The 246537-nt window shown below is 46.5% G+C and overlaps 20 protein-coding genes across 29 annotated transcripts; 7 read left to right on the top strand and 13 right to left on the bottom strand.

Annotated features, from left to right (window-relative positions):
* Positions 1–9497: 9497 nt before the first annotated feature.
* On the bottom strand, positions 9498–20964 carry tiparp (TCDD-inducible poly(ADP-ribose) polymerase). Its single transcript, XM_023792643.2, has 6 exons — positions 20629–20964; positions 18967–19899; positions 12786–13014; positions 12250–12437; positions 11102–11356; positions 9498–10244 (listed from the first exon to the last, which is right to left on the bottom strand). Exons 2-6 carry the CDS (start codon positions 19869–19871, stop codon positions 9797–9799), a joined length of 2025 nt encoding a protein of 674 aa, XP_023648411.1. The 5' UTR covers positions 19872–19899; positions 20629–20964; the 3' UTR covers positions 9498–9796.
* A 10923-nt stretch (positions 20965–31887) lies between these two features.
* ssr3 (signal sequence receptor, gamma) lies at positions 31888–34200 on the top strand. The gene is made up of 5 exons (XM_023792475.2): positions 31888–32277; positions 32909–33035; positions 33165–33263; positions 33597–33728; positions 33929–34200. The coding sequence occupies exons 1-5, from the start codon at positions 32145–32147 to the stop codon at positions 33993–33995; spliced, it is 558 nt and encodes a 185-aa protein (XP_023648243.1). The 5' UTR covers positions 31888–32144; the 3' UTR covers positions 33996–34200.
* Positions 34201–34292: 92 nt separating this feature from the next.
* Positions 34293–91302, bottom strand: kcnab1a (potassium voltage-gated channel subfamily A regulatory beta subunit 1a). 5 transcript variants are annotated; one of them, XM_023792472.2, is made up of 14 exons: positions 90978–91302; positions 56829–56872; positions 48880–48917; positions 47965–48044; positions 47500–47544; positions 46031–46075; positions 44568–44611; positions 43859–43945; positions 40015–40100; positions 37722–37842; positions 37241–37335; positions 36706–36826; positions 35967–36055; positions 34293–35876 (listed from the first exon to the last, which is right to left on the bottom strand). In XM_023792472.2, exons 1-14 carry the CDS (start codon positions 91253–91255, stop codon positions 35787–35789), a joined length of 1263 nt encoding a protein of 420 aa, XP_023648240.1. In that variant the 5' UTR covers positions 91256–91302; the 3' UTR covers positions 34293–35786. The 5 variants fall into 5 exon arrangements, with proteins under 5 accessions (XP_023648240.1, XP_072557213.1, XP_023648241.1 ...); XM_072701112.1 differs by lacking the exon at positions 90978–91302 and adding an exon at positions 86820–86842; XM_023792473.2 differs by lacking the exon at positions 90978–91302 and adding an exon at positions 84529–85600.
* An 8861-nt stretch (positions 91303–100163) lies between these two features.
* Positions 100164–110070, bottom strand: vmn2r1 (vomeronasal 2, receptor 1). 5 transcript variants are annotated; one of them, XM_072701106.1, is made up of 10 exons: positions 109748–110070; positions 109300–109423; positions 108739–108843; positions 108176–108279; positions 105960–106138; positions 104679–104970; positions 103643–104503; positions 103318–103545; positions 102500–102623; positions 100164–102163 (listed from the first exon to the last, which is right to left on the bottom strand). In XM_072701106.1, exons 3-10 carry the CDS (start codon positions 108785–108787, stop codon positions 101052–101054), a joined length of 2949 nt encoding a protein of 982 aa, XP_072557207.1. In that variant the 5' UTR covers positions 108788–108843; positions 109300–109423; positions 109748–110070; the 3' UTR covers positions 100164–101051. The 5 variants fall into 5 exon arrangements, with proteins under 5 accessions (XP_072557207.1, XP_072557208.1, XP_023648128.2 ...); XM_072701107.1 differs by lacking the exon at positions 109300–109423; XM_023792360.2 differs by lacking the exon at positions 108176–108279.
* Positions 110071–111742: 1672 nt separating this feature from the next.
* Positions 111743–121950, bottom strand: gmps (guanine monophosphate synthase). The gene is made up of 16 exons (XM_023792434.2): positions 121243–121950; positions 119947–120122; positions 118123–118237; positions 117940–118037; positions 117680–117783; positions 117370–117563; positions 116805–116970; positions 116562–116713; positions 116179–116352; positions 115786–115891; positions 115513–115628; positions 115210–115335; positions 114483–114598; positions 114227–114357; positions 113850–114022; positions 111743–113282 (listed from the first exon to the last, which is right to left on the bottom strand). Exons 1-16 carry the CDS (start codon positions 121267–121269, stop codon positions 113181–113183), a joined length of 2076 nt encoding a protein of 691 aa, XP_023648202.1. The 5' UTR covers positions 121270–121950; the 3' UTR covers positions 111743–113180.
* Positions 121951–124716: 2766 nt separating this feature from the next.
* Positions 124717–130806, top strand: slc33a1 (solute carrier family 33 member 1). Its single transcript, XM_023792435.2, has 7 exons — positions 124717–125124; positions 125678–126464; positions 126595–126794; positions 127840–128024; positions 128172–128289; positions 128403–128618; positions 128948–130806. The coding sequence occupies exons 2-7, from the start codon at positions 125720–125722 to the stop codon at positions 129113–129115; spliced, it is 1632 nt and encodes a 543-aa protein (XP_023648203.1). The 5' UTR covers positions 124717–125124; positions 125678–125719; the 3' UTR covers positions 129116–130806.
* Positions 130807–131037: 231 nt separating this feature from the next.
* On the top strand, positions 131038–133987 carry c18h3orf33 (c18h3orf33 homolog (H. sapiens)). The gene is made up of 5 exons (XM_023792671.2): positions 131038–131159; positions 131385–131444; positions 131781–131934; positions 133237–133397; positions 133565–133987. The coding sequence occupies exons 1-5, from the start codon at positions 131040–131042 to the stop codon at positions 133817–133819; spliced, it is 750 nt and encodes a 249-aa protein (XP_023648439.1). The 5' UTR covers positions 131038–131039; the 3' UTR covers positions 133820–133987.
* Positions 133988–135541: 1554 nt separating this feature from the next.
* Positions 135542–174110, top strand: plch1 (phospholipase C, eta 1). 2 transcript variants are annotated; one of them, XM_023792388.2, is made up of 24 exons: positions 135542–135692; positions 142527–142622; positions 151422–151568; positions 152018–152261; positions 153129–153258; positions 155131–155301; positions 155418–155511; positions 157129–157332; positions 157421–157541; positions 159079–159250; positions 160238–160342; positions 162979–163140; positions 164178–164246; positions 165349–165443; positions 167463–167554; positions 168000–168179; positions 168378–168485; positions 168661–168785; positions 168956–169040; positions 169139–169285; positions 169861–169940; positions 170206–170265; positions 170689–171022; positions 171720–174110. In XM_023792388.2, the coding sequence occupies exons 2-24, from the start codon at positions 142544–142546 to the stop codon at positions 173738–173740; spliced, it is 5025 nt and encodes a 1674-aa protein (XP_023648156.2). In that variant the 5' UTR covers positions 135542–135692; positions 142527–142543; the 3' UTR covers positions 173741–174110. The 2 variants fall into 2 exon arrangements, with proteins under 2 accessions (XP_023648156.2, XP_023648155.2); XM_023792387.2 differs by lacking the exon at positions 135542–135692 and adding an exon at positions 140885–140959.
* A 2189-nt stretch (positions 174111–176299) lies between these two features.
* LOC111833785 (vomeronasal type-2 receptor 26-like) lies at positions 176300–177843 on the top strand. The gene is made up of 3 exons (XM_072701664.1): positions 176300–176757; positions 176879–177034; positions 177156–177843. Exons 2-3 carry the CDS (start codon positions 176991–176993, stop codon positions 177748–177750), a joined length of 639 nt encoding a protein of 212 aa, XP_072557765.1. The 5' UTR covers positions 176300–176757; positions 176879–176990; the 3' UTR covers positions 177751–177843.
* A 1380-nt stretch (positions 177844–179223) lies between these two features.
* On the bottom strand, positions 179224–184602 carry LOC111833923 (extracellular calcium-sensing receptor-like). The gene is made up of 7 exons (XM_023792668.2): positions 184568–184602; positions 183507–183683; positions 182802–183093; positions 181634–182443; positions 181036–181263; positions 180430–180553; positions 179224–180134 (listed from the first exon to the last, which is right to left on the bottom strand). Exons 1-7 carry the CDS (start codon positions 184600–184602, stop codon positions 179224–179226), a joined length of 2577 nt encoding a protein of 858 aa, XP_023648436.2.
* Positions 184603–184976: 374 nt separating this feature from the next.
* LOC111833925 (extracellular calcium-sensing receptor-like) lies at positions 184977–189974 on the top strand. The gene is made up of 6 exons (XM_023792670.2): positions 184977–185281; positions 185389–185683; positions 186539–187369; positions 188396–188623; positions 188798–188921; positions 189085–189974. The coding sequence occupies exons 1-6, from the start codon at positions 184977–184979 to the stop codon at positions 189972–189974; spliced, it is 2673 nt and encodes an 890-aa protein (XP_023648438.2).
* An 895-nt stretch (positions 189975–190869) lies between these two features.
* On the bottom strand, positions 190870–194897 carry LOC111833924 (extracellular calcium-sensing receptor-like). Its single transcript, XM_023792669.2, has 6 exons — positions 194785–194897; positions 194101–194395; positions 193013–193810; positions 192197–192418; positions 191924–192047; positions 190870–191783 (listed from the first exon to the last, which is right to left on the bottom strand). The coding sequence occupies exons 1-6, from the start codon at positions 194841–194843 to the stop codon at positions 190870–190872; spliced, it is 2412 nt and encodes an 803-aa protein (XP_023648437.2). The 5' UTR covers positions 194844–194897.
* A 2635-nt stretch (positions 194898–197532) lies between these two features.
* Positions 197533–202264, bottom strand: LOC111850664 (extracellular calcium-sensing receptor-like). The gene is made up of 6 exons (XM_072701303.1): positions 202091–202264; positions 201673–201961; positions 199644–200471; positions 199280–199504; positions 198507–198630; positions 197533–198434 (listed from the first exon to the last, which is right to left on the bottom strand). The coding sequence occupies exons 1-6, from the start codon at positions 202144–202146 to the stop codon at positions 197533–197535; spliced, it is 2424 nt and encodes an 807-aa protein (XP_072557404.1). The 5' UTR covers positions 202147–202264.
* A 2318-nt stretch (positions 202265–204582) lies between these two features.
* On the bottom strand, positions 204583–209303 carry LOC140579196 (extracellular calcium-sensing receptor-like). Its single transcript, XM_072701595.1, has 6 exons — positions 209077–209303; positions 208580–208868; positions 206635–207456; positions 206243–206467; positions 205555–205678; positions 204583–205484 (listed from the first exon to the last, which is right to left on the bottom strand). Exons 1-6 carry the CDS (start codon positions 209301–209303, stop codon positions 204583–204585), a joined length of 2589 nt encoding a protein of 862 aa, XP_072557696.1.
* Positions 209304–211408: 2105 nt separating this feature from the next.
* LOC140579197 (extracellular calcium-sensing receptor-like) lies at positions 211409–215715 on the bottom strand. Its single transcript, XM_072701596.1, has 6 exons — positions 215405–215715; positions 214916–215204; positions 213673–214494; positions 213309–213533; positions 212383–212506; positions 211409–212310 (listed from the first exon to the last, which is right to left on the bottom strand). The coding sequence occupies exons 1-6, from the start codon at positions 215713–215715 to the stop codon at positions 211409–211411; spliced, it is 2673 nt and encodes an 890-aa protein (XP_072557697.1).
* A 3629-nt stretch (positions 215716–219344) lies between these two features.
* LOC111841983 (extracellular calcium-sensing receptor-like) lies at positions 219345–223647 on the bottom strand. The gene is made up of 6 exons (XM_072701597.1): positions 223319–223647; positions 222893–223181; positions 221178–222005; positions 220840–221064; positions 220319–220442; positions 219345–220246 (listed from the first exon to the last, which is right to left on the bottom strand). The coding sequence occupies exons 1-6, from the start codon at positions 223645–223647 to the stop codon at positions 219345–219347; spliced, it is 2697 nt and encodes an 898-aa protein (XP_072557698.1).
* A 1933-nt stretch (positions 223648–225580) lies between these two features.
* Positions 225581–229401, top strand: LOC111841984 (extracellular calcium-sensing receptor-like). Its single transcript, XM_023808191.2, has 6 exons — positions 225581–225804; positions 225923–226220; positions 226331–227167; positions 227549–227770; positions 228245–228371; positions 228503–229401. Exons 1-6 carry the CDS (start codon positions 225581–225583, stop codon positions 229399–229401), a joined length of 2607 nt encoding a protein of 868 aa, XP_023663959.2.
* Positions 229402–230630: 1229 nt separating this feature from the next.
* Positions 230631–233859, bottom strand: olfcn1 (olfactory receptor C family, n1). The gene is made up of 6 exons (XM_072701598.1): positions 233720–233859; positions 233317–233605; positions 232333–233148; positions 231943–232164; positions 231742–231844; positions 230631–231544 (listed from the first exon to the last, which is right to left on the bottom strand). The coding sequence occupies exons 1-6, from the start codon at positions 233836–233838 to the stop codon at positions 230631–230633; spliced, it is 2463 nt and encodes an 820-aa protein (XP_072557699.1). The 5' UTR covers positions 233839–233859.
* Positions 233860–237250: 3391 nt separating this feature from the next.
* LOC111841982 (extracellular calcium-sensing receptor-like) lies at positions 237251–241257 on the bottom strand. The gene is made up of 6 exons (XM_072701480.1): positions 240912–241257; positions 240136–240403; positions 239189–240004; positions 238842–239072; positions 238487–238610; positions 237251–238326 (listed from the first exon to the last, which is right to left on the bottom strand). The coding sequence occupies exons 1-6, from the start codon at positions 241202–241204 to the stop codon at positions 237413–237415; spliced, it is 2646 nt and encodes an 881-aa protein (XP_072557581.1). The 5' UTR covers positions 241205–241257; the 3' UTR covers positions 237251–237412.
* Positions 241258–242883: 1626 nt separating this feature from the next.
* On the bottom strand, positions 242884–246034 carry LOC111841979 (extracellular calcium-sensing receptor-like). Its single transcript, XM_023808187.2, has 5 exons — positions 245650–246034; positions 244718–245533; positions 244371–244601; positions 244035–244158; positions 242884–243874 (listed from the first exon to the last, which is right to left on the bottom strand). The coding sequence occupies exons 1-5, from the start codon at positions 245881–245883 to the stop codon at positions 242961–242963; spliced, it is 2319 nt and encodes a 772-aa protein (XP_023663955.2). The 5' UTR covers positions 245884–246034; the 3' UTR covers positions 242884–242960.
* Positions 246035–246537: the final 503 nt, after the last annotated feature.

Below are 246537 nucleotides of genomic sequence, written 5' to 3' on the forward strand. Positions count from 1 at the left end.
CGTCAATGAATCGTGAGGACTCTGGCCGTATTACGGATTTCACCGCCCCCGTACTGTAGGCTGGGTGATCGTGCCAGTTCATCCGCCTTTACAGGGTACAGGACGAAGATGTCCGGTTCCCAGTTTTCGTTACGATCCAGGTCGTGAGATCCCAGAATAAAGGGCATTTTAAATGACTCCACCATGACATTCCTCCGCATATAAGCCCTCGGAACTCCGACCTTACGTGCCTTGTGGCAGTAAACCGGTGTAAAATAACACAAATGAAGTCTTATTGTCTATCAATAGATTTTACTACTCCGCTATATTAATTCATCTCGTTCAGCTCACACGAATCATCTGTCATAAATCAAAACCTAAAAGCAAAAACTGTTTATTTAAACTTTGGTAAAATACGTTGATTGATGCTGTTGTGACAACATTATCGGCTGTTTGTTATAAGAATACTGGAATTTGAGTATTTTAAGGCAGGTGCTGACGCGCCATTCCCAGTGGTTCACCTTAGTCAGGCTTAGGGGCAGACGCTGTTGTAATTTTCCGCTCATTCATGTGTGTGGAAGTGTGTATGATATCAACAGAAGATCGTGCGAACAGGTTGGGATAGAGATAAGGGAGGGACCAGGGTTATACTGAGCTTTAACGTTTAAACTCTGGCTGCAGCATCCTAAATGTTCATGTCACGCGTATGACAGTTTACCTAAAAGGATGCATAATTATGATTATTGTATTAACATTTGACATTGATTAACAATGAAACTGCAGAAATATTTGCGTGTATTCGCATGTAATACAAATAACCACCTTTTATACGGATTTCTTCAGGGGCTTAATTTGACACCGCGGTTATACACATTTCGTGACACATGTGAAAGGAGGCTCCCTTTATTTTAACCATCTGTGGCTCCAAGGCGTCCTCAGCCAGGCTCGCTGGCCCCAAGGACTTCTGTCTCCCCGGGAACCGGGACAGCATTCAAGTCCGTCCCCATCGCCTGCACGCAATTGCTGCCGTGCCTCTCGCGTGTGCGGCTCTGCACACATCCGTCTGATTTAATGGCACGATATCGCCGCGCGCTTTCTTTGAACACGCAAATTGCCGTTGCGTGACTTTTGATGCTTTGACGTTATTGCTTCGTGAACGCTGCCCGTGGTTCATTTGCATTTCACTTTGTAAAATGACTCTGCTGGCCCTGACACAGGCGACGGCGGCAGCCGTACAGGCACCATGCTTCTGGTTTAATTCATCACTTAATATGAGGACAAAACAAGCAGCTTGAGTTTTTTTTTTTTCGAGACGCGAGACACCCTTCAAAATTTGCCCGCTGGATAGGCAATCTCTTTGCAAATTTACTACTGAAAGCCAGTCACCTTGGTTATATGTGTTGCCTGATGTCCGGAACCGTGCGTTTAATGAAATCAAACGCTGTATGTGTGCCTGTATCTGCTCGCCGGCATGCGTGTGTCAGCTAAAACGGTCATATAAATAGTAATGCATGACAGACCGGAGAGTCTTGCGACGCCTCTCACGCCACTTCTGTGTTACACATTTGCGCGCCGCGGATGTCGTGACTATTCCCCGTCACATCAGTTCAAATAACCGCAGAGGGACTGAAGTATGCAGTCACGCACCCGGGCGGGGCGGGACGCCGCAGCCCGATCAGCTGTATCACACGCTTGGTGGGAGAATAGTTAAGACACAGGCTATAAACTAAATAAAGTACACCGTGTATGTTTTACAACCAGATTGAGGCTATGAAGGCGACTAATCTCAGTTTTTGACTTACTCCAACATACCAAAAATTATTTTGCTTATATATAGACTGTATCCAGGGGCGTAGGTTTCATATTAACATGGAGGGAGGGGCGGGAATAACAGGGTCAAAGGTGTGACATCACGTCGCAATATGTTCGTTTTTTATTCGTAAAGTATTGCTTTTATAGATACAATATATAAAGTGATCTTTCAATTTTTGCTGTTATTTATTATCACTAATATGGTAGTTTAAGTGCATTAACCTCCCGCATTGTGGAGGCCTACACTGAATTATTAAAATTAGGCACAATACGCGAGATTCCCTAGCGAAAGTCAGACTCTGCGCTGCGGAAAAATGACGTCACCTCAGGGTCACTCTCCTCCACTCTGTCTTCTCTCACATACACCCTGATTTTACGGAAAGAATCACTAGCACAAACACAGAATATATGCTTAGAAGTAAATACAGGAGATTTATTGAATGTCTTCTTAGCGATAAATCAGACTTTCTGCCTGCACTGTGTATGAACTAAATGATTGTGAGTTTTTTGTGACTGAGTAACTTAATTACGTTATGGTGTTTTCCAAGTAAAATCCAGTTCTTGCCCCGTTTTGACGGGCTTCTTACTCATCCTTATGCCATGACTGTAAAGGATGTAATGAAAATTGTGACTGACGCCATTTACCGCTGCGTTATGCTATTACCTAACCAAGTAAGATAAGATCATCTTTATGAAAATTAATCGACATGAGACGATTAAATTTCACATAATCTTTACAAATTAATTGTTGGTTATGAGCGACTATGTAGGCCTAGTTCGCGATTATAGTTCCCAACTATGCTTTTGGGAAACGCACCCTGGAGCGCGAGTTTAAACTGAACCATTTTAACTGTATGAATTAAATTTATGGTATTATTTCTATATTAGGCCTATATGTGATATTATTATTATATATGATTTTATAGCCCCGCCCTAATTCTACGACAATGTTTAATATAATAATTATTATTTTAATAATTATTTAATACAGAACTGCCCCCTCGACCCTGATACCTAAATACGGATTTATTTTTTTCACTCTGGCCTCCTCCCACATTCACAATGTATTTTGAACTAGCGATCCTTATAGTGTGTAATTCGGTATATGGACTGGATGCACTCCTGAAATATCTCCGCCAGTGATGGGTTAAAACGGGTTTCAGGCTTACATACAGAGATGCAATTCTGCTTGACATTACAGGATCGTGTTCATGTTATATGCGGAGGAATGTCATGGTGGAGTCATTTAAAATGCCCTTTATTCTGGGATCTCACGACCTGGATCGTAACGAAAACTGGGAACCGGCGCTGTAAAACATGCATTGGTCGATATCGTGTCACACTCCCTCGCTTTCCTCCAGGGCAATGAGGTGACTCAGACGCGGCTGCCTTTTAGATGCATGGCGCTTTCTCTCTCTTTATCCCCCAGCAGTCGTCGACTCCAGACGATCTATGCTGCAGGCCACTTCGTCTTATATTAATTTAATGTTTATGATAAACAGTTACAGGCTATAATAAAAATAAATCAGTATATTTCAAATGAAACAGGCCTGATAATGTGAAGGAGGAATCATATTTGAACAGTTTTGGATTAAAAACTCTGTGGTTTCTCATTACTGCCGGGAAATACAATAAAATAATCGTACTGCATGATCAGTTTGTCCCGTTTTGTGTTTATGGGCCTGTTTTCCTGTTTTTTTTTCTTTAAAAATTTATAAATATTTTCAGAAGTCGTATTACATTTTCCAATTTGAAATATCCTGGGCCTGCATTTTATGCTTCAAACATATATATATATATATATATATATATATATATATATATATATATATATATATATATATGTTTGCCAATTAGACCCATGGTGGTTAATTCAGTACAATATTGTCAAAATGTGTTTTAGGGATCGCGTAATTCTATAATCAAATACTATACATAATGCCATATTTGTTTGTGTCTGATATAGGCTAACAGTTTAAGCCTGCCAGTATCTGTTATTTGTCTTGAAAAGAAACGGTTAACCCCGCAGACTTCAGCTGGAATTTCCCTCTAGGGGTGATACATGTAATACATTTGTAATGTAAAATGTAAACTCAATTAGCAGCGGATTCTCCGTCACGCCTACGCCTCCCCTACGCACACACCGGAATAACGACGCGGAACTGCGGGTGGAGCTCGCCATCCTCTCTCTGTACTGTTTAAATGGGCCGCGCTCCAGCGCCGCGTCCCGACCTGATTGGTATCAGACACTTCTGTGGAGTTATCTTCAGCTGGACCACCCTAGATGAATAAAAACAAGGATTCAACCGCCGCTAGGCATTCTGGGTGCAGGAAGGTCGGCCTCTCGGCGCTCCACACGAACGTTTTCCCCAGCTAATTTCAAGAGAAAGTGTTAGTTTTGGGGTGAATCATCCCCTTCAACTGGGGAAAAGAAATTATATGGGAAGTAACTGCTGTGCTGTGACCTGAGTGTATCTATACACAGGCGTGGAACTGACTTCCATCTTCACTTCAGCTTTTGTTTTGTTTTGTTGTTTATGTTGATTTCCCTTTTGTGTAGAGCAATACTGTTTGCATTTAATATATTCATAACCTGAGAGCTGCGTCAAGAACAAACAGGAGAAATATCTTTGCAGTTTTATCTGTTGGGAAAGACTGACTGAAGGAACAAGGTGTGTCCTGAAGATAAGTAATTCAGGTAGGATTTGTGTCTGGTGCAAAGTTTGACTCTGTGACCGAAAAGCTTTTCACCTTGTTTGAGCTCAAAGCTGATCTGTAGGTAACAGACACAAAACGGGCACAGTGAAATAAACACGCTCTCTCACAAGGAGAAGCAAGACCACACAAAAAGTGTAGTTTCTGAGCCTCGCCATTGCCGTTTCTGAGTGGAGAAATGTGGCCGTTTTTGATCTCGCCGGTTGTGTTTTTATTGTTGGCTCAAATTTGAAGTTAAGCCCTAATTAAAGCCTTCGCATGAGTTTGGCACGGCAAGGCCCACAAGTCTGTGCTGCAGTAAATTAGCATGTGTTTGGGGAGCGTGGCCAATAGCGGCACACGTCAAAGTCTCAGCGGCAGGGATCCTCTGCATCGTCTTCCTGTAGCTGATGAACCTACCGCAGGTTTGCCCATATTAAACCCCAAATTGAATCATTGACCACATATTAAGAGGCTTGTTACATTTTAGGATCATTTATTTAACTCTGTTACTTAGCTAAGAATTCAGTGAGCTTTCTTTATGCTAATTGCAGCTGTTCACATATTCAGGTATTTATGGTCCATGGTCAAGGACTCTCATGACATCACATTTGTAGGATTTACACCTAAAACCTCTCTGCTCATCGACCAGCACCTTGCTTGTCCAGTCCTGCTACTCCGAATACAAAGAAATAATCAGAGAAAGTGCGGAATTAGGACTGAACTAGAATGAAACTTTGAATTTGGGTGACAGCATTGGACACCACGCATCCACATACCCACAATGCCGGCTTGTTCTTGACAACCACTTCCTCTGTGCTCTGCCTGTGTCCCTTACCACTGTCGCCATGGTGCTGTGTTCTATCATCTGTGACATCCAACAAGAGGCCTTTGACTACAGCACAACTCGACAAGAAGCATAGAGCAGCAGCTCTCCGACACCGGCGTCAAAATGTAATTCCCATACACGCTTATCTCTGATGTTCTGAATTCTGGATTGAATCAGCAGTTCTTAGAGGTATTCAGAGTTCTCAGTCTACGAAAGGTCGCACATATGAATTTTCAATGTGTAGTTCTGCACTGGGAGTCCGAAGAAGAGCTGACATTCAGTGGAAAATTCCATCGTCAACTGTTGATGGAATCAGATCGCCGTTCATTATTTTTCGACTTCTCCACGTTGCTTATTAGTTGTGACCAGCAGCCATATCAGGCAGCTGATATGAAGCATGACATCATCAGGTAATCCCTGTCATCTGGTTTGTCCCTCCGGACCACGTGATCTTTTTCGATGTGTGGTGGACTGTAGCCTGTTCACACTGACTGACTTCGACTTGCTTCATCGCAAAATGGCTTTTATCAAACCCACAGAAATTAAAGTTGCAACAAAAAAACAAACAACGCCAAATGTTAATGCGTGGCCAAAGTAGTATTTGCTGCGAGGAGATGCAGAGGGGTCAGGTGACTGGGCCCCACAGCTGGTTACCAAGGAAACGAAGGCAACAACAAACACCAGCCACCTGACAGCACAGTGAAGGGACAGCAAGGCCACACAATCCAAACAGAATGGATATGAGAGCAAATAAACCATGAAGGGCGCTTGTTTTTGATGTGTTTAAGTATGCTGGAGAGTATGTGTGCAGGGAATTATGTACGTGATCATTTTTGAGATCATTTAATTTTAAATCCATGAATAAGAAAGAAAAGTTTCCAGACTCGAGACACGAAACAAGCATGAGGAATCTTCCAGCGTCCCTCAGAGCTGTACGTATCCTGAACCTTTAAGGCCACTCAGACCACCTTGGGCCTCTCATAGCTGGACATGAGGTCCTAATGAAAATATTGGCCCCCTTCCACCAAGATAGACCTAAGTGCAGCAGTGATCATTTTACCATCCATGTGTGGGCGAATTTGCTTGGGATCTGTTCTCCCTTTTGATATCACTCGTCTCTCCCTCTCTCTGCCTCTCTGCCTCCCTGCAGAGCTCGAGATGTGTCTCACAGACCCATCGCTGGGCGTGTGCATTCCTGAGGGCTGAACATCCTGTTGCCGCAGTCAGCGAGGCTCGCCGTGCTGCACGTACACATGCCACCCCCATCCCCCCTCCCCACAGCCCTCACACACGCCCCCCGGGCACCAGCCCTCCCAGCACCTCCCAGCTTTTTAAACAGGAAATGGGGGCTCACGCAGTCCTGCATCAGTCGCCGGCATTAAACACTACGCTCACTGTAGGTACTCAGACTTCCAGGGCTCCGCCCACGTCCTGCTCCCTCACTGTTTATTGGCTCCTGTGGAGGGGCACACTTTTTCATAGGCTTTGTGAAACCACAAATTGGGAAAATATGAAGCCCTTTGAGGGGGTTCAGCGTCGCCCCGGGGCCTCCCTTCCAAAGGGTTTCATTCCGCACAAATGCTGCAGCGAGCCTTGCCCGCTCTGTCCTTGAACTAGGGCCCACGAGAGGAGAGTGTTTCAGTCCGTGTTATTATTATAGCTATTAACGTACATTTATTCTCAAAATTCTGGTGATACATAACGAGGGAAGCGCAGAATAGGAGCTTAATAAAAGATAAAGCGATGTCCTCTTTGAAGCAACTGTCTATTAATGGTGGTAAAGTCTAATGTTATAAATGGAATGAATGGAAATGCTTGAATATGTTCATATTCTGGCCTATATTTAATAATATAGGTGTAAAATAGGAGCCTTGTGACCTCAAGGCCCAGTGTGTGAATCCTGCCTCTGTATGTCTTCCTCATGATCACATGAGTTTCCTGCAGGTACTCCAGTTTCCTCTTGCAGTCCAAAAGCATGCGGTTAGGTGAACTTTTGCCCTTAGGGTGTGATTGTGCGTGTTCATGTGACAGGGAGTTCTGGGTCATGTGCACTGTGCTCTCTTAGATAGGCTCCATATTCTCCAAGGCTTCACTGGAAAATCGTTACATGTAGCAATGGCAGACAAATCACAAGTGTTTGCACACTCACAGCTGTACTGGGAAAATGAGCTTGTGTGTCATAATTGTGCTAATATTCATACAAAAGGCAGCATGAGTTTCGCTACGTGTGTTTTTGTGTGTATATTTGGAAAGGGAGAACTAGGGACATCGCTTAGCGGTCTGACCTGTTGTGTGCGGGTGTTGTAGTCCTTCAGGCTGCAGGGAGGCGACTGCAGAACCAGCCAATACCCCCTTACGCATCAGCTATGTGACGAGTACAAGTGATTCAGCCATATGCTTGTGGGTATAAGTCATGCGGCCATACACAGCAGCAGGTGAGCCGTTCCACCGCACATTCCACACTAACAATGTAAACATATTTCATGTTTGCATAGATGTTTTCATATTTACGTATATTTTTGACCAAATTTGAACTGTTTTTTTTTTTTTCTAAAAGTGTCATTTATTCGAGCAGAACTGGTATATTATTTTCAATCTGCAGATTGACTTTGTGGGCTCCTGGCTCCGTTTTCCTGTAACGCTTCAGTTCCTCGAAATCTATCCTTCCGTCTCCCTGATTGAAAGCTCCTAAAACCCAGTTAGAAAAAAGCAAATCCGACTGCTCTGGACTTGACTGAGAGGTCGGGACGGTAGAGGCGTGGTGGAGATCCGGGTTCGAGTGGAGGGTCTCCTCAGCGGTGGCCACAGTTCAGGATGGATGGTAAATGCGATCCAGAAGAGAAAGGTCCAGAAAGAGCATAAGATCTATGAAAAGCCACCGTTACTGATCCTTGGAGGTTACATGCTGCTCACAGCAACGTCAGCCCACGTTTGGGCTTTTGGTGAAACCTCACATGATGCAAACAGACCTGGAATGTTGATGGGTTGCAGCTGAGTGGGGTTTCACAGCGTGGCCCTACAGCATCTGCTCGCTATGTTTCCATCACCTTTCTTTTGGGTTGTGGGTTCCCCTTCCCCAGAGAACCCAAATCGATGAGAGAAACCATTTCCGAGCACGAATAATTAACAGCGGACAGGAGTATGAGAGTCACAGGGTGCGAATCATCTGCCTATGGAACAGGATGACGACTTAGGCAGAACCCAAAAAATCTTTAGCAGTGGGATCTGCCTAGCATGCAGTGGTTTGATGATGGATGGATGGAATGGCCTCCAAGCAACCTTCTCCTGGGGGTCGCTCACACTCCTGTAGTCCCCTCATATCCATGAGACCCCGGGGCTGCAGAGTCGATCCTCCAGCAGAGCCTAATTCCACACACTCAGTCGGCAACAAGCTGCTTCTGCCTGCTGGGCGTTTTGCAGTGGTACTCTTCAGGTTGCACGTCCGCTCCGAGGAGGTAGAATGGCGAGGGGGAGGGGGAATATGGTGCAAAGGAGCCCAGCATGACAGTGAGAGCACAGACCCCCATACTGCTATCACAGGAGGCCCAGAATAGCTCCTCCTTGTATATGCCTGTCTGCTCCCTCCCCCTCCCTCTCCCTGGCCCCTCCCTCCACAAACCTGCAAATCATTCAGGTCAACCCTACCTCTCTCTATCCAAGGATTCAGGCAACTGCTCACGGAATCCGCCCCCCCAGGCCCATATGGAATATGGACCCCCTGTTCACCATGGGGGTGGGGACACAGATTTGTGTAGTAGTAATGACAGTAATTCTGTATAAACAGGTGCTCCTGCTGTTTTTCCTGGCTGTGTGGAGTTAGGGATTGTGGGATTACATGCTGATGTCACCTGACAGGTCAGAGAAACCAAGCTCTTCCCGATGTCGCCTGTCTGCCACTAGAGCAGAGGGCAGCCAGCGTGTAAGGAGACCCTGAGCAGGGACACGAAGGGGACACAGGCTTGCACAGGCCACCTCCCTTAGCTGTCCATCGTGTCCGATGACGACGCTTGCTCCGGGGATTGGGGGGCAGGATTGGGGGGGGGGGACAATGGTTTTGGCGTTGGTGCCACTTCATAATAGGCCACCACACACGCCGCGATGCACAAGCAGAATTGGACTTGCAGAATATAACTTTAAACTATTACAAATGGATAATTAAAAAGAAAAAAAAAATCACCGGACATTTCATTAAAACATTTTTAGATTTATTTCAGTGTTACATTTACTAACATAAATAAACATTTTATGAACAAAAAGGCACACAGTTCAAATATAAACAGAGAAAAAAATGTATGTACAACTTCTCACATAACATGGGGGGGGGGGGGGGGTAACGAGATGAAGCAAGCCGATGAGGGTGTAGTTGCTGGGGGGGCGGAGTCACTGGGGGGTGAAGACGCGCGGCCCCCAAAATCCCAATTTGGGGGGGTTTGGGGGCAGGAGAAGTGAGGCACAGAGGGTCAAAAACACCGGCAATGTCGTTCAGACGGACACGGTGCTGGGTACCTCCTCGTACTGGATGATGAAGTAGGGGTAACTCTGGTCATCATTAAAGATGACGAATATCTGGGGGTCCAGCCAGTTGTCCACGCAGGAGTCGTACAGGTCGCTAGAGGGGTCCCTGGGGTTGAGGGGGGGCGGACGGCGCATGGAGGGATTGCCCACTGTGACGCGGCCCGTCAGCACCTTGGCCAGGAACATGAAGTGCACGCCCTTCGCTGAGCGCTTGGAGAAATTGTGCGAGTACACGGCCTTACGGGCGAAGTAGCTGCCCTGGCCAAACATGGTGGCGTGTTTGCCGCACACGCGTGGGTCAAAGTTGTGCTTGCAGATGCCTTCTACCACGTCCTGCGACGTGCCGTGGAAGAGGTGGCGCTCGTTTAGCATGCGGTCCATCTCCGACATCTTCCTCGACATGTACTCCTTCTTCCTGTTCCGGGGAAGAAGAGGGGCAGGGGCAAGAGGTCAGTGACGAAGACTTCGGAAGATTCCAGAAAGCTGACAGTTGCCGCTCCATACACATACATAAAATGCAATTTCGTGCGGCTATTTCTGGGACAGATGTTTCTGTGGGCGTCAGCATGACTGGAAGGTGCATTGGGGAAATGTGCAGATATCACCACAATTTCCTGTATTGCTTACAGTTTCCTCAAAATGGATGATGGAACCGGGTGGCCCAAATCAGGCTTCCCTCTGGACCCCTACCCAACCTTACAGAAGATCGGCGGTCTCAAGGCTGCTTCTGGCCTATTTGCCCCGTTAACACTGAGCACCGTGGAGTGCGCTTCCCTTATCTGTGCCGGGCCTCTCCCACACACCCCTTGCCCCCCCCCCCCATCGTCTATTCTGCGGGGGCTCATGTAGACACAGAGACGCACGCACCGTCCATGACTCAACAACATCCTCCCTCCTGTCTGACTCATCTGCCAGTCCTGAGAGCTTCAGGCAAAGTGAGATGTTTTCATGGGTGGTGAGAGAGGCCCCCAGGTGCAAAGCCACAGAGCCCATTGCCGTGAGAAAAAGGTCCTCATTCAACTGAAATTCAGACCCTTCAACGGCCTGCTGCCAGTGACAGCCGACACTAAATCCACGTGAGGCTATGAAACACTAAATCCTGTTTGTTGCCAATTGAAGAGCAAATTCCTAAACTCAGTCCACGGGATACGTTTTCCAGAAAAATTCTGTGGAATTCTGAGTTTTGGTGTGAATTTTACTCTTAATCTGCTCCAGAACTTCTGCTGGAACTCAGATCCCCGGCAGACACTTGGATCCCTGCTAGCTACTCACCTCTTGTACTTCTCCCAGAGGAAAGGGTTCTGAACCCGGAGGATGCGGAGAATTCGGAACTTGGTCTCTGACACGGTCTTGTGGAAGAGGCTGTAGACGGTACGGTAGCTGCGGTCCTCCCGAGCCACGGGCACCTGCAGAAAGTCCTGGTAGGAGCTCATCGGCAGCCAGGTCTCGGGGTAGAGCCGCGAGGGGTCCGGTGAGGTAGGCGAGACGGGCACGGGGCCCTGAGTGGAACCCAGTCCGCTGAGCGTCCTGCAAACAGAACACAGAACACGGTTATCCGTCTCCTTCAAGGCAATACTGTTAAACGCGGCTTCCAACATGGCGGACCCCAAACTGCAACACAATGGGGCAGCGACCCGAACGGCGCAGGCAGTGCGCATGTGCGGAGCCAGAAGGGGTAACATCTGGGTAAATGGGGGCGTCCGGCTAAGCGCTAACCTCACACAACTGGAAGGAATCTTATCGTGACTGTCGACCAGCAGCTGTGTGACAGCGGCTGGCTGCAGAGCACCCCGCCTCCCCCCCCCCACCCAACAAGGCTCCCACACGCTTGCACCGGGGATTCCAAGACGCCCGAGCAAGACCGTGGGAGACACTAATCCTGCCAGTCAACTTCACATGAAAAAAAAAAGATTGCGGTCAATTAAAAAAAAAAAAAAAACGGAAGGACGGGCAGAGGGGGTGTGAGGAACAGAGCTGCTTACTGAGTTACGGGGGCCTCTGCCAGAGGGCTAATGGCCCCCACTGTGGCTAGGGGAAGGCAGATCTGCACCCCAGTGTTGAGGCTGGAGAGATAAGAGGGGCAGGGTAGAGCTAGCTGTGGATCTGTGCAGGCTGAGAGCGACACAGAGATGAACACCACAGGCGTTCCCACGCGCTGACTTTCACACGGACAGACACGCACACACAGTCATACCGGCACAAGCGCTTAGACGTTTGCCCACTGTTTACTCCTGCGGCTCTGCTCCCGTCAGAGGCGCTCCCACGGCCAGCGTCGCACGCGAACTCGCAGTCTGCAGCCACCCGCCGGGTCGCCACAAAGCCGCCACCTCGGTCTGGGGCACGAAAGCTGCCCCTCCCACGCCACCCCCCCCGCAGACTGATGCGGGCGGCTCGTTGAGTACGGCTAGATTCACACTTACTGTAAGTATGGCGTCAGCATCACAGCCGAAAGGAAGAGGGGCCTCTTCCTGATCTGCCGGCGGAACCCAAAGACGGCGTTCTGCTGAAAGCCCTCACGGATGTTCAGGATGTACTGGTTCTGGAGTGTGATGAAGCGGACCTCCTTCAGGCCACGGCTGCTAGCCTCTTCGATGAGACGGACCACGGGCTGGAGGACGAGACGAGATCACCGTGAGTCCACTGGTGCCGGGCCAGGTTCAGATCCGAACCCACCCACCAGGTTTCCCAAGCGGCTAACATTATGGAAGGACCAGTGACCTGTGAGACCAAGCCACCTTCCCACCGGCGGTTGCTTGTGTGTGAATGTGTCCGTAATGTAAAGGTCGGCCATTTTGGTCTGATACCATGCAAACTTCCCCTTAGGAGGCTGCAGTGCTCATGAGGAATGTGAAGATGACCAGCATGGAATAAACCAGCTGGAATAATGAATATGTCTGGCTGTTTCTAGGTATATCACGTGGTTTACGACTTCTGGGGGTGGCCTGTGTGCACTCACCTCAGAGTATTCCCTCCAGCCAAAGTTATCTCTGCAGTAGTACTTCCATACAGTGTGACAGCTGGGGACAAGGCTTGAACTGGTGGGCGCAATGGCCAAGACAGGGGGCGTGGCTGTCGGGCTTGGGGGCGTGGTCGTCGGGCTTGGGGATGTGGACAGACGTCTGACCAGGTCGAACTCCACGTCGACCACCTGCATGGTTCCGAAGTGCAGGGTGAACGCACGGCCGCTACGGGAAGGATGAGACAGAGAGTGAGAGATCCGTGGATGCAGATGGTCCACCTGCATGTCATACCGACAGACTGGCCTACATCAATGGAAATCCACGCAGAGATATTCAAGGTCCATCAGTGAATCACTAGCGGGTGCTACTCATTGCACTGGTGCCAAAAGGACCCCCCAACCGAGACAGGCAAACACTTTTCATGCTCTTCAGACAAACAAGCATAATAGCAAAGCACATGTTACTGAAACCCTGCACACGAACAAAAGGTCACAGTTCAACCAGGACAGGGTGATCCAGTAGGCTGCGTGCTCTCTGTGATCAAACCACGCCCCCCACTCTCTAGATACTAACCCCTATGTGGACCTGAGCGGAACATAAATCTCCTTCAGGCTTTACTCAATCACACCCCTGATCCCCCCATTAAGGTCATTCTGCTGCGTACATCAGAAGGTCCCCAAGGGCTTGAAACCACAACCTTTTCAAGGGCGGGGGGGTTTGTCAATAGGAACAGAACCAGAGACAGAAACTGTTAGACCAGGACTGACTGGAACAAGGTCTGCTAGCTCAGGATAAAGGCGCCCATTAACAGGAACAGAGCGGCCACTCTCTCACATGCTGTCAAACACCGGGAACTATCCTGACTGGCTATGAATGGCTTGTTCTAGAACCTGGGGAGGGGAGGCTCAGTAATTAGAAATCTCTGTCCTATTGGAGACCCCGTCAGATGGTTGCCCACCCTGTTCGCCTCCCACCGTCTTGCGCTTCAGTCCCTGGGTTGGGAACACACTGCCTGCACAGCTCAGACAGTCCAGGACATGGTGTGTCTGACTGCTGGTGTCAACTGCCCCCCCCCCCCCCCCCAGAGCTGGCTGAGATACCGGTCCCCGGAGGCCGAGAATCATGGCAGAGCGCCGAGCCACAGCGGAACAACATGAAACCGTAACAGAATCATACTGGTTACGTGTGTGGATGGATAGTCATCTCACATCATTCAGCAGCGTAGGAGGACAAAGCAACTGGGAGCCACTGGAGACCCTCAGCAAATGTGAACTGGGGGGTGGGGGGGTTAGGGTTGGGGGGGTTCACTTTGTACATTTGCACTTTGTTCATTATAATGTTGACCCTGTGCTAACTTGCATATGACAAATAAAACTGAAACTTAGGGGGGGGGGGGGGGCGGCAGAAATGCTGAGTAATGTTTCTGCAGCAGAGGGCCCCCCCTCTGGGATTCCACTCCACTCCACGTCACACCCACATGCCAGCTCAGGAGACAAACCCCATGCGGTTCAAACCAAAAAACAAACAGGAAAATCACACAGCTCCTCTGGCCTGGGATGGGGCAAACAGAAAGCAGACATGCTGACAGAAAGGAAGGGAAAACCTCCCCCTCTGCCCCCCCCAGCAGTGAAAACCGGCACCCAGAAGAGTGTGTTCCTTCACAGGATGGGACTGACACAGGAACGTGCAGTGACTTCTGGGTAATACAGCATAACAGAGGACACCCAGCATCAGCAAATAATGAGAAGAAAACATATTGCGAGCCCACTTCACCCCCCCCCCCCGAAACACACAGACGCTCTCGCAGTAACCTGACAAACTGCTCAAGCACCCAGCAACGCAGTTTCATGTCAACGCCTGTGTTGCGCAACAAGGCGTGACGTGCTGGTGGGACGGGCCACAGGTAGCCACAGGTGCCCGTAACCACAGGGCGGGCAACAGCACGCACAAAGGCTGGGCGCTGAGAGCCTTCGTGTTGTGGTGCGGGGGCAGGGGAGGGGGGTCACAGCCTCACAGAGCTATCAGGGGGTCCATGACCCCTGTGGTGGTGAACCTCAATGTGACCCCAGACAACCCATAAAACCACCACCCCTACTCCCCCCACCCGGCTTCCTGCCTCCCAGGGGGCAACCAAGTCCTACACTAAAAATAAAATTCCATGGGTTAAATTAAGTGCGAAGGCCAATTGTTTGTTGGCGAGTCGGTTAGAGGGACGGTTTGGCTGGGGTTCCTAGTTGGCCTAACTGGGGCAAATCCAGCTGGCCATGGGGCAGGGGGAGGGTCGCCGGCCCATGACGTGATGTCAGAGAGAGTGAGGTCACCAAGCTCACAAAGGGCAACTTACAGAAGGACAATCTGGGCAAGAATAGGTGAACAGTAAAAGGTGGTTTGTTTTTTATCACGTTTAAGTAACGAAAAGGAACCTGTCCTGGTCACATCATTAGAAAAAGATGGACTCCTGAAGGTTCTGAGGTCAACTTGGGAACGCGAGAGACAGCCGGGACACGTGAGAATGAGCAGCAGATAACAGCCGGCACACCTGAGAGCTAAAGCGGTCAAAGGGCACCGCAAGCCTGTGGAACCGGGAAGCGGCAGAGTCATCGCACACACAACCTGTTCTGAAAGCTCCGGAAAGTAAAACCTGGCTGAGTTTCAGCAAAAGGGAGAAGCAGCTTGTCATGCAAATGATGGGTTATTTGAATTCAAATGAAGGAGAGAGAGCGAGCGTGGGGGAGGGCAAGAGAGCTGCAGGCAGAGAGCGACCCCCCTCCCCCCAGCGACGAGGGGCCGGCCTGCAGTAGGAAACGGCCCATCAGCAGTACCAGCATCACCCGTTTAGGCACCAATAGCAGTGAAAGCCTGGACTACCCCGTCTTGTTGACACCAACAGATGAACCACACGGAATACTCCTTTGCCAAATATAACTGCAGAAACAAAGCGGGTGAAGCTTTGGCAGAAACAGCAGAGTCAGTTAGTGAGTTGCAGAAAAAGAGGGTCATAGTTAGAGTATATTTAGAGTTAGACATAGAATAGGGTCATAGTTTGAGAGAATACAGTCATGGATATACATAGAGTAGGGTCATAGTTTGAGAGAATACAGTTAGGGATAGACACAGAGTAGGGTCAGAGTTTGAAAGAGTAGAATCGGGGATAGACATAGAATGGTTAGGGTTAGATAGAGTAGGGACGGAGATTGAGAGAGTAGGGTTAGAGTTAGACAAAGAGTAAGGTTGTGGTTATAATTAGTTATAATTAGTTATCATTAGAAACAGGGAGTAGGGTTAGACACAGTACAGTTATAGTTAGATACAAAGTAGGGTTAGAGTTTGGGGGAGTAAAGTTAGAATTAGACATGCAAGTAAGGTTAGGGTTAAACACAGAGTAGGATTGTGGTTATAGTTAGATATGGAGTAAGGTTATCATTATAAATAGAGAATAGAGTTATAGTTAGACACAGAGTAGGGTTATAGTTAGACACACAGTACGGTTATGGTTAGACAGTTAAAGAGATTAGGAGTCAGACAGAGAGCCCCAGCTGAGTTTTAGTGAGGGGCTATCATGAGATACACAGAGTGTGGCAGTAGGGTTGGGGTTAGAGATCAGAGCAGCAGGACAGCAGAAGGTCTGCCAGTACGCTACACCCAGCCAACACGCATTCATCCTCTCACAGCACTGGGATGAGCTCTCAGACATGTGGAAAGAATGTAGTCTGTCTGGGCGTGTAATTCATCTTATAGGGATCCTCTCACATTCAGTCACACACGGCGGTATTCCTCACCCACTGCGCACTGTAGCACCGTGCCTACCTCACTAGCACGCTGCGATTTAGCAGCCAGGTGTGCTAAGCCCCCCCCGGGCCATGACCCCCCCACCTCCTGAGTGGGAACACACCCAGCTCATGGTGATATCATCTCCGGTCACATTCCTCCAACACACACACTGACCATGTGCCGATAAGGCGGTTTCACCTGACCGGGTGATTGATCGCCCAGGGCAGCGAGCGCGACGGTGACACACATGTATACGCAAACTCGAGAACGTGCGATGCAAACGTCAGACAAGCCCGGGGAGACCCCGCCCACTCTGTGGACGGAACGTTCCCAAACATCCACGGGTGCGACCAGTTCCACCAGGGTGGGGCAGCTGCCTACCCAATACTCTCAGCATGGGAGACGCTCAGCGCTAAGAGCAATGGCAGTCCTTTCTATAAAAAAAAAAAAATCACACAAACACACCAAAATGTTCTACCTTGCTGAATCGGAGTGACACAAAGCTCTGACTGCAACACCCTCAGCTTACTCCATGACGCTGTGGCGGATCTGCATCTGGCATAAAGTCACAACTCATTTCACTCACACACACACACACACACACAGACTTTAAGAAATAGAACCGCTAAAGGCCTTCCCACCAACTAATGGAACAGTGTGATCAAACCACTGTCCTGCCTTATCAAGATCCCATACATCAAGGGTCTCCAACCAGAAGTCCCAGGTTACAAATCGGTGTCTCTAACCACCACGCCACCTACTGTCCCGTCATTAAAGAGAAGAAATTGGGATAATGGAAAAGCACTGAGCGGGTTTTATGAGCACACACCATGTCAGCTGAGAGTCTCGTGTCAGGGTATAACTTGCCACCCAGAGGGGGGGGGGGGGGGGGGGGGGATAGGACACACAGAGGGAAAAAGCGATGCAACAGAGGAAGAGGACAAAGATAGGACAGAGAACAAGAAGAAGGAAGCACCTTGGGAGGAGAAGTGTGCCTGGAACCGCCGACCCGTCGCCCACAAAAGGGGGAAATGGCTAGTCTGCCATGGGTGGAGATTAAAGGGTTAAAAGGGAGCTGTGAGTAATCAAGATGGGGCCCAGCCTGGCACGGTGATTCACGACACAACTGCCACGTTCTCCGGTTCTCATTCCACTCAGGATGGTTTCGAGCTGTTACGCCCTCAGCCCCCGGGAGTCCACATGCCACTGTCCGATTTGCGCCTGGATGTTTTGTTCCACAAGAGCCCCCCCCCCCCCTCCCCCGAGCAAGAGGGGGAAGTGTGTCTCACGCACCCATACAAGCATACACACACACACACACACACGCTGTGTTTAATATTCACACATATAACAACAGATACAACACAGACTGAAGAACACTGAGCCTGTGTGTGTGTGTGTGTGTGTGTGTGGAGGGGGTGTTCAATCCCCCAGTAAGCTTCAAGGATTGTATGTTTGGGACTAAGAGAGAATTAGTTGCTGGTGGCCCCTTAAACCCTTCCTTCTTGACTTCCAATGAAGGTACATCTATCATCCACAGTGATGGGGGGGGGGCTGCCACCCATGACCCGGCCATTAAGGCTCTGGGAATGCAAACTGGGACAAGGATAGGGAAGGAAAAAAAAACCAACAGTGACTCAGAACACTAGTCTTTAAATAAACACCAAGAATTAACTGCAGATCACACATTACCAACTTCAACCAACATTGCAGGTCAACAGCAATATTATATTATTGTTCCAACATAAGCAAATGAGCACAGCGGGTAAATGTGTGAGCTGGGATAATCAGTGTGAGAATTCATTGTGTGAGCTGGGATAATCAGCATCAGGCCATATCAGGACCAGGGTGCCACTTCCTGCTTGTAACTACGTTTGCATACGCTAATTTCGGCAAAAGCCGGCCGGCTGCGCGGTCTCAAACCACCCAGCCATCAAAAAAATGTATTTAACGTATGTGTCACTGTAGCCTGGGGTGAATGAGAGGGTGGCAGTGTTTGGAGCTGAGCCCGCAATGTGAGTGTCAAGGAAGGTGTGTGTGCGCGTGTGTGTGTGTGTGTTTCAGTTCACTGCACCAGACAATCAGCAGGTCATGCCTGTTCACTAACCAGCAGCACTTCCTCTTCACAGCCATGCCGATTGGAGGGCACCGTGACTTAACCAACTAACTAACTAGGGTGGTTGATTAATCCATAATAAAGCAGCGGGGGGGCTTTGGTTGTGTCCAGAATCGAGAGACCTGGCAGCAGCACTGTCACACCGGCGACACAGGACGCGGCTCCCTCGGCGAGCCTTTTTGCGCTCTCAGTGTTAAATAATCATCTTATTTTAACAGTACAGTGAACGGTATTAAACAGAAGCAAGCAAGCAGAACCGCGGCGACGAAAAAAGACGATCAGGCACTTACTGAAACTTAAGGCGGACGTGTTCATTGTCCGGATTGCAATAGAGCCTTTCCAAATGCTCTTGGGAGTCATCCGATATACTTTGCCAGAGCTGGCCGTGAGCTTTTCGGATCTGCCAGTGGTAGGGCAGCACGGTGTGGTGCCGCTGGCAGTCGCTTCCGTACACACAGACCCCCTGCAGGAAATCCACGCAGATTTCCACCCCGTCCCCTTGATGCGTGTGATACTGAAGCTGGGTCAGCAGTTCAAACACGAGATCCAAGGAAGCTTCTTCGCTTTTATCCTGAAAGATCTCGCTTTTCAGTTGGCCGTCTTTGATGGGGAGGCAATCAGCTCCCTGCAACGACCCGGAGCTGTAGATGCCATTCATTTTCCCCCCCTCACAGGGGGAAACGACCGCAGTAGGCGCCGCCGCGTCCCGTGTCTGCGACTGGAAATGGGACTCATCGGGCGCCATCGTCACCTTTTGTCCCCTGTCCCCGAGCTCCGTCGCAGGGTCGGTTATGTCTCCGTCTCCCCCGGCATTTATAAGTACGGAATCTGCTCCGTCGTCCTTCAGACACACCTGGTTAATCCTCGCCTGCTTCTCCACGGCTGCAGCGCAAAGAGTCGCTTGGGGTCTCGCCGGGTTTTGCGGCACAAAAACTCCATCGCTAGCGACAAGTGTGTCCGAGTTCAGTAACGTGGTGAGAATGGGATCCTCTAAAGCCCTTAGACATTTGGAGTCCAACTTCCTCTGAGCGTGTTTCTTCTTAAAATAAGGTTTAACCAAAGGTATTTTGTCCGACAGTCCCATCTGCTGCTCCGTAAATCCTTCGCCTCCAGTGACCAGACTGAGCGCCGGTTCCTGCATAACCTGCTCCGCCGTATCTACCGGCTTTTGTAATAGACGCAAAGTTTTCTCCATGGCCTAACCGGGAAACCACTCGCACGACCTAGTCAGGTGTAGAAAAAGGAGAGAAAGTTATCAAACGGGTCGGCGGTATCACTTCGGTCACGTTATTTGTGGACTCACCTTATTCCTGAGTCAACCGCTTTTTCTAGTCCAACCAAACGGCGAAAATCGGCGTTATCACCGGGAAAGTTGTACATTCCGAAACGCAATACAGTATCCTATAAAGCGTTACAAAGTGACACATAAATCGACCAGCTAAACCGAGTCCCACTGACCGACTCGAGGACAGAAACGAAACTGAGCCTGATCGCGTCTGCCGGTGGCAAGGAAACTTTTCGTCTTCTCACGAGTTACGTGATGCGATCACAGCCTGCCAACACTTTGATAAAATCACTGTTAAACTGTAACAGATCGCTCTTCCTACGGTGGTTTGATCACTTAAAATCACATGTATCAGGTCGGGGGGCATTGGTGCCTGTCAGAAATCGCGGCCGAGCAGGTCTGCACGTAGTCCCTTTGTTAACGCGATCCCCGGGACACTGCGGCGCTACAGCGCACTGAACAAAAACCACCATTTTAAACCCCTTTTATGTTGGCAAACGAGACCGGCACAGAGTAACACGTAACGTATAATACAATAAAGCCCTGAAATTACAGGAATATAAATATATACTAACTATATCCTAAGCAAAAAAATCAGGAAGCTGGCCGATCTGCCTGTGACATCCAATTTTGTTACAGCACGTACGCCAATCCTATCTAAACGTACCGTGAGAATGATCCTCTTCCTCCCCCTCTGTCCTTCTCTCCGTGCCTCAGGTCCGCTCCGATCCTACGCGTTTCATGTCCTCGTCGATGTGCGCTAAGTTTTGCGCTAAGCCGGAGCTCTGCGCTGCGTCGCGGACCCCCACACGCAGCTGTCGCAGGGCAGCCAGGCAGTCTGTGCGCTTCCCTGCTGCCGCGGCCACTCGCTGCGACCTGGAGGCGGAGTTTCGCGTTAAAAGGCAGATAAGCTAGGGGAAAAAAATAAATAATGAAACAGGTCTTTCGGTAACAGGAAGCTGAAGCTACTGTCCCGGCGTCAGCGTACAGTATCTGTGTGTCAGCTTGCTGACGCACGCCAATGGACGGCTGTGAGTAGAGATCGGCGAGGCCAATGCGGACTTTCGTCCTTGTTTGCATTTGGAGACCATATTCAAACTTTTATTTTCCAGTACAGGAAGGATGTGCGAGCAGAAATGGGAGACATGGGGGGGGGGGGGGGGGGGGGGGGCGCGTCACTTTTCTCAATATAACGCTGAAAGCCCATCTCAAGATACACTGAAATATGGAAAATTAGGAATTTCACCGAAAGTGACTGGGCATCTCTATAGGCAATTACCGGGCGACACCTCCGGTGGAATCAAGACGCGAAACGAGGCGCAAGGTTATTCTCTGAGCCGATGATGGCGAGCGCGCATGCGAAGCTGACATTCGGAGCCGCGGCGGATCCGGGGACCCCAAGCCCACACGATCCGAACGGGATGTTTAAAAGACCTGGCAGCTCTGCCAGACGTGCCGTCACAGCGTCAAAAAAAGAAATAAAGCGCCAAATTATAATATAGACTCACCTGCTTTAAGAAAAAGAGCTGACGCAAACGAATAATTGCTTGGTTACACATCTATGCGTTTCAAACATTCCCCCAAACCCAGATACGTAACGTCCCATTGTTCCTGCAGCGACCTGTCAGTACTAGCCTTTTCACAGAATAACTGCTTTTAGGAACCCGCAAACACACACACTGCAACAGGTCTCAGACTAATGGCCATAACAGCCAAACTCGGAGAAACATCACAGACGATAGTTATCAGGAAAGTATCTTACTTTTAAGACACACCGTTACCAGAAATGTATTTCTACGGGGTTAGTTCGACCGCTGGATTTCGCCGACCTGGGGAGGAGTGGGTTCACATTCCTAATTTCAGTACGTGGCTACGTGCTTATTTTAAACTGGCCTTTCACATTAATCAAGATGTTTTGAGTGATAGCAGATCATTTTAAACAACAAAAACGCGGTCTGTGTGGTTATAAATAAATAACTTCGTCGTGATTTGCTCAAAATTCTCAGCCACTTGTCATTTTAGTACTTATTTAAATTAGATCATACCAGAAAATCCACCAGCGGCTGCGATCTAGGGGGCAGTCTTGGGTCTAAAATGATCCGTAGTACAGTGACCTAAAAATAAGAATTAGATCAAAGTTCTCTGATTACAAACGCCGGTAATGAACGTGATTTAACAAAAAACTACAACATGTGGACTAGAGTTTCACAAAGCCAGTTTGGCGAGTAATCTGCTGATAGAACACAGGTGTAATTGCCGTTAATGTTTGTGAATTTAATTTTAAATTAACTGGACACAAACAATATGAAAAATTATCAATTACCTCGATTTAAGCTGTTATCTGATGACAACAGTAGTATCGAAAGTTCAAGAACCAGAGGAACTGAGACTTATCAACTTTATTTTGTTGTCGTTTCATTAAATCAGGCTGATCTTGCCAGTTGATACGATGGTGTCAGATTATTACTGGTGACATATATTTGGAGCTGGATTCATGGCCTGATCTCAGAATGGCTGTTACCGCTGAGTGGGGGTTCCTTTTGGGGGACCTGTACAAGCCAGAGGGATTGGGAAGGCTGGGAATCAGGGCCAGGGTGCCTAATGGAAACGTTTGTGGGAACTGGGATACCCCCTCTTCTCAATTCCCAGTCAAACTCCCACCTGTGGGGGGAGGAGGGGAGGGCAGGGGTCATGGGAGGGAAGCGTAATCTGATGCTCCTTCAAAGCAGGGCACTTTTCCTCAGGTCTTTTAAACTGATCCAAGGGTAGGGCCCTGCTATTGTTGGGGAGACGGGGCGCAAACGTGAGTCAGTAGGCATGAAAGAAAGAGAGACATGGCGTGACCCTTTGTCTTGCGACTCGACACGCATCCCCCCCCCCCCGCCCCCTAAGAAGAGCTGATGGTGCGCCCCGATTAGGAGGCTCAAGGAAAGCCAGAGAGAGGGAAGCTGGACGAGACCCAGCATGTCAGCCGGGGGATTGGGGGAGTGAGCAAGAATGTTAATGACCCTGAAACTGGCCGGGCAGGTTGAAGACGGACGGATGCCAGGGATGCCTCACTGGGCAGACCGAGAGCCAGGCAGAGGTCCCCTCGCTTGGCCACGCTACTCTCTCTTCATCCAAAAAAACCAGTGTCATGACAAACACACATATGTGGAATGCTCTTAATGGCCGTGCTCACCTCAATGGAGAATAAAAGCTGTGTTCAGTCGGCCATGTTGTTTTCATCGCTACGTTAGCAGCGGCTACGTGCTAGCAGCGGCTGGAAGAGTCATATTTGGTTCGCAGCCTCCGCAGTGGACTTGGTGTGACTGTGACCATGTCAGAAACAGGCCAGTGATCTCAGTCCAAAGTGGTAAACAGGGTGGGGGTGGGCGGTGGCCCAAAACCCCCCAGCTTTCATTTCTGTGCATATGCATGACACTGGGAAAAGGAAGACTATAAACTTTCCTGTTATTGAAATACATAACGTGAGTGGGTCAGACAGTTAATTTTACCATCCAGAAGTGTGTATGGGAATGGGAAAGACACTTGACCCCCACCCCCGAGAGTGCATGCGTTGGGCCGGGGGGAACAGGAGAGATACTTCACTTCCCTTCCTGTGACTGCGTGCGTTGGGCAGGGGGCAGCGGCTGTGAGACTCCGTGCTCTGAGGGTGGGGTCTGTACTTCGGTTTCTTTTCCGTACGTTTATGGGGGAGGGTGTCACTGGTTCACTTTCCTTTCAGCGAACGCAACACAGCAGCTGTAAACAGCTTGTCAGGTCTCAGGAATGCACCATACGACAAGACTTATCAGGCTTCGCCTAGCAGACTGCCTTCTGGACTAGTCTGCTGACCAAACTGGAGAAATGGCCTTAGTTACATAGTTACAATACATAATAATACAAACTGGCTGTAAATCCGGGGCTGCCTAGCCATAAAGTAACACTACATTTTTTTCTGTACTTAAGAACGTCCACAACGCACATGGATAGGAATGACGTTTTTTTCTTCTTCTTCTTTTGTTGTAAATGTGTGGAATTAAACTAAACCTTTTCATTTTCGAAATTCCTCTTCTTGTTCCCCTTGGTGATCAGGCCAACATACCATGTATGGGGAGTGACTGCCGTTCAATGCAGCCTTTACCTTATGTAATTAACACAGAAAGTCCTATTTCTGTCAGAAAACGGAACTTCAGTACTGTAACCACGACAACCGCAGCTTATCTTGAAAGTCTGGGTTTTCAGACTGTCAGGAATTCTGCCCCCCCGCCCCAACATACGCAAATCAGCTGAACAGGTATGAAGCTGATCTGTCACTCTTAACTATATTTATAGTGTCGCACTAAACAACTCATTATACCCTGGAACCATCTTTGATCCATCGTCTGATGGAAGGGAGGCAGTTTTGTCATCCTCCGTTGCAGCAGTACGTCACACATGTGCGGCTCACGTCAGGGGAGGAATGCAAAAAAAAATGGCAGAAATGCCGTGGAGGTTGTTGTTTTTATCGGCGCAGCGTCACACCGAAGCCCTGATAGATATTTGCCGGTCACAGCCAATTCCCCCCTCGGTCAGCTTCTTCCCCGAAGCACGTCTGGGCGCCCGGACACAATCACGATTTGCCTCCGCTAACATGCAGGTACTTGTCTGGTCTTGTAACGCAGCTGTGCGTTGAAGAGAAGTTAAATCAACACAAAGTCAGTATACAAAAAAAGAGACTACGTTAGTCTGGGTTTGGGGGAAATCCGTTTTGTTTAATTAACAATAATAAAGGATTATGAATCCTAGTTCTAAGTCGGGAGTTTAAGCGCATTTTCTGTCTTTGTTTATATGTATAATTTCTGTACCATCTATAAAAAAGGCCCTCAAATGAGCATGTTCCGCTTACAGGAATATCACAGGACAGTGATAAACAACGCGTAACCCTTGATGTGTGCCCCATTAAAGAAGTAGAGAAAAAAAAGTCGGTTTATCTGACAGGAAGCGGCATGATAATATACCGTAAAGGCTTTACTTGGCTCCAATACCCAGAAATTCACATTTAAAAAGGTGCGGTTCGAGATACTGCTCATAGCGGCGGGGTGATTCAGCTGCAGCGGCCGGCTGCGGATCCTCAGTGGAATTAAATGGAAAACTGAATAGAGGCGCCCCCTGCTGGTGGCAGGCTGCTGTGACGTGTGAATGAATACAAAGCATAAAGAAAAAAAACCAAACGTTTAATAAAATTAAATAATGGACCATTTGCATACTGGTGATGTTTATTGGTCCCGTGAATAAATATCATAACTAACCATGTACATTATGATGTACTTGTAGATCTTTCGGTTCTGGTTTGTATTTTTTGAAATATTACTCGTTCCATCTAAGCTAACTGAGCAGAACAGAGTGTGCTGAAACTAAAGGATGTTCCGTTTGCTGTTTCACAGGACACCATGTGTTGCAGAAAATGCAAATTCGGCTACCGAAATCATAAAAGCGTGCGGCGGTCCCGAGAATCGCATGTCCCGGCAATTATAAAGTTACCCCATCTGGCCTGCAGATGCTTATGTGTCAACTCTGGGTTATTCTCCTTACGAAAGGAAAACCGAATAAGTATCCTGATATAACTTAACTCCATCTGGGTCGGTCAGCGGTGCGGGTTTTACTATCCGAAGAATTTCCTGAATAGCCGTAAAAACCATCCGCCCCGATTGATTTACCTCGCCTGCATTCTGCTGTGTTTTATGCGTATCCGAAGCCCCCCCGCATAAATGCGCAGTCGGCTATCGCTCCTTATAATGTGGGCCTTTGAGCTGCGGAGATCCACGACAGTCATACGGATCATCAAACCGACCTACGCTCCAGCCGCGCTTGTGAGGCGACTGAATGTCAAACAGGGAGAATAGACGATTATGGAAATTATTGAAGCAATTAATTACCATTAGAACATGGCATGTTCGCTGATGTGTGAAGCACATCTGCATGCTTAACTCGATCATTCCCCAGGCTGCCTGGCCCCACTTATTCTCAAGCACCCCCCACAGTGGCACTTAGAAACATGTCCACAGTCATTCACATTCCCTGTGGAGTGAACAGTGGGATCCCAGATGTGTGGCTGCAGGGGTTTGGTCACAGAGGTGCATGGGATAGTGGGGACCGGGGCTCCTCAGACACATTCCCCCTCATTCTTAAGAGGTCAGACATGTCTGCACACACAGCAGCCTGATCCACACACCTGCAGCAGACACCAAAGGAGATGACGTCACAGGGTGGGCAGTTTGACGGATGGACGGACAAAAAGCGTCCACTGCACCACAGTGTCGTCGCAGCTGCTTTAAATATCCATCCTGCTTGGCTCTTCCTCACGTAACAACATACATTTTGATTGTTTACTGTCCGGCGTCTGTGATGTAACCCAGGACACGCCGTCATGTTTTTCAGTTTGTCTCATTCGTTTGTGGATGATATTCCACCCCACTGTGCATTCTCAACCATTTTAGGGTGTGAAAGCACATACTGTCTTCTTCGCTCTTGAACAAATGAACAAACGTTTTCTTCTGTGGACAAAAAAGCATCCCAGTCAGAACCCAGATATTGCCTATTAACCCTGACTCTATACACGTTCTTTGGTCTAAGCCAGTTTTTTTACCAGCTCAGTCCTTGGAGACCCAGAGACAGACCACGTTTTTGCTCCCGGGAGCTGGGAGGGAGCAAAAACATGGACTGTCTGTGGGTCCCCAAGGACCGGATTGGGAAAAACTTTTCTAAGCTTTACTGCATCCCTCACAAGATCAACCTCAATCCAGCTTCTCCACCATGGCCGTGAGTGATGGACCCCCTGCAAGTCTTCATGAATCATTGTCAGAAGACAAAGACCAGCAACGTGGGAGAGGAAGAGCCCAGCTGCCCGATGCCACAGCGCGCTGGCCAGTTTCCTTTTTTATACGTCCTGTGGGGGGTGGGGGGTGGGGGCAGGGAGGGTCAGCACCAGGGTATTCAGAGTTTGCACTCCACATTAGTTTTGTGCAAACCATTATATTTGGAGAGGCTGAAGGCAATTCCATTTCCAAGGATATTATTTTCTGGTAGGATGCATGTTTGTGTTGTTTTTCGTCTGGGTGGGTTTGCTTTTTCATCTCAAGTGTTCTTCACACGGGGCTGAGGCTCTGGAAACACTCTGACCTTTAGATGGAGATAGTCCAGAGAGCCTTTTCTGCCAAAATGTCAACAACGTATATTTTCTTTTTTGTTCTTTTCAGCTAAGCTGGGCATGTTGATTAACCCTTAGGTGTCCCCACTGTTCTGGTCCAAGGTGTGCAAAATCTGTTTTTGTGTTTAGTGCATGTTAGTTTGTACAGAGAGTAAAGGATTATACTGTGTTGGCGATGCCGATAAATCCACTTCTATTTGAGCTACATCAGAAACCTTTTTCTTGTCGGGTCTGATAACCAGGCTACGGAAATATCTCCTTTTGAAAGACGAATCACCTGAAACTCAGAGACTGTCCAAAACAGTGCATCAATACCGATGCGTCAATAAAACGTGTCAGGGAGGTATACGAGAGGCTCCTGGGTGAACAAACAGTGTCGAGTGCCAACAGCAGCATGTGACTGCAAGAGCGGAGCAAGCACTTCCCCGGAGTGAACACTGATACATGGAATGGGGGCGGGGGCGGGGGGGATGAGTCGACTCCTCTGCCTTCATATCAAAGAACGCTGAGAAGCTGGGAGGAAACATACTGGAAAAGGAGCGATAAAACCATCCCAAAATAAAGTCAGTTTCTAGTTTCTTACCATGACCTAACCCAACGCAGAAGGGGGAGACCTATTTTTGGAAAATGTACTTTACACGAAATGTAAACAAAAATCCACTACTGTCTTCCTAAAAAAAAAAAAAGACACACAAACAGAACCCTAACCCACTACTGTGTATGCGCTCTGTACGGCTCATAGGAGTGTTTGCCAAAACAGTGCAACGGCTGAAATACGAGACATAAACCTCTGTGGGATGAACAGCGTGTCTCCAGAAAGCACCATAAACATAGCCGTCTCTCCTGTGCGCCCTCTGGCTCCACCGCGATCCTCCCGCACCAGACGCAGGAACCACCTGCCTCCTTAGTCTGCATGATGCTATTTGGGACGGAGATGGACGAGGGCGGAATTGTGGAGCATGTTGGCATGTGGCTGTAATGAAATGCTTGTGAAGGACATCAGCACATGCATAATTAAGTCCTCTTATGATGCTAAGGCTGAAAATACGGTTTAAGGAGGTGATGCCCCAGATACTATTCTGCTTCATTCTCCAGCTTTCACTGGACAAGAAACACCCCTGACATAAGGAATGGACACTACACTAGTAATAAGGAAATTGGTGGAATTGCTTGAAGACCTTGATGGAACGGGGATATTTCAACAGCTCGTGCTTAAGCCAGTGAAACGTTTCTTAATGCGAATGTGAAGCCAGACTGAAACTTCTACTTACGATAAACCCAGATCACCTGGGGGCAGAGCAGCCTGGCGGTGAACTTTGGCCTTTAACAAGAAACAGGCAGTGACAGTGACACCTGGAAACACCTTTTGTTTATTAATTCGCACAGGATTTCTGAGTGTGTGCGACTGAACTTGATTAATGATTTACTGTCAGCTGTGATGCAGCATTCAGAAGAGACGTGGCAGCCTGTGGGTGTGGAGGCTGGGCTGGGGTAGGGTGGGGCAGGGGGGGTTAGAAACCAGTTGCTGTAAAACAGGCCCTAAGACCTGTCACCGGCTCACAGGGAGACAGACTGCCATCCACAAGTCAGCAGCCAGGAAGTTTATATTATAAAGCCATGTTTTTTTCAGGCGTCATATCAGCAGGAGAGCTCCAGATATCTCAGTTCCTCAGGCATCATGGTTCTGAAGTGGCAGACAGCAACATCACCAGAGCCACAACAGAAGGACACAATACGTAAACAACGCCATCGACAGGTAAACGACAGCAGCGACACGTAAACAACACCGTCGACATGTGAACAACTCCAGCAACATGGAAATAACACCACTGACACGTAAACTGCAGTACGACGGCGACGACACTAACACAGCAACCATGACGACAGAAAACACAGCAGCGCACATTCAGCAGTAACAATAAAACTGTGAGCGGCAGGCAGGCCTGACCCTCATCTCCCCAATCAGCCTTAATCCCTAAATCATCGGGGGCCACAGTCACGCTGGATGACATTCTGTGCGCATGCGTCTGCTTGTTTTTCCTCACTCGGCTGTTAAGATTCTTCTTGATGGTTTTGTAAGAAGACACGCAAGGACCAGAAGTCGCTCTCTGTGCTGAGTTCCCGACTGCTGGTTCTTTTGGACTTCAGTCATGCTCAGGGACAGCTCTGCTCTTGCTGCGGTGGACACTCACAGGGAAATGAAGTGGGGGGTGCGCTGGGGGCCGGGGGCCACGGCTTAAAATGGCAGAGGTGGTGAGAGTAATGGATCCAGACAGGTACACGTAGTACTGCGCATTGGAATTCAATTCAGTACTGCCCCGGAACAGTCATGGCTGGCATGGGACGGAATGTCCTTGGACACTTGAATGATTCGTCCCTCCGGGACAGCCAGTTTGGCTTCCAACTAAACTACTGTCAAAGTATTAAAGCTTATGCTGAGTTTATAAACCAATGACTTCATCTCAGGACATCAACAAAACCAACAAAACAGGACGAATCCCAGCATCATTAAGAACCTGAGCCTTAAAATTGTGGTTGTGCAGCTGACTGGGGTGACAGCCATGCCCAGAATGACAGCAACGTGACAATATTAAAAGCAGGATATGAGTTGTGGGCGTGGCTATGTGTCCCACCTCTGCTTCTGATTGGATATCCAGTAACAGCTCCTAAAAGCCCTTAAATCAAATTGCAGTCCGGTGCCAACTATCTGTAACCTGAAAGTGACACGAACAAAAAATACTTGGGGACGGTCCCTTTCGTTTAGCCATGACCATTTTTCGACCTGTGTGAAACTTATTTTCTTTTGCCTTGCTTGTAATTTGTTTTGCTGCATATTGTTTCAGCGTCTATATGTTGCTGATTCAGCATTTCTCAAGAACGAGAACATGAGAAGACAGTGCAGGGTTTCAGACCCACATTTGTACAGGATTCATAACATAAACAGGACTTTTTAATTATGTTCTATATTTATTTCCTTCCAGAGAGGTAATGTTCCACTTTCCCAAAAGCAACTGGTTCATCTAGGTCTTCCCTGCCTGCATCTGCCCCCCTTTCGCCTTGTCAGTGTTGTTCCCACAATATGGCTCCACATTGCCGTTTCGTGCTGAGCCTGGCTCAGCCACCAGTTGTTTGCTGGGAAACACCAGCCCCGGGCTTAGCTGCAGGGGTTGGTCCCCATAAAACCCTGTTCCAGGCAGGGTATACAGGTTATTCTTGGTACCTTTCAAGGGGAACTTTGTTGGATGGTAGTTTGTGTGGCCTCTCATCACAGATGTAGTCACCAGGGGACTCCAAACTCTGGAAAACAGAGCTCTGTGGATCGTCAAAGCACATAAACCACTCCGCTACGGTTACAGTCCTCAGAGGGTTTGAGTCAGCTGAGGTGGCGGGGTGACAGGATGCTGTGCCTGTTATCGGAAGGTCACCGGTTCAAATCCCACAGTGATTTTACCATTGCGCCCTTGAGCAGGACCCCTAACCCACAATTCCCCCAGGGAGCCTGCTTTCTCAAAAATGTATGACAAAGATATCTGCTAAGTAAAGTAAGATTCAAGCACTATATTATTATTGTGTAACGCAATGAAGTTACTTGTATGACAACCCCAAGGTGTATTAATATATACAAAATAAACTAAAAGAGTTAAAAAATATTGCTGAGGTGGTCTGGACATCTCATGCTACCTGGTTGGCTCTGATGCTCCCCTGAACAGAGACCTCCAGAGTGGACCCAGGATGTGCTGGAAGGATTTCATCTGCCAGTTACCTTGGGAATGGCAGAGGATTCTCCAGAGCGAGCTAGAGTCTCTGGTTTTGGAAAGAAAGATCTCATCTGACCTGCTTGGCATCTTACTGCAATGACACAGGAGAAGCAGTACGAAGACTCCAGTTTCCTTCCATATTATACACCTGCCCTCAGGGTTGGGGTAGAATTAAAAATCAGTCCTAGACTTTGGTGTCCCCCACAGTAAATTTTGCCAGGGGGGTGATATATTTGCGGCTTACGTCATACCCTGCAACCAATGCGGAAATGTCCGGTATGCCAGATGGCCAGCCCAGCCTGTCCTCAAAGGTACAAAAGAAGCATTGTCTATGACACAGTGATTTATATTAAGGTAACTTCTGTAAATATTTGCTGGAATATGTGATTCAGACGTGTCGTAAGCTAATAGTCCCCTCTAGCGTATTTAGCAGATATTACAAATTCCACAACATCCGTGCCTTTCGGATAAACCCGGTCTTTCCCAATCATTTCCTTGCGGGGAAATTTCACAAACCGGGATTGCTTAAGATTTTTCTAATGAAAATAATGGTCTTTCCCCCCCATTTGGCAGAACCTGATTATCCGTAACGTGACCATACGTCCTCTTTTTCCAGGACTTAGTTTTTTTAGGGACTTCACTTTCTTTCATATTGATATTTGCTTTCTACAGTCAGAATATTTGTGTGTACACACTTGCCTTGCTTTGACCCCGGTAATTTCTGTTTAGCAAAGCAAAATATGGGTCACCCCAGTTACCCGCCTACCTGAATAATCTGTCAAAGGCCCCGAAGACTGAAGTTGTATGTATTAGCATCCATTCCAACTCAGCATTTATTTATACATTTCAGTATCATAAGTAGATCGATTTCATGCAGTCTGGCTGCAGAGCGGCCTGACAGCGCGTGTTCCACTCTCAAGTCACAAACGTCATTTCCGAAGACAACGACGTCACGACAGGATCCGAACCGTTGTACGACAGGATCCGTTGTACTCGTGGAATTTTGTGATTAACGTGATAGAGGCCTGGATAGTGCGCCCCCGCTTGGACACAAGCCGCACTTCACTGTCGTGGCATCCTTAGTTTCCTTACCATAGATATACACGCGGCGGACTTCCGTTGCTCCGCCATCCACTTCCGGGTTTGTGCTGACGAGTCGTAAGACTGAAAGGTTTTTCGGGGCGAACCGGGGCTTTGCTACGTGTCTTTCATTCTTACTTTTGGGCTGTGGGTTATACGGCACACTTGTTCGCCATGGCCCCGAAAAGCAGCAGCAAGCAACAGTCCGAGGAAGACCTTTTGCTCCAGGATTTCAGCAGAAACCTTTCGGCGAAGTCGTCGGCGCTTTTCTATGGCAATGCGCTCATAGTTTCTGCTATCCCCATCTGTAAGTAATCAGTCATTCAAAGGGAATGCTAATAGAAATTATTATTATTATTATTATTATTATTATTATTATTATTATTAATACTTATTATAATACTAATAATAGCAATAATAATAACAACAAAATATTAAGGCTACAGCTTGTACGATTCGTGCTCGTCTACGTGGCACAGTCGAGCTCTTTTCTTGTATTATCATATGTTATGGGGGTTTTGCACAATTAAAACCTGTGGACGTGTGGTATCTATCGCAGTTGCATTGTTAGTGGAAGCGTGGAAAATGTTTCTACCTGTGTGCAATTCTGAGGTAAATGAAATTCACTCTTGTCCTTCACAGCCCCAAATGCAGGAGTGCGTAAGGGGTAAACTACTTTATTTCGTTTCACCCCCCCCCAGTTTTATAAGACGGTTTAAAATTCCATATCCCCCGGTGATGTGCAGCTTCATTACTCATAAACATGTGGCTATAGTGACGTGGACATAAGAGCAAGTCTGCGGCGTTTCAAGGAACATTTCAGGCAGATCGGGAGAGACGGAAATCTTTTATCTGTTGATTTATTTATAATTGTGCTTAGATGGCCGTAACTGCAGCCTTTGTACAGCCTTTGTTTTGTCATTTCTCCTGTCTGGTAGGGCTGTTCTGGAGAATCTGGCACATGGATCTCGTTCAGTCTGCAGTATTATATGGCGTTATGACGCTGGTCAGTACTTACCTGGTTGCCTTCGCCTATAAAAACGTGAAGTTTGTATTAAAGCACAAGTAAGTATTATTTTCTGGTCTGTTTATGTTCAACCGGGCTAACTTGTATCATTCTAATGAAGGGCCATCCTTAATGTCCATTTCCGTCCACTCTAAAGGTATATTTAATTGCTATATTTTTGCTGTTAGAGTTGCCCAGAAACGAGAAGATGCCGTTTCCAAGGAAGTGACCCGTAAGCTCTCTGAAGCTGACAACCGAAAGATGTCTCGCAAAGAGAAAGACGAGAGGTTGGTGCTCAGAACTGATGCTGCGTTCCATTTACCTCGGAAGTCGGAGCTGGAAGTGATGACACCTGAGTTAGCCGCGTTCCAGTAAACCTAGCCAGGATATCCATTAGCAGTACCAGTGAATTGTTAGCAATACCACTTGATAACATAGCACCATGTCCACAGATAGTGGCTGAACAGTACTGTGGGTATGACCAATTAGAGACACATGACAGAAATGCAGTATGAACAATTATTGTAAGTGTTGTAAGTTACAATACAATCATTGTATTGTTGTAAGTGTTGTATAAAGTTGCAATCACTGTTTTCTCACTGCGTTCCATCTTTCACTAGGATCCTGTGGAAGAAAAACGAGGTGGCTGATTATGAAGCAACAACGTTCTCCATCTTCTACAACAACACCCTCTTCCTTGTTCTTGTCATCATCGCCTCCTTCTTCCTGCTGAAGAACTTCAACCCCACAGTGTATCCTTTGCTTTGGGTTCAGACTGGAGGTCACAGCTGAACTGAACTGGGAGCAGGTTTCAGATTTTATTCACTCAATAGGTTAATTTTCATTTAGCTTCAGCTTGGGAATGACTTCGCAGTAAGTGTAGATGGCAGGCCAATAATGTGGTTTTACTGCAATGGATGTACAAATTTGTCCTTAATGATCTTCCCCCCAGGAACTATGTTCTGTCGATCAGTGCATCATCTGGCCTTATTGCGCTGCTCTCCACTGGGTCCAAGTAATAAGCTGGAAGATGAGATGTCGTCCTCGCAGTAAGGAGTAAGGGCCATGACTTAAGGAAAGGCAGTGTTTGTTTTTCTAAAAGGGGGGGTGGACTGGACCTCAGATGGGATGTGGTGGGGAGGGGGGGTTATGAAACAAATGGCTGTAATTCAAGGTGATTTTCAAGATGTTCTTTTTTTTAAAATAAAGAACCAGTAAAATGTGCTTCAGAGTGATGGATTGCGAGATTAAACATTTATGATGTAAGGTAATATCACGTTTTATTGCGACGGTGCTAAGAGAACAAGACCACCACAACGCATCATCTCTATTTATTTAAACAGAAATATGTATATATTTACATTTGGTTTTCTTAGAAGCAAAATGTGGTTTAGAGATCCTGATGAGACGACCCAGCTTGGAAAGTAAACATTTCTTCTTCCATCATACACTTGTACAAATTGTAGAAAACATAGAGGATTAATAAATATATTTCAGCAATTTACAGTCTGGTGAATCAAAGGATGTAGCCCGGAGCCAAACATTACGATCACTGGCGGTCATCTGCACTGTCAAGGCACTCAGCACGGAGGGTGAAAGGAAACCTGCGTTTGACTCAGACCTGACCTTTTCCAAAGAAGCTGAAGGTTAACTAAAGGAGCGAAAAAGACGGGCATCGCGGTTGTGAGATATTTGAGTCAAATCTGAGGCTGTGCAGATGAGATGAAGACAAGTTTGTGATGCAGTGCTACTGCCACTGGTAACCGGGTGCTCAGATAACTGGAACGCAGGTGGCAGCAGTTCGGCTTGCCGTCCTGCACATCCTATAGCAGCTTTTCCCGGCCTGGTTCTCGGGGACCACCCCGGCACCCGGGTCGGGAAATGCTGTACTGTAGGATTCTCTCTCGTCGTCGTGCTCATCAGCTCAGCTCATGGCCCCCTTACCCCATGGCAGACGTCACAAACGCCGGGGGTGGTGGGAAAAGCCCACGGGACCGAGAGGATACATCGTCTTACAAGTTGTCACTGTGCAGTTGATAGGAGGAATCTGTACATATATATTTTTTCAAAATATATACAATATACATTTAATCTGCGGGAAGGCTTTGAGGTCAGCTTGGGATATTTTACATCGTTTAACATAAAGTTCTCACCTAAAATACAAACTTGAGTACATCTTATATTTATATATATATTTATATGTATATATATTTATATATATATAGGATTGATACCTCAGCCCTCTGGTCACACACAGTCACCAACCTTGGTCTCGGATCAACATGTAGCAGCTACAGCATTCAGATGAACATTAGCATTCAAGGCGATTAAAATACACAGGCAAAGAGGAGGCCGCATTCTCTCCTACAGATGCAAACGAAGGGGTTGCGTCCTTCAGGGTTACTAAAGCAAAGCTGCGGTTTTCCGTCTGCACTGAGCAGGACGCTGGGAGCTGACTCCGCCCTCCCAGACTGGTGACGGCCTTTCCCCTTTCCCCTCGCACTACGTCACGCGGCTGCAGATCGAGCAAGAGCGCTGGGGTCAGGATAGCAAATGCGGCTTTACGGGTTAACCTACTGTAATGTACTGAGGTACAGAAAGTGTTTCAAATTCTATGTCTTCCTTGGATCTTCATCCGATGTGCTACAGAAATAGTTCAGGCACACATTTTCTGCGCAGGCATGCAGTTAGGGTAACGGAAAAAAAATCCACTTTAGATGCTGGGCCAGGAAGCCGGGGGCGGGGTCTGTGTGTGGCCACCCAGGTGTAGGCCCCCACCCTGAGCCTCCTGGACCCCCATCACACGGACTCTACGAGCGGTAGTCCTTCTTACTGTAGGGCCGGTTTCCCAGTATGTGGTCGATGTCAGACACCACATGAGAGGTCATCTTTGGGAGGACCTGAGTACATAAAAATCCCAGGGATTACGTGAGGTGGACAGTGGCACCATCAGCTTGTGGCTGTGTGGGGCTCATGGTCGTGCTGCTTACCTGTATCGCCCCCAGGTTCTCCGTCAGCTGTTCTGGGTTTGAGGTTCCCAAGAGCACAGAGCTCACACCCTCATTCCGGAGGCACCAGGCTGAAAGGACACATGAGCCAAGTCACTTCTCACGTTTGTGATTGTGACTGTTTGGTTGCAGCTAAGTAGTAGGAATCTATGCCAAAATCGATGCATCTCAATATTTTTATTGACTCACGGCCTTTTCACAAACTGGAACTATTCTGCAAGCCATCTGCCAAGTAAATCAACTTATCATCTTTTCATTAGCTAAGCCAAGTGTACCAGTAGCGAAATAATCAGATATAGCTCCATATTAGGATAATCGAGAACCAGTGCTCTAAATTATGGGTTCCCAGCCTTTAGATTTCCGTGGACTGGTTTTGTTGTGCAAAAATTTCACAAAGCGGTAGGGGGGGCAGGGGGGATTTAATAAATTTAATGGTTTCTTTTTTTTCCAGATGTGAACAGAATGCACAAATGTGGCCTGTTGGAATACTGGAATACTCTGGACTGGGGGCAGGGAACCCCTATTCTACAGGTTTCATACTACTTTGCCTAGTGATAGCACAGGAGTCCAGTAGGTGGCAGCGTAAGTCATGAATGCCAACAGAAGAAAAAAAAAGTTTCTGGCTGCCGGATCTAAATGTGATGCGATAATAATAAGGGTTTGAGGGTAAAAATACAGCAGCTGTCAGCTTTCAGTTCAGGCGCCTCCCAGTCATTCTCACCCACAGCCAGCTGAGGCAGAGTACAGCTCAGCTTCTCTGCAACATGAGCAAGCTCCTTCAGCTTGGCCTGCTGCTTCCTGCCATCCTCGCTCACTATCTTGTCCTTGAGCCACTGGTACGACTACAGGAGGAGCGAACGAGATGGAGAAAGAAGAAAGGAGGAGTAAAGGATTGTGACAAGAGGGACACTGCAACCCTTGGGTGAGAAAGTCACACACCTGTACATGTTGGGCAAGAGAAATGGATTGAAATAAGGCTGTGAATGTGACAGGCTCTCCACTCTGCTGGCTGTCTCATGGTGTCCAGTAAATGCTCAGCCATTTGCTTAACTTTAGTCCCTAACACTTTTTCAGTAGAATGCATACACTCATCATTCTCCCTCTGCTGTATAATTATGCCTATACTACTCTGATGATGGAAAGAGTGCTTAAGTGCCGTGTACCATAACAATAATGATGGTAAGTAATAATGCAGGATAGAGGGCTAGGAAGGCCTTTATGTCAACACTTCCATGACCAGAACTAGAGACCGCTACCTTCATGGAGGCCCTGGAAGCTTCCGGAATTCCATTCTCATACTTTCCAGTGATGATGCCGCAGGCTAGAGGAGACCACGTCATGGCACCGACACCTGGTCCGGGCAGAGGTCACCGGCGTTAGGACATGCAGGTGACATACAGGCTAAGCAGCAACATTTATAGCTGCTTGGAGACGGAAGTGCTGAAGAAGTGAGACACGTAGCATGAAGCTCATAATGGAACAGGCATAATTAGGGCAGACACAGCAGTCACGGTCATGGTCACGGTCACGGTCACGGTCACGGTCACGGGCCCTAGTGGGCCTAAAACAACAAACGCTAATGTGGAACTCTGGGAAATCCTTCTATAGCAAGGCTGCCTACAACAAGCTGCAGAGAACCACCTCTCAAAGGCCTAAGAGGCAAAGAGAACCAGAAGGTGTATCTGGAAAAATGTCTTGAGTGATGCATGCAGCCTTTGGCTCCTGGCTGTCACTTGCCAATCTTGTGGTAGAGTTCAGGCAGCTGCACCTCCACCTTCTCCCTCTGGAACATGTGGTACTCTGCCTGTTCACACACAGGTGGGATCATGTTGAACTGGCGGGCCACAGAGTACGCCTCCTGCAGGTAGAGAGGGGAACAGCGCTAGATTCCGCATCTTTTTAAGTCTTGTGTGTAAAGGTTGCCTTTCCTTATAATTGAGAGTAGAGTCTATCTACATACAGATATATGTACTGTATATACATGTGCATATAAACAAATTTGAGAAAACATAGTTTTATTTTAATTTGACTAATATTTGCACCATGCCCTGGAATGGTGACCCATGCCTTGGCATACGCTCCAGGCTAGATGATCTGAGAGGAGGCTGCATGGATGCCATCTTGACTTTCTTCATGGATGACCACATATTTCGCTGTTCACTAGTTTGTTTTAACTGCAAAATATGTGCATGATGAGTTTATACTTTCTTAATTTTCCTTCCATTTAGGCTTTGGTAAAATACACAATAATGGGGTTCTTAGGCCTAGTCAATCTGTACAGCACTTTAGGAGCCCGGGAACAAACCACAAGTCGTTTTAGCTTTAACTCATTTCTAGAGAGTATCACAAATTCATTTCCAACTAGTTAAAATGCCAGTTTCTGATATCAGGAATAAAACTGTAACCAGCTATAATTAAAACTGAATTATAACTAGTTAAATTGAATTCCTGTTATCAGAAATTGGATTTTCAACTATGTAAATTTTTATTTATACACATTATAGCCAGTTGCAATTGAATTTCCGATTATAAGAATTTTCATTCTGATTAGTTAGAACTGAATTAGTGATATCTTCTAGAAATTAATTAAAGCCTAAACGACTTGCCATATGCTTTCACAATGCACACGCACACTCCAAACTATGCCACTGTCTGCACGTATTTCACTATATTTATATTACAGTAAAATCCCGTTATAGTGAAATGGCTTATAACGGAATATCGTCTATAATGGATGAGGTCTGCTGGTCCCAGCCTTGCACCTTTACAAACATGCCGAAAAACCATCGGATATAGCGGACTCGCATATAACAGTCTTTCGCTTATACCCGACAAACAATTCGGTCCCCAGAGCCGCTTTTAGCTGTAGTTTTGGCTATAACGGACATGCAGCTCCGCCTACAAGGCGTGTGGCGTGCTGGTGATATCCAGCGCAGATACGTAGTCGGGATTATTAATAGTCACGCATCTGCTCAGGTAAAGTTGGATTACTACATGAACAATATAATAATCTATACCACAAGTGTGTCTACTGGGGTGTGGCATGAGTAAATGGTGTCCTGTAGTTGTGTTCTGGGCATACAGCAACTCTGGATGCAACGGACTGTTTTGCTAGGTTCTTTGAAGTCGGTTATAATGGGATTTTACTGTAAATTAATACTCTCCTGCTTACAGCATTCCCTCCAATATACTGTGTGCATGAAGGCCACCTCAGTGAGCACAGGGCTTGAGCCAGGAGACACTCTACATGATAGCCAGACACTAACCCACCTAAAACACGACTGGGAGGACTGACCATACTGTTCATGACGAGCTTAAGTATGAGTTAAACAGTAGATACAGGCACTAAATGCCAGTGCCGACGCAAGACACCATGAGTATCACGTGACCCTCAACACTCCCTTGCACCTGATTGGCCATTTGCATTTACCATGGTGAATTATGAATGCCCTTTAAACTGTGGAGTGTTCATCATCGCTACTGCATAGGCAGTCTTTGCTGTCAGTTCATATTTCATCGAATCATATTAAAATTTTGAGACCTGGAAGCTAAGCGTTTGCTGGGATTCTGAAAAGACAAAACAAAAAAAAAGCCTTATGACAATATTGCCCTGAAGATGGTCTGACATCTTTTTAGAAACCTTCCGTTATGCAAGTCTTTTTTAGTCCTTTCTGCTACTGGTAAAGGAAGGAGCAGATACTGAAAGCCCCCAGCATCTATAAAGACAGACAGCTGAGAGCAGAAGTCATTGTAATTCGTTCAGGCACGACAGTGGGATGCTCCGGGGGGCCCTTAGGAGTCACTCAATGTGGTTTTGCTCACTGATGGACTACAATACTACTCAAAGGAATGTGGAGAGGAAAATTGGGCTCAGGACAGAGTTGGTGTTCAGCTGCTTTTCGCGGCCTTTCATACGCTTCAGTCTGGGCTTCAGATTTAAATGGTCAAGACACAGCAGCACAGCTGACCAGCTGACCAAACGTGGCTGGGGGAGGGGGGGGGGGGGGTCAGGCTGTTGGTTGGTGCTTACCATGATTTCCATAGCTGCCCATCGCGATGTGCCCCAGTACATGGACATGCCTTGGTTTATTACGTAGGTCATGGCCCTCACGATCTCTGAGCAAGCAATCAATAAGCAAGTGTGAAACAGTAAATAAGAACAACATTACGTGACAGTAAAGCCTTCAAAAATTCAATGACCACAGTTTGCTCATTTGATCTGGGCTACTGCACACACATTTGCTTGGGCAGATACATCAGAGGATTTGGAAAATTAATGAAGATTAAGATAATGTTTATTTTATCCCAGTGGGAAATTCTCGTGTACACAGCAGTGAGTATGTAGAGCACAGATGAGCATGCGTACAATGCAAAACAGACAGAGTTCGAAGACAGAATGCATAATGCAAACTGTGACTCGTATAAATGTCAGCTACAGTATTTGCATTAGATTAGCTGAAGAAATAGGAACAAACACATATAGTATTACACAGACCAACTGCTAAAGAAACACTCATTATAGCAGAGTAAAATACTGTGTAATTAAGTACACCAGGGGGCGCTACAATTTTTTTATGAGAAAGATAAAATAATAAAAAGAAAACGTCAATCATCCATCCATCATTAGAAACCCAATTTGTTAAAAAAATGAATATTTATTTTAAAAATGAATATACTGTATAAGTGTGTGTGTGTATATGTGTGTGTGTGTGTGTGACTGAAGGGTAGCTCCTCATGCAGATGCATGGTTTACTATCACATCTTACTCTGTCATTCAGGACAGATGCTGTTATGATGAATGTATATGCAGTGGTTCTCACTTTAAGGTTTCAGAGGTTGCCAGCAGCCCCCATCCTGCACTCACAGATCCTAGGAGTGAGGCCACCCCCTTCACGCGTCTCACCCCCCGTCAGTCACTCCCGCCTTTATGTAACGCGACACGTGGTGCAGTGTCTCACAGTGAACCTTTACAGCGAGGCGGGCTGCGGACGGCACTCTGAGCTGCGCATTAACATTCTCCACTCAGCCTGGCCGCTGCGGGCCGCGCATGCACTGCAGTCACGGCAGCTCCACGCCTAGCCAAGGACCGCACTCCGGTCGGGGGGAACTGTGGGCTGATGCGATGCAGCGAGAGGCGGGGGGCTCCGCATTTGGTCACTGCGAAACTGCAGCACTGATAATGAGAGCTAATCTATAGGCCCCGCGGCACCCCCACTCCTAAGTGCCTAGCGGACCGGCGACATGCAGCACAGCGGGGGAGCGAAAAGCCTCCAACCAGCAGAGAGACGTGAAGATGGGAGATGACAGGCAAACAGAACGATGAAAAATAAATGCTGTGTGGAAAAAAAACTACCCTTTTCATATATTAAAAGAACAAATTTGTTACAGTCAAGGCCAAATAGGTACACGTGGGTTGGGGGGTGGGGGGCGAGAGAGTGACAGGGAGAGAGAGAGAGAGACGAGAGAGAGAATGTGTGGGTGATGCAAGTGGGAAGCAAAATGGAGAGAGAGTGGTGTGAATCAGAGGTTTTACACAGTGAGAGGGCACAGCTCACAGGCACAGCTCACAGGCACAGCTCACAGGCACACCATCACTCAGCTGCTTGCACCCTCCACTCCAGTCACCATGGGCTCATGGGAAGCTGCAAGGTTAAAGGTCAACTCCGTCGCCTCACTGACAGTGCAGGTTCAGGTATTTACACAGGATCGGGGGTGCTCTCTATCGAACAGTGACTGTTCGAGTGATGTACGACCAACGCGCAAGCACACGGCAGACAGTGCTCTCGCTATTCGTGGGCATTTATTTCAGTTTAATGCGATTATGCTAAGTTGTCCTGTCTGTTTATGCAAATAGGTAGGATTCTTGGTATCTGGCCCATTAGGGCTCCTTGATGGTGATGCAAGCTTAGGAGTCTCAAGAAAAGCACGACATCCTTGGCACGGGAAGGTGTGTGCTTCAAAAGAATTAATTCTGGACATTTTACTGAGATTAAGAGCTCTGCTTTTGGTGACATGTCTGCGCGCGTCTGACATTTTTGCATCTAATCACAGATTTGTGCTGAAGTTAAGATTTCATGCACGCACGGCCATGCTGCGAAGCATTAGGTTGATGCTCCTCCTTAAAGCAGCAGTCGCATAGCAGATGGGCCTGGTTTTACTCATCCTTCAGCCTCACAGTTCAGCTGCACTCCATCATGCGCAATTGTGCTGCAGTGCAGTGGTGACACAGAGGCTAACGATGTGACTGGACAAGAGGTTCTGGAACAGTCCAGCTGAGGATTCATAACATTACAGACAGATACTGGAGGCATCCCATTACCACAGCTCTGATTACCCACTATAACCATTTCTGCAGCGACTGCTCTGAATTTCAGTGAGTCCTGCCAAGAGCCATCCAACAGCACCCGTGAGAGCGCTCTCCAAAGCAAGGCAAGTGTGCAAACTGCGAATTGCTTCATTTATGATCAACAACAACTACGTGCTTAAATTCGTCCAGATCTCCAATCATTAATGAATGGAGTGGCTTAATCAGCTACAGAGGGATTGAGTGCCTTGCCAAGCCAAAGCTACCCATCTCTGCCACTCAAATTATGCCCAATTGATGCATCTCAGAGGGTGTTATATATATTATATAAAGGGACAGAAATAGACATAGCGCACCAATAGTGTTTCCTGTAAAAAGGAAGGTTCTCCTGGATGTATTTCAGGCTACCTGAGGTAATGTTAGGTGCCCTTCTGAGGGAAAGTACTGTGTCAGTCCATTTCAGGAGCCTTTTAAAGAACACAGAACTAATAGAGACCAGGAAAGACGGGTAGCAGAGAGCACAGAGGGATTCAGTGTGTGGGCTACAGTGAAGAACACATTGAACTCTGGTGTCCTTCATCTAACATCAACCTTTGAGCACCCGGCCCAAACACCATGGGTAGTGACACGATCCAACTATAGTGTGAGCAAGGTGAATGCAGCTGGAAATCTTCAAACAAAATATTAATGAAGGACCTATTTTATTCATCAACTTGCACAGTGGAATTGTGGGCATTAGCAAATTGAGTGTGTTTGTGTACTTCTGCATGCGGTTTGTTTGTGAATGAGTATATTATGCATGTATATGCGCTTGTGTGGGTGTATACGCGTGTGTTATGTTTAGATTACATTGTGGGGACCCAATGTCCCCCGCAATGTAGTAAAAACTTGTTATTTTGACCAATTTTCAGGTCTAGATCTGTGTATGCAATCAGAAAAGTAAAAATGCCAGAAGTCGTGTATTCTGTTTGGTTACTTATGGTTAAGGTTGCGACTGGGTTGGGGTTAAGGTCATCATGTTGGGATTACAGTTTTCCCCATAAGAATGAATGGAGAGTCCCCACAAAGATATAATTACAAACTTGTGTGTGTGTGTGTGTGTGTGTGAGCGGGTTTACCTATCCTTATGGGGACACAATGTCCCCATAACGTGATAAATATCCGTTTTTTTTTCCCTTATGGGAACCGGTTTCCTGGTCCCCATAAGGGAAAACTCTATTTTATAAAAATCGGTGACTGCTATGAAAAAACTAAAAATGCAAAAACTCTTGTATTTTGTTTGGTTACTTATGGTTATGGTTAGGGCAGGGTAGGGGTTAAGGTTGTCATAGTTAGCGTTAGCATTTTTCCCATTGAAATGAATGAGCGATCCCCATAAGGATATGTTTACCCTACATGTGCGTGTGTGTGTGTGTGTGTGTGTGTGTGTATGTGTGTGTGTGTGTGTATACCTCATAAAGGCATAAGTGAATTTGAGTGACACAAGCACAGGGACTGTTCCCTCTGCAAACACTGTAATGGCAGCAAACGGCAAACTGCAGAACCAAGAGGCAGACTTTCCCAGGCTCACCCTCCATCGGTGTGTTGTTGTCTGGCCGGTTGGCAAAGACCACATCCACATATTCCAACTGCATCCTCTGGAGGGAGCCTTTGAGTCCTGAGACAGAGACAAGGACTGACCAAAGGCCTAACAGCACCCATAACCATGGCCACAATGTGAACATTTGATAGGTACATTATAATTAGGCCTGTGTTATTAATCAAACCTTTTTTAATGGTTAAATAACCCGATTAATGTATATTTTAGCAACAGCCTTTCACAATTTCACCCATCTCAGCTGGCCCTTCAGTCTCTTACTGTCTGCCTTACCCAAAAAACCATAACAACATTTTGTCTGAAAAATGTGCAGATCATAGTAATGAAAAAATTTTTTCCTCAAAGCTGCATCAGAATAATGGTGAAATAACTATTCTCTTTGATACAGTGTTCAGGGGCCCGTCAGAATGTCTTTACAAATCCATACATCTAAAAAATTATATCTTCTCAGATAAACAAGTTAGACAAAGAGGAATACGGTGGAACAAAACTGTGTACTCTGTGAGAACAATGTGTTAATCACCCAGTAAAATATGGGATGTTATCAGGTCCCTGGGGAGGAAGAGATGCCAAGATCAGTTTGATGGAAACAGGAAATGAGAGGGGAGCTGAAAGTTTTAACTGGCAGACAAAAGTCGGAAAACCAGAATGGCAGAAGAGAATGGCAGGCAGTGAGGGTCACCTTCAATGATGTGCTTCCTGGAGAGCCCTCTCTCAGTCTCTGCCCTGTTAGAGCGGAGAAAGGGAGATGGACACACATAGTTTGTGTCTATTTATTTGCTCAGACCTCCTTGTGATTCTCAGCTCTATGCATATAATAATCCAAACCTCACAAAACTGAAATATAGAAAAAGAAAACCAATGGCAAAACATTTTGACACTTCAAGTTTCATGAAAAATATAAAGTTGGTAAGTGCACAAGATTTTGAGGAGTTTTCCCCAAAAGTAGTGAGAACGACTACTGGCGGCTTGCAGCTGACCCGCAGGGCACTTCAGCAGTGCAGTGTCCTGCCCTCTTTGGGCCCCCTCCCCTGCCGCCATCACCCAGAGGAGGGAGCTGGTACCCCGGAGCGATGCAGGACAGTAACGCGCCGCTTTGGCCATTATCGGCCACCACAGCCGCATCACGCCGCGCGCGGCATCTTATAAGCATTTAATCACAGGTCCTGACAGCCGCATGTGGGCACGCAGTTCTCGAGAGCCTGTTTCATGGCTCGCTTGCCATTGCTGCAGTACAGCCCCCCTCATGGGGGGGAGGGGGGGGGGACACAAAAAGCAGCAGAGTCAGCAGCAAAGACCCAGTGTCGTCACTCACAATTGGACACCGCTGCCTGCAAGGAGCTTAATCTAATGGATAAGATTCGAGTGCAAACAGGACGCAGAGAGATTAGCCTGATATTACTTAGGCATTTGCAGTGAAGACCATCAGCTTAACACCATACTGACTTTGATATATAAAGGCTACTAGTTAAGAACTTAAACTACGGGTGCTACTTCCTGTATCATAGCATTAACTTGTGAAATGGCATAAGGCACCATAATATATTTATTCTAGGATACACTATATATAGTGATGTGCTGCATAATGACGTTAGTCAACAACGGACCGCATGCATGACGGTGGTCCTATGATGTTATTCTGTAATGGAACTGAAAATCCAGGTGACATTGTAGCACAAAGTGTTACTCTCGTGTTCGTGGTGATCCTGGTGTGAACAAACCTACCCCTAATTTTGTATAAAAGTACAGCACATACAATCACGTACAGCACAAAATACTTGACAATGCTGCTGGTTTATTTATTTGCTATACTGTACTTTTTATCGCTATTTAGAGTGTACTCTTTATACTCATTAAAAAGTTTATTGTAGTCTATACCATCTAGGTTTGTGTAAGTACACCCTATGACATTTGCACAACAAACAAAATCGCCTAGCAATGCATTTCTCAGAATGTATCCCTGTTGTGACGCATGACTTCAATGTATTCCAATTTAATATATATTTTTTCTCATACATACAGCTGAACGTTTTATTGAAGCAATTCAAACACGTGGGTCAAAGAGGAGCGTTTGGCAGGGACCCCTCCAGACTCCTTTGTTTTGTGTCATTGAGCCTGTGTGACATGAAGGGTCTGTTCACTTACTTTCCTCCCCAGTACAGCTTAGTAGTGATGACAAGACTGGATCGCCTGATGGGAGGAGAAGAGAATGAACAGACGGGAGAAATTAATCAGAACTCAAACTTTCTATTAGCAGCAAAAGTTTGATAAACTTAACTTGTAATTTGACCAACTAAAATCAACACTGTCACAGTGAAGGTTCAAAGGTCATAAGTCACTGGTGATATGGATATTTGTTATTGTGTGCTGCTGAAGCCAAATACAGCATTTCACCTTTACATTTAAAAAAGAATATGGTTTTAGAACAGAAATGCCTATTTCAGTCTCAACTTTTGTGGAACTCCTACAGAACAACTGACAGAGAGCTCAGTGACACCATATATAGCGTAACTCGTACCCAAACTGCATATTTCTTCAGACTTAAGTCTGACTCTTCAAACACTGACAGAATGAGGGTTTTAGCTCAAGGCCAAGAGGAGTTTAGGTTTGACTAGGAAGTCCATCTATAAGCATTAAAAATGTCTGCGTGGGAGGAATTTCCTTGATTTTCTTACTTTCATTGTTTACTGTTGAGTAACACTGCGACCTGCAGCTTTGACCTACATAGTATCTGCAGGTCCTGCACCGCACATCGTTTTAGTTGTGAGGCAATTTGAATTGAAAATAACCGTTTAGCTGTGTATATCTCCTGCTGTCCCACGTTCCATGGCCACGTTCCACGGCTGCAATTTGCATCTCCCACTTACATAATGATGAAGAATCATTTATAAAGGAAATAAAAGGCAGTGGTGACATTGATCTTAGCCGTTGTGGTGAAACACGCGCTCCGCAGCATGTGGACCTGGCGGAGCAGAAGGGGGTTCTGTACCATCTGTTGCTTTGCCAGCCTGTGTGTTTCCCTGTGCGCATCATCTATGTGTGTATCTGCTGACGGCAGGATGAGAGTTTGAGCAGAGTTCACACTTTCCACGTGATCCTCGCACTGACCTAATGTCACGTGTTATTTCGTTTCACACCCGTGCGCTGACGAGCTTTTTATGACGCGTCCCTGTCAGCACAGGTGTGATGAATGTCCTCCTTCAGTCCCCAAGACGGAATTGAGAGTTAGAACCAAGGAGTTGGTGCCAAAGAGCGGGGGGCTTGCTTTTACGACCTCTTCACTCCCTGACCGACCAGCAGAACTGCAAAGTATTAACTGTCAAATAATTCCCCCAGTCATATATCATGTGATTTCAGTTACATGCAATATGTATTTTAATGCTGTTAGTCCTTGTCCAGGTCTCCCAACAGCCACCAGGCCTGACCAGCGAGCTGCCTACTCCACTGATGCTGTCGCTGGTAGTCATGGTTACCATGGCAGGCCCCATCAGTGGTACTAACCAATCAGACATGGCAAGTGTTCTCTAATCAGAAAAGCGTACACTGTAAAACTGGACGTTTTTGTTTCTTACAATGACACAATTCAAACACAGATGAGAGTAAAATGATACTACCTCCAGCACTTTTTCTTGATGATATTGCCCAGAATTACCTCAGCTCTGAAAAACAATAATTAGCAGTAGAATTAGAATGACCACTTTTAAGGTAGAATCTACACATTTGGCATTTTAGGGAAGCAAGAAGTCTCCCAGCCTAAAATACAACATCCATGCATTAGTTATACCTCAGACTGCTGCACAGAGAGTTTATCAGATGATTCTCCTTAGATATACGGTTGGGATAAATATGCATGTTTATCGGTGCCTTGGTAACAGACATCATTGTATGAACACACTATCTCCCTTTTTATCAAAGGTTTCCGGGGTCTGCTCAGGAAGGCGCACTGCCAGTCTTTCATTGGGGGTCGGGGGAGGGGGGGGTGTGAGTCCAATCTGACAGGACTGGGCACAGCCTGTCTCAGTGTTTCATCTGAGGATGCAGTCTGTGCCACGCGTAGTGAAGATGTGTCACCTGCCCACCTTCCAGCAGCATAAACCTCCGCTGTGTCAAACAAGTTGACCCCACTTTCATAGGCGATAGTCATGAGCTGCTCAGCGACCTGCAGAACACAAAAAGCAAAAGGTAGAACACGTCTTTTCCTTTTTGCAATATCGTTGAAATCTATTTCTTGTCACGTCTACTGTTGTTCGCTTCATAAAAAAAAATAATCAGTGAAGTGTCATGCCGTTCCTCAGATTGTTTACTTTCTGCTGATCAATGAGGATCAAGAGGTTCTGTGGATGATTTAAAGTGAGCTATAGAAAGAGATGCAATATTTCACTCCAGGACCCTGTAGATCTTCCACTCAGCCCACTCCCTCTACTGAGACATTTAACAAATCACCCCCTCCAGAATTATTTTACATAACTAGGCTTAGTAATAATCAATGACACCCCCTATCCCCCATCATCTCCATACATATTGTAACGGACAGAGAAACGGACGGGGGGGGGGGGGGGTGCTCCTATCCCAGGAATGGTCAAGCTTTCAAGCCCCTGATCCCATCTCACCTCTCACCTTCTCCTCTTTGTGCTCTTGAAGGACATGGATGATGAATGTCAAACACATTGGGCACTCAGACACATTTTTGCCCTGACTCCCAGTGACAAACAACTGAGTCGTCCACTGGGTGCACTGGTTATCTAAGGATAACAGTTATGTGGCTTGGGTCACATTCCTCCAACCCCAAAAGAATTAAACCTTCCAGAGCATGATGGACCCAGCTCCATGCCAGCATTTTCCAAAAAGCCAAAACCTTTTTAAAAGGATAATTCTATAGCAATTCCAAATTAAACTCTACTTAGCATGTAAATGGCCTACACTAAAACCTGATCCCCAATAAATGCATGAAGCAAATGAACCATGTGCAGTTTATTTAAAACATCTCATCTTACCTCATCTGAAATCTGACCTCCAAAAGTTACCCAGGTACCTGCAGGGAAGGAGATTTTAATATTAATTTACCGTTAAAAAAACATCAGTGCCTCTATGGTCACTGAAGGTCTTATGAAAAGAAGAAGGGTTATAACCTTAGTGGAAAAGAGGTGATGACCCAGCTGTCCTGCCCAGAAGCTTGTTCAGTATAGTAACAGAAATAATTCATCACTTCTTCACATAAAAGCTACAGTGCTTAAGTCAGATGAAAGCCACATACAGGTGAAGTCCTCTAAAGTGACTCCTCTACAACAAAGATTCTCAAACCATGGGTCGTGACCCAAATTTCGGTCAAGGCAAGTTCTGAAAGGGTTGCGAGGCAAAGTATGAAACATATACGCATTTAAAAACCAGCAAGCTCCTATGCTGATCAATGATCAGATTTCTCAGCCCCAATCCTAGAATTAACCTATATAAACGGGTCTTGGGTCTGCAAATGCTTAGCGCAAATCTAGCGAACAGTCAACCAATCCAAGAAGCCAAACCACAGATGCTTAATTTAAAATTCACTGGCACATCCAATCAGACTTGTGCGATAGACATTGATTGGCATAAATTGCAGAGTGCACTGCGTGCTTGATCATAGGGTTAATTTAGACCTATATATGGTATAGGGTCGTGACTGAGTTGGCATGGTAACAATTAGATCACAGTACAAAATTGAAATTGATTGAGAACCACTGCTCTACAATACAATACAGCCCATCGTCATCATTATGATTATTCATTGTTGATGCGTACCAAGTTGGGATTTCTAGTCACAACTTGTACCTACTTTTAAAAGACAAGTGGCAAGAAATCTCTTTTTTCTCTGTATGAAAGTACAGTCAAAGCATTTCCATTAACTGCAGGAGCCTGTGAGTTTTCTACTTCCAGTTTAACCTTTATTCCCACATCAACAACCGTGGAAACATGTAGGCAAGAAGTTTTCACAGTAGACCTCTCCAAGGCCCAGGAGCCTGGTCGGCGGCATGCTTTGTGTTGATGACGCCACCTGCTCCCAGCCTGCTCAGGGCCAGCACTCATCCAACGCTCTTCTCATGATTTCCAACACCTCAAGTTGGCACCAGTTTCGCAGTGGAGCCGTAAGCAGGCCTGGGAGAGGGAAGCGAGGCCTAGGAGAAAGCATGGCGTGGCTATGCAGGTGAAACAATGGTGATCGAGATCCTGAGCTCCCGATAGGCCAGATCCCGTGGGAACAGCACTTCATTGCAGTAAACTAGCAGGAATGGGCAGATGGCTCTGAAACACACTCACTTCCTTGTCTCACACGAGCCCAACGTGGGCAGGAGGACTGGCCAGAGGGACAATATGTAGCTGCGTACGTGTGAAATTTTCATACAAGTCAGTGACAAAAAGCACAACAAGGTCTGTGTTACATGTATACGCCACAAAAGTAAAGACAATAAAAGTCTATGTAAAATTCTAGATCTAAAAGGATATGCCTGAGGGGCAACTATAGGCTTCGAACCCAAAGTTTGTGGCCCAGATTTCCGTTTTGTCGGGTGTATGATGAAGCCACTGTGTTAGCAGAAGAGACCTGATACCGGGCACAAATTATGGATGGATGAGGAAATACTGTATGAGCAGAGCAGACGAGTAAACAGTTATAGTAAGACACTGAAGATCATACACCCACTCTGGAACTGCGAGTTTTTGTGATGCAAAATGAAAAATCACAACATTGTTCTCTCTTTAATGTGACCTTGCAACCGACAAAATGCAAGAGAAAAACAAATAGATAAATAGTAAAAATAAATTAAAGACACAGCTGCATAAGTGTGTACGTCCCCCAAACTAATACTTTATGAAAACAGTAAGTCTTTGTGAATAAGTCCAGCCACTAAGCACACTCGATTCTTCAAAGTTCAAGCTCCATCAAAGGACCAGAGGTTCCTTTACGGCCATCCCACAGGACTCGATCTTTGGTCTGATGTCGCTCTGTTGAGTAAAGCTCACTGCATAGCAACAACATGACACAATGACTCAGTCTCACACCTACAGCTGCTGGTCCAGCAATGCGCCAGATTTCCATGGCAATGAAATAATCTCATTGTGTGGACGTGATTTAGATCACAGGAAAACACTGAAGGCCCATGAAGAAAACGAAACCTCACAATAGTGAGAAATCAGATAACCTGTTGGTGAATATTAGAGAAACAGCCCACAGAATGATCCAGGTGATTAAAATCTCAACTCAAGGGAAATAAGAAAATAACTGGTGTAAAAAATAACACCATTAATAATAATATCAGGAGGACTAAAATATTTCTTTTAGAGTTCATGATTAATGAAGGAAAAGTCTTGCATCATAATTTATTTAACTTTTATTTTACCCAGGCAGTTTGTGTGTGTGTGTGTGCATGTGTGTGTGTGTGTGAGAGAGAGACACACACCTGTGATGACCCCCCCCCCCATCCCCCAAAAAACCTGCAGCTGTGCTCACTCACATTTATGGCTCCCTCCCCAGTGAACGTGGACTTCCCCTGTTTCCACGTAAGCCAGTACCGGGACACAGCTCTTAATCACTGAATTCAGGTGTTTCATTCAGACCCATCGCCATAGGTGTATAAAATCAAGCACCTAGTCATGCAGTCAAGATTATAAACATTTGTGAAAGAATGGGTTGTTCTGAAGAGCTCAGTGAATTCAAGCACGGTACTGTCATAGGATGCCGCCTTTGAAGTAAATCAGTTTGTGAAATTTCTTCCCCGTTAGATATTCCACAGTCAACTGTAAGTGTTATTATTGCAAAGTGGAAACGTTTAGGAGCAACAGAAACTCAGTCACAAAGTGGCAGAACACGTAAAGTATCAAACTGGGGTCGCCAATGCTGAGTTCGCCGACGCTGAGTTCCACACGTCCTCTGGCATTAGCTCCAGCACAAAAACTGTGCAGCAGGAGGTTCATGGAATGGCCTCCATTGCCGAGCAGCTGCATGCAAGCCTCACATCAGTAAGCCCAATGCCAAGCGTCGGATGGAGTGATGTACAGCACGCAGCTACTAAGCTCTGGAGCATTGGAAACGTGTTCTGTAGAGTGACGAATCACGTTTCTCTGTCGGGCAGTCTGATGGATGAGTCTGGGTTTGGTGGATGTCAGGAGAACGTTACCTGCCTGACTTCATTGTGCCAGCTGTAGTTTGGTGGAGGAGGGATAATGGTATGGGGGTGTTTTTCAGGAGTTGGGCTGGGCCCCTTAGTTCCAGTGAAGGGAACTCTTAATGCTTCAAGACATTCTCGACAATTCTATACTTCCAACAACATGGGAACAGTTTGTGAAAGGCCCTTTTCTGTTCCAGCATGACTGTGCCCCAGTGCACAAAGCAAGGTCCATAAAGACATGGTTGAGTGAGTTTGGTGTGGAAGAACTTTACTGACCTGCATAGAGCCCTGACCTCAACCCCACTGAACACCATTGGGATGAAATAGAATGGAGATTGTGAGCCAGGTTTTCATGTCCAACATCAGTGCCTGACCTCACAATCGTCTGGATGAATAGGCAAAAATTCCCACAGACTCACTCCAACATCTTGTGGAAAGTCTTCCCAGAAGAGTGGCAGCTGTTACAGCTGCAAAGGGGGGACCAACTCCATATTGAGGCCTATGGATTTAGAATAGGATGTCATCTTAGTTCTAGTAGGTTCTAGGTCTCCCCATACTTTTGTCCATATAGTGTATGTATCCTGTGGCCACGCAGAATTTCTGTCACCTAACATCAAATCTGCTGTTCAGAATCTCACAGAGAATTTCCAGCATCAGAACCTTACTCTTTTAAAGCCGATCTCCACATTTCAAATTTCAGGACTATAATTCTTAATAATTTATTAAAGAAAGCAGTTGGGCATTAGGTCAGGATGTCCATGTAGACTCGCATGCCCCCAGAGCTGGAGGTTCTCTGAGGTTCTCTGTCGGTTCTGTGATTGTAAACGTGAAACGCTAGTTCCCTTCCTCAGATTTGGGAGCGGCCCCTCCCTGCTGCATCATCTGTCCTGCAGGCTCGGCAAACAGGGAAGCCCGTGACCCGAGAAGGTCACTGTCCTGTTTAATCACTCAGCTGCTGATCAAACCAGAGTGAATCCACTCAGTACACAGCATGGCTAATTCACACACCGTGACCCTCTTTGGACACATACCACTGCCTACGGTGCACAATGGCCCTGTTTCACACTAGGTCATCTCCGAGGCATGTAACAATGCCTCATTTTAGATGCCGTTTGTTGTGATTAGCTAAGCCTTTCGGATGAAGAGTATATGTCTAATGACAATATTTTGCATAACACACAAAGAAAATACTTTTCAGAGCAGACTGGTAGCTAAATTTCTTGCCAGCAAATGTAATTACAGTACTCATAGTATCCAGAACATTCAGAGGAATAATGGAGTCTGAGAGGAATGTGATATTAAATATTAAATGTTGTTTATTAAGCAGATTAGCATGACTAACCTTTGCCCCTTTCTAGTCATGCTCCTCCACACATTATTCTCGCTTGTGTCTTTAAACCAATTACCTTTGAATTAAAATCAGGTTAAGGAAAGGATGAATCAACAATGACGCTTCTCCTGTACCAGTCGGCTTGCCAGTTTAACATTTATGGCCGTAAACACAGAATTAAAAGGATTTTGAAAAGACTGTCATTTTCACAAGTGCTGGTTATCTTCCATTCTGTGAGACATCAGGGCGTAAGTGTTATAGCACACAAGCAACGTACTTATATGAATCATATTCAAGTTCAAAGAAGTGAAATATTGCTCAGGAAACCAATGCTGCTTAATACAAACGGAGGGAAGTGAATTACGGTTTAAAAATCCAGACTAGAGAGCTGCAGGTCCAGTTTAAAGGTCACGCACTCACACTGCTAAAAGTGCACATCCAAAGATTCCCAGACTGGCAGAACTTAACGCCCTACTGGCTTCCATCTAAGGCCCAGAAGACTAGTAAACTGTCCACAACTGGGTAAGAATTTAATGGTTCATCAACATGTCTTATCGCCAAGCCCAATGGGACATGTTTGCCATGGCAAACAGACACAATGGCTGGAGGGATTGGGCCAGCAGAAACTCAAACTGGGAACGGCAGAAGAGCACGGCAGGACAGAAATGCAGCCTCCCCACTACTTCACGTGGTGGTTTATAGAACTGTGGGTGTTGAGGCCCTCGAGCTGTGTCATCACCCAGCACTTAGAACAACACTGGATATATCGATTCCAGCTTTTATCATGAGTAATCACTGTATAGTCAGCCTTAAAATTCCTCATGATCAATGCCTACCGAAAAAAGCCAGCAGATCAGTATTTCAATAAACCAGCCCTAAACAAGATTTTTTTTTTTTCTGAGATAACCAGCCCTTCCATGCAGCCACCTTACCAATGCTGGATTTATTACATGCATTTATCACAGGAGAGGCAGCATCCACACAGAGGGAGAAAGCCAGGTGAACACATACTCCACCGAGTACGAGTAAAGCATGCTGACTGCCGATACTCAAAGACGAGTATTTTTTTGTCTACAGTCACTGAGGTGAAATACAGTTGATAGTAGGGTGGACATAGTGGTAGATAATACTGCCCCCCCCCCACTATGCACAGAGTACACTAAGGATAAAAGCTCCCCCCTGCTGTTTCTGTGTGGGTGAAAAGATAACTGAACACTCCCTGCTGCGATAAGACAGAGTGACAGCTGAGTCCTTGTTCTGCTGCTTACAGACTCAGTGTTCCGTCTAAAGCACTACAAATCTCATGTTCATGCAGAACCCCTCCCATGATTACCCCCCCTCCTGTGCAAGACCCTATACCAATGCCTAAGCAAGCATATAAATATTTAATATATTTTTGTTGTAGTTAAATAGCTTTTTACAAGCCAGTATATTAAAAGGAATTAATTTGGGAGTTGCATCCTGCCCAGGGTGTATCTCTGCTTTATGTCTGTTACCTGGGAAAGGCTCGCTGTGACCCGGAAAAGGATAAGCAGTTGGAAGACAGATGAAGGGTTTGGCTTTTAAGCTGGAAGGCAGTTACATGCTGCAATATCATTGCACTGTGAATAATTAATGGTTAATTTGTTAGATGCCTTGAGGAAATATTCTGCACCATGCTCCCAATTAAAGACTATTACATCTCCCATTTGACTTTGGAGCACTTGGGAATCCCCAAGGAGAAGTCAGAGTCCCTGGACAGAGAACTGGCAGTGAGGGAGAGAAGTCCTACCTGTCCGTTCATGCCAGTGAGAAGCATCCAGAACAAAGGGAGTAAATCAACTGCGACAGCAGCATGTCCCCTGCCCGTCCTCTGTCTGCGACAGCAGCATGTCCCCTGCCCGTCCTCTGTCTGCGACAGCAGCATGTCCCCTGCCCGTCCTCTGTCTGCGACAGCAGCATGTCCCCTGCCCGTCCTCTGTCTGCGACAGCAGCATGTCCCCTGCCTGTCCTCTGTCTGCGACAGCAGCATGTCCCCTGCCCGTCCTCTGTCTGCGACAGCAGCATGTCCCCTGCCCATCCCGTCTGCGACAGCAGCATGTCCCCTGCCCGTCCTCTGTCTGCGACAGCAGCATGTCCCCTGCCCGTCCCGTCTGCGACAGCAGCATGTCTCCTGCCCGTCCCCTGTCTGCGACAGCAGCATGTCCCCTGCCCGTCCCCTGTCTGCGCTTCAGCTGCATTGCCGTTCGGGTCTAAGCCTGATAAACAGACTTTCCCGGCGCCTCCTCTAACCTCTGCTTGCTCCAGGAGCAGCTACTCAGCACAGCGTGGCTGCTTCTCTACTCCTTATGTCCCGGTACGATGTTCTCTGACGCCGAGAGACACCAGAGCTCCTGCTGGTACCCCATGATCTGCCTTCTGACCATGGCTGGGCGTGTCGTACGCCATAGGTGAAAATTTCAAGTCCAGAAGATAAAAAACCAGACCACGATTTAGTTTCAACCAAACAGTTGAGTATAAACAGACACGATCACAGATACTCAACTGGTTGGTCGAAACAACATCTTGGTCTGGATTTTTACTTTCTGCACCTGAAATAGGAGCTCACAGCCCATTATATATATGAAAAAGAGAGGAACAGCCAACAAATAGACGGAATTAAAGCACATCTCCCCAGGTCATTTATTTCACCTGAGCTCTGCTCTACATACGCATGTGTCACGGGCCCCAGGGAAGCCTTGCTCTGGAAATAAAGCAGCTGACTCAGTCACTGGGCCCCCTGGGGACGACCTGCTGTGGCCCATGTGAGGGGCCCGCACACCTCAGCGCAGACATGTCAGCCATTAACTGGTTCAGCGGATCTCCCTTTCAGGAGATGTATTGGTTTCTATGGCAAGACCAAGGGCTGCTGTGTTTTTTGTGCCCGTATGTCCAAACAGGGTACCTGGGTTATATCAGCAGTTTGTTCTGGTACTTGGGCTGTTTAGATCTATTAATAGGGCTATATGAATGATTTGGTTCTGGTAATTGGGCTGTATAAGTCATTCTAGTACTGTATGAAGTTCTCATATCTAGGTATATTTATAGTTTAAATAAGGCATTCAAAATATTATCTGCTGAAACTCCTCCTTCACAAACGTGCTTCTTTGTAAATGTCTGCCTTTTTATATATGAAAAATTAAATATTAAGTATCATATTTATATCTCTCGGGGCCTGGGAACTACCTCGGGATTCCCCCGGTGGAGCTGGGGAGGGGGAGGTCTGGGCATCCCCGCTTAGCCTGCTGCCCCCGCGACCCGACCCCAGCTAAGCGGCAGATAATGGATGGATGGATAATGACTGCCTAATTTAGCATTTAGCACACCAAAAACATGCAAATATAATAACACAATTCTGCATTATCTGTTCGACGCTAATTGCTCTGTGAGTGGGAAACTCCAGTCTCAGGCTGTGGGGTGACCTTGCATTCATATGGAGATGATGTACTGTACTTACCCAGCCCTAGACATGACACCCGCAGTCCTGATTTTCCAAGGTTCCTGAAAAGAGACAGGTGATTATTACTGATATTAGCTGACACGTTGCTTGCCGCTCTTAAACGACCTTACACTTACACAGTTGTGTTTTAACTGAAACAAATCCGTTTTAAATAGCATATTAGACAGCAATAAAAAATATGTTACACACTATTAATTAATTTTCTCATGCATGGTAAGTTTCATTTCCTCACAACACGGACGTATGTGTAATTATGTGTGACGTGAAGGACTCTTGGCTGATTTTCAATGTTCATAAATGAGAGACCACAGGGATGGTGCAGCGTTAGAGGCCCCTATTCTATATGGCATCACAGATACGGCTGCAGACCTCTCTGGCTAGAATGTATAAGTGCGCAGCTTCATCTATGGTAACTGGCTTTCAAGGAGCCTGAAGATATTTCGTTTCAAGCACAGGGGGCCTCTGAGTTGACATACATCCAGTGCAGAAGCCGTGCAGAAGATCGTCATGAAAGAGCCATTATCCACTCAGCCAAGGAAGACGCCAGACGAACAATGCCGGACAAAGACGGCAACTCGAGACGTGTCATTCCAAAATTGCCCACTTCTCCTTATTTTCCTTTCTTAAATTTCTTGAGGAATTTAAGGTTTATTACATACACTGAGAATGAAATCAAAAAGAGCATCAGCCCCAGCCACGCTGTGTTGCGACTGCTGCATTGAAACATGACCGGAATATGCAGCTGGAACTGAATCCAGGGAAGCAGCAGCAGCTGGGATGAAGGCAGACAGCAGCTGGGATGAAGGCAGACAGCAGCTGGGATGAAGGCAGACAGCAGCTGGGACAGCAGCTGGGATGAAGGCAGACAGCAGCTGGGACAGCAGCTGGGACGAAGGCAGACAGCAGCTGGGATGAAGGCAGACAGCAGCTGGGATGAAGGCAGACAGCAGCTGGGACAGCAGCTGGGATGAAGGCAGACAGCAGCTGGGACAGCAGCTGGGACGAAGGCAGACAGCAGCTGGGATGAAGGCAGACAGCAGCTGGGATGAAGGCAGACAGCAGCTGGGACAGCAGCTGGGATGAAGGCAGACAGCAGCTGGGACAGCAGCTGGGACGAAGGCAGACAGCAGCTGGGATGAAGGCAGACAGCAGCTGGGATGAAGGCAGACAGCAGCTGGGACAGCAGCTGGGACGAAGGCAGACAGCAGCTGGGACGAAGGCAGACAGCAGCTGGGACGAAGGCAGACAGCAGCTGGGATGAAGGCAGACAGCAGCTGGGACAGCAGCTGGGACGAAGGCAGACAGCAGCTGGGATGAAGGCAGACAGCAGCTGGGATGAAGGCAGACAGCAGCTGGGACGAAGGCAGACAGCAGCTGGGATGAAGGCAGACAGCAGCTGGGACAGCAGCTGGGACGAAGGCAGACAGCAGCTGGGATGAAGGCAGACAGCAGCTGGGACAGCAGCTGGGACGAAGGCAGACAGCAGCTGGGATGAAGGCAGACAGCAGCTGGGACGAAGGCAGACAGCAGCTGGGACAGCAGCTGGGACGAAGGCAGACAGCAGCTGGGATGAAGGCAGACAGCAGCTGGGACAGCAGCTGGGACGAAGGCAGACAGCAGCTGGGACAGCAGCTGGGACGAAGGCAGACAGCAGCTGGGATGAAGGCAGACAGCAGCTGGGACAGCAGCTGGGACGAAGGCAGACAGCAGCTGGGATGAAGGCAGACAGCAGCTGATGAGCTGCTTAAGGTGCGGAGACCCTTGCTGAGGTCTATACTTACACACCCTAATTGTTTAATCATTATGGGTTTAGCTGAGCCCCTTCCAGGCCACTAGAGAGTGACTAGTACTGGAGAGGCACTCTTAGCTGCAGGGGAGTCACTAAATAACAAATTGATTAGATGGATTAGCACCCCACCGATGCCTTTGAGTGAATCTGCTTGAAATGTTTCATGATCTCCAACTAGTTTTCTGCACATGGGTATTACCAAGACATGCAGAATTATCATTTAAGACCATTTTATACTGCTGAGAGCTCAAACGCAAGCTTCCATATGACCAGATGAGATCTAAAGGGGAGCTTAGTTAGACAAGTAACTAAATGCCCTGTTCTGTCAATGTTACATCCTTTCTCATCTGACCATGTTATGAAAACAGACTTACAATGGTGTTGCTAATATTAACGGTGCCAACCATCGTTTTCCTTATTATATGTTATCCCTGCCTCTCATGTCATCGTCGCTTGCTCACAGCAATATCTGCACCAATTCCAGATTTAAGTTTTGATAAATCAGATGCAAATGCTTGTGTGTGAGCAGTACCGCCGCTCCCTATACACAGAGTTCGCAGTCTGCTTAGGGCACCCATTTGGCCAGCAGCGGCCCTGTGTCTGAGCACCATGACTGTCCACGGAATAAATAGTTGTACTGGATGGATGGGATGGCTTATGTGCGAAGCAAATGCAAACACACTTTCTACATAAACTTAGCTGGTATTTTTCATGCTTACACACTCTCATCAGTGTTCAGTTACATAACTCTGAATCACTTAGCTGACCATGGCACTGCCCTCAAAACGATAAAGAAATCAGTTCATTCCAGACGTTGACAACCGCAGTGCAACTATAATTAAAATGAACTAAAGGTCCCCTGTCAAAAATGCACAGGGCCTTCATTACATCATTAACCCGAATGCTGCTGCCACTGCATCACCACTTGCTGGTTTCCTGGCTGCAATCCTTACTACAGCTCAGCCTTCTGTTCTGCACCTTATTATACACACTGCATCCAGTGAGTTCTCAGGTGTGTGTGTGTGTCAACGGAATGTGTAAACAAGCTTTAGCATGTAGGGAGCGGCAGACCTACAGGGATACGTTTATCGTCGGAGTTTTGTGGTGTGTGAAAAACAGCCTCTATAATTTGTGGAACAAGCCAAGCTTTAATGGCATATGACAAAGTAATCACACTGCGAACGGCAGGGAAACACAGCATGGAATACTTGTTATTCACTGCATCGGTAGACTCTACCACTGCAAAAATTAGTAACACAGTACCGCGAGTTAATAAAAGCCGCACAGAAAAACATGTCTTTGTCCTTTTGTTAAGGTCTTACTGCTGTGACAATGAGATATTCTGATCTTTATAGACAACGCATGTACAGCCGTTAGCCGTGCTCAAAATGTGGTCCTGTTGCATTGCTTAGCCAGAATAAGCAAAGGAGAGAACTTTATTTTAGAACTTCAGAATGTTTACTACTACTAGAATATAGAACAAGGCTCCAAAAAGTGCCAAATCAGCGAACTGTGTGCCGAGGACTAATGGATGGTGTGGCTTCCTTCAAGCAGCTGGAGAGGTTTGGGTCCAGAGAGAATTTGGGCACTTTTGCGGCCTGTTACCACATGCTCTCTGGTGAAGTACAGCCAATGAGTGAGGTCTGGGGCAGGTCTGGTGTATAAGAAGAGCGGGAGTGTGAATGTCGGCGGGTCCCTGAGTGTCATTAATGTCACACGAAGAGCACAGGTATCCATCACTACCCACCCCCTCACCTCCAGATACACAGGCTGGGTAATAACAGTGTTAGCCACTGCTTCACTCAAACACATATCATCGGGGAAAAACATCCATCAGCACATTTTTTCTGTCCTCATCACAATGATAATGACTGATGCTATCACCCTATGTGATCACGATCATGGTTCTCTCTTCACATTTTCCTAATGATGAACGTCACAGTAGAACAGTCACCAGTCAAGAACCTCGGTAATTATCCAATGCAAGTTCAATTAAGGACTAAATCAATTTCTAAGTAGCGTGCATCTATGTTTTTCATATAACAAACTCAATTAACCGGAAACGGCTAGGACCAAAGAAACGGTCCACATGTTGGTCCATCTCTCCCTGAAATTTTAACAACATACATGCATGTCATATAGTCAAATTCAAACATACGGCTAGTTGGGTTTAATGATGCTGAAACTATTAAACAAAATTCAAAATACTGAGCTTCCTCCAAGCTTAAGCTAATGAAATGTGTCCCTGAATTGCCACGTGCCTATGAATCTGCCCATGGCCTGCCTGATGTGAAGAGCGCCAGGTCTCATTAAGCTCACGTCCCCTGACGTTCGCTAAACAGGGCCAGCAATCGGAAAGCCTCACTCAAGTCTCAGCCAAAGTGGGTTACAGTGTTAAATGCTGGCTTTCTGTGTTCAGCGTCACGACCCAAAGGGAAGCCTGCCAGATAGCCCTAACCCTAAATGACCTCCACCTTAACAACTAACCTGAAACGATACAGTGTGAACCACATCAGAAAACCTAGACGTCACTAGATCCTTCACAGCATTAAATGATGCAGGGTGACATGAATCCAATAAATTAACAGCAAGGAGAATATTTCATATATTTTAAATATAGTGGTATGCTATGGAGCACAAAGTCATAATAACCATTAATTATAATTATTAAAACACCAATATTTAATGTAATTTTTATTAAAAATAATATGTAGAGACTGATATTATCCAGTATCATTCAATACTAATAATAATGTTTAGAAGCCAAATATTGTACTTAAAGTCTACACAGAATATTTTGCACATTGCAATTTAAATTTTATATATAGTTTACATATTTACTTTAGCTTTTTTGTTTTGAATTGGACAGGATGTAGCTGATTCATACCTCTGAGAAATGTGCTGTGAAACATCCTGACTGACACACTCTATATGTACCTTGCTTGCATATTCGGGAGGAGATTGTCACCCCCAGCCGAGCCCATCCTCCTGTTTCCCTCCCCAGCGTGGCCCTATCGAGCCACCTCTGTTTCATATTAGTCTTACCTCTTGTTGCTGCCCTTCTGTGATTCACTCCAGCTGCCTCTTGTTCTGCTCCCTTGTTAGTCTTTGTATAAAAGTGCCTCCCGGTCCTGCGCTCTCTAGTCCTGTCATTAGCATCTTAACGTCAATAAAGCCCCATTGCTTGACCCTTTCACTTACAACTCCCTCGCTTCCCAAACCTGACGGAGATCAGGACCCTAATTATTATTCCATGTAAATAATACCAATGAAAGTGCAAAAGTAGATCAATCATTGAAGATGGACATGAATTCCCCATTCTACTTAACCTTGAGAATCCCTAATGCAACAAAATGACAGAACACATATCGCTTTTTAATTTGTATTAAAAAAAAAGAAGACAGAGAAAATATATCGACAAGTTGCAAAAGTTAGTCCAGCATGAAAGGCGGCTGCAGGAAATAGTGCATGATGAAGTGATGAAAATGCATATAGGAGGGTCAGGCTGAAGCGACAGCATCTCCACAGTGTCCTCAGCAAGCCTACTTACAGGATGAGGAATGTTACATGTCAGCTGTCAGTCTCTCAGTTAATAACTATACGTGTTATTGGGAAATGTGCAGTTACAAACACGTGAAGTGCTTTGGTTGAATGTGTCTTTTACCAAGAAAACAATATTGAAAAGAAAATATATAGATTTGTAAAGAGGTTTGTTTACTTTGGCACTAATCAGAGTGTAGACAGTGGAAGACTTTCAGCAGCATGTGGTGCCGCTGGAGATTTTGGGCCCCCAAGCCAGACCAAACCAATTATGTTACAATTTTCAGGTCCTTTTCACTCGGGGGCAACATCCTAACGCGTCTCCCCCGCCCTCTTTACAGCAGCCCTGTCAATAGCAAAAGGAACCACATAATTTAAAAGATTTAAAAAACAGATGACTGTGACTGAGGGAGTGACGCATTTAACTAAAAATAAATCTCAAAAAAATCACTAAAATGAACAAAGGGGCCTAGGGTCTCAGTGTCCACCTGTGACAAGGCTCTAAATCACCGAGAGAAGTGCAGAGAGATGTCACACCGGAGATGGCATGAGTAACGATGATGAACGGGCCAAACAATGAGCCGGGTGCTGTGCCACCCGTGAACAGGACAGGGGCTGTTTACAGTGGCTGAATCGCTGCTTCCTGAACAGATGAATGTGGTCTGGCTGTGCCGATGTCCTATGACACAAACCCTAAGAGAGGATCTCTGTAGTAGGTAGAAACAGTCTGTAGTGGCTTCTGGAACAGGGCCTTTACGTGCAACTGAAAACCACAATTGCTGAGTTGTATCACAGTGCCAGGCAGTTAAATATAAAATATCCAGTGAACATCGTAAACCAGTACTATCAACATAAGGGAAAAAAAACAGCTGAGTTTGCCAGTGAAAGCCAGAGTACATCAAGAGACCTGCCCCTAAGCATATCTCCCTCTACCTGCAGCTGAGTCTACATTTAATTTCAATTTGGGATGAAACTGTCAGATCTAGAGCTCTAACTGGGATCAGAGTGCAACTGAGTATCTGGAATTCGGCTCATTTCACCTCATTGCACTGGAAAGATTTTGAGGACTCAGACCTAAAAACACTGTGTCTCCACTACAACACAGATATCCTGAAATGACCCAGAACCTGACAGAAATAATTATGGAATGCTGTGCCCGTTACACACCAGCAAAGACGGCACGGCCAGAGCGGGGCAAGCTATTCATTTGATGAGCTGCTGGAAACAAAGCACTTCATTTGCATTGTATTCAACACACTAAAAATAATTATCCGTTACAAAAAGACGACCACCAGCGGAACAGCAATGAAGCTCATTTATTCAGAAACAATAAAACACCTCATAAAACTATCGTGGCCAATCACAGCTATTAATGTAAATCCTACTATTACACGTTAATTGAACAATATAAACTCCTATACAACTATTAAATCAGCCACTTCGTCTAACCATAAAAATGCTGACAAAGTATTAATCTTCTACAAGTCTGCAAAGAGGCATAAAATCTAAGCGATTTATGACAAAGTATTATTTATTTTAAAGAGGCCTATCAGCAATTATATGCATTTTAAGAGAATTCTGGTTAGACAGCCTGTTAACCAGGGACACAAAACACCCACAACTACTGTGCAGGACCCTGGCTGTGAAGACTGCCAGCCCCAGGGTTGCCAGCCCCAGGGTCACACTACACTGTCAGCTCCGCATTGGTTTTATAAAGAACAGCTTTGTGTGGGTGTTGAAATCACCACGGCGTACGTGCGTCTGGCAGGCCGCGAGTGGGTGCCGCACACCTTTCCGGAGGGGTCCGGACAAAACTAGCTCAGACTGGTGAACGCATCAGCCAGTGACACCAGCAGCGTACCAGTATACTTGTTTTTGCCACCACAATGCGTTATAAGTTTTCCATACTATACCACACCATTTGATAGAATTAATTTTGTACATGAATACACAGAGACGACAGAAATGTCAGACATATAAAAGTTATATAGTATATATCATACATATATTTTCACAGAAAATATATGGCACTTCTGTGATATTTTAAATAATTCCCTCCCTATTGCAGCTTCATCTAATTTGACAGTGAGCTACACCTTGATTTTAAGTTTGACTTCATTTCAGATAATACGTTTTGTTTGTCCCACAATTACTCATAATAGACAGTGTCGTCAACGGAGGTCATTCATAAGGAACTGCAATTTAATGGCTTCCTGGGCATGAAGCTGGGATTTTCCTTTCGCAGAACCCCAGTCATGTACAAAATGCTCCCCTTCAGTTCACTGCGGTCTTAACAGAGTGCACCAAACTTTAATGTATGACTAATGGCAGGCTGCAGGAAAGGCTACACTTTACATGCTCCTACTGCAGTGAGGGTCCAGCCACCTGAAACATCATGTGATGTAATGGTTTTCAAGTTTAAAGCAAAGGGTGTTTGTATATCCATAGTGATATTAAACTTATTCCTAGGAAAAGGATATTTGCTAATAAGAATTACTCATCACACTTTACTTAAAGCAGTCAAGTCAAGCAGTCTTGCACAGTAAATACCTTCATAATGCTGTACGAAGCATGCTTAATTCTTACACTGACCATTACAATGCATTAGGAAGGTATCTATAGTGCATTAAAGATGAGAGCTTCATTGAGAATTCATAATGCATAATAAACATGGCTATAATGTTTTATGCCTTTTTATAAACAGTTATAGTTGTGTTCATAATACTATGTATTATGAATGTATTATAATGCATTATGAAGGTATCTATAATGCATTAAGATGACTGCTTTAAGTAGAGTGTTACCGAATTACTTGGCTATTCCAAGACATGAAGGTGCACCAGCATTAAATCAAACATGATACTGTTATTATATCTGCGAATGCAATCTGAAGAAATATTAGTCATTCGGAAATAAGGATACGACAACTACCATCTTCACTCTCAACCCAGGACAAAAATGCAAACAGGAAACTATGAAACAAACAAAACCAAAGACATTTCAAGGTTGATGCAACAAGGGGGAGTGCGGCTGTACTGGGTGGGAGAGTTCAGTCACCAGTTTAAAAACTTCACTTCAAAATGTTTGCTGAAAACTTACATTTGTCTAATTAGTAGAATTACATTTAGGAAGTCATTGCATTTCCTGCCAATGAACCAGTTTAAATCAAGAAGTACTGATCCATGGTGGGGAAGGGGGGGGGCGAGAGAGAAGTTAACTTTTGGAAAGTCAACAAAGAAGAGAGATGATGAAAAGATGGATTTGAGGATAGACAGGAAGCAGAGAGCAAGGAAAGGAAGCTGATTAGAGGATAAAGAGGCCATAGGAGGAAACTAGCAAGTAGTCATGCATATTCTGTGCCTTCAAATAAAACCAATGAGACATGGGGACTAATTACAGCACATCAGAGGAGCCTCTGTAACCTCTACCCTCTTCAAGGTGTCTCAGGTTCTCAGGGCAGAGATAAAACAGGTTGTCTTCTGAAGCCCAGAAACTGTGTGTCTGTGTGTCTGGGTCAAGCTCTCCCTGAAACCATAATGAAGGAGAAGACATACGAAGCTGTAGTAGAACAGCAGCTAGACTCTCTAAAACGAGGCAGAAGGCTGTTCTGACCTTTGCTGATGCAGCACAATTATGAAGGACTACAAGAAAAATGTCAATCAGACAAACAGCCCCTTGAGTGTGGTATATAATGAATTGATCCTGCACTTTCACACTGAAATAGTGTTACAGAACATCAGCTGCGCCCCAAACAAATGATGCAACTTTAAATTCACTTTAAAAAGAACGATTAAAATGCACAAATACGCTCAGTTTTAAAACTGAATTTATACAGAGCGACTTGGTACGATAGAAACCCATAGATGATTTTGGTTTTACAAAACTGCAGGAAGTTAGAGCACCATACAGCAGTGTTTCCCAATCCGGTCCCCAGGAACCCACAGTCGGTCCATGTGTCACGTTCCAAACACAGAGGAGGCAGGAGCAGGTGTGAGAGAAAAGTGATGATGGATTTATTAAAGGAACGTGAACAGAGCAAACGAACGTAGACGTGGGGTCAAACAAAAGGCATAACTGGCAATAGGGGAAAACTGGGGAGAGAGGAGGGATGGGGGTAGGAGGGAGGGAGCATGAACACACTAGTGCAACGTCAATGACTGGGATAGGGAGTACAGCACTGGGAGGCACTTTTATACACGACTAATGAGGGAGCAGAAGAGAGGCAGCTGGAGTGAGCCACACGGGCTGAAATGCGAAGCAAGACAAATGATCAACAGGAGAGAACGAGAGGGGCATGGATGCAATGACACCATGTTTTTGCTCCCTCTGAGCTCCCTGCCAGAGCAAAGACATGGACCGTCTCTGGGTCCTCGAGGACTGGATTGGTAAACACTGCCCTGGAGTATCGCAAACATTCATCAACAGCTTTTTTAAAAATCCAAATGACACAAAACTAATTTAGAAATCAGTCAGTAGATGTTTTTCAAATTACCATTATTGGCCATCATATGGCACAGGCTCAACAGCCTAAACAATTTGCATTCCTAATTGTATTTTCTCAACAATCCCAGTGTATCTAGTATTATGTCTGTCATGATAATTTTATACCATTCTCTAGCACATTCAGTTACTAACTCAAAAAACAAGGTCTCAGGCCAAGATAGCAATTTTTGACTTGTAGGCTTTGCGGGTTAATGTGCCGACCTAATTCATTGCGTACTTCCACCACGCTATTTTCACTTTTTAAATAGGGGACGAAGGGCTTGTGTTTCTCTGGATAAAAGTTTGATTTGCTCTCATTTTGTCCCAGAAAGGAGATAAATCATGGCTTTTAAAACTGCTTACAAAGGGGTGCACAAAAATAAATTGGTTAGAGAGCTTTACAGTGAGGCATTAGTTACCCAGTCTTGACCAGTGCTGGGCAGAGAAGCTCCAGTATATAATTTTGGAGGACGTTTACACATTCCCTGCAATTTAGCTCAATCTTTTTTTCATTCCCAATTTTATAAAAAGCACATCTTGTAGAACAACCCCCATAACAAGGCAGGCAAACAGCCTGAACACTCCAAGGACAGTGACTAGAAACGATTAATTAGAGGCTGTAAACTATCATTTTCTTATGAGTCAGTTAAGTAGTGTCTAAAATAAAGGCACAGTTTTAAGCAGATTTCTGTGCAATTCTGTGCCTTGAACAATGTGTTCTGAGGTAGACATGCTGGGATTAGGTGGAGGACAGAATGCAGGCAAAAATTAAAACATAGTGTGAGAACTTAACAATCAGCTTGGTAGTTCTACATTACAATGTAACATAAATGAAAGTAATAAAACTGACCGTCGAGTTATGAGTGCCTTATTTCTTGTCAACCTCACAGGGAAAAGAACACAATGAATACGACCACTGCAGACAAAAAGATGCCGGGATTACTGAATGGGCTTTGTTTTTTCATACTATGCACTTGCTGACAAACCCCTTTAGAATGATGGTGCACAAGATATCAGTGAACTGCACGGCTCACCGTTTGTGACAACTGTGATGCAGATTCATCTCTTAGCAAACACTGCTTACACCCATAATATTAAATATACTCTACAACCAAAAGTATTCCCTTTGCAGGTATAACGGCCTGTACTCTTTGGTGAAGGCTTTTCGCTCGAAGGGATTTGTTGCCACTCAGTTGTAAGTGCATCAGTGAGGCTGGGTACTGATGTTGGGCAATCGGGTCTGGACTGACTCGCAGTCAGCATTTTAATTCATCCCACAGATGTTCTACTAAGTTGAGGTCAGACTTTTGCTTAATGCCCCTTATGTTTTACCTAAGAACATCATTTCTGACTTCACTCTGGGTGAAATTTACACATTGGGCCATATTTCTGCACGAGTTTCTCTTCCCCAGCTGAGCAGAGTATATGAGTACAAGATTCATTCCCTTAATTTTGACCCACCCAAGTTAAAGAGTTACCACCAGCAAGCACGCTGCAGAACTACGCATTTTTGCTCAAGTACCGTTACTTATGGCTCCATGGCAACCGCAAGTCAATTTGGCGTTATCGTGCTTGTTTAAATAGCCTTCGGCTGCATCTCACGTGTACAATAGACAAGTGTTTTCGAACAAAAGCCACGTGATGCACATCCTGACCCTCTGGTCGGTGATTAGGATGAGAATTTGGGTAGTGGATGCGAGTTAATTTGCCTTTCTTCCCTTATAAATGCATGCATTACTCTCATTTGTATGTAATCAAGATAATCATTTTTAAAAGCGAACAGAAGAAAAAAGGTCTGGCCACAAAGGTAACCAGATACAGAATCGTCTGCATTTTATAAACATACCACAATCACAGAGGACTCTCTTCACATTAATGAAGTGTACGATAGTATTTACGAAGTCCATTTCTAAACATTATCCTGTACACAGGCTTTCTTAGCCATGCTGTCCATCATCATACAGAATATATACAGATACTTTGTCATATTGCTATATTTTAAGGACATTTACGCACTAAAGAGGAGATGACACATTATCTCTGTATTTACTAAAGCTGTCTGTTTGAGAAAACATCTGGGTTTATTTTGCATTACGCTTTCATGTGGCTAGAAAAATATATGCACTGATGGAGAGAAATGCCTGAACCAGAGGGTGTCTTGCCTACCAGTGCTTCTGAATATTCCCCCTAAGTCCTGATCAGGGTAATTAATTGTAAGTCTGAGTGTCCCATTGAGTGCCAGCAGCACCTCCATACCCCCCAGCTACATTTGCTGGATGTGACATACACAAGGCTATAAAAAAGGAAAAAGGTCACAAAAAAAATGAAAATGATGGAACACAAACCATGTCAGTAACTCACAAGAAAAAACAATCCTCACATACTCACACTTTACAAGTTACAAAGTATATAAGTATTATAAGGCTGAGTAAAGCTAAAGTTTTTAAGCTAAACGCATATAGTTAAAGAGCCTTTTTTCCTTGTGGATAGCGAACCATGCCATACACATTACTGCAGTTTTACATTGAGATCTTCATGGGTTTTAAAATGGGTTTTAAATGCCCATATTTGAAGTATTGGAAAACCTTCACAATAGTCAACAATTATCATATATTGGGCAGAAGTGCCTAAGGTCCAGTAGCTGATACCTTGGAGATCTGAGGTGAATCTCAGTTTGCATACTTGACTGTACTTGTGTTCTCGTGTACCCGTTTTACATCATCTTCCATTGCCGAAGACCAGTTCCAATACTAAGAATAGAAGCACAGAGGATGGTAAATATCCCCGGATGTTGTTCTTGCCCCAAATATCGATTGCATCCTAGCCAAACGAGAGCAATCCCATGATCCACTGCGCCACAAGTTTGTTCTGGGGAGCCAATTAGGAAGACTGGTCTTGCCAAGACCACAAGTACGGTCTTTGCATTCTTGATATTGAGCTTCACCCCTGGTCTCAGTGCCTTCTGAGACCAGCCAGGCCTATCTGCCCCAAGGTTAATTCAGGAGGACAAGCTCTTCAGCCAGGTGCTGTTCACCGAACATCTGTCCACAAATTACTACCACATCCAGAAAGAAATCGAAACTAAAATTTGCATGGAAGCTATTCATGTTAAAGTTTGAAATCAGATTATGCACCACACTTACAACAACATAAATTGTATCTTTTTATTTACCAATCAATCCTGATACTGCTGAATACAAGCATACTGCTAGCATTCTGATTCGAATAATTTTACCCTCAGGGAAGGCAGTTGCAGCCGCTGACCCCGTATTCTGTTTCGGCGGTATTTATGAAGTGGAGCCGCATTGTAACTCATGATCCTGGAATCAGAACTAAGAGGCTCATCATTATTGCTATATAATTTAGCTTCAACCAAATTACCAGCATTACACTTTATGAGTGTTTGAAAAAGAATGCTAGAAAGGGACACTAATTACTTTACATGTTGTCATGGAAACAGGAAGAGACCTACAGACATAAGTACGGTGAATGGTGGGTTGGAAAACAAGCCAGCCCTGTTGTGTTCTGTGTTATCACAGCCGTCTGCCTTGCCAGCTTCCAGCGCCCCCTCCTCGCCACAATCCCATCCGTGTGTTTCCTACACGACGGCAGATTGGCTCATGAGCCGCTTCCATCTTTCATTTGTCGTCGCAGGTTTGGCTGGCTTTAAGGCTCCGCAGACGCGCCTGGGCTCGGTCTGATGGCCACGTGTGGGACACTGCTGTGTATATCGCACTGTTAGGTCATTTACACTGTTTTGGCACGGGTGCAGCCCGTTTGGTTCCGTGTTGTGTGCTGGCGCGCGGAGCCCTCGTTCTGTAGCCATTCGCTTAGCGGCTTCTGGAAGCCGTACCTATAAAACAGCTACGAGAGACCCAGGCTGTGAGAGGTCGCTACACACCTGGATGTGCTTAATGTGCCAAGGGGACTGACAATAAATTCATTACAGAAGGGGTCACTTTTTTTTTTAAGAGGGGTTTTCATTTAATCATAACAGCATTTTAATAACTACTGCAGCCACTGGAAGCTGCAGGATGGGAATTCCGATGACCAACCTGTTTCAGTGATTGTCAGAGCCCCTCCCTGACTCCTGTGATTTGCTTGCCCCTCACATTCTGAAGCAGTGGGCTGGTTTATTAATAGATTTAGTAGTTCGGCTGTATTTTCCTCCCTTCTTCCTTTACAAAGAGTCTACAGGGGGCGTCAGACCTTGGTGGGGGTTCAGATGAACTGGCTAAATATCCTGCAGCAAAATCCATACTGTCATGCATGTTTTGCCCAGAGCATACTGCCTTTCCTGTTTGTCTCTCTCGCTGCTCTGAGGAAACGTGTTGCTCAGCTAACTCAGTGCTAATGTGTCCTTGCAAAGCTCCGCTTTCCTTTCTCGCCGTTCACCCTGGGACGACATCCCGCACAGAAACTGCCTCAAAGCCAAAATACTGACTGGTTGTCTGTCACAAGCCACAGCTCGTGGTTTTTACTATAAAAAATGATGTTATGTAGTTTTTAATATGAGCTAGACTGCGACTAGACAAGAAACGCCTCAGAATGTTCCACTGGCCTGTTTTTTTCATTCCTGTGCCGAAAAAGAAATGATCTGAAATAAAGGTGGACAGTGTTTGCATTCTGCGGTTTCACCTGTGATAACTGGTGTTGGGGACTTTTACATGTGAGCCACTGGGGCAGCACTGAGCCTGTAGCAAAAGGGGTCCCTTTCCCCCAATGACGCTGGCCTTATTCCTAACCTTCTTCTCTTGTTTCAATAACAAGTGATGTGAAAGCACCTTCTATCCAGGTCCGTCTCGTTTCCCCCCACTGTACTTAAACGCCCTTCATTAAGCAGACATCCTTGGCTGATCCTCAAAGCCACAGTAGATGCCAGCATTGCCTGTGGATTCAATGTTCTCTCACCTTAAAACAGTATTTTTTACATTGTCAAGCACTGCAGTAACACCTGCCACAGGCACTGCTGCTTTTGTACCACACACACGCACACACACACACGCACACACACACACACACACACACACACACACACACACACACACACACATGTTTTTGGGGACCATCCATTCATTACTATGGGCAAAACCCAAATCCCAGCAATGACACCCTTAGCCCTATCCAGCCATAACCTTAACCATAAGTAACAAAAAACAAGACTTTTACCTATTTTGGTTTTTCATCTGTAGTTTTAGATTTTTATAAAATTGAGTTTCCAAGAAATGGTCCCCACAACATAAAAATAACAGGTATTTATTACAGTGTGGGGACATTTGGTCCCCACAATGTAATATATACATAACCCCATAACCCCCTCCCACCCCACCTCAACGCACGCACGCGTGCACGCACACACACACGCACACACACACACACGCACACACACACACCAGCGTTGGTTGAACTCAAACAGCACTGTGCAGTCTGTGTGTCTTATGATCTACGAGTGCGCTAATCTATGTTTCTGACTGTTCATAGATTTGACAAGCAGCAACGGTTTGAAGTCTTGAGGCTTAATTTCTGAGCCTACCAGTTGGCATAAAAGGTCAGGTCACTTGTGATTCAAAGTCTTCATTCCTTTCCTTCTTAAAACATACGTACAGTTCGCCATTTTAAAATATTTGCACGTCTTCAGATATTTTCTGCAGCTAATATATCATTATGGTTAACCATCAGCATATTGGCTAAGCAGCTTGAAGACGCACAGATGGATTTTACATTCGATTAGCAATACACACATAACCCTAAAGCACATTAGGCAGATGTAAAATACTCACAAAATTTCCATTTTCGACTAAGCAGGTACAGAAACTTGCAGGAGAATTACTTGGTGTGCATGTTGAAGATACTACTGACATGTAGCTACAGTTGATGGACTGCCCCCCCCCCCCCCCCCCCCGACTGGTACTACTGCAGCACCAGGGCCGAAGTCACAATTCCCTGAGAAAGGGGCCACATGCAGAAAAGCACACAGTAAAGTACCCCCCCCCCCTTCATTTATGTATGAAAGAGCAAGAGGTTATGCGATTACCTCTATACCAGTGAATGTAAGCGCACACACAAAAGAGCAACAGAGAGCATTTATGCCATGTATGAAAGTAGAGGATGTGGGGGGTGGGCAGCGTGGGACAACAGCGCGGGGGGGGGGGTGTTTTATTCATGATAGTGTTGAGAATATGGGGCAAGCAACAGAAACACACAGTGCCACGTTATGTTCTGTTACAGTCTGTAATTATTGCTCCAGAATATCAAACATTTACACAAATAATGCTGACTGTGCAGGAATTAAAAATCCCCTGAAAGTCATATATTATCATACAGCTACTACATTCTCAACAAATAAAACTTAACATACCCCTTTCGAAAGATCACGGACAAAGAACAAAAGACTTTTCTAGAATTTTGTGTGAATGGTGCGTTTAAAAGAATCTCACTAAAAGAACGAAAATCCATACAAATCTATAGCTTTGAGTTTTATCATATTCGGACGTCCGTTTTTTAAGGACAAACATACTGCATGTGTGATTCGGAGGCCGTGGATTTTCCCTAACATGAAATCCTGTATGTGTAGCAATGCACAGCATGCTGCAGTGAAAACATGACAGAATCACGCACAGAGTCAGTCAAGCCTTATTCACGTAAATGTACAGACAGGTGTTCTGAGATGACTTAGCGGGATGCTGCTGCATACGGAGTCACCTGCCTGAGGGATAGAGCCCCTTCATGAGGCAGCCGTCTTTGGGATGGATGGACTGCATGGCTGAGTGGCTGCAGGACGGGGTGGAAGGGGGAGCACACATTCACACATACCGGTACTTCATGCCAGTCAGCTTGCCCGTGGACTCCTTCAGAGAGATGTGATGCCTTGGGGTGAAGGATCCAAAGCTGCGGGCAATGATGGCAACAGTACGGAATTTGGCCCTGGCCGCGTTCACCATGTTGGGGCTGCTGGCGTTCTGCTTGCCGTGGTCCCCGTTGCGCCCCTTCAGGTTGTGGTCCGTGCAAGCGATGGAGACCTGCATGGCTTTCTGAGCAGGCTGTCTCGGTTAGCAGACTGCTGGAGCCCCTTGGCGTTCTTCCACCCGGCAGCCTTGACACCGCCAGTTGACACTCCAGTACCAGCAAATAGAACTTCCAAGCTTCGCAGCAACGGCAACAACTTCCTCTTTATCGCCCCCGGTGCCGGTGTACAAGTGGCAGTGGCTGAGCTGATGAATGCAGTTTGGAATCTTCCAGAGGTCCTGAGATAGCTGGAGAGCTTCCAGAATAAAGCCAAGCAATCTTGGGCTAGTTTCCCCTTCTTGTGCACGTTGTACTGAACGTGGATGAACCTAGGTGGGCTCTCAGTATTGGTGCATTTCTATATCTGCAGAAACCACCTCTCACTGTGTCTGTGCCTTTCCCTCTTGCAAGGTTGGTAGTCCTGTCGTGCGTCCCTCTTCCTGCCGATGTTACTGCAAGGCATCAGCGGGATGTTGTCCCAGATTTTGGTCTATGTACGTTTTCTCTTTTTCACCCCTGGATTTCAGCAGAAGCTCCCCATCTCTGCTGGACTGTGTGGTGGTGAAGCTGAGCTGCAGTTCACTTCAGTCTGAAAACGCTGCCTTCTTTGCTCTCCCTGCTTCTCCCTCACTCTCTCTCTCTTTCTCGCTTGCTCTCTCTCTCTCTTTGTGCCGCCTTCTGCTAAGCGCTAAGTTCCCTGCAAATCAACGGACTCCAGCGCAGCACACAAATGCACACTCATGGACATGAACAGGTGCCGACTGACACACACACACACACAAACACACACACACACACACACACACACATGCACACACACACACACAGACCTGTATTCATATCTTTGTGGGGACTGTTCATTCATTTCTGTCCATTCAATGACAACCTTAACCTCTAACCAGCCCAAACCATAAACATAAGTAACCGAACAAAATACAAGACTTTTGGCATTTTTAGTTTTTTGATTGCAGTCACAGATTTTTTTTATAAAACTGAGTTTCCCTTTGGGGGCACTGAAAAAATGGTCAAAATAACATGTTTTTATCACATTGTGGGGACATATGGTCCCCACAATGTAATAAATGCATAACCCACACATACCTTGGAAAATAATGGAAGATATAACATGTATTTTAATCTTAATAAGAACCACAAGAAAGTCTGGTTGACAGATCTATAGTTGGACGCATTGTTTTATAGCAGAATATCATTTATGTGCTAAGCCTTGCTTGCTTATCAGAACTTTGACTGCAGCTGTCCATAACTGAGCGAGAAAGTCTGTCTTTAAAAAGAGAAACATCAAAGCAAGACGAGTTATTTTTAATAAAAATTGCTAGACTGAAATGACAGATGAAATGTTAATGACATGAGAAGAGGGAAGCCTGGCGTAGGAAAAGAACGAGCGAAAATTGTTGGTTAGCAAGCAAGAGAGAAAGGGAATGAGGGAAAAAGGGAAACAAAAGAGAGAAAAGAGGGGGAAAATGAGGGTCCGTCAGCTGTCGACCGCCGCCGAGCGATACGACACCAATGGCATCTCTAAAACTGATAGAGCAGTGAGTTTGACTGACAGTGTTTAATCTATTTGTGAGCGCTGGCGAGAGGGTTTAGGTATTAAAGGCTAAATTACACAGAGATCTCACATAACCGTGTAACAGTGCCCTTTACCCTCTGGCCAGGGTAAGGGCACTCCGTTTTACTGTGAAACTAGAGCGGGGTTAACACTCAAAGCTAAACCGCACAATACCATAGATAAACGACATCTCCTTGGATGCCAGTCTATTAAGATGGTTAATTCATTGTGCTACTGTATATAAATAACAAAATGCGAATATGATTTAAGGTTCCACTGAAACCTTGATGTATCACTGAAATTATATACCTGTTTAGCACATGGCTAAGACTGAAAACAACGTAATACATCATATTTTGCTCAAGTAATCCAAGTTACGTTAGGGTAAACACTTTTGTCACATATCCAGTTCATATAACTAGATTACATCTATCTCACCTAAGCATGCAGACTTATCTCAAACACAACTGCTTAATTTCACATGTTTGTATGTATATGGATGAGTACGCACACCTGGAATTTGAGTACAAGGACGCCACATTCACATTTAAGATCCAATTAAAATTATTTCTAGGCCTGCCAATAAGAATTGGCGTGAAACCACACATACAGCCATTTGTGGCATCTCAATGAGCATCGACTGGACACATAAATTCAACAACAGTACAAGCTTCTCCTAACCTCTTGGCAAATACAACCAAGCACAGACTGGAGACGGATCTGTGTTTTTCCCGGCACAGTAAGCAGCTGATCTGCACTCAGTCTGCCCACCAGGCTCCCTGCACCGACCGCAACACGACTCTCAGCTCTGTCCTTCCCACGAGCCATCTCTGTATGCCAACTTCAGCTGTGCATCACATGCTGCTCGCGCAGGCCATGCAGTGTAGACATGCGACTCTTGCTTTGACCACACCTGTCACAATTACAGAGACTGCTGTAGCAAAACACCCGCAAAAGTGCGAACTGCATCAGTTTTAATTGAGAGCCTGTTATTCAGGTGTAGAAGTTGAGTGTTACTCTCAGCAAAAAAGTGGTGCAGCAGTCACTATACAGTTTGCACTATGAAGAGAAAGTGTGCTGAAGATGCAGGCCCCCAATGAGTTAGCGCCAATGCTAATGCAGCCTTTGCATTTGGGAGCAAGACTACAGGACGCAAGTTCATTTGGGTGTATCTCTATATCGTAGCTGTCCATCACATATACATTGCTGTACAAATACTGTATTACAAGTTAGATACGGACAGTGCGCCATTTTACGTCCTCACCTGTCACACTAAGCGATATTCCTGCTAAAGTTCTACTTTGTCCACTTTCAGGTGTCTCTCAATTAATGTATATTATTCACCATGGATCTCGGACATAAATCCCATCGGATGTAACTCGATCAGGCGTAACTCGATGCACGACTGTATAGTCAACCCTGATCAAGAACAAATCCAACCAAAGTGTGATTTACTCAGATCGGATGTACCTAAAATGCAGAAAACGTTCCTTATTCTCTGTGGCATCCAGTAAGAGGTGTTGAGAATAAGGTTTCTCAAGCTACAAGAATAAGGTTTCTCAAGCTGCATCAGGGCTTGACATCACCCAGAGGAGGTCAAGAGGAGGAAGGGTGTCCAGTATGACCACCAGAGGGTGAGTACCAGACATGTCTTCCAGATTTACAGTCACACTGACAAACAAGACTGTCACAGCCTGACATCACATGACCCATCAGATCCCCAGAAAGACCAGAGGGGTTGTCCTTTGCTGGGGGTCTACATGTGCATGCAACAGTAAGGACAGAGTAGGCATTTGTTTGATAAAATACATAAATTAGACTTCTTGTGTCAGATTATTTATAATGCATCGATCAACAGACTAACAGATTGAGACCATGTATGCATAATATTAGTACAGTCAGGATGGAATTATACATTATATTTGCTCGTCTGTCTTCATGTTCTTTATCTCTGAGCGTTTTATAAATCAAAGAAATATCTACAAGATATTAATGCGTCAAACTGGAATATATGTTAGCCGGGGTGCAGGTGACTGACGTCCTTCGCTTGTTCACACTAGTTCTTTGCTTTCAGGGAGAGATGAATGGCAGAAGCAATGCTGGCATGCAAAAAGTCTGCAGTCTTACTCACAATGACAAACGGATACTAAGTATATTAATCTGGCAGTAGAAAAATCTGCACAGCAAGACATCAGCATGACAGCTGTGGGGATCAGTACTGTATATTTCATTCTAAAGGATTTGTTTGTTGCATATAGTTTCCAAGGATTCCAAAAGCTACATTTAGTATATCATTAGCATTTTATTATAGTGCACTGCATATATTTAAACTATTATAAAACATATGTAAAATACAATAAGTGAACAATTAGAATTAAGTGATCAATTGACATACCACAGCACACATCAAAACGTGTCCTCTGCATTTGAACCATATGTGGCTCAGCAGGGGGGCAGCTAATTCAGCACCCAGGGAGCAGTGCTTGGGGGTGGTACTTTGCTCGTCAGGGATTCAAACCTGCAACCTTCCACGTATAAGTCTGCTTCCCAAACCATTAAGCCACCACAGCACACAAGCTTGATGTCAGGACCCAGGATTCATGACGTGTGACATTCATACTAGCAAAACAGTGACGTAGTTCCCAAACATTTCAGTCGGACCACTTCTCCACAAGGACACACGTTCACTGGCAAACTGCGCCCTTTACTGGATAGTTAAAAGTCATGATAGTCGAGCTCAGGGGCGTCGTTAGGCCTATTTTACGCTGTCTTTAGCCCCCCCCCCAAAAAAATGTGTATTTATTGGCTTGTCATGAAAAGCTTTTTATATTATATTATATATAACTTGCCCATCAGCTCCCTCCCCCAGTTAAAACGCCGCCCCTCTATCCTTTCATCTCTAACTACGCCCCTGACTGCACTAAACATTTAAAAGGAAAAAAAATTCTGATTTATAATTTCATATCATGTTCATTTTGATGCATTAACCTACATGTAAATGTAAATGTGAATGATCTGTACAGTTAGCTGTGCATGCTAGTGTGGGTAAGACCACGTAGGTCTGAATTCATCGGGCGAAGACCCTGATTTATTGTTACTACCACCAACTCATTTTCTGCTTCCTGACTTTATTGCAGCAGTTTTCTGTCAGTGCTAATTTGTTTTTTTCCACTGGCCTAAGGTTGCGTGGGCCGCAGTGATGTGCAATTGTGGTCCAGTTCTATAGGCAAGAAGAATGCTGAGGTCAGGCTTCTCCAGACTATAACAGCTTCCTCCTACAATTCAAAGGGACTTTGAATTTGTATCTGATTTTCCTTTTAGCATGCAGATACACGTTAAGCCCTCTCCAGGGTATGCTGTGAATCACCATGAACCCAATAAGGTATGAGGTTCTCATAAATGAAGGTTTGCTTCAATGTTTAAATAAAATGATGCTTCAATCTTGCTTAGAAAACAATGGCCAAATAGAATACTGTTGTCAGAAACAATTACATGAATCTATAAATATCCACCTTTCCAAATATGGGGAAATTAATTTTGCCACCCCCAATCCATCTCCCACATACACAGATAATAAATCCTTAGTATGCTTAGAACCAAGGATGAATTGTGATGTGAAACTGTCATTATGTGGGGAAGAGTTTTGCATACAGTCTGATAGCGTGAAACACAAAATCGATATCAAGATGAATTGAACCATTTTTGGAGAAAAAATGTATGTTTAAATCTCCATGATACAAGCAATACCGACGTAACAGATTACATCTTCATTGCCGACTCACAATTAAACTACAGTATTACTATTTAAATGTGAGCTTAAGACACAGCTGTTAAATCAGCAATGCCAATGCCGCTATAAACGGCATCTGTCTGTTTAAACAGGATATCAAAAGCCAATCCAACAAAAGCATTTTTATTCACTGCCCTGCCGCCGAGGAATCTGGAAGACATTCTGAAGATGGGAAAAAAACACCAGATTGCTCCCTGCACACTGACCAACTTGAAATTTTACTGGCTGCATGATGCAGGAGGAATTCATCACTAAAAATTTATTAAAGTTGGAGAAACGAAAAACAGTGCTTGGTTTTCATGTTAAGCTCACCATTGCACTGCATCTATTAATAGTTCTTCATAGCGCAAGACTTTTAACATAAACTGTATCACAGTCCTTATTGTGGAGTGCACTGAATGTGGGTGGGCATTTTTGTACAGCTGCAAGTCTGCTCCTTGGACATGATATGAGTAATGGAGGAGAATCTGAGCTCCTTATAATCAAGTACTCTGTTTTGGTTAAAGGATTAAAATGCAAACTGTAAAGAGACAATCTCATGATTCAAATGAAATCTAAGCAAAAAATGCCAATGAGAAGTGTTGCCAATCATGAACTGTTGGCATTTACAGACTCATAGAAAAGCAATAAAAATCGTATAGCTGATTATTCATTACTTACATTAAAGATTATATTTCAGTGAAATGTGAAATATATTCGTTGTTGCCTCTCTCCAGGCCCCACCCACTGCTGTCAGAGCTGTTCAGCCCTTTTCCATTCACCACACCCACCTGCCTTACAAAATGACCAGCCCTCAACACCCAAGCTGTGAACTATACGGCTTTTATTTCAGCCAGGAATTCACAAGCAGTGCGGCCGATAATGTGTGAAAAAAATACGTGCAATCCAGTGTTAATCAAGACAATCCCACCCTAAGAAGCTAATCCCCAATATGTGTATGAAGGACCAAAGCTAGCAGCGATTCTGCAAAAGCACTTCTCGGAGTGGAAGAGACAGAGGTAGGCCAGTGGTTTGCCAGCATAATGTGCTGCACCATCTCTGACCACTCCCCTTTTGGGGGGGGGGGTGTATGACAATTAAGTAAGTCAGTAGTTTGCAGGATCCCATGTGTGAGACTGTGGGTGAAACGGGAGAGTGGAGGCGCCAAGTTTGCGTGTGAATACCTGCGCCGATTTTGCTAGGGAGTGTGTCAGCGATTGAACTTTTCTAGTGGCTTGTTCTCTCCCGTTTCAGCATCGCTGGCAAAGGCATAAAAAAACGGACCCCTGCTGTCTAAGTGCCCCTTCGTTTCCATCTCACTGCTTTTTAATTCTCGGCTGTGCACTTGCCTGTGTAAATATATGTATTTGTACTTTGGTGGATCTGTGCATGTTTGTTAGTGTCACACATTCTAGATTCCTGTAGCAGTGTTTACATCTGATCCCTGCAGATTCAGTGCTGTCTATGTTAGCCAGAATCCACCCAGCCCAGTGGTTTAGGTGTGTATGTATGTGTGTAATATGCTTGTGTCTACATTTGGGCTGCTAATGTACAAAGGCTACGTATCAATGTTGCGCATTATTGTATGTTACTGATTGCCATCTGCCAATGTATTGTAGTTATTAAAAAAAGAAAACTTCACAAAGTAAACAAATTCAGGTAGTCCTTCACTTTGCCCAGTGCCACCCAGCAAGCCTACACCTTCCGCCTGGTCTCCGGCTAATAACCTAGATGCTAAGCACTAATTGTGGAGCAACTGGTGAAAGCCTGTGTAATAGGTTGACTAATCCATGCGGTTCAGTTCATTTACCTAAACTCCCCTACAACTTTACTGAGGAAATGAAAAATGTGTTTATAATAGAGAAGAGTGCCCCAGGAACACCTCCCAAAAGCTTCCAGTGGTACAACCCGCAGTGAGACCTGCTCCCAGTGCAGTGAGGCTACTGCTCTGTAACACTGCACAGCAGGAAAGGACTGATAAGGACCAAAAGTCATTTATGAGGGATATCTGCTTTTTGTACATTTAACCTGATGGCACATATACTTTGTATACTTCAAATGAAATATTTGACAATATTCCGCTACAGCTTGCTGCCTCAGAGGCAAAGTTACCCTGAGGTAAGGGTGAGATCTACACTGATGAGAAGCCCTTCATTTCTTTGGATGATTCGCCCCAGTTTTACAGGAACCCAGTGAAATGTTCTCATGCGTAGGAACTTCATCATCCAATCCTTCAATTAGCTTTGGCTTCCTCATACAGAGCCCTGCGAGATCATATGTAAAGCAATCAGATGTAAAGCAATCAGATGATTGGTGGTGCATTTTTGGTGAAACATGCAATCAGTACCTTCGAAACACAGGCAAGAACCACTGTGGAAATCTGGGTCAGAAAAAGATAAAAAAAACGAAAAACTACCCATTAAAATCATTCTTCTGTCATGCATACTGTCCTTTTCATAAAGAGAAACCTCTTCACAATGGACTTGTGTTGAAGCTTTGTAGCATGTACTCAGTGTATAATGATATAACTGCTCTTTAGCTCTAGTTGTCCTGAATTGAACCAGAAAAAATCTGCTTATTCCCACTGGTGAATTTGTGTAAATATTAATAACAGCAGGGCTCCACCTGGTGGCTGTTATAAATTTCATGGAGACAAACACTGTACACTGGCTGCAAATACAGCTCTGGGAAAAAATTGAGACCACTGTATATTTTAAAAAAATCTTCAGTTTTAAATCCTGATTGAATCCCGGTTCTACTGACAGAGGCTACACTGAACAGCAGGCTGCTTCCAGGTTCAAAATTTCTAAGACAGCAGTACAGAAGCATAAGGTGAAGCAGGAGACACTGGGAATGACCAAAAACCAGCCAGGTAAAGGGCGGAAGGAACTTTCTAATGACCGTTAACATATCTGACAGTTTCTCATGACTCAGAGGATGACATCAAGTGGCCTTCAAAAAGAACAGGAAACATTAAGTGCAGGTGTGAAGTGCACTGCTAGGACAGTTAGTATCAGGCTCCTAGAAGCAGGACTGAAGTTCCATATAACAAGGAGGATGTCCTTCATCAATGAGAAACAGGGGAGAGCTAGACTGCAGTTTGCAAAAAAAAAAAATAATAAATATAAATATAAATAAATATAAATGTCCCACTCACAAATACACAGTATATATATATATATATAATTCACAGATACACACTCTTGTGAAACAAACAATTGTGCTGTGGCCTCTTAATTCTTTCCAGAGCTGCCGCTCTAATCGCACACGCCGTGCGTACACACACGTTGGCGATCACTCCATGCTATGTTATGACCTGGGCAAGCTGGTGATAATCAGCCAGGAGATTCTTGGAGAGTTTTCAGTTTTGGATCAGCCATATAACTGTCCGGGTTATACACAGACACAGGTGATACTCAGATAATTTCCTAACACTTGCAGAAGACTTTACAAACCAAATAATTAGACCTAGAGAAGTGCATGGGGCCATAACCATTGAATTCCTTGATGTAGTTCACAGTTTTGACACAGGCTATAAATGGACAGACTGTACTCAATCTGTGAATATCTCACAGAGAGCCAGGAAAGTGAAATGTATCATTTCTATGTATCTAGACTAGAACAGAAATGTGAATTAGAGAAAAATATACATTTTTAATTCCTCCGATGTCGTGGAAATCTCATATGTTATGTGTTGAGGCTTCTGTACCCCCAGAAAAGCAAAGCATTCACCTGTGCTGCCTTCACCTTGATGTTCAGGTGTCTGAGAACAGCAAACATTAAACAATACTCAGCAATACTCATTAAGCAATACTCCTCACAGTACCATCCCAAAGGTGATACTGCTGCAACCTGCATGGTAATTCCTCTCTAATTGCATGAGCAATTAAGAATTTATATTGGTAACAGCTGCCAACTGATGTTAAATATTTATTATTTTTCCAGGTTCAATTAATGATGAGCACTAGTTGCACTGTATGCAGATACACTATAGGTTTACATGCATAACACAGGGTTAACAAGCCCCGTCCAACAAAAATTTCAACCATAGAAATAAATTAGAAATACATATTTGACATACATTATACATACATGGCACATAAATACATCCTGCTTATTAGAAAGGTAACATTACCTTAGCGTGTCTGTATTTGGTTATATATATTCTGACTAGTCTATTTTATGTATATAAATATACACACACATACACACAAACTGCTTCAGAAATAAACATTATTTAACATAATACGTAATAACACATATAAATTATAACATATTACAAGAACTGACAAGTGGCATGCAATATCTATAATATCTATAAGCTTAATTCTAGTTAATTAAGCATCGCATATGGTCAGAGGAGTATTCAATTCCTGTTCCGGGTTCTGAAAGTGTCCCACTCACAAACTCAACACAGTGTGACACAGAAAGACGATGTTATTAAGCCAGTAGGGTTTAGAGTCATGTTGATCCAAAATAATCTGGTATAGATATGATGTCGTTGAAGTTACGTGGCACGAGAAAGGCAGTGAGAGGATGGGACAAGATACCAATTCATATTCATCACATTTATTTAGAGGAAGCTTTTTTCCAATGCAAAGTACAAGTGAAGGTCAGAGAGCAGGACCAGTCAGGCCCTTAATTAATTCCCATCAGCAAAACCACTTTGCAAGACAATGGATTTGAACCAGTGACCTTACAATCATGGCCATGATTCTTAAGCGACAAAGCCATATGCTGCCCTATTGACTGCCCTATTGACTTTGAGCGCAACCGCAGTTCTCCTACAAAGTTCTGCCAGCTCACCATAAATCCACCAAAGCACTACATGATTTTTTTGTGATGGGTGACACACAAGTGTCAATGGAATCCAATTACAAGAAAACTTTATTGTGAGCCGTGGCTCAGTAAATCCAGATAGTGTGCTAGCAAAGCCTAGAACGGCCACTATTCAGCTCCAGGCGTCGGTGGCACACTTTGCCTTGTCCAAGACCCTGTTCCAATTGAACAGGAGATATAGATATCAGGTACGGCGTCCTATTTGATTCTGCCTTGGGTCAGAGCTCACAAATTGGATGACCTGGAAATACAGGTCGGTAGTTCAATTACCAAGGAAACGATAGACAGCCCAATGGCCCCTAAGGCGACTCGGAGAACCGTAACCCAAATATGACATCGAATCACAGAACAGACCAAATTTATATCAGTCCTGCTTGGCACATGTTCCACAAGCTTGACAGCACAATGCCATGTCCAGATAAATCAATGCCAGACAAAGTGTACAACGAAAACAAAATGAAACAGTTGCACCTAACTGACTTTTCTTCATGACCCCCAGACTAATACCTTTGAAATTCAATAAAAAGTCACTGCAAATCTGGCAACATTACTGACGGTTCTATTCCTCTTTACAGTGAAAACAGTTTAGGACATGAGGATGCAAAACAAACAAGTCCAATATGTCTCTTACAAGTGTTAAAAAAGACTCATACCACCAAACACCACTACTTTGTCCCATGTCCCTTCATGCAAACTGCTCTACCTGTATACCATCCTGCTTGTGGCTCGCACAGAGTCATGCAGCGACAGCCCATGCATGCTGAGGAACTCCTCCAGATGTTTCATCTCCAGATGGTTGCTGGGCTTCAGCCCACCCCAACACACTGTGGGGGGGTATGCCCTCCCGACAGGCCTCTGAAGCTTGGAGAGAGGTCGGTCCTGCTTCTGGACCCCTTTTGGTTTGGGTGTTGGGATATCAGCGCATGAAGCTTTGTACAGGTACATCTCTCTCGCGCGCTGTACTGGTGAAAGGCTCAGGGTTGTCCAAACACCGCATGTACAGGACGATGGCCAAGTCTCCCTCTTCAGCTACACAAAAATCTGCGCTGATACTTCAGTGGCAACACAGTTAAAAGAAAAAAAAACTTCTTTTTCCCAAGCTCTGATGTGGCGGAAGTTGAAAAGAGGTAACTTATGAAATATTTCAAGTGGAGTTTCCTCCATTCAAAGAATCACTCATTCCCAGAACACTGTCTCCTGCACAATGTCCTTCCGTTTAGTTTTGTTTCACTGTCTAATAAATACCATGGGAATCTGGGACATTTTTCATCTCTCTCTCTCCCTCACCCCCGTCTCTCTGTTTCTCTCCCACTCACCCCTCTCTCCTACTCTCACACCCTCCCTTCTCCTTTTCTTCTCTCATCCCTTTCCCTGCCTCTGTTTCCTCTGTACTCAGGCCTCCTGTGTTTTCTTGAGAGTCACCCCATGGGATAGACCCAGGTCACAGTCCACAAACTTCGACTTAACTGCCGTGAGTCATTCTCTGACATCACGTCTTGTTTAGGGGAATGTGGAACCGCAGCGTCGCTTACCCACATCCAGGGTTCTCGAGGGCATGCATCACCACACACACCGGATGCCTCTGCTCTCAGCTCCCCAAATCCCTTTGTTCCCATATACCAAGGCGACCGGCTACAAATGACCAGACTTACACACAGAGAACATGCATAAACTCACTCACACATAACAGAATAGGAACATTAGCACAAACACAAATTAATCTTTACACACACATTCACAGAAATAAAGATGCTGAAACCAATGCACACAAATTAAACTTCATAAAGACAATAATGGAGTATAAACAGACTTCATATATTAGTCATATTCCTCTTTGGATAAGAGGTAGATTTCAGAGGCACAGCTGCGAAAAAAATGGAGACAACTGGTATGAGCTAAGCATCCATTTGGACACATTAACACAGAATTCCGGTTGTTAATTTAGCCCTTTCACGCATGGTGGTCACTACAGTGTACAGCTGAAGACTTTCAAGCAATTGACGAGCAGATTGTTCCCTTCAAAGGCCATCTGTCACTCAAGCAGTACATTCCAAAAAAATAAAATAAAAAAACCCGAACCCTGGGGAGTGAAGATGTGAAGATGTGAGATGAAGATGAGAGCAGGAACTTCAGGATACAAGTCCACCAGGGTTAACGTCAAATGCATGCAGTTCACTAAAGTGCACATGTAAATAACTTCTTGAAAAAATGCATGTTGAAAAAAGAAAGTTTACAGCTGTTTTTTTCATCCCTTCAGAGAAATAAAACCACCTAGGAAAAATAATTCATGCATGAAAGGGTTAGAGTAATTATTAGACACTATTTTCCCATACAATAACAAACAACCTATTATAAACTGAAGGTGCTCACTTGGATAATAAAATATAGCAGCTACATATTATTACTACATTCTATAACAGCCACATACTGGAAAAACTTTCCAGTAATAAGTCATGACCAAGAATACCCAGCAGCCCTGGGACAGGCGGAGACTTCTCTCACTCTCTCACCCACTTTCCACCTCCCATTCTTTCAACCTGTTTCCCCTTCCTCTCCATGCCAGAGCCATCTCCATAACACACAGCCACCCCCACACAGCAACATTGTGTCAAAGGGCATCCAACAATCATAGCTCATCTGTTTCTCGCCAAGTTGATTTCCATTAACGATAATGATCTCAATTTGCATGTCTAATTGGATTAATGAGGAAGGGGCTCCTGACGCTTATTTTAGGAAGACGTGATGACCTAAATGAGACGTCTCGCGGCCAATCCGACCCTGATCATTTCTGGCTCTGTGCCACCCGTTCACAGGAACAGAACTCAGAGTAAACACACAAAAACCCCAAAAACAAACAGTAGTGCTTCAGATTGACAAGGGTTTCATACTGCAAACCGCAATTAAATTTGGAAACATTCAAATAACATAATCCAAGGTGGAAAAGTTTCAACCAATCAGTGCTCTGGTTTTTGGATTCATTCAATAATTACATACGTGGTCATATAATCCCTTTCTGCTTTGTTGAAGACATCTGACTCAAGTTAATGCTGCAGCATCCGACACTTTTGTATCACTGCAACGCTACAGAAGCACTGTGTGAATGATACAGCTGGTTTCAGCTACCAGCGAAGGTCACGGGGAGTTTTTTTCTGCTACTGGTTTGAAGCACTGCTGTATATGTCAATCAACATCCCCCCCCCCAACAAACACATGGCCCTTGCCATGAAATGCAGGGCCATAGATAGTCTGAAAGTATCCAGCAAGAGTCAACAAAGGTCACTGGAGACTGAGATGGATCGCCTTCTCTCATTTCCATTTCCTGTCCTATGTCTTACTCAGTTACAAAACATGTCAGAATTAAATTTTTTAAGGCAAAGTGACTGTGCTAAACAGGAGAAGGAATTGGCAACCAGTAAACAGCAAACAAACTGACTTATTTAAGCAACAGGTTTTAAAATTCTGTTTCCTGTTTCTCATGCTTTTAAAGGTGGCTAATTTTATCACGGTCATCAAGTGCATGTTATCCAACATCCTCTGCAAGCCTGTACTTTATCTGATCAGACAATTTAACCGAGGGCTTTAGTAAAGCTTTTCATTCTATAAAAATCTACTAATACAACATTGGTGCTGATCTCCTCCTTGTCCCAGTCCACACTAAGTAACCTATGAGCAGTTTCACAAAGCAGGGTGAAGAAAATGATCTCAGGTTGAGATTAATAGTAAACGTGATGTACCCATGGCCACCTACTGGTCCTAATGTTGCTAGTCTTGCAGCAGTTCAATCACACAGCTCATTTCAATTTTAACAAGAATGCAATTCAGCAGAAACCTGCAGCCCTACAAGAAAATAAGTAAGAGCAGACAGAGTGATCTAAAGAGCCCTCAGCCCATCCTATTTCCTCAGGGAGAGTTTGGCCAGTGGCGACCTAAACAATGTGACTGAGGAATGCCGCAGACGTCGCAATTTATCTCCAACAAAATCATCCCAGGCACAAATGCACTCTATTCCAGTAATGAAACAACACTATGTGCTTGAAAGCAATGCTCTCACTTCTTTACTTCACATTCATGATGAGTCTATATACGATTTAGCTTACAGTGATATTTTCACATAGGAAAAAAAGGAGAAATGACAGACCAGGGAACAACTTCCTCTAATACAGTGTTTCCCAATCCGGTCCTTGGGAACCTGTAGTCCATGTTTTTGCTCCCTCTGAGCTCCTGGTAGGTAGTGAAAACCTGGACTGTCTGTGGGTCCCTGAGGACCGGATTGGGAAACAGTGCTGTAATATCAGATAAGTGCTGGAGTGGGGCCCACACTGGATGCACAGATGTTGTTATTATTCTTATCAGAGGATCATGGTTAAGGACTAAGACCTAAAAACCAGAGGACTGTGCACTGTCACCATGTTTTTTCTCCCCTACCTTTACTGCCATTTTGGTTTCTATATCATAAGCTTTTCTGCTCTGAGTCATTGCTTAACTGTCCCAGTTGTAGACTTTGTTTTAAAATACTGGCCAATTTACAACTGAACGACTGAAAGAAAGTACTGCAGTGTCCACATTGGCAGTTTAAGTCCTTCTAAGGCAGAATGGAAGAGCGAAGCTGTAGCCATCAAGGGACAAATCAGCCCCCCCCCCCCATTCTCCAAACATATGTGGGTGAATCAAACTGAAAAACCAGAGGCATCTGGGGACTAGAAACTGACTGACAAGAAATAAAAACTAGAGCAAGAGATGAACCAGGACGCTCCCCACACACAAACACCCAGAGTTTAGATCCAGAGACAATTTGCACATTTGTAAAGTTCCTTCAAGTTTCTACCACCTTCATAAAATTTCCACCTCCCAGACTAATCCACTAAGAAAGACGATCAACATTAATATTCTATGCCTCTCAATTCGTACAAAATTGCAGTTGACTCAAATGGTGAGTCTACGTCTACTTAAGGGCTTCCAGGTTCATCTGACCATTGACCTTTACAAGTCCAACACAGACTGCAAAATGCAGTATCATATTAAACTAATTTAATATTTATTATCTGAAGATGTGAAATGCATCATTCCATTGAACAGAAGGGAGCATTGCTGCCATCAGGTAATTACAGAACAAAACCATTAAGTTAATGGTTCTGTAAAGCATCCTTTACACAAGTGTACTGAAACACCATCTGAATAAAACATTCTCCTTGAATTTGAGACATTTTAACAGGTTGTTTGGTGTATAACAAGAGGTTCAGCTCAACCACCACAGAAACCAGACAAAGACTTCAGATATAACACAACAGCTTTTTCAAACAGAAAGGCCCTTAGGAATCTTTATCTCAGGTCTTTAGGAATCTCATGTTTAGATAAGAGACTTCGACAATGCTTGTGCTCTGTAAGATCTGGGCTCTGGTAGTCTAGGTGTTCTAGGACAAACTGCAAGTTTAGACTGCAATTAGAGCTTTTTCTGGGGGCTCTTTCAACGATAGCACAGGTGGGAATGTCTGGGTAGTCAGCAGGCCCAAACCTCATTGCACTAATCTCATTATCTTTGTTGAGAGATAGATACATGGAGAATGAGGCAAGGATAGTTTGATGGGAAAAAAATTTGTGACATCCTATTGCTAAGAAAGGGTCAATGGATTAGATACTGTATTGAGAAATATGAAAGGTCAAAAGACACCTACAATTAGTTACATCAACAACATCTTCATCTCAAAACACGTAAAAAATCACTGGTGCACCATCTGAAAATCATTCAAATATATTTCAAGTCAGCAGTAATGAATACCCTTAAAAATAAAAGCTCAGCGACAAGTAATAGCATTCTCAGCATAACATCTCGCTCTTGAATGACATTTGATCTACCCTGATCTGTTCTAAAACACAAATGAAGATGTCAAAAGTTTGTAAAAGGCATATTGCCTCATTCATAGTAATTAAAAGCACCATAATATTATTTCCTATAGGGGAATCCCCATGTTGAATACGGATTCTTAACGCCTATTTGTTTAATAAGAAATAAATGTATTTTGGGCAGAGGCTGTTAAATAGTCAAAGTGCCCATTGACAGTGCTGGCTTTCGATGACACTGATTTCGGGCAATGTCACCTGGGCTATAAACATGCCATCGTCTCTGTTACACACACTCATATCCATCCAACCATCCATCTTCCAACTTCTGCTGCTTATTTTGGGTCGGGTCACCAGGGCAGGGACTGGCGCCGAAACCAAGCAGCTCAGCACACAAGACAGGGATGCAGCCCTGGATTGGACGATAGTGCTTCACAGGGTGCACAATTACCCATCAATCACCAACCAGAATACTCAGAGCGAACCTGCAGTACAAAGAAAGATCACAGAAACTCCACACACAAACACACACACACACAGGTTTGTAATTATATCTTTGTGGGGACTCTCCATTTATTTCTATGGGGAAAACTCTAATCCCAACATGATAACTTTAACCCCTACCCAGCCCTAACCTTAACCATAAGTAACCAAACAAAATGCCAGACTTTTGGTATTTTTTGTTTTTTGATTGCATTCACTGATCTTTGTGGGGACCTGAAAAATGTAATATTAACACAATCCACACACTCACACACGGAGTCAAGCCCCCAACCCTGGACATGTGAAGCAGCAGTGCTGCCCACTGAGCCACTATATCTATACCTCTCTTATTCATCCAGCTTGTAGGTTGCCCGTCTACAACACATCAAGCCTAAGGCAGACGAGGAATGTCAAAGGGCATGAAAGACAACCATTCCCACTCTTGGCTTAGCTGGGTGTCACAGGATCACTTGACTAGCCAAAGATCACAAGCTGAAAATAGTCTCAGCCTGAAACAGTAACAAAAGCCACACCACTCTTCACATGCTAAGCAGTGAATCGTTCACACCGTAACGGGACTGTCAATTCTTGGTATTAATACCATCTTTAGCAAAAATGTTTCTTTGTTCGTCACAACTGAGCAACAGAGCCAGTTCAAACAGTTTAGCATGAATGTGGATCTAGTCACTGGTGCCCTGAAGAAGGAGTTCTTACTGGTAACCTTTCGGTGATCTTGTTATCTCGCCACAAACAAACAGCAGCCCAGTTTTAGCTGATATGTATCAAACCTTTAGGACACCTTCTCCAGCCCAACCCATGAGGTTGGCTCACCGGTAGGGCATTCCGGTCCTGTGGGCTGTCGTGTCCTCTCTGGATAGCCCAAACAGCTGCAGATACCAGTTGGTCTCCAGCTCCTGAATGAGTGCGGCTTTGCGGGCCTTCTGCAGCCCCTGCAGGATGCCACTGTTACTGCGGCTGTCGCGACTGTTCTCCTGGGCGCCTTTCAGGACACGACCACCACTCACGGACGCCACAGACTGCTTCCGGAGCTTAGGGGGATCCTCATGGCCGCCCCGGGCTCCTACGGAGCTGCTGCGAGCCGCGATCATTCCCTGCTCTCCGGCTGGCTATGGGTTCTGCACTGCTGCTGCTCTCTCTTAGGCTGTTCTCTCCACATCTGATCTTCTCCTCCCTGCTTTTATAGCCTCCTCTTGGTCCTGAAGCTGTAACACGAGCTCCAGCGCCTTTCGACCCACAGGGAGTGAGGGAGAGACCAGGGAGATAAGCAGGAAGGTGCCCATACCACCGTCAATATCCTGCCTCTAGGGTGAAGGCAAGGCATGACAAGAACTGCCTGAGGAACTAGTAGGGATCTTTGCAGGTGATGGGAAGTGAGCAAGGACACATGCTAGGATTTTATTAAGCTTTAAACCAAAATTCAATATCCTATGTATCTCTGCATGCCGAGAGCACAACAGCTCAAAGTTCAATAATACAAAACAACATATCCAGATACACAGCCAAGTGAAAAGAGATTTTGTCATTTTACAGCCCACTTGGAACAGTCTCAGATCAACCCGACACACCATTTACTCTTGAAATGCTGAGTAACCTGGCAACCAGCAGATGGAAGTGACCAAGGGACGCCGGGACCTTGCAACACACAACCCCCGATGTTCACAGACACAGAAGCACTTGCACTAGGGATGGGCGATGCAGCCAAATGGTCAAATCGTGATTTTTTTTGGTTAGAATCACTATCTATACACTAGATCACGTTTTGTTTGTTTACAAACCAACCAGACAGGAATGCATGTAGCAACGTTCATTTAACATTTAACTACTTAACCATCAATTTTATCCTCACAACAAACACTGCTTGTACCATTATAATAAATAAACTTAATTACTTAATTATTAAGGTATAAAAGAATTAAATAAATTGACTGGTCCACGTCAGATTTTGCCATTCCCAACCATTTCCATACAATCAAAGTAGAATCTTTTTTTGGAACCAATTCTTCCTCATCAAGCATGTTGCACACATGATTCACACAGCAGCGTGGCTGACCTGCCTATGGCTGTTTACTATGTTACACCAGTGAAATATTTTTAGCAGTCTGATGGTAAATAAAGTTTTTGGTAACACTTTAAAGCAGTTTAAAGAGAATGCTATAGATACGTTCATAATGCATTATAATGCATTCATAAAGTATTATAAACACAGCTTATATTTATAAAACGGCAAAACACATTATTCATTATAACCACGTTTATTATGCATTATGAATGCATCTATCTATCTATCTATCTATCTATCTATCTATCTATCTATCTATCTATCTATCAGTTTGCTAACTGGTTATAAAAGATCAATTAAAATTTTAGTTCAAAGTCTAGTCACTAATTTGAGATCCACTGAGACAGATAATTGAGAAAGCAGTGAGATATACAGACAGTGCTGAGATGCTATGCAAGCTAAAATTGCTTTGTTCACATTGGTCTGTTTTTGCTGTAGTGCTGATGCAGTGTGATTCTTGCAAAATGCTTATCATGGATACAACTGCAACCGGTCATGATAAATCATCATTATACCATCCACCACTAACTTGGACCAGCAGAAAACAGAGAAGACAGAAAAGCTTGGTTGTGACGCAAAGGAAACTCAAGAAAGAAGAGGTCAGATTCCTGAGTGGCACAAGCCACACGCTGACATTCAAGTCTGTAACTCAGGCCACAGTCATGCCATGAAACATGCAGGCTCTTAGAGTCATGCTGCGGGACAGTCAGAACATACTCAGATCAAGACAAAGTGTTTACCAGAATCAGCAACAGAATCTGATTTATAAGGCCTGTTTACTAGAGTACCACTCCCATCCATCTAAAGCAGTGTTTCTTAACCCAGTCCTCAGCGAACCCCAGCCAGTCCACGTTTTCGCTCCCTCCCAGCTCCCAGCCAATCAGGAACACCGAATAGCTGGTACAGGTGCGCTGGGAGCTGAGAGGAAGCAAAAACGTGGACTGGCTGGGGTTCGCTGAGGACTGGGTTGAGAAACACTGATCTAAAGCCTACTACTGAAGTCTCTTCAAAAACAAGTTCATATCTACAAAACTATTTAGTGATCAGAAATGTATAGAAAGCACCTAAAATGGAAGGTTGTCAGTTGCCCTGACACTGATGCTCACCAAAGGGAACATAATATGTCAGACACATAATACATTTTAAATAAATACACAAGAGCTCTTCAAACCACAACCACAAGCAAGGTTAGAAGCTCAGGTCTGATAGTGACCAAAGAGGGAAATGTAGGGGTTCCATCTGTAAATCTTCCATTTACTTTTGTTATTATTATAGATCTGCTATATAATTGCAAGCAATCTATATAGCATTTTTATGGGGTACAACAGATGGGTTTCACAGGGGTAGGTTGTATGTGTACGTCCTTAAACACCATTCTACTCCCGACTGTGAGATCTATGTTTCAGACAGAATAAAAGTAATCTGAATTCACTGAGAAATCTACATTGCATCATAAGTGCATAAATGCCAATAATGTCATGTTTTCATTTTGCTGAATAGCCAGAACTGTACATTTACTCAGTCCAGAACTTTAAATGGCTGGGCGCCTTGCATTCCACATTGCATCCACTCATAAAGAGAAAAGTGGAAATAAGGGCCAAACTGATCTAGTGCCCATGTCTTTCTGTCATTTCCTTTTACATTACACAGCTATTCATCTCACAGCTGTATCATTGTGTGCTTTTTCCTCTTTCCGTCGTAGTGCCATTCATTAAAAGCCGATACTGAGCACATTTATCCCGGGGATAAAAAAAAACTGAAAATGAACTCTATTGCAACTTTTTTCCGACTGTCAGATTGATAAATTGATATGAAAACCATGATTTGTGGGCCTGGTTCAATGGGCAGCCCACCGAATAGCAAGAACACCGGTGCATTCCTGAAATCGGCAGAGTTCCACTCACTAACTTGGCAGGAAATGGCAGAAAACCACAGGTGCAATTTGAGGGTGGATATCTGGGACCATCACCTCTGTAGGAGAATAATTGCAGCGACAGGTGTTAGACAGTTGGCTCTAATGGGGACCCTCCCCACGGACGATGGCAAAAGTAAGCTTACAAGCAGCCAGTCCCATTTGGTGGAACATCACGGATGGAACTTTTCACAGTTGAGTTTTTGTAACCCTTTCATACAGTTGTAAGCTTGCATCGTATGTTTTTATGTGTAGGTACATGCTTCTTCCTTCCTATATATCAGAGATGCTCTGGGTGGCCATTTTTGCTTCAGCTCAACACTGAATTGTGTTATTGTCCTATTTGAGCATTAAGACGCTATAGCTGGTGCTTCCTATCACTTCCTATCTCTGCCATGCTGAGCACTGGGATTAAGAAGGAACTTCTCATATCAGTGCCATGTCTCTGCACTAGGCCAGCTATAGGGAAACTGGGAAATTACGGCATCATGTCCATCCCACCGCTTCTTCACACTGATTATATACACTCACCTATCAATATAGGCCAACATTTCTAAAGAATGCTTTCAGCACCTTCTTGAATCAATGCCACGTAGAATTAAGGCAGTTCGCCCATCCCTAGTGCAAGGCAGTTCTCAGATCTTTTAGGTGAGTGTATCTCTGTACCATTTAGTGGTTTTCGGTTTTACTATGAATAACGCTGTTACTTACTAACTGTAATGTCGACTTGCTACTTGTTGCTACATCATTATGCAAGCTGTGCGCAGTCGTGTGAGTGCACAAGTGCACGCTTGCCTACAAGCAGAAGTTACATCAATTCGCCAGCCTTTTTAAAACATATGCAGAAAACAAATTCACTTGTCTACTTTGGAAGAGGTATTTTCCAAACAAAGTGTTTGCATCTATCCATCCGTTTTGCTGCAGGTGCTAGCTAAAGATGTCGCAGACAGGGGGCTCCGCCCATGACTCCCAGCACACCCCCCCTGGTGTTTAGGTCTACCTGGTCTGTCCGGCGTCTGCCCCCCGCCATCGGATCCAAATCACCCCCAGGGGCTGATCAGTGGACAGCTGAGCTCCTCTCTTCACCCAAGCGTCCAAAACATGTGGACACAGGTCTGACGACACCAATACAAAATCGATCATTGATCTGAGGCCTAGGGTGCTCTGGTACCAGGTGCACTTATGAACAACGTATTGTTATGGACAAGCTGTGGTCAGCACAGAAATCCAATAACTAATCACTGCCCGGATTCTGATTGACCAGGCCATTCCGCCCAATCACATCCTTCCTGGCTTCACTGTCGTTACCCATGTGAGCATTAAAGTCTATGTCCAGCCGGACCCCATGGGTAGAGACCTGGCCACCAGGCACTCGCCTTCAAGTTCCACCACCGCAGTCTTGGCTGCTGGGTGAAGCCCCAGTCTCCCCAATCCAGGCGGGGAAACAATGTCCATTATATTGTTCATCACCATGAGGGTTATCTGAATCGCACTTTGTCTGGTTGCTCACCTAGGACCAATTCGCCTTGGGAGACCCCACCAGGAGTGACTGCCTCCGAAAGCATAGCTCCTAGGATCATAGATGCACACAAACCCCTCCAGCATGATGAGGCGGCCAATCATGGAGGGGATTCAGTGTGTTTACATTGCAATCTAAATGCCACATCAGATCACCTCTCTAAACGGGCAGAAAAAAGAAAAGGAAAATCACTGTAATCATGTTGGTTCATGCCTCCCAAGCCTATTGAGTTATAGTGGGTTAGAACGGCTCATTATTTGGGGTAATTTGTCACAACGCTGTATGTGACCATCGGTTACAGATCTAGATCTGTCCATTAAAACAATGAGGAACATAAAGCACATAATGTGATTAATAATATATAATTTATAACAATAAACATAGAATAGAAAATTACAGAACATTATCCTTGATTCAGGGCTCCATGACAGTCTTGACCCTGAGAATCCTGCCTGAAGATTTCAGTTACAGCTTAGCAGACATCGTTTTAGTTAATTACTGCATCAGTCACAGCTCCCTCGCTGTTGTGTGCTATTAGCCTTTTCAATTCAAGCTGTTCATGTTCATTTAAAGAGTCATGAGTCTCTAGCTTATAAAGAAAATCTACATATGTGTTACCAATTATTTTTCTCAATGTAACATAGATATTGACAGTGTTTCGTATCTGTATCGGAATAATCAAGCATCGATCAGGATAGACACTTCTGCTAGAGAGATAATGACTTACCAAAATTAGTATGTAGTTAAATGTGAATAAGTTAAAATCAATGAATGCTTATAATCAGAAGAAATTCAAGGTACAACTGTCCATTACGAGAGGCAGGATCTGAAAGGCTTAATGCCGCAGGCTGCAGATTTTCTTGAACACATGTCTGCCCTCTAGAGTCCAGTGGCGTGCACTACCGGGCACACAAAATCAATGTAGACTGGGGAAAAGGCATTTCTTTGTGACCCTTTCACCTGATAGCGCTCAAAAAAGGTCTGATGTTTGCATGCATAAGACATCAGCAACAGTACACTGGCACCAGCTCAGAGAGCCCCAGGTGTCGTTTTACTGGACGTCCTCCGTCCTTCTCGAGACTGACAGAGAGCTGCCAGCCAAGCAGAGGTGTGTAGAACATAGTGCTCCATTGCAAGAGCCGCCCAGTTCATCAGCCATGCGTCAAACACAACAATCAGCACGGATCTAAGGGGCGTCCCAATGGCATGGTGACACGCGGCGGTTATAAGGAAACACAGACTCTTCGGGGTGGGGTGCCCTGAGTACCTAAGCTGCGTGGTCAAGGCGCAGCAGGACAGACGACGTCACTGTGACCTCTTGTTAAGGTGGTACAGCTCTCGGCAGCTTTATAACACGCTTCATGCAAGCTTTCAATAGAAGATAAGATATTTCTTCTCAGATTTTGGGCGACGGCAGTGTTTCGTATCGACTTCCCATGGTGTCGCGTTTAACCGAAAACTACGGAGTCCATTAGATGATCGGGTTGGAACTTGGAAATTATTTTTAAACAATTTTTCGTTCCCTAGTAAAACAAATAATTGCAAAGAAACACTAAAACTATCTTAAAACATAGTTCCAACCCCGTCCATTTATAGACCCTGTAGAAAACATGCAGGGTTGCCAACTCTCACGCATCTGGCGAGACTCTCACGCTCACGCAAGAAATCCTACAGCAAATCTATATTATTCCATTATAAACTAGGGTTACCACTAACGACTAATTTTCTATTCATCTAAACGATTCATTTTTCTCCAGAAAATCAACTGGACCACTTAGTTTAAACTAGTTTTATTTTGACAACAATAAGATTCACCAATTATTTCCTTTTATTTCGTGAGTTTTTGTTTCAGTTTTAGTTTAGAAGGTTAAGGGTCATCTCATGCATTTACATAAATTTTCATAAAACGTCTGATTACCTGTAATTGACTGTATAGACACTGGCAATTGCTTTACAGGAACTGGACATAAATGTGCTTTCTGTATTTGACTTGTTTTCAGCTTGTTTTCAATTTTTTTAGTTGCTTTTGTATTTGCCTTTCAACTCTGCCGCATCTGTGACTCAAATCCACGGACGACTCAAGTCCTGTAATAACAGGGACATCAGCTTTTCATTTAACCCTCCAGGGAACGGGCAGATGACCCCGAGCTCCCGACGTGATGCACAGAACTGGTTCGTGCACCTGCCGCACAGCGGGGGCTACCCAGGGCCGGGGCGCCCTATAGGCGACATAGGCGACTGCCTGGGGCACCAAGTGATTAACGGGCATAAAAGAGAGAGTGAAAAGATGTGTGATATTACCGATCTTTACATTAGTTTTAATATTTCAGTAATTTTCTTGTGAAACATGCCAGCTAGCTACTCAGCAGTCAGATATCCTGTGCTACTGAAATGACTTTAATATAAATGAACTGACAGAATTTGTTTCTTGCAGCTCGAGGGGGCAGCGCTTGGCAGAATATCGCCAATGACGGCAGAACACCACAGGCCAGCCCAGGGGCTGCTATCGCCTCTCGTGTCGTTTCAGCGCAGTAAAGGAATGCTGAGGATATGTCGGCCAGGTAGATCTGTGCATAACGGCTTCCTTGGCTTCTCTCATAATGATCGTTCAGGAAAACTGGGAGGGAAGCATAATACAGGCATTTAAACTGATTAAACATCCATTGAATAAAATGCCATTTAAATCGTCCATAAAACGAACTGCTGGATGAGCCCAAGGAACACAATTTGGACTTACAGTCCTCTTTGTTTGTATGTCTGAAAGTTCATATGTTGAAAGTTCGTAAGTAGAGCAGCATCTATATTATTAGAAGAAACCATATAAGCTTAGCGTTGTTAAGTCTACATACACCATAAACATCTGAGGTGAGAATGATCACTGGTGCTGCCTTTTTTTGGACTTACATCCATCATCTGAAGAGAGAATTTACTGATCTGACGCAGTAACCATTCTGAATTCTCAGGGCTGATTGATATTGTTGACATTCTCTTGGTTCATATTCAATTTTGGCTTAACTTCGTAGTAATTGATGAACGGGACAAGCACATCCCCCATGAAATATCCATCCAGTTTCTGCTCATGCTTAACCTATTCATTGCGGTGGGGGGGGTCTGGAGCCTATCCTAGAGGCTACGGGTGGAAGGCAGGTAATGACCCAGGATGGGGTGCCAACCCATTGCAGGGCACACACACACACACACACACACACACACACACATGCACACACACACACACACACGCACACACACACACACACACACACACAATATAGGAACTCCAATTCATGTTAGTATGTTTTTGGACTGTGGGGGGAAACTAAAGAACCTGGAGGGAACCGCAGAATGAGAGAGAGAACAGACTGACTCCACACACAGATCCAGGGTGCGGACTGGAACCCTGGTCCCACAGGTGCTAACTACTGCACAACCCCCCCCCCCCCGCTAACTACTGCACAACCTCCCCCCCCCCCCCCCGCGTACAATATGTCATTATGTCTAACAACCTGGGTCACTTTTACGTGTTTGAATTCAAAAGTCCAAAATGCAAAGTGATATGTTTCAGTTGTCAAAATCACATATTAAGGACCCCATCTAGCTACAATTACAGTATTATTTTAAGGGGCTTCATGTGTCTGACGGTATTAAAGCATTAGTCCAGAACCAAATCCAGCCGGAATGCTCCCTCCACGCGTCTCTGATCTTTGGACCCTCCGGCCGTGTTTCCGTATTTCGTTACCTTACGGGCTGAGATCCGATCCAGCGAGCGGAAAACAAGAAGAAGGCAAGGAAACCAAAGCCTGCAGGCATCTTGATGGGGATCGGAAGGCGACCGAATTGTTGTGGCCATTTAAATTGTCTTTTTTTCGCCAATGAGGAAGGGAACTTAATAACGAGGGCAGTTACTCTGCGTTTACCAGTGCACCATTGTCCAAAGACACGTTCTGTTGTTGTTTTAACCCCCTGTAAATAGTAAATGTGGAAGTGATATCATCTGATATGGCATGACAGTTTCTGGTACCTGGGGGTGACCTCTGGATCTAGCTAAACTTAAAGAGAGAAAGCCCCCCCCCCAGCTCCTTCCTCCTGCACCACATCAAGATGTATTTCTGGATTCTTCCTGCATGCTGAGCTGCTGGATGCCAGTGTGTACCCTGTCAGGTTCCTACGCTTATCTGTTACGCAGATCTTCGTGCAGCTGCACTCTTAGTCGTCGGGTTCTCCTCACTGTCTGCCGTTCTCTTGTCTTGCCCCCCTCTGACCGGTCATGTGGAACCCCCAGAGCCCCCCCCTCTAGCTTGTTGATACAAACACAGAGACCCCTCAGGTGTCAGTCCTCGAGGAGCGCCTGTCACATGTCCAATTATACCACTGCACCCTCTGTCCACTGCAGCAGCTGAGAAGCACCAGAATAAAAGCAGCTGTAAGAAAAACAGGGTGATTCTGACATGGGGGGGGGGGGGGGGGGGGTGTCGGGACTGAGGCCAGGAGACACAGACAGACAATTGATGGCCATCTTCCCAGCAAACATTTATTGATATATAGCATACTATGAGACAGCAATCTTAATCTTCTGTGTTATTTTTACAGCAAAGTTCTAGTATCAGACAAATAGATATATAAATACATAAATACAACCATATGAAGGGATGAAATAGATGTGCGCCTGGATTTCAGTCTAGCAGGGCTAATCAAAATTTGAGCTGCACACTGCGGTCGATTTAGCTATACTGCAATCTAATGGTACGCATTCCTCATGTAAGCAATAGTTCTGACATACGAATTATACGTTTTTTGTTATAAAAGGAGACAGACAATAAAAACAGTACAAGGATGCCTCTCTGTGATTGAGGGGGCAGGTACGGTGTGCAGTTTTCAGTAAATGGGGCCTGCTGTCTGTTAATATACAGCAGTCTTGGCTTTTTGCACGACTGTTGTGACAGACAGACCCTTCAGGTAGCTCTTCTGTCTGCCTCTGAAAGCCCACATTCTGTGCCGTGAGATTCCCTCGCTTCAGTGTAAGTCTCCCTTTTAAAATCCTGCTGTGTGTATTCTAGAAGTTCATTGATGTGTGTGTGTGTGTGTGTGTGTCAGTGCACTTGCACACTGTATCATGCGTTTCGCTGTACTGCTGAGCTGCGCACTGAATTCCTGAGGGAAAATCAGAAGCTAATTACTCAATAAATTACAGAATAAATTGTGTAAGAACAATGCAGGTTGTGCAATATCCCATGATTTGGCTGCTCAGTGGAGGCAAGGTCCCCGTAGGTGGGAGGAGAGATTGAGCTGAGCAGGGTAGGGGAAGAACCTACACAGTGTTGCTGGTAAATCCATCAGAAGGTGGGCATTGTGCAGTTCTGATGACCAGGTCTTTGTAGGGGTAGCAAGGTGCGGCGTTCAGTCATCTATGGAGAGAGTAGAGATGGTGGTGTTGTTGGCCTCGCTGGCAAGGGAGGCGGAGGTGCCCGTCGTGGAGGTGTTCTGCGGTTTTGCCCTGGTCCTCATCACCTCCTCTGTATTCCTCTCAGGCTTCACCAGCAGGATGTAACACTTGGGCAGGAAGACGCAGGCCAGCAGCCCAAAGCTGGAGGCCATAATGGCGAAGATCTGCACGGCCACCATGAACTTGCCGCGCGTGCTGAGGTAGGCGGGGACGAAGGAGATCCAGACGATGAAGAAGACCAGCATGCCGAAGGTGATGCACTTGGCCTCGCTGAAGTGGTCCTCCAGCTTACGGGCCACAAAGGCAAAAGCGAAGGCCAGTAATGCTAAAGCGATGTCGTAGGCGAAGATGGCGCAGATGAAGACAATAGATCCCACGTCGCACTCCAGGATGATCTTGATATTCTGGGCTGCTGTATTCTTCACCGGGTGCGGGGGCATCAACACCAGCCACACTGTGCAGGCCACAGCTTGGATCAAGGTGAAAATCACCACCATGGCCCTCTGGTGGACAGGCTGGAGCGTATCGCCGTCCTTCTCGGGATCCTTCTTTGGTGCCGCAGGCACCACAGGCACAGTGGGTGTGGCTGGTGCCTCAAGCGAAGTCGATGTGTCAGATGCAGCGGCTGCGGCGGCCTTTGCGGCTTTAGCCTTCGCGGTCTTGGCGGCCTTGACGGCAAGGGCGCGCAGCATGAGCACTGCAGACTTTGCCATGAGGGAGGACAGGCAGAGTGCAAAGCCCAAGGCCAGAGCCACCTGGCTGGTCATGCAGGACCAGGGCTGGGGCTTCCCCAGGAACACAACGGAGCTCAGGAACGTGATCACCAGCGAGAACAACAGCGACGCGCTCAGCACCGGGTCGTTGGCCCTGCCCAGGGGCGTGTTCACATGCATTAAGAACAGCACCGCCACCGTGATGGTTGCCAAGGCCCCGAAAGCTGCGATCACAATCAGGGTGATCCCCAGTGGCTCCCCGAAGTCCAGGAACTCAATGATCTTGGGCACGCAGGTATCGCGGTTGGCGTTGGACCAGTAATCCTCACTGCACTGGATGCATTCCCTCGAGTCTGAGAAGCAGACAGGAAAATCCAAACATAAGTCAACTCCATGACCAGAAAAATTCTTTACTTGACAAAAGGCCCGTATTGCTTAAATTCTCCTAATCCAGGGTTCTTCAAATCAGGAGCTCGATTCCAAATCCAGGCCTTGTTTTCAGTTCTCCCACAAACTTAGTTTAATAATTACTGATTCTGATTGGCCAGACGCATCACACCTGGCTCACAGGTAAAGAAAGACTGGACGATCAGCAGGGCTCAGACTTTGAGGACCGTGATTTGAACAGCCCTGTCTTTATCCCGTCTAAATACACCAGCTTCCGCTGTTAGGTGCATCATGGCGCTCACCTGTCATGTTGCTGATCTCGCCGTCTGCGCAGGGGATGCAGTCGAAGCAGCAGACGGGCTCGCCCTGCCGGATGCCTTTCCTGGTTCCTGGCTGGCAGCTTTCACTGCATACTGAGCGGGGGCTCTGCAGAACAGAGGCACCACGCAATGTTCAATACAGCCTGCATATCCACAGAATGAGTCAAGTGTGTATCATGAACAACGTGTGTATGGAGTGCGATAGTGCCTTGCAGTAGGTGTGTATGGAGTGTGATAGTGCCTTGCAGTAGGTGTGTATGGAGTGCGATAGTGCCTTGCAGTATGTGTGTATGGAGTGCGATAGTGCCTTGCAGTAGGTGTGTATGGAGTGCGATAGTGCCTTGCAGTAGGTGTGTATGGAGTGCGATAGTGCCTTGCAGTAGGTGTGTATGGAGTGCGATAGTGCCTTGCAGTATGTGTGTATGGAGTGCGATAGTGCCTTGCAGTAGGTGTGTATGGAGTGCGATAGTGCCTTGCAGTATTTGTGTATGGAGTGCGATAGTGCCTTGCAGTATGTGTGTATGAAGTGCGATAGTGCCTTGCAGTAGGTGTGTATGGAGTGCGACAGTGCCTTGCAGTAGGTGTGTATGGAGTGCGATAGTGCCTTGCAGTAGGTGTGTATGGAGTGCGACAGTGCCTTGCAGTAGGTGTGTATGGAGTGCGATAGTGCCTTGCAGTAGGTGGGCACCCACTCCTGGGTTGTTCCCCACCTTATACCCATAGCCTTTGGGATGGGCTCTGGACCCCCGTGATCCTGATTAGGACAAGCAGTTTTAGAAAATGGATGAAGAACAGGGCACCTGCAGAGCATTGTTGTTCCAGACAATAGACTCATTGTTGATGGTCAGCCTGGCCCCCGGGGGCGCTGTGCCATTGTAATGGCCGATCTGGACGAAGGAGATGTGGCCGTCTCCGTTTGCTTGCCAGTTGATGATGTCGTATTCCCCATTGACCTCGCCGTCGTTGAAGAAGATGTGCTCTCCTGTGTGTGGAACATTGAATCTCAGATTCTTCAGGTAGTACATCAGCTGGAGAGAAAGGACAAGATAACACAGCAATTCGTCATTCGCAATGAAGGCCCAGGTATGGTCCTGTCCAATCAGAAATAGCTGAATGAACTCTCACCTGCCATGGCTCAAACGTTGTGATGTTAGCACAGCTGTTGCCCTCGAATGGGCCATGGCCCGGAACGCAGTCCTCTAGCTGGTGCAGAGCCTGCGCCACAGCATACACGGCCTTGTAGACACTATAGGTGAAGCGCAGCTGCGAAATGTCCATGTACGTGTTGTTAATGGTGTCCAAGGACTCCTGACCTGTGCACAGCTTTGCGGAAGAGGTGATGGACCTGGCAAGAGAGAGGTTTCCAGCCCACAGGCTGCCGCGTGCACTTGGGGCCTGGCTCTTGTCCAGCTTGCAGTTGAAAGCCATCTCCCAGAACTCCTCTGTGAGTGTGTTGTCGTAGGGGTCGATCGCACGGAGGTGCTCATGCAGCCCTGGGATGTCAGCCCTGCGGATGCCGAAGCCCAGTGTTCCACCCAGGACACCGTGGATCCCAGGCCGAGCGATGAGGGCGGAGGTGATCCAGGCCTCGCTGGCGATCCAGGTGCGGTTGGTGACGTTGTGTTGCTGGAGCTCCAAGACCAGCGGGCTCAGGTCCACATCAGAAGAGAACACCACGATGATGTTGGCGGTGGATGCCTTGATGATCTCCACGATTCGCTGGATGGCCTCAGGAGATTGGATCTTGGGCAGTGTCTCAGAGAAGGAGATACACACCCCAGCCTCCTCTACCTCTTCCTTGAAAGCTTTGATGCCGTACTTGCCATAGTCGTCATCCGCGGCGATAGTGCCCACCCAGGCCCAGCCAAAACGCAGAACCAGTTGGGCCATGGCCCTGGACTGGTGGACATCACTGGGGATGGTCCGCAGGAACGTGGGGAACTGGAACCGACTCTCCAGGACGGAGCAGGATGATTCGTAACTGACCTGAAGAAGGGAGGGGTTGACAAATTTAAAAACAATAAATCTCTTTTTGAAATTTTTTAGTGTGTACATGCCTAATAAATATGACCTTCTTTTGTCATTGTGGATTAAACTGAAAAGTGAATGCAAACTAACTTCTGAAGGACATAACAATGTCTGTTGTCTTGGTTTAAGGTACCTGCGGGAAGTAGTACAGGCCTAGAATTCGGGCGGTGGCGATAGAGAGGTCAGACCCACCGGCACCCACAAGCGCCGCCAGTGGGGACCCTGTGCCACACCGGTAGTTGGGCACAGCCTCGTCCTGTCCAGTCAAGTACGTCAGTGTACCCTCAACTGCCTTGGAGATTGTAAAGCATGAATCGTAAATGACATAGCCGAGGTCTGTTCGGGGAAGTATGTCGTCGTTGTTGTTAATTTCATTGATGGCGAAGAGCATCGTTTGAGCCCAGCGGAATGTTCGGTAATTAAACCTGCGGAGAGAAAGCGTAGAGGAGCTTCAAGGGTAATACGTAAGAGTGTCCCCTAGGGGGCGACAAATCACCGTAAAACGCGTGGAGAATGCTCCTGTTCCTTTCACATAGTGCAAAAAGTTAATAAAGACGAAAAGGAATCATTCAAATTAAATTTAACGTATTCAGATTAAATGTTTAAATACTAGGTTGTATAAATGAGTGTGTGAGAATGGATTCTTCTGGTTTTAAAAGATCAGAGGAAAAAAAGTAAGATAAAGAGGTCTTCAATAAAACTGCAGTTTTTATGTGTTTATTTCTCAAAGCCTTTTACTATCAGATTGTTAAGCATTTATTGCAAATGACCTTAGAAAGGGGCAAATGAGGAGTGACATCACAGCTGTCAGCCTTCCAGTCGATGAGCTTTACACACCTGCATATGCTGACCCTGGGCTCCTACTGTATCATGGTTACCAACCTTTCTAAATCCACACCAACATCCACAGGCTGAGGCAACCCCCCGAAGATTATTACTGGGCGGAGGTTAAGTGAAACAATAACTTTCCAAGTTGAGAGCCGTAATAGTCCCCATTGTTCATTGGACAGTGGAATGTACACGTATATTGTCACAAAGTCCTGGGAGGAGCTAAGTGCACATAATTGTAACAACAAATCAATACTTGGCATTTGAAGTGCTTCTTACTGTAAACGAAGCTGACTCTCATTGAGAATCTAAATCACGACAGATACAAAGGAAATGCAAATTCCCATATAATCAATATATTATTACTCATTGAGTAATTAGTCTGAATATAGTAAAAAAAAAAATGCTTCAGTATATAAACAAATGAAATTTAAAATGATTATGGTTTACAGTCTAAAACAAGATTTTGCTCAGAACATTAGAACACTTTATACATGCAGATCACTCTTGATTATATTATTTACTGGTTCTTTATGTCAACCAGTAACACAAAACCCATTCCACAGGCAGGCATTGAAATCCTCACCCTTCGCATCCGGATGATGTGGGTATGGACGACGTGTTGGTGTCGGGTGAGATCACACGATAGTGCACAGGAAACATCCCCCCTATGACCACCTTGTTCTTCTCTACGTTCTTGTATCCGTTCAAGTTGAACTTGGCCTTCAGTTTACAGCTTGACTGAGCCCAGACGCTCCCGAAAACCTGCAAAAACACACATAATCGGAGGAGAGCAAGGCGTTTCATCTCCACATTGGTACAGGAAAAGTGCGAGATGTAGGGCCTGGAGATTGTTCTGAAGCAGTGGGTGATTCTGCAGTACAACCTCGCTCAAATCCCTGTGGATTTCCAGTGTTGCATAAGGCAGTTGGTCCCACATATCAAACTGCAGTACAACGACGGTAATGAACAGAACAGGGGATTCCCTGGCAGCCGTTACTGCACCTACTATATTCGTAATTAAATTCTGCAAATATTCAGAGACAGATTTACTCCACAGCCTCCACAGCTGCCAGACCTGACACTCATCTTATTAGATGAATTTACTTTGACAGACATTAGAGTCCAGCATTCATAATTGGCCATATTAATTTTAATTAGGCAGATCATGTTATAAAAACTGTAGCCTGGTTATTGGAAACACAGTAAAAGTCTCCATGGACAAATGCACTGCACTTACGTAAATGTGGAAAATGAAAAATGAATTGTTTCCTAGTGATGGTGTGAGACAGGCTGACTGAGATGTCAGCATTTTTATGGACTTTAGATAATCAGAGCCCAAGATGTCTTTGCTCCAAGAGTCATCAGTATTTAAGGGGACCTAATACCAACATTACTGAACGTTCTAGAGGGATTTGTCATTCTTGACGTGATTATAAAACTTGCAAATGCTCCCAAAACTGTTCATGAATTTTAATAATGGAAGGCCTTGTCAAAAATAGTGTAAAGTCATTGTGAAGGCGCCTTGGCTCTCTGGAGACAGCCTGTAATTTATCTGTGATTTCACTATTTGACCCACACTTGTTACACCAAGTTAAACCTCGTGAGAATGAGGAAGTGAATCACTGAGGTAACTTCAAAGCAAAGTGAATGGGGCAGTAGCAGCTATACCCCCCCCCCCCCCCCCCCCGTATTTATAGTATATAAAATATTATATAGAAATATATTATAGAATACAACTATTCTATCCCATTATATATCTTGCTCACAGTCATGGGATAGCAGCAATAGTATGCATAGAATATAATAGAATAGAATAGAATATAGATCTGTTATGTAGGATATAGTATATAAAATATTATATAGAAATATAATAGAATACAACTATTCTATTCCTTTATATATCTTGCTCACAGCCATGGGATAGCAGCAATAGCATTTATAGAATAGAATAGAATTAATAGTTATAAAGTGTTAAATAAATGCATTGATAAACAGGGCTCAGATTTAATTAAGTCAAAATAGCAGTGTGTTTGGTCAGGCGTGACGGAGACACTCTTGGGGCTAATTTGCCGCCGTGTTCATGTGTCAGCCTTGCTGGTGCTGTGCACGCCTGCTTTCTCCCTGGGACATTTAGTCCCGTAACGCTTCTACACCATAACAGATACTGTATCTTATGTGAGCTCCGGGCTGTTGTCGGAACACTGAACTTGTCGCCACTTGTCCTTCAATCTCCCGCCGCAGCCGCAGCCGCAGCTGAACCCCGGCTTGGGAGTCGTGCAGAGGGGGCGCCAGCTGCACACGTCCCCTCTCCCAATTAAGGTCGCAACAGAGACGCTTAACGAGCCTCTGCTCTAATTAAACACTCACCCTGGGCCAAAATATCTTCCGTAGAGTATATCACATGATCTGAATCTGGATATGTAGCTTCAAACACAGTTATAGTTTGAGTAGTAACATAACATAACGTTTTTTTTTTTAATAAATCATGTTATATTATGAAAATTTGTATTATGGCTTATTCTGGGAGCGCATAAGACATGGTAATGTCTGATCAGGCATTAGTCCATTGCAGAACATTTGTACGCACACCCACACACCCACACACACACAGACACACACACCCACACACACACACACACACACACACCCACACACACACACACACACCCACCCACACACACACACAGACACACACACGCACACCCCAAGTCACAAACACAGTAACTGGGAAATGGATGATATGCAGACATAGATGTCGATACATATAGCAAAGTCAAGAAGTGTGTGTGTCTGTATTACATTGATATCGTCCTGCCGTGTGGTGTAATGGGCCCCCTGCTTGCTTCCATTCAGCTGTACTCCAGTTGTGAAAACCCGAAAGTGGCCGTTGATGTGCGCTGTGGCTGTGTAGCAGAGACATTCACGTCTGTTAGTTACTGTCCCCATAAAATACCTCAGGGCTACTGGATGGACAGATGTCCCTGCACTCAGACCACAAGCTTCACTCTCGCCTCTGTACTTGTGTGAGTCTTTTAAAAAGGACAGTTAGATGGATTACGTAATAAAATACATTCCAGTGTTTTTGTACTTGTACAATTGCCAAATAAAGCTTCATTTCATTTTGCCGTTATATCTTGGTAACGCAGACGTCCATGTAATTCACCAACTCTGATCCACATTGCTGACTATGCAAAAAGTATGAACTGTGCCTGAAGAGAGACACACATAATGCAAAACGTGACTCTAGGCTTTGGCAGAATCACATTGGAAATAACTTTCATGTATGCAAACACAAGACACCCACTATATAACCAATTGTATGAGTATTCCATACAAACAAAAGTTGGCTCATTTGATCTTACAATATAAAGACATTTGGTCATTTTCACCAAATCCATCTTGCTGGTCCATTCAGACTCCCATTCAGGAGGGTGGCTACCAGTTAGTGCCAGCAGTTGTGAAAGTTTCTGAAGGAAAGGGAACAAAAAGTCATTATAAGAAAATCCTTTAGGGAATATGCATCTGCTTGGACTGAGCAGAAGAACCAGCAAAGATGCACTTCCTCTGCATTGCCAAGCTGACCTCCTAGCAGCACTTGGTGGGAAAACTCTGTTCATGGATCTGACATCAGGTTTTTATAAGATGCCCTTACATGAAGATGATAGGAAGCTCACTGCTTTCACAATGTAACAGGCTTCCTTAGGAGTTTATTGTGTTACCTACATGATCTCATTGTTTGGGACCAGATGAGAAAACAGCCCTAGAATGATTGAAGATGGGGTGCAGTAAGTTGTATACTTATAAATTCAAGTTAGCCCCCAAGAAATGTAAATTCATGAAACACTGGTCACGTAATTGATGAGACTGCCATGTCCACAGATCTAAGGAAGGTGGAGAATATTTCAATGATGACCAGCTCAGACCTGATGGAATCTGATGATGTTGCACCATCTTAGAAATGAGTCACATCCTTCTTGGGAATGATTAATTATTATCAGCACTTTATCCCCTATTACCCAGCTGTTGCTAAGCCATTTCTTTTGTCTCCTGAAAGGTCAAAAGAAAAAAGAAAGTGTATTATTGTCTTGCAGCTCAGACACCAGTTTAAAAACCTAACACCCAGTGATTGGACCTCTGATCAAGGGCACGTTTCTGATACTTTGAAAACATCATTGATTGATTGCATCATCCTAGCTAATCATAATTCTTCACATCCATTCATTCTGTCTACAGACGTTTCTTTGCATGACATTAGAGCCCTTTTATCACAAGTTCAGGAGAGAGGATTGAAGGCTGGGCCCAATGCTTTCGCTAACAAATCACTTTCTCAGTCACAAAGAAATTATACAGTTCAGTGTTTGGAATTCTTACCTTCAAAATGATCCATCTGTGACAAATGTAGCCAGTGGCTTGAGGGCCATACGTTCCTGGTTTGGACTGATGATAGCCTGCTGGCTCACATTATGACAAAGCCCAAGCTTGTCTGCCATTAACGGCGACGCGTGGCTGAATTATCAAGTTACAGCTTTGCCATCAAAAAGTGCCAGGCCCACAAAACATAACTACTAATGCTCTGAGTCGTATCTCTCCCAACAGGGTTTCTGGCAACTTCTGGGGTTTCCTACTTCAGGATCCATATCAGCAGCTACTGTCAGAAGTTTGGGTGATATCTGATGTTTTCAGCAAGCCTGTTACCCAGCTGATACACATTATGTTACTATGTTGAGGCAGGGCCTTGTTAAGGGTGAAATAGGCATCGTTTGGAACACGTGAGGGTCAGTGTTTGGGGCTATATAACGTTTGTAGCCACTCCGTGTTCAGCTCATTGTGTTTGGGTTCATTAAACTGGTTTCTTTATTATAAGGATAAGGGCCAGAGTGCCTTCATATAATCTTTTTTTTCTTTAACCCCCTTGGTGTTTGATATGTATCTATTTATTTGTTTATTGGGAATATAATATTTACAGATCCTGCGGAATGTATATAGGCATCCTGCAGTCTGTGTTTGGTGTGTGTGTGTGTGTGTGTGTGTGTGTGGCTAGTGCTGTTTTCTACTCATTAGTCTAGAACAGTCGTGGCCAATCTTATCCGCAAAGGGCCGGTGTGGATGCAGGTTTTTGGGATAACCTGTAGGTCAGCTGTCCAAACCCAGGTGTGAGGACTCGTCAGCCAATCAGTCCTCTAATTAGTGAACTAATTATGGAATTGCAGTGAAAACCCGCATACGCAGCAGCCCTGGTCTAGAATAAAGGACATTGCTCTGTGGTGGCCTTCCTGTTTGTGAGATGTCTGGTATTGTCGTATAAACTGCTTATTTTGTTTCTGATTTTCATGATACTTCAGTGTCCAATGAAATTCTACCACGGTGAGAGGAGTAGCAAAGAAGTGTACGTATTTCATTGTTAGTGTCGCTTGCATGGCGGTAATTTGCCCCACGCTTTTGTGGGTCGGGCCGCGGACTACTCTGTGTTCTGCTTTCTTCCATTTAGCTGTACTCCAGTTGTGAAAACCTGAAAGAATACAATTATAACACTTTATTAATCCCCAAGGAGAAGATCTCTTTGCTCCATGTAGGTGACAGGAAGCTTTGGGGGGGGGGTCACAGTAAAGGAGCAGCCACCTAGCGGTGCCCAGGGAGCTCAAGGTTACGGGCCCAGCTCAGGAGCCCATGGACATGTGACTATCCGGCAGAGGCGGGGCTTGGAATGGCAACCTTACAACCATGAGCACAGAAGCTCCGCCCACAAGTCGGTGTTCATCTATGCTGTGGCCGCGTTGTGGAGAGATTCATGTGTTACAGATAAAACGCATGCTCAGCAATCTGCCTCAAAGTGATAACGGATCCATGACTCATCATTTATTAAATAACAGATGTGCGGGGAATTCAGAAACTTTTTAGTACAAAGCGATAACTTTCAAGCCTCGTGAGTTACACTGGGATCAGTGCGACGTACAGGTGCACAAGGACACAGGAATCGCACCGCCGCGGAGACGAGAATGAGGCGGCTGCTTTACAATTACCTTCACCAAAATGTCCACTAGTGGGAGCCCTTGTAACACATATGGTCACTAATTTATACTTTTATTTGGAATAAGCAGTGATCACCTTAACGACTGATCAAATCAGACATAATTCATTTATAGGGAACGAATACTGGGACAATTAATCTGAGCACTGTGAACCTAAATGACATGGACACTGATGACAGGAATCCCCAACATGAAGGTCAAGACAAATCTCACAGAAAGGAGCTGTGGTTGAACCATGATGGAAATTTCATGAGGCCTACTGGTCCAGTGGACACAGTGCCACTTGCGATCCTCACTGGATTATCTTGTATTTACATTAACCCAGAGAACACAAAACTACTTTCTAACATCTTTATTAAAGCTTGATTTTATCATCGTACAAATTTCAATGTTGGAACTGCATGCAGCGGTTGAGGCACATTAAAAAGAGGGAAAAAAGGTCGGTCTTATAAAGATGAAGGCAAATGAGTCACAAAATTGCATAAATTAAACTCAAAATTGTGGTTTATATTGCAGTTAAATGCAACTACAAAATCAACGAGTTCACTAGCTGTAAGATGCTGCTTAGTTTTACACGGAGGAAGGCAGCGGACATTAAGAGCGAGAGTTGCGATTAAGACATGAAAGAAGTCCATCTTGATTTCTCGCTGTTTTGATGAACACCGCACGGAATCGTAAGTACAAAGACAATAAATACCTAAAATACAAGCTTCAACTCACGTTATAAAACTGAGCTGTCATAAGTTACGTCTCTGAGGTCAGAGTACACGGTCGGTATGGAAAACAGACACTAAAGGGTTTACGCTCGAACCCGGGTCACAACAGGGCCTACAAGAGTGAGACACAGGGCAGGAGTAGGTGTCATGAAAGAGGAGCACGGGATTTTTTCTGGAGAATGACAGAAGCAGAATTTTCTCGTGAAAGCACTTATTGCGAGATGGATAAAGGGCACCTTGCACACTTGGGGCAGACACAGAGCCACATGACTGCAGCCCTGTACAGCAGTTGTACGTGAGACGTAGGATGTTTGTACAGTGTTCTTAGCAGAGAGTTTATTACAGCACTGGGAGGGGAAGGCAGTCAAACCCACTTCTGCAATTTGGCAATAAAAAAAGGGAAACACAAACCCAAAACCACTTCAGAATTATACAAAAAATGTGACACAGAAGAACAAGGTTTTTTTCTTTTAAAAAAACGACGAAGACAGTGGCTGAACCACACCCAGCATCGGAGCTCTTACAGATGTAGCGTTAGCCTTAACCACACCCAGCATCGGAGCTCTTAGAGATGTAGCGTTAGCCTTAACCACACCCAGCATCGGAGCTCTTAGAGATGTAGCGTTAGCCTTAACCACACCCAGCATCGGAGCTCTTACAGATGTAGCGTTAGCCTTAACCACACCCAGCATCGGAGCTCTTAGAGATGTAGCGTTAGCCTTAACCACACCCAGCATCGGAGCTCTTACAGATGTAGCGTTAGCCTTAACCACACCCAGCATCGGAGCTCTTAGAGATGTAGCGTTAGCCTTATGTTGATTACATTGACAAGGGGGAAAGAAAAAAAAAAAAAAAGATGAACACAACCTTTCCCCAAGGAAAAAAAAACACCTAGATGGGGTATTCTATTGTCTTCAGGTGTGCTGCTGGTCACAGTATTGCCTGGCAACATTGGGAATGTTCTTGTCATGGGGGGGCGAGGGGCCTGGTAACTTGGGGGCAGTGTATTGGTGGATGAGGCAGGAAAGGTGTTAAAAGATAAAATGGGATCCGCGCATTTCATTCCCACTCGGTGGTCCCTGGAGGCTTGGACGTCAGGTCAAACATGACTCGGGAAATCCCAGGGATTTTCCTGATCTCCGTCACCATCTTCAGCACCACCTGGCAGGACAGGAGACAATTTCAGTACAAGGATCAGTGTTGCCAGAAAGCTGCCATCCATCCATCCATCCATCCATCCATCCATCTTCCATAACCATGTGTCCTATTCAGGGTGGCAGGGGGGGTCTGGAATCTGCAGGCACAAGGCAGGGAACAACCCAGGATGGGGCACCAACCCATCACAGGGCGTAACCTCAGCGTGTTTTTGGACTGCAGGGGGAAACCAGAGTACGTGGAGGAAACCTCACGATGACATGCGAGCGCCACACACATGGAGCCACGACAGAGACTCGAACCCTGGTCCCACTGGTGTGAGGCAACATTGCTAACCACCGCACAGCCGTGCCGCCCCTCCAGAAAAGCTTAAACGACTAATTATACATTTAAACACATTTAAAATATAACTGAGGAACATGTGGCCACGTCGAGTGCTTTTCCACTGCTGCGTCATTCTAGAAACACAGGCGTACTGTTTAAGTTTGCCTGCCCCACCTCGGTCAGTACATCACATGTAGGAAATTACTTCATTCAAAAGTACAAGAGCAGCACTGTCCAATCAGGACTCACCTCCTCCGGGATCTGATTTCCGGGTGTGGCGGGAATGCCGGTCATGAAGTCGCTGGTGATGAAGGTGCGGATGACCACAGAGCGCCGACAGGACGGCTGCTTCTGCAGGGGGTCGCGGTCGAAGTGCAGGGGGGTCAGGATGACCGGCATCTGGCTGATCTTCCCGGCGTAACCTGGAGACGCAAACCAGCCTCAGTTACTCACCAAAGCCAGAGTCTGAGACACCAAACCCGCTTGGACTTCCACACCCTGGCTAAGCAGCAGCTTGCAGAAACCCCCCCCCGCCCCCCAGATCTCCTGGATTCACTGTCCGTCTTGGACTCAAACGCACAGGAAGATACCACACAGGATAAAAATGGGGGGGTGGGTGGTCTCACCTGACTCCCACAGGATGGAGTGAGCCACGTAGTCAGCCTGACGGAGCGTTCCCAGCACACCCGTGGTCAGGAAGGTGGGCGTGATGTCAGCGGGCGGCTCCCGGACCTGGGGCCCGAACACGTACACCACTCTGCACAGGGGTTGGGGGGGGGGGGGGAGAGGAGCGCGTCAGCAGAATGAAGCGTCTGCACGGGGGGCTAAACATCGCCATGGTGACAGGGGGCTGCCAGGACCGCGGAGCCGGGGCGGACGTACCTGTTGATGCTGTGACACATGCGGGGGATGATTCTTGCCAGGAACATGAGTGACCCCCAGTGGGGGTCATCTCTGCTGGAAATCCCACAGACGTAGCTATACGTCCGGCAGTCTCCCTGGGGGGCGCAGAGGGGCCGAAAGTGATACCCATTCCAGCTCAAAAATCCAGCTGAACACACGCGTCCCTGTCGCCGAAGCCCTCGTTACCCAGCATGCACAGCGGCTCAACGGCTGCCAAACAGCAGGGACGCGCTGCGGCGTCTGACCCCGTTCTTGCAGGCTGCTTGTATTCATTTACTGACCGGCAGCCAGGAATAACTCCCACCCCCCCCCACCCCACCCCCCTTCCTGTGTCCTGCTCATCCCACCGTCTGGATGTACGGTAAATTTAGCCTGCTGTGGTGAGCCACGGAAGGGGAGGGGCAGCATGAGCACAGACTGTTTTTCCCGGGCGGCTGTGTGGGTGGCGTCCGGCTCACGCAGGCAATGGTGACCACAGACACAAACATCCAGCACCCTTCCCATGATGCCTCACCCCCTAGGAAAATTCCACCGCCCTATAAGCACTACGGAGCCACAATCAGGCTCAGCCTACTATGCCCCCCGCCCCCCCGCCACTGGCAGGAACAGCCGACCCTCGCCACCCCAGCCCTATGAACGACGTAACCCTGACATCATGTCCCTGGCATAGGAGTGACCTAAGGAAGACCCACGACTGCAGACTCACCTGCACACCCACGGTTTTTATCGGCAGGAGGAAGGCATTGAGCGAATGAAGGCTGGTTATCTGCATAAGTTTCTCTTCTTCCTCCTCTGATATGCAGGACTTTACCTTCTGCAGCAAGGCATGGGGCTGGCAAAGAACACAGGACAGGTCAGTCTGCACAGAGGAGCTCCAACACAGACCATAAGGATGGTCTACATCGGCAAGCACTGAAAGAGCTTCACTAAAACCTACAGGCGAGCAGAGACGACGGAGACTGGAGTGTATCGCGACCAAGGGGGGGGGGGGGTGGGGACCACAACGCACCTTTTTGACGCTGGCGGAAAAGTCTGCAACAATCTTCAGGATGTTGTTGGTCTCAGCGAAGTCTTTGCAGATGTAGGGCTCGTCGGCACATATCACTCTGATGGCCAGACCGGGACCTGGGGGGGCGCATGAGAGGAGAGGGGGCCCCGGAATCAGAAATGGATTTCAAGTGTTCAGACAAACTGCAGAATCCAAAGCATGAGGGTGTCAGTCCACAGGAAACTTCCCACAGCGGGAGGACAGGCAATGGTAGGGGGGGGGGGGGGGGTTCACCTGGGAAGGGGTGTCTGGACACAATGTCCTCCGGGAGCCCCAGGTCTCGACCCAGCATCCGCACCTCATCCTTATGGAAATCCTTCAGCGGCTCGATTACTCTTCCCTGCGGACGGAAGCATGAGACTTGTCCAAGCAAATACATTGCAGCAAATACGTCACAAGCAATTCAACGGAGCTGTAACTCAGTGGTGCCTGTGATCTAACAGGGCTGTGGACGCATGCTGGAACGTCAACCCAGTAGAGCTTCTGTGATAGGTGAATTAATGGTTCTCTCATCTGACTAATAAACACACATGGGTACGTCTCGCGGGCAGATCCATAAACTCATACAATCTCGACGGCGGTCCAGAGCTACCCAAACCACGTGGGAGGGGCCCCGCCCGCCGGTACCTCATCACGCAGCTTGCGGATCAGCTCCGTGTCGTTGTGGTGCGTCTTGATGACGTCAGCCTTGCCACTGGCGATGGTGGAGGCGCTCTCAATCAGGTCCGGCCGCAGCGTGCCCTGGGCCAGGAAAACCTCGTCTGGCTTCAGGTTCATCTCCCCGATCACCTCATTGGCCACCTGCAGGGAGTGGAAACATCAGCCCAGCTTTGTAACAAGCTATAGAGTATTTACAACACATACATCAACAGCACATTCCTCCATCACAATACACGCAGTCAAAAAAACCATGCATGCACCCATCAATCTCCTGGGTCATGCATTTATTTATTTTTACAAAATTTGACCCGTAAACCCAAACCCCAATCAATATGACAGCTTCCACACACCTTCACAAAGGTATCTCCGATGATCTTCCTCTTCTCTTCTGGGTCGGTGGTCATGTTTAGCGTCTTGCTAATTCGTTTCCGGGGTGTTCTGTCCTCCTCCGAGATGGGCAGTGTCGTCGTACCATTATAGAAGGTGTGAGCTGCATTCACCACTGCACGGAACCGCAGAACCCGAATGGCTTCAGAATGACACTAGAGGTCTGTTGGTCACGCGGTCGGGTGCGATGCGCCGGACGGACTCACCCTTGACGTTGATGCCCAGCTTAATGAGGGCCTCCTCCACCATCTGACTCTCCCTCTTGCGCATGAAGCCGTTGTCGATGTGGACGGCAATCACCTGCTCCTGGTTCAGGGCTTTGTTCAGCAGTGCCGTGCACACGGTGGAATCCACCCCGCCGCTCAACAGCACCTTCGGAAAGCCCGCATGATTGGTTCGCGTACATGTTAGTCACCCTGATGGAGCAGAAGCGACTGGGAAAGGCAGGAATTCATAATAGAGTGTGGATTTCACAAAGGGGGCGGCAGAGAGGACTCGTGTTGTAGCCCTTATATGATGCACTTTAACTGTGCCCAGCATGGTTCCAGCGTCCAACAGTATGTAAAATACATATAGCAGCTCTGGTTGTGTAAGATGAATGGCCATGTGGGTAATACTTATCCCAAAGGTTCACTACTTCAGGGGAACACAGAACCACAAAAAAGACCCTGATTGGCCAGCGTGATACATAAGGAGAGCCCTGCCCCCACGACGGCAGCCCTACAAGCGAGCGGCGACGGGCTCGGGCCCCTAGCTCCGCGGCAGCCTCACCAGCACTTTGGCCTTGTCCACCTTCTCCTGGATCTCCTGGATGCAGGTCTGCTCGCGTCCCTGCACGGTGAAGCCGTTGTTGCAGCCGGAGATGTCGAACAGGAAGTTGCGGAACATTTCCATGCCGTGCTCCGTCAGGTCGACCTCCGGGTGGAACTGCGTGCCGAACAGCTTCTTCTGCTCGTTGGCGATGGCTGTGAGGTGGCGGCGGCGGTGGGGGAGGGGGGCAGGTTTAGGGGGAGGGGTGAACTTGATGGACGGCCTCGATATACTCTGTGCTGCTACCTCCCGGCTCCTGCGGCTCCTCTACCTGCCACGAGATTCCCCGACTGCGCCACCACCTTGAACCCGTCGGCCACCTTATCCACGCTGTCGCCGTGCGTCAGCAGCACCAGTTCCTCCTTCTGGAGGCCTCTGCAGGGGAGGGGGGGGGGGCAGATAGGGAGTGAGCATGTGCGGACATCCCAACCAATAAGCAGTCACGTGGCAGCAGGACACAGGATGGATGGAGAGAGAAACAGAGAGAGACAGACAGACAGAAGCACGTTTTGTAACGCCGCAGGGACCCACCTGAAAAGGGAACAGGCAGTATCAAGGCTGATGTTAAACACCCCGTCCTCCCGAATCGTTTTCTTATTCACTGTGCCACCAAAGACTTTAGTCATCATCTAAGAATTGGAAAAAACGTCAGACGGGGGACCCCCCATTCAGGGCAGCCGGGCCTGATTCCGGCATCCGCATCCCCGCACAGACCTGCATTCCATAGCAGATTCCCAGCACCGGCTTTCCGATGGTGAAAATGGCGGGGTCGAACCAGGGAGCGTCTTCTGCATAGACCGAGTTTGGACCCCCAGATATGATGATCGCACTGGAAAGACCGACAAAGACAGTATAAGCATGAAAGGCTGCTCTGATCCCTGTTAACGAAACGCGAAGGGCCTACAAATAAATAAAGAGAGCTAGTTTTCCAAGCCACAGAGGTGCACCGATCCCAGTACCTGAACAAAGGGTATCGGCCAACATGAGTGCCGATACGATCCCAGTACCTGAACAAAGGGTATCGGCCAATATGAGTGCCGATACGATCCCAGTACCTGAACAAAGGGTATCGGCCAATATGAGTGCCGATACGATCCCAGTACCTGAACAAAGAGTATCGGCCAATATGAGTGCCGATACGATCCCAGTACCTGAACAAAGAGTATCGGCCGATACGAATGCTGAAGCGATACCAGAGCAGTTTTTAAACTAGTAAATACAAATGGTAAAAAAAGTACGCCAAAAAAAGCTTTGTAAATTAAGCTACTAGAAACATACATAAGACACTGTTCCATACGTCTGTACACCTTGTTTAAAGCATTTTTGAGGCATTTGCAGTTCAGTTTGAATATCTTCTGAGCGAAGATACGCAAGTGACGAATGTTTAAAATGACCTACAATGTTTCTCCCTCTGGCTACAGCGTCACTTCGTTGCGATCGCAGCCCCTCGTGTATCAAGCTACAGCAAGTGTGCAAAACAGCCCAAACCAGCGACTCCCACATCACCCATTGCTTTCTTCATACTACCTGCACTGTCTTGCATAAACAGGAGCGCTTTGTTTAGCGGGATGTTCCACCCAACGCTGAATCCACCTCTCACAACTTTGTTTTTATAAAGATGGCAAAATCGCTGTGCCACCAGTTGTTGTTTCAGGCGCAAAATACTTCCAGACTGCAGATGTTTGTTAGTTTGCTTTGCAAATATGCAAGTCACATTTGCTATCACCACATCCAATGTTCTTGCACTCCTCCGGCAAAGGGTTTGCACGTGATGTCACAGCGGGCGGAAGTCACCGCGCTCACACCCACTGAATAGCAGAAAACCTGAGTGGTAGCATTAGCGCTCAGCCTGAATGCTGCAAAGAACGCATCCAAAATGGCAAAGAGCTTGTCGTGCGATTGCTTTCTACAAATCGATTTAACAAGAAATAAGAGCTATCTTTTTACAGACTGCCCAAAATTAAATAAGCATCGGATGTTGATTGGTCACATATGGCCGATACCCGATCTGTCCAATTAGGTATGGATCGGTGCCGATACAGATCCTGAATATCGAATCAGTGCACCTCAAATTATATAAGCCTCGTCAACCTGGACCAGTTAAGATCTTAAGCCCTATAGCTATATTATTTTGAGTCATATCACCAGTGAGGCATACAGCTCAAAAGGCAACACTGAGATACTGTACGAATGTCAGCAGCATGATATGGCTCACTGCGGGGTCATTCAAAATTCAGTGTTGTTTCAAATGTGATCATCTTCACATAATGTGCTAACGACATTATTTCCTAGGTTTCAGAGATTAATCCCAAATCCAGAAAAATCATTTTACACTCAGTGGGGCATATTTCCCCCAAAATGTGGACTGGACATCACGTGACTCGCAAACATGCCATTTAGTTGCTGTCAAATTCTTCTGAGTGCAGCAACCCACAAAACCTGACATGGGAGGTGAAATGTACAAAGAGAATAAACTCAGCATTTTGTAAGCGCTTCCACGTCTCATGAAATAATGGCTCAGGGGTTCTGGCGCCTCACCTGAATCCCTGCTCTTGGAGAGCAAAGGCCGGCGTCTCCAGAGGCAGGATCTCCGAGTGCACGCACAGCTCCCTCACGCGCCGGTCGATCACTTTCCCGTACTGCGCGCCGGCATCCAGGATCGCCACGGCGCCCTCGAAGCGGCCAGAAGAGCCATCCTTTGATTCGGCATTAAGCTGTCGTGTGATAATGCAAAGACAGAATAAAGGTTAAAAAACATCTTCGAATGAACTGACATGCCCAACACCAACCGTGCCTGATCTCAGCCCAGACTATTATGACTAGTTTATTTGGGAGTCCTGCGAGACTTCGGGCGACGTTTATAAAATCTGGGTTGATACAAATTCACGCAGAAATAGATTCACATTGACGTTTCCCATGCATTTGGGTTTCAACTACAGTGATAACTTCTGTCATTTAAAGAGCACCCATGATGATCCAGAGCAATAAGTTTGGGAATCAGGGTAAATCATTCTGATGTCGGGTATCCCGGCATCACTACCCGCTTTGAATCGCACTCAGCACTTACAGATGTCACACGCGTGCATTTCAAAGTCGGTTTAAAAAGAGCACAGCGCGAAAATTACTTTTTTCCTTTATAGACCCGTCTGGCAGCAGCGCGCCACAGGGAGACGGGACAGTCTGCCGCACACGTGGGGAGCCCCAAAGGTGCCTCCGTCTGCGGGACGGTCTGCTGACGCACCGGGGCACTGCTCGACTATAAATGCGATCACTAAACAAAAAGCACACTACTAACTTTATAGCTGCCGCTGAGAGTGGGGGTGGACCGCTATTAGCCCACCACGCAAGTTGCACGGATGGGGGGCCTATGCGAGGACGCCGTCCGCCGACCGGCCAGCCGCACGCCCCGCCTAACATGCCTTTCCCGGCAAAGCCAATCGGAGTCGCAGCGTTAGTATAACACGCCATAAAGTCGGCAACCGCGATTCGTTAAGCAAAACAACACACGCGGCGCGCTTATAACCGCGGTCACGCCGGGGGATCTAACCTTGCCCGCCTCGCCATCAAGCCCAGCACGCCACGGCCAGCCTGGACTCGAGACCGGCCTGCTGCTGCTGCGGGGCACCCGGGGACCGTACGGAGCCACCGACTCGACTCGATTCGCTACCGAGCGCAGTTTTTAATCCCTTCCACTGTGTGGAGGCCGTGACCGGGGACTCTCCCAGCGAGCGCGCCCGGTGACAGAGCCTCATGTGCTCGCAGGAGGGCGGATAGAGACGCGCAGGACGCGATGATCCTCCGCAGACCCGGGGGAGCAGCGGCCACCGTGCTGACCTTGGATTCGCCGTTGCACAGAGCCATAACTGGCTGCCTGGACCCTTTTCCGTGTCGCGCAAGTGATTGAAGACCATCCGTTTGTGCCGCGAGCGTGAGTCTGACTCGGCGTTTCCCAGAATACCGCGTGACTCCAGCCGTGACTCCGCGCGCTGCATGCAGAAGCAGCCACGAGCGGGGAGGGAGGAGCCTCGCGCGAGGTCGCCTGGCGGGGAAAGTGCGCTTATCCCACACGATGTGAATTAAACTCCGCAGCACCGGTCATTTGACTGCTGAGATCCTTAGTTAAGGTGATTAGAAGCACGCTCGGCCCTTCTGACCTCAGTTTACACAGAGAGATGACGCTGTAACAGTAGATTTCCCGTATTTAATCATTTTGGTGTGTGTTTTGGGAAAATACAAAAGATTGTTTTGAAAATTTGTTCAACACAATTAAAGATTGCACGACACAGTTCTGTTATCAAGCTGCACCGAACAGTGTTTGTGTTCCTCATATCGCACGCTTGTACTTTTGGGAAGGTGTTTTTATTTCTGACTGTACTGAGAAGAGGGGGAATAAATGCTCACTGTCACCACGTGTCGCTTATGTCCCTGGGTCTTCGTACTCTGTGGTTTTGCAGTTTGGACCGTGCTGAACCCCGTTGGATCCCTCATTCACCAGTATTGAATGCCTCTTTGATCCGGGACTGACACGGTGCTCCGCTTTCTGGTTTACCGATGGCAGCCACATCTTTTTCCACGGATACAAAATTCAACATCCGAGGAACCTTTTGTTTTAAACTGTGGATTACAAGGAATGTACGGTTGTGTTCAGATATGACCGAACTCTGCATCTGAACAGGAATAAGTTTAAACAGAAGACATGTTATAACTATGAAGTTTACAGACCCTTTATGGACCATCTTGAACAATATACAGTACTGACCATACGAGAACCGCCATCTACTGGTGAAGAGTAGAATCAAGTCGTCGGCTTTTTTCTACCATCGATATTCCAAGTCACTTACTCAACACAACTTTCTTTTAAAGCTCTTTTTAAAAAGGGCTGATGTCTAGGGATAGTAATACAACTACCACAACTGTGTCAGATGGATTTTCAAGCATGACCAGTCACATGCCACACGAACCCTTAACCCAATCCGCATGGCTCTGATCCAGTCTACCGACAAGCGTACAGTTCTTGATTAACTGGAAAAATGAACACTTGAAGGAGGTTTGGCCTTAATCCACATAGCCACGAGGAGGCCTACAGACCTGCACAATCCGCTAATTGTCGTGGCTGGATTATGTGAAGTTGCTCACGAACACAGTGTTAAGTGTTAACGACAGGTTCCGAAGTTTCTGCCACGCGATCCAGACCATAGACAAGCAGGCATTTCATGGCTGTGTTACTGCAACCGCACAGGGGGCTTAGCGTGACCACTTACATTTTAAAACATTAGTTCATAGACGTATGATTAAAAAGCCGGCAGATCACTGGTTAAGAATAAATAAAATAAGTATGTGCAAACCAGTTTTCATGCAATTTCACATCCTTTATTGGTTTAGATTTATTTTAAAAAATACCTAGAGTGTCTGCCTCGTTACAAAGAAAGCACTGCATAATACGTTATTGCTACAGGATAGTGCAATTCAATTAATAAACCATGCATATATTATGGATTATAGAACCATTTAGAGAAGGGAGAGTTTTCGAAAGAATCATTCCATGAGTACCAGGAGACTGAAAATAATCGCTGAAAACACGAAGGCACTGTTTTAGATAATTAGGTAGGGTAACACTTTAAGCCTAAAACAACAGCAGAGTTCACTTTAAATTTTACGTACATCATTCGAATAGTTAAAGATGAGAGTGAGATGGAAAACACGAAATCTAGTAAAAGTTAATATACTACCACCAGAAACAACTGGGGCAGGTGGACGACAATCCATGTTCTTTAACATTGGCTTTCGTGAGTCGTTACAGTGGGTTCAAGATGTATTATTGCATGGCCATATGTGAAAAGTTCATCGGAATGGGTATACTCATCTAGTACAACGAACAACTAACATATACCATTCCATATGCGCGTTTCACATATATTTAAATAATTGCATTTTACTTTATTATACATATTAATAAATACTTAATGTTTCATAGTTGCATTTTTGTGTATACGGGTTTTTTTAATTTATGTAAGATATATTGCATTTTGTAGTACCTATTGTACGTGTACAGTGACGATATGAAGGTATTCTATTCTAATCGCACACAAATGTACAGACAAACGGGCGGTACTGCCGCTTAAACAAGTAACACTCAGACATTACAGTACACCTAAATTGCAAATGAAAGTGGCACTGCCGTAGTCCATATTCAGCTGCTGGTTATGTCGACAGCTTGAGGGAAGAAACTGATCATGGTTTGGATCCTGTTATATACATCGTTCTTTGTTGTGCCAGCGGTAGATGCATGTGTGTTATACCAAATATCTATATTAAACGACTGATGTGTCCACTGATGTGTCCTAATATAACAACTACACAAATAAGGTTGTTTAAAAACATTAGCGGGAGAACATTTTAAAACAAATTTGAGGAAGCACTTCTTTACACAGCGTGTAGTCAGAGTATGGAATAGTCTTCCTGCTATTGTAGTGGAAGCTAAAACCATGGGTTCCTTTAAATCAGAGCTAGATAAGATTTTAACAACTCTGAGCTATTAGCTAAGTTCTCCCCAAACGAGCTTGATGGGCCGAATGGCCTCCTCTCGTTTGTAAATTTCTTATGTTCTTATACAATCATAGCCCATACCTTGGTAGCGGCAACATTTAGATCTTACCTTCAAAGACTATTATTTCATTTAAAATGTTGCCTCCAGCACCTAGGATTATTATAAATGACTAAAATAACGGCTGCTAGGAAACCAGGCACATAGAGGTAAGGTAACAATGATATCAGAACTTTTATTAAGAATGTATACGGGGGATATCTAAATGGTTACCGTATCTGATTGGTTGGTTATGATCTAAGAATTAAAATATCCATACGTATTTGTGATCATTTTTGTGTCAATGCAGTAATTTTCTAATTGTACAAAGTACATACAGTACGTCGATATAAAGATGTTCACTAACTTTTTGTGATTAAGTCAGCGCATAATATAAAGTTTCTCCCCGGAAGCACGTATGTCAAGTAACAGCAATATAGATTCTAATGAATATGAAATGTAATCAATAGGCATGACGAGCAGAGGCTAACGAAGCTGAACTGCCAGTTCTGTAAGGTTATCCTATATACAGCTGATTGTTATAGGTACGTCACACAATTAGATGCTTTCTCGCATACCTCCTGCGGTCTGTCAAGGTGTACCCCTGTCTTTTACCCTATGGTTCTCTCTACGATCCCGTCCAGGATAAGCGCTTGGAAGGTGCATAGATGAATGGATATTCCCGAGTAGTTCCCATATTTTGCCTGAGCTTTGCTTATTATGGGTGATATCTGTTATTCCTATCAGCAGGAGTAGGAACTGACGTTTGAAGCCTTTGGACACGTCAGCTGAAAGGCACGGAAGGCTTTCAATGTGACACACTTAACGGAAACCCATTGGATACATGCGGCTTTGCGAACACGGAAGGGCTTTACTGTGACACACGCACTTGAAGTATACGGAAGGATTTTGGTGAAACACGTAATACTTGCATGAAGGGAGGCGCTCAACTGCTGGTCATGACTAGAAATTATAGTTTTTTTAAAGTGCATTGCGGTTTTAAAATACTTAGCTGTCGATACGCAGGAGAAATACGCACGACGTCTATGTAGCACTTGTTGTTTGTAGATGTGTGCATCGTTGGTCGACTTATTTGGTTAGTGGGGTTTCCATGAACCATTTCATCACAAAAGGTACCGTCATGCTGGCTAAACGAAATAATCTTATTAACAATTTAATATCCGTTCTTTATTCTATTTATTTTTTTTGCGTTCTGTTTATGATGTTTTCGGTTGTCTGTTATATTTCCTCAGTCTATTTCCTGGAATTCGGTCAATAATCGTTTTTGTTATTTCATTTTATGGGTATTAAACTGACTTCATAGTTTACAATCACCAACAGATAACTCATGAATATATATGCTAACTGCTATATCTTGCGGTAGTCGGTTGGAATGGGACACTTCAGATCCCGTAACCTTTTCAGACTTGCAGCGATATAAAGCTATGTCACGCAACGTTTTATGCTTCACTGGTCATTGAGGGTAATATAGACGAGTGAACTTCAAAGCAACCTTTTCTGCATCATGTCCTATCATCATCATCATCATCATTTGCATCATCATCATCAAAGTTATATAAAAAATTTTAAACTGAAACCTTAAGTAAAATCTTTGTGAGTACTGTACTATAAAATATACTTTGATTTAAAAATGAAGTTTACAATCCCCTGAATTTTATATTGTAGAATCCTTCACTGCACTGTTGGATTGATGTCCAACCAGAAATCATGGACCTGCCTATATCTGATTCGAGAAAGAATGGTCGGCAGAGGAGGCCAATCATCTCTTGGGAGATGAAGGATGGCGAAGCCATCTACCCGTCCGCTTTAGAGGTGGAGGAGGAGGCACTGCTTCAGGCTGCTGAGGATGATGACGGACGTCCCAATGGGCACAGGAGTGTGAGGGCTGAACTGGGCAATGTCTGCTTGCTGCTCTTCCTGTATGTTTTACAGGGAATTCCTCTGGGTCTGGCAGGAAGTATACCTCTGATCTTACAGAGTAAGAACGTCAGTTATAAAGACCAGGCATACTTCAGCTTTGTGTTTTGGCCTTTTAGTCTCAAGCTGCTTTGGGCTCCGCTGGTGGATGCCCTATATCTGCCATGGTTTGGTCGCAGGAAGTCGTGGTTGGTTCCCACCCAGTACCTCCTGGGCTTTTTTATGCTCTACCTGTCTGCAACCATGGACTCGCTGCTGGAAAGCGATGGCCACAAGCCCCCGGACATTTTCACAATCACGGCTGTATTTTTTATGCTGGCCTTTCTGGCTGCTACGCAGGACATCGCTGTGGACGGCTGGGCTCTCACCATGCTCTCCCGGGAGAATGTAGGTTATGCCTCTACTTGCAACTCAGTAGGGCAAACAGCTGGCTATTTCCTCGGCAATGTGCTGTTCCTGGCTCTCGAGTCAGCTGACTTCTGCAACATTTACCTGAGATTTGAGCCCAAGTCCACTGGCATCGTCACTCTCTCAGGTATGTCTGCCTAGGGAATGCAAAGGATTTGTCCGTGTCATTTGCACTCCGATCTGTATAAATATACAAACTTGCGCGTGTGGACACACAAGCGTAGCTTTTGATTTCCTGTTTATCGTACTTTGGCTAGACTTCCTTTTCTTTTGGGGGATGGTGTTCTTGGTGTCGACGACCCTGGTGGCGATCATGAAGAAGGAGACCCCCAGACGGCGGGCCAAGAAGGAGGCGAGGGAGGAGACGCAGGGGGTCATGGAGACGTACAAGCTGCTCATCTCCATCATCAGGATGCCTACTGTCTTCACCTTCTGCTGCCTGCTGCTAACTGCGAAGGTCGGCTTTGACTGCCGTGCCCGTTACCAACCGTTATGTTACAGTTCGCTTTGTTTACATATTAAGTAGGGCTGTTGAAATTAACGGGTTAACGCGGATTAATCCATCATCATGATTAATCTGATTAAAATTTTTAACGCAATTAACCCATCTGCAGTGCAGAATGACTCAAAATCCCTGAAATGTCTCTGTCAACCAATTTCGGGCAGTTTTGGTGCGTTCCATTTGCCCTGTGAGCTCGTATTCCGAGTCAGATTCCGGAGTTTTGCAGCCGGAAGTGACGACATGCGCGCTCCCGTTTCTCTGAGATCCAAGAAATATCTCAGAAATTCAGAATCCAAGATGGCTGCGCTTTTTATCAACAGAAGGGAAAGTTGTAGTTTTATACCGTTTAAGCACTACTTCTCATTTGTGGCTCATTAAAAAGGTGTCGCACACACTATACCGTCCAACTTATCTGTAGCCGTGTTGCTACGGAGTTTTATACATAAAGCACCGCGCATAATGTGTTATCAAGTGATATTGCTAACAATGGCAATTAACCGGGCTAGAACTGGATTCCATGATTAGTCGGATTATTTGTTGGATTTACGGTAGTTCGGGCTAATTGTAAGTGAACAAAGATAAAACCATTTAAATACGACAATTTGTCCGGCTAAGCAAAAAATCTTGCTCTTTGATATGGGTCCATGGTATTGCACTTCTGTGGCAGATGGAATGCATCTGACTTGTGTTCAAGTTGTTCAATACACGTGTTAAGTGCATATATATTCCCTTTTTTCTTGAGTCCGTTTGCTCATGCAAAATGAATTGTGATTAATATAGATTAAAAATGAATGATATTTAATCGTGATTAATCTAAATTAATCCACAGCAACCCTGTGATTAATCTGATTAAAAATTTTAATCGTTTGACAGCACTAATATTAAGCAATGTTTAACAAATATTACCAGTGATTAATACGTGTTTGCTATTAACACAGTTAGAGATTCGATCCCCTGATCTGGCTAATGCTAGTATCTCTCTTGGCTTCACAATCTGCAGGTGGGCTTCTCCGCAGCAGACGCCGTGACGGGACTAAAGCTGGTGGAGGCGGGGGTGCCGAAGGAGAAGCTGGCTCTGCTGGCCGTGCCCATGGTGCCCCTGCAGATCCTCCTGCCCCTCCTTATCAGCAAGTACACAGCGGGGCCCCGGCCCCTGGATGTGTTCTACAAGGCCTTCCCTTTCAGGTACGCAAACGCACTAGCATCCAGCAGGAGGACAAACTTATACCTATATCACCATTTATTGTACAAGTTGGTTTGGTACTTGGGGTGTGTAAATGAAGCTTCTAGAACATTTGGAGTGTCAGCACCAAGCTTAACATCTGTTGGTAGGTTGCTGATTGGCTTGGAGTATGCTCTGCTGGTGTGGTGGACACCCAGCGTGCGGCAGGAGAAGGACTTCCCCCTCGGATACTACGGCATTGTGCTCCTGAGCTACGCTGTTCACCAGGTGATCCTTTTGATCACTGGCTCCAGGTTTTCTGGGGACGGTCAGAGACGTTGTAGATGCCGCCTGCACACCCACACTGTTTAAAAGATTTTGTTTGGTTCCCCCCCCCCCAGGTGGCCCTGTACAGCATGTATGTGGCCACGATGGCCTTCCATGCCAAAGTTAGTGACCCCCTCATTGGAGGCACCTACATGACCCTCCTCAACACCGTCACCAACCTGGGTGGGAACTGGCCGTCCACGCTGGCGCTGTGGCTCGTGGACCCGCTGACGACCAAGGAATGTCAGGGGGCCGCAGGCCAGACGTGTAACTCTCCAGAGGCTGCTGGGGTGAGTCTGCACTCTGGCTGATGGTCAGCTGACCAGCTTGTGGACCAAAAAAGTGAGAACTCCATGGAGTGGTACACAATGTTGGGGTCTTCACAAGCATGCTGTTCCATTTGTGTGCCATCATGTATCTTGTTAATTGGATTGTCACACCTCATTAAAATTTCTAGTTGCTGGGATACATTTCTGTATTGTTTTGGATAATGAAATGGTTAGGTGCTTAGCTTTGTCTCAGAATGATCATGACCAAGTGAAGATAATTACTGAGAGATTTGCTGGACTTTTCCTAAGGTGATTTTAATGTCTGTTTCTCCTCCCCTTCTTCCCTGTAGCTCTGTTCCCAGATGGGCGGCACTTGTGTGACGCTGCTTGATGGGTATTATGTGGAGTCTCTGGTGTGTGTTCTGGTCGGCTTTGGCTGGTGGTTCTGGCTGGGAAAGCGCCTGAAACGATTGCAGGATACGAGACCTTCGGCCTGGCAGTGCCAGAGGCCCAAGTGACCCAAACCCCCCCCCCCCCGCCGCCTCCATCTCCTCGTGCAGCTGCGTATTGGGGCACCTGATGGCAGGCCATGCCGCCTTCCTAGGCTGCGGATGCCCATCCCTGTGCTACCATTCAGCCAATCACCCCTTTCTTGTGTCTGTTAATGTTTTTCAATCTTCTTCACTGTTGCTCTTTCACCCATCTTATTATCAGAGGTGGAAAGTTCAGGTTCAGGTCCAGAAAGTACAAATCCATTCCAAGGTTTTGTTTCAACCAACCAGTCGAGTACACTGTCACTGTGACTCTTTATACTCAACTGTTTGGTCGAAATCTTGGACTGGATTTGTTCTTTCTGGACCTGAACTTTCCACCTCTTCTTATTACGTCTCCTGACCCTGGTCTCTTCCCTGTCCTGCATACATACTTGGGTGCTTTACCATGAGAAGTTGCCGTCACATATTTCCAAACTGAGTCTTGATCATAAGTCGGTCTTTTTGCTCCCCCATCTCAGAGGTCCAACATAATTATCATTAAGTGTATCTCCGCACTTGTGGGTTTATGCTTCCTGGCTTCAGATGATGCACAACTGTTGCACAAAATTGCATTAAGTCTGGGTTAGGGCTAATGCAAAATATATTCCAGTATATACTTTCAGTTTCTGTCTGCCGTAAAGGAGTTTGACACTGATTATTTAGTCTGGGGGGTTTCATTTGGGTGAGCACTAGTTAGAAAGTGATTTTGTGTAGTTTGTACAGTATTGTAAAGGGAAAGCAAATGGATTGTAGATTCAGTTTTCTTCTGCTTTTCCTACTCTTCTGTATTTTTATGATTGCAGGACTTTCTTATGTTAACATGTAAAAACATTTTTGTCTCCTGTGTATTTCTGTATAGGATGTAGCTGTACTTTTCTTTTTTTTAATTATGTTTTAAAAACATTTTTATTGAAGATGGCACACAAAGAATGTGTAGAATACTTTTACATTCTTGTCATTATTTACATTATTTGATGGCTCTACTGAACTGAGCTGAAAATCACCAAAAGAATGTTATTCCTTCTAATTTGCCAAAATTGTTTATTTCTTAGTGTCACTTAAATAGTTTTGATGTATTTTTTCTCCGATTATAATTTAGATTTTATATTTATGTTAGATTTTAAAAGGACCTGAACTCTCGTGATGGAGGGACAAATTTCAAATCCAGTCTTTTCTTTTGAGTAATTGTTTTTCTTTACTTGATAAAATGATGTCATATGACCTCTGCTGGAGGTGTCAGGAACTACACGGTGGGCATGGAATGCTTTACAATATTGGGTCATTGTTCCTGTCAGGCATTTTAACATGACTGTTGAAAGTTGTTTTGTGACGTGAGGTTCTTCTCTAGGACCCCTGGTTTGTTTTCACCATGTTCCAAGTTTTCACAGCGTGTCAATGTTCTGAGTGCGATAATTAGCTGGGAAGGTTCAGAGAGAACTTTTGAGAACTTCTTTGGTCTTGCATTGTGTGCAGTTTTTGCTTAAGTCGGAAGATTTTTTTTTTTGTGAATTTGGGTCTGTCAAATATGGCAGAAGTTACAGGGTGGCTGTAATGACTGATTGTACATATGCTGAACTGTAAGCAGTTCTAGGGAACTTTTGTACCAAAAAAATGAGCAAGATTAAATATTATAAAGATTTAATACATATCATATATAATAAAAATATTTAACAATTCATTTGCTGTTTTTTATCTTTATTTTGCACTAAGTTGATTAAAGCAAAAAAATATCCACCTAGTTTTGTTTATTGATTTAATAGTAAGATCATTAAACAGGCGTTTCGGTTCTAACCTACCGCGACTACACAACCTCTGAAAAACGAAATCGCGTACGCACTTATTTTGGCCCATTCGCCCCCCACTACAGCGGGGGTAGAGCTCAGTTTGTAGTTTTTAGATGACAAACAACATGGCGGAACCTCCATCGGCCGTACCGCCACGGACGGGATCTGTAGGCGGTGGAAAAGCGTCCACCAACGTCGTTTCTACGATATCTCAATTTGCGGACGATCACCTCACGCTTGTGAGGGTACGAGCCAATTTTAACGCCGAATATGTACATTACAAGCCCTTACCTAATCACCTAGTATTGCCATATCAACGCTACAAAGACACCACTGTTTACAATATCAGACCTTAAGTTACTGGTACTTTAAATAAAATAGACATTTAAAATGACTGGTATCTTGATACCCGTGTTGAAAGGAGTATCTCAGAGTGTAATGTAATCCATTTCTGTGATGTGTTTTTGCAGAGTCTCAGCACCGGTCTTGCAATAGCTGGGGTGGTTATAATAGCACGAAGCATTAAACTGGTTAGTATCGTCAAATAAAAGAACACGCGGGGTCATAGCTTTGCAGTAAAAACGCAGCAGTAAATGTCATTCAGCAGTATCCTCATGTAGTCAACTAAATGACCTCGACAGATTCGTGATGCAGATGCACCTGAAGACATTAATTTTCACATTCACATCATTCAGCTGAGAAAGGAATGGCCGGTTAGGGGTAATATGAAACGTAGCCTTTAACAAGCTGATATTGATTCGTCTCTTAGAATATATTCGTGTATTTATTAGTAAATTGTTTAGTAACTGGCTTGACAGTGCTCACTTATGAAAATCTAAAAAAAAATGATCTCTCTCTTGTCACAGACTGCTAAGTTTGGCACTGCCTCGGAAATCCCAGCTTATTTCATAGAGAGGAACGTCAGCCTGCGAGGCAGAGTCCGTCGGGTCACAGACAAGGGGCTGGAGGTGGAGCACACCCCCATCAAGATCCCGGTGCTTTCCTCCCTGCTGGGGAAATGTACGCCCCACCCCCAAAACAAGGAGCACTTAGGAACACACTATTACCTGTACTTCCTAACTGTATGGTTTTTCATCCCACTGTCAGACTCACCCTAACACATCACACCAGGTTAAGAAGGTTGGTTCTGGTTCCTTCGCAAACAACAAAAATAGCTTCAGTCTTATGAATGTGAAAAAAGACCCCGTAGTCTTTCATATTGGTTTACATTTCTCAAAGTGTGTCTAACCTTTACATTAAAAAGACTGACATTACTGGACTTTAAAAAACTGTATATATATATATATATACAGTATATGTATTGTTTGAGAAAGATAGTAGTTTTAAACGCATCGCTCCTTAGATTTCGCTGTTGATGTTCTACTTCATCCTCTGTAGAGTGACTTTTCAGCCAGATGGGATTATGGCTATTTCTCCTCTACTCCTTCTTTCTGATGTTAAGGGTTTTAATGGGACACCTTTAGGTCTCTCTAAGTTCTTCTCAGTGAGTATCAGGATTCTGCCCCTGGGAATCGAGCAGCATTATACGGTTGCCTGTTCACGCAGTAGCGTCTCCCATGTGGCGTCACATGTTGTTCTGCTGTGACAAGGTGGGCAACAGTTAGCTCAGTGATTAAGAGAACTGGCTATAAGTCGATTTCTGGGCCATCATGTCTAACAGGAATTACTCCAGTTAAAATATCCAGATGTAGAATATTCTAGGTCACTTTGAGTTCAAGGCTTCAAGCATCATCTAAGCTAGGGATTTCCCCCCCCCCCCCCACCCGGTCCGTGACGAGCATCCCAGCTGGAGGTTTTGAAGTAGGGGTGGGTTGCCAGAGATAAGCTATATTACTATATAAATGACACCTGATTATCGCGCCTCTTGATCACATGGAACCAGAGAAATGTATTAAGTCTGGGAACCCCTAATATAAGCGACCGAGATATGAAATGGCATGACAATAACACGCTGAATGACATTAGTCTAAATACTAGAACTCGTGGCCATAAGTGGAAATTAGCGGGAGAACATTTTAAAACAAATTTGAGGAAGCACTTCTTTACACAGCGTGTAGTCAGAGTATGGAATAGTCTTCCTGCTATTGTAGTGGAAGCTAAAACCATGGGTTCCTTTAAATCAGAGCTAGATAAGATTTTAACAACTCTGAGCTATTAGCTAAGTTCTCCCCAAACGAGCTTGATGGGCCGAATAGCCTCCTCTCGTTTGTAAATTTCTTATGTTCTTATGTTCTTAATAAAACGCCAGTGATTAGGCTGATATGGAGGGTCCTCAGTCACTTTATTGCCTGTTTTTCTCAGGTCGCCCGGACAGCCTGCTTGACGTGCGTCTTGCTGGAGTGCAGGTGACCGCTGAGGGCTGGGCGTGGCTTCGGGACCACCTGACGTCCACAGAGACTGTGTGGTTCAGGCTGATTCGGCGGGACGACAACACTCTCGACTGCCTGGTGTCCCTGGGGAGGGTGAGTGTGTTCTTCTGCCTGTTTTTTTTTGGGGGGGGGAGATGTGTAGTTAGGGGTCTGTTTTGAAGGTGTCGTCAGATTCTGGTGAAAAGTAACATGCTGGTGTCTGCCGCCTCCCCCTGCCCCCCCCCCCCCCCCTTCTGCGGTGGCTGCCGGGTCCCATCCAGGGTGTTGTGTTCAACACGTGTGTGAATGAGGAGCTGCTTCGCCTGGGCCTGGGAAGGACTGTACCGGTGGTGGGCCTTCACCACGGCTCCCGGCTCTACTGGAGGGTCCACAGGCGCCTGCTGAGGGCCGAGGTGCAGGCGGAGAGGAGGGGACGGGGCCTGTGGGTGCAGGAGAGCTTCTGGAAGAGGCTGGCGGGGGCCCTCAGTGACAGCGCCGTGGTGCGGCTGCTTAAAAAACTGCTCAGACGGACCTAGAACCCTATGGAGGACAAAAGCCGGGCCGGATTTTGGTTGGGTGGGAGGTCAATATGTAGAGAAGACAAGCCAGAAGTACTACCTGGTCAGAAATATCTTCGGTAATAAATGTAATAAATTACGTGACTTTGTAAAAACCTTATTTGTAAATAAATACTGTATTTACCATGTGGTCTGTTAGATGTTAAAACGTGTGACATGTGACCAGGGCCTGCGTCTGTAATACTTGGGTAACAGCAGTTTTTTGTTTATTTCTTAACGCATGCACACTGCAGATAAGTTGATCTTTTGACTAACGTGGATCTGTGAACCTCAGGATCACCAGGTCTTGTGTCCTCATGGTACACTGAGTGATGTAGTGATTCCCGCAGTCATTTTTGTGACCCCCCCCCCGCCCCCCCTTTTCGAAAGCCTTCTCATTACCGTTGTGCTCTGACAGAGAGCCACATTGTTACGGTAATAGTGCTGGAGGGGTCCACTACTCCCCCTCACACACAACCCCCCCCCGCCCCCCCACTGAGAAAGGGGACTCGGTTGTCATGGTAGCATTCAAAGGACAAAGCAGACCAAAAAAAAGTGAAACCCTAGATAGCTGTGAGAGGGCCAACACAAAAGGCAGGGTATAAATTCAGTATGGGGGATGGCGTCAGAGACGCCTTAGATAAAATGTGAGTGAGGCTCAACTTAGATTTTGGTTAAAAAACAATTAACGATGGAAGGAATGAATATGTAACCCTCAATTTAAAAAACAATGACAAAGAAAGTGCTTCACACACTGAGCCCGTTGTGTGGCCGGGTTGTTTACACTCCGCCCCAGAACTGGATAAGCAGCGTGGGTTTCTTCTGTAGCAGATGTGGTTTGATTTTTTTTTATGTTTTTTACTTCACCGTTTAATTATTTCTGTCAGAACAGAATCTAAGTTCTTCCCGAGGTGGTGCTGCTCTCTAGCAGCCTTGTGGGGGAAGTCCGCCAAAGCTAGATCCCCACCCGCAAACCGCTCTCCCCGTGTGTGCGAGTGGGGTTTGGAACTTTGGATGGAGGAAAGCGAAAGAAAGTGTCCCCAGAAGAATGACGGAGCCGGGTCTTTGTTGTGCCGCTCCCACGGGCGGCCAGAGCGAGCTGGTCGCCCCTCATTGGGCGGCTGTTTGAACTGGAAGGTAAATGAAAATCTGGTAGCTGGCCTGGAGGACTTTGGACTGACGGGGAGCGTGAAAGACGGTTAGAGGGAGGGTCGGTGTGGGAGGGAAACTGCGGACAGGGTTACAGGGGACCAGGAGGCACAGAGAGCAGCCATCCCGCCGTCAGCGTCCCTGCCCCACAGTTTACATTAACATTTAATAAAGCATTTGTGTTTAATTCTAATAAAGTGTTTTTTTATTTGTAATTTTAGGCAAGTCAGACTGTGAGTGAAATTTAAATCCTAAATATACTTTTACTGAATGTGTTTAACTTGTATGTTTAGCAACACAATAAAAATATTCTTGAATACTGAAAATGTGCTGTGAATCTTTCCCTCTATATATAGGATGACTTTTGGCAAAACTTAGATATAGGACTTAGATTTTTAAATTAGATTTAAATTGAATTTATATAATCAAATACCGGTAAAGAAAACTAAACATGTGCGTGAATGTAATTAGCGGGGAAAATATAACTGAAGTCCGTAAATTAGGAAGCTCAAGGGACCTGGTCATGCAGTCGGTGGCCGAATTAAGGGTCCGGCAGAAATCCGCTCCTCGGATTCCGCGTCGCCGGTCGGTCAGTTTGAATGAGTGGCGGCGGACGCGCTCCGACTGCGCTGCTGACTTTACTGCAGCCCGACCGACAACAGTTTCGTGAAGAAAACGAAGACTACCTGAAAAACTGATACCAGTAAGTATGGTTATTCTTTTCAATTATTCCTCACCGCTGCAGTTGCGCAAGGATAGTAATTTAGTGTTTGCCCATACTTTCAAAGCGTTTGGCAGGACCTCTAATGTCCTGTACTTAGCGCATTGTGAGTTAAGTAGTTCTCATTGATAGAAATATAAGGCGGTTTTATTATCAGAGTTGCAGAAGAAGCGGTACAGTTATGCACCTGCCCAGTGCAGTTAGTAAAATCAGTGTATGAGCACTGAAGGTTTCGCTGGGACAAGCCGCACGGCAGCCTGTTCGTGGATGATTTGGTGTCAATGCGACTTGTGTCTGATTAACGCCACGATTTGTGTTTGCTCGACACTGGGATTCACGGGCACGTTTTGTGTCCCGCGTGTATATAAACCTAAAATTAATAGTATTCATTTAATCTTCCCTGAAACGACTTAAAATTTAGATTAATTTTGGTTTAATTAAATAAATTTACTGGGTCGTTGATTTCATGTTAGGTGTGTAAAACATACAGACGGCTTTCTTTAATACGGGATGATTGCTTCTGGATAAAAGGATATTATCCCGTTTACTGTTTGATTCCTTGGGGACGTTGTGGGGGGGGCGCTATTGTTAATGACATTTTTTACAAGTCAAACTAACGGTGGACCCTCTCACCCCCATCCGTCATCAACACACTTTTGTTTTATCCTGCAAACAGGTTAAGGGACACCCTGCAGCCTGCAATAGAGGGGTGTTTGTGTAAATCTTGGGAACCGTTTTTCTTAATTTTTCAAAAATCATTCTTGTTGCTCCAGAGTCTTTTCCTTACTCTCAAAATGTCTCCCCTCTCCGCACTGCGTGAGAACACAGAAATCTTAAGAAGTGCACTCAGTAGGAGATCCAGTTCTGGGTAATCCACACAATGCAGCCATCCGTCTTTCCAAGCCAAACTCAGCGTCTCCGCTGCAGGTCCCGCAGTCTGCTTTGGCTGTTTGAGGTACCTGTAAGCTCTGTGGGTTCATGGTCTCCCCTGCTGTACAGTTGATTTGCAGCAAAGCGATTCCAGGACCTGGAAGATGAGACACTGCTCTGTGTGTATCGCTCTCGGACCGCACACGAAACAGGCCGCTCTGTCAGCGCAAACCCCAGTGAATTATTTAGCGGCGTTTCTCCATGGGGGGAACAAGAGATGCACATCTTCCCATGAACCTCTGCAGCTCCATGCCGCCTCTGATCCGTTATGCCGTGTGCTCAAGCTGGTTTTTGTGTTTAATGGTAGCAGTCTGGTCTTCATGAGTCTGTGGCATGTGTCGTGTAGCTTATGAACATGTGAGGTTTTCCACCCCCATGTTTATTTTCCTTTTGTTTGTCATCTTGAATGAACTTTTGCTTTTGAGTCTCTTTGCTAACCCCCCCCCCCCCCCCCCCCCCCCCCCCTCCATTAGAAAGCTGCTTCTTTGAGCATTGTCATGCTTTTTATTTGGCTTGGTGTCAGTTGTGTCGGAAGCGTCTTGTAATTTTGCATGCAGTAGGGTCTGTACTGGGAGTGGCTCAGGATAAGGGGGGGTTTCTACTGCCATGTTTTAACCCCGGTATTTGCAGCACATGTGGAAGGTGTGAACCTTCGCGACAGGGCGACTGCTGGGGGAATGAGGAGATCAATGAGGCCCCTCTCTTTGGTTGTACTCAGCACTCAGCCACCCAGGATTTGCATTTCTCAATGTGGGTTTTCCTTTAGACCTGCATAAACAGATACGACAGATGGTGAGAGGGATCCATAATATCGCACATCAAGCCAGGCATCATTTAGTGATGTGCTCACAGACCCGGGGGTGAGGGCTACAATTATTCAGAGTGGCATGCGTCTGAAACTGGAGCTCAGTCATTATTTAAACTGGTGCTGATAGTCCTTCCAGTCCCCGAACCCCCCCCCCCCCCCCCCCCCCTTAGTGCAGTGCCTACTACTCAGTTCCCAAACACTCCCACCATGAACAGTAATCGCAGCCAATCACCGGAATCGGGGAGCCATTGGTAACCTGATACGACGCCCATGTGACCATACAAGATAATGATTGGTAACCAGAATTAAACATTAGAGGTTTTATCTATCTCCGAGGTTGTTTTTAGGTTGGAGTATCCAGAATTAAAAAATATCACGTTGCACATGTTTTAAATAAACCGCATTAGTGTTACGTAGAGTATAAAAATAGCAGCTAATGCTGTTGCTGCTGAATTCGGATTGGTGGTGACGTTCTCAGTGGGCTTCTGTGCCGGCGGACGTAGGGTACCAGCCTGGCGGCCGTGCTGCTCCTGGGTGGGTCCGGGGCGGGCTTGGGGTTCTGGGGGCGCTCTGCCTCTGGGCTGGGGTTCCGGCTGGGCTGGGGGGGCTTGGGTCCTGGTGGGTGGGTCGCCGGGGTGTGGGCTGGCGCGTGCACTGGGGCCCGGCCCCGGTGCGGGGACCTTCGGCGCATTGGAGGGGCTGGGGGCCTCTTTAGCTGGTGGGGAGGTTGTTACCATCTGCCCGCAGGTGGTCCCTGCCTTAGGGGTATCCACTCTGCGGGGGTGGGGGGGAATCCAATAGAGTAGGAGAATGGACCAAACCTGGGTGTCTGTTGTCTTATGTAGTCTGGGAGTTGACTGAATGGTGGGGTGGGTGTAGTTTTTCCCTCTGTGGTGGGGTCTGGTTGGCTGCCCCGGGCTCTGTGGTGCCCGGTGGTGCCGCTGCTCTGGGCCCCCGGACTGGATGGGCCTCGGCTCTCCCGCCCTGGGTGGATTTCGGGGAACGGGGGTGCTTATGGGGGTCAGCGGGGGGGCTGGCTCCAGAGGGGGGGTACTTTGCCCCCCCCGATCCTTTCCTCCCCATCCCTAAATGCTTCCCTCCTCCCGCTCCGTCACCCCAACACACATATAGGGCTTTGAGGTGCAGGTGCGTCGCTGGGATGCAGGGGAGGTATTCCTCCTCTGTCCCCCCGTGACCACCTGTGTCTCAATCACACATCACAACTTAGACACTCTCATTACTTACTCTCTCATGACACATACATTTAAGGCCTTGGGGGTGGGCACAAGGAATGGCGTCCAGAGGGCGGTCTGTTCATTCAGCCTTACCTCTGGTGCCAGTGCCCACTTCTCAATTTTAAGTTGCATATAGACATTGAGGGTTCTGGGGAGGGGCCGAGCTGACACCAGCTGCTGATTGGCAGAGGGTGGTTAGCACCATGCCCTTCCCCTGTTTTAAAGCACTCTAGAACAACACGCACCAACACCACATATGAGCGGGCGGAGGGAAGCATGGGGTCTTTTCACACCCCCGTTCTCTGTTCACCATCTGGGGCCGGGGGCTGGGAGGAGCTGGCCGTCCGGTCGGGGTCTGGGCTGGTGGGCTTCTCGGCTGCTGTGGGGTCCGGGGTGGTCTTCTTGTCCCCATGCCAGAGGAAAAAAGGGATCCATCTCCGAGGTCTGGTGGCGGATTGCCCCTCTGGGGGCGGTGGTGCCTAGATCTCGGAGTATAGAGTATATATGGGGAGTGTGAGTGTGTGTACGGCGTTCATTTCTGTGTCTTCATGTTGGGCGAATGGGTGAATATTTGTTTATGTGTGCATGAGGGTGGGAACGTATGCTTGTGTATGTGTGTGCCTGTCTGTCTATACGTATGTGTCAGGTTGGGTCTTAGACTCCACCTGAAATAACATCTCAGGCTCTATTACCCCCCGCCACACTCCCTGCTGGTGGATGAGGCCCCCGGCCGCCGATGCGTTGGTGGTTCTCGATGTCTGGGGCTGGATGCTCTGGTGTGTGCTGGCTCACTCTCGGCGGTTGCCTGCTGGGGCCTGGCCCTTCCGGCTCTGTCGGGGCCCTGGCTGGGGGGTGGGGGGTCCCTTGGATCTCTGGGCCCGGGGTCCGGTCTGCCCTGGTGTGGCCGGCCGCCGGCGGGGCCTGCGTGCTCGTCGCCACGGCCCCCTGGGGCTCCTGTGATGTGGCTGCCGGATGGCCCCCCTCCGGAGCGCTCCTCTGCCCTTTTCTCGGTGGGGGCTGCAATTGTCCCTGCGTTGGTCCTCCTGGGGTTCCCGTGCCCTGGGGGGCCTCTGGATATCTGGGGCCCGGGTCTCCCCCGTGTCGACTTCATGTCCTGGGTGGGCGGGGCTGTGGCTCCCCACACACACTACTAGACAATTACTTGGAGAAACCTTAGGAACACCAGCGCGCTGACACACAGGTGTGCACACAGGTGCTCACGGACACGTGCTCACGGACACACACTGTCTTGATCGGCTGTTGTTTCTGGGCATGGGTTGTAAGGCTGGTTGTGTGTGCTGTTCAACAACATTTAACGTTTGATGGTCGTTGTGATTAGTACAGATGTTGTATGTTGTCTTTCTCTTTTCAACAGACATGGAAGCAGATTATCTGTTTTGTTTTTTTCTTGTTTTTTTTGTTTTTTTTTTTGTTTTTCTTTTGTTTTTTTTTTTTCTGTTTTCTTTCCATTCCTCTCTCTCCCTCTCTCTCTCTTCCCTCCTTCTCCTTTGTCCCCCCCCCCTCTCCTTCTTTTGAGGAAGTAAATAAAAATATAAAATAAAATAAAAAATAAATAAATAATAATTAAAAAAAAAAAAAAAAAAATAGATACAGTCCCCCGCAGAGGGGGGGTGGAGGAGGGAATATATAAAAAAAAAAAAAAAAAAATATCACGTTGCACATGTTTTAAATAAACCGCATTAGTGTTACGTAGAGTATAAAAATAGCAGCTAATGCTGTTGCTGCTGAATTCGGATTGGTGGTGACGTTCTCAGTGGGCTTCTGTGATTGGTTGACAGCTGTTGGGTTTGAAGGTGGGTGTGGGAAGAGGGCATTCAGGTTGCCGAGAGCTTGTCTTCCGACTTAATTAGTGAAAAGATTTCTAAGGGGCTGAAGCTGTGTTGCTCCCCCCATGCGGTGGCTGGGAAGAGGGGTGTGATAGGACCAAGCTTAAGGGTCAGGGGTCAAATACTCAGGAAGCTCTCAAACTGTCACACATCTGTGTTGTTTGGTTCGTTGCCACATCTCACATGATCTACGAGGCTTGTCTCGTTAAATGTTTTCCTGTAACGGTTTATTTCCTGGTATCAGTGTTATAAAAAATGATTGAATCTGGACTCGGTCATGGCTGTTAGCTCTCAGGGATTGCATTGTTTTTCATTACTGCCATGTTATGCTTTTGTAAGGATATATCTGTTGCACTCGCTGTATGTCAGAGACAGATGTGCTGGGACAGATGTCCCCACCCAGGTCTGAGAAAGCGACAGGAACCGTCTGTAAGTCCTGGGTTTTCTGGGGGGTCCCCGGCTTTATCCTGTGATCCCCTGGCAGAGAAGGGGTACATGTGGTGGAGGCAAACTCAGCGAATGGTCTGTGTCGTCCTTGGACCTATCGGGTCTGTCTGTCTTCCATGTTTCGCTCTCAGGATCTCAGGTGGTAAATTCAGGGAATCGCTAACCTCCGAACCGTGTAATGGTGTGTCAGGTTTCAGCCCCGGGGGATCTGGGCTGGGTCACGACCGCTGGTGGGCGGGGCTTGTTTGATTCTTGGTGGCGTGTTCTACGAGCTTGGCTGTCTGCCCCTGTAGTGGTTCTACTCCTACTGTATGTATTTCACCGTTTCTGTAAATATTGCACCAGCATCTGCAGGCTTCACACACAGCAAAATGGTTAATAATAAGACTGTTATGTTTGCGATGTATGCAGATTTCAGTTTGTGGTCAGGGTTTTAGTGAGGTTTCCGTAAGGTTTTGATCAGGGTTTTACACGAAAAAATAGCTTCACGTCCTCTCAGAATGACCCTGCAATCTTCCCACAAAGAAATATAAACTTAAGAGATGAAATTTTAGTGACTCTTAAAAACAATTCAGGAACCAATCTGTTTGTAATCATCTGTTTCTAATAAGCCTCAAAGACACTGACGAATAAAATGAAAAACTTTGTATCAGTTTGCACACAGGCTGCCAAATGAACAGTAACAAGTGGCTTTAGCGTTAGCACTGTCTGTTTGGGGCCCCACGAGGCCTGGTGTCACCCGCTTCCATGCCTGTCATGTCACTCGCCGTCTCATCCTCACAGCAAGGGGCCTGCTGGTGAGTCTGCAGCTGTCAGCTTCAGCCAGGTTTCTCCCCTCAGCTTCTCCATCCTGCCACCTCGCTGCCGGCTCCCTGTCACGCCGGACGCTGAAGTGTTTGCCTTGTTTTAAGCAGTAATACCAGCCTGGCAGTTTAGTTACTCCTTCCAGAGAAGAAGTGGACATTTCAGATGCAGGAAGTAAAAATCCAGGCCAGGATTTTGTCTCAACCAGCCAATTGAATATAAAGAGTCACAGAGTGCTCAACTGGTTGCTTGAAACAAAATCTTGGCCTGGATTTTTAATTTCTGGAATGGAAATGTCCGCCTCTGTTCCAGAGTCACATTCTGTGTCTGCCTATATAAACACACTGACTGAGCGCCTTGAGCGAGCTCTTGTTGCATTGGCCCCTATTGGATAACTGGGGCCCTCCTTGAGCCATAAACTGAAGGTTATAAAGTGTGGATTTAATCACTCTGCTGCCCGTTTGGGGAGACTGCGAGAATGTCACAGTCCATCAGCACTGTGCCACGTCATTTAGATGCTTATCGGATGTGTCTTTTGAAGGTGACCTGTCTGACATTTAACTAAAATGATTCGGTTTTTGAGCTTTTAAAATCACGGCCATCTGCCCTTTCGCCACATAGAACCCAATACGCTCTCCTTCTGTCGGCCTCCAAGTTACTCGCGGGATGGAGCGATGTGCGAATGCAGCCTGAAAGCGCTTCGTGCTGAAGCACTCACCGTAACCTCTACTCTCTCCCCCCACAGGTCTGTCTCCTCCCATTATGAGCTCACGACGGATCAACAGACAGGGCAGCATGCAATACTGTCGACATTTCTTAGCGGACAACAGTGCCTTCCACGGTAGGTGTTTCCTGTTACCGCTTGACTGGTGGCCTCCAGAGAAAGCAAGGTGTTAATAGGCCTTTGTGAAGAGTTCAGTTTGTCTTGTGAATTCTAAATATTACATTTAATAAATATGAAATCTAAGACAGATAGTTACTGAAACTTCTCATAACATAACTAAGAGTGTATATGGATTTTGACAAAAATTGAGCTGGTTTGGCACTGAGGAGATTGTCTCTGTATAGTGGTGTAATCAGGGAGGTGCAGTCGATCTGCTGGCAGCGGTACTCTTCACACGGCTGAGCCCCCCCCCCCGAAGAACTGTTGGTAAACTTTAGCTTTGTAACCGGACACTAGATGGCAATGTGTTACACCCTGTGTGTAAAAGCGCCTTTACTGAAGCACGGCGCTTATATCGCGCTGCCGCTTAGTAGTATAAAACAGTTAAATATATATTGCCTTTGACTTATTTATTTACTTTTTTATTATGGTAAATTATCAGGTGTGACAGTAACCCTGTGACAGAAATAGGTTGTCGAAAATGTCAATCTGCGCTGGCCTCAGTGACACGGAGAGTCACTGGAAAGAAATGTTTTTGAGGCGGTGTGAGTTGGAGTTACAAGGAGTTTTATAGAAATTCATTGAATAAGAGGGGGATGTTGAGAATGTGTCTAATTTTCTCCCTTGTACCTATTGAGGCTTGTTAAGCCATCGCCAGTGTCAAATACAAAGGTCCCCTTCGACAGCCGTGTGAACACTCAGAAACCTGATCTTCTCCGGTTACGACAAGTGGTTTGAGTTAGTATTACACTAAAGTCCTGAGGAGTATGGCCAATCAGAAAGCAGCAAGCCGCATTGACGGCTGTTTGTGAGGAGTGTTTTAGGTGCATTGGACACCGATGGCACACTTAGGGAGAAAATGTTGGGTTTTCACAAATCATTCTATGCGCCCTGAAGCAGCACTGATGCTGATCGTCACTGATGCGCTCCTGGTCCATCTCTCCCTCTGTCGCATCTTCGCGTAGCCTAACAGCGTAATGCGGGCAGAGTCTCATTTGTCATCAGCTCGGCATTCAACAGCCACCGCCACACCGGAGCGGCGGGGAAAATGTAACATTCAGAACCATTTTCATATAGAAGAAGACATTGATGTTGAATATATGTATATAATTGAAATGTAATTAGAGAAAGGTTTGTAATAATTGGAAGAAATTTTTTACTTTTATCTTTACGGTGATGAAAGAACGATTGTATTTTGAATGTGTTGAAACTGAGCCGAAGAAAACAATCAGGAATGCATTCAATCATTGGTGGTCCTAGACGCTATTATAGAAGCTCAGTCCATATTTCCGCAGGGGGCTGAGCCTGTCGGAGAGTCCCAATTCTAGAGTCGCCTTTTCATTTTATGGACACTATTTTTCCTTGCCGCAATCATTAGACTGAGAGTTGTTACTCTTGGATGAGTACGTCTGTGTTTTTGTTGTCAAGTATGCAAACCCTGGAGTTGTTATGTCACCACTGAAATTAATTGGCGCTAATTAACCCAGTGGAATAGCGCATGAAGGAAAATCAGTGGTTCCCTTGATACTTAAACAGTTAACATCTGCCCTATAACTTTTAATTAAAGTCATGCAGTTTTATGACCTAATAGGCCTAGCATGATGTCCTCTATGCTTGATTAATGTCACTCGTGTTTATGATTTTCTTTCTATAGCCTAACATCTTGGCTCATATAAATTAATAATTTCACACACCTTTTTCACGCCTAACGTTGGCTACATTTGATGGACTGTATTCGGTTCCGTGACGCACATAAAAAAAAAACTTTATACGTCTGATGAAAATAAACTGGGAAATGTATGGTGGATCCGTTTTATTATCGTTTGCAAGTACAAACACGATTTTTTCTGTAATTCCTGCTCAGAAATATAACGTAATGCCCATAAAACCACAGAGGATCCGAAGCAGACAAATCGAATTAGAAGTATTGACGTGGAAATTGCAATCGGTGTTTTATAATTATTTATAATGTTTTTTTCAATGTGTCATCACTCTGACAACGTGTCATTTTTTGTGATAGAACACATCACATCTGACAGCCGACTTTATGTTTTTAAGGTAAAAAGCAAGTCGATTGTCAATCAAAGCAATCAGACATAGCTAAAATAGTTGGTGCTACCTGGAATACATTATTTCGGTATTGTAGACTTTACTAAATGTGACAAAACGCAATCTATGGAATTGCTACCCAACATAGAGCACTGATGAGCTTTCAGGCAGTTAAATTACGCACAGAAACCTGCAGTGGCTTAAGTGATATTACTCCCGGGAATTACAATAACGAAAAGCAGGTCCTTCATAACCCCTTCATGGTTCATCTGTGATTACGTCTGGTCACTATCATCCAAGCTTTAAGCAACCCCAGGTCATTAATTGATCATTCGTTAAAAAATACTGGCTGCCATCTAGGCTACAGCTGACGTGCCAAGCCGTGTGTATTATGATATTCATAAAAAAATTTTTAGTTCTGTGTGGTTCCCCCAGTCGGTCGGATGCGTCTCCCCTTCTGCACTCATGTTTTAACGCGCAGACCCACTCATGCCTTATAAGTGGTGTTTCCCAGTTTTTGAGCACTTGAGGAAGCACCTCCGCTGACTCCGTTTTGCGTTTGTCTGACTCCCCGGCCTCGGATCGGTTCACCTGAGGATCGCTGAATCTGAGGGGCCACAGCGCTCAGCCCCGTGCGTCGGAACCGGACCCGAGTGGCGCCCCGCGACCCAGTCTGTGGTGCTTGGATTTTTGTGCGGATAATGAAGTCTTAAAGCAGACCGATCGGGGATACCGTCCTGCCCGCGCGATTTCTGTTTTCCTTCCGTTCAGTGTTGGATGGAATTTTTTTGGCTAAAGCTATGCATGTGAAAAATACGTTGAATGGCAGACCTTGAAGTTTTCAAAAACCTCAGCAGTGAAAAGGGTGAGTGCTATCTTCAAATGTTTAATTTTAATATTTAGGATATGTCGGCTTTTTAAATGGGATCTTGTTTCTAAATATTGTTATGCTGCATAACGTCAATAAAATAATTCCGTTGAACTACTCTATTGAGATAAGCAGTCTCTTAAAATACGGTTATTTCTGCGATGCTAAGCGTAAGTAAAATGATTGCATTGAACTATCGTTCAAACTATTAAGATATAAACACTGCATTTTCGTGTCACACCGCTGTGCATAGGGACATGTCGATAGGTGGCAGCTCTTTGCGGTTAAATGCAAAAGTCATTACAGTTGTATCCAGTGTGATTTTCTGTTTTTGGCGCGATGCTGTCTGTAAGATACAAAAATAAGTTGGGATGTCATTACGGTTTCACGGATGCACCGTTTTTTACTCAAGAAAAGGCGGAATTTGTTTCAGTGCTTATGAAGCGCTCGCAGAGGCGTCTGTCAGTGCTGAGAGTGACGCCCACCGCTCGCGGAGAGGAGAAGGCGAGAGAGCTGTGCGGGGCTCAGGAGCTGTCCGTGGTGCTGCATCAAGCTGCTCCGTCTCTTCTGCAGGGCTTGCTCCTGAACCTCCAGCACACTGCTTGGCTGTGGAAATGTTACCGTCCATCCATTTACCAAATATAGGATTGACGAGGATGCAATTAAACGAGCTTATCGGCTCTTTATGAGGTGATTCCAATCTGGAGCAGCAACAATTAAATTTTAATTTCGTTAGACAGAATTGATAGGCATTAAGATATAACAGTTCAGCCTGTATTAGCTGTTTTGGGCATGGTTTACATCAACACAATTCTGAGGAATGTTGCCTCTTTGACAGGTGAATAACAATCACTGTGTTTATATATCAGTCAGAATTATCCATCTGGATTTATAGAATCTGTGCCAGACACAACAGGGAAAGTGGTTTTCAAGCTGATGAGGTGGCGACTGCAATGTGAAACAGGACTGTGGTTTAACCAAGTCTGTATTGTTTTCAAAATTGCCTTAATTTATACCATGCGTGGTAAATTTCAGGCATGAAAAAAGAAGAATGGGCTCGTGGCTGTGTGTGTCTTTGTGTGTTTGTCCATGGCTGGATCCCGTTCGGAGGCGTGGTCGCAGATAAGAGCCCCTGGTAATGAGCGTTTTCCTAAATGACAGGCTGCCCGTCAGCATGATAGTGCTTAGACCTGGGGCGGAGCAGTGTGGCATGCAGATGCAGTTCTAGTGGGGGGGGGGCGGTGCGTAGCTTTGCCTCTGTTCACAGGAGAGCGACACCCACACGATGGGGAGCCTGGCGTGCAAATTGGTGGCACAGTTTAGTTTTCTGTCTGTTAATTGAAGCATTCCGGAATGTACGGCTAATCAGAGCCGCCATTCGCAGAACAGCAACAGCGTAGGTTTGGTTTCAACATTGGTAGCGACCAAAATAGCCCTGAACTCCCCACCCCCCCTAATCACACACGGTGATGCCAAAATATTATTAGGGGACGTCCAAACCAAAATCTACACCCTTGCTTCGCAGACCATGATGCTCTAGGTTCTGCCATTGGGGGGCGCTGTGTAGCTCAGTGGGTTAGGACTCTGTGGTTTCAGTCCTTGGGCTGGCAGTCTGATGCTGCCTTTGGACCCTTGAGCAAGACCCTTCACCCCCTGGCTGACCCTGCGCTCTGACTCTCAAGCGTATATCATCTCGGCTGTAAATTTGTCTTTATGTCTCAAAGAGAGCAAGATGGCATGTAAGCAAAAAGACAATTTACCCATGGGGATTAATAAAAGTCTGTCATGGCTGCATGATTCTCTTTCAGTTCCATGGCCAGATGGCAGAGCACCTTCTCACCTTAAGGCTCTGCAGACCGTGAAGGAGATGCAGAGTTACATCACCTTGAAAGGGCCTGAGATCTGGCATTCCTGCTGGTTCCACTGTGTTGTCATCGGGGTGGGGTATCTTTCCGGGAAAGAGGTCTGCTAGGAATGTGGCTCATGCTGGGCCTCAACCCAGAGCAAACAGAGCAGAAAATGGGGCAACTACTGATTTTAAAACAAGCCAAGTGACATCAAGTGACATCCAATTTTTTGTTCCTTTCATTCAGCCTGCAGTCCCTCCTTCCTTCCAGCTGACACTGGACTCTGTCATGTTAGAATTATTTGCAAAATCTGCAGAGGGTTTTTTTACATTTATAAAAAAAAATAGCATTTTAAGTTCTGCCATTACTCGATGACGGGAGTGCATGTTTGTCTAACTTAGTGCGAAGATTATCGCTGCAGATTAAGTGCATTGAGAGCCTGCGGCTCATTGCATTATGCATTTACTCTGCGAGACGATTCCATAAGCAGGCACTTCAGAGCAAATCCCTGATGGACTCCTCTGGCGGCTCTGATACACATGTTCAAAGGGGCTGGCCGGCCGCCGTCGCCGTGGAGAGAGGCGTGTTTGGAGAGGGACCGGGCCAAAGGCAGAGAAGCGACAGTCCCTTAGAGAGAGGTGATGGCAGGGCCAGGTGGGCTGAGGAAGTTCTCCCAGCAGGAAGCGTCCGTGTTCCTGAGCGCCGCTAGTGGGTCGGACGCCATGACCTTGCTGCCTGCTCAGCAGATCTGCCGTGTGGGAGGAAGTATAACCCAGCCTGGCAGGCTGGCGTCCAGAGGTGAAGCCTGTCTGTGTGATGCACATCCGTGTCTCTGTGTAGGATGTTTCTCAGGTGTGTGCGGGTGTATGCTGTGTGTGTGTGTGTGTGTGTATTTGATGTCGGTCTACAAATGTATGTGTGTATGTACGGTGTATGTGTGTATGTACGGTGTATGTGTGTATGTACGGTGTATGTGTTTTCTGTCTTTTTAGTTAACCTGAAAAGTCAGGTATGTTTGTACTTGTGGTTGTTTGGGCTTGCAGCATAGTTAGCATGACAGAGCTTTCACTGGGAATGTGGAAATGGACATGCTTAACGTAATTAGCATAACATAGTCTGTCAGTGTGGAGGTGCATGTTCTTTACATGTAGTTTGCGTGACAGCTCGTTCTGAGAGTGTGGAGATGGGCACGCTTAACGTGCAGTTAGTGGCACACAGCTCTGTCAGAGTGTGGAGATAATATTCTTAACATATCAGCATGACAACTTGGTCTGAGAATGTGGAGATGAGCATGCTTAACGTGTAGTTAGCGTGACGGAGCTCAGTCTGAGAGTGTGGAGATGGGCTTGCTTAACGTGTAGTTAGCGTGACGGAGCTCAGTCTGAGAGTGTGGAGATGGGCTTGCTTAACGTGTACTTAGCGTGACAGAGCTCAGTCTGAGAGTGTGGAGATGGGCTTGCTTAACGTGTAGTTAGCGTGACGGAGCTCGGTCTGAGTGTGTGGAGATGGGCTTGCTTAACGTGTACTTAGCGTGACAGAGTTCAGTCTGAGAGTGTGGAGATGGGCATGCTTAACGTGTAATTAGCGTGATGGAGCTTGGTCTGAGAGTGTCGAGATGGGCTTGCTTAACGTGTAGTTAGAGTGACGGAGCTCAGTCTGAGAGTGTGGAGATGGGCTTGCTTAACGTGTACTTAGAGTGACGGAGTTCGGTCTGAGAGTGTGGAGATGGGCTTGCTTAACGTGTACTTAGCGTGACGGAGTTCGGTCTGAGAGTGTGGAGATGGGCATGCTTAACGTGTACTTAGAGTGACGGAGCTCGGTCTGAGAGTGTGGAGATGGGCATGCTTAACGTGTAGTTAGCGTGACAGAGTTGAGCTCAGCCTGGGACTCTCCAATGAAATTCCAATGAAAATGCTAATCAGACACGTCTCTCTCTCCCCATGTGCCGGGAAGCAGCTTGCTGTGAAATGCATCCACATCTCCACACAGCCTCTTCACTCTGTTCATTATTTCTGTGCACATTGAACAGTTTGCTGATGCTGGCGCAGTCACTGCTGATATCATTCTTACCGGATTCAGAATCCTCTTCAGTAATGGCCAGAGATGATGGCGGTGTTGGTGGTCATGATGATGATGATGATGATGAAGATGCACACAGCTGCATGCTGCATTATTCATAACTCGCCTGTGCTCTTATCGTGTTCCTGGGGTCCAGAGTTGATGTTTGTTCATGCGGCCATCACACACGCAAGCTTTGTGCCCCAATTACGCAGTGTTTGATCCGGCCCCCGCTTTTACGACTGGCCGGCTTTGATTTTAACCGCCCGCTCTGTCGTCCTCAGACGCAAGGCGTTTGATGCTCACGCCCCCACCACCCCCATCCCCCCCAGTCCCAGTGGACACACAGTGCAGTAAAAACACAGTGATCAGGGCAGCGGTTTGGTTGGAAGTTAAGGTTGTAAGTTCCAGCGTCCAAAATTATGAAAATGCAACTGAGGTTCAGAAAGTCAGATCTCTCCCATAAAGCTTGGGTTGAACTGGTTCTTTAGTGCCTTGGAACACTCTTGGCAAGGTTAACTGGGTTTAAGTGAGCTGTAGTAATAGGTGTGATTGTTGAGTTTTCTTCTGTAGTGTCTTTCACGTCGACTTGGGTTCTGTGTAAAGGTGTCATGTTTACTGTGATATTTCTAATCGCTGGTGCTGTCACAGGTCCATTTCTCTCCTGTCATCCACTTCAGTTTTCTGCACAAATAAAAGGCATGGCATTTAATTAAATGGTTATTTAGCATGGTTTTTATATCGCCAAGGCCGTCTCGAGAGCCACTGGTGAAGAAAACCCCGATGTTTCATGCATGTGTTTTGTTTTAATTGGATTGGGGATTTTCTCCAGTCTGGGAAGAGCAGATAGTGAAAGGGGGGTGTTCTTCTCCGAAAGCTGTTCAGTCCCGGTGACGTCAGGGAGTCGGGCAGCTGGCAGGGGGAGTGGGGGGCTTTGGAGGGGGGGGGGGGGGGCGTCTGTGGGAAAAGTGGAACGTGTCCACATGTTTTACTCACTCATAATCTGGGATCAAAGCAAATCGGCAGCATGGGTTTTAAAATGGAAAATCAACTGAACAAGCGACCGTAAGGTACCATCTTTACGTTTCAGCCTTTCCCTGGCAATGGGAGCCCTTCCCAGCACCACCTCCCACAGCCAGACCCAGGGCTGCCAACCCTGCCTGGTGCCCTGCTATGGTGGCTATTGGGAGGCTCATGATCCCCAGCGACTCAACACATGGAGATGCAGATTTTCCTGTGAATAGGAAGCGGCTTGGGTGGTGGAGTTGGAGGGTGGGTGGGGGGGGGGGGGGGGCGGGAGGCAGCTGTGCCACCCTGGCAGGGAAACTGTGGCAATTACCGCAGTCCGCCTGCGCAGTCCTGCGCAGTGTTGAGGAGCCCAGGCATTTTCTTGCGCCCTGTGAGTTTGCACCTGCGCTGTGTCGGCACACGTGTGAGGGGCAATCGGGGGTGGGGGGGGGCTGTGATTTAATTCCACATGGTCCTTTTTGCCTCTGAGATGGAGCCTGTCAAGTGGAGAGGAGCCACGGCCCGTGACTGATGGTTCGAAGGCATCAAACTTACTTTAGCATTAGAGAGTAATGGCTTTTCTGATGTGTCCAGTCCCACCTCCAGATTTCAGGTGACTCCTCACATGAATGAAGCTTTTAGCCAGAGCGACTTATGCATTGTTTCCTATTAATACAACCGGGAATTGCACTGGAGCAGGTTCACCTAAACACTTTGCTTGAGGGAATACCAGATGTTCGGATCAGCAGCCTTGGAGTCCATAGTGCATGTCCTTCAGCGAGAGTCAGGGGGTGTGATTATGAATTGGAGCACACCCTGGAAGTGCAGCATCATGCTGGCCTTTCAGGAAAATGCATTACGGTCCAAGAGATTTCTTTTTTTAGTCTGGAAGCGTGGTCTTAATTTCTTGGCCTCCATGTCTTTCAGTCGAGCGATGCATGAGCGTGATGCAGTCTGGGACCCAAATGGTCAAGCTGAAGAGCGGGTCCAAAGGTCTAGTGCGGCTCTTCTACCTGGACGAGCACCGATCCTGCATACGCTGGCGTCCCTCGCGGAAGAGCGAGAAAGCCAAAAGTAAGTCGCCTGGGTCCTCGATCTCTGTGAGAGTCAACCTAGACATGGGGCCTTTCGGCGCCTCCAAATCTGGAAGTGTTCCCTGCTCCTGGTGTACCTTCCAGATGTTCACACCTTCAGTCCTCCCCTGCTTTGACAGGCCCTGAATCCCTCACTCTGATAGCTTGGCTCACTCAACAGTTATGGGAGGGGGGGTGTTCTGCTTAGCAGATATTGTGAATTTTTTAATTGGTTTCTCGTTTGGCTGTTTGGTAAGGGCTACAGAGCATCTGCGCGTTTCCGATGAACACAACCCTTTTTGGAATCTCGACATAATTAAAAACAGCCTTTTTCACGGTCTGTCGTTTTTTAATATGGTCGCGTGGAAATGAAAGCATGCTTCGGAACAGGAGAATTAATTGAAACCCCACGTCTGTCTCCCGTGGCCCCGCCCCCATAACCCCTCGCAGTCACCATCGATTCGCTCTACAAAGTGACAGAGGGCCGCCAGTCTGACATCTTCCATCGGTACGCCGAGGGGAACTTTGACCCCGGTTGCTGCTTCACCATTTACCATGGCAACCACATGGAGTCCCTGGACGTGGTGACTTCCAACCCTGAAGAGGCACGCACCTGGGTCACGGGGCTCCGGTACCTCATGGCTGGCATCAGCGACGAGGACTCGCTGGCTAGGCGGCAGCGCACCCACGACCAATATCCTCTCTGCTCCGCCGCGAACAAGGCCGTGCCTCACTCAGGGATCCACGCCATCATGAATACTTCCAGCAGACACCAAATATCAAAGAGCGCAGTACTCTCTGGGTGAAATGAGAGGTAGACTGCTGTCACAGAAATGCAGACTGCTCTTGTTAAATGAGTCTTGTTTACATGGTAGCATTTTCTGTACAGTGCAGTGCCTTGAATCACAGCTCTGGGTAAGAGGAACAGTCAGATTAGGGTGTAGGACACCAAGGAAAAGAGAAACCGTGAAACCTGTGCTTGGAAACGGTAAAATACCAGGACGCCCAGACCCAATAGGTGGCGCTATTTTTCTAGATTACCAGTTGGGCTGGATGCCGACTTAGCGCGCCAGTTTCACTTTGACTCAGATGCTACTTGTGCCCTTTGCAGTGCTGGCACAGAATGCAGTGGTGGTGAATCTTGCCTCGGCCTCCACATGGCCTTCGACCGGCACTGCTGGCAGTTGCACTGTGTTTTACAGTGCTGTCCCGAATACGGCCGTCTACTCACCCCACCCCCAATTCTAAGGACAGAGGAGCTTTTATAAGAGTACCCCACCACCATTTTCAGTGGAGCAGCCCATAATATTACTGTGGTATGAATTATGTATTACAAAGGGAGATATAATGCCCTCTTTGGTGTTTTGTGGTCCTGCACATTAGGCTTTCTAATGTCCGTGCTTTCTGACGTCAAAAGGACCACATTATGCTGGTCTTTAAAATGATTTATCCTCCTGTGGGAATCTCCCACAATGCACCGAGGTCTTTTACCTCGACCGGCCATTCATAATGCGTCTGCATCTGCATCTTTCCCACAATGGCTTTCTTTAACTTGTGCCACGTGGATGAAGCAGACCTTCGAGGAGGCAGACAGGAATGGAGATGGTCTGCTGAATATTGAGGAGATCTACCAATTGCTACACAAGATCAATGTCAATCTGCCCAGGAGAAAAGTCAAGCAGATGTTTCAGGTGAGCGGCTTGTATGATGGTATGTATGGACGTGACCCACAGGATACCGGCATGTTCATCTTATTTCCCAAGACAACATGCTTATCTACAGCACCAGTCAAAAGCTTTTACATGCCACTGGTTTTTACCACTTTTCCATTTATTTCATAAATTGCAAATTGTTATTCTTAAGCATTGGAAAGTTGAGTGAACAACTATAAATGAAAATATAACTCAAATAAATCAAGTTTCCTTTATAACATGGAAAGAGTATGTAACAGTGCATGTCTGACATCCTATTAACTGGTTGTGTGGTGATGTCAGATTCTAGGCTGTTCTTTCACTCTAAATGCACTAAATAACTGTGTCACCCCATGAAACAGAGCAGTATTTAATGTCCCTTGTAGAAAGAATGCCTCAGATTTTCTCTGCTAGAGGAGGTTACTTTGATGAATCAAAGATGTGACATTTTCTTACTAATACAGCTACTCAAATGGTGAACATACTGTAAATGTATTTGTTAGCAAAGGATATTGAGTGTATTTTTAGTAAATGTTAAGTGAGTAACATGCAAATGTAGAAAATCTCAGTGTGTGCGAAGCCCTTTGACTAGTGGTGTAGATACCAACACGTATCTGTGATTAAATTAACAGGAACTGACATCCTGACCTGAGGTTTGTTGAGTAAAATACATTATTATTTTTGGATGGAGAACGAAGGACCTATCAGTTCATCCTGAAGTCTAATGCTGGAACCTGGGCAGTACAGACATTGCTGGAACCTGGGCAGTACAGACATTGCTGGAACCTGGGCAGTACAGACATTGGCTGCACATATTTTTGCAGAACAACAACTTCAGTGTATTAGTCACTCATTTCACCCAAAGCACACAAATTTTATGAGAGAGAAATTACGACTCACTCATGATCAGGCCATTGAAAGGTCACGCCTCATTTTCGGGCATATCCACGCTTTCCTGGAAGTGCGGGCAATTTGAGGACGCGAGATTGATCTCCAGATCTAGGCCAAAGGGGCCGAGGAACCTGTATGTCTGCGAGTGGGTGAGGGGCCACCTCAACCCTGGCAGATACAGCCCATCACAGAACACCTACGTGTGTCGCTGTTGACTGCATTTTTCACTTGATTACATTTTTGCATCTTTTGATTAATCTGCAGGTTAATCTGTTCACTCTGGAGTATAAAGATTTGAATACCAAACAGTTCTTGAAGGCCTTTAATCATGATTAGTAGCTGGTGAGAGTCTCCTTCATTTAGGAAGGAGATTATTTGTAATGCATACTGTTCCTTTGTGTTCTTGACATACACAACTACATTCTGTACTTTTTTTTTTTTACTAAGTTCAGTACCAAAGCATACAGTGATTACTGACTGCATATCATTGTTCTTTATAAGAATTTGCAGTTTTTTCATTCAGACCTGGGAGAATGTAGCTGCTGTTTGATGCTGTTTCTCTGTTTTTGAGGCTTGCATGCTTGTGATGGGAAATGCTTCCATCTAAGGGATGACAGGGCAGTAGCTGAGAGATAGAAATCAAGTGCTGCGTTCGGATGAGGAACAGACGAGTTACGTTATTTGTAGTTTATTTTGAGTGTGGCTCGTGTTTGTGTCGTTTATTATCTATAATCATAAATTAAATGTTTTATTATATTGAAGGCCAACAATGACAATGTTTCTTAAGCCTAAAATAATTCCATAGATAATTTGAGCTGGCCCGCGACCCTGACCAACGTAAGTGGTCAGAAGATGGATGGGCACGTAATTTGAGCTGCCTTGTTAATTCTTGTTCATCGGTGACTGCCTGCATCCGAGGGTTTGATTGATGAATGCAGTGCATTGTGGGTATTGTCACTCACTCTACGGTGCCCGTCAAAGGAGGCAGACACGGATGACCAACAGGGCACCCTCACCTATGAGGAGTTCAACGTCTTCTACAAGATGATGTCTCTGCGTCGGGATCTGTACCTCTTGATGATGGCGTACAGTGACAAGAAGGAGTACCTAACAGCCGAGGAGCTGGGGAACTTCCTGCAGGTGGAGCAGAAGGTAAGACCTGGAGACGCACGGCCACAGCACGGCACCTGTGTGGGAGGGGGGGGAGACTGGTGGATCGCGGGCAGGATGACGACGCTGGAGCTGAGCCAACATCTTGTGTCCCACAGATGACCAACGTCACCTTGGAGTATTGCCTGGACATCATTGATAAGTTTGAAGTTTCTGATGACAACAAACAGAAATTCTTCCTGGGTATTGAAGGTTAGTTTCTCTCTCCCTCTGTCTGTCTCGCTCTCTATCTCTCTCTCACACTCACTTCCCTCACTGTTTGATCAAAAACCTGAATCCCTGAGTCAAATGTCCAGCTATATAAAACTGTAAGCTTGCTTCCTCACATTTGATAAGAATATCAAAAGTATGTTTTTTTATGGCTGTCATCCTTTGCTTTTGCCAAAATTCTGCTGTTTGCCTGGTTTGCAAAATTTCACAGACATTTATCTTTGTTGAAATGTGTAGTGTTTGAGATTGAAGACTCCCGGAAATTTTAGCGAGGACCCCTCTGACTTTTGAAGAACTTGAGTTCATCAGTACTCCAGGAAGTAGTTTTCAGATCAATGGCTGGCACGATGAGTGTGGTCTGGACTCACTGATGGTCTGTGTGCTTCTGCTCTGAAGCAAAAGGAGTCTGGCCTCACAGTCTCCCCTGTCCTGATGGGCCAGAGGTGTCATGTGACTGAGTGAGGAAGGGTGATGTCATTGGTGTGTGAGTCTGAACCACTATGAGTGCAGGATGAGACTGGGTGGACTGAGGTTTGGTACAACCAAACAGACGTTAGAGTCCGGTGTAGTGGTGATGATGATGATTGCTAAAGGGGCATTTATGACAATGTGTAAATGGTTGATTTTGTCATGAGTCCTATTTCAGCTGCATAGGTGGACATTCCGGGTCCAGAAAGTAAAAATCCAGACCAAGATTTAGTTTCAACCAACCAGTTGCATAAGAAGAGTCACAGTCACAGAGTACTCATATGGTTGGTAGAAATAAAATCTTGGTGTGGATTTTTACTTCCTGGCCCAACAATGCCCCCCTCTCTGAAATGCCCTGTTCCAGCTTGCGGCGGGATTAGCGAGGAGGGGGTGGGGGTGTCCACCTTGTTCTCCCATCCTGCTGTCTTTCTGTCCCTGGGCCAGTGTTCAAGTATTTAATGCTTTCCTGGGTTTGTGGGTAGATTTTCTGCCCTGACGTTGAGCATGATGGGTTTTAAAATACCCTCCAGTATCACTATGTGGGACATGCGGGGGGGGGGGGGGGATCCCCAGCTCGGGGACACAAAGCGGATTTCACGGCACTTCAGCATTTAAGCCTCGGTAATTGGACTTTGGGCAACGTTTAATGGATTGAAGCCGCGCTGACCGAGATCTGTGACAACGCCTGTCCAGCGCGCGCGTGTGTGTGCGTGTGTGTGTCTGAGAGAGAGTAGGGTGGAGAGTGTGTGGATTGAGGTTCTATTGTGTTGGGGAGGGCTGTCAGGGAGCAGCAGTGACAGCAGTGTAGTGACAAATTTCTCGGAAAGGTGCTAGTGGGCGGAGCTTCCAAGGAATAATTTGCATTTGTTTATATGTGTGTCTGAGTGTATGACGGATATCAGGACGATTAATCTATATGTAAATGAGCTTGTGTTTGTGTGAGGTTTTCCAAAAAGCTGTGGGCCTCGTGCTAATAGAGAGTGATGATGTGACACTCCCGCTGTTGCCTGTTCTCACTGAAGGACTGTGGTTCTGTTGCTGATTTGTGTATGTGTGTGTGGGTTCCCCGGCTTCTCCGGTGCTTGTTGACATCACCATGATGGTTCTCCTTGCCTCACCCACCCCTGCCAGGCTTTACCAACTTCATGCGCAGTCCAACCTGCGACATCTTCAACCCCCTGCACCACCAGGTGAACCAGGACATGGACCAGCCGCTGTGTAATTACTACGTGGCGTCGTCTCACAACACCTACCTGACTGGCGACCAGCTGTTGTCCCATTCCAAGGCTGACATGTACGCCTGGGTCCTTCAGAATGGCTGCCGCTGCGTGGAAGGTGGGCTGATCCTCGCTGCGTTCGTCTGCAGGAAAGCCTCTCGGCAGGTCACATGACGGCTTGCACTTCCTCTTTCTGCCCCATGTAGTGGATTGCTGGGACGGTCCAGACGGGGATCCCATGGTTCAGCATGGCTACACCCTGACCTCCAAGATCACGTTCAAGTCCGTCATCGAGACCATCAACAAGTATGCCTTCATCAACAACGAGTAGGTGGCCTCACCCCCTGTTTTCCTCAAATGCTCATGCTAACCCTTTGTGGCTAATTGGCTTTCAGTATCGATTCGTAGTGCAAGTATTTAGCCAAATTGGTGCTCCGGTAGGATGCACTTCACTTCCTGAAACTGCTTCTTAGACACCTTTGAACATTTTGCGGCTGGTTAATAGAATCTAGGAGAGGGGGAGGTATTTTAGCCTGGTTTGGGGTGAAGCAGAACTGGCTTTTCTTAGGATCAATACGTCATCTGTGCGAAGCTGATCTTGCACACAGGAAGTGTAAGTTTCAATTACTCTTAGAGGTGAAGTGTTGCGTGGTTGGCGAGCCTTGTTTGTGCGTAGGAGAGAGCAGGAAAGACCGTATACGCTGCAACAAGACAGAGAGGTGTGTGTTTATTTCCTTTAGGGCTGTAGCGATAAGTCGACATTGTCGGAGATGTCATCGCTGAAAATGCGTCAACATCAATATTTTAAATTGAATCATCTTTTTTTTTATTGTTTTAATAAACTAAAACTTAAATGAAAACAGACACTAAATAAAATAATTCATGAACTAAGATAAAAATGAAAACTTTAATCCGCAAAAAGTACCGCCACCCCAACATCTTTTTACCTCGTTTAACCACAGTATCTCCTCTTTTAAAAGTCGTTGCGGCCGCTGATCTGTCCCTTCAGTGCTTATCGCGTGTTTCACAAGTGCCGTGCTCCGCGACCGTGATTTATTAAGCATGAGGATGCGCCAAATTTATATACAGATTACAAATTTTTCATGATACACGCTCATTAATATTTTTTGCATGCTACTAACCAGCTTATCAAATTTTGGTTCGAAAAAATGTTCATATGGTGCCGAAAAGCTGCCGTACATTATCTAAAGCCTTGCAGTGGTTGTGTCCTTCGTTTGTTGTGGTCGAAATAAAATTAACTTGATTAAGTTGATTTTCTGAAGGAAATTTAATCATTTAGATTAATCAATAAAATAGTCGATATATTAATCTATAGAGAAATATCAGTTAGTGGCAGCTCTCATTTGTTTACTTTTAAGTCCTTCAGATCCTTAGGAACATTACACTTCTGTGAAGATATACAGATGTCTAGAATGGACCTTTTGCTGGGCTTAAAATTGAATATTTTTCTCTTTATGTCTTTCCTCTGTGGTGGCCGGAATATGCTTGATTAAATTGGATGTGTGAAATTAAGTTTGTAGGCTGGCTAACATTTGCGTGCCCCCTTTGAATTTCATGGGGACATTAGCTTTGCTCCATTAGCTTTAAAATTTCAGGGCCTTTTGGGTGTATGGAGTTGTCATTTGGATGTTATGGGCGTATCTAGCTACAGGAAAAATAACAGGTGATGTGAGTGGTGATTGTGAATGTTTCAGGTGCTCCTCATTTCTAAAAGGTCACTCCGAGACATCTTGTGTTGTTAAAATTTCATTACTCTGGAATTAAAGGAACCGTGGACCGTGGAACCCAAGCCATAGTCCTGGTGCAGAGCTGGTGAGAATGAACCACCTGCTCACCCCCACAGGTACCCCGTGATTCTGTCCTTAGAGAATCACTGTAGCATCCAGCAACAGAAGAAGATGGCCAGGTACCTGCAGGAGATCCTGGGGGACAAGCTGGACCTTGGGCCAGTGAATATCAAGGAGATGAAGCAGCTGCCTAGCCCCAACCTCCTGAAGGGAAAAATCCTCATTAAGGTACTTGTTTGGACATCTTCCTTGAAATTTAAGCCAGGCCAAGTTTGCAAGGAGCCAGATGTTCTAGGGAGCCTGCCAGGCCTGGGATCAGCCTGGGATCAGCCTGGCTCTGGAGCTGCACACGACCAGGAGGGTGTTTACTAAGGCAGGAGCAGAAAATCTGGGGTTAACAGCCTGTCAGTGTCTTGGCATGTGCTCCGTTCTTCTCTTCGATGGGTAGAAGCTTGTGGGACAGCATGTGGGATGGGGATCAAGGTGCTGGGTTCTTTGCTGAGGATTTGAGCCTCTGCTGGTTCTACAGGACCTGTTAAACTGAACAGATGGGGTGATGACACCATCCTCAGGGAGCGGTCATGTGATATACCATTAGCCCCCCCCCCCCCCCTCCAATCCCCACATGCTCTCTGGGGGACAATGACGCTCAGCTAATCTGAACAGAAGAATTAGCACCATGTCTCATGGCTACTCGGAAGGATTGTGTGCGTGCACGTGTGTGCATGCATGTGCGCCTCATGGTGGGGCACTGTGGAGATTAAATCACCCCTTCCTGACCATCGGGGCCCATGACAGCCCACGCCTTTGGTCAAAGTGCTGATGTCACTTAAACTCTCGGAACTCGAGGCAAAAGAAGCCGAATTGATTTCCTTTAATGGGCATTTATTGAGATGAAATCCTAAGCATGAATGCTGAGGAGCCAAATGACTCCTGAGTGAGTCCCTCTCTCCCGTGGAGGTTTATCGGCCGACAAAACACTCCAAGCTGAATGTTAGCACGCACTGGATTTCACATTCGGCAAGTCCCTCCTGTTTTATGGGCTTTGGAAATGTGGTTGGCAGAGAACTAAATGTCTGCCAGATAATGTGTGTGTGTGTGTGTGTGTGTGGTATTTATTACTGAAATAGACAGTAAGTCGGAGGTGGTATGTGTGGCTGTGGAGAGCCTAAGGGGTATATGACTTGGATGTCACCCCCCCCTCTCCCCCCCCAGGGCAAACGATTGCCCCCGAACCTGTCCGCGGATGCAGAGGAGGGGGAGGTGTCCGACGACGATAGCGCCGATGAGATCGAGGACGGCTTCAAGCTGAAGAGCAGTGTAAGTCTGACCTTCGCATAAGCACACACACACACACACACACACACACACACATCTGTATCTTTGTGGGGACCATCCATTCATTTCTATGGGGAAAACCCTAATCGCAACTATGACAACCTTAACCCCTACCCAGCTCTAACCTTAACTATAATTAACTAAGCAAAATATATTGTAGTTTTTTGACTGCGGTCACAGATTTTTATAAAATTGAAGCTTGCATTGTGGGGACCTGAAAAATGTCCACACAAGCTTAAACAGTTTTTACCAAAATGTGAGGACAAACTGTCCAAAATACAAACCCGCCACTAAACCCAGCCTCTGTCCTCCCCGCCTCTCTGTCTGCTGATGTCTCCCTCGTTCCTCTCCTTCTCCCGTGGTAGACGATATTTGATCAGTGGCGGAGAGGTTTATTGTCTCCGTCAGACACACTCCACCAAGGTACTTGGATAATCCCAGGCCTCCGAAATCTCCAAGTTGCTGGGTAAATTTGCTAACCCTCCCTCTCCCCCCAAGACGTTCCCTCGAATCTGGCAAGATGCGGGAAACGGAACCTCACCCCGGCCCTGTTTTCCTGCCAGGCACGTCTTCGGTGGATAATCAGATTTAAACCCCGACTATGGAGCCTGACGCCTCAGCCTGTCTGAAAGGCTGCAGGGCAAGAGTGTTTGGGGAGGGGGAGGGGTTTTAGAGCAGCAGAGCATGCTGGGAAATGCCCCTCTTCTCACGAGCCTGCTGGGATGTGCCCCGTATCCCTCAGACTGCGGTGTGTTTTGCTTTGATATTAGGCTTAAGATGACAGCATTGCTTTGCAAAGTGAAACGGCGTGCTGTTCTGTTTATGAATACAGAAAATGTGCCCTGCATATATTCAGAAAAGCATAGGCTGACTTCCACCATTTCCATTGATTTATTTAGCAGGCATTTTTATCCAACGCCATGAAAGGGGGTGTGGGGTCAGACAGTGCCTGGAGCAATAGGGGATTATGGGCCTTGCTCACGGGCCAACTGATGACATCACTCTGCTGACCCTGGGATTTGAACTGGTGGCCTTCTGATCACAGGCCCTAACCTGTGGAGCCACACACTGCCCCCAATTTTAATCTTTAGGTACATAAATGGCTGCTCATCTTTTAACTGACATGGAATCTTTGCCCCCCTCCCCCCCAATCTGTGTCCTTGCTGTGAGATTTGGGGGCCCTGGGCAGGGGCGTAGCACCAAATTGTGGGCCCTATGCACAAACAGTGCCCATGCCCCCCCCCCCCCCCAAAAAAAAAAACAGCCTAATCACACGACTTCACTGGAATTTGGTTTTATTTGTAGGATGATTAAGCAAACAAAAAAAAAAACCATTTAGACTTATCTAGAGTACATCATGTTAAGCTATGTGTAATTTCGCGCTGGTATTGAAGTTTTCCATAATCACAGTTCATTTAATGTAGGCTATTTGCTTTCACATTTGGGCTCACCTTTCTTGGGAAAAAAGTTTGCAAGCAGTTGATTTCCCTCATTTATTTTTTTGTTTCTTTCCTGCCTCTCTTCTTTTTTGAAAACCGGATTTAGCTTTCTTTGGCATCATCTTCCAGCACGGATTCAGCTGACTCAGCAGAATGACCGCTAAATTAAATGCGCCTAGTTAAAAAGCCCGGTGAAGACTAAACCATTGCAGGGGGTGAGGGTGCTTGTCCTCAGGCACAGTAAGCTAGTACACAATTCAATCCGTCAACCGATTTATTTTCCCACAAAAATTACATTTACATTAGTTAGCAACATTTATTGTGATCTTTGAATAATATTAATATTTAAAGGAAAATAAAATTCCAGATTCCTTAGGGCCGCCCCCCCCACATGGGGCCCTGGTAACTCAGTCCCCTTTTTCCCCCCGCTACGACGCCCCTGGGCCTGGGTACTTCCAGACTCCTTTTTGGCTGCAAAGGCAGAGCGTTTTCATTGTGGAAATTAGAACATCCATGAACGCTGCATCGCGTGGGCGGGGCTTAGTGCCAAAAGGTCGTCAGCGTAAGAGGCTTAGGAGAGAAAGGCGGACCTTTGCAGTCAGCGAGTGCGTGAACTTAAAAAAACAAAATGATCACAGGAGTACAGCAAGGTTTTAGATCGTTAAAGTTGGCATCGGAGTGCCAACACGCTGAGCTCGTTATCAGGTCTCTTACGTCGGGAGCCTTGATCTGGAGTGACATCCACACAGCGAGTCTTTTTTTTCTGGTTAACTGAGCACTTCATTACGCTCAAAGCTGATCATCGCCCCGCAGCTCTGTGCTATTGGCAGGTAGTCAGTCTGGGTGGTGGTGTGCGTAATCCTCAGAGGGCGCCCTCTTGTGGTCATTAATGGGGTGTGCCTGCAGCTTCTTTTCACTCTCACTGATTTAGGCTGGACTTCTGGACAAGTGTTTCCCAACCCAATCCTCCACATTTGCTCCCCCCCAGCTCCTGGAGCAGAACATGAACTGTCTGAGGGTCCCCGAGGACTGGGTTGGAAAATTGCTCTAGATGATTACCCCACAGCCCCACCCAGTATCAATTGTATAGCTCTTTGCACTGACACAGTTCAGCAGGTTCTGCTAGCAGGCTTTTGAAGAAGACGCCCCAATGACTCAGTGGACCATTTTAATCCGCAGAGCAATGGCCACAACCGGCACCAGGTGGAGTCCTTCATCAGGAAGAAGCTGGACTCTCTGATGAAGGAGTCCCAGATCGGTGACAAGGAGGACACAGACAGCTTCTCCATCCGAGCCCTCCTGCAGGCCACCCACAAAGGTCTCGACAGCAACTTCAAGCAGGTAGCTCCCCGCAGGTCCTGGCTTTTATTCCGGGCTAATCACGGTGTCCGGGAGGCTGTCAGGCGAATGTCACTGTGGTGCCGTGACAGCCACTGTCCCTTGTCCGCCTCCTGCCAGTGTTGTTGTCATTCTGGGCACGAGCCGTTTGGAGTCATTCAGTCCCCAAGGAGTGAAGCCATTAAACTCTGCATTTCTCAGACTCTGTGAAGGCTGGTCAGGGATAAAATGTGAGCAAGCGCACGCACACACACACACACACACACACACACACACACGCACATGTAAGGTATACATATCCTTATGGGGACCGCTCATTCATTTCAATGGGAAAAATGCTAACACTAACTATGACAACCTTAACCCCTAACCTGCCCTAACCATAACCATAAGTAAACAAACAAAAAAACGAGACTTTTGGCATTTTTACTTTTTTTTATTGCATTCACAGATCTTTGTGGGGACCTGAAAAATGGTCCTCGCAATGTAAAAAAAAATTTTTTTTATTACACTGTGGGGAACATTTGGTTACCAAAATATAATATAAACCTAATCCACACACACACACATACACAGAGGTTTGTATTCATATCTTCAGGGGGACCATCCATTCATTTCTATGGGAAAACCCCAAATCCCAACAATGACGACCTTAACGCCTACCCAGCCCTAACCTTAACCATAAGTAGCCAGAAAAAAATGCAGCTCTTTTTTAGTTTTATGATTGCAGCCAGGGATCTTTATAAAATTTCATTCCCCCTTGTGGGGACCAAAAAAAGGGGCCTCACAACATCAAAATGACAGGTTTTTATCACATTCTGGGGACGTTTGGTCCCCACAATGTAATATATACATGGCACACGCACACTGGTACTGGAAACTGATCACGGTGATCTCAGGTAGGCAATGGGTTATAGTGCTCAGATAATGGGATATGGTGTTTGGGGGAGCAAGGCATGGTGTTCTCCTAGGGGTAAGCACTGGCAAGTCTGGGAATTTCTGTGTAAAGATATGAGTCTGTGTTTGTCTCCCTCCTCTAGAAGGCCAATCAGAAAGAAGGCGGGAAGAGGAGCCAGAGTCGATCCTTCATTAGCAACCTGAAGCAGAAGGTATGGATATTCCAGGCTGCGCTTAGCTTAGGTGACCTCCCGGCGGGGATAACAATCAGCCTAACTTATGCCATGAGAGAGCCATCTCTCCTGTATTCATGTCACAGTTTTCGTAGAAATCAATGAATAAACCATCCAACTGTCCAGGGCTGGGGGGGGGGGGGGGGTCCACAAGGCAGGGAACAACTTAGGAAGGGGTACCAACCCATCTCAGGGCACACTCACATGTAATTTGCAAACTCCAATTCATACTGAGGTGCCACAGTGCCAACCACTGCACCGCCATGCTTCCTCAGTGGCTACTGCAGTACCACAGTGCCCACCACTGCACCGGCATGCTTCCTCAGTGGCTACTGCAGTACCACAGTGCCCACCACCGCACCGCCATGCTTCCTCAGTGGCTACTGCAGTACCACAGTGCCCACCACTGCACCGGCATGCTTCCTCAGTGGCTACTGCAGTACCACAGTGCCCACCACCGCACCGCCATGCTTCCTCAGTGGCTACTGCAGTACCACAGTGCCCACCACTGCACTGGCATGCTTCCTCAGTGGCTACTGCAGTGCCACAGTGCCCACCACCGCACCGGCATGCTTCCTCAGTGGCTACTGCGGTGCCACAGTGCCCACCACTGCACCGCCATGCTTCCTCAGTGGCTACTGCGGTGCCACAGTGCCCACCACCGCACCGGCATGCTTCCTCAGTGGCTACTGCGGATAAATAAGCCAAGCCAACACAGCCCAGCACCTCCAGTGGCTGTGGGCCTGTCCACATTCCATCAGCATCGACTTTCTGTCATATGAGTCTAGGGCTCATTTCTCGTTTCAGCTGGGTGATTATAGCTTGGTGCTGTGAAAACTCATTTCATGTGCGTCTTAGAGGCCTAAAGGGGGCGCTCTTTCTACAGAGTGTGTATCACTGCTTGTAGCTTTACTTCATGTTGTACTTGTACGTCAGGGTACATCGCCATGAATCGTCAAGACCAAACATTCCTGTTTTCTAAGCTAAATTTAGCTATTAAACAGAGCCTTTGGTTTTTATTTAGTACCGTCACACTCACAAAGCTGCGGTTACTTACACGTTTGTTTGTTTCTCCCTGCAGCGACACTCCAAATCCCGGCTTAAGTGTCAGAGTGTGGACACAGATGAAGATGGACAGCAGGACGGCCCCAATAAAGACACGGGGCAGTTCCACAGGTGAAAGCTCATTGGCCGCCTTGCTTGTCTGTCACCCCACTATTGCCCTTGATTGGTGAATCTCCCACTGGTGTCTGTCGGCTCCTTCGCCTGTAGTTGGCTCGGTCCAGCTGCTCTCCATCTGACATCTGTGTGGCGGTGGTCCGGAAATGCAGCTCCTGTCCTGATAAAGGATGAGATACCATGCAGAAGTAGGACAGGTTAGAAAAGCAGAGTAATGGACTGGGGCAGTCAGAGAGAAAAGACCTCCTGATTAACTGAGTCCAGTCTTTAAAGGATACAGTTTTATTGTAAGTGAATCATAGTGCGAAATGCTGAAATGAAGAGTCATTATTGGCCAGGCAAAGCAGAATATACGTTAAACATTTGTGTATGTCTATTATGTATTATGAATGCTCTATGAAGCTCTCATCTATAATGCATTATAAATACCTTCATAATGCATTTTAATGGCTTATACTGAACATGTATTATGAAGGTATCTATAGTATTATAGATGGGAGCGTCTTAAGGCAGTCATAATAGATAATAAACATAGCTATAATGTGTCATGCCTTTCTACAGTAGTTATAGCCGTATTTATAATGCTTTATGAGTGCATTATAATGCATTATGAAGGTATCTACAATGCATTGTGATGACTGCTTTAAGTAAAGTGTTACCAACATTTGTTTATTTGACAAATTTGGAATATGCATACAAATACACAGTAGCTGTTAAAATGCATAATTAAGATGCATATATTTGAAACACTGTCCTCACTGTCAATCATTATAATGGATAATTCAAGCAAATAGTGTGGATGATACCAATTAATTTCCCATTTGGCACAGGAATCTTTTCCTGATGTCTCCATGCACTTCCACACTTAAACTCGCCTTTAGTTCAAGGCCGAAGGTCTCCTGCAGAGCTTTGACGTGCTCTAGCCGCTCACAGCCCAAACGCCTTTTCACGGCCAATCAATACGTGCGAAAAGTCAAGTGAAAATCCACCACTGCACTGAAAGACTGTGAGACACAGATGTGTCTGTGAGGGGGCACATTCCCTCTGTGAGCAGCTCCTGCTCTATAAATAAGTCTTTTCTCTCCCCGTCACTCTGTCGTTCCACTTAATTCGAGTTGTTTATTTTTTTTTCCTCACACTGGACACTTAGAACTTAATTTACTCGGGGGAGGAGGGACGTTGTGAGTTTCTCGGTGCATATTGCGGGGGCTGAGATGATGACACATCAGCAGAGGGTTTCAGTCTGAATGTCCTCTGCCTGTAATTGGGTTTATCTTCATCTCATTGCTCTCATGTTGATGTTGCATTGCAGTTCTGCTGGCCCCCGCTCAGAGGTAAAGTTTTCTCTGTCGAGAGGGGGAGCTGGGAGATCATTTCTGAATTTCGGCTTAAGTTTTGAGGCAGAGGTTTTTATAGGAAGCTGTCAGGCATCCCACATGTTGGAGCAGACTCGAGGCTTCCGTGCTGAAAACCCACCCCCGGCTCACCGCCTTCTGTTCTCATGGACGAATAAGCAAAGCAGACTCCAGACTCAATATAAATGTGCAGAATAGCAGCCTATTGCATCACCTGCAAAATATGTTCATATCTCAGAGTTGCAGAGTCCGTTCCTTCCTATGGGCAAAACCCTATTTCCAACAATGACAACCTTAACCCCTATATCCAGCCCTAACCGTAACCATAAGTAGCCAAACAAAATACAAGACTTTTGGCATTTTTAGTTTTTTGATTGCAGTCACAGACTTTTATTTAGTTAAGTGTCCCCTTGTCAGGGCCAAAAAATATTGTCCTCACAACGTCAAAGTAACATGTTTTTACCACATTGTGAGGACATTTGGTCCCCACAACGTAATATGTACATGACACACACACACACATTCTTTCAAACATCTGTCTGATGTGACTATGATGTAAAGCGATCCAGATGTCTGGGGGGGGGGGCAGTGGCACACTCTCATTGTCCCTTCACAGCCACAGCCAGCACGTAACCCCTTCAATTTCACTCTGGTGTAACAGGAGGAGAAGGAAGACCATGAAACTGACCAGAGATCTCTCTACCTTGGTGGTGTTCACCAACTCCATCATTGCTCAGGAGAGCCTGGAAGAAAGTAAGCATATGTAAGGGGGGCGATGAGGCGTCGTGCCTCTGTGCCGGGGCTAAGCAAAGCCCCCCAACGGGGCGTCGGGCGGAGCAGAGGCGGCGGAGCGGCGGAGACGTGCTCGGTGTGAGGACAAGGAGGAACAAACACAGCTCACCTTGCGAGCTTTCAGCCTGTTACTGACAAGCTTGAGTTCTCCCAGACTCGGAGCGGAACAATACAGGCTGTTCCCTCCATCCTGATGTTTGTGCCCTTTGTGCGTGCGTGTGAGTGTGCGTGCGCGTGCGTGCATGCGTGTGTGCGTGTGTATGTACATTTACAGGTTACATAACAAGGTTTGTTTGTGCTGCTTGTTTCTGTAGCACATTACCAAACACTGCTAACGTGGATGGGTTCCCGGCCTGTGCTCCCGCTGGCCGCTGTGTCCCCCCCCCCCCCCCCATCTGTACTCCAGGCACCCCCGGTGACGTGCTGTCCTTCAGTGAGACGCAGGCCCAGCATCTCGTCCACCAGCAGGCTGAGCGCTTTGTCCGCTTCAACCAGCAACAGCTGTCGCGTATCTACCCCTCCGCATACCGCATTGACTCGAGCAACTTTAACCCGCAGACCTACTGGAACATGGGCTGTCACCTGGGTGAGGAACTAGCCTGCCACACACACATATATAGGTACCATATGGATTCAAGTGGAGTTTTCCAGAGGTTCATATGAGAAACAAAGGCCTGCAGCCTGCAGAGATGTGGCAGACAGCTAAGCCTTCTGTCGTGACTGGTTTGATATTCTGGATCTTTTTATTTATGCCTGTTTGTGCTGGATCTGCACGATTCCCCAGTGGCTCTCAACTACCAGACAGAGGGCCGTATGATGCAGCTGAACCGGGCGAAGTTCCAGGTGAATGGGGACAGCGGCTACGTCCTCAAGCCTCCCCCCATGTGTAAAGGTACTTTCTGATTCCCTCTGGGCCACTTTTTGCACAGAGTAAAGCCATCTGGCCCAAAAGACCCAGCACATGTACATCTGTGCTGCTGAGACCAAAACCTGGTGCTGTAACACAGACCCCTGGGCACATCCATCCTGTCCTGCAGGTTTATCTGATATCTCCTTCTCTCCTCCAGGGTCTTTTAACCCCTTCAGCAGTGACCCTCTCCCAGCTTATCCCAAAAAGCAGCTCGTTCTCAAGATCATCAGTGGGCAGCAGTTACCCAAACCACCAGACTCCATGCTCGGGGACCGGGGAGAGGTGAGGGTGGCTCCAAACACACCTCAAGGCGACGGCGTCCTGTCTGTGTGTGGAGAAACACCACAGGATCTTTGTTTTCGTCTCCGGTTTTGTATTCGCTGCGTGTGATGTGGATAATCTCCATCCAGTGTTTAGAAAACCTCTCTTGATAAACGGCCTGTCATCCTCAGATCATTGATCCGTTTGTTGAGGTGGAAATCATAGGGCTGCCTATCGACTGCTGCAAGGAGCAGACCAGGGTGGTGGACGACAACGGTAAGGGCATCATTCCGGTCATTAATCCTTCATCTCCGTTAAGCCCCTACATTTTACTGGTCTGACGTTATGGTTTTCTGGGTGACGGTATCTTGTAGGTTTTAACCCCGTCTGGGAGGAGACACTGTCCTTCACGCTGCACATGGCTGAACTGACCCTGGTCCGCTTCCTCGTGTGGGACCACGATCCGATCGGGAGAGACTTTGTGGGCCAGAGGACGGTGGCCTTCAGCAGCCTGATGCCAGGTCAGTGTGGGGTCCGGTCCCCCCGTCCGTCCTGGATCAGCGGACCTGAGAAACGGTCACATTAGCACACTCAGTCGTGCGAAGCAGCCAGCTCCGCGGAGGTGCCTCCCCCTCCTGACGCGGCTGACTCATGCCTCGCACGTCAGAGATGTTGTGAATGACCGGGACGGACCTCCCGCCGGGAGGTTGTCTGCGCCGCCGTGAAGCTGCTGTGTGCCTCCTTCCGCAGAGCTGTTTCTCTGGCACTTGCTCAGCTGATGGCTGTGCTCCCAGTCCAGTCAGTGAACCAGCCATTGAGAAGCTGCAGGCAAACCCCGGTCTGTCCCATGGATATCCGGAGGGACAAACACATCTAACAGCAAGAGTACAATTGTACTATCAGTACAATAATAACAGTCATGATGTATTTTTGTAGGATTAATACTTATTTGTATTACATTATGTCTCCCAGGACGATTACAACTGTGTCATCATTTCTGCGTTTCTTGTAACAGTCATCACAGGTTTATCTAGGATTAGTAATCTTTTATATCACATTATCACTGTCACACACTCACTGCTGCTCTCTGCCCCAGGTTACCGGCACGTCTATCTGGAGGGTCTAACCGAAGCCTCGATCTTCATCCATGTCGCCATCCATGACATCTTCGGGAAGGTATGTGACCCTTCCGGTTTTAGCCCGCTCCAGTCCAAGAGTCCAAATGGTCAGTATTATACAGAAAGGCTGCAGGTCATCCTGATTATGATTCATCCAATCAGGCGCTGCGATTTTGCAGTAATCTCAGTCCTATACAGGAGGCTCAATGGCCATTATATATAGCTGAGTTATATTTGCATAAAGAGGGTGTTTGTCTGAAATCCCATGTGATATTCAGAGATCTGACCGTAGGGTTTCCCTCTTCAAATGCTTTCCCTTTCAGTGGAGTCCCTTAATCCTCAATCCCAGCTATACCATCCTGCATTTTCTGGGAGCTAACAAGGTATTCTGGGTAATTCTGCTGGCTGCATGACAGCTGCATGCGCGCTGTGCTCCTGTGGATGTGCTGTCCAGTCCTGGCTCTACTTCTCTTTCTCTCATACTGGGCTTCCTTCCATTGGCTGATATTCCTCATCATTGCTCCTGTAAGGGTTTTGGATATAGGCAGTGAGAAGGGAGCACAATAGCGCCACCTCCAGGCTATGCATGGCTACACAGTTATGCTTCATTACATGGTGAATCCCACGGAGTGAATGTACAGCCATCAGCTTGGGACGCATTATGTGATTGTGTTTGAGGGTTGGGGGGGGGGGGGGGGGCTCGCTGTCCCAGTGTTGTCTTCCCAAATGCTGCCATATCGCTGCCGGGGTGGGGCTCTTCTTTTACTTTTAGGTCTGTTTCACGCCCCCCCCTGTCTGCCCCCCAGGGCCGACAGTTGCGGGGAATCAAGGGTCTGTTTAGCCGGACCTCCAGGAGCTGTGTGGACACTCCCCTGGTGGGCCCCCCCCTGTGCAAGCGCTCTATCAGCCAGCAGCTGCTGCGGCGCACAGCGAGTGCCCCCGCCAAAGGCCGTAGGAAGACCAAGCGGCCACCAGCACCGCCGACCGAGGGCGAGGATGGGGAGGGTGGGGCCCCACCCCCCTCGTGTCCGCTTCTACCCCGCCCCGCCTCTATGCCCCTGGATAAGCTGCTCCAGGACACCCTGACCCTGTCCTCCCCCAGGCAGGACGCCCACGAGGCAGGATCCAACCCTCCGGCAGGTGAGGCCTCCAAACCACCCCCACGCATCACGATTGGATCAACCAATGATCACGGGGTCAAGGTGTTTGTATCTTGGTTATCTGTCAGCTGTTGTGAGTGTTACAGGGGGCTAAATAATTAACATAATTAAAATATTCACCCTATAGAACCTGGTTATATTAACAGAATTATTTAATCTTCTTACGTATATGAGTGTAATTTACTGCAGTCGTATTCTGTGTGTCTTGGTACATTATAATGTGCTACGGTAGTAAATTTGACAGATTCCCATCCACTGTTTTTATGTACTGTGTGTTCCTACTTCCACTGTTTCAGACTGAAGCTTTGGCATCACTGGTAACTTGCGCTTTTGTTTGTTCTGTTTTTATCGTTGCACTCCTCTGTAGTAGAGTACTGACTAGGAGCCCCAGCAGGTAATTCCCGAGGATTACTGAGGGCACCTCATCCACAGAGATGTTTTAAATGTTACCCCATCTCACTGATACCATTTAAAGAGATGCATTGTGTAAACGCTGTCTGGCTCTGTTCATCTTGTCATTTCCCCCCGATGTGTTAATGGAGGTTCCCTACAGCATAGCTTCATTGACCACCCCCACAGTTGTGCTTGGTGGTACATTCCATCTGTCTCAGTGTCAGAATAGAGCATCTCATCTGTGAACCTACAGACACCGCTGACCTCTCCAACTCTGTCCACAGAAACGACCTCTGTCCTGAGGCCTCGCTCCTCCTCCTTGAACCTCCTTCTGGAGACCCCATCTTCTTATATGGCCCGACCCAAAAGCCCTCCGCATGTAGGAGGGGAAGTCAACCCAGCTGTCAGAGGTCCCCACATGGACAGACTCTACGACCTCTCTCTGGGTGGCGAGCAGGACCGCCTGACTGATACCGCAGAACCTACTCAGCACAGAATTGGCCAGAACCAACCCAACACTGGGCAGACAGTGGAGGAGGATCATTTACGGGGAGAGACCGTGTGTGGTCAGGAAGGCGTGACAACCGAAACGCTGGAGTCCAGTGCTGGGCCTGTGAACCGGGTCAATCTGCTGAGTGACTCGTCCTTGCAGGACAGCACATTATCACGCCTTATAGATGCTGTGTCCCTGGGCAACGACACCTGTGGGTCCATATCGGCGCTTATCGGGCAGTTTGATGTCACTGCAGAGCTGAGCAGTGTGGCCCTGCGGTCTAGCGACCATGATGCCTCCCAGACGCCGTGCCGAACCTCGGCCTGCGACTCCTGCCAATCCAGTGGCCCGTCGAATGCAGTGCTCTTCTCCAGCCCGGAGACCACCGACCTCACCATCTACACGATACTCAACGAGGAGGTGCTGTCGCCCATCTCTGAGTTTAGCCCTGGGGAGAACACGGTCCGGAGCCTCCAGATGGGGTCTGAGGAGAGCACTCCTGTGGCCAGCCCAGCCCCCTCACCCGTAAAGCCTCTTCTTACCCACAAGCCCCTCTTCTCGAGGAAGCAGGCCCCCTACAGCAGAGCCCCGGAGGTCCCATGCGGGCAAAACCCCTGTTTTCGTCCCATTGCTGTGCGGGAGGAGGTGACTTGGGGAAGTCATGGTGGATCGTTCCACAGCGCTGCCTCGGACCGCTTCCTGCTCTGCCAGGACTCAGCTGGCAGCAGCTTGATGGAGATCGAGATCAACGTTGACGAGGATCCGCTGGACGTCACGCTGACCCCCTCCAGCCTCACCCATCAGTTAGCTGGGCCTCGCCCCCCCTCAACTTGCGGACCTTTGAACCACAGCCCCCTTCATCATATCCCAGGCAACTTTCCCCTCTCCAGTACCAGGACTGACCCCCACCGTAGCCCCAGTAGCTGGATCCATGGGCCAACGCCTTGGCGGCCCAGTCATCAGTCCAGGTGTGGGCATCAGATGGGTGACAAGCATCTACCTGCCCAGGGGACCATTGGGCACCACAGCGGGCACGCCTCCTCTGGCTCCCGGCCATTTCCTCTAAGAATCAATTCTACCATGGACCAGGCGGCTAGCAGGTCATCCAGTGACTGGCCACCAGGCTCCAGGATGGAAAATGGCCACTTCCTGCAACAGGGCCACCCAGCTATCGGTACCGTCGTCACGTCCCTGTCCCCGAGCCCTGGCCCCTGCAAGTCCAAGAGCCTGGGCGATCTCACGTCTGAGGACATCTCCTGCAACTTCGAGAGCAAGTACAAGTTCATCAACCGCAGCTTCATGGCGGCCAGAGCTCAGAGCGGCAGGCAGGCGTCTGGCCCGGCCAGATGTCCAGCGCCAGCTGACCCTCTTACAGAGCAGCTGCGCCGACTGGTGTCGCTGGACCAGGACGAGCACTCCCAAAACCCAGATTTGCTCACCGCCTCCCCCTTGCACCCCCTCTCCCGTAAGCTGTCGTCTCGCAGCCAAAGCCGGGTCCGGCACATTGCCAGTCGCGCCCGCGAACGCCAGCAAGAAGCACTGAAGCCTCGGCCCACCAGCGCCTCCTACAGCACGACTGGGGTAGTGCTCCGCAGCAAGCCTGCCAACCACAACCCCCCCGCTTGCCGCCACTCCACCGGCTCATACATCGCTGGGTACCTGGAGCACTCTGAGGGCCGGGGGCTTCCGGAAGGTTCCTGCACCAAGTCCTTCTACGCCAATGGAGACCAGCGCTGCCATGGTGACGCCAGCATCCCTGTGGACTGGTGTCAGCCATCAGAACCTGAGGTCTACTTCCTGCTTAGACTGTAGATGTACTTCCTGTTCTACCCTGAAGCACGAACGAGGAGTCCCCTGTGTTCTGTTGACTGAGGTCTGAAGTCTTCCCGTGTCTCTGTGCTGCACTGTATGTACAAATGAATCTTGTAATAATTAAATTATGGATAATAGATTATAAAATATGTGTGTAGGAACCTGCATGAGATGGTGGGTGGAACCAGCATGACTGCGCTCCATCCCATGGCTGTGTTGCTGGGCACAAGGCCTCCTGCTGGCTTAACACCCTGTGGAGTGAGAGCGTGGCGTGTCTTCCCCCTCCTGAATTTAACGTGGTTCACGTGTGTTTTGTTTCAATCTGTATTTTTATAATTGCTTTCATATCACAGATGATGCAGCTTTTGGGGGGGGGGGGGGGGGGTGTGTGCATGAATTTGGAGCGAGGAAGGTTTTCTTTTCTGTGAGTAAAACTCTGTACAGGCCTCAGAAATGGCTCTTCTGAACTCCCGACTGATGCAATAAAACTCTGGAATATGATGGAAGCAGAGAGGGCCCAGTGTGTCTGTGTGCCTCCCAGCGCCGGCAGGCGGCGGCCTCTAGGGGGCACCCCTCAGCGCACTCCCACCAGCCGCCACACTCTGATTAGGATGTCGTCCTCGCATCAGTGTTAAGCAGTGGGGTCTTGATCAAATGCCCTCATTTAAACACATTTATTCGTGCCCCTCAAGAAAATGATGGAAAAAATGAGCGCTCAGCGAATGATGAATTATTCATATCCTTTATTTAACAGTGTGACAGCTCAGACTATTAACATAAATCAACAAATCAGCTCCGGAGTATAATAATAACAGGCAAAATAATGATACAGCCATTAATTATGAGCAAAAACAAAAACAGCAGCCGAGTCATGCTTATTATGAGTATTCTGTCAGCAGTTCTGTTCGGGGTGTTTACCGCGTCTGCTGTGGCGTATCCCAGAATTCTGCACAGCCCTCTGTCCCCGTCTTGAGCAGACATCATCATAGGCCGTTTGCGCGGTACTTTCTGTACACTTACCTAGGAAATTGGGTGTAATTACAGGAGAAATGTGGCTCAGTGGGAGATGGTGCACCTGTGTCCCTGGCGGCCCCCTCCCTCACTGTCTCTACCCCCCTGCCCCCTTTCTCTGCCTGCACCAAGCTTTGCCGTTTCATTCTTAAATTCTTGATCAGCCTTTCCCCTATTTTCTTTATAATTATAAACACACATTTGCAGTACACATCTGCACGAGCTCACCCAGTCGTAAAATGAATAAACGGCAGGAAGATTACTTCTGATTTGGGGGCCCGGGGGGTGGTGAGCCCAGGCCTGTCCACGCGGTTGTTTACTCCTGACTTGTGGCCCCCAGCGGGGCCCATTCCCGATGATAAGGGACGGTGGCGAGACCTGCAGGGCCACCAGACGGGCGGCCATGTCCCGCTCGCTCTCTGGCTGTTGCCCGCGGCGCTGCTCCCGGTCCCGAAGGCGTGGACGGCGGTAACCTGCTCACGGTACGAAGCCCTGGGCGACCAGGACAGATATGACCTGTCCCAGGATGCGGACATTGTCCTGGGGGGGGGCTCTTCCCCCTCTACAACCAGCCCATCCTGCAGGACGTCGAGTTCACTCAGCTTCCCAAGGTGCAGAACTGTGTCAGGTGAGTCCTGCCTTCCCTCGACGCCTCCTGCTGGTCACCGAGGGGATCTCTCCCATTTCACTTGCCCCCCTTTCCTTCTGGCCCATCATTAGCCTGCTGTTAGCTTGTTTCTCTTGTGCTGTATTTTGACTGGTCCAGCTTCCAGACCATGACCCTCGCCATGACCTTCGCTGTGGAGCAGATTGACAGAGACCCCAGGCTGTTGCCAGGCATTAAGCTGGGATCCTGGATTCCAAGCACCCCTGGGCCTTGGGCGGGGGCCTGTCCCTTGCCAGTGGGTGGGGCTTTAACTGCAGTGCCGCTGGATCTGTCCCGGTCATCATCGGAGATTCCTCTTCCACCCCGGACCCTGGGACCACTCGATGTCTCACTGGTAAGCCTGTGGCCCAGCAGGCTTGGATGCTGCGCCTGTGATCGGGTCAGCAGTCCCAATCCCAAGCTCAGCAGAGTGATTATACCACTAACCTCCTGAGCATGGCTCTTACCCTGTCTGAGCCTGCTTTCAAAGGGTAAGATGAAATTAGATGAGTTCATCTAATTTAATTTCACTTCAGGTAATAGTGTCTGCTAAATAAATACATGTTTAATTAAGGGTAATTATGTCTGTTGAAATGTATGAGGTTGCATCTAATTCTAAGCGGGAATCATGGGGTTTTCTGGGAAAAAAAATCATCTTCAACCTGTTCAGTCTCAGGTTCGGTATGAGCGTGTTTTTTGTCACACCGGGTTTCTGTCTCATTGTGTCCCATTCAGGTCTGCTAACCGGCGGGAGCATCCCAATTTCTTCCGGACCATCCCCAGCGGTTTCTACCAGTTGTGGACGTCACTTCGGCTGGACCTGGGTCGGCGCCGTCGCCGTTAACAATGACTACGGATTGCTGGGCATCCTGGTGTTTGCCGAGGAGGTGCAGGCTGTCGGCGTGTGCCTGGCGTTCTTCGAGACGTTCTCGCAGGAGACGTTGCTTGCCGACATGCCCCGGCTGGTGAGAGCCGTCCAGGAGTCCTCTGCCCGGGTCGTCCTGGTGTCGGCCTGGTATACGGACTGGTGCTGGCTGAGCTGGCCCGCCGTAACGTGACAGCGAAGCCTGGAGCACCATTGGCAGCCTGCTCCCGGCGACCTGGCAGCGCCGTCCTAGAGTCTCTGTGCACCCCGGAGAATGGCGGAGCAGCCCTCAAATCGCTGCCCCCTTGTGGGGGAACGGAGACGCTGCAGAATGTTCAGAACACCACTTTCGTGGGCACCTCCCAGTTGCGAATCACATACCTTGCCGTATACGCGGTGGCACACGCCCTACCTAACCTGCTTGCCTGCACCCAGGATAGCGCCCCCTATGGGACTCCATGCTGCAACCCTAGTTACAAAGTCAAGCCCAAGCAGGTATGTAAATGCTATCTGTGTTAATGGCTTACTTGGCATGTGCTTTTGTGTCTTTTGGGTATTGCAGTCTGTCGCTCCTGTTGGGCGGCGCCAGTCTCTAAACTTCTGCTTCCCCCTTCAGCTGGTGCAGCACCTGAGCAAAGTGCACTTCACCACAGCTGGGGAGGGAGTTCTACTTTGAGGGTGGAGACATCGTTAACTGGCAGGCAGGGCCCGACGGGCTGCTGTGGTACATGCCGGCGACTCGGCCATCGTGTGGCCCGACGGGCACATGGCGGTGAGTAGGACCGGGTGTGATGCTGCTGGACACTTCAGCGATACGCTTCCTGTCTGTCTTCATGCAGCAGTGTGGAGGGGGGGTATGTGGCGTGTGCTGACCAGCACTGTGTCCCAGGCAGGTTCCTCCGCTCGCGATGCACGGAGGAGTGTCCCTCCAGGACGCGGAAGGCTGCTACTAAAGGCCAGCCCCTCTGCTGCTTCGTCTGCCTGCCCGCTCCTCCCAACGCTGGGAAGTGGTTCAGGCCAGCCCAACAGAGGGGCAGCGTCTTTTTCCTCACCTGCGTCCAAGTGGCGATTTGTACCACCTGGATCTCCTTCAGGCCCCCCCAGCCTCACCGCAACACGGGACTCCAGGGCTCCAAGCTGGTTCTGGAGCGTGACATCGGGTCGGCCCTGGGCTTCAGCCTCATCCTGGGCTACATCGGCCTGCTGGCCGCCGTCTGCTTCCTGCTGGCCTTCCTGGCCAGGAAGCTGCCCGATAACTTCAATGAAGCCAAGTTCATCACCTTCAGCATGCTCATCTTCTGCGCCGTCTGGGTGGCCTTCGTGCCTGCCTACGTCAGCTCGCCGGGGAAGTACGCGGTCGCCGTGGAGATATTCCCCATCCTAGCCTCCAGCTCCGGCCTCTTGCTGTCTATTTTTGCCCCAAAATGTTATATAATTATACTGAAGCCAGAAAACAACACCAAGAAATTTTTCATGGGAAGAACCTGATGTGATTTCAAAAGGAAATGTGAGACTGTTACACTGTTATACAGCCTGTGCTGTGAGTTCATCTTGACTGTCGTCATTATCTTCATTATTGTGATTAAAAGTGAATTAATTGCTTTCTTTTCTTCCCTTTTAGGCATTTATATAAACACTGAATAATTGTGTATTTATAAAGTTCCGTTAATTCCATTAAGGAGTGTGTAATAGCATTCTGTAATTTAATTTCATTTAATTTAATTTAATTTCATTTAATTTGTTTCTAAGTAGCTTTGGGTAATATGAATGAGTAATCCAATAGTGACTTTGAAATCAAAATGTTTTATTAGAGAAAATCTATGACTGATTCATTCACATTTTTGGGTCTTTGGGGGAGGTAAAATTCAGATATATAAAACATATTGTTCTGTGGCAGAAATATAATGCAAATTAAATATGTCATTAAAATACAATCAATATGTAATTAAAATATAATTGAAGTGAAAGCTGTGTGTCTCTAATTTTCTTCTAAATAATTAGTGCGCAATCACAGTCACTCCACAGGTATGAAATAGTGTTCGTGTAAATGTGTGTGTGTGTGTGTGTGTGTGTGTGGGGGGGGGGGGGGTTGTCTGGGAGGGTGCGGCATGTGGCTCTTTGGGTTGGGACTCAAATGGGTTGCCTGTGATTGGAAGGTCACCAGTCACTGGGGCCAGCAGACTGATGTCACCAATGGGCCCTTAGCCCCCATTCTCTCCAGGGACGCTGCACGCTGGCTGACCCTGTACTGTGACCCCCAGTACTGTGACCCTCACTTGTTTGTGTGTCTCATGGAGAGCAAGATGAGATCACTGAAAAGACAATTTCCTCACAGAGCTGAATAAATATCACTATACTATAAACACTAGGCTTTCCCATTGCTAATACAGGGAGATGATGAAACAGTGTGAAGATGCAGAGAGCGATGGTGAGGCTGACTGGTGAAATGGCAATGCAGCTTCAGCAGACTGACACACTCTGAAGCCTTTTGTTTGTATTCTAACTAGCAGGAGCTCAGATTCACAAACGCGGTTTGCTGTGTGGGGTTCTCTGTCATTTTTCTCTGCCATTTCTGTGACTCGACACAACGCCAGAAACGAGGGCGCGGGAGCCGTATCAGTCGGGGCACGAGATCCCGGCTAGTGGCACGATGTAGGCCAAGGGGACGGCAAGCCCCCCCCACCCCCACCACCAACCCCCACCCCCACCCCCACCCCACACAATGCAAAGGAGACAAGGTGACCTCATGTCATAGGAATGCCATCAGTGCATTTATTTAGGAGTAATCACTGACTGACATTTTGAACATGTTCCTAAAACAATAATAAAAACAATAACAAAATGACAATAATAATAATTAGGCACAAGGGGCTCATGAGCAATTGGGCTACTATGGCCCACAGAATAATGTATCTAAAGATCATAATGTCTGCGGAATATCTGAGAATTTGGGCAGCTTGTCTACTTCTTGTGAGGAGCTCGACTCATCATGGCTTTCTTGGTGTTCTCCTCAGGATGAAGCAGGATGATGTAGCACTTTGGCATGAATATGGCCACTAAGAGGCCAAAGCTGGAGGCCAGGATGGCGAAGACCTCCACAGCGTCTGAGTACTTCCCCGGCGAGCTGACGTAGGCGGGCACGAAGGTGATCCAGACGGCGCAGAAGATGATCATGCTGAAGGTGATGAATTTGGCCTCGTTGAAGTTGTCGGGCAGCTTCCTGGCCAGGAAGGCCAGCAGGAAGCAGACGGCGGCTAGAAGACCGATGTAGCCCAGGACGCAGCCAAAGCCCGACACTGAACCCACGGCACACTCGAAGATGATCCGGGAGTTCTGGTACCGCGTGTTTTTGAAAGGTACTGGGGGAGTGGTGATGAGCCACGCCATGCAGATGGTTGCCTGGACAGCAGTGCAGATCACCACAGTCCCTCTCTGCTGTGCTGCTCCAAACCACTTCATGAGGTCGCCGCCCGGCAGCGTGGCGCGAAACGCCATGACCACTACGATGGTCTTGACCAGGATGCAGGAGATGCAGAGGGCGAAGGCCAGGCCGAAGACCACGTGGCGCAGTTGGCAGGTCCAGTCCTGCGGCCGGCCGATGAAGAGCAGGGCGCAGAGGAAGCAGAGCGCCAGCGACGCCAGCAGCAGGAAGCTCAGCTCCGAGTTGTTGGCGCGCACTACAGGCGTGTGACGGTGCCGAGCGAATACAGAGAGCACGGCCATGCACACGCACGCCCCCAGCAGCGAGGCGGCGGTCAGGCACACCCCCAGGGGCTCCCCGAAGGACAGGAACTCGATGGGCTTCGGCAGACAGCGGTCTCGCTCTCTGTTGGACCAGAAGTCCGAAGGACACCTGAAGCACTCGCTGGAGTCTGGAAGGGAGACAGAGTGCAGGAGTTACAGGAGTTACAGCAGGAGAAGGAGGTGCACAACTGCCATCTCTCATTATCAGGAAGTAAACTGAAGTTACTTAATCACCAGATCTTGTCATCTGCAAGTCACAAAAACCCAATTATTTATTAATTGTACAAATTGTAATGAAAATGTTGAATAGAGGGACTGTGGAACGTATGGAGTGGGAAACTTTAGCTTATAAGTGTTGTGCTATTTGCTGATTTCATGTCTCTCTGTCCTGGTGCTCTCTGGTATGCTAGTTTTTCTTCTGACCTGTGGTGTTGCTGATCTCGCCGTCTGCGCAGGGCAGGCAGTCGAAGCAGCAGACTGGTTCACCCTTCCTGATGGCTAACCTTGTCCCTGGGGGGCAAGATTCACTGCAGACCGATCTTGGTGCCTGGAGGAATGGGGAGAACGACAGAGACTGACAGCATGAGAGAAAGTCTGGCTTTTGATGGCAATTGTGCAGGTGATGGTGGTGAAGGGGGGGGGGGGGGGGGGACTGCGTCCACTGGGTCCATGAAACCATCTGTCTTTTGTTGTCCTGTATCTTTCATTTGCTGAACTGAGATTATTATCTGAACTGGGAACCACCATGCCTTCCAGAATTGGCTTGTAATGTGAATTTCCTCCTTGTTACCTTGGTAACTGCCCCAGTACAGGCACAATGGGACAGGCCGTGAACACATTAGGCCTTCATTTACGGCTCAGCTCGTCACTAGGGCTCACAACAGCTCATAATAAATTCACAATAAATTAAACACTTCATTCTCATAAACAGAAGAAACAAATCTGGCAAACACAGTAATTATACACAGAGAGTGAATCCCAAATCAGAAGGTAACTCTGCTGTTGTCTGCGTCAGGGGGGTGAACTCACCGTGTTCATTTCAAAATTCCAAAAGATTTTGTCCTCGGCCAGCCTGAGCGTCTGGCCCTCAGGGGAGGACTCGTCAAAGACACCGACGGTGACAAGCTTAATGGCCCCATCAGGACCCTTTTGCCAGTTCATCACGTCGTAGATGGCCAGGGCGTCTCCATTCTCGTCAAATGAGACTCTGTCCCCAAAGCGTGTGGTGAAGTTCACCCTCTCCAAATAGTACGCCAGCTGCAGAAGTGGCCAATGATTAGAGAATCCCATTAGCATCTCAGACAGGCAAGAAAACTTTCAAAACGTATCATTCATCCAATATAGGATGAGAACTTCAAAGGGGAGTGTGAGCATCTCAGAGTGCAATCGTGTGAATCTGTAATCTCTTTCACAGATTGCACGTGTGTGAGTGTGTAATATCCTTCACAGAGGGCACGTGTGTGAATCTGTAATATCCTTCACAGAATGCACGTGTGAATCTGTAATATCCTTCACAGAGTGCATGTGTGAATCTGTAATCTCCTTCACAGAGTGCACGTGTGTGAATCTATATATTCCTTCACAGAGTGCAGGAGTGTGAATCTATAGCCTTCTGCAGCCTGCCTACCTGCCAGGGCTGTAAAGTGTTCAGCTGAGCGCAGGCATGTCCTGCAAAGGGCCCCCTCCCCGGCTCGCAGCGCAGCAGGTCGTGTAGCGCGTGCGCTAGTGCATACACGGCTTTGTACACATTGTACGGCGCCCTGAGGTCTGACACGTCACTGTACGCCGTTTCTATGCTCGCCAGGTCCTCCTGTCCCGTGCAGACGCGCCCGCCGGCCACTCTGCTTCGCTCGAACCTGCAACTGAACACCTCCTCCCAGAACATGTCCACCATGTTGTTGTCTGGGGTGCCATCAGGATGGAGGCGGAGCAGGAAGTCGCGGAGCCCCGGGATCTCACCACGGCGGATGGCGATGCCCAGTGTCCCGCCCAGGAAGGGCAGCAGTTGTGGGGTGTGGAAGACGGGCGAGGTGGCCCAGGCCTCGCTGGCGATCCACTGGCGCCCCGTCACCCGCTGCACGACCAGCTCCTCGGCTAGTGGCAGCAAGTAGGCCTCCGTGGAGAAGACCACGATCACACGTGCCGTGGACTGCAACACAACCGCCACAATCCGCTTCACCTCGACCCGGCTGTTGTCCCGTGGCAGAGTCTCATGGAACGCCACACAGCCAAAGCGGGCCACTTCCTCACGGAAAGCCCGGGCTGCATACAGCCCATAGTCGTCATCGCTGACCACCAGGCCTACCCAGGTCCAGTTATACCTCTGCAGGATCTGCACCATGGCTCTGACCTGGAAGGCGTCGCTGGGGATGGTCCTGAAGAAGGATGGGTACTCCCTCCTGTTGCTTAGACACGAGCAGGTTGCGAAATAACTCACCTGGAGGGGTAGGAATAAATCAGAGCCTGACAAAAACATATCATACAGAGGAAGAAGAAGAGAACCAAGTCAAGCATGTTGTGAACAGCATTAGGGTTCAACTAGGATCACAATGGTGCTTATTCTGGATGGCGAAGCGTAAAAAAAGCAGAAACATGGCAGAGGCGCAGAGCCAGGGCCACAACCCTGGAGACATGGAATTATTTTTATGGGCAAATCAAAGACGTCCCCGGCCGAATCTTTCTGGCTTTTGTTCAGACTGAGCGCTGCTAATTACCGCCATCTCATCAAAGACTCGGCAGCATTTGACAGGGGAGTTAACTGATATTATACCGGCGTCCCTCCGCCGAGTTCATACCAGAGGCACACGGAACAGACCCAGCACCCTGGAGATGGCGATGGAGTGGGTGGAGCCAGGGTCCCCCACGATGCCCAGCACTGGCGGCGAGCCCGCGCAGCCCGTTTCCGGGAACGTCTCCCTGGCGCCGCTGACCAGCGCCATCGCGGCCCGGAAAGCCACGCCCAGCTTCACGCAGTTGTCATAGAGATCGTAACCTAGGGTGATGTTGGGCAGGAAATTCGGGTCCCGGTTGATCTCCTCGATTGCGAAAGCCATGGTCTGAGCAACCTGGAAACCGGCAGGGTCCAGCCTGGCAGAGGAGGGATGGGAAAATTGCACCATTATAATCAGGCTCTGTGCTGTGGGCAGTCAGCCCACCACAAATAATGGCACCTGTGACTGCTGACGGTGCCAGTTTAGTCAGCAGGACATTTGTACCCATGAAAGCAAAGAACCTCAGGGTTCCCTGGGAGAGAGTCTGCATATCCTGGGGCACCGGATCGCATACACTGATTCTACATTCATCCGAACGATGCCAGTCACCTAGAGGAAGACCAATGTCTGTCAAAAACAGAGGAAACAGTCTGTCAAAAGAGGGACCATTTCACTGGCCGGTGGCGAGTGCTTCCAGTGTCCAGAACAGAGCTGTCTTAGCGAACGAGAAATCTGCCAGTGTCTGTCCATCCGTCCACCTGTCCATCCGTCCGTAGCTCATCCACTCACCGCTCGCATCTGGGTTGCTCTGGCTCCGAGGTGAAGGACAGCTCCGGGAACACGGTGAGGAAGTGCACCTCAAAAAGGCCCCCGAAAACCACGTCGCCCGGCCGCCGCAGCCCATTCAGCCGGAACCGCCCCCACGGCCGACAGGTGGCAGGGGGGGCCGCAGAGGCTGCCGACAGGCTCAGCTGGAGACAGAGACACAGCAGCACGGAGCTCTGCATGGCCGCTGCCAGCTCTGGTCCTGCATGGCCTCTCCCGTCTTTATAGGCAGCCGGCATGACCTTCCCAGGGGACGGCGGCCTTGCCTCGGCCGTGACATCGCCCCCTGCTGTCTGGCTGTGCATCACCGGGCAGAGTAGCGACTTCTTAATATTCCATCGCAGCTTTAACAGCTTTCCGGCATGGCATATTTACTGCGTATTGTTATCGCTAAAGGAACACGCTGACATTATCACTTTCACTAGTGAGCAATTAATGACATTTGATTAGTTTGAGATAAACGGATGAGACAGACGTTTTGTTGCCAGTTGTGTTCATGTCAGTCTGTCTGTGATTCTCTGCATTCTGTCTTGTGGCTCAGCTGTGCCCCCGCAAAGTTACATTCGGAGCCCGCAGGCAGGGAGGATGTCGCCCTCTGCTGGGCACTTGGAGTAACTGTGGCTGGATCCATCACCAGGCTTCAGGGACGTTTGCCAGTGCTGGGAGGCAGCTTGACTGTAGGTGGTGCTATTGGGCCACAGACAACAATCCCACTGCTCTCTGTAGCTCAGTAGAGAGAATAAAATAATCGAAGAGCCTTTTAGGGGCACCAGTGAGTCACTTTACACCCCAGCACTAATCATACTGCCTGAGTTCAGGGACCCCCCCCATTGCCTTAACTGTTTTATCGCAATACCAGCCCCAATCTTTCTGTGATCATCATATCAGAAATACACACCCCCCCCCCCCCCCCCCCACCTAACACCAGGCAGTAAACCCGTCCTGTTTAAATGGCCTTCCAGCTCTCCATCGTATATAAAAAACAGCACGACTGTGTCTTTGTAAATGAGACCTGTCTGTCCCACATCATGAGTGACAAGTGGGCCTCGTGGGTCACCATAGCGTCGCTAATGTTCTCCATCTTTTCGATATGAAGCCGTTATGCATCATTAAAAGCTCAGGCACATGATTACACCCAATATTACACGGCTTTTGATGTCGGAGGCCTCAGATGTAATTAAGTAAATTAATTCATTTTCAGCGGTGATATAAATTATATGTGAAACTGATTAGCACTTACAGACAATCCCAGTCTGTGTTGGGAAGATAAAAAACAGGGACCCCCTCCTTGGGGTGAGAACATGGCATGTGGTGTGTCGGTGAGGAGGTGTGACGTCACACGGGTGTTGTGTACGCCTGCAGGACCTCTGGCCCCGTCGTTGCCCCCTGGGGGCCCCCTTCGCCATTACAGGCAGGTGCACTCAGCCGGACATAATGGGACATATAGGACGGCTGCCGGAGCTGCAGACCCATTGCAGGCGGCGGATGGGAGTCTCCCGTCTCGCAGCTTCTCGCTCCAACATGCTCGCCCGCGGTGCCGCTGCGGTGGCCCTCCTGCTGGCTGCTGCCACCACAGACACCGGGACGCCCGGCTGGTGCACCCGCCTGGGTGACTTCGTGCTGCCGGCTCAGGAGGCAGCTGGAGACATCTTGATTGGGGGGCTGTTCCCCCTGCACATCGTCGTGTCCGAGCCAGAGCTGCCCTTCACTAAGAGACCCCGACCGGGCCAGTGCTCGGGGTGAGTAGCCCCCGCACCAAGCTGAGGGATGCCCCGAGGTACCTGCAGTGACGTTCGGAGAGATACCCAAGCTCTGGGGTAAGGTCCTGTTTTGCTCCCTCACCCAGCTTTGACTTCCGGGCATTTCGGTGGCTCCAGACCATGGTGTTTGCCATCGAGGAGATCAACAGAGACCCCGACCTGCTTCCCGGCATCCAGCTGGGTTACCGGATCCTCGACAGCTGCGATCATGTCCATACAGGCCTGCGGGGGGCACTGTCGCTGGTCAATGGCTCGTCAGGGTGGGCGGACGCTGACCGCCCCTGCCTGACCGGAGCCCCTGTGCCGGCTATAATCGGCCTAGCGTCGTCATCACCGACCCGGGCCGTCGCACATACCCTCGGCCCCTTTGACATCCCACTGGTTAGTGCGTGTGTAAACGGAGCTTGATGTGTATCCTGGTGCACGTGAGGGACTAGGGGGGTAAAATGTCACCTAAAAACATGAACGGCAGTGTGTGAGGTTAATGGCTTTTATTTGGCTGTGAAATTACTCCTGTGGAGTGAGTCGGTGTCTCACGTGGGAGAAGGAAGACTGGCTTCCATAGCTGACAGAAGTGTGCAAAGAGATGCAATCTGGCATCACGGCGCAGCGTGCAAGGTAAAAAGTGATAGGGTGTCGTGTGTCATTTCCTGCGCTGCCCATGAATATCGACGATGGAGAGCAGCCTCCACCCTGTTAGTCACGGCAAAGAGGGGAGCAGCGGTACCTCGCTGTGAGCCCCAAGACACGAAAAACAGCACTAATGAAGGGGGTGCGCGCATCACCATTCAACACGCTTAACTCGACATCGGGGTGCCGTCCATTAGCTCTGTGGGACCTGGGTTTAATGGATTTATGGACTTTGAAGGAGTGAAGTGTCCATCTGCACAGGGGTGTGTCGTTCCGTAGGGTGAGGCATGTCTCAGGGGTGTAACCAGTAATCTACAAAAGTCATAGGAAATGATGTTAAAATGATCTACATGTTGGTCTAAATCTTGTCTGCTAAAGTGAGCCAGCTTAACCATTTCAAAAACTCTCCCAAAGGTTCCACCATGTTTCCAGTAACTTTTTGACTTGACCACTGGTACGTCATGTTTGGCTAATTAATATATATATACATACAGTACAGTATATACCTTAAAGTGATGTGATGTCTGTGTTAAAAGAGTCTATTTCTGCATACTGTTCCGGAAGGTTCCGGCAGCCTCGTCTAACTCTTGCCAGTTTGTGCCTTAGGTCAGTTACTTTGCCACGTGTGAGTGCCTAAAGGACAAACGGCAGTTCCCCTCCTTCCTGCGCACGGTGCCCAGCGACCTCTTCCAGGTGCGGGGGCTCGTCCAGCTGGTGGCACACTTCGGATGGCGATGGGTGGGTGCCATCGGCACGGAGGACGACTACAGCCGCTACGGGATCCAGGCGTTCCGGGAGCAGCTAGCGGAGCGGGGTGGCTGCCTGGCATTCTATGCCACGCTGCCCAAGGCGGAGAACCCTGAGCGACTGGCCCATGTGGCCGATGCCCTGGAGGCCTCCAGCGCCCGCGTCATCCTGGCCTTCTCCACCGAGGGCCAGCTCTATGGGCTGCTGAGTGAGGTGGCACGCCGAAACCTGACGGGCCGCCAGTGGATCGCCAGTGAGGCCTGGGTGACGGCCAGCCTGCTCTCCGGGCCACAGTTCCGGGACACGCTGGCCGGGACGCTGGGCTTCGCTTTCCGGAAAGCCTCCATGCCAGCCCTGGGTGACTTCCTCCTTCGCGTGCGGCCCTCGCCTGCACCCAACTCCGTCTTCGTCAACGCCTTCTGGGAAGAGCTCTTCGGCTGTAGGCTGGACTTCACTGGGGGCGCTGATGAGGCCCCGGGGTCCAACCAGCCGTCTTGCAGTGGCGCCGAGGATGTGAGAGGCAGGAACAGCGTGTACTCAGACGTGTCGCAGCTGAGGGTCTCCTACAATGTGTACAAGGCCGTGTACGCCATCGCTCACGCTCTGCACCGCCTGCTGTGCTGCGACGGCCCTGGGGACGGAGCAGGGAGCAGGAGCTGCGGGGCCCTGCTGCCACTCCAGCCACGACAGGTGGATGTGTGTTTGTCACTGAGGGTTTTGTATATATTACATTGTATATTACAATGTGATAAAAACCTGTTATTCTGGTCTTGTGAGGACATTTTTTATTTTTTATTTTTTTTTGGGGGGGGGTTACTTGTGTCTGTGAAGGGACAACGAGAGTGCGCTGCTGACCGCCCCCCCCCCTCCCCAGACTGTGCTGAAACTCCAGAATATATGCATCCCTTTACATCACAGTCACATCAGACAGATGTTTGAAGGAATGTGTGTGTGTGTGTATGTGTTTGTGTGATGTATATATTACATTGTGGGGACCAAATGTTCCCACAATGTGATAAAAACTTGTTGCTTTGATGTTGTGGGGACGACTTTTTTTCAGTCCTCACAAGGGGAAACTCAATTTCTCAATCTGCAATCAAAAAACTAAAAATGCCAAAAGTCTTGTGTTTTGTGTGGTTACTTATGGTTAAGGTTAGGGCTGGGATGGGGTTAAGGTTGTTGGGATTAGGGTTTTTGCCCATAGAAATGAATGGAGAGTCCCTACAAAGACGTGAATACAAACGTGTGTGAGTGTGTGCTTGTGTGTGAGAGAGAGAGAGATCGTCTGAGCATAACTGAATGCTGTTCAGTGTGTTTGCGGTTGCTGTGTCATCACTGCTGTAGCTCAGCAAGTAGAGCATCGTGTTATTTATTAAAGGCTTGTGGCTTCAGATTCCTGGGAGTTCGCATGACAAACTGTAAGTCTTCCCTGTACTTCCCTGTAAGTTGTTATGGATAAAATCATAAGGTTAAATGTTAAAGCACATATTTTAACTGGCTACTCACACATGGATTTTTAAATTACAGTAACCATGACCAAAATACAAACACAACTAAAATGCCTTAGTTGAAGTGTTTTATTTTCTTTAAATGCCCTGTTTTAAAATGCTGCTTCCTATGTAACCACACACACACACATACACACACACCACAGTTAGACCTGTCCTGGTTGCACCCCTGACGTGAGGACATGTTCATCTCTGGTGCTCTTTCCAGTTGCTCTCCTACCTGAAGAGAGTGAATTTCACCACCAGGTTTGGGGAGAAGGTTTATTTTGACAGCGGCGGGGAGCCCGTTCCCCTGTACGACATCGTCAACTGGCAGAGGGACAGCAGGGGGATCATCACGTTCAAGACTGTGGGGACCTTTGATGCCTCTGCTCCAGTGGGGGAACAGCTCAGGATGGACCAGTCCACCATCGTGTGGACGGGGGGAGAGACGCAGGTGGGTCATGGTGAAGCACACAGGTGTTCTGGGGAGTCCTGGTGGAGGATGACTCTGAGTGAGTCAGCAGAAACAAGCTGATAGAATATCTTTATTCCGCAAGGTGGCTGCCCTTTGCAACCCCCGTTGAAGCCATTTAGCAGTACGGGTGTGACTCCTGCCTGCCCCCTGCAGGTTCCCATCTCCGAGTGCAGCCACAGCTGTCCCCCTGGGACCAGGCAGGCCTCACGACCCCGGGAGCCCATCTGTTGCTTTGACTGCCTCCCCTGTGCCGATGGAGAGGTCAGCAACCAAACAGGTAATGTGTCCCATACACAGCATAGGGTTTGGCGATGAGTGGGCTGCGTGCCCCAATAGGATTCACCAGTTAGAGAGGATACACACAGCTTCCTTTGGTCAGGTGTCAGTTAAGTGCATAACGTCTCTCAAGTTCCTTTAAACATGCCTGTTCTCCTCCACAGGCTCCACAGAGTGCATGAAGTGCCCTCAGTACCACTGGTCGGACCCAGACAGGGTGGCCTGTTTGCCCATGCTGGAGGAGTTCCTGTCCTTCCAGGACATCTTGGGCGTTGTTCTAGCCTTGCTGTCGGTCCTCGGGGTGACCGTGACGCTGGTAGTCACGGGCATCTTCTACCGATTCCGGGACACGCCAATCGTACGCGCCAACAACTCGGAGCTGAGCTTCCTGCTGCTGGCATCGCTGGCGCTCTGCTTCCTGTGTGCCCCTCTCTTCATCGGCCGGCCTTCGCCCTGGTCCTGCTGGGCGCGGCAGGCCACTTTCGGCGTCGCCTTCGTTCTCTGCATCTCCTGCATCTTGGCCAAGACCATGGTGGTGCTGGTGGCGTTCTGGTCCACCATACCCGGATCCAATGCTGTGCGGCTTTTTGGGCCCACCCAGCAGAGGGCGCTCATCTTCTCCTGTACAGCCGTCCAGGTGGTTCTGTGTGTGTCCTGGCTGACCTGGGATCCACCTTCACCCATTAAGAACACGTCCTACCAAGCCGGACGGATCATTCTGGAGTGCCAGGATGGTGCAATCCTTTACCTGGTGCTAGGCTACATCGGGCTGCTGTCCTGCATCTGTTTTGGCCTTGCCTTCCTGGGCAGGAAGTTGCCAGATACCTTCAACGAGGCCAAACTCATCACCTTTAGCATGCTCATCTTCTTCGCCGTATGGATCTCCTTCATCCCTGCCCACCTCAGCTCTCCGGGCAAATACACCGTTGCCGTGGAGATCTTCGCCATCCTGGCATCCAGCTTCAGCCTCTTGCTCTGCATTTTCCTGCCTAAATGTTTTATCATCTTGCTCAAACCTGAGAAGAACATCAAGAAAGGCATGGTGAGCAAGTAGGGCCTCCAGGCAGGAGATGACATCATATGGAAGTCAAATATCTCAAAACTGAATATGGCTAAATGTCATGGTATTAATACTGTAGGTTGCAGAAGAAACTATGACAATGCATATTCTGACAAACTGATACCATGCATAAGTTTCTTATAAGACTAGTGTGTTGCCAGAATTTTACACCAAAGAAAACAAGGTAACACTTTACTTGAAGGGGCACATGTAAGTTAATAACTCAGTTTCTACTCAAGTATAAATCATGATCAAATATAGTAACAGAATGAAATACATGAACTGTCATGGTTGATTAATGATGAACGAACATGGGATCAGTACATAGCTAACACTTAGCTACTGATTAATTAATCCATTAAGTAAGAGTGTACTACTACATTATTTATGCCCCCTAAAAGTTTTGCCAAAAACAATTTGTTTAGTTTAGAGCATTTGTTAGTTTTCCTTAACACAGAATAGCTGTCTATCTGGTTTATGAAGTGTGTGATTGTATCACTGAAATTGGGCTTTTACTGTGGCAAGTTTGTTAAACAGATGGAACACAATGTAAAGGGAGAGATAGTCTTTAATTTCTTTATTAGAAGGATGTTTAAAATTAAGCATATTAAACAAGAGTAAATAATGATAATAAACATGTATTGCTTGTAATTGTATAATAAAGAATGATTAAAACCACAATATTGTGTGATTAGTATGGGATTTGCATTGAGCAGTACACAAGCACCTGTACCCTGAGACTCAGGCGCTCATACATGTTCATAAACATTCAGGTGGTTTATTTGGAAATGAGGCTTGTTGGTGATTCTCAATTACTATTAGCTTATTATATAGAAAACTGCAGGAATCATACACATGTATACATGGCATTTTTATGCGAAGCAATGCTTCAGAGGGCCTTGGAAGGAACTTTCCCCATCATGTGTTTCTTTGTGTTCTTCTCTGGCCTAAACAATATTATAAAAAATTTGGGAGCAAATATACACACGATCAGACCTAAACTGGAAGCTAAAATGGCAAATATCTCGACAGCCACAGTGAACTTCCCAGGTGAGCTGACATAGGCTGGGATAAAGGTGATCCAGACGGCACAGAATATGATCATGCTGAAGGTGATGAATTTGGCTTCATTGAAGTTGTCAGGCAGCTTCCTGGCCAGAAAAGCCAGTACAAAGCACAGGGCAGAGAGGAGACCAATGTACCCCAGCACAGCCCAGAAGGCACCATTAGATCCTAGACTACATTCAAGTATAATTTTCTCTTTATAATGTGACAAGTTTTTAATGGGAAATGGGGGTGACAGGCTCAGCCATAAAACACATATTAATACTTGTATAAATGTAAAGAAGACCACACTGAGCCTTTGTTGTACAGGTCCAAACCATTTCATGACATTACTGCCTGGGAGTGTAGCCCTGAAGGCCATTAACACCACTATTGTTTTCCCCAGAACACAAGAGATGCAGAGGACAAAGGTGATCCCAAACGCCGTGTGGCGCAGCATACAGGACCAGTGAGAGGGTCGGCCGATGAACGTGAGTGAGCAGAGGAAACACAGGGTCAGGGAAAAGAGCAGCAGGAAGCTCAGCTCAGAGTTATTGGCCCTGACGATGGGCGTGTCCTTGTGTCTGTAGAAGACGGCTGCTATGGCGACAGAAAGGCCAGCCCCAGCCACAGAGCTCGTGGCCAGGATCGCTCCCAGGATCTCGTCGAACGACAGGAACTCGATGAGCTTGTGCATACATCTGTCTCGCTTGGGGTTTGGCCAGGATTCAGCTGGGCAGATGAGACAGTCCAAGGAGTCTGGGGGGAGGGCAGTATAACAACTATTTGTCATGAATAATATGGGATTTGATGGATAGCAAGGTAAAGGAAAAAGGCAGATGATGTGAGCATTGAGGTGTAGTAATGGAAATCGGCCCCTGTGTGGCAGTGATGAGCACCTGTAGCGTTGCTGATCTCCCCCTCAGCACAGGGTACACAGTCGTAGCAGCAGACAGGCCTTCCTCTCTGCACGGCCTTGCGGGTTCCTGGGGGACAGCTCTCACTGCACACTGACACTGGCACCTGGCAGGGACACAAAAAGCCCAGACGGAACAGCAGCTCATGGTGCAGGTCCTGAAGAAGCTCAACGGCCTCACAGACGGCCTCTCAGGTCTTCCAGTTTCAACCCACATTAAATCCCCCTGACGCGCGATGGAGGTTGAGATACGCACCTGCGTTTGTCCGCCTGCCCAGGTGATGTTCCTGTGCATCACAAAGACCTGGCCCTCGGGTGCAGACGCGTCGTAGTAGCCCACGGTGACAAACTCGACTCGCCCGCTCTCCCCCACCTGCCAGTTAACCAGCTCGTATGTGGCTACCGGGTCCCCGTTGGCATCAAAGGAAACGCGGTTCCCGTTCAGGGTGAAATTCACCTTCCGGATCTGCCGCAAAACCTGAAGGGGGCGATAATGACGTCAGATCCTGGGGCCAGGATCTTCAACCAACTTTCCATAATAAAAATAACCATAATCCCAAACAAACACTTGCTCATTCTATTTACAGGTGATTCTGAAATAAGAACTCAAAACAGAGATGATGTGTGAACTCTAAAACTCAATTCATTTGAAGGATATAGATAATTGCATGTAATGATACTTCTTTTATACTTGTTGCCCTTTTTGTTTTTGAGGAAAAATTGAAAGCCAGGCCATCAAAACTAGGCTTATTAGGCTTAGCTTATAAAACGAGTAAGAAGGACTGAATTGACCCAGAAACGGGCTTATGAACTCATTGTTTTTGTCAGCCTGCCAGATACCTCAGTGTTAGTATAGTGAGTGGGAACCTTCGATGTCACATGTCCACCATTGAAATGTTGGGGGACCTTGCATTACTTCCTGCAGGAATTCTCAGATCAGTGAAGCGGGCTTTTAAAACAAATCTTGGTTCTCTAGCTGCGTTCTAGCGATACATCTTTAAAAACTGGGTTCAGGTTCAAATGGAAAACTCCTGCTGATATTCAGCAATGATCTGGAACTAGGGTGTTTCACCTGGATCATCTGGAGCGGCATGTCCCTGTCACAGTGAGCGGGAGACCCCGCTCGGTCGGTGCAGATGAGGCCGTGGAGGGCGTGGGCCACCGCATACACGGCCTTATATACCATGTTGGTGATGCGGAGCTGGGACGTGTCCGTGTAGGAGTTCTTCAGCCCCTGGAGGCTCTCACTCCCATTACACGGCCTCTGCTCGGGGCTCCCTGACACCCCCGGCAGGTGGCAGCCGAAAGCCGTCTCCCAGAACTCCGTCAGAAGGGGCGATTCGGACGCCTGGGCGGCGTTCAGGTCCATAAGAAAGTCTCGTAGTCCTGGGATAACGGCGCGCCGGATACCAAAGCCCACGGCACCAACGCACATGCTGAAGCGGACCAGCCCTGGGTCAGTGACCCACGATTCGCTGCCGACCCACTGCAGAGGGGGCGGGGCCAACTGCTCCAGCTCAGCCAGGAGCACCAGCATGTCGCCGGGGGCGACGAACGCCACCACCACCCGGGCGGTGGAACCACGGATGACCTCGGCCACACGGCGCACACGGGCCCTGGGGTTGGTTCTGTAGAAGGCCTCAGAGTACTCCACGCAGATGCCCTCCGCCCGGGCCGCCTTCAGGAAGGCCGCCATTCCGCTGTTGCCGTAGTCAGAGTCACTGCGCACTGCACCGATCCACATCCAGCCGTAGTGCTTTACCAGCTGGGCCAGAGCTGCAGCCTGGAAATAGTCGCTGGGGATGGTGCGGGAGAAGGTGGGGTACTGCTGCTTGTCGCTAAGGCAAGCACAGGTGGCATAGTGGCTCACCTGTAGAGCAGGACAGGAAAGATGGAGGGGGAGAGACAGATGAATTCATCCATGGACCAGTGGAGTGACACCAGTGACTAATCAGCGGCATGAGATCGCCATGTGTCTGTGCTCAAACACAAGGTTTTTTACCTATAATGAGTGAATCTGGCCATGAAGGATTGTATTTCCCTGCCTAATATCTACCACCCATCTCTGACATTACCGCAAAAACAAACTCATGACAGCCAGTATTCTCTGTATAAATGATATGTGAAGGGCTGAGCTCCGTGTCGCTTGAGCCGCCCGACCTGAGGGATCCCGAAGGGGCCGAGCACTCGTGACATAGCGATGGACGGCGTGGAGCCCGACTCTCCCACGACCGCGGTGATGGTGGCTGACGAGGAGCATGGGGCGCCTGGAGAGAAGTATGGGTCGCGCCCATTAGCCAGCTGGAAGGCGGCCCTGGTGGCCACTGAGACGGAGGAGCAGGAGTCGTGGATCTGGTAGCCCAACATGATCCCCGGCAGCAGGTCTGAGCAGTTGTTGATCTCTTCGATAGCGAACGCCATGGCGCGGGCGAAGCGCAGCTCTCTGAAGTCCAGGCTGGAGGACAGATCACCAACACGTCTAGAGACCCTTAAGGAAGACTGTCATCTCTTTGCCTTTCAAATTAAAGACAGTGACCCAGCATCTTGATGACAGTGACCAACTCATTACACCAGTCCCTAGCAGTTAACCTTCAGCTGAACTAGCAGAACCTGTTCCTCACTGACCTACAGCCGAACCAGCAGACCCCAGTTCCTCACTTACCTACAGCCGGACCAGCAGAACCCGGTTCCTCACTGACCTACAGCTGGACCAACAGAACCTGGTTCTTCACTGACCTACAGCTAAACCAACAGAACCTGGTTCCTCAGTGACCTACAGCTGAACCAGAACCTGGTTCCTTACTGACCTATAGCTGAACTAACAGGACCCAGTTCCTCACTCACCTTCCCCGGCACCGGAGAGGTTCTGGCAGGTGGGTATAGTTGTTCTCCACAGAGAGCATGTAGTAGTGCAGGGAGAAAACGCCCCCGATCACAAAGTCTCCAGGCCTGGAGAGTGCAGCAGGTCCGGAGTGATCCAGCAGCATGCAGCGGAGGTCTGGCGTGGCTCCTCTGGGGGTGCCGGGGAGCCCGACTGTCAGCAGGACCAGCAGAACGGCAGTCCACATCAAGTGCCCGCCCATGCCGAACTTCTGCCTCAGTAAAGCCAGAGCCTGTTCGGAACCCAGGGTTAAATATCCCCCTCCGCACCATGCGCCCTCCCGCTGGGAGCTGGGAAGGGGAGGCCAACTGGAGGGTGTTTCCCTTCGGCGAGGGATGTGCTGGGGCGTGGCTCCGGGGCTGCCTGTGGGTGACGTGGTGTCCGAGTCATTAGGGGAATCAGCTTGTCATTTACTGGGGATTTTTCAGCAACTGACTTACAATTCCAGGAATAGTTTGGAAGCACAAACACAGATTCTCACAGATACACCTGTACACACACGGCCCCACACACCTGTACACACACACACACATTCAGCCACATACACCAAAGCACAATTCAATCATACCCTCACAGTTCTGCCCAACACAGATCTGCTTTTGTAAAAGGATTTTTCACAGCTCAGTGGTGGTTCCTGAAAAAACTATTCAAATTAAAGGACATCTCCGATCTTCAACAAATCTGTGTGGGAACACGATTTTAATAAAACACATGCCAGGTACCACAGTCATAAAATAACTTAATGAGTGTCAAAATAAAATTTAAACAGATCTCAAAACAGATTTAAGATTTGCTCATTAAGTTATGCACTGGATCTAGACAGCGTTTCTGTATACACACAGACACGCACACACACACACACACAGACACGCACACACACACACAGCCAGAGACATGCACACCAAATAATGTTTCTTGTTCATACCCACCATACAGTTAGTCATACGTTAATCTTTGCTTGATGAGTTCCCTTGATGCTGTCATGGATAAGTGTTTGGAAGATAGATCGATGCATGAATGGATGGACGGATAAAAATGATTATTGTAGGTAAGGGGACACAGACTCCTAATGGTATACGCGCCTTTGGCCTTGTTCAGGGGGGCCGCAGCGTGTCTGAGGACATATCGGGGACGACACAGCATGCCTTCGCGTCCTAGGATCTCCGTTCCCTACCTGTTAGCACATAACCTCCTCTGGGCCCTTTGGAACAGGAAGTCCGGCCTGTGGCCGTGGTGATATTTTAAAATGAGGTTTATGTGGGTCTTGTAAGGAGCTTAGCGATAAACACCCTCAACTACCCCCCCCCCCCCCCCCCCACACACACACACACACACATGCATAGCTGGTTACGAGTGCTGTCAGGTCAATGGAGACGTTTTTCTGAGCATCACTGTGTATATGTCTGGCTCCACCCCCACCCCCAGGGAGGTGTGCGCAGGGGGGGGACGCCTTTCTAAAAGCAACCACTCTGGGACAGCAGCTACACGCAGTCCAGTCATGTGGAATGATTCGATTGGCGGCCTGTCCGCCTCGCTTCAGGCACCTGACATACACAGTTCATGCAAAGGAAATTTACAGACATGTTAGCCGTGTTTCTGACCTGCAGTGCATGTCATTAATTGTTGTTTTTTTTTTTATTTTTATGCAATGTTGAAAAATCACACACCACGGACAAAAAAAAAAAACATTTTTCCTTTTAAAGCATAGTTGTTAAACATCAGTGGTATTCGGGGGAATTTAAATTATGCTGAAAGATTACTGTATCATTTCGAACAGCTGACTCCACTTTCAGATTTGGGAAATTTAATAATCGATGTTTACTCTGGTTTGTCAACAAATTCCACGTACTTCATACTTTGATCTTTCAGCATGAAATGAAAAAGCTGTACAGTATTACCCACCTAGCTGAAAAGCCACAACAGAACACCCCACAGCTGGTTTAAACAGAGTATTTTATTATGCTTTCTCATAACTGCGCTGTCTTGCTTATTATAGATAATCTTTACTCTGTATAATAATAAATCAGTAATAAAGGCTGCAACTGTGAAAAAGAACACCAAATGAAAATGCAAACAGCAGAGAATTAATATACCCTGAAATTATAAAAATAACATTATGGTACACAGGAGGGAGACTATAATCTCAAGCCTTCTTGAGTCATAGTCGAGTCCAAGTCTCGAGTCATTACTCTCAAGTCCAAGTGAAGTCCTATTCTTTCCATCAGTTTTGCCAAGTTGAGTCATCAGGTTTGTGACTTGAGTCCTCATGCCTGATTTCAAGTTATTTAAGCAAACAGTATGATATAAAGTAAAAACGTTAGAATAGTGCAAACAAATGTACACACTGCACACAGGGTTGAATTTGTTTTTATTTTTATCATAAAATTTATTCTTAAGAATCTGTAGATGTACAAGAAGGTTTAATGACCAAGAATACGCAATGAGCTGAAAAGTGCATTTGAATGGATGCCATGTCAAAAAAAAAAAAACTAAGAACAGATCTTGGAGACGTTCTGGCCTATTTCCATAATTAAATTAGATTCTTTAATATTTTGTTGCATAGTGTGTTGACATTTGTTTAGGAAGGGGGCAAAACAGCAGCTTTAGTCTGAATCTGAGAAGGTTCTGTTTGGGTCACATCATCTGTCTGAAAGCACAGGGTCCTGACTCGTTTCACTATCATCTTCTTCCTGTTTCTCCAGACTATGACATCATGACTTACCTTTTCCCATGAGATACTGTTTAGTGTTTCTTTCTGGTTTTAATAAAATTATGTAACATTTTGGAGCAAACAAACAAAACAGGAGACCAAAACTAGAGGCTAGGATAGCAAAGATTTCCACGGCCACTGTGAACTTTCCAGGCGAGCTGACGTACGCAGGAATGAAGGCGAGCCACACGGCGCAGAAGATAAGCATGCTGAAGGTGATGTACTTCGCCTCATTGAAATTGCCCGGCAGTTTGCGAGCGAGAAAGGCCAGGACAAAGCACAGGCAGGCTAGGAGGCCGATGTAGCCCAGAACGCACCAGAAGGCCAAGCTAGAACCTACACTGCACTCCAGGATGATCTTGGACCTGCTGTACTGAGTGTTTTTGAAGGGGAACGGTGGAGCGGCAGCCAGCCACACGGCACAGATGACGACCTGCACCAAGGTGCAGCTGAAGATGATCACTCTCTGTTGTTTGGGTCCCAGCCACTTCATGATGTTGTTCCCAGGCCTGGTTGCTGTAAAAGCTGCCAACACTACCAGAGTCTTTCCCAGGATGCAGGAGATGCAGAGGGAGAAGGTGATGCTGAAGGCAGTGTGACGCAGCATGCAGGACCACGGTGTGGGCTCTCCGACAAACAGTAGGGCGCACAGGAAGCACAGGACTAGAGAGAGGAGGATGAAGTAACTCAGCTCTGAGTTGTTGACCCGAACGATGGGAGTGTTTCTGTGGTGTTTGAATACTGACAGTACAGCGGCGGTGAGGCAAGATCCCACTATGGAAATCACAGTCAGGGCCAGCCCCATTGCATCATGGGAGAGGAACTCAACTGCCTTTAGTATGCATTCTGTCCTGGCTGCGTTGGACCAGTAGTCCTCAGGACAAGGTGTGCAGTCTATTGAATCTGAAAGGGGAGATGTATCAATGTGATTTTAGGTTTAAAGCATAATAATTTAAGGATTAGTATCAGTCTTACCTGTCTGATTACTAATCTTGCCGCTGTCACATGGTACACAGTCAAAGCAGCACAGAGGCTCCCCGCGACGGAAAGCCTTCCTGTTACCTGCAGCACAGCTGTCACTGCACACAGACAGCAGCACCTGGAATATGAACAGATGTAGAGTGTCCAGATCTGCCCATCACTGCTCACCGTGAGGATAAGAAAGCAAGAGACACACTGAGATACTACATGCATTACATTCTCATATGAGCAGAACTGAATTTAAGAGATAACTCCTGGAAGTTTTACGTACGCACTTGTTGTGTATCGCAGATTTTCTTTGACTTATAGCAGAGGTCTCAAAGTACTAGCCCACGAGACAGTACTATACTGTTTGTAATTCATTATCAAATCTGGCACACATTGAGGTCTCATTTTCCGCAGAGCATAAAAAACAATGGGCCTTCATGCCACCACCCTCACCCCCTGCACAGCAGGCATCCCAGGTGGCATCACAGCTCCTGATTAGCATGACACTGTTTTTTTGTTCCCTCTTGTTTCTGTTTCAGCTCAAAAAATAGCTCAAGTTGACCTGAAGACGTCCTGGCCGGGGGACCCCGAGGTTATTTGATTTTGACTCTTAATTCGTTTGAAACTTTTGAAAGAAAGGTTTACTTTTACTTGTAAAAGATGTGCTCACAGGAAAGATCCATATTAAATGAAAAGAGAGGCACTTACCTCCACCTCACCCTACAGAAGCTCAAAAGATGGCATCGCATGTATTGAAATACACAGTGTGTGCAGCTTGCCTCGCTCTGCTGGCCCGTCCACACGATGGCCTCGTCCTGGATGAACAGCTCCTTCCCAGCATCCCTTGAGCCATCAAACATGCCCACTTTGACAAACTCTATATTTCCGGCTGTACCCTGTTGCCAGTTGATTAGATCATAGGATGGGATGGCGTCACCATTCTCATCAAAGTTCACCTTTTCTCCAGAGATGGTGAAAGAGACGTCTTGAAGATACTGTTGAAGCTTTTAAACATACACAAGACAGACGTGAAAAACAGTGATTCTCAGGAAAAATATATCACTCCAACAGTGGCATAAAGGAACTTCAATATACAAAATCAATATAGCTGGCTTATATATTTGTGAATAATTTAGGTTTTACCTGCCATGGATAGATGCTGGTGGTTTTGGCACACGATGAGTTCTGGAAAGGCCCTTTTCCAAGCTCACAGCTGAGCAGGTTATGGAGGGAGTGGGCGATGGCGTACACAGCCTTATACACATTGTAGGTCACACGGAAGCTGGATGTGTTCAGGTAGGCAGAGTGCTGTTTCAGGAGGGGCTCCGACCCCGTGCAGGAGGGCAGCTCTGGGGAGACCGGGCTCCTGTCGGCTGGAGGCTGCATGGAGCAACCGTGCAAAGCGGCCCACAGCTCCTGCACTAGGGAGTTATTGGGGTACCTCAGCGGGTTCACAGTCAGCAGGTAGTCTCCGAGCCCAGGGACCATCCCTTGGCGGATGGAAAACCCAATGGTGCCACCCAAGTATGGGTAGAACTCACTGCCGGCAAAGAGGGAGGCTGTTACCCAGGCTTCACTGGCGATCCACTGGATGCCAGTGATGTTCTGTTCCATGTACTCCTTCAGGAATGGTGTGAGCTCTCCTTCAGCAGAGAAAGCCACGACCACTTTTGCAGTAGAATGCCTCATCACATCCAGAATTTCCAGGGCTCTCTGCCTGGTGTAGAGCAAGGGAATCATGACGTGATAGGCGATGCAGACGGTTGTGTTTGCCAGCTCCCTCCTGAGCCCTTGCAAGGCGAACCTGCCATATGCATGGTCCCCGTTAAGCACTCCCACCCACGTCCATCCAAAGTGCTGCAGGAGCTGAGCAATAGCCTTCACTTGGTAGTCATCGCTAGGTATCACTCGGAAGAATGTGGGGAACTCTCTCCTATTGCTCAGGCAAGCACAGGAGGAAAAATAACTTATCTGAAAACAGCAGAAGAAAATGCAATGCATACTTTTGGGAATAAGGGGGAAGTTAAAAGTAGCTTAGCTTTTAGAATTTTAGCTTTTGATGTTCTGGATACTTCTGACAGCACAAACACTGGATGTGTCACATGAAAGATGTGTATGATGGATATCTACCTGAGTAAGATGAAGAAACACTTGTACAACCCAAACAGCAGTTCCAGAATTTTGAACCTTATCTAAGTGTGTATCACTGATAAATTCCAAAATTACGCAGAAAAACATTTTCTGTGATATGATCAAATTGCATCCAGATTGATGTGATCAAACTGTCCGTTGCGGGACCAGTCCAGTGTCTGGATTGCAGACACACTGATACATGTTACAGGATTTATCAACTGTCTGTGTTTTTTTTCTCAGTGAAATATTGATTCATTACTTCAGTGGGCGTCTGGCTTGCATTCGATTTTTAGAAAACAGTATAAATGATTAATTACAGCACTTCCCCTCAACACACAAGCCCTTGAGAAGTCAGAGGTGGTGCAGACTGACACCTCCGCAGACGGGTGAACGGCCCACCACCCTCTGCTTTTCACTCTACAGACCACAAGCTGTACCCAAGGACAATACGCGTTTGGAGGAGCGCACTGGCTGGTTGACTCCGTGCTGCTGACACATGGAAACAGTAATTGGTGCTGTAGAGCGACGAGAGGGGGAGGGAGACCCGGTCATGTCTCACACACACAATAGAACCCAAGGCAGCAGGGAATCAAGCTCAGCTGCAGGATGTGTTACGCTTTGGCTGGCAGCTGCATCCCATATTATCACAGCACGCCTGCTCTTACAAATAGGCTTAACAGCAGTCTGATGACTTTGGCATTTATTTTCTGCCTTACACATTGTGGGAAGCAGGCATGTAACCAAGCAACAAATCTGAGCATGTTTTCTGCTCCAAATACTCTGCCATACAAATGCAAAACAGTGTAAATGTATATTTTATCCTGCATGAGTTATGGCTGAAATGGGATCTCTTAGGCTTTGTTTTATGTTGTAAGAGAATATCTTAGTTCATCTATGCTCAGTTTTGAAGAAATCACATCCCTGCTTAATACACATATGGGTGGACAGCTCTGACGTCCCTTTTCTCAGTTTCAGTGTGGGCTTAGGTACCGTGTCATGTCTTTGTAGGGCAGTTCAGGCGGCCAACATAAATGCTCACCATTGGAATGCGAAAAGGCTGCAGGATCCTAGAGACAATGATCGACTGTGCGGAGCCTGATTCTCCAACCACAGCCAGAAGAGGAGATGGACCAGAACACATGGCGCTCTGGGTTTCACTAGGTCCATTCAGCATAGCCAGGGCTGCCCGCTGTCCGGTCAATGGATATGCACAGGAGTCAAGGATCTTGTAGCCCAGGGTGTGGTTGGGTAGCAGGTGCTGACTCCGGTTGATCTCCTCCACAGCGAACCTCAAACTTTGAGACCAGCGGAAAGCCCTGGGGTCAAACCTGCGGAGAGATCGACAACAGAAGTCGCCTTTGAAATTGCAGCTGCGCAAAACGTCACCTGTGTTTCCCAGGGAAACGTCAGCATCAAGCTTTGACAAAGAAAGTCAAGAATCAGGGAATGAAACTTACCCATGACACTGTGTGGGCGACGGCTTGTAAGTACAGTTCAGGTCTGGCATATCCATGACGTAGTGCAGAGGGAAAATGCCCCCAATGATGTAATCTCCATCAGCTAAGAAGTTTGGTTCAAAGGGGCCCTGCAGAGAGCAGCTGTAGGCTGGAGTTTGGGTGATGCTGGCGAACCCGAAGACATAAACGTGGTTAAATAGGGACCACATGAGCAGAAGAGCCATCTTCTGACAGGCTGGTGCCACATTGGGGGTGGGCAGAGCCAGAGGGGCTCTTTTATCCACCACCCTCTCCACCTCGTACCTCAATACACATCCCCCTGGGATCATCTGTTGCCAGGAGGGCTCATAACATCCCTTAATGTCTAGGAAACATATTGGCTTTGTATCTCAGACGCGGAACTGGACCACCGAATCATTCACCAATAAGGGGACTCAGCTGCCTGGTGGAAATCTTATGTGTTGACATCAGTGTCATTTTGGTCATCGTCCTTTGCTTTATTACCAAGGTTAAAATTTGCCATGTAAATACCGAAGGCGTTTCGCTGAAAAAATACGGCAACATCGGGTTGTTACACATTAGTTACAAGAACACAAACAATTAGAGGTCACAGTAAATGCAGAGGAGGGGAAGTTAAGCATGAGTCTAATAAAATTATATATGTATAAATACTTTTTTGTATGAGATGTACCATATGGGGCCTGGTTTGTACATCAGGGACACTTCTGGGATTTTCTGTGATCATCATGGGACTTTTCTACAACATTAACTGTGCTGTGCACGAGGCTGAATGCGAAGAGAAGTTTATATGTCATCTGCAGCTCACCTATTCAATTGAAATGATACCATACAGGTAAATGTATTTCCACCAGGAATGGGAAGTAGTCATTCCTCGGTGAGTCAAGTCTCAAGTCAAAACATTGCGGTTCAAGTCAAGTCTTGAGTCATTTGCCCTCAAGCTCAAGTCTAGTCCAAGCCTTCCCATCATATTTGCTGTTAAGTCACAAGTCATCAAATTTGTGACTCCAGTCCAAGTCAAATTGTGAGTCATGTAACGTACTGTTACCTATGTCAGTTTTGTTGCCTATAGTGACTAAACCTTGCTGCAGTGAAAACCGGCCACACAGCACCATACCCAGGGTTTGAGAAATAGTGAGATCCGGAACACAGGGGTTTGGATCTCGTCAATCACACATAACGTTATTTGTAACCATATATAAACATAAAAATTAAAAAGAATTGCTTGATATTAATACTTCATTACAAGCTAACATCAAATACATTAGTTTTAATACCCAAATCTGGGTTTGAAATGTTTCTATGGACACTATTACTGATACTGTCCCCATCATAAACTGTGTATAAATATATATTATTCATTATTAATGACATTATGTGAATCGCTCGCCTAATCTTGCCCATTAGGCTTAATAAGAAAGAAACCCAACATGGCCAGAGTAGCCTAACTTACACTTATGTTTAACTAATATTTAAGTTTATCTTTACTCCAGACCAGGAGTGTCGTTAATCCTATTTTACGGGAGTTTTAGTCCCATTTTTAGCCCCCTCCCCACCCCAAAATAAATATGCATTTATTGGCTTAAGTCATGAACAGCTTTTTATAATATATATAGTATCTTATACACTACAGTACATACTGTAATCAATCCAAACGTAACATCGCTTTTCCAAAGTCACGTTTCCGGCTATGTTCAGGACACGGAGAAGGAGTTACACTAAACCAGTATTTCAGTTGATTCCCAAAATGTGTGGGGCTTTAGTCTTCGGCAGAGGCTGCAGCAGGTGGGGCTTCCGAGGAGGAGTGTAAGAGGAGAACGAAGATATATATTCAGACAACTTTTAGCCAAAGCGGGAATTAAATTTAGGAAGCTTTACAAAACTTGATAATGTGAATATTTTTAAGTAGCCAGTACAGTAACTACGTGTGTTATACTGAACACATTTGGCAAGACCAACTACAGGAGCCTCACATGTTACCTCAGGATGTTTAAAAATAACATGTTACCTCACATGTTACCTCAGGATGTTTAAAAATAACATGTTACCTCACATGTTACCTCAGGATGTTTAAAAATAACATGTTACCTCACATGTTACCTCAGGATGTTTAAAAATAACATGTTACCTCACATGTTACCTCAGGATGTTTAAAAATAACATGTTACCTCACATGTTACCTCAGGATGTTTAAAAATAACATGTTACCTCACATGTTACCTCAGGATGTTTAAAAATAAAATTAGAAAAATGGCTTTGAAAAATGAGCCAAATTTTACTGAAATAACCCACATCATAATATTATAACAATATTATAATATTATTTGGTTTTATGAAATATTGAGTACTGAACAAATTTTATGAATTGCATATATAATTTATACATTGTTTAAAATATCTGAATAATCAGACAAAATACTACAATGTGGACTGTATATGAAAGTTTAGAACCATTTAAATAAAATTGCATAGTTTTATTTTATTACCCTTCCCATGAGATGCTGTTTAGTGTTTCTCTCTGGTTTTAATAAAATTATGTAACATTTTGGAGCAAACAAACAAAACAGGAGACCAAAACTAGAGGCTAGGATAGCAAAGATTTCCACGGCCACTGTGAACTTTCCAGGCGAGCTGACGTACGCAGGAATGAAGGCGAGCCACACGGCGCAGAAGATAAGCATGCTGAAGGTGATGTACTTCGCCTCATTGAAATTGCCCGGCAGTTTGCGAGCGAGAAAGGCCAGGACAAAGCACAGGCAGGCTAGGAGGCCGATGTATCCCAGAACGCACCAGAAGGCCAAGCTAGAACCTACACTGCACTCCAGGATGATCTTGGACCTGCTGTACTGTGTGTTTTTGAAGGGGAACGGTGGAGCGGCAGCCAGCCACACGGCACAGATGACGACCTGCACCAAGGTGCAGCTGAAGATGATCACTCTCTGTTGTTTGGGTCCCAGCCACTTCATGATGTTGTTCCCAGGCCTGGTTGCTGTAAAAGCTGCCAACACTACCAGAGTCTTTCCCAGGATGCAGGAGATGCAGAGGGAGAAGGTGATGCTGAAGGCAGTGTGACGCAGCATGCAGGACCATGGTGTGGGCTCTCCGACAAACAGTAGGGCGCACAGGAAGCACAGGACTAGAGAGAGGAGGATGAAGTAGCTCAGCTCCGAGTTGTTGACCCGAACGATGGGAGTGTTCCTGTGGTGTTTGAATACTGACAGTACAGCGGCGGTGAGGCAAGATCCCGCTATGGAAATCACAGTCAGGGCCAGCCCCATTGCATCATGGGAGAGGAACTCAACTGCCTTTAGTATGCATTCTGTCCTGGCTGCGTTGGACCAGTAGTCCTCAGGACAAGGTGTGCAGTCTATTGAATCTGAAACGAGAAACATACATGTAGTGATAGATTTAATGGAGAATAATTGAAATACTAGTGCTGGTCTCACCTGTCTGATTACTAATCTTGCTGTTGTCACATGGTACACAGTCAAAGCAGCACAGAGGCTCCCCACGACGGAAAGCCTTCCTAGATCCTGGAGCGCAGCTGTCACTGCACACAGACACCAGCACCTGTTTATGGAAGGGACCGGGCAGGTGTTACTGCAGAGATCTACAGGCACAAAGGAATGCAAGCTGATGGTACTACTGGACATATGTACCTGTCAATGAGCCCTGTGCCTGTCAATGAGCCCTGTACCTGTCAATGAGCCCTGTACCTGTCAATGAGCCCTGTACCTGTCAATGAGCCCTGTACCTGTCAACAGCATAACGCCAAAGGTAACCATAAGTACTCACCTGTCCATGACACTCACTGCCTGGACTGACGTAAATATTTGATTTCTATGTCCAAAGCACAAGTACGAATAACATTAAACTACTGTGTTTTTAAAGGAATTTCTATAGCATTCTTTCGATGGATATATCATTGTGTTGTTAATTTAACATGCATTTCAAAACATATCGCATGGCACACAACAGGATGATTACCGCTGATGTCTGGTGTATGCGCAGTACTGACTCATAATCTTGGAATTGTTGGCGCTAAATGTTGAGAGGCACTTACCTCCACCTCACCCTACAGAAGCTCAAAAGATGGCATCGCATGTACTGAAATACACAGTGTGTGCAGCTTGCCTCGCTCTGCTGGCCCGTCCACACGATGGCCTCGTCCTGGATGAACAGCTCCTTCCCAGCATCCCTTGAGCCATCAAACATGCCCACTTTGACAAACTCTATATTTCCGGCTGTACCCCGTTGCCAGTTGATTAGATCATAGGATGGGATGGCGTCACCCTTCTCATCAAAGTTCACCTTTTCTCCAGAGATGGTGAAGGAGACATCTTGAAGATACTGTTGAAGCTTTTAAACATACACAAGACAGACGTGAAAAACAGTGATTCTCAGGAAAAATATATCACTCCAACAGTGGCATAAAGGAACTTTTGCAAACAATGCGTCTGATTCATGCTAGACTCTACAAAATCAATATAACTGGCTTATATATTTGTGAATAATTTAGGTTTTACCTGCCATGGATAGATGCTGGTGGTTTTGGCACACGATGAGTTCTGGAAAGGCCCTTTTCCAGGCTCACAGCTGAGCAGGTTATGGAGGGAGTGGGCGATGGCGTACACAGCCTTATACACATTGTAGGTCACACGGAAGCTGGATGTGTTCAGATAGGCAGAGTGCTGTTTCAGGAGGGGCTCCGACCCCGTGCAGGAGGGCAGCTCTGGGGAGACCGGGCTCCTGTCGGCTGGAGGCTGCATGGAGCAACCGTGCAAAGCGGCCCACAGCTCCTGCACCAGGGAGTTATTGGGGTACCTCAGCGGGTTCACAGTCAGCAGGTAGTCTCCGAGCCCAGGGACCATCCCTTGGCGGATGGAAAACCCAATGGTGCCAGTCAGGAAGGGGTAGGTTTCTGCTATCACCGAGGCTGTTACCCAAGCTTCACTGGCGATCAGCTGGATGCCAGTGATGTTATGATCCATGTATTCCTTCAGGAAGGGGTAAAGCTCCCCTTCAACAGAGAAAATAACGACCACTCTGGCAGTCGAACTTTTCATCACATCCAAGATTTCAAGCACTTTTTCCCGACTGTAGACTTTGGGTATCATTTCGTGGTAAGCTAAACAAATGCCCATGTCTTTGATAACTGCTCTGAGACCCTGAACCGCAAATCTGCCATAAGCGTGGTCCTCTGTGACCACGCCAACCCAGGTCCAACCGAAATGCTTCAAGAGCAGCGCGATGGCTTTTACCTGATAGTCGTCATTAGGGACGACTCTGAAAAACGTGGGGAATTCTCTTCGGTTACTCAGGCATGAGCAGGTTGAAAAATAGCTGATCTGAAAAAGAGAGATACCTTATCAACATAAACTCAGGCGGAAATGGATACTTGAAGTAACTGAATAGCTGTAGGCTTTTCCGCATCAAAGCACAGGCCCACACGAAAACAGTGTACAGCTTGTAAATGTTCTTTATGTTTTCAGACATTCTCCTCCTTTTAAAATTAGAGAAGAGTTGTAATTCCTAGGTTATTGTGGGGGAATTGGGTACTTTCTGCATATCCTATCTTGCTCTCCATCAGAAGCAGAGACATACTTTTAAGATTGCCATACCATACCATACCATACCAACTTTATTTATAAAGCACTTTACAAACCCACACTGGACCAAAGTGCTGTACAGAATCAAATAAAAACATAAAAACCAAAAAGCTTAATAGCACATACAGTATAACAGAAATAAACAAAAAACATGGGATTTGAAGCCATAAACTTTTGGAACAAGAAAGTCACTGAGCAGCCCATCATTCCAGATTGTATTCTAATGATAAAATTATTATTTTGCATGTCCTTTGTTGTGATTGTTGTGAAGTTTTAAGTTTCATGCAAGGAAGGGAGAAGTGCATTTAGTGTATTTGGGAAGCGTCTAAACACATAAAGGATCTCTGCTTTGGGGACATATTTTGGGAGATTTTGAGCCACTTTGTAAAATACCTGTGAGGTAGGGGTAACTTCAGAGACACGATTGTCATTAAAGGCATCGCAGTTATGAGTTTTCATGATGCATCCAGCTGACAGCAAACTGCTGTCTCTTTAAAAATGCCAGTGGGATCCTTGATTGTGTGCACATTAACTGAGTCAGGGGAAGCTTTTGTGGGCTCAGATGGATTTCAGTTCATTTCAGCTGTAAATAAAGCATTATCATAGAACTGGAAGCAAATTAGCATACCGATGCTGCATTTAATAACCCCAGCAGAGTTTAAATGCATTATATGTTGATTAGTATGTTGATCAGTATGTTGTCAAATGACAAAGGATTCTAGCATACAGATACTGTTTGTTTAAGGTTTTTTTAGTCTTACAGAACAGTTCAGCAAGGACTTACAGGGGGTGGTTAATTTCTTAAATTATGAACAGATCTGAATGGTATTCTGTGAAAGTTAAATTTTCAGACAGAACTTACCTGTGGCATTCTCAAGGGCTGTAGAGTTCTGGACACGACAATGGACTGAGATGACCCAGATTCTGCAACCACAGCTAAAATTGGAGCAGCGCCAGAACACATGTCATTGTGAGCTTCTTCTGGTCCATTTAGCACTGTTAGAGCTGCTTGCTGGGCCAGCCGTGGAGTTGAGCAGGAGTCAAAGATCCTGTAGCCCAGAGTGAGATTGGGCAACAAGTTCTTACTCTGGTTGATCTCCTCTACAGCAAATCTCAAAGCCTGAGCCCATCGGAAAGATCTAGGATCAAACCTGCAGATATACAGACAGTAGAGTAATGATTAGATGACAGAAGAGAAAGTTTGCAGAAGATGATTGGAGCTTTGGTAAGGCTGTTGAGAGAGTGTCATGGTTCCGCTGATTTTAAGTTGTTAAAAGAGATTAAACTTAGCAATAATATCTGGAAAACTACAAGAGCAATAAAATAATTCAGATTTATAATTATACAGGCTGTGTTCACCCCAGACACTGCGCAGAAGCCGGTTTATGGGTGTAGTTGGTGGAGGGCAGCTCCACCCTGTAGTGCATAGGGAAAATCCCGCCGATGATGTAGTCTCCGTCAGCCAGAAAGCCTGACATCTCAACGTGGCCCAGCAGAGAGCAGCTGAAGGCTGTGGTTTGGGTGGTGCTGGCAAGCTCAAAGAGGGAGACGTGGTAAAACAGGGACCACATCAGCAGAGATGCCATCTTCTGACAGACTGGTGCCACATTGGGGGTGGGCAGAACCTTTTATCCACCACCCTCTCCAGCTCGTACCCCGTCCCTGTCTCTCTGGGATCACCCATCACCAGGAGGGCAACCTGAACAGCCCATCATCATGGGTGGAGCCTGTGTGTCTCCACTAACAAGAAACGCAGACTTTTCACATAATGTCTGATGAATGTAGAGACACCTCATATTTTATATGAGGTTAACTGACTGCTTAGAAACCAAAACGTGTTCATTTGTTTAGTTTTGCTTTTCATTTTATTAGCTGAAATACTTAAAATATTAATAACTATTCTTTTACATTACAACAGTGAATAATTGAGATTCTTCTAGAAATAGTACATTTGCAGCATTTACAGGAAATTATCATACTTTATTGATCCCTGTGGTGAAATTTAATCTTATAAGATTAAAAATGTATTTCGGTAAACTCAATACTTGATATTAATAAATATCAAAATATCTTATTTATTAATTAGTGTGTATCTCAGTGGGTTAAGCCTGTGTGCCTGTAATCAGAAGGTCGCTGGTTTAAACCCAGCCTCAGCACGTCTGCGGGTCCTTGAGCAAGGCCCTTAACCCCCAGCTCCCTGGGTGCCGCTGTGGGTGGCTGCCCTTCATGGACAGCTTACTCTACGAAAAAAGAGAGCAAGTTGAGGGACAAAACAATTTCCCCGCGGGGATTAATGAAGTATCAGTTATTCTTATTTATTTATTCCAAATTGACGATAAAGTGGATCCATCCATCCATAATTCCAGTTAACCATAGCTGGTTATCCAGTGTAAGTCCTTGGTGAGCCTGGAGTCTAACCCAAGAAGCACAAGGCAGGTTGTGAGGTACACAACAACCAATCGTGTTTAATATCTGAGGGTATATACAGCTAGTCGGTATTTGAAATGCTACTGTAGAGCCCCTTCTTGCAACGCTGCCATAGGAAAACCGTTTAGAGCAGTGTTTCTCAACCCAGTCCTCAGCGAACCCCAGCCAGTCCACGTTTTTGCTCCCTCCCAGCTCCCAGCCAATCAGGAACACCGAATAGCTGGTACAGGTGCGCTGGGAGCTGGGAGGGAGCAAAAACATGGACTGGCTGGGGTTCGCTGAGGACTGTGTTGAGAAACACTGGTTTAGAGGGTGTCGCTGGTTCTAAAGAGTCCCACCAGCTTCAGTGGCTGTTTTGTTTGACTGGCGCAATAATGATCATAATGGTTGGTGTGTGCTCATGCTGTTCTTGACGGTTCATTTGCATTGCTTAAAGAACGTGTGCTTTACAAATCTGTTGTGTTTTTGGTGTGAAGTGTATACCATGCCACCAACTAAGGGCATAGAATACACTTCGGTGCAGTGTCTTGCTGGTTCTGCAGAAAAGGTAAAGTTGGCTCTGTTACTTGTTATAATGTTAACTGTACTGTCTAAAAGAACAGTATCTGCTGTTATTTTTGCACTGCCAATGAGCTGCCCAGTTTGTTAATGAAGTTCACCTGTGGAAATGACAAAAGCGCCATCCATCTCAGCCTTTCCATCCATTCACTTCATTAAAATTGTACCTGTCACCTAAGATAAGTTGGGCAAAAACTCCAGTGTCATTCATCTTCCAGGCTGATAGAGGGCAGTATACCATCATCTGACTACTTTGTTTATCTGGCTGATTTATCTGAAAAATATTTTTTAATGTGAAATGTAGGAAAAACCATATATTATGTTTGATAATACCGATCAGTAAATACTGGCAGTAAGCAACCACACTGTGTGTAACAATTGTACATAGGATTTCTTGTAAAATATGGGATAATAAAATTGTAAATTGCAAGAAATGTTTAATGGGAATAATGAAAGTCTGACTTTGAACTTTCAATAAAGTGATTTATTTCAGAAGGTATGCAAATATTAAAGGATGTACTCTTCTTATAATCAATAAAATTATAATATTATTTGGTTTTATGAAATATTGAGTACTGAACAAATTTTATGAATTGCATATATAATTCATTTATAAATTTTTAAAACTATCTGAATAATCAGACAAAATACTACAATGTGGACTGTATATGAAAGTTTAGAACCATTTAAATAAAATTGCATAGTTTTATTTCATTACCCTTCCCATGAGATGCTGCTTAGTGTTTCTCTCTGCTTTTAATAAAATTATGTAACATTTTGGAGCAAACAAACAAAACAGGAGACCAAAACTAGAGGCTAGGATAGCAAAGATTTCCACGGCCACTGTGAACTTTCCAGGCGAGCTGACGTACGCAGGAATGAAGGCGAGCCACACGGCGCAGAAGATAAGCATGCTGAAGGTGATGTACTTCGCCTCATTGAAATTGCCCGGCAGTTTGCGAGCGAGAAAGGCCAGGACAAAGCACAGGCAGGCTAGGAGGCCGATGTATCCCAGAACGCACCAGAAGGCCAAGCTAGAACCTACACTGCACTCCAGGATGATCTTGGACCTGCTGTACTGAGTGTTTTTGAAGGGGAACGGTGGAGCGGCAGCCAGCCACACGGCACAGATGACGACCTGCACCAAGGTGCAGCTGAAGATGATCACTCTCTGTTGTTTGGGTCCCAGCCACTTCATGATGTTGTTCCCAGGCCTGGTTGCTGTAAAAGCTGCCAACACTACCAGAGTCTTTCCCAGGATGCAGGAGATGCAGAGGGAGAAGGTGATGCTGAAGGCAGTGTGACGCAGCATGCAGGACCACGGTGTGGGCTCTCCGATAAACAGTAGGGCGCACAGGAAGCACAGGACTAGAGAGAGGAGGATGAAGTAGCTCAGCTCCGAGTTGTTGACCCGAACGATGGGAGTGTTCCTGTGGTGTTTGAATACTGACAGTACAGCGGCGGTGAGGCAAGATCCCGCTATGGAAATCACAGTCAGGGCCAGCCCCATTGCATCATGGGAGAGGAACTCAACTGCCTTTAGTATGCATTCTGTCCTGGCTGCGTTGGACCAGAAGTCCTCAGGACAAGGTGTGCAGTCTATTGAATCTGAAAGGGGAGACATATCAATGTGATGTCAGGTTTAATGAAGAATAATTAAAATACTGATGTTGGTCTCACCTGTCTGATTACTAATCTTGCCGCTGTCACATGGTACACAGTCAAAGCAGCACAGAGGCTCCCCGCGACGGAAAGCCTTCCTAGATCCTGGAGCGCAGCTGTCACTGCACACAGACAGCAGCACCTGTTTATGAAAGGGAGCAGTCAGGTGTCTTAGCAAAGACCCGCAGATGATGCTGAGCACCTCTAAATGTCAGCAGCAAAATATAAATGAGGTGCTGTGAACAAATGAATCCCAGAAAATGCGGCACCCGTGTATCTGTCACTGTGTGTGTGTATAGGTGCACCAGGACAGAGGGAATCATGTTTAGTTTCCAAAAAAAACACTTTCACGTGAAAAAATTGCAAAACCTGTACCCAGCAGCGTTAATCTGAAATAGTGTGTTTATGTCATGATGAAATGTTATACAGAAAGACTTTCCTTAGGAGGAAATACTCTTTGTGCTTGTAGCAGGATTTTGGGGGTGCGATGTGGCAAAGAAGGCTAACGCTTTGTGTCCGAAAGTCGCCAGTTCATGCCCAGGCCTTGGCGAATCTGTCCTCAGACCCTTAAGCTGCCCGCTGGCCGACCCAGAATGCACTGCGATCCCGCCGAGCGCACCTTCATCTCTATATCTATCTCATGGAGCGCAAGGTCAGGTAGGCAAGAAGAAAATTTGCCCACAGATTAATAAAGAATCACTTTCTCTAACACTGTCAGTCTTGCTGATTGGTGTGTAAGTGAATATAGATGTTCATTTGAAAGAATATCATTAGACAGAAGAAAAACTATTTACCATAACATCCCATAACAGAATTATAACTGATAATTTATAATAATCGAATTGATGGCATTAAATTCTGAGAGGCACTTACCTCCACCTCACCCTACAGAAGCTCAAAAGATGGCATCGCATGTACTGAAATACACAGTGTGTGCAGCTTGCCTCGCTCTGCTGGCCCGTCCACACGATGGCCTCGTCCTGGATGAACAACTCCTTCCCAGCATCCCTTGAGCCATCAAACATGCCCACTTTGACAAACTCTATATTTCCGGCTGTACCCCGTTGCCAGTTGATTAGATCATAGGATGGGATGGCGTCACCATTCTCATCAAAGTTCACCTTTTCTCCAGAGATGGTGAAGGAGACGTCTTGAAGATACTGTTGAAGCTTTTAAACATACACAAGACAGACGTGAAAAACAGTGATTCTCAGGAAAAATATATCACTCCAACAGTGGAATAAAGGAACTTCAATATACAAAATCAATATAACTGGCTTATATATTTGTGAATAATTTAGGTTTTACCTGCCATGGATAGATGCTGGTGGTTTTGGCACACGATGAGTTCTGGAAAGGCCCTTTTCCAGGCTCACAGCTGAGCAGGTTATGGAGGGAGTGGGCGATGGCGTACACAGCCTTATACACATTGTAGGTCACACGGAAGCTGGATGTGTTCAGGTAGGCAGAGTGCTGTTTCAGGAGGGGCTCCGACCCCGTGCAGGAGGGCAGCTCTGGGGAGACCGGGCTCCTGTCGGCTGGAGGCTGCATGGAGCAACCGTGCAAAGCGGCCCACAGCTCCTGCACTAGGGAGTTATTGGGGTACCTCAGCGGGTTCACAGTCAGCAGGTAGTCTCCGAGCCCAGGGACCATCCCTTGGCGGATGGAAAACCCAATGGTGCCAGTCAGGAAGGGGTAGGTTTCTGCTATCACCGAGGCTGTTACCCAAGCTTCACTGGCGATCAGCTGGATGCCAGTGATGTTATGATCCATGTATTCCTTCAGGAAGGGGTAAAGCTCCCCTTCCCCTGAGAAAATGATGACCACTCTGGCAGTAGAGAACTTGATGATATCGAGAATTTCAACCACTTTTTCTCGATTGTAGACTTTTGGTATCATTTTATGGTACGCTAAACAGATATCCATATCTTTGATAGCTATCCTGAGACCCTGGAGGGCAAACCTACCATAGTCATGGTCCTCTGTGACCACGCCAACCCAGGTCCAACCAAAATGCTTCAAGAGCAGCGCGATGGCTTTTACCTGATAGTCGTCATTAGGGACGACTCTGAAAAACGTGGGGAATTCTCTTCGGTTACTCAGGCATGAGCAGGTTGAAAAATAACTGATCTGAAAAAAAGTGTCATTTTGAAACTGAGTATATGCAAATAAAATAAAGCACAACTGAGAAAGCATAGAAAGATTCTTTACTGCCAGAAAGATCTTTGCATGTTGATGCATGCATGTTGGAAAGCTCACTGTGAATGGGAAAAAATCTGCCATTTGAAAGATGCCTAATCATTCTGTTATTGTACAGCAGAATAGACAAATAAATTTCCTCAGTAATTATAATATATATATTAAAACAACTGAAACAAAATTTAGGACAGAAGTCTTACATTTTCAGAATTCCCAATTTTTTTGCCAGCTCTTGTACACAATTTCTCAATATACTGCTGAAACACATCAAATATGAAGAGCTTAAAATTAGTTTTTGCGTTTTTTACTATTACATGTATTTCAAAAAGCCTGCGGATGAAATTCAACTCACCATTGGGGTTCTGAAGGGCTGTAGAGTTCTGGACACGACAATAGACTGTGACGACCCAGATTCTCCAACCACAGCCAAAAGTGGCGAGGTACCAGAACACATGTCATTCTGATCTCCGTCCGGCCCGTTCAGTACCGAGAGACCTGCCCGCTGGGCTGTGAGGGGAGTTGCGCAGGAATCATGGATCCTGTAGCCCAGAGTGAGGTGGGGCAGCAGGTTCTTACCCCGGTTGATCTCCTCTACAGCAAATCTCAAAGCCTGAGCCCATCGGAAAGATCTGGGGTCAAACCTGTAAAGACACCAGCAGTTTACAAGGATTCGGAAAGTGTAGAGAATTTGGAGCAGTTATGAGGAGCAGTTTTCACAGCACGAAACATGTGTCATGACTGCACTGAAACCTACATACAGTTGCCCATGAGAAATCAGCAGCAGTATTAAACAAAACAAGATAACAATTTGCTTTAGAAGCATTAAAGTCCTCTGATTCACCCCAGACACTGTGCAGAAGCCGGTTTATGGGTGTAGTTGGTGGAGGGCAGCTCCACCCTGTAGTGCAGAGGGAAAATCCCGCCGATGATGTAGTCTCCGTCAGCCAGAAAGCCTGGCATCTCAACGTGGCCCAGCAGAGAGCAGCTGTAGGCTGTGGTTTGGGTGGTGCTGGCAAGCTCAAAGAGGGAGACGTGGTAAAACAGGGACCACATCAGCAGAGATGCCATCTTCTGACAGACTGGTGCCACATTGGGGGTGGGCAGAGCCAGAAGGGCTCTTTTATCCACCACCCTCTCTGTTTTGAACCTCATTATGTCGATCCTCTGCCTCCCTGGGACAGCTTGTGACATCACCCATATACCCTCAGTAACCTAAAGACTCAATCCTGCTTTAACATCTCACTGCTCTGCTATCAAGGAATTTTCTATAACTTTACACATAGTGCTGGCCAGGCAAATCACTTTTAAAAACTTTTAATATATGGTTTGAACTGCATTTACTTGCTTATATCTCTGCTGTATATTTGGCTTGCTCATAAATACTGGTCTTTGACTGTAGTAGCAGGCAATTTTGAAATAACATCTGTCTAAGCAACATACTATTTTCAGTTTAAAGATGGTCATATGTGTTTAATAATAATAGGCTTGAGCTATATCTAAGTTTTCATATTCCACATAATTTTGCAGCAATATGCAATATTTTTCATAGCATTTTAAAAAGCAATTCTATTCCAGTATTTTGAAATCAGGCAGGGAGGGTCCCCCAAGATACAGTATTGACAAATGGAAATACAGTGGTATGCCGAAATAGCACTGCTACTAATTTTCAATTTATATATGTGAGAATGATGTCTCCTCGTACAAATGTGTGAGCCAAATATGTGGCAACCCTGGTACAAGCAGGTTAATGCACTGCAACCTGCGCATTATATGTATTTAAATACGCTTTACATCGGGTGGTTCTTCGCCTCCACAGCCATACATTAAAAAACTATAATACACAGCGTGTCGTGCGTTAAGCCCCACTTACCGGCAGCACATGTTCAATGTATGTTAAATAAGCTTCTTTATATAGGACTCTTAAGCATTTTACCCAAATCATTTAGGCTCTTAATTTGACACTCAAAATAAATACACAGTCCGTATTTGTCAGGGTTGGCGCCCATTTGACCCTGTCCTGCATGTTTTGTTTTGACCAGCAGGTGTCGCTGGTCATCCTGCTTCCCCTCTTCCTCTTGTAGCTTTCAGCCCTAGTGTGTCTCCCCTGTGCCCTGGGCCGCTGTGTAACTCAACAAGTTGAGCATGTGGCTCAGAGGCTGCGCCCTCTGGTCATAAGTTTGACCCTGTATTCTATGTTTATTGGTTTTTCCGTTCCCCTAATGCTTATTATTTTTCATTGCTTCCCTGTTTTAGGTTTATCCTGCTTCTGCCATGTTTAATTATGGTTTAATATTCTTATAATCCTAGTCTTTCCCAGCTTTAACCCTTAGTATTTGCTATGCTTCCTAGTTTCTGTGTTAATTGTTACTGATTCCACCTGTTGCTTCCTATCTTGCACTTTCATTGACTGGTAGATTTGATTATGATTTACACCTGCCCCTTGTTTGCCCTGGTTTCCTGTATATATTTAAATGTCTGCCCTCAATCCATTCATTAGTCAGTCATTGTGCTCATGCTACTGTGTGTTTGTAGCTCTACTCAATTTCCAAGTCCTGCTCCCAGTGTTGCTCCCTAGTTGTGTTGCTTTATGGTTCTTGTAGTTAATTCTTGTTTTTCCCATTTGTCTTTTGACCCCTCACAGTCCCTTTATTTTGTGTATTCCCCAGTGTATTCCCCAGTATCTTCCCCAGTGTATTCCCCAGTGTCTTCCCCAGTGTATTCCCCAGTATCTTCCCCAGTGTATTCCCCAGTGTCTTCCCCATTGTCTTCCCCAGTGTATTCCCCAGTGTATTCCCCATTGTCTTCCCCAGTATCTTCCCCAGTGTATTCCCCCAGTGTCTTCCACAGTATCTTCCCAGTGTCTTCCCCAGTGTATTCCCCATTGTCTTCCCCAGTATCTTCCCCCAGTGTATTCCCCAGTGTCTTCCACAGTATCTTCCCAGTGTCTTCCCCAGTGTCTTCCACAGTATCTTCCACAGTATCTTCCCAGTGTATTCCCCAGTGTATTCCCCAGTATCTTCCCCAGTGTATTCCCCAGTATCTTCCCCAGTGTATTCCCCAGTGTGTTCCCCAGTGTATTCCCCAGTATCTTCCCCAGTGTCTTCCTCAGTGTTTTCCCCAGTATCTTCCCCCAGTGTATTTCCCAGTATTTTCCCCAGTATCTTCCCCAGTGTATTCCCCAGTATTTTCCCCAGTGTATTCCCCAGTATCTTCCCCCAGTGTATTTCCCAGTATTTTCCCCAGTATCTTCCCCAGTGTATTCCCCAGTATTTTCCCCAGTGTATTCCCCAGTATCTTCCCCCAGTGTATTTCCCAGTATTTTCCCCAGTATCTTCCCCAGTGTATTCCCCAGTATTTTCCCCAGTGTATTCCCCAGTATCTTCCCCCAGTGTATTTCCCAGTATCTTCCCCAGTGTATTCCCCAGTATCTTCCCCAGTATTTTCCCCAGTATCTTCCCCAGTGTATTCCCCAGTATCTTCCCCAGTGTATTCCCCAGTATCTTCCCCAGTGTATTCCCCAGTATCTTCCCCAGTGTTTTTTGTCTCGGAGCTGCTCAGCGGATCCTCACCTTTTCCACCTGTGTCCTGCCGCAACTATATTGTTGAAATGTAAAGTTCGTGTAAAGTTTTTATATTTTTCCTATCAGCTTTTCCCTTGAGTGTCTTACATGTTAAGTGTTTCGGGTATGAATGTGGCGATAATCAAACAAAAAGAAACACTGACTTATGGTGAACGTCCTGCGTTGTCATATATGACTGAAATAAGAAGCATGATTGATAGCCCTATATGAACCATGGGCGTTAATAATAATGATCAATACTTTATTATCCCCATAGGGAAATTGTCTTTATGCCTCCCTCAACTTGCTCTTTGTAGAGTAAGCTGTCCATGAAGGGCAGCCAGGGAGCTGGGGGTTAAGAGCCTTGCTCAAGGATCTGCAGACACACTGAGGCTGGGTTTGAACCAGTAACCTTCTGATTACAAGAAAGCTGGCCTAGCCCACTGAGCCACATGCTGCCCCATGTCATGCTGCTCCACCAGCTACACCAGCACCAAACCAGCACCAAACCAACACTCACTAGCATGGACCAGCATGGAAATCATGCTGATCGATGGTGTTTGTTTTTTCATAGTGGAAACCTTGCAATTAGGAAGCAAATTTGCTGGCTGGTTCGCCGCATGTTCTCTTTGTTTGGGTGAGCAGTAAATGTATAACAAGGTCAATTTGAGGGTCTACGGTGGTTCTGGGCAGGACAGGGCAGCATAGCAGCTATCAAATCATTATAGACTGATTATTTCCTGTAGTCAATGCAGTTAGGGCTGCTGCTATATGTGTGTTAACACCACAGGGAATTCTCTATGGTGTTTTGTCACAGTTGGTTTTCAGACAGACATGTTAGTCCATCAGACAGGAAAACAAGGTGAAAAAAGCAGCTTAGAAGATATTAAAAGATGGCTATTCATTTTCTTCATGTGGGACAATATCAAAAGAAAAAATGCTTTTGAAGGAAATATTTGTAAGGTTTATTTCAGCTGTATATGAAAATGCTGATATTTTAAAATATGATCATCTTTTTCTACAATGTTAAAACAGCGCTGTAAAAATACTTAGGATGTTTCTAAATGAAATGAACAGGTAATATTATTCACATCACCTGCTTTAGAAATTAAGGGGTTAAGTAAAAAAAAAAACATGGCATCATTTTACATAGGGCCCACCCACAAGGTGACAAGGGTTCCTGTTTTTTTCTGACTCAGCATGTTTAACCAGATTATGACTTCATGACTTCCCTTTTCCCATGAGATGCTGTTTAGCGTTTCTCTCTGGTTTTAATAAAATTATGTAACATTTTGGAGCAAACAAACAAAACAGGAGACCAAAACTAGAGGCTAGGATAGCAAAGATTTCCACGGCCACTGTGAACTTTCCAGGCGAGCTGATGTACGCAGGAATGAAGGCGAGCCACACGGCGCAGAAGATAAGCATGCTGAAGGTGATGTACTTTGCCTCATTGAAATTGCCCGGCAGTTTGCGAGCGAGAAAGGCCAGGACAAAGCACAGGCAGGCTAGGAGGCCGATGTATCCCAGAACGCACCAGAAGGCCAAGCTAGAACCTACACTGCACTCCAGGATGATCTTGGACCTGCTGTACTGAGTGTTTTTGAAGGGGAACGGTGGAGCGGCAGCCAGCCACACGGCACAGATGACGACCTGCACCAAGGTGCAGCTGAAGATGATCACTCTCTGTTGTTTGGGTCCCAGCCACTTCATGATGTTGTTCCCAGGCCTGGTTGCTGTAAAAGCTGCCAACACTACCAGAGTCTTTCCCAGGATGCAGGAGATGCAGAGGGAGAAGGTGATGCTGAAGGCAGTGTGACGCAGCATGCAGGACCACGGTGTGGGCTCTCCGATAAACAGTAGGGCGCACAGGAAGCACAGGACTAGAGAGAGGAGGATGAAGTAGCTCAGCTCCGAGTTGTTGACCCGAACGATGGGAGTGTTCCTGTGGTGCGTGAATACTGACAGTACAGCGGCGGTGAGGCAAGATCCCACTATGGAAATCACAGTCAGGGCCAGCCCCATTGCATCATGGGAGAGGAACTCAACTGCCTTTAGTATGCATTCTGTCCTGGCTGCATTGGACCAGTAGTCCTCAGGACAAGGTGTGCAGTCTATTGAATCTGAAAGGGGAGACGTATCAATGTGATGTCAGGTTTAATGAGGAATAATTAAGATACTGGTGCCAATCTCACCTGTCTGATTACTAATCGCGCCATCATCACATGGTACACAGTCAAAGCAGCACAGAGGCTCCCCGCGACGGAAAGCCTTCCTAGATCCTGGAGCGCAGCTGTCACTGCACACAGACACCAGCACCTGTCCTTCAGAGAAGACAGATTTAAGAGCAGAAACCAGCTAATAACATGAGCTGAATCTTGCAGAGAACAGAGAACCAGATTACTTGTCAGTTTTTGTCTTTGTTTATCATTAATGGAACACAGCTTGGTTAAAACCATTGGACAGGATATTTTTTGGTATATTAGGGTATTTCTGTAATGGAAATACAATGGACAATGTTTCTAACTCTTATGCTACGTGCTTTCTTGCACCACAATACAAACAGACAAAAGATTCTGTTTATTCAGTAACTGGTTATTTTTGTAATATTAAAACAATATCTTTAATGGAATCTGTGCATTTGTTGTGTTACAATTGATGATGCATGAGAGTAAATTTTTGATAATTATCAAAATACACACTGTCAGCAGCTTGCCTCAGGTTTATTATCTGTCCATATAATCGCTTTCTCCTCAATGAAGAGTTCCTTCCCAGCATCCTTTGCACCATCAAATAATCCCACATTGACAAATTTGATATTTCCTGATGTGTCTCTTTGCCAGTTTATTAGATCATAGGAAGGAATCGAATCGCCTTTTTCATCAAAATTCACCTCTTCTCCTGAAACAGTAAATGACACTTCTTGGATATAGTGTTGCACCTGTGAAAAGAATCACATATACAAGAGATATTTTTATCTGGATCTAAAAAAAAAAAAACATACAAAATTAAATATATTATTTAAAATGACAGTAAAAAAACAATGTGTTTTACCTGCCATGGATAGATGCTGGTGGTTTTGGCACACGATGAGTTCTGGAAAGGCCCTTTTCCAGGCTCACAGCTGAGCAGGTTATGGAGGGAGTGGGCGATGGCGTACACAGCCTTATACACATTGTAGGATATGCGAAGGTTGGAGGTATTCAGGTACACAGGGTACTGTTCCAGGAGGGGCTCCGACCCCGTGCAGGAGGGCAGCTCTGGGGAGACCGGGCTCCTGCCGGCTGGAGGCTGCATGGAGCAACCGTGCAAAGCGGCCCACAGCTCCTGCACTACGGAGTTGTTGGGGTACCTCAGCGGGTTCACAGTCAGCAGGTAGTCCCCCAGCCCAGGGATGTGACCTTGGCGAATGGCAAACCCAATGGTGCCACCCAAGTGTGGGTAGAACTCACTGCCTGCGAAGAGGGAGGCTGTTACCCAGGCTTCACTGGCAATCCACTGGATGCCAGTGATCTTCTGCTCTATGTACTCCTTCAGGAATGGGAACAGTTCCCCCTCACCAGAAAAGCAGATAAGAACTTTTGCTGTAGACCGCTTCATCACCTTAAGGATATCGTGGATTTTCCTCTTGTCGTACACTTTGGGTATCATTTCATAGTAGGCCAGACAAATCCCAGTGCTTTTGAATTCCTTCAGCAGACCCTGCACTGCGTACCTGCCATAGTCGTCGTCTTCAGTGATTATGCCCACCCACGTCCATCCAAACCTCTGTAAGAGCTGGACAATCGCTTTTACCTGGTAATCGTCGTTGGGAATTACCCGGAAAAATGTGGGGTATTTATCTCTGTTGCTGAGACATGAGCAGCTTGAAAAATAGCTGATCTGGGGAGCAATGAGCAGCAAAGATTTGTATTCCTGCATAATTTACAAAAATATAATTGCTCATAAAACAAGATTTTGAAATGGTGCAGGGTGTTCCAAACATTCTGATATAATGTCCTAAAGGATGTATTTTCATCACCTTTAAGTTTAATCCTTTAGCATTTTACTCACCATTTTTTATTATTTATTCTTCACTGAACACTGGCACAATTTTATAGGTCATCACATCATGTTAAAAATAAACATCATTACATTTAATCATACAACCCCATTTCCAAAAAAGTTGGGACTTTGTAAAACAAAAATAAATAAAAACAGAATGCAATGATTTGCAAATCACATAAACCCATATTTAACTGAATACAGAACAAAGACAATAGATCAAATGTTGAAAGAGAAATTTCATTGTCTTATGACAAATATATACTCAATTTGAATTCAAAGTGAATACATATTTGTCATTAAACAATAAAATTTCTGTTTCAACATTGGATATGCTATCTTTGTTCTGTTTTCAATGAAATGTGGGTTTATATGTTTTTATTTACATTTTACACAGCATCCCAACTTCTTGGAAACAGGGCTGTAGAATAAATGATTACCTCAATTCATGACATACTGACTTCAAGATATGAATATTCTATTTTTAAGACCATAGTGCCAGGCATATTGTAAATGTCGCAATTATGTATCTATTGAAGCATGCAAATTCTGTAAAGTGCTGCATAGTTCTTAATGCAGTGATTTATTCACAATAAATTTTAATTCAGTTCATTAGTTTTAATTAAAACTAGAAGAATCTCCACTGAATCTCCACGGTGAAAAATGCATCACATTCTTGGAGAACGACACAGAGGACCAAAGGAAAGCAGGGCTGGAATACATACCATAGGAATTCTGAAGGGCTGCAGAGTGTCTGAGACAACAATGGACTGAGACGACCCGGAATCTCCGATTACGGCCAAGAGAGGTGCGGCGCTGGAACACAAGGGACTCTGGACTAATTCTGGTCCATTCAGAGCCCCCAGAGCCGCACGCTGCCCTCCCACATGAGTTGCACAGGAGTCAAAGATCCTGTAGCCCAGAGTGTGGTGGGGCAGCAGGTTCTCACTCCGGTTGATCTCCTCTACAGCAAATCTCATGGTCTGGGCCCATCGGAAAGCCCTGGGGTCAAACCTGCAAAGACACCAGCAGTCAGAAAGGAGTAGCAGCTGTGGGAGAAGAGGCAGTAGGTCTCCCTGCTTTATGGGATAATTAAAAATACCCCCAAAAAAGACAGAGAAGAAACCAAAACGTAAACAAGATCAGGTCACCCCAGGCACTGCGCGTCAGCTGGTTTGTGTGTGTAATTCCAGTATGACATCTCCACCCAGTAGTGCAGGGGAAACAGTCCTGCAATGGTAAACTTTCCATCAGCCTGGAAAGTTGGATCAAAGTGGCCCAGCAGAGAGCAGCTGTAGGCTGTGGTTTGGGTGGTGCTGGCGAACCCAAAGACGGAGACGTGGTAAAACAGGGACCACATGAGCAGAGACGCCATCTTCTGACAGGCTGGTGTCACATTGGGGGTGGGCAGAGCCAGAAGGGCTCTTTTATCCACCACCCTCTCCACCTTGTACCTCGATACACATCCCTCTGGGATCATCTGTCGCCAAGAGGACTTGCGACATCACCATCCGTGAACTGCCCGTACTGAAGGTTGGGTCACAAACTGAGTGATGATATTAAATCATAAATGAATTTGAAATGACTGCATATTCAGTCCAGGTCACTGTGCTTCAGGCTCTATTCACAAAGGAGATAAGGTTGAGCACACCTTGAAAATATTTATTATTCTGTTTACCACTGATCTGGATTTATTTTGGATATCCCCGTTTTGGTTCCCCGGTTTGCAGTTGTACTACACCCAAGAGGAGAGTGTTATCCCCGCGCTTTTTGGCCCGCATGGCCACCACCTGCCATTAGCAACATGAGTCACAGGCAATGGCATGGATTTGGGTATGGATGGTAGAGACAAGTCCCTGCCAGTATTGTAGGGGTACCGTGCATGCGTGTAGCCACCTGGTAAAATAACTATAAAAAATGATAGCCTGCTTGTGAAATCATGTGTCTGAAACCCCCTCATAATTTTCGAATTATGCCAATAAAATCCACAGATGGGATACCCCCGCTTGTCACGCCCCCCTCGCGGAGGCGGTAACCGCAGCTGAGTCATCTTAGGACTAATCAGTAGAACTCCTTACTTAAGCCTCGCTCTGGCGGCAGTGCGGTGCGAGGTATTGTTGGCATGCTACTACTGAGTGTTCTAACTCTTTGTTCTTCCTACGGTTACGTTACGTTACGTTCTGTCCGTCTGGCCACTCTCGAACTTCCCGCGCCTCCTGCCTGCCCTCCTCTTGCCCCCATGAAGCCCCTCATGGATTCCCCTTCTTTGTTCGTCCGCGGCTGCTGACTGACCCCCCCGGCCCCTCGATGCTCGGCTCCTCCCTTAACAACTTCGACTTTGGATCCCCTCTTGGGTTCTAGTTAAGACCCTGCAACATCTTCTCACCCTTCCCTGTTTTGCCCTGAATAAAACTGGTTGCCTGGAATTCCCTGTCCTGGTCTTGTTTGATAGAACACCACTCCCCAGTCAGCGAATTCTACGTACTCCCCAGCTGGCAAAATAAATGGAGATTTTTGCTGACTAAGGGCTTAGTACCATGTTTGTTTAGGGAGACAGGGGGTTCGGGGCTGATTTGATCCCCACTGATGTTGAAACAAAATCTGCGGCCTTGTTCTCAGGGGTATCAAACAGCCAGAAGCATTCAGGTTGACAGCTAAAACAGATGGGACAGAGCCGTGTGGTAGAACCAGCAAAATGGTGCCAAGCCACAACACTGTGCCTCACTACAGTGACCAGAGGCTATTTCTTGGGATGGCTGAATATGTGTACCTGTGCACCTAGTGCAGTGTTTCAGATCTAGGTGGGTCTGGAGCTTCTTCATGACCATAGCACCACCTAGCGTGGCAGGAGCTGTCGAAGCCGGCCATGTGAGTCACTCCTTTCACCATCTTTACATGGCAGTGTCACTGCTGATATCTTCAGCCATTGTTTGTTTAATCCGCCATTGTTTAATCCGCCATTGTTTGTTTAATCCGCCATTGTTTGTTGATGTCTCAGGATTCAGTCATTGTCCACAGGTCTGCCTGTTCTATAGACAAAACCATCATCCAGATAAATGATGATACTGAGAAGCCAGCTTAATCTGCAGCGTTTTGACTCAGTCCTCTGGTATGTGAATTCATTTCAAAGTAATAAAGTATTTGCTTAAATTAATGGGGTATTTTGACAGGTCTTCTGAAACTTCAAACTGTGGGTTTACTCATTTTAGGTCCGTGCTACATATTCTTCAAGTACAGTACCTGATTTCCTAAATGCATATGAAATGGCTACATGTCGGGCAATGCATTGTGGGCCATCAAGTGCCAAAGAATGCTTCCCTGTGATTGGGCAGCTCTCTTTACTTGTGGGATGAGCCTTTTGCTCTGGGTTTATATAGAGTGCCACCTCAGACCCCTCCAGCCTCTCTGTAGCGATGGCGCTCCTGGCTGCCTGGCTCCTGGCCTCGTCTCTCCGCTTCATGTTGGTCAAGGTCGGCGAACCCATGTCTGCAGCATGTGTGTTCCAGGGAGAGGAGGACACCCGGAACCTCTACAAGGAAGGAGACGTTGTTATTGGAGGTTTATTTCCTGTACACTACAGTCCAAGATCTTTTAAACCTTCTTATCAGAAGAAACCTGAGCCCACTGAATACAAGTAGTAAGTGATATGCTTTGTTATATATGCAGATGATCTAGGTGTACAACACATCGACCATGAGTGCTCCGTCCTAACTGCTTCCTCTCCATATGACCAGCTGCTTCTGGAACTTTCTCAGTTTCAGTGCCAGAGCCCTGCGATGGACACAGACGATGGCCTTCGCTATTGAAGAGATAAACCAACGGCGGGACCTACTTCCCCGTCTAAAGCTGGGCTACCACATTCGCGACAGCTGTGATGACATCCCCGTGTCTCTGAGAAGTTCCCTGCTCCTCGTAAGTGGACCTCCCGACTTGAATGCCAACTCCGCCTGCCGAGGGGTGCCCAGGCCCGTGTCGCCCGTCATTATCGGAGACGCCGCTTCAGGCGTGTCCATGGCCATCCTCAGAACCCTCGGCTCCTTTGGAATCCCCCTGGTGAGACACCTCCACACTGCATCTCAGTGCCTGTGAATATCACTGTTTTCTTAGCTTTCAGGCAGAATTCAGGCTTCTGCTGGGCTAACTGCTGATTGGTCCTTTTTCAGGTGAGTTACTTTGCCTCCTGCAATTGCCTCAGCAATAAGAAAGAATTTCCGACGTTTATGAGGACGATGCCTAGTGATGCTTTTCAGATAAAGGCCATAGCTAAGCTCATCAGGTACTTTCACTGGACCTGGGTCGGGGTGATAGGGGTGGAGTCGGACTACGCCCGCTTTGCCATACAGCTATTCCTGGAGGAGTCCTCCAAGTATGGTGCGTGTGCCGCCTACGTTCACTTTTACCCAGTGCTCCTCTCCAAGGAGTCCATTGCTGACCTGATGCAGACCATCAGGGGATCCACTGCCAAGGTAATCCTGAATTTCTCCGGGGAATCAGAGCTACAGACGATCTTGACGGAGTGTCGGCGGCAGAACATGACGCACATCCAGTGGATCGCCAGTGAGGCCTGGGCCACGGCTAAGTCCCTGTGGGGGGAGTTTCAGGGCCTGCTGACGGGAACTTTGGGCTTCGCCATACGCAAGGCCGAAATCCCAGGCCTGCAGGGCTTCCTGACCCGGGGGCTGCTGGTCCGAGCCCACCAGTCCCCATTCTTTGCAGAATTATGGGAGGAGACGTTCAACTGCAAGCTGAACGTCTCGTTGAACCGGCATGTGCACAGCGATGCGGCCCTGAGCAGGAGGCCATGTGCCGAGGAGGAGGAAGCCCCAGAGGCTGTTCGCTCTGACTACTCCGACGTCTCCCAGCTGCGTGTGTCCTACAACGTGTACAAAGCCGTGTACTTGGTGGCACAAGCTCTGCACGACATGAGCGGCTGCACGAGAGGGGCAGGGCCTTTCGAGAATGGCACATGTGCGGACCCCGAAAACGTCCTCCCTTGGCAGGTGACCTGAACTAGACAGTAGCACCAAGATACACAAATAGGGAACAGGGCATTGCTTACTAATGGGTCTAATAAAACATTTTAATGTTATGTATCTGCATGCATCCATCTCACTGTTTATATTTCACATTTGGCTGATGGGTGCCATGAATATTTTGCTTAGCATAGTAATTCCTGCAGCTGAAGCCATGTAAAACAAACAGACCTTAGCATTTTGATGGAAGTCTGGCATATAATATTTATTGTGTATTAGTGTCATCTGATTTGATGCTCTGCAGCAGTGCTGTGATATCTGGCATTGATCAGCTGATCAATCCATAAGAGGCTAATTGACTAAATGGCTAAGTGTTCCTCACCAGTGTCTCTTGCTTTCCGTCCTCAGCTCCTACACTACATGAAGCAAGCCAGCTTCAACATGTTGGGGGAGCAGGTCAGCTTCGACAAGAACGGGGACCCCATAGCCTCCTATGACCTCATGAACTGGCAGAAGGGGCCAGACGGTTCCCTGCAGCTAGTGAAAGTGGGGTTCTACGACACCTCACTGGGCGGGGAGAAGGAGCTCGTCATTAACGATACGGCCATCTGGTGGCACTGGGGCCAGCAGGTTTGTCCCGTCTCCCTGCTGACGAGATGCACGGCACTCTGCCTGTCTCTCATATGTTCCCTCGGCCCTTGGCTGTGTGGAAATGCCCTCCTGTTTTTGCAGCTGCAACTAACTTCAGCAGACATTAGAATCGCAGTGTAATGTGGATGAAACTCCGTCCCAGCATCAAAATGGACAATCAGCGCAGCCTCCAAATTGCGCAGCTAAGTCACTGAGCTACTGTTCTGACTGCATAACAATCATGAGTGAACCCGAATGACTGAGTGCCGAGTCTGCATTTCTATGGCGTCCCACATTGTGACATCATTCGATGCCCTTCACGCCATACTCACTGGTATGCTGAAACTGTCCTTCCCTATCTCATCATGACACCCCCCGTGAGACTAACACGCTGACTGATGCTCGCGCTACACGCGAGGAGCACGTCCGCCTGTGAATTAACTGCGAACCGTGGCCGACGCCCTCCCTCCCTAGGGCCCCCCCGCATCTGTGTGCAGTGCAAGCTGCACCCCCGGCTCCAGAAAGGCCACTCGCAAAGGAGAGCCCATCTGCTGCTTTGACTGCCTTCCATGCACCGAAGGGGAGATTAGCAACGAGACCGGTATGGGAGGTGCTGATTGACAGTTCAACCTTAAAGGAGATGTGATTACACTGGGCTACCTTAAAAAACATGTGTGATTGATGACTGTGTATTTACATATCTGCCACATGTTCTCTTTCTCCCTCCTGCAGACTCTTTGGATTGCAGGAGATGCTCTGTGGAGACATGGCCTAACGAAGCCCAAGACCATTGTGTGCCCAAGACCACTGAGTTCCTCTCTTACCATGGGTCAATGGGCATAGTGCTGTGTACATGCTCCTTGTTTGGTCTCTTTGTGACCATGGCCATATTTGGGGTATTCGTCGCCTATAGGACCACCCCAGTCGTCCGTGGCAACAACATGGAGCTGAGCTTCTTGTTGCTAATCTTCCTCAGCGTCTGCTTCCTGAGTGGCCTCACCTTCATCGGTGAGCCCACTGACTGGCTTTGCCGCATCCGCTACACCACGTTTGGGATCAGCTTCTCCCTCTGCATCTCTTGCATTCTTGCCAAGACAGTGGTGGTGCTGATGGCGTTCCGGGCCACCCTGCCAGATAGCCGAGTCATGCGGTGGTTTGGGCCGGCCCAGCAGAGGGCCAGCGTGTTCCTCTGCACCTGCATCCAGATCGTCATCTGTCTGATCTGGCTGACCACAAGACCTCCCTTAGCTGTGAGGAACACCAGGCACCACAGTTCCCGGATCATACTGGAGTGTGTGGTGGGTTCGGATGTGGGGTTCTGGTCCGTTCTTGGCTACATTGGACTCCTGGCCTGCCTCTGCTTCCTGCTGGCCTTCCTGGCCAGGAAGCTGCCCGACAACTTCAACGAGGCCAAGTTCATCACCTTCAGCATGCTCATCTTCTTCGCCGTTTGGATCACCTTCATCCCAGTGTATATCAGCACGTCTGGCCAGTACATGGTGGCCGTCCACATTTTCGCTATCTTAGCGTCCGCTTTCGGCATCCTGCTCTGCATTTTCGCCCCAAAGTGCTACATTGTGTTACTGAAACCAGAAAAAAACACCAAAAAACAAATGATGCTAAAAAAATAACTATACCCTGCCCTCACTGTGGCCAGAAGCCCAGTCAGTAGCATTATAATCCTTGCTCATCCTTCATAAATCAATGTATATAAATAAAATCAACGCTTGTATCAATGTCTAATGTACATATATGATCTAGAATTCAGTTAGTGGGGTCACTGTTTATTTTGACTCCTGTCTTTGCTTTTCAATGCAAAAGCTGTTTTTTTTTTGTAAAAATGAAAATAAAAGTTCAACATCTGCAGTGTATGTATGTGTGAAAACATGGTTTTTGAGCATAAATAAAGGAAAACCATCCAGCAGAACACAGCTGGATCTCTGGGCAGTGCAGAGGAAAGTCTGTCTGTCTTACTGCCCTCAAATGCATTATCTGAGACTTGGCAGCTGCCACCATTTCTGCAATAGCTGGTCCCAGTTACCAGGTTTGAGTAATTCAAAGCAGACAGAGTGACACGTGTTGGCACAGGTGTAAATGGACAGTTGGGCATGTTTAGCACACAGACATAAGATCGTTTATTTTAGAGTTTTAGGGAAAGCTGTCACTGACTTCATGCAGATGGGGTGAGAGGTAGCTGTTTACTCTCTCTGTTTATTGCCTCAGGGACAAAGCAAATAAATGGATCTTTTTAATGAACCGATATGGGATGGGCTCAGGTTTCTGGGAAATCAGGTGTGCTTGCGACCGTGGGGGAAAGGTCCTCTGGGCCGTGGCAGGTGGTGCAGTCTGCACAGAGAAAGGCCTGTGTAGCAGGGGAGAGACGCACCCGGCAAGGGTGGGTGTGACTCAGCACCCACGAGGAGTCCCAGCTCACAAAAGCTCACCTGCACATCTTTTCTTTGTTGTGGTGAACTTGATTATGCCAATCTCCCCCTAGCAACTGGACTCCACTAACTTCAAAACACTGAATGCAATGCATCAATGAAATATGTGCAAGAAATATAGTATACAGCAATCATACATAGAGACCCATAGATCTAGAACATGTCTAGAGAGGGTAAATATTGTTTTTAATGGTTTGGTATGTTAGGCTCAAGCCCGTCATATTTGCTACATTCTGTTGCTACATACTATGACAGAAAGAATTAAACTCAGGGTTGGGGAGTTAATGAGTGTTTCAGAGAATTAAATTATTACCAGGAATTTCATATGACCCAATGCCCATTAAAACATAAAGAAGAAATCATTGTTCATGAATTAATACATATACAGTATATATAAGTGATAAACAGTTTAAATGTCATAGATGTTTTGAGGACATTTTCCCCATAACATGTCTCCTTGTATTTCTTTCTGGTTTAAGTAAAATTATATAACATTTCGGAACAAAGATACAGGCTAGTAATCCAAATGTGGAGGACAAGATCGCAAATATTTCAACTGCCACTGTGTATTTTCCAGGCGAGCTTACGTACGCTGGAATGAAAGTAAGCCAGACAGCGCAAAATATGAGCATACTGAAGGTAATGAACTTGGCTTCGTTAAAATTGTCAGGCAGCTTCCTGGCCAGAAAAGCCAGCATGAAACAGACAGCTGACAAGAGACCTATATAACCCAACACTGCATAAAAGGCGGTTTCAGATCCCGGGTTACATTCTAGAATGATCTTTTTGTTGCTGAGTCTCAGGTTCTGTTCAGGAAAGGGTGGTTTTAGACTGAGCCACAGAGAACAGATGAGGATTTGCACTGCTGTACACAAGCACACTATCGCCCTCTGCTGGGCGGGGCCGAACTTCCTGGCCATATTGTTATTGGGGAGGTTTGCCCTGAATACCGCCACGACCACCATGGTCTTGCCCAGCACGCAGGAGATACAGAGGGCAAAGGTCACCCCGAAAGCGGTGTGACGCAGCATGCAGGAGGAAGCCGTCGGCCTGCCGATGAAGGCGAAGGGGCACAGGAAGCAGAGTAGCAGGGAGAGTAGCAGCAGAGAGCTCAGCTCCGAGTTGTTGGCCTTCACCACTGGCGTGTCCCTGAAGCGAGCGAAGACGGCCATGACCACGAAAGCCAGGCAGGCACCACACAAGGACAAGGCTGTGAGTGTGATGCCCATGGTGTCTCTGTAGGACAGGAACTCCATTTCCTTAGGGATGCACCGGTCCTTCAAGTCACTGGACCAGTAGGTTTCTGGACATGGAGTACAGTCACTTGCACCTGTAAGTACAGCAAAGGAGACTGTGTGGGGGACTCGCTCAGTGGCTATTCACACCAACACTTCCTTATGTACTTAATGCCCTGGTCATGTGACATAGCATACCACCATTCATACACAGCATGCTAAACCCTAGCATTTCATACTCCTCTGTTCTTGGGTGCACAGCACATTCTACCTGTGGTGTTAGCGATTGTACCGTCAGCACAGGGGATGCAGTCGAAACAGCACACCGCTCTGCCTTTGATCTGCGCTTTTCTCTTACCAACAGGGCAGATGGCTGAGCAGAATCCTGCAGGAACCTGACAGAAGAAATACACTCTTTTAGTCACGTACGAAAAATGAAATCCTGGCACCTCAGCAAGTGCTGTAGGCCTTTGCGAAGTGAGATGGCATGTACCAGTTTGCCTGTATGCCAGATGATGTCGTTGTCTTTGATTTGCAGCTCATAGCTGCCATTGGGGGCTGGGCCAAAATGACCCACGGTCACATGCTGGACCCTTCCACCAATAAGCTGCCAGTTGACAATATCATAGGAAGGAGGGGGATTTCCATTCTCATCAAAAAACACCATTTCCCCAAAACTGTTTATGAAATGCACTTTCTTGAGATAATTTGTGACCTTAATAAGAGAAAGATTAAAAAACCAATATAAAAAGCCATTAAAATCTACAATAATGAAACCTTCCATTTCTTTTCCAAAGTCACATAAGAGAAATTAATGGACAAATGCACTCATTATACATATATTACTGTGGTGTTCCTCGCAGCTCTCCACTCTCCACCTCACCTGCTGGGGCTCAATTTGTGAGACATTTACACAGAGACTGGAGGCACCATCTGGACTTTGCGTCTTACAAAAAATCAGCTCATGAAGGGAGTGGGCGATAGCATACACAGCTTTGTGCACATTGTAGGTCACCCTCAGCTCTGTGACGTTGAAGAAAGGGTTCTGTGACTGATCCAACGTCTCATTCCCGGTGCAAGCTCTGGATTCGCCGGCCCCATATTTCAAACGTGGGTCACAGCCCACCATAGATTCCCAGAAGTCATTTACAAAACCAACTTCTGGGTCAAGGGTGGGTCTTATGTTAACCAGGAAATCTCTCAGTTTTGGTATTGCCATTTTCCGTGTCACATATCCAATGGCACCACCAAAAGACTGAAAATTTTCTGGGGTGGAAGGTCGAGCTGCAGTTATCCAGGCTTCACTTGCTATCCACTGGATGCCTGTGATGTTCTGAAGGACCACCTCCTGCATTAGAGGGTAGAGATCACCTTCCGGAACGAACGCCAGGATGACTTTTACATTGGATTGTTTAATCGTTTCAACAACCTTGAGTATTTTATTCCTGGGGTAAGTCCTCAGAACCGTCCCTATAAAAGCAAGGCACACTCCCATTTTTTGCACTTCCTCAGTGAAGGACTGGATCCCATTCCGGCCATAGTCATTATCAGACTGAATGGCACCAATCCAAGTCCACCCAAATCGCTTGACGAGAAATGCCAGAGCCTTTGCCTGGTGATAATCACTTGGAATGGTCCGGAAAAACGTGGGGTATTTCCTCTTGTTGCTCAGGCAGGCACATGTGGAGAAGTAGCTGACCTAAAGAAACACAAACACACACACACACACCTATACACATATATATGAAAGAAAGTAGGGGAACACAAAGATTCATTTGATTGCCTTTTGAGAGTGACTCAAGTTTAGCAGTCTACATTAAATTATTCAGGCAGCCTATGTTTACACACAGAGAGGGTGAAATTTTACCATTGGCACATGGAAGGGGCCAAGCAACCCGGCTACTGCAATAGACTGTGATGAACCTGACTCTGCAATGACCGCTGATAATGGTGGATAACATGCCTGTGGAGCCTCCTCTTCTTTCTTCTGCCCATCTAATAATGTGAGTGTGGCTTGCAGAGTTCTGGTTGGTGAAGCACAGGAATCATAAATCTGGTATCCCAGCGATACATTGGGCAGTAAGGTATTGCTGTTGTTAATTTCATCGATGGCAAACATCATCATCTGTGTCCACCGAAAGGCTCGAAGGTCGAATCTGTGGGGGGGAAGATGGCGATGGATACAAACCGCGATGATACAGATAGCGACAGCAGTGGGACACAGCGGCGTTTCGTTCTGTGGCTGGGAACCGCTCCCGTCAGTCACTCACCCGATGCACTTCGCTGGAGAGGGCTTAGCTTGGTATGATGGGTTCATATAGTCTTGCTTGTTGAAAACGGGGAAAATCCCTCCAATCATAATATCTCCACGCCTGGAGAGACTTGGCATCCCAAATGTCCCCAGCTGCTTGCATTCAGGATGCCCCTCTGCCTGGGACCAGAGCAAAGACAGGACACAAAGCCAACTTTCCCCGAGTTGGCCCATGGTGATCCTATCCAAACACTTAGTGCTGTGATGTCCCGCCTTTATATAGAGCTTGGCACCTTTCAGGAAGCCCGGGAGCAGCTGAAAGCAGAGGCGTAGCAGGCAGAATCTGCCCAAGCTTTGTCCCTGGAGGCCAATACGACCTTGCAGTAACAAAGAGAGCCAATGTTAATTATGAACTACCAGGGCATGAATCTGATACATATGGTGTTTAGAGGATGCAGATACATTGTTACCTTACCCAGACTCAGATGTGTCTATATTTGCATCACGTCTTCATATTTTTAGATGTTAAACCTATTCAAAGAAAAACAGTTAACGTGATGGGTTTAGATGAGCTACAGAGACATACATTGAAACATTGACAAAAAATGTCACCGGCAATAAATAATGCATTGTGGAGATTAACAGTCATGTAACCATTTGGCCTGCAGTGGTCAATTGTTGAAGGAACAATGAACAACTTGCTTCACCTGACCAGCATCATGTGACAGGAACAGGCGTACTTGGTGCCTTGGGTGAAATCTGAGCCACCATCTTCATTATTTTAATAGCTAAGTAGCTCTGGTTCTGCTGTCTTGGGAATGTATTATTGTCGTTCTGACAGCATCTAGGTTGTATGTCTTGTAGGGCACAGAGAATGACTATGGTATAATCCACACCCTTTTAAGATGGGGCACTGGGCTATGACGTTTCACCGTTCAGAGGGTCTTTTATTCCTTGTTCTATTTTAGCTTGTTTTTTTTTCAGTACAGATTAAAGGATAGTTTGTTGATGGTTTTCGTGCCTCACTTCATTGGTGACCCCAATGGCTCCAGATGCATTGTGGAGTACTTTATATGTGTCGTGATCATGGCAGAGAACACGGCAGCGTTTGAACTTCTGGAGTGGACAAGCTGAAGTTTGGTTCCTGCAGGTGGAGGCTCAATTCACTTTGTGTGGCATCACAAATGACAGCACCAAGCATCACTACGACATTGTAGTGCTGAACCATACTTTTGCAGACAGACTGGGCTCGCCGGCTTCTTTCCCTTCCTGGCTTGGGGGATTCTAAGGCTTCCGAACTAATGGGCTTCCTGGGTGGCCACCCGCCATGTTTCCTGTTTAAAGAGTAGTTGCTACAACGGTTGGCAATTGACATGCATGTGGCATTAGCGAATGCAAGGGAGACCAAAAACGTTTTTTGGACCTGGCAAACAGTGCACAGAATAGCACTGACACAGAGGCCCACTCAACATGCCTCACTGCCAGCGTAATTGTGTAGCGCATGCACCTATTGTAACTTTGCTTTGACCATGGCCAGTTTGGCATGGCTGCAAAGAAGTCTTGGCCTCCATACTGCTCTGGCAGGTCGGGAAATGGTGCAACTGGCATGCATTAGCTGCTATGAACACCAGCCAATTCAGCTGCCTGCTATACATCACAGATTCCATTTCTGTTCAGTGTTTCCTGTGTGATATGGGTGCCTAAGTCAGCGTCCTGCTGGCTTCTGCCCTTCTTCCAGCTCTGGAAGTAGCGAATGGCAGTCATATTAAGGTTTATGGCATGCTTAATGTAACGCTGTTTCGCTGGCCAGAGGTTCCAATGGACTTTTCTGGCTGTGAAAACAGTGTAAACTGCTGATTTTCTGTACACTAACGATATCCTGGTTGATATGAAAAACAGCCACCTGTTCCATGCCCAAACTTTTCACTCCCTCCCATGGATGCACAGTGCAGCTAGCTTGATCCAGTTGTCCAGTACTTCTCTCGGCTCCTCGCTGAGTTCCCAGACCTAACCAGGCATACTTTCTCGTCATGCACAGCCAGGCATGGTACAGAGCACTACATCATGACAGTTGGCCAACCTGTCCACGCCTGGACCAGAAGCCTCAACCCTGGTAAATTGGCAATTTCCAAGGCTGAGTTTGTGGTCATTTATGCCTCTCAGCTCCACATAGTACAGATACCCAGCAGTGGGTGGCACCTGTGTGGTGATTACCACATCTCCATTTTGCCAGGACCCCAGACAGTTACCCTATCCCTCTTGTTCAGGATTTATCAGCCCATCAGGTTGGATGGTCCATAGTTTCCGAGGTGGACCAAGTACACAGCTACCCTCAAGTCCCAGTCCACCCTGAGGACATCCCACTGTCATCACCTGTTTGGGCATTTTGAATTCAAGGACATGCCGTTTGGTTTTAAAAATGCAGCCTAAACTTTTCAACGTCTGATGGACAGGTGGGATTTGCCGTTCTTGTTCATCTATCCAGATGACATTCTGGTCGCCAGTGCCTTCCAAAGCGAACATTTGTACCACTTGTACACATGTTTCGTTTGAGCACCTCAAAAATCATGGGCTTATTCTCTACCCACACAAGTGTTATTTTGGGTTGCCCTCAGTTGCCTTCCTTAGCCACTGTATTACTAAGGAGTGTTTTCTAGTTCTTGCTGAAGTTCAGGCTAGTACAGCTTTTCCCCAGCCTGTCACAGTCAAACCCCACCGGAGTTTCTGGGTATGGTGAAGTTTTATCACTGTTTCATTCCCCAGGTGACCTGCCTGATGTAATCCCTGCATGACGCGCTCGAAGGTAAGGCAGCTAAGCAGTCACTTGAATGGTCGGCTGAGTGGACTGCGGCCTTCGCAGCCACCAAGTCTGCATTGGCAGGCTGGGGTTCTATTTTGGTTTGTTTTTTTGGTTCGGATCAAAGTCAGTCAAGTGCCAGTGTTTGCTTCTCACTTCAGTCCCTTGCTCCAGTCCTGGCTTGCATTTTGATACTGATCACTCACTGGAGGCTTGGCCTAGCTGCAGCCTAAATAGGTTTCTTGACAGCTGTAGACTTTGTAAAGTATTTTCTGCCTTACTGTATATTACACCTTTGACAAAAATGCTTGCAAAATGCCCGTAACTGCAACATTAGTGGAAAGTGAAGGAAATCTGAGTGGATGTGAAAGTCTGTGTATGGTCAGTGTACCATCACTCGTACAATAATCTATAGGACAAAGTAACATTGGAACAGGACTAATGCAGATGAATCTCTTTCAAGATGTATTTTTCATGTGTATGGAAAAAATCATCCAGATGCGTGAGTTATGCCTGAAAGTAATAGGATACGCTACATGCCACAGTTTTTTTCTGGTAAATATATTTAAACCTGACACCTGAATTATAACTATCAAATATTGATTTCGACAAACTTCTAAAGAACACAGAACAGCATAAATTTACTACATCTGTAAAAATTTCATTAGTTCCTTATTATTTTAAAAAAACAAATCATAAATTGCAACAATGGAAGGAAAGCGTAAACAATGATTTTATTTATTATGTCTTCAGAAAATATCTCTGGTCACATTTCTGCAAGATTACAATCGAAAATATGTAAATATTATAAAAGATCAGAGTGTTTATTCCCAATATAAAAACCAAAATGTAAGAGCACAGTAAAAAGCAAAGAGTTAGGAAATGTATTGAAAGTCATTTTTTTTCTTAATGAAATTACAGAGATTTTGATGCCATTTTGCCCATTAAATGTTTCTTTGAATTTAGTTCAGGCTTAAAAAGAATAATATAACATTTGGGCAGAAAAATTGAGAAAAGTAAACCAAAACTGGAAGCTAAAATGGCAAATATCTCGACGGCCACAGTGAACTTCCCAGGTGAGCTGACATAAGCTGGGATGAAGGTGATCCAGACGGCACAGAATATGAGCATGCTGAAGGTGATGAATTTGGCTTCATTGAAGTTGTCAGGCAGCTTCCTGGCCAGAAAAGCCAGTACAAAGCACAGGGCAGAGAGGAGACCAATGTACCCCAGCACAGCCCAGAAGCCCACTGCTGACCCCACATCACACTCTAGAATGATCTTGTCTTTGTAGTACTTCATGTTCTTGTTGGGGAAAGGAGGGGATAATGTTAACCAGAACACACAAATTAACACCTGTATGAGAGTGAATACAAGAACACTGAGCCTCTGCTGAGGAGGTCCAAACCATTTCATGACATTACTGCCTGGGAGTGTAGCCCTGAAGGCCATTAACACCACTATTGTTTTCCCCAGAACACAAGAGATGCAGAGGACAAAGGTGATCCCAAACGCCGTGTGGCGCAGCATACAGGACCAGTGAGAGGGTCGGCCGATGAACGTGAGTGAGCAGAGGAAACACAGGGTCAGGGAAAAGAGCAGCAGGAAGCTCAGCTCAGAGTTGTTGGCCCTGACAATGGGCGTGTTTTTTGAGTGCAGGAACACGGCTAACATTATCAGAGCTAAAAGTGCCCCAAAGCAAGCAAAGGCAAGAAGCAGTGTCCCCATAATGTCATCATAGGATAGGAATTCTGTCACTTTTGAAACACACTGGTCTCTATTTTCATTGGACCAATATTCTTCAGGACATTGAATGCAGGTGACTGAGTCTGTAAAAAATAATAGAAACAAAATAATAATTCACGCATAACGTAAAAGTTACGGCAGAAAACAAACATATAACATAAATTTTAACTTGATTACCAAGAATTTGGCCACAAAGAGCCACATGCTTTACAAGTTCCTGCGCCGGCAGACATGATAAGTTACCTGTCTGGTTGCTAATTTCTCCCTCAGCGCAGTGTATACAGTCAAAGCAGCACACGGGCCTTCTCTTATTCAAAGCTTTTCGCGTTCCAGGCAGGCAGCTCTCTGTGCAAACAGACTGCGGAACCTTCCAGAGATGCAACAATCACATCAGTATTTCTTTTGGGGAATGGTAGCACTTTAAATTGTGTCTGTCTGTCTGTCTGTCTGTCTGTCTGTCTATCTATCTATCTATCTATCTATCTATCTATCTGTCATCACTTCCTGTCACATTTCTGACTTCTCTCTCTTTCTGCCTGCAGAATGTATATATAGATGTAGAATTATACCTAGAAATCAATACATTGTATGTAATCACCTTGTCTTGGTTTCCAGTCCAAACAATACTGACATTCTGCTTTATCTTAAGTCTCTGTCCACTTGGTAACGACGCATCATACCGGCCAACATTGATGATTTTGACAAAACCTTTTGTGTCAATTTGCCAGTTCACCAAATCATATTGAGGGACAGAAGCTCCATATTCATCAAAATATACTTTGTCCCCACAATGGGTGGTAAAATTTATTATCTTCAAATGGCGTAACACCTGTGTGGAGAATGTTTTTTACTGAAAATAATAATAAAAAGTATTTTGAAACTCCATTGTTTATCATAATGAGAGTAATTGAAATCTGCATTTTGTTACCGTATTACTGATCTCACCTGCCATGGCTGAATGTCATCCTTCTTAGAGCATGGCTCTCCAGTGCTGGGATTCTCTCCATGGAGACAGGCCAGGAGGCTGTGCAGTGCATGGGCTATAGCATACACTCCCTTGTACACACTGTAGACAGTTCTAAACTCTGACATGTCTGTGTAGTCATTAGTGATGGTCCTTACATCCTCTGTCTCGTTGCACAGTTTAGAAAAACCAGAGCTGCTGTTGACAGTCAAGCGACAACTAAAGGCTGCTTCCCAAAACAACCTAGTGAAGGTGCTTTCAGGATGGTCTGATGGTCGAAGGCCGAGCAAAAAGTCTCTCAGTCCTGGGATAAGGCATTCAGTGATAGCAAAACCCATTGCACCCTGTAGTAAATTCACACTGCCCACTGTTGCTAAATCTCTTGTTATGATCCAGGCCTCACTACCAATCCACTGTATGCCAGTAATATTTGCACTCTTAGTTGTTTCCAGGAACTTCCGGAAGTAGGACATGGACATGAAAGCTAACACAACTTTGGCAGTGGATGTTTTTATTGTCTTTGCAATTGAAAGCGCATATTCTTCTGGAGCAGTATCAATGAACTGTGTTATGTATTCAATACAAATCTCCTCCTTCCTTGCAAGCTTTGTAAATGCAGCTGCCCCTTCCTCAGCGTACATCTCATTGCTGTAGACAAACCCCACCCATGTCCAGCCGTAATATTTCAAGAGCTCAACTAGGGCTATGACCTGAAAGCGGTCACTGGGCACAGTTCTGAAAAATGTAGGGTAGATGTTTCTATTACTCAGACATTCACAGGTTGCTAGGTGACTGATCTATAAAGGGAGAGAAACAGAGTATAACACTGTATAATCCTGATAAGAATTTTAGATGTATAATAGAAACATATAATCTCAGGAATATTGCAACATATTAACAATCAGCAGAACTGTACAGTGATTCTCACCAGTGGAATGTGTAAAGGGGCAATGGCTTTTCCGGCTGTGCTACTGGCTCCTGATGAGGGGGGGCCGATTAGTGCCTGCACCCTGGCACTGCTGCAGTTCTCTGGCCCAGCTGCAGCCGCCAACGCTGCATTGAGGATGTTGGTGTCTCCACAGGCATTGTAGATCCTGTAGCCCAGTGTGACACCTGGGAGCAGCTTGTTATTCCTGTTAATCTCCGCAATGGTGAAGACCATCGTACGGGCAAGCTTATATTCCCTGTAGTTCTTTCTTATAGAGAACAAAGGTAATTCAACAGATGGAAAAGGTACAACACCCTGAAACTTATACTGCAGAGAAAAAGCCACAAGATGAAGACATCAATATAGCATTTTCATCCCATTCTACGTTGCACAACAACATTATAATGAAAAACCAAAATCAGATTGTTGGGTTACAAATAACACTGTTTAAAAAAGCAAGAATATTACATATGTTAGATCCAGTGCTATGACTCTATTCCTTGTTGAGTCACATTATTTGTAACATTTTAGCTGTTTTTGAAAGTTCCAGATCTCTAAATAAGTATGAATTTTTGAAACATAAGATTTGATTCTTTAAAGGCTCCAGAAGAAAAAAAATCTCGTAGTATTCCCACACTCTAGAATATACTCACATACTGTTCTCTTACCATTCTAGTTTGTGTAATTAATTTGATTTCTGGAAACAATTACATTTAAATTTTATAGAATTACACATAGTCTGCACACTGCACAAAGTACCAGATACGTTTACTCACCGCTTGCATTTGAAAAGTGTTGGTTTAACTTTGAATTCATGCTTCACTTCGATATTCAAAGTGTCATATGAGAAGATACCTCCGATTATGATGTCTCCCTCTTTTGATAGATCAGGAACTTCGGCACTACCCAAATATTTGCAAGAGGGATCCTGCGCTCTTGCCAACAGAGCAAGCAGAATAACTCCAATGAGTCGCATTATTGAGTACTCTGTCCGGACAGAGCTACGGTCTGGAGAGAAGTTCCGATTTTGCCAGTATTTATAATAACAGTCCCGAATCCCATTGTGCATACAGTACTGACTAAATCTCAAGGGTCAGCAATAATCTAGGTGTCCTCTGAAGCAATAAGCAGCCTTTGAGAGTGTGCTTTTTGAAGTTTTGTTTTTTTAATCATCTTTGGGGGTGGGCTTAACAGTGGCACACATCACCAGGGTGGGGGGCGAGAACTCCCCGCTAACCCTGAGTGAATGGAGTGGGTTTCCCCCTAGAACAATGTTTTTCTTTTTACCACACTTGAGCTAACTGATACCACTAAATTGCTCACAGTGTGTCTGTGTGTGTGCGCTGCATGAACTGGTGTCCAGGCCAGAGTGTACCCACCTTTACCTGCCTGGGACGGGCTCCAGACACCCCAGTGACCCTAATCAGGATAAGTGGTCGGAAGATGAGTCGATACATGTTTTTATCAGGGGTGTAGGTTTGGGTAGGGACGGTAGGGACATGCCCCTTCCAATAATGTGGGGTACTGTGTGTGTTTACGGGGACAGGGTTTTTGGGGTCATTTAGCCCCTACCAATGTCGACACCAAACCTGTGCCCTTAGCATTTGTAGCAGCCTCTATTCCAATAGTCCGATATAAAGTTTGACAGCAATGATTCAACAAATCAATTCGCTAATAAATCCTGCATATGCACATGAATAAATAGACTCTACAGCAGGGTTCTTCAAATCTGGACCTCAATTCCAAATCTAGGCCTTGTTTTCAGTTCTCCCAGGTAGTTAGTTTAATAATTACTGATTCTGATTGGTCAGAGGCTTCACACCTGACTGACAGGTAAAGGAAGGCTGGAAAACCAGCAGTGCTCGGACCTTGATTTGAGTAACCCTGCTCTACAGTCTATTTTCTATTTTATTGTTTTCTCAATAATAGTTTATATTAATGTGATGATTTCTACTGGGACAGTTTTTAAAATGGCTCATAAAAATACATGCTGACAAAATATCAGCCATAAAATATCCTGGTGCAAATTTTAAACAATGGTGATTTTAGAAATGTACTCAGATCAACTCTGCAAAACTCTGTTTATCTAATTCCTCGAACAGTTTTGTCCATATAGATCATTAAGGAAGCCAAGAAAATAATATATGTATTCTATTAAAAACTCCTGCTGCTCCCATTATAAGAATTCCATCAGTTTCCAATTTTGCAAATAGCTGTAAATAAATTGGATTAAATCAAATTACACGTGTTTTCTTGATAGTAATTGTTTCATTGGTGTTAATCATGGGCGTCGCCGCCATTAAATCTGAGGGGTGTCATGACCTGTGCGTCCAGTCCTCGTGTGTGCCACGCCCCCTCATTTCCCTCGCGTACTACCCCGACTGAGATCACCTGTTTCCTGTTATTTCAGCTTGTCTTGTGTATTTCAGTCCGCGTTCAAGTCTGTTTCCCCAGGTCTGTCATTGACGTTGTTTACCTAGTGCTCCCCTGTCTGCTTGTTCTCCCTAAATAAACCCCGTTGCCCTTGGCTTCCGGTCTCCTTGATCCTGCGTTCCCGCTCCCCGCTCGCTCGTCCAACACGGTACATGACAAGTTGATGCGCCCCTCTCACAATTCATAATTATTCGTTTGGACCCCCCCACATTTAACATAAAATATTAGTTTTATGCCAGTGTGTCCCCCCCACATTCAAAATGCTTCTGACGCCCCTGGTATTAATTATTCCAAATAGCAAATATAAACAATATGTTCAAGATAAAATGATGTTTATTAAATTAGATTTAGACAAGCATATATTTTAAATTGAAATTATTTTTCATTTCAGCTTACAGTGATTTTGATGCCATTTTGCCCATTAAATGCTTCTTTGAATTTAATTCAGGCTTAAAAACAATAATATAACATTTGGGCAGAAAAATAGAGAAAAGTAAACCAAAACTGGAAGCTAAAATGGCAAAAATCTCAACGGCCACAGTGAACTTCCCAGGTGAGCTGACATAGGCTGGGATAAAGGTGATCCAGACGGCACAGAATATGATCATGCTGAAGGTGATGAATTTGGCTTCATTGAAGTTGTCAGGCAGCTTCCTGGCCAGAAAAGCCAGTACAAAGCACAGGGCAGAGAGGAGACCAATGTACCCCAGCACAGCCCAGAAGCCCACTGCTGACCCCACATCACACTCTAGAATGATCTTGTCTTTGTAGTACTTCATGTTCTTGTTGGGGAAAGGAGGGGATAATGTTAACCAGAGCACACAAATTAGCACCTGTATGAGAGTGAATACAAGAACACTGAGCCTCTGCTGAGGAGGTCCAAACCATTTCATGACATTACTGCCTGGGAGTGTAGCCCTGAAGGCCATTAACACCACTATTGTTTTCCCCAGAACACAAGAGATGCAGAGGACAAAGGTGATCCCAAACGCCGTGTGGCGCAGCATACAGGACCAGTGAGAGGGTCGGCCGATGAACGTGAGTGAGCAGAGGAAACACAGGGTCAGGGAAAAGAGCAGCAGGAAGCTCAGCTCAGAGTTGTTGGCCCTGACAATGGGCGTGTTTTTTGAGTGCAGGAACACGGCTAACATTATCAGAGCTAAAAGTGCCCCAAGGCAAGCAAAGGCAAGAAGCAGTGTCCCCATAATGTCATCATAGGACAGGAATTCTGTCACTTTTGAAACACACTGGTCTCTATTTTTATTGGACCAATATTCTTCAGGACATTGAATGCAGGTGACTGAGTCTGTAAAAAATAATAGAAACAAAATAATAATTCACGCATAACGTAAAAGTTACGGCAGAAAACAAACATATAACATAAATTTTAACTTGATTACCAAGAATTTGGCCACAAAGAGCCACATGCTTTACAAGTTCCTGCGCCGGCAGACATGATAAGTTACCTGTCTGGTTGCTAATTTCTCCCTCAGCGCAGTGTATACAGTCAAAGCAGCACACGGGCCTTTTCTTATTCAAAGCTTTTCGCGTTCCAGGCAGGCAGCTCTCTGTGCAAACAGACTGCGGAACCTTCCAGAGATGCAACAATCACATCAGTATTTCTTTTGGGGAATGGTAGCACTTTAAATTGTGTGTGTCTGTCTGTCTGTCTGTCTATCTATCTATCTATCTAGTCTGTCATCACTTCCTGTCACATTTCTGACTTCTCTCTCTTTCTGCCTGCAGAATTTATATATAGATGTAGAATTATACCTAGAAATCAATACATTGTATGTAATCACCTTGTCTTGGTTTCCAGTCCAAACAATACTGACATTCTGCTTTATCTTAAGTCTCTGTCCACTTGGTAACGACGCATCATACCGGCCAACATTGATGATTTTGACAAAACCTTTTGTGTCAATTTGCCAGTTCACCAAATCATATTGAGGGACAGAAGCTCCATATTCATCAAAATATACTTTGTCCCCACAATGGGTGGTAAAATTTATTATCTTCAAATGGCGTAACACCTGTGTGGAGAATGTTTTTTACTGAAAATAATAATAAAAAGTATTTTGAAACACCATTGTATATCATAATGAGAGTAATTGAAATCTGCATTTTGTTACCGTATTACTGATCTCACCTGCCATGGCTGAATGTCATCCTTCTTAGAGCATGGCTCTCCAGTGCTGGGGTTCTCTCCGTGGAGACAGGCCAGGAGGCTGTGCAGTGCATGGGCTATAGCATACACTCCCTTGTACACACTGTAGACAGTTCTAAACTCTGACATGTCTGTGTAGTCATTAGTGATGGTCCTTACATCCTCTGTCTCGTTGCACAGTTTAGAAAAACCAGAGCTGCTGTTGACAGACAAGCGACAACTAAAGGCTGTTTCCCAAAACACCCTAGTGAAGGTGCTTTCAGGATGGTCTGATGGTCGAAGGCCGAGCAAAAAGTCTCTCAGTCCTGGGATAAGGCATTCAGTGATAGCAAAACCCATTGCACCCTGTAGTAAATTCACACTGCCCACTGTTGCTAAATCTCTTGCTATGATCCAGGCCTCACTACCAATCCACTGTATACCAGTAATATTTGCACTCTTTGTCAATTCCAGGAATCTCCTGAAGCAGGACATGGACATGAAAGCTAACACAACTTTGGCAGTGGATGTTTTTATTGTCTTTGCAATTGAAAGCGCATATTCTTCTGGAGCAGTATCAATGAACTGTGTTATGTATTCAATACAAATCTCCTCCTTCCTTGCAAGCTTTGTAAACGCAGCTGCCCCTTCCTCAGCGTACATCTCATTGCTGTAGACAAACCCCACCCATGTCCAGCCGTAATATTTCAAGAGCTCAACTAGGGCTATGACCTGAAAGCGGTCACTGGGCACAGTTCTGAAAAGTGTAGGGTAGATGTTTCTATTACTCAGACATTCACAGGTTGCTAGGTGACTGACCTATAAAGGGGAAAATAGAGAGTATAATTCTATTCAGAAATTTCAAATGATGTAAAACGAGTAACCTATGACGATGCGGCTTAATTTTTAACTGCAATCTTTATAGTGATTCTCACCATGGGAATGTGTAAAGGGGCAATGGTTTTGCTCACTATACTACTGGGTCCTGATGAGGAGCATCCAATAAGTGCTTGCACTCTGGTGTTGCTGCAATCCTCAGGTCCAGACACAGCAGTGAACACTGCACTGAGAATCTGTATGTCTCCACAGGCATTGTAGATCCTGTAGCCCAGTGTGACACCTGGAAGCAGCTTGTTATTCCTGTTAATCTCCGCAATGGTGAAGACCATCGTACGGGCAAGCTTATATTCCCTGTAGTTCTTTCTTATAGAGAAGAGAAGCAGTTTAAGACATAGAATGTACAGCTGTCACAGACACACTCTCATTTTTGTCATCCTTTGATTCATGAAACTGTCGGATAAGTTAACGGTCATCTCTGGCATTAGGATGTCACTTCCGCTCTTTACCTGGCTGGTTTCAGGCCTTTCCCAGTGTCTTCTGCTTCACCTTATTCTAGTGTACTGCTGACTTAGAAATTTTGAACCTGTAAGCAACCTGCTACTCAACATAGAGTTCTGCCAGGAGAATCACGATTGAACACCAGGATTTAAAAATGGAGATTTGCTTACAAATATAGAGTGGTCTCAATTTTTTCTACGTCTGTGCGTGTGTGTATACATATACATATATACTCAGCAAAAAAAGAAACGTCCCTTTTTCAGGACTGTGTATTTCAACAATAATGTTGTAAAAATCCAAATAACTTTACAGATCTTCATTGTAAAGGGTTTAAACAATGTTTTCCATGCATGTTCAATTAACCATAATCAATTAATGAACATGCACCTGTGGAATGGTCGTAAAGACCTTAAAAGTAGGCATTTAAGATCACAGTTCTAAAAACGCAGGACACTAAAGAGACTTGTCTACCGACTGTGAAAAAC

Source organism: Paramormyrops kingsleyae, chromosome 17, assembly GCF_048594095.1.
Source record: "Paramormyrops kingsleyae isolate MSU_618 chromosome 17, PKINGS_0.4, whole genome shotgun sequence".
In the NCBI taxonomy this organism is placed as follows: Eukaryota; Metazoa; Chordata; class Actinopteri; order Osteoglossiformes; family Mormyridae; genus Paramormyrops; species Paramormyrops kingsleyae.

Bases quoted from the DNA above. Each gene is read 5' to 3' on its own strand.
- tiparp (XM_023792643.2), bottom strand. From the start codon at position 19,871: ATGGAGAAAACTTTGCGTCTATTACAAAAGCCGGTAGATACGGCGGAG. The intron at 11,357-12,249 runs GTAAGTGTGAAT...TTCTGTTTGCAG, and splicing joins ATGCTGACGCCATACTTACA to GACGCTCAGCGGACTGGGTT. The intron at 10,245-11,101 runs GTGAGTAGCTAG...TCCCCGGAACAG, and splicing joins CTCTGGGAGAAGTACAAGAG to GAAGAAGGAGTACATGTCGA.
- ssr3 (XM_023792475.2), top strand. From the start codon at position 32,145: ATGGCCCCGAAAAGCAGCAGCAAGCAACAGTCCGAGGAAGACCTTTTG. The intron at 32,278-32,908 runs GTAAGTAATCAG...CCTGTCTGGTAG, and splicing joins AGTTTCTGCTATCCCCATCT to GGCTGTTCTGGAGAATCTGG. The intron at 33,036-33,164 runs GTAAGTATTATT...TTTTGCTGTTAG, and splicing joins AAGTTTGTATTAAAGCACAA to AGTTGCCCAGAAACGAGAAG.
- kcnab1a (XM_023792472.2), bottom strand. From the start codon at position 91,255: ATGATCGCGGCTCGCAGCAGCTCCGTAGGAGCCCGGGGCGGCCATGAG. The intron at 56,873-90,977 runs GTGAGCCAACCT...GTCTCTTTTCAG, and splicing joins AGGACCGGAATGCCCTACCG to GAACCTTGGAAAATCAGGAC. The intron at 44,612-46,030 runs GTAAGTGAACAG...CCGCTCTAACAG, and splicing joins AAGCTGTACTGGGGAGGAAA to GGCAGAGACTGAGAGAGGGC.
- vmn2r1 (XM_072701107.1), bottom strand. From the start codon at position 108,787: ATGGACCAGCAAGATGGATTTGGTGAAAATGACCAAATGTCTTTATAT. The intron at 104,971-105,959 runs GTGAGGATTTCA...TTCTCTCCGCAG, and splicing joins ACATCATCCGGATGCGAAGG to GTTTAATTACCGAACATTCC. The intron at 102,164-102,499 runs GTGAGCGCCATG...TCTGCTTCTCAG, and splicing joins CGAGATCAGCAACATGACAG to ACTCGAGGGAATGCATCCAG.
- gmps (XM_023792434.2), bottom strand. From the start codon at position 121,269: ATGGCTCTGTGCAACGGCGAATCCAAG. The intron at 116,714-116,804 runs GTGAGTCCGTCC...GGTTCCGTGCAG, and splicing joins GCTGGGCATCAACGTCAAGG to TGGTGAATGCAGCTCACACC. The intron at 115,336-115,512 runs GTGCGTTGTGGT...GTTCTTTGCCAG, and splicing joins TTTCCGCCAGCGTCAAAAAG to CCCCATGCCTTGCTGCAGAA.
- slc33a1 (XM_023792435.2), top strand. From the start codon at position 125,720: ATGGACCTGCCTATATCTGATTCGAGAAAGAATGGTCGGCAGAGGAGG. The intron at 126,465-126,594 runs GTATGTCTGCCT...TACTTTGGCTAG, and splicing joins TGGCATCGTCACTCTCTCAG to ACTTCCTTTTCTTTTGGGGG. The intron at 128,025-128,171 runs GTACGCAAACGC...ATCTGTTGGTAG, and splicing joins TACAAGGCCTTCCCTTTCAG to GTTGCTGATTGGCTTGGAGT.
- c18h3orf33 (XM_023792671.2), top strand. From the start codon at position 131,040: ATGGCGGAACCTCCATCGGCCGTACCGCCACGGACGGGATCTGTAGGC. The intron at 131,935-133,236 runs GTACGCCCCACC...TGTTTTTCTCAG, and splicing joins TTCCTCCCTGCTGGGGAAAT to GTCGCCCGGACAGCCTGCTT. The intron at 133,398-133,564 runs GTGAGTGTGTTC...GGTCCCATCCAG, and splicing joins GCCTGGTGTCCCTGGGGAGG to GGTGTTGTGTTCAACACGTG.
- plch1 (XM_023792387.2), top strand. From the start codon at position 140,893: ATGTCAGAGACAGATGTGCTGGGACAGATGTCCCCACCCAGGTCTGAG. The intron at 142,623-151,421 runs GTAGGTGTTTCC...CATGTCTTTCAG, and splicing joins GGACAACAGTGCCTTCCACG to TCGAGCGATGCATGAGCGTG. The intron at 167,555-167,999 runs GTAAGCATATGT...TCTGTACTCCAG, and splicing joins TCAGGAGAGCCTGGAAGAAA to GCACCCCCGGTGACGTGCTG.
- LOC111833785 (XM_072701664.1), top strand. From the start codon at position 176,991: ATGCCGGCGACTCGGCCATCGTGTGGCCCGACGGGCACATGGCG. The intron at 177,035-177,155 runs GTGAGTAGGACC...TGTCCCAGGCAG, and splicing joins GGCCCGACGGGCACATGGCG to GTTCCTCCGCTCGCGATGCA.
- LOC111833923 (XM_023792668.2), bottom strand. From the start codon at position 184,602: ATGGTGACCCACGAGGCCCACTTGTCACTCATGAT. The intron at 181,264-181,633 runs GTAGGCAGGCTG...CCACTTCTGCAG, and splicing joins ACACTTTACAGCCCTGGCAG to CTGGCGTACTATTTGGAGAG. The intron at 180,135-180,429 runs GTCAGAAGAAAA...TCTCCCTTCCAG, and splicing joins CGAGATCAGCAACACCACAG to ACTCCAGCGAGTGCTTCAGG.
- LOC111833925 (XM_023792670.2), top strand. From the start codon at position 184,977: ATGGGACATATAGGACGGCTGCCGGAGCTGCAGACCCATTGCAGGCGG. The intron at 185,282-185,388 runs GTGAGTAGCCCC...TCCCTCACCCAG, and splicing joins CGACCGGGCCAGTGCTCGGG to CTTTGACTTCCGGGCATTTC. The intron at 188,922-189,084 runs GTAATGTGTCCC...TCTCCTCCACAG, and splicing joins AGAGGTCAGCAACCAAACAG to GCTCCACAGAGTGCATGAAG.
- LOC111833924 (XM_023792669.2), bottom strand. From the start codon at position 194,843: ATGCTCTCTGTGGAGAACAACTATACCCACCTGCCAGAACCTCTCCGG. The intron at 194,396-194,784 runs GTGAGTGAGGAA...TCTGTCCTCCAG, and splicing joins CCTCTCCGGTGCCGGGGAAG to CCTGGACTTCAGAGAGCTGC. The intron at 193,811-194,100 runs GTCGGGCGGCTC...CCTGCTCTACAG, and splicing joins GCCCCTTCGGGATCCCTCAG to GTGAGCCACTATGCCACCTG.
- LOC111850664 (XM_072701303.1), bottom strand. From the start codon at position 202,146: ATGGATATGCCAGACCTGAACTGTACTTACAAGCCGTCGCCCACACAG. The intron at 199,505-199,643 runs GTAAAACCTAAA...TATGTTTAAAAG, and splicing joins CCAGCATCTATCCATGGCAG to CTTCAACAGTATCTTCAAGA. The intron at 198,631-199,279 runs GCAAGCTGCACA...TTCATATTCCAG, and splicing joins GGACGGGCCAGCAGAGCGAG to GTGCTGCTGTCTGTGTGCAG.
- LOC140579196 (XM_072701595.1), bottom strand. From the start codon at position 209,303: ATGGCATCTCTGCTGATGTGGTCCCTGTTTTACCACGTCTCCCTCTTT. The intron at 208,869-209,076 runs GTGAACACAGCC...GTATATCTGCAG, and splicing joins GCTTCTGCGCAGTGTCTGGG to GTTTGATCCTAGATCTTTCC. The intron at 205,485-205,554 runs GTGAGACCAGCA...TTCTCGTTTCAG, and splicing joins CAAGATTAGTAATCAGACAG to ATTCAATAGACTGCACACCT.
- LOC140579197 (XM_072701596.1), bottom strand. From the start codon at position 215,715: ATGAGGTTCAAAACAGAGAGGGTGGTGGATAAAAGAGCCCTTCTGGCT. The intron at 215,205-215,404 runs GTGAATCAGAGG...GTGTCTTTACAG, and splicing joins GCTTCTGCACAGTGTCTGGG to GTTTGACCCCAGATCTTTCC. The intron at 212,507-213,308 runs GCAAGCTGCACA...TTTCATAAACAG, and splicing joins GGACGGGCCAGCAGAGCGAG to GTGCTGCTGTCTGTGTGCAG.
- LOC111841983 (XM_072701597.1), bottom strand. From the start codon at position 223,647: ATGATCCCAGAGGGATGTGTATCGAGGTACAAGGTGGAGAGGGTGGTG. The intron at 222,006-222,892 runs GTATGTATTCCA...ATTGCTCCCCAG, and splicing joins AGCCCTTCAGAATTCCTATG to ATCAGCTATTTTTCAAGCTG. The intron at 221,065-221,177 runs GTAAAACACATT...TTCTTTTCACAG, and splicing joins CCAGCATCTATCCATGGCAG to GTGCAACACTATATCCAAGA.
- LOC111841984 (XM_023808191.2), top strand. From the start codon at position 225,581: ATGGCGCTCCTGGCTGCCTGGCTCCTGGCCTCGTCTCTCCGCTTCATG. The intron at 225,805-225,922 runs GTAAGTGATATG...GAACTTTCTCAG, and splicing joins GAGCCCACTGAATACAAGTA to TTTCAGTGCCAGAGCCCTGC. The intron at 227,771-228,244 runs GTTTGTCCCGTC...CTCCCTCCCTAG, and splicing joins GGTGGCACTGGGGCCAGCAG to GGCCCCCCCGCATCTGTGTG.
- olfcn1 (XM_072701598.1), bottom strand. From the start codon at position 233,838: ATGCCAAGTCTCTCCAGGCGTGGAGATATTATGATTGGAGGGATTTTC. The intron at 233,606-233,719 runs GTGAGTGACTGA...TCCCCCCCACAG, and splicing joins TCTCCAGCGAAGTGCATCGG to ATTCGACCTTCGAGCCTTTC. The intron at 231,845-231,942 runs GTACATGCCATC...TTCTTCTGTCAG, and splicing joins TCTGGCATACAGGCAAACTG to GTTCCTGCAGGATTCTGCTC.
- LOC111841982 (XM_072701480.1), bottom strand. From the start codon at position 241,204: ATGCACAATGGGATTCGGGACTGTTATTATAAATACTGGCAAAATCGG. The intron at 239,073-239,188 runs GTGAGATCAGTA...TTCTCCACACAG, and splicing joins ATGACATTCAGCCATGGCAG to GTGTTACGCCATTTGAAGAT. The intron at 238,611-238,841 runs GTGATTACATAC...CATCTCTGGAAG, and splicing joins GGACTGGAAACCAAGACAAG to GTTCCGCAGTCTGTTTGCAC.
- LOC111841979 (XM_023808187.2), bottom strand. From the start codon at position 245,883: ATGGTCTTCACCATTGCGGAGATTAACAGGAATAACAAGCTGCTTCCA. The intron at 245,534-245,649 runs GTGAGAATCACT...TCCCCTTTATAG, and splicing joins CCCCTTTACACATTCCCATG to GTCAGTCACCTAGCAACCTG. The intron at 243,875-244,034 runs GTAACTTATCAT...TATTTTTTACAG, and splicing joins AGAAATTAGCAACCAGACAG to ACTCAGTCACCTGCATTCAA.